This window comes from Lynx rufus, unplaced genomic scaffold, assembly GCF_022079265.1.
Source record: "Lynx rufus isolate CCGP_SWC_20201006 ecotype Redwood Valley unplaced genomic scaffold, mLynRuf1.p SCAF_16, whole genome shotgun sequence".
Lineage (NCBI taxonomy): Eukaryota > Metazoa > Chordata > Mammalia > Carnivora > Felidae > Lynx > Lynx rufus.
In genome coordinates, this window is record NW_025814830.1 from 53817197 (window position 1) to 54094577 (window position 277381).

A 277381-nucleotide genomic window follows, 5' to 3' on the forward strand; every position below is an offset into this window, starting at 1 on the left:
TTTACTTTTGAGAGGGAGACAGAGCACAAGTGGGAGAGGGGCAGAGAGAGAGAGAGGGAGACACAGGATCGGAAGCAGGCTCCAGGGTCCGAGCTGTCAGCACAGAGCCCGACGCGGGGCTCGAACCCATGAACCGTGAGATCATGACCTGAGCCGAAGTCGGACGCTCAACCGACTGAGCCCCCCAGGCGCCCCTTGCCTTGTGTTTTTTTAATGTCTACTCTTCTTTACAGCTCTAATGGGGCTTAAAAAAAAGAAAAAAAAATTAAAGTCACCAGAACACAGGAAAAATAAACCAAAGATGAGTCCGACCTAAGATTAGGAACAACCGAAGATTTGTTTTCAAATAAATAAAGATCTTCAACTCAACGCTCACAACAAGAAGGCACACATCTCATTCAGTAACCACAGCACACACTTTAAAATGTGCTTTAAAAAAAAAAAAAATGTGCTTTAATTCTGTCCTGGGACCAGTTAAGGGCACAGAAGGGGTGAGGCTGCGGGAGGGGAGCGGAGGCGCAGGGGGAGGAGAGAGGGTGCGAGTGAGGAGGCCGGGAGGGGCGTGGGCCCGGGGGCGCCTCGGGGTGCTGACGAGTCTGCGGGTCTCCGTGCCAGGCTGCCGCGTTCGCCACCAGCCGCCGACTCCAGCCTCGTTAACGCTAACCCCCTCATCTCTGCAGGAAGGAGCCTCATTTCTCCTGGAGACGGAGCTCGCTCGAATTCTGCAGGTCTCAGTACCCGAGAATGGTTTGCATCTTAGAGACTCGTTTTAGAGACTGGAGGTGTCCGTCCAGTTGGCCCCAGAGCCCATCCGTCGTTTACAAGCACGCGGTGGCCTCCTTTCTCTTGGGGCATTGGGCTGTTTATGTCGCCAGCGCCCGAAGAACCCACGTTTTTTACTGTGCCTTCGGAGCGTTTTTCTCTCCGAACCGAATCTCTGTCAGTGTGTTGGGGTCGGTCCTGGTGACGGGTGATAATGAATCACAGGGAAAATAAAATCCCCCGAAGAAAACCAGAGTGAGCGGGGCCGATGGCTTCTCTGCGTCCTGGGTCTGGGTCTCAGTGCGCTCTTCCCGGAGCCGTGGCCACAGCGGGACCTCCTCGTGGGGTTGCCGGCCCGCTCTTGCCCCGGACGGGACGGGATGGGATTAAGTCATGGCTCAGAACTTGAGCTGCAAGCCGGCTCTTCTGAGGTGACCCCCCCCCCCCCGGGGCCCGCCGGGCAGATGACCCACACTGCGTCTTTGCACAGCCACCAGCGCTGACGGCCCCGTGTAGGTTTGTGGCTGGTGTGGAGCAGGAAGGGGTGGGCCCGGCCCTGCCCCCCTTTCACGGAAATGATGAGCTCTCAATAAAACCTTGGGGCGGGGCTGGGCGCAGAGGGCGGGGGGGGGGGGGGGAGGCGGAGCGTAAACTCTAGAGGCTTCTGTGCTTTTACATGTTGCGACGGTGGTGGTTTGGAAAATATTGAGAAAGAGCATGGAGCGGCTGCCGCGAGTCTGCGTGTTCATATGGTTTGTGTTTGACTTGGGAGACCCGGCAACCCAACCCTTTAATTTCACTTGAGTAAAAGTAATTCATCGACCGAGACGCCCTGTCCTACTTAAGTGGGGGCGATGGCCAGGCTGCGCCGTGCTGGGCTGGCGGGGTTGGGGGGGGGCAGCTTGCACCCAGCGGACAGAGCGCAGGGATGGGGGGTGTGCCGCTCCACGGGTGGCTGGGTACCGACACACCCACGGACACGTAGGGAGCCCTCGCAGCTCCCTGGGGTCCCCGCGTTACTCCACTCGGCGCCGTGGGCATCTGGGGCCGGTCATTCTCTGTGTGTGGCGAGGGGTGGCCTCCCTTGCATCCTAGGGGGCTTAGCGTTCTGGCTTCCAGCCCTTCGGGTCGTGACAGCCCAGCATACCTCCCTGCATGGCCCAAGTCACCCCCGGTTGGGGACTGCCGCGGTGGACAGCTTTGACCGTTTGGGCCTTCACGTAAATGCTATTCTATACCACGCACTCTGAATGTTTTCTTTTACTCAGGGTTAGTTCTCCGAAATGAGCCACGTGGGAGGACCACAGTGTGTTGGTGACTCTGTTGCTGATGGAGGGGCCGCATGAAGCTAAGACAGTCCTCTTCTGGTGCACGTGCGTGTCTGTTTCTCTGGGGCAGGGGGGTGGGGGGCTCAGGAGGGCAAGTGCAAGGTCCTGGGGTGACCCTACAGTGCACGTCAGCGGACAGTGTCACCCAGTCTTCTGAGACTACCAGCCGGGAGAGAGGACGCCGGTCGAGGCGCTCCCGTCACGGTCGTAAACGCACTGCGGGGTTAGCGCAGTCCTTTCGGCGGGCTCAGAGTCCCCTCGTGTTAGAATTCACAGTAGGGAGGTTTAAGGTCACGGAAATAGGGCCGGAGCCTGCCGGTATTTCAGTCATGCCGCATCGACTCCCACATTACCCTCGAAGTGATCAACTCTCATGGTTGAAAATGCCCTGAAAGCATCGATCGAAGGCGTGCCGCGTAGTCAAACGCCAGGCGAAACAGGTCCCGTTGAGTCCTCCCCCGGGGTCGTCCTGATGCTCCCAGACTCTTGGAGCAGAGGGGGATGCGTGAGTCCCAGGTGAAAACAAGGAAAATGAAGGTGAGCTCGCGGGGCTGGGCAGAGCCGCCCCGTTCCGCCCATCGTGGCACACCCCGCCTCCTCCGGCTTGCTCCCACCCCGATGTCACGGCCTCTGTGGGACGGGCAGAGAGCGGTTTCCCGTTTTTCTGGATGGAGTTGGTGTGAGGGACGAGGCTGGCCACCGGGAGGACAGCCCCGCCCGTGTCCGGCCTGAAGCTTTCCCGGGGGGCCAAGGGCCGACGTCCATGCAGCCCCACCGCACCTTGCCGTGACACGTTTGCCACCTTCGGAGCCCGTCCCCGAAGGCCAGGGCGGAGCCCCGAGAGCAAATACCCTCGTCTAAAAGCATCCCCAGTGCTCGTCTTTGTAGGTTGCTGGCTAGAACCTATCTGTACGTGTATCCCGAGGTTTCTACGATGGGTGTTTTTTACTTTTGGAAGCTTAAAAATGCTTTGACCCTCTCTCTGTGTCTTCCAGCCGGAGTTGGCAGGCCAGGCCAGCCGGAGCCCCTCCTGTCCCCTTCCTGAAGACCGAGGGTCCTGGTTCCCCAGGACGTGCAGTTTGGTTTCGTTGCGACCCGGGGGACTTCTTTTGCGTCCAGTAATCGGGGACACGTCTGCCAAGCGTGTGCCTGCTTGGACTTCAGTGCTGGTCTGAGAAGGGCCGTGAGGCTCCCGGCGGGCGCCCGGAGGGCAAGTGTCTAATTGCACGTTTCAGACGCGGGGCGTGCGAGCCCCCGGGCGTCGTGTGCCGTTCCGTTGGGGTGAGCTCAGCACAAACAAAAGGCTAAACCTAAGGATTAAGTTCTCCTTCAAATACTTACGGGTTTCCAGCTTCTGGGGAAAATAGGCATGGGAAAAATCTCTTTGGGGTTTCATGAAACACTTGGAAAATAAATCTGAAAAAACATTTTCCAAACCCGGGATGGTTCCAGCCTGAATCCCAGTTGATACTTAATAACTAGGTCTATAGGGGCTTTGCCAGTCCGCTCGGAGGGCTGTAAACGGTTGTAAACGGCTAAGGAGACCTCTCCTGGGGATTTGTGCTGGTGCAGATGGGGTCTGGGGGTCGCTGATCTAGCAAACCTCCGCCATCACAAAACAGCCTTCCCCACCCGCCTCCCGCCCCTGCCCAGAAATACTCGCCCTGAGTCCACTGTTAACCATCACCAGAATCAGGTCTTGGGGCAGCTTCAGTTGGATTTATTCATTCTTCAAACCGTTACTGAGCACCAGCTCAGGGCCATGATTGGCTTGTAGTTGCGGGGAGATCAGAAGTGAAAGGAGGTGAGAATTTCGCCCATTTTGATGAAGTCACAGTCAGTGGGAGGACACTGGGCCCGGGGCCCGGGACTGGGAGGGAAGCAACGGCGTGCGCTCCGGTCCCAGCACAAGAGGAGGGGTGGGAGAGCCCAGAGGGAGGGCAGACTGTGCATAAGAGCGGGGGGGGGGGGGGAATGGCGGGTGGAGGGTAGGGTGGGGGGTGGGAGAGCCCAGAGGGAGGGCAGATTGCACAGGTGCAGAGCAAGTTCAACCTTCCTCTTTCTCACAAGTATTTTCTGTCTTCTGGGTCCTTTGCTTTCCCCATTGGCTTTACTTTCAGCTTGCCTCTGTCTACAAAAACTGTGCTGGAATTTTCTTTGGTAATGTGTCAAGACCTAGAGATCAATTTGGGGAGAATTTGCAACTTAGTGACGTCGAATCTTCTGGTCCATAAGCACCGTACCTCTCCGTTTATTTAGGCCTTTGATTTCTTCCATGGGTGCTTTCAGGAAACCTACCAATCATGTTTAAATTTAGATTTATACCTAGGTATTTCATTTTGGAGGAGCAATCGTAAATGGCGTTATTTTTGAGATGTCTGTTATCACTTGCTTATTGCGAGTGTATAGAAATAGGATTGAACTTTGTTGGCCTTGTATCCTGAGACTTGGCTCAACTCATTTCAATCAGCTGCTTTTACACGTTCCTTAAAATTCTCTACGTGGACAGTGATGTATGCAAACAGGGACAGTTCTGTTTCTTCTGTTCTAGTCTGTTTCATTTTCTTGCAATATCTCGCTGGCTGGGCCTTCCAGTAAAATGTAGCTTAGGAATGGTGTGTGTGTGTGTGTGTGTGTGTGTGTGTGTGTGTGTGTGTGTGTGCGCGCGCGCGCGCGTGTGTGTATTTTGTTTCCGAATCTATGGGAGGTCACTTGGTCTCTCTCCATCAGGTATAATCAGGTATATGCTAACTAAGGACTTTTTGTAGACGTCCTTAGTCACATTAAGGAAGTTCCCTTCTCTCTGCTTTCTGCGCGTTTTTATCATGAACGGGTGTTGAATTTTGTCAAATGCTGTTCTGCACCAATTTTTTTTTTCTTTTTTTTTTTTGTTCTGCACCAATTTTGATATGATCGTGTGTTTTCTTCTTTAGTCTGTTAATACGATGGAGTATGTCAATTGATTTTTCCTTTTCTAATACGTTGCCAGCCTTGCACTCCTGGGATAAACACCATTTGGTCACGATAGATTCTATTTTTTATGTAATGCTGGATTCAGTTTGCTAATATCTGTTGAAGAGTTTTGTGTCTGTGTTCATGATGCACACGGGTCTGTACATTGTCCTGTTTTCGTATGGTTTGGGCGTCAGAATAATACTGGTCTCACGACATCAATTGACGAGGATTTCTTTCTCTTTCATTTTCTGGGAGACACTGGTGTAGGATTGGTGTTGTTTCTTCTTTAAATATTTGGGAGAATTCACCAGTAAAACCATCTGGGCCTGAAGATTTCTTGTCTTTAGCTACAAGTTCAGTTTCTTTAAGATACGGTCCAAGAAACAGGACTCGTGGGCGACTGGTTCATCTTGGATGAGTTCTGGTCGTCTGTGCTTTATCGGGAATTTTTCTCATTCATCTGCATCGTTGAGTTTATGTGCATAGAGATACTTAAAGTGTTCTCACATTACCCTGTTAGTGTCCGTGAGGTCTGGTGATAGGCCCCTTTTATTCTGGGTATCGGTCATGAGTGTCTCCCCACCCCCCACCCCATCTCTCCCCCTCCCCCCGCTTTTTTGTCAATCGTGCTAGAAGTCTGTCCAGTTTTATTGGTCTTTTTTAAAGTACCAGTTTCTGGTTTCATTGCTTTTCTCTCATTTTCTCTTTCCAATGTCATTGACTTTTGCCTTTCATCTTTGTTATTTCCTTCCTTCTGCTCACTCACAGGGCATGACTCATGTAGGGAGTGAATGCGCGCTCAGCCAAGAATCTCTATTTTTAATACTCACGGCGAGTGCCACCGCTCATTAAACGCGTACTTGCACGCTCCACCTCGGGCGCTCACCAGGTCCTAAGCACTTCACGGTCCCCTCGTGTAGCTGCACCGCAGCCCCGTGGGGTAGATCGTGCTCACGACCCTCACTGAGAGGCAGGAAGAGTGGGGCCCAGAGAAGGGAAGTGACTTTCCCAAGGGCACACAGCAAGGAAGCGCTGTGGCAAAGACTCCAACACGGTGCCCTTTTCGTGGTGCCTCTTAGGATAAATGAAGAAAATAAAACGCCGACGTGCCCCAGGTAAACACAGCAGGCCAGCTGAGCTTGATTAAGAGTTCTGGGAAGCCGGACACACACCGGAGTCGGCTCCTTTTCGGACCACGTCACTCTGGGGAACTTCTTAACCTTCCCTTCCGCTGACCCGGCCCGGTCTTGGGCAGCAGCACTGACTCAGAGAGGTCCGGTTCTGAGGAGGTAGGGCCAGAAATTTCCCCGACTCCGTCATTTCGATGAATCTCGGAAACAGGTCACGGCAGGGGCGGGGGTGGGGGGGCTCGCACAGCTGCAAGGGCTCGATCGGGTTGCTGCTGTTACTGAATAGCTGGCAGCCCGCCTCCCTTTGCCCTGGGGTCATAATGAGCCCAGAGGGTGCAGCTAGGGGTGCGGACTGTTGGACAGATAGGTGTCCTTCTGCTGCAGGTTCCCGGGATGCCCTGTCGTGGCAGGTCGCCATCAGCCTACGTTGAACGGTGCCCTGGGGGGGCGGGGAGGGGGGGGAGCTCCCGGCTTGCACGTGCCACTCTGTCCTCCCTCTGCGGGACGCCCTGCCACATGCCTCCCTTCGGTCCCTCTGGCCCTTCCTCTCTCCCTTCTTGTTTTTTTCTCCTCTTCCCTCCCACTCATTTTTCTTTCATTTTCCTGTTTTGCACATCTCCCTCTAAAGCAACACATGCTCGCTGTAAGCAATTTTTTGTCAGGCATGGAACAGCGGGAAAGAAATGATTCCATAATCTCATTCACATGACCCTGTATTTCTTTTTGGCCTTTTTTTTTTTTTTTAACGTTTTATTTATTTTTGAGAGAGACGGAGAGACAGAGTACGAACAGGGGAGGGGCAGAGAGAGAGGGAGACACAGAATCCGAAACAGGCTCCAGGCTCCGAGCTGTCAGCACAGAGCCCGACGCGGGGCTCGAACCCATGAACCGTGAGATCAGGACCCAAGCTGAAGTCAGATGCTTAACTGAGCCACCCCGGTGCCCCTCTTTTTAGCCTTTTTATGCTCCTTTTATATATTTAGGATTTCAGTATATAGTTTTATGTATTTATTTATTTATTTATTTTGAGAGAGAGAGAGGGAGAGTGAGCTAGTGGGGGAGGGACAGAGAAAGAGAGAGAGAGAGAGAGAGAGAGAATCCCAGTCCACACTGTCCATGCAGAGCCTGACTTGGGGCTCGAACTCATGAACCACGAGATGGTGACCTCGAGCCGCAGTCAGAGGCAGGACACTTAACCGATTGGGCCACCCAGGTGCCCCTGTGTATTTAGGATTATACCCCTGATATGATGTTGTTTTTCTCTACTTTTTGCTTAGTGTATTTCACAAGCTTTTCTCCGGGGCCACGGAAAACACCATCATGGTTCAGGGTGGTTCTGGGGATTTCACTGTGCATCTTTAATTTACTGCAGCTTAGTTGAGGTTACTAGTGAATGACTCCAGGAACATGCAGGAACATTGCAACAGTACATTCCCATTTATTTCCCCTGCCCCCCTCAACTTTGTGCCCTTGTGGTCCATACACACTGTAAACCCAGCAAGGCAGTATTACAGTATTTGCTTTAAAAAAAGTTTTTTGTTTTTTTTTTATTATTCTTTATTTATTTTTGAGAGAGACAGATCATGAGCGGGGGAGGAACAGAGAAAGGGAGACCCAGAATCCGAAGCAGGCTCCAGGCTCCGAGCTGTCAGCACAGAGCCCGACGCGGGGCTCGAACTCACAGACCGCGAGATCGTGACCTGAGCCGAAGTCGGACGCCCAACCGACTGAGCCACCCAGGCGGCCCTTCATCCCTTTGCTTTAACCTGTCTGGGGCCTTGTATCTCAAGTTGGTTTCTTGCAGACAGCACATCATGCCTTGCCTTTTCGTACAATCTGATAGCCTCTGCATTTCAGTTGGATTGTTTAGACCATTTATGTTTAATATAAATATTAACATAGTTGAGGTCAAACCTGCCTTCTTGTTCTTTGTTTTCAGTTTGTCTCACATCTCCTTTGACACTTTGTTCTCATTTTTCTTCTTTTAGATTAATTGCAGGGCTTGTCTGATTCCAATTTACCTTTATTATTTGCTTGCAGATATTTACAAAGCTGAAAGTTCATTAGGGGATGTAGAGAAAGGAGAGGTTTTCCCTAAAATAATGAGACCAAATTCCAAGACGATTGGTTAAGGAAAAGGTCAGTATGACAATGCATATTTGGATTTGCCCCTGGTTACCATTAGGAAACAGAATACACAACACCAGAAGCATTTTATTCCTTAAGCTCACAGTTGTGGTGTCGATGGTTGGAATCCTCAAAGGAACAAAGTGGAGAGTCCTGGAAATTTGGGAGAAAGTAGGTAATGGCACAGAAGCTCAGCCAACGGCAATGACGTGCTCACCTCTCTCCCCTTCCCTGTGGTTCTCCTTCCTTCCCTCATGCTAAGCCTCTGTCTCTCCGGAGCGATGTATTCCATGATCCAAAACTGCCCTGGCCAAAGGCTATTTCTCTTAACTAGTGTTTTCCATTCTTACGTTGTTAAGTTCTTGGGGTGGCCTGTACATCTCTCTGACATACCAATTTTGGGGGAGCATTTTGGGCCCAACAATGTGCCAGAGGTACCATACCCGGAGCTTTACCTGCATTAATTCATCTCCTTCTCCCAACAACACTCTGAGGTTCACATTGTTGTTAGCCCCACTTTGTGGGGCTCAGGCCCCTAAGAAAGCGGCTGGGCTTTAAGCCTGGGGTGTCCAGTGATCAGAACCCACGGTCTTAACTTCTAAGCTGTCCCAGAGAGGGCCCGTCCTGCTGGGATCTCCTAGGTCTGTCTTTCCTTCCTCTGGCTGAAATGAATAATACGTAATTTCACGAGGCCTTCTAAAAGGCCTTCCCCTTCAACTGTGGGCCCTGTGCTCGTGCTGAGGAGGCAGCGGGAGTGAGACGTGGTCTCTGTACCGCGTCCGGTGCGGCCTGGCTAGGGGACACCTGCCGGAGGCGAGCCCGCTAGTGCGTCGAGTGGGGCCACTAAGAGGATATATCCAAGCGCCAATTCCCAGAACTGGTGAATGTGACCTTGCTTGGGCAGAGCGTCTGCAGATGTGAGGCCAGCAGCAGAGCTCTCAGGCCAAGATCGTCCTGGATCACCTGGGTGGGCCCCAGAACGCAGTGACGAGTGTCCTTGTAGGAAGAGAAGGCTACAACAGGACGGAGGCAGAGACGGGGGTGATGTGGCCACAGGGACACCTGGAGCCACCAGCAGCTGGAAGAGGCAGGGAGGGTTCTCCCCTAGGTCCTTGGAGGGTGCCTGGCTCTGCTGACGCCTTGAGTTTGGACTTCAGGCCCCCGGAAGTGGGACAGAGGAAACCCCTGTTGTCTTGAGTGCCCCCCACCCTCGTTTGTGGGGACTTGTTCCGGCAGAGCCCCAGATTACTAACCTTGGCTCCTGTGCCTCAGAGATGGGTCTGGGGACCTGGGGGTGGGCCGTCCCCCCATCAAAACCGCAAGGACCCCGAGCTCCACCCCCGTTGGCATCTCAGGAAGGGGAGAGCTGAGGGAGACCCAGCGGCGGGAGGCTCTCCCCGCACCGCCCCACCTGCCCGTTACAGAAGGTACACACATCTCTGAGCGAGCGGCTGCCCCGTCCACGCACGTGAGAGGTGCGTGGAGCTTGGTGGCTCAGGGAGACACCGAGGATGCCCTGGGCTCTCTGCCCGTGGCCCGGTCGGGGCTCCTGCAGGCGCGTCCAGGCTCCCCAGATGGTGACAGGCCGGCTGCTGCCCACCGGGACCCTGCAGGCACTCCAGGGCGCGGGGGGTGCCGTGACGGCCACGAGGGCCAAAGCGCCCCCCCCCCCGAGTGGCTCACAGGAACCTCCCAGAACACGCAGAGGCTGAGACTGGGGGGACTGGGCTTGCACCTGGAAAGTGTTACTCGATCGCGGGAAAAATCATAAGGGCAAACCCGGGGCCCTTCTGGTAAAGGGGCGCCTCTCGGAGCCGGATGACTCCGGGCCAGGCCGGTGCTGGGTGGTCCGCGAGCTGCCCAGCCTGCATAGCCCTCCGCCTGGAAGCCGCTCTGCGCTGTGCTGCCCCGTGGGGCTTTCCCGCCGACGGGCGGTGCAGGGGCCCCCGGCCCAGCTCTGCAGCCCCCGTGCCCGTTGGCAGACGCAGCCGATCGTGGGTCTGTGTCCGTGTCCTGTAACGAGTTCTGCGGGTCACAAGTCCAGGATGGGCCTCGCGGGGCCAAAGTCAAGGTGTGGGCAGGGCTGGCTGTGCTCCTTCCAGAGGCTCCAGGGAGAGTCCGCTTCCTGGCCTTCGCTAACTTCCAGAGGCCCCCCCCCCAACGTCCCTTGGCTTGTGGCCCCTCCTCCGCCGTCAGTGCATATCGCGCCCACCTCTGCTGCAATCACCACGTCACCTCCTCTCTGATCTCTGACTCCCCTGCTTCCCCACCTGGTCACATTGGACCCATGGGGTAGTGCAGGATAATCTTGTCACTTCAACATCCTTAATCACATCGGCAAAGTCCCTTTTGAGGTGTGTGGTAGAACAGAGCCCTCCCCCCACCAAATGTGACCTTGTTAGAAAACAAGGTCTGCGAGGTGTGAAAATGGGAGCAAGCCGAGGTCGTAGTGGGTCAGGATGGGCCCTGATCCAGGCAGGCACCGGCGTCTTCGGAAGGGAAGGGAAGTCTGGACCAGGGCGCACAGGGAACACGGCCGCCTGAAGATGCAGACAGAGACCGGGGCCCGAGGAGACAACGCCAGCAACTGCCCACGGCCAGCGGGAGCTGAGAAAGGAGCATGCTGACACCTTGATTCCGGACTTCTGGCTTCCAGAGCTGGGAGAGCACGAGTTTCTGTTGCTCTGTTGTCCCCGCCCCACCTTTGTGGCTCTTTGTCACAACAGCCCCAGAAGAAGGCATCCTGTGACCTAATATTCACGGGGGCCAGGGAGCAGGAAGGGACCTCCTCGGGGGCCATTATTCAGCCGACCACAGAACCTCAGAGGTGAGGAGGAGCACCCATGTGGGGGGTGGACCGCAGGCTGGAGGTTCTGGGGCTCACAGCCTCAGCTGTGCACGCATGCGGGATGAGCAGCCCCTCTGGGCCTCGGGTCCTTCAAGGGAGAGGGGAGGAAACAGCACATGCCCTGCAGTATGTGTGTGGACTGCACAATAGACTGCAAGGGCCGTATTGTAAGTAAGCTCTTAGTCCAAGAGGACTGAGTGGGCACCTGAGCGTCAGGTGGGGGCTCGGGGCTGGGGGCCAGCTGGGCCCTCAGGGGGAAGGAACAGTTGGTTCCCTGTCCTCTGATGACAAAGCAGGGGTTGAGTCAAGGTCAGTTCAAGTTTCCAGCTCAAAGGTGTGGAGAAGCAGGGAGGTGGGACCGCAGCCTTGCATGGCTCTGCTTGGGCTCTGTGACAATGTGCCAGACTGGGGCGGGGGGAAGGGGGCGCCGGGGGGCTTCAACAAGAGAAATTGATTTCACACCAGTCAGGATGACCTCGTTTTACCTTAATTACCTTTTTTAAAGAAGGCTTTATTATTTATCTTTTTTAATGTTTATTTTTGAGAGAGAGACAGAGGGCAAGTGGGGGGAGGGGCAGAGGGAGAGGGAGACACAGATCCAGAAGCCGGCTCCAGGCTCTGAACTGTCAGCACAGAGCCCGACGCGGGGCTCGAACTCACGAACCGGGAGATCCAGACCCGAGCCCAAGTCGGACGCTTAACCGACTGAGCCACCCAGGCGCCCCTAAGATTTGCCTTTTTAAGTAACCTACGCTCCGTGTGGGGCCCCAACTCACAACCCCAAGATCAAGAGTCACACGTCCGCTGGCTGAGCCAGCTGGGCGCCCCTCCTCAGTGACCTTTTTAAAGGCCTATCTCCCTGTGCCGTGTGGGTGGCTCACTTGGCTAAGCGTCCAGCTCTTGATTTTAGCTCAGATCATGATCTCAGAGCTGTGGGATCAAGCCCCTTCCTCTGAGCGTGGAGCCTGCTTGGGATTTTCTGTCTCTCTCTGCCCCTCTTCTGCTTGTTCCCCCTTTCTCTCAAATAAACGTTAAGAAAGAAAAACCTGTCTCCAAATACAGTGCCCTTCTCAGGTCCTGGGGGCTGGGACGTCAACATGTGAATTTGCAGGGGTGGGGGTGGGGATGCCATATCAGAAGCATGGAATATTCCCCAGGATTTTTTACTGGAGCCTTGGCTGTTTGGAGGGGAAATGGATGGCCTTCAGAATGATCTCTCCTTGACAACGGTGGTCACGCCATGACAGGTCTTTTAGCGTTCGCTGCGCGATAAAGCATCCCAAACCGTAGGGGCTTCAAACGACGGCGCCGTGTCCTTCTCACGTTCTGTAGGGTGGGAGTCTGGTCCTTCCGTGGTCTCGCTGGGCTCGCGCGAGCAGCTTGAGTAGGGCTGGGGGTCCAAGGTCAGTCGTTCGAATGGTGCTGGCTGACAGCTCAGCGCCCTGGTCTGCCTCCATGTGGCCGCTCAACCTCCAGGAAGCCGGACTGTGCTCTTGCACAGCTGTCCCCGGTCTGAGAGCGCGAGAGCAGAGGCTGCGCGGCCCTTCGGCCCCAGGCTTGGAACGTGTACCCCTCATTTCACCACGGCCTGTTGGCCACCGTGAATCATGTGGCCAGCCCACGCGCAAGAGAAATCCCCTCCACCTCTTGGTGCTCCAAGGGGCAGGGTCACGCAAGGGACAGGACACGGGGACGCAGGGTTCCCTGGGAGCCATCGTCATAGCGATCTCTAACGACCTACACGGGCAGTTCTCTTCTGAAGGGACATTTGCATCTTCCGCCTGCGTTGAAAGCAAGACCTGATGAGCGCCAGACCCATTACGGAATGAGGACCGTGATCCCGAATACCCGCCCCCGGGACGAGGTCGTTCTTACGCTCGTCCCCGGGTCGAAGCACCTGCTGGGACTTGGCACGTCTGCGGGTCCCGGCCTGCCGCCCGCTGTTGGTTCCTCCCCCCCAGGGCGGCTTGGGCTTCCTGACGGCAATGGTGGGGGGCTTCCGCGAGGGGCAAGCGTCGCTTCTGCCACATTCTTGGTCATGTAGTGCAGAGTCGAGGGAGGAGGGTCCTTCCCAAACTCACGTCTACCCGGGACCTCAGAACGTGGCCGTATTTGGAAGAAGGATCTTGACAGATGCCATGAGATGAGATGCCATCAGAGTTGCCGTGGCTCTAATCGTACGTGGCTGGTGTCCCTCGAAGAAGACGAGATCCGAACAGAACAGAAACCGGAGGAGGCAGGAATCCCCCGCCTTCAGGCTCCAGAGGGAATACGGTCCTGCCGACACTGGGTTTCAGACGCGGGGTTCTGGGCGAGGACAAATTCTGGCGCTTACAGTACCCCCCCCCCGTCCGTGGTCATCTGTCACCAGATGTACTCACGCACCCTGCTTTTCAAACGTTGACCACAGACTTACTTATTTGACTGTTTTCTGGGGTGGGGTGGTGAGGGGGGGTCATGCTTGGCAGGGACAGCGTTTATAGGAACGGGAGTGTGGACAACTTGGAGAACGAAGATAGAAGGGTTGATACTGTGGATTCTCAACCGTTACTAGCTCATTCCCGGCCACAGCACCGTAACGTGCGCTATTCGTATTCCCGTCTACAGGTGAGGAGACGGGGGGACAGAGACGTCAAGGCAGGCGTGATGGAGCTTGGATTCAAGGCCCCACGGGGCATCTGGAAGCTCGGGCCGTGCGGAGGTGTGCGAGGGCCCCTCCCCAGCAGGGGGCGCGGTGCTGCCCTCAGGGGCCCAGCTCACAGAAGGACCCAGCACAGGCCCTGGGGGACCCGGGAGATGAGCAGCATCTGGAGGCTTGGCTTCCTCCCAGGCTGACAGAAAGGTTTAGAATCTTCCGGAAACACCACACCCTGGGCGTGACACTCCGGGCCAAGCCTCCCTGGAAAAGCCTGATCGTGACCCAGGGAGAAAGCAATCACCGTGGCAGCCTTCACCAAAAGAGCCGGGTTTCCTGAAGAGTTTCCAGTCATGGTCGTGGCGTCCTCTGGCCTTGATGCCTTGATGCCTGGAGATGGGAGAGGGAGGGCGCGGAAACCCCGATGGTGGCGGGAACCCAGGCGTGTCTCGGACGCTGGCGTGGGCTGACCACGATTAACGTCAAAGCAGGATGAGCAGGGGGCCTCGTGAAACTACAAAGTGGGGTCCCCCCTTTCGGAAGGATGTGAAGACTCCTCGGGGGCCACCCCCACCAGCCTGGTCATCGGGCCCGTCCCCCCAGCCCGTGGCGCCTGGGTGTCACTCGATTGACCAGGGTGGACGTCCGCTCCCAAACAGGGCCAGTTAGATTCTGTCTCCGGGATTCACGACTGGGAGGTGCCTGGGCCCAGCCTGACCCGTCCGTGGAAGTAGGGGGGTGTGGCTGTGCTGGTGTGATGGTCACGTCCACAGGAGGTGGAGGAGGCCTGGCCGCAGAGGGAGGGCGGAAGGGCCCCCAAATCGGGGCTGTGAGAAACGCACACGAAGCATCATCGCCTTCCAGGACCGACTCTGGTTCTTTGAGGGTCTTGGCTGTCCTTGGGTTCCATACCAAGCTGCCACCCTTCCAGAAGCCCCTTCTCTGCCTCCGCTGACTTGCGCGCGCTACAACCTCACTCCGTCAGGACCTTGCCCCAGGTCTCCCCACCGGCGGGGCCTGCACGGCCCCCGAAGAGTTGCCTGTCAACAGCAACTTGTCCTCTGTTAGCAAGCCAAGCAACCCTACCCCCTGAGGTCCCGGAGGACCACACGATTGTCACCACCATCGCTCATGACCCTCTTACCCTCTGGTTCCTCTTTCAAAGCCGTGCCCGTCGCAAAATGGCACCCCCTCCACGTCTCCTCGTCTCAAATCGTCAGTGGCCTTTCATGCCAGTTGAGGCGCAGTGAGGTTCGATTCTGCAGCTGCTCAACGGGTGTGGCAGGAACAGACCAGAAGCTGGAAGTCCCCTGGGCTCTTGATGTCCAGCCCAAGAGCTTCTGATGAAAACAGCTGGTGCAGAAGATGTTGGTGTGAGTCCAGACCCACCAGCCCTGTGGTGACCACGTCGAGATAGGAAGGAAAGACCAGGTCTTTGCTCCGAATGGTGGAACCTTCGGGACCATCTGGTGCGACCCACTGTTCCGCACTTGTGTGTCTGGCCCTCTGAGCAGCCCACCTGGGCTCTGAGAGCAAGTGGGCAGAGGGAGGGACCTTCTGGATTTCGGGACAGGCTTGCATACATGCTCCCTCTTCAGGCTATGCTCCATTATAGCCCGAAAGACGTTCCTCTGTCTCAAATGCTCCATGACTTGACTCCTGCCGGGCTAGCAAGAAGGATCCTTGGCTGAGAGTTCCAAGGAGAGAAGTGGCCAGTCCCTTCCCACGAGGGCTCGGGTACATCTTGGCCCTTTCCCATTCAGGGCCTCTCAGGAACCCACATTCCCCATGACACATCATCTGATTCAAATTCGCATATTACTTTGTGGAAATTAGATTCTGAGATTGCACAATGATGGAAAACTGTTCACCAAAATCACAATTTTCTGTCTCTTGTTTTACTTGGTTGGCTCTAATAGCAACGATATTAACTACTTCCTGCTACGGGCCAGATCCGGTTCTAATTATTTTCCCTTAATTAATTTATACCTTCAAACGATTTAACGTTTTAAAGGCAGCCCACAGGGAGAAGGATGCCATTGTCATCACCCTCATTTTACAGACGGGGACCTGAGCACAGGCCAGCAGCTTGAAAGCGGAGGCGTTGGGATTGGGACCCAGCCTGACCGGTTCCAAACGATGGCACCAACCAGCGAGTTATGGACTCAGTCTGTCCCCTGGGAGGCAGCTGTCGCCCAGAGAGTTCCAGTGGGTTCAGCAAAGACACACAGCTGTGCATGGTGGGGTCAGGATTGACACTCATCCATGGAGGTGGAAATATGGTGCCCATTCCACTGGACCACTTAGCTTAGCCCCCTAAGAAGAATGGATTCTCTTCTGTTGAGGGTCTGCTCGGGGCCAGGCCGTGTGTTGTCACGTATCTCGTCTGCAAACACTTTGATCTCCGGCTGTTGAGATGTGTGACCGACGTCCTGTCTCCTTGACCCTCGGCAAGCTCTGTGATTCGACTGAGAGGATGGCAGAAGTGAGCTGAGGGGACGACAACGTGAGTCCAAACCCCAGTTCCTCCCCTCGGGAGCAGTATGGCCTCTGTGCCTTTCCTGACGACAGCGACACCAGCCTTGGAGAATTGTTGGGGGTCGGGGGAGGCCCGGTGCCTGAGAAGCATCTCTTCTGCTTGGGGTTTGTCCTTTGTCAAATGGGGCACATGTTCTGGACCTGTCTGCGCACCACTGAATACCCCACGGTGTTTGGAACAGAACCTGGCACACAGTAGGTGCTTGCTTAGTCAGTATTAGGTGAACGTTGAGCTGGCATGATGCTGCAAAAGTGAGAAAAGTGAAGGAAACAAACGAAGGTAACAGGAGGCCTGTGCCGCTCTTTATTTGCTTTTGAGCTGCACCAAAACCCTGGGCAAGCGTTGCGGATTTCTGAATCTGTGCGTCACGTGCCCTGCCAGTCATCGAAGGGCCTTCCCTCGTCCCTGCCCCACTCGCTCTCCATCAGTGTACCCCCATATGCTCTGACCTTTCCGGGTGCCCCTGACATGGGAGATCCCAGAGGGGCCTGTCCGCCCTGCTGGTGCTTCAGAGCACAGGGGCTGGTGCAGAGTGCTGGACTCCTGGCGGTCTTCGTGCAGGGACGGGCGCCATGAGGACAGGCTCTTCCTGCCCTGGTCCGCACACAGTCGGTCCACCCCCTCCTCTAGTCCCTTAGCCCCTCTAGCCTTGGTTTCTTCACCTGCTGGCCAGGGCCTTAGATTTTTGTGTTTCAAAGGCAGTTTCTCCTGGCTCTAAATTGACCAGGTAGTTACCTGCACCGGTTAAGGACGCTAAATGCCTGCGGGCATAATGTAGCTAGACCAAGCCTACTGCTGGCCAGCAGCGGGACTCCGGGCACTCTGTTCTCCAGGTCTCAGCTGTCTGATCTGTGAAACGGGACCACTTCCACCACACCACTGGATTCCTGTGAACGTGTTCTGGGATCATGAAGGTCAAGTGCCCAGTCTGGACCATCGCTTAACTGCCCCCATCCGGGACCATCTCTTGAGGCTTCCTTCCTTTCTTTATCTGCACGCTGGGAATGTGCTTGTGTACGTGTGTGTGCTTGTGGCCGTGTGTGTGCGTGTGTGTGTCTGTGCGTGTGATGAGTGGAGTTTTCTACCACCGTGTGGAGGATGGGAGTAAATTCAGCAAATGTGTATTCTGTGCCACAGTTTACGGAGCCCACACCCTTCCCGGTTTTATTTGCTGCAAACCCGGGAGGTCACTTCCCTGTTCCCATTTTCCACTTGAACCACAGGGAGATGGGATTTGGTAAGTTTGCAAACTCCTGGTGGAAAGTGCTTGGCGCCCCGCCGGGCGCATAGTAAGCGCTCAGTGGAAACGGTACTTTCATGGTCGCAGTGAAGAAACTGCGCGCGTCCGCGTCCTGTCCTCCTCCAGCCAAGATCTCTGGTCGCCTGCTCCGGGGGCCCCCCCACCCCGCCCGCCCGGATCGGCGCCTGCGGCTCTCTCCGGGAGGGACGGGCGGGGCCGGGGCGGGGCCTCGGCTCCACGGCCCTATCAGCGCTGCTGGCCGCCGGGGGGGCGTGGCGCGAGGAGCCTACAAGAGGCGGCGCGCGGGGCCCGTGCGTCCACTACATCCCTCCGCTGCCCCCGGTGCGCGGCCTCTGCGACCAGCCCGCCGCGCCCACCGTGCCCGCCGTGTCCGCGCTGCTGCCGCTGCACGACACGGGAGACGCCGGTGATTGGGGAGCCCTGCGGAGGTAAGTGTGACTTCGCTTCCTCTCCTCTCCAAGCTGCCATCCGTTCCCGCCATCTCCGAGGAGGTGAAGGGGCCCCGGGCAGACGCTGTCTCTTGGGGCTCGCTCTGCGCAGGCACTGTGCTGGGCGCGCTGCCTGCGGCTCGGAACCCGGCTCGGCCGGCCGAGTGGCCTTTCACAGGTGGAGAAACTGAGGCTCAGCGAGGACAAGACGTTTGCCCCAGACCTCGCAGCCAGGAGGCGAGGGAGTCGGGACTCAAAGCCGGTCTAACGGTCTGACCGCATATTCGTGCTCCGGGAGTCCCCCCGGGTATTTAGTCTGACCGCATATTCGTGCTCCGGGAGCCCCCCGGGTATTTAGTCTTGCCTCCCTTACGCAGTTCGCCAGCATCTGTTGCGTTCCTGTGTACAGTGTGGGCGTCAGTAAACGGAAAGCTGGTGGCGTGGATGCTGCAGGGGTTTGAATGTGTCGACCCACACGTGGATGGCCACGGTCATCCACCCGCCTGTGCGTTCTGCCCCGGTTTACAGGGCCACGCCCCTTTACGGTTTTATTTGCAACAAACCTGCCAGGTAGCCTTTCTGTTCCCATATTTCAGATGAGGACACCGAGGGTCAGAGGGGAAGTGGGTTTGTCCAGCTCGAGCCAGGGCTGGATGGAGCCCAGCTCTCCCTGCCTCCAAAGCTCCAGATGGAGGTGTCCAGGCGCGGGGCGCCTCAGAGTGCCTGCGGGTTTGGGAACACATGCGGGGGTCTCTTGGCCAGAGTGGGCATCTGCATACACTCCTGCTGGGGGAAGAGGCTCCTGACCTGAGCGCTGAGGGGGCTTGGCTCTGCGGTCCTGGGGAGACCCCCAGAGGGACAGTCAGAGCCTCCCTTGCCCGGGGCTCGGCTGGTGGACAAGCCAGGAAAGGCTTAGCTGGTGCCCGCCCACTGAAGTCTAACTTGAGCTGGACGTCTTTTGGGCAAAAGGTGAGTTACTGCTCCGGGCGAGAGAAGCGCCTGGGAGCCTGTGCAAATGCCCAGCTTGTCCTGCAAAGTGGGTTTGTGAACTTCCACCTTGAGCACTTGGGTGCCGTGTTCTGGCAGAATGACGTGACCCTGCCTTACCCCAGTGGGGTCTTCTAGGGTCACACTTGGCCAGGTTGAGAGCCGAGGGTCCAGCAGCACGCGGTGAGGGGCACGCCGCCTCCTCCAGATAGACCGAGAGGCCTTCTGAGACTCTTGGTATTTTGTGCACCTGATTTTCTGTTTCTGCCTCTGATCTGGCTGCTTCCACGTGGGTGTGGCAGGTGGCAGGCCATGCCACCTCCCTGCATTTTCACCCCTGGCACACACCTGGGCAGGAGGCCTCTTGGTCCCCGTTTCACAGATGAGTAAACCAAGGCCCGGAGAGGTAAAGGTTGTGCATCAGGACCCTTGGCTGGCTGGCTGGTTGGTTGCAGACGCTGTGCTCTTAACTGCTGGGTCCTGCCTCCTTGAAGACAGTTCTCTGCCCAGCCACTAACTCTCCCTCTGGACCTGACCCGAGATGTCGTATTGTCCGAGAGGGTTCCAGGTGAAAACTGTCGGCAGAGTTAAGCCCAAGCCCCAAGTTCCCAGTGACGTGCGCCCTGGGAGGAGAAAGAAGTCGATTTTGATTTTTTATTTTTTTTTTTTTTATTTTTTTTTATTTTTATTTTTAAATTTTTTTTTTTTTTAATTTTTTTTCAACGTTTATTTATTTTTGGGACAGAGAGAGACAGAGCATGAACGGGGGAGGGACAGAGAGAGAGGGAGACACAGAATCGGAAACAGGCTCCAGGCTCTGAGCCATCAGCCCAGAGCCCGACGCGGGGCTCGAACTCACGGACCGCGAGATCGTGACCTGGCTGAAGTCGGACGCTTAACCGACTGCGCCACCCAGGCGCCCCTGATTTTTTATTTTTTTTAACGGAGTCTCTTAAGACGTAGAAGTGGAACAGCAATGATGACATTTATAAGAACACCAGCAGCTGGTACTGAAACTTAGAATGAGCCAGATGTGCCCAGGGTTTTACATGGATGATCTCACTGCCTTCTTTATGAGGTGGGCACTGTCTTCCTTTTTACAAGAAGGAGACTGAGTCTCGGATGATTAAGGCATGTATACAACATGACGCAGCCAGGACGGGGGACAGCTGGCCCCCCTCCTCCCCCCCCCCCCCCGGCTGGGCTCCCCTCCAGATCCTGGAGGAAGGTGTTCATCCAGTGGCTAGCCTGCTTGCTGCGGCTGGTCAGGGCCTCTCGTGCCGTGTGGGGTCGGGATCCCTGCCCGGGTTAAGGGTGGGCCTGGAGAGGGGCTGTCCTGACCCAGGGCTCGGGCTCCACTCTGCTGACAGGTACCGGTGTCGCCGTGCGGAGAACCCTGCTCTGGGACCCAGATCCGTCCTGGCTCCCAGAGCCCCCTCTCTGGACTTGGTAGCAGAGGGCCTGGGGCCTTGGCTCAAGTCCCACGCTCCGTCCCTCCCTCAAAGACCCCTCATTGGGTCTCTGGCCTTTTGTAGGCTGCGTTTGAAAACCGTCTCCCGGAGGCAGGACCCTCAAATGCTGACCTCTTCGGCCTGTGGGAGCTGGAACATTTCTTGTCTCTGTCACCAGTGTAATTTACTACGTATGGGAGGTGCCTGTGTGTCTGCTTGCTCCAGACCTAGGAAGCTTTTTATTTTTTATTTTTTGTCAACTCAGTGGTTTTTGATCAGTCCCAGATGTGCGAGCCCAGCATCACTCAACGGGGCTGATGGCTTGTCAAGCAAGGAAAATACAACACAGGCACCATTTCATTTTATCTTCCGTTAACGGAGTTGAGTAGATGGTCAGACCTTCACGGGATGGGGATTCCAAGCCTCTCATAAAGTCCTAAATGAAGCACGCTCTGTTCTGGAACAGGCAGGGTAGGACAGATCTGGGTGGTGGTTGGTAGGACTAGCCGTAACCTTTTTGTTTTTCTTTCTTCCTTTTTTTGAGAGGCAGAGAAACAGAGCACAAGCAGGGGAGGGGCAGAGAGAGAGAGAGGGAGACACAGAATCCAAAGCAGGCTCGCAGCTCTGAGCGGTCAGCAAAAAGCCCGACGCGGGGCTCGAACCCATGAGCTGTGAGATCATGACCTGAGCTGAAGTCGGACGCTTAACCGACCGAGCCACCTAAGCACCCCTAAAATTTTTTAAAAACATTTATTTATTTTTGAGAGAGAGACAGAGTGTGAGTGGGGGAGGGGCAGAGAGAGAGAGAGAGGGAGACACGGAATGGGAAGCAGGTTCCAGGCTCCGAGCTGTCAGCACAGAGCCTGACGCGGGGCTTGAACTCGGGAATGGCGAGATCACGATCTGAGCTGAAGTCGGGCGCTTAACCGACTGAGCCACCCAGGCGCCCCCCCCCCCCATTTTAACCGTTTTAAAGTATACAGTCCAGCACGTTCAGCACACTCACGACCTTCTGCAGCCCCCACCTCTGTCCACTTCCAGAACGTTGTCATCATCCCTGAAGGCGACCCCATAGCCACCATTAGCAGCTACTCTCCATTTTCTGCCCCCGTGCCCCTGGCAGCCACCAATGTACTTTCTGTGTCTACGGATCTGCTTATTCTTGACATCTTCTTTAAACGGAATGATTTAACGTGTGGCGTTTCGTGACTGGCTTCGTGCACTTAGCGTGATGCTTTCAAAGCTCGTCCATCTTTTTTTTTTTTTAATATCTTTCTTTTTTTTAATTTTTTTTTTCAACGTTTATTTATTTTTGAGACAGAGAGAGACAGAGCATGAACGGGGGAGGGGCAGAGAGAGAGGGAGACACAGAATCCGAAGCAGGCTCCGGGCTCTGAGCCATCAGCCCAGAGCCCGATGCGGGGCTCGAACTCACGGACCGCGAGATCGTGACCTGAAATGAAGCCGGACGCTTAACCGACTGAGCCACCCAGGCGCCCCGTAAAAAGCTCGTCCATGTTATAGTGTGTGTCAGGCTCCATTCCTTTCAGTGGCTGAGTAATATTCCACTGCGTGGATGGACCACGTTTCATTTACCCATTCTCCCTTCTTGGCTTCCTTCTTGAAGAAGCATCGACATAGGTCGTCTCGTTCCAGAATAGATCAGCGCCCTCCACGGTGTACACGGGGGAATCTGGCGTCTGGGTGTTTGGGGGGACGTGTTGACATTCCACCCGGGGTCACAGCAGCAACTGGCAGAGAATTCTGTCTGAGACTTTGTGCCCCAGCCTGTGCAACTGTGGGTGTTTGTGGACAGACACCCCTTGTCAAGGCTGCAAGGACAGACGGTTTCTTGTGGTTCAGCCCCAAGGAGATTTCTCTTCTCTGATTGTCTCGGGTGCTGTGTCAGCTTAGACAAAACCACGGGATCCGGGGGAAAAAGAAATTCCTAATGCGCATCATGCAACCTCTGGACCATCACTTAAAAAATATTATAAATGATGAAATCCCACATTTTCAATCCAGATTTCTGGACCGCGTCCCGTTGTGAGTGCAGAAAGGCGGTATCCCAGAAGGAAAAAAGAGCAGAACTTTCCAGTTCTTTTTTTTTTTTAAATGTTTATTTATTTTTGAGAGAGACAGAGACAGAATGCGAATGGGTTAGGGGCAGAGAGAGAGGGAGACAGAGAATCAGAAGCAGGCTCCAGGCTCTGAGCTGTCAGCACAGAGCCCGATGCGGGGCTGGAACTCACGAGCTGTGAGATCGTGACCTGAGCCCAAGTCGGACGCTCTACCGACTGAGCCCCCCAGGCGCCCCTAGACCTTCCCATTCTGTTTGTAGTCAGGTGGTCCTGGAAGCATTGAGCCTGCTCTCAAGTTCTGGACTGGAAAAGAGCCTTCTCTGATCTCTCTGGGATTGGGACCTTGCTGGCATCTGCTGGGACTGACTTGATCAGAGCCTGAGAGATCCTTCTGGAACAGACACAGGGAAAAGTGACAGCGCCCCCGGCAGAGGGACCGTGTGTCTGTGCAAAGGCCTGGGGATGGGGAAGGGCCAGGCATCTAGGGAAAATGGTGAGAAGTCTGGTGTGGCTTGAGAATCTAAGCATCAGGCCGGGTGGCCCGGTGTCTCCCTGCAGGCGGCCTGAACTGTACTGAGTTTGGACTTCCTGCTACAGGCTGCAGGGCGTGCAGTTCGGAGCAGATCACTGTGAAATGGACAGTGTTCCCCAAAGTGGGGGGTGCCGTCCCTCCTGGTCCCCGAGGTGACTCAGCCTGTGCACAGACCCAGCAGCCAAGGCCCCCCCATCCAGGAGCTGTCCTTTGCAGTCAGGGCGAATGTGGGTGATGCTGTCTGCCCCTAACGTCTGCCCAGCACCCTGCTCCCCTTTACGGCAAACACAGAGCGCCCCGGGCATCAACGCTTGGGGCTGGCGTTCATGCCCAGCTGGGAGGACCTTATTTTGTTCTGATTTCCACACGTTACGTTTTACTCCTCCCCTCCAGTCAAGGCAGAATCGATCGTGTTCTTTGTAGATGGTGGCGACCGAAAATTCCCTTTTACTGGTACATTTCTGCGAACGCTCCATGCGGGCCATCTCGAGGAAAAATACAAAATACGGCCCAGCGCGGGTAGCCGGTGGGAAGGTGGGCAGGGCTGGGGAACGGGGTTTGCCGAGGATTGGAGTTTGGGGAATGCTGAATTAGTTTAAGGTGGGGCAGGGGATTTGAGGCCGTTATAGTCTGGGGCAGCGGCTGCAAAGTGGGGTCCCCCTCCAAGGCGGGGGAGCAGCCGTCCCTGGGAACTTGCTAGAAATGCAGATTCTCAGGCCCCACCCCGGGCTTGCTGCGTCAGCGGCTGGGGGGCGTGGGGCCAGCAATCCGTGTCTTAACGGTGCTCTCTGGTGCAGGCCTGAACGCGGGACCTCCCGCCCTAGAAAGCGGGTGAAGCCTGGCTCTGGGGCGCCAGCACAGAGGCCGGGTGGGGATGGCCGGCTAGTGGGGGTGGGTGGTGTGGAGCCGCGTGGAAGGTTCCGTTTCGGGGCCCGGTGCGACCGGAGGGAGCTCACACGGCCAGACGGGAGGAAGAGCCCTTAGGGGCTGTGCGGCCACCTCCCTGCAGGGTCCAGAGGGCCCCTTGGCAAGTTCTCGGCAGACTCCTAGCTTTTCTTCCGGAAGAATGCTCAGCTTGGTGGCGCTCATTGCTCTGGGGCCCCGAGCGAGTGTCCTGGGGATTCTGGCACCTTCCTTCAGGGCACATGTGGGGCCCTGTGTGCCCCGGAGCTTTCGAAACACGGCTGTGTGTGAGCCCCACACGCCCCCTCTGAAACAACGAGCCGTTCCCTGGACGGCACCGAAAACGTGTCCGCGTGTGTGTGTATCAGCCGCTGCCCTTCCCGCCCCCAGACCGGCTCCGACACAGCCCGTCTGTTCTCCTGGGGGGAAGCGCCTGGCCGCTGAAAACCCTGTTTATTCCCGGGAACCTTCAAGGCTCGGGCGTCACTGGCACCGAAGGTATTTTCAGCTTTGGCGTCGCTGGACAAAGTGCCCTCTCAGACTTGGGATGAACTGCGCCCTGTCTGCGAGAGTCTGTGTCTGGTCCAAGTGGGAGGCCCCAGCCGGCCGCCGGGTTTCATCCGGGCTCCACTCTGAAGGGCTGTCAGAGGCCAGGCCCTGGAGCGGCCCCTGCCCTGCGACCTCCCCCCCCACCCCCCCCCCACCCCGCCCTGCCCCGGGGGCAGCTGCTGCTCAGGCCTCCCTTGATCCATTCTTCAAACAGAAACCAGAGCGATTTCAAACTTAAAAAAAAGTTTCCTTAAAGTTTCACAAGGCAGAGAGGAATGCACACCCCTTCGCGGGCTGTGCTGGGGAGGGGACTTTTCCCAGAGTGCTTGGGCTGGCGCCCCCCCCCCCCCCCCGCCCCGCCCCAGGGCAGAGCCTGACCAGCCCCAGGCCCCTCCCACGGCCCCACCCCCAGGGGCCACCGTTTCCGGACTTCTGATGCCTTAGGTTGGTCTTGCCTGGTTTTGAACTTGACGTAAACAGCACCGCTCAGCGACCCCCGTTTCCCCCCAGCTCCGCGGGCTTTGTGCCTGTCCTCGGTCATGCCGAGACGGTGACCGTCCCTGAGGCTTTGTCCTTGTGGTCCCTGCTGTGTGGCGTTCCCTTGTCTTGAGAGTTCAGCGGGACCTTGCCGTCCACCGCAGCCAGAGTGGCCCCGTCCCCTCCTGTGCCGAACGTTACCATCCCCATTCTCCAAGCCGTGTCCTCACGCCTTTCTTATCTGTCTGTCGTGATGTCTCCTCCGGTTCTCGAGGGCAGACTGCCTTGTGCGCCTCGACTATCCCAAGGACTCTGTGGCCACCTGAGGGCCTGCCCTGGGACTTTCATCTGCAGGGCAGTGTGGAGATTCCACAGCCTGGTGCTGTAAGATTCTCGTGCCCGGTGTCTTTGAGCTTGGTCCAGAGCCGGGGGCTGTGACTCGCCCTCACAGATGTCACCCGACAGCAGTGAATCGTGTCTGTCGGGCAGGAGGCTGGGCAGGTGCCCCGTAGCCTGCAGCAGAAATGATCTGAGATGCCTGAATTCACCCGGGAGGAGAAAAGAAAGACACGGTCGGTCGGTCGGTAGATACCCCTGGAGCCACTATTCTTCTCCTCTTCTTACCCTCTATCCTCTCTCCCTGGGAGAAATTCAGGGCCTCATTGTCCCCCTGAGGAATCGAGACTCAGAGGTTGAGAGACTTTTTGGGCAGCACGGGGCTCTGCAGTGTGGGCTCACCGTTCGAACCCGGGTCTCACCCCACGTCCACGCTTTTCCACACTGCCCTCGGGCGGTCTTTGCCTGCTTGTCCTTGGGGGCCGGAGGTTCCCTGCCGTTTATCTGAGGCTTTGCTAAATATTCGCGTGTGTACAAGAAGGCAGACGAGGGGCCCCAGGAGTCAAGGACAGGGGATTTTGAGACTATAGCATTTTATTGTCTACTCGCTTTAAAATGGCTCTCGGTTGACGTTGAACACTCCTGATTATTAGTTTCTTTTTTTGCAAAATGAGTTCTCTCTTTGCCCAGGATTTTGTGTGTTCTCGGCATAGCGTTAAAAAGATTGAATGGGGTTTCTTGTAGGATCCTGTTGGCCCCTGGGTTGTGGACAGCCCAGGGCTGGGGGCAGGGCGGCTGCAGGGGAGGGCACGGGCCTGCTCCCCCTGTGTCCAGCCCTGATCCTGTGGAGAAGAGTTTAAGAAAAACTGGATCCTGCAGAGGACGAGACCCCACCCCCACCCCGCTTTCCCCCCTCCACGGCCCAGGGTATCTGGTGCTCACCCAGACGCTCTTCCCTGGAGGTTCTGGCCCGTTCTGGGATTTGCCCCAGACACGCCGGGGCATCCCTCCTCCCCACTCCCAGCCACCACTCCATTCCTAGGATTTTGGGTGGTTTGTGGGTATGACTGGGATCTGCCCTTGGCTTTAGTCACATTTTGAGTTCTTTGTGCTTCTGAGAAAGAGCAGAGCCTGGGGCCCCCCGGGCCTGTCGGGTTAGCTGCTGTCCCGTTGGGCCGGTATGTCACTGAGTGAGTCTGGCTGGCTAGAGGTCCCCTGCCGGGCGGGATAGCCGCCCCGACGGCCAGGGTGGGCCAGAGACCAGGGCGCGACGGGCGTTCTGTGTTGACTGCGGAGCAAGTGGCTCGTGTGGGAGCCTCCGGCCCCTTGCACATCAGACAGGGCCGATGACCGCGGTGATCCCATCTGCCTGCGGAGTACGGGGAGTGGGGGACCCGCCACCCTGTGCCGCCCCGTGCGTGCCCCCCAGCTGTTGGCTGCAGTACTTGGGATAACTGTTTGTGGGACACTTAACACCCGCTGGGGCGTGAGGGGGAACAAGGCTCAGTGCCAGCCGGCATCGTGCTGGAACCGGCTCGTGACGTTTTGTTAAATTTCCAGAAAGGTCATGAGCCAGTTAAACACAGCCATCGTCAAACATCAAATTACATAAACTTACAGTTAAATGAGTCCTGTTGAAAACGAGGCTAATAAAAACTCAGAACTTCCCTGTTATCTCTGCCCGTGAGGTTCTTAGTGTCTGTCCCGTCTCTTTGATGGAAAGACCACGTGCTGCTGTGCTAGCTTGAGACTTTCCAGAAATCCCATGTCCAGTGACCTCACACGGGCTGCTTGAAATTGGCCACAGTGGGAATGTTTATACCAAGGGAACTGGCAAACAGTACTTATCAGGGTGAATTCTAAGAAAACGTTTTTTGATGTTTATTTTTGAGAAGGGGGGAGGGACAGAGCACGAATGGGGGAGGGGCAGAGAGGGAGGGAGACACAGAATCCGAAGCGGGATCCAGGCTCCGAGCCGTCAGCACAGAGCCCGACGCGGGGCTTGAACCCACAAACCGCGAGATCGTGACCTGAGCCGAAGTCGGACGCTCCACCGACGGAGCCCCCCGGTGCCCCTGAATTTTTTTTTTTTTTTTTTTTGAGTGTTGGTTGTTAGACATTTATCCACACACGCTGGTTCCAGCCCTCAAGAAGCACACGGTCCAGCCTGAGAGGGAAATGGTACGAGCAGGCACCACACGACCACACGGGGTGATGAGGTCTACGGCTTCTTAACTCGGCGAAGGCTGGGCCCTGGAAGAGGGTGGAGCTTCGTGGCAGTCCGGGCAACGTGACTGGGTCGTTGTCAATCGGAATGACCGTGTACCTATGTACAGGCAGTTCCCGGCCAGATAGTCAACATTAATGCCCAGACCGGGTTCATTTTAATTTTTAAAAGTTTGAAGTAGGCTCCACATCCTCCCCGGGGCCCGAACTCATGACCCCAGGATCAAGGGTTGCGTGCTCTACCGACTGAGGCAGCCAGGCTCCAGACCTGGCTCGTGACGGCTCGGAACCTGCTCACCCAGAAAGCCGGGAGACAGTGGCCACGGCTCAAGGCACGTACTGAGTAAAGTGTGTTTCAAACTCGGGGGAGAGTTTTTGACCCCCACAAGCATCACACACGTAATGCAATTTTCCAAAATCAGGTTTCGCGCATCAAGGCAGAGGCGGGGCTTTGAAATAGTGCAGTGAAGTCACGAAGAGAGAACAGTACTCCATTCCCCATTATTAATCCCATCCTTCTAGAAACTTCCCCAAGCGATGCTCTGTGGCACATTGAGCATCGTCGGCGTCATGATAATAGGGAACGCGTACGAGGCGCTCAGGTTCGTTGTCTCATTCGTTGCTCAGCACACGGCTCATCCCGTGGCCCCAACCAGGCCAGGGGGGTGAAGCCCTGCTCATCAGCGAGCACTCAGGTGAGAGGCCGCCGCCTTCTGGAAGCCTCCTGGCGCGTCAGCACGTCCGCAGACCTGTCCGGCTTGCTCACCGCTGACTCGCCAGTGTCAGACAAGCCCCGTCGTTCCCCTCTGCCCTGTGGACGTGGCCTCTGGGGCCCCGAGAAGCTACATGCCCGGGCTGCGGGGGACGACCGAGAAGCCAGCGCCACACGGAGGCCTTATACTGCTCTTCTGATCTCGTCGGGAGGAGGAGACCCACACATTCACTCCACAAATATTTATGGAGCACCGACCTGTCTGATGTCGGCGGTTCAGCGGCGAATGAGCCCGACGGGTCCCGGGGTGTGTGATTCAGCAGTGACCCCGGAGCCGAGTCTTCACCGAAAGAGCAGACGTGAATGTGCCTGGCCTGGGCCAGGCGGGGCGGGGGGGGGGGGGGGGGGCAGGTCGGGGCCTGGGGATGAGCTGTGGGAACAGCATGTGCAGGAGGGAAGAGCTTGGCGCCTCTCGCGGCTGACTGCTGACAAGCCCAGCGCGGAGATTCATCTTCCTGGCAGGCTTTCCCAAACACGGCGGAGGCAGCCCCCGAGGGTGACGCACGGAATCCGGAGCAAGCCCTCTTTCTCTCACTGGCTCCCGAGAGGCGGGTTTGGGGGGGCGGCCTTGCCCGGGAGGTGACCGTGAGGGCACCCCGTTGCTGGATCGGGGACACAAGGGTCTGCTGATCCCCTGCAGGTGCACAGAGCCCTGGCGGGGTGGCGTGTGGGTTTCAGGGCCCCTAGCGCGGCCGCAGCCGTGTGTCGGGCCTGGGTGGCTCAGTCCGTTAAGCTTCTGACTTCAGCTCCGGTCATGATCTCGCGGTTCGCGAGTTCGAGCCCCAAGTGGGGCTCTGGGCTGACGGCTCTGAGCCTGGAGCCCGCTTCGGATTCTGTGTCTCCTTTGCTCTCTTCCCCTCCCCCTCTCACACCCTGTGTCTCTCTCAAAAATAAATAAAAACATTAAGGGAAAAAAAAAAGAAAGTTCCCCCAAGCTTTCAGAAAGCTGGTTGTCACAGCTTGGCTCCCTAACTGGCTGCCTCACAGACACCCGGCAGGGTCTCCCGGACTCGGTTTTACTTTCTGTAAAGGGGGGTGGGAAACAGCCACCTCCCTGACGGACTCCAGATGCATTCAAGAGCTCCGGGCAGTGTTGTGGGAATTTGATCCCTGCGACTTCCCTCTGCCAGGCTGGGGTCTTGCCGTCCGTCTCCCTCCCCGCCTCCCCCCGCTGGCCTGACATCCGGTATGTTCTCGTGAGACCTCGGTGCCACTCTTACTCGTACCCTCACGGGCTTGGTCCTGCGACTGCGGCAAGGGAGAGCCGTAGCTTCCGGAGGGTGCTTCTGCTGGGCTGGGCAGCCGTCCCCAACGCGTGGCTCAAGCCGTGGGAACAGGCCAGGGATGACAGAATGGAGCAGAACTTTTCTAGAAACAAGGTTTGCCCTTAGCAACCCCAGGAGAATCAGGGGTCCGCATCAGAGAGCATCTGTCCGTGCCAGGGGGTCGGAGGTCAGCTTGGCACGGGGCCATCAAGGGCACATTGGCAGATGGAGGTTGGCTGGCCACCAGAGCTGGTGATGGAGGTGCATTTTGGTGAAGGGTCACCGTGACGTAAAGGTTTTAGTCCCCTGGGGGGTGACACATGGGCGCCTTCTCAAGGCCAGGAACCACCGTCAGACCCAGAGGCCAGTGGAAAGAGGGTTGTAACTTGAGGCTGGGCTGTCGCGGGGCCTGTCCCTGGCAGGGTGGGGCCGGAAACTCCTCCAGGAAGCCCACCCTTGGGGGGGCAGGGCAGCGCAAGGGAAGGGCTGTGTCCCAAGCCCACGGCGTCTGCTCCCCTGTTGTATGACTTTGGGTACTTCTGAAACCGCAGAGGCCTCAGTCTCCTCCCCTGTGAAATGGGCGCAGTAGAGCCCAAACCCCTGGCTCATCGGGTGGGTAAGACGAGTCGTCGAGAGGTAGGTCTCATCAGCGTCAGCCTCCTGGGTCGGTCGGGGAGCACGCCTGTCACCGGGAAGCCGCAAGCAGCCTTGGACAGCGCATGTGTCTCGTTTGAAAAACCGGTTTAATTTTTTGATTGTGGGTGGGAGAGGGGCGGAAGCACCGCGGCCCTCCGTTGTGATTTGAGCTGTTGGGGCCGCGGAGGCCGGATGCCGCGCACGGGCCCCGGGAAGTGGGGCTCGGCCTCCTGATTTCCTTGCCCCCCTTGCCTCCTTCCGTGCAGCGGCCGGCGGGAAATCAGGAACGCAATCCCCTTCATCCATTTATTGCCTGGTGCACACGTGTGAGGTTGCCACAGCGGCCGTGACCAGGCCTCACCGGCCAGAGGCTCCAACAACAGTTCTCGCGTTCTGGAGGCTCGGGGTCCGGGGCCCCGGTGTGGGCCGGGTGGGTTTCTCCCGGGGCCTCTCTCCGTGGCTGTCTGCTTCCTCATTCCTTCTCTTATGATGACAGCAGTCAGATTGGGTCAGGGTCCGCCTAGTGACCTCGTCTTAACTTCACGACCTCTTTAAAGGCCCCGCCTCCAAGCACAGCCACACTCTGAGGTGCTGGGGGCCTCAGCCTGTGGATCTGGGGACAGCGCCACAGCCCTGCTGTCCCTGTGGTTCCCCTGCAGCACAGGCTTCGCTGGAGCATCGGGACCTGGGCCTTGCCCCTCCCCAATGGGGACCCCCAGGCTCCCCGAGCTCCGACAAGACCCAAACACCTTCAGAACCAACAGTGCCCTGGGCATGCTGCCCACGAGGTGCTGTGAGTGGCCCAACCTGGGGCAAGTCTGCGTCTCCCGGGCACAGATTCTCATGGGGGCCAGGCAGAGAAGGACCAGCCTATGAGCCCTGGGCACAGGAGGTCCCATTCTTTTTTTTTCTTTTTCTTTTTCTTTAATGTGTATTTATTTTTGAGAGATAGAGTGTCAGCAGGGGAGGGGCAGAGAGAGAGGGAGACACCGAATCCGAAGCGGGCTCCAGGCTGTGAGCTGTCAGCGCAGAGCCTGATGCAGGGGTTGAGGTCATGAACCATGAGATCCTGACCTGAGCCGAAGTCGGACGCTCCACCGACTGAGCCACCCAGGCTCCCCGCTACAACTTACTTATCTAACCCGACGTCGTATTTGGGATTTGTTTATGCTGACGCTCCCACGGCCATGGGTCATTCCTTTTGCCCTGCTGTGTGATCCTGGGGCCCAGTGCCCCACGGTGTGTTTACCTGTCCCCGTGTGGGAGTCATTTGAGTGGGGCCCCCAGGTGATTTGACCCTACCCGGGCTTCGGGCGAGTCACGGTTGATTCATACGAGCAATTCACGCCTCGCGCCTGCGGGGGCGCCCTGGCCCTCGAGCTGCCGGGGCGCACAGACCCGGTGCGGTCGTGACGCCCGGTGGGCGCTCTGTGACGTCGGTCTCTGCTCTCACTCTGTCTCCGATGGCAGTCTCCAGGGTCAGCGTCTTGGCATCTCTGTCAGCCGGCCTTCTGCGGCTGGGAAATGTTCATATATGGTGACGCCACTAACCCGGGAGAGAGGTCGGGACCCCGGGGGTCTGCGTTACTGGACTGACGTGCCGTCCGGTCTCCGGGGCTCTGCCCCAGAGGGAACTCCCTGGGAGGGAAAGATCCAGAGAGAGCCGGGCCTCCCTGCCGGATGGTGGCTATTTTTGTCTGCAGCAAGGCTCGGTCAGGACCCTGGAGAGTTTCCAGGGTCAGAGTGGGAACTGCCCCGTTCCCATGGCTCCTGGGTTCCAGGCTGTGCCTCCCGTCCCTCCCTGCCCCCTGCGTCGTGCCCCTGGCAGACCCAGCCAACCCGATGGGTGAGAACTGGTTACTGCTCATGTCGGGGGAGACCAGAGGAGGCTTGAGGCAAGGGCGGAGCCTCTCGGGGTCCGGGGCGGCTCGGCGTCCCTCACGCTGTCCACCCCGCCGGGGGCGACTGTGGGTTTCCTCGCCTCTGTCCCCAGCCCGAGTGGGAGCTCCCTGAGTCGACGCACAGTGTCCTCTCCATCTTTGCGTCCCGGGGTCTGGCGCAGAGATAGATGCCCAGTAAAGGTCCCAGTCACTGACCGACTCTGCCCGGTGAGCAAACACACACCCTCCAGCCCTGCCTTGTCCTCTCGGACCGGACGACAAGCCAGGACGAGGATCACGGTCTGTGGGGGGGGGGCGGGGATCCTTGGTTATTGAGCCTCCGCGAGCCTCGGTTTTCGCATCTGCAGGGCAGGGCGAGCGATGGCTGTCCTGCTCTCTGCCCCGTTCGAGCCCGCGCTGTCGCTGGTCTCATACTGACTGATGTCCCTGTTGCCCTCCGCTTCCCTTCAGAGCTCTCGCGCCCCAGCACCGCCTCGGGAGCCCAGCCCGCCTCGTCGCCCCGGTCCCCGCTGCCTGCCTGGCGCCATGAACTGCGTCCTGAACGGCGTCGTGCCCTTGGGGCTGCTGCTGCTGGTCTGCGGGGCCCAGGGCTTCTTCCTGCCCAACGTCACCCACTTGGAGGAGCTGCTCAGTAAATACCAGCAGGACAAGCCCCACTCCCGGGTCCGGAGGGCCATTCCCAGGTCGGACAAGGAGGAGATCCTCATGCTTCACAACAAGCTGCGGGGCCAGGTGCACCCCCCGGCCTCCAACATGGAGTACATGGTGAGTGCCGCGCTCCCGTGGGGGGGCCTGGGCTGCACCTGCTCTTGTCCCGAGGGCGGGGGCAGGGGCAGGCTCAGGGTCTCCTGGCGAGAGAGCGCCCCCCCCCCCCGCCTCCGTCCTTCACACCCAGACAGCGCTCGTGAGTTCCCCGTGAAGCAGCCCGGCCCGGGTCCCGCCCGTGGCTCTCCGCTGGCCCGTCCTCGAGGCCGTCTAAGGGCTGGGCTTTTGGTGAGCCCAGTCCCAGCTCCACTGCCTCCTTGCGTGTGGCCGTGATGTGTCCCCAGCCAGAGGGAGCCTCGGCCTCCACTTCGAGAGTCCCTCCTCTCACGGCTCTGGGACGGTGTGATGACGTCACGTAAAGTGCGGGCCACAGGTGCTCACCCCTGGGGCCCTGGTCACTGTTGTCACGCCGCAGCTTGGTCCCCGGCCGGTCTCGGGCCACCCTGCTCTGTCGGAGCAGCAGCGGGGGCCGAGTCCGTGAGAGATGGGGTGTGTGTTGGGGAGGGGGCTGGCAGACGGGGGACAGTGGAGGGTCCCCCGTGACCCTGGGGAAATCCGACACGGAGGAGTAGAAGGTTAGCCGGCTCTCCCAAGTCCGTGCCCCCAGCCCTGCCTCCCCGCCCACCTCTCCGTTCCTGCCAGCACCGCTTCCGGTCGCCCCAGCCCCATCAAGTAGCTGCTGCTGTCCTCCCATTTTACAGAGTAGGAAACTGAGGCCCCAGGTCAGAGCCGGTCGTGGCAGAACCGACTGCAGGACCCAGGCTCAAAGCCACCTCTCCGCACTCCGTTTAAACCCTGGCACCCGCACGGCCCCTGCCGGCATCCACGGCCTCTCCAGCATTTTCCATCCTCTGTGCCTGTCCCCCGACACCTCAACTAGCCCTGGGGCTTGTCACCTCCCATGTGGCCCCCGCTGGCCTGTCCTGAACCCTGCTTCCTTTTACCTTCCTGACATTCACGAGGTTTGTCTCCTGCCCAGAAGCCTCCGGGCCCCTGTGTGCCCAGGGTGGAGCCCACGTGCTCAGGCCTGGCACTCGGGGCCTCTGATCAGGAGCTCCTCTGTCCTGAGAGGCCATTCGGGGTCCCCCGAAGATGCTGCAGGCCCTCCGTCCCCCAGGAGTCTGGTCCCCACCTCATGCCTTATCCCGTCGTAAGCAACCGTCGCTCGGTACCCGGCTCGTCTCCCTCCCCTGGACTTCACCGTCCCTTTTCATGGCGCTTTGTGCCGTGACGTAGGAGGCCCTCGTGGTCAGGGGCCATCCCGCGTGCCTGCAGACCCCTCATCGTCACCGTCTGTGCCCTCCCGAGGTGGCCCATCCCCGGCTAGAGGGCACGTGAAAGGCTAGCCGTGTGGGCAGAGCACCCCGGAGCACGGCTGTCCTCTGGGAGTTTGTTACGAAACCATTTCTTTCTTCCCTCAAGAAAAGCACCCGGGCATTTACTCGGAAGGGGTTGTGCTAATCTTTGTTTTGTTTTGAGAGAGAGGGAGTGAGCCAGGGAGGGGCAGAGAGAAAGAGGGAGAGAGAGAATCCCAAGCAGACTCCACGCCGTCGGCACAGAGGCCGACACAGGGCTCAAACTCACAACCTGAGATCACGAGCTGAGCCAAAGCCAACAGTCGGCCACTTGAACGACTGAGCCGCCCGGGCGCCCCGGGGTTTGTGCTAATCTTAGGAGGAAGAGTGGGCACCCTTTCAAAATGCTGATGTATGAGACAGCCGATGCAGACCTTTTCAGGGTTAAAGCCGTCGAGAATTAGAGCGGATTTCTTTGTGGCTTTGGGTGTGGACTCTTCCCCATCCTTCCCAGGACCTGGTGGTTTGGCCTTGGTCCCTGTGGGGAAGGGACACTCTCTACCTCTCTGGATAGGTCAGTCTTCCTCCCGTGCCCCTCCCCACCCCAAGGCCCTGTGTGGTGCCCGCCAAGGAGCAGAGAATTTTCCTTGGCCTGAAGCTTGACTGAGCCCCAAACCCCCGGGATCCCGTCTGCTTCCTGCCTCCTTTTGGGAATAGGCTAGGTTTATGCTGGTCTTTTTGTCACTGCCCCGTGCTTGCCCAGGGGCCTTGTGGGAGATTCAGCGCAAGTGAGCAGGGCTTAGCTACGCAGCAGGGAGGGTCCCAGTGCAGCCTGGAACGGGCCTGCGTGTTCTCGTGTTTGTTTCCTCGCATGACTTCAGGATTGGAGCTGGGATCTGGGTCCTTGGGTCTACACGGCCTTTCAGGGAAGCTGAGCCTTCACGGGTGTGGTCGGGGCCACCTCTGAGCAGGGCCACGAGGCAGGGAAGGAGGCACGAGTCCCAGTCTCTCCCCGGTGCTGCCCCTCTGTGCATCCTGCTTCCACACAAACAAGTGGCAATAATTCGAGAAAACGTCTTGAAAATCTCGCTTCCGGCTCAGCCCTGCCTGCCGGGGCTTTGAGCTGCGGTCCCTTGAAATAGCCTCAGCATTGAAAGGTGGTTTTGTTTTTAAGTTTATTTATTTATTTTGAGAGAGAGAGGGGGGGGGGCAGAGATGGGATGGGGGAGGAGAGAAAAATCCCAGGCAGGCTCCACGCTGTCAGCACAGAGCCTGACGCGGGGCTCACGAACTGAGATCTTGACCTGAGCCGAGATCCAGAGTCCGATGCTTAACCCACTGAGCCAACCAGGTGCCCCGGAAGGTGGATTTTCAATCTCCAAAGAGTTAAGGCACCCTCTTTTGAGGTTTTATAAGTGGACAGTCTCCGGAGCCAGCCTTCCTGGCTTGGTAGCTGTGTGACTTCAGGCAGATTAGTTAGCCTCTCTGTGTTAACGTTTCCTGGCCTGCACTACGGGGGACGTAAAAGTCCCCTTTTCCTAGGGTGGTTGAGAAGAGTCAATGAGATGATGCATGAGGACTAAATGTGTGTTAACATATTGTTGCTATTATCAATCCCCCCCCCCCCCATCCCCAACCTTGGACGCCAGTTAAAGCTGGGTTGGTAAAGTTGTAACTTCCTGCTGTGTGACCTTAGGCAAGTTACCTAACCTCTCTTAGCGGCAAGGTTTTTGTTTTTTTGTTTTTTTGTTTTGTTTTTTTGTCTGCAGCGATGGGAAAATCAAACCTACCCCACGGGCTACTGGTGACAATGAAATAAGAAAATGGGGCTGATACTGTTCCCTGGCAAGTGCACTGCCCCGGGCGGGGGCAGGGTAGGTGCTTGAGAAAGTGAATTTCCTTTTTTTTTTTTTATTTTTTTTTTAAATTTTTTTTTTTCAACGTTTATTTATTTTTGGGACAGAGAGAGACAGAGCATGAACGGGGGAGGGGCAGAGAGAGAGGGAGACACAGAATCGGAAACAGGCTCCAGGCTCCGAGCCATCAGCCCAGAGCCTGACGCGGGGCTCGAACTCACGGACCGCGAGATCGTGACCTGGCTGAAGTCGGACGCTTAACCGACTGCGCCACCCAGGCGCCCCGAGAAAGTGAATTTCCTTAATACTCCTGTAGTGTTTACTGAGAGCCACCTCGCACCTCACCTGGGGGCTGGATGCCTGCTCGTTCAGCCTCCCCCCAAATCCTATTCCAGCAGGCACCAGCAGCCCCCCTACGAGATGGGGAAACAGAGGCCCAGAGAGGTGAAGCCACTCGTCCACGGTCACACAGCCAGCAAGGGGCAGCGCGGGGCCCCACACCCAGGTTCACGCGACACGAACACTCTCCCCGGTGCCCTCACGGCCCCGTTCTTTCCGTCTTTCTTCCGCCAGTCACCCCTTTGGGGGGTAAAGAGTGTTCACCTGTGTCCTTCCTTCCGCGAGACCTGGACGGGTCGGCGGGGCTCATCTTCAGCTGGGAAAGCACAGGCTGAGCGGGGGGTGAGGGGCAAGGTGGGGACTGGAGGGGACCCGCGAGGGCCTGCATTCACCCAGGCACGCGTGCGTCATGCCGGGGCGACCGTCGTGGCCTGCGACACCGCCGTGGCAGGGGGGCACTGAGCAGTAGACGGTGTCGCACACAGTCACAGCCTTGACTGCCAGCCCTGCGCCCCTCTGTTCGGGAAGCATCGTCCTGAGGCCCTACTACGTGCCGGGCACGGCCGGAGCCGAGGGGCGGTTGGGAGGTGAAGGGCAGGCCCCGGGAGGAGGCCTCGGATGCAGGGGCGGGGAGGGCTGGGTCCCCGTTTGGCCGCGGCCTGGTGCAGACCGCGTGTGGAGTCTGCCTGTCTCCAGCCAGAATTTCAGACGCCTTTGACCCCCGAGATCTGCCAGGCATGACCTCGCCCTCCCCGCGCGCCTCCCCGCTGAGCTGTAGAAGATGTTGTGGCCCCGGACCAAAGGCACACAGGGTTCGCGCCGCTCAGAATAAACAGTGAGCTTCTGAGAAGCTTCTGAGAAACCCCTCAGGGCGGGGTCCGCGCCTGCACAGGCTCCGCCCTGCCTCCCTGGGCTCCGGGAAGGACCTTAGCCGGCCGGCCGCTTCCAGAGAGGTCTCGGTGCGAGCTGCCACCCGTCCCCACTGTGTCCCCCCCACCCGGCGCATGGTGTCTGTTCCTTCCCGGAGCATTGGGTGGTCCACTGCTTGGAGAAGGAGTCACCACGTTTGGTTCCGTAGTGTATTTGGGAGGGGGTGACCCATAAATCCAGAAGGCGGGAAGAAGGTGGTGCCACATCATGGTACATTACGGGGGGGGCGGGGTCTCATGGGGGGAGCGGGGGCTCAGATCTGCTAAGGAAAGGGCATCAGCAGGCAAGTCACCCGCCCAAAGGCAGGCCCGTCCCCTGTTGACTGCGTGTGGACTCTGTGATGTCAGCTCCCGTCCCCCTTCGGGCCGTGCCTGGGCGTTGGAGAAGGACCCCGGGCAGAAGCGGCACAGCGCTCGGTGGGCACTAAAGGCAGGGCGCTGTCGGCAACAGAGGAGTCTGACGTCTGAATGCCCCTGGCTGTTCGCGACTCTGTGTCACTGAGGCTGGAAAGAGGTGGTAGGGCGGGAGGCCGGGGAGGCGCTCGGCTTGGCGGGGGTTCCGTACCGGGGTCCCGCAGCCTCGCGTTCCCGGCCACGTCCCGGGGCTCTGGCCGACGGTCTTTCAGTGATCATCTACTGTGTGCCAGGGGCTGGGGCTCTGCAGAGAGGGGACAGCCCCTGCCTGCCCCGCAGGCCGCTGTATCTGCCCGATGGCGGGGATGAGGCCAACGGCAGTTGGCAGAGGCCGGGAGGCCGTGCCACGGGCTTGCCCGGCGTCCCCGGCAAGTCCGAGCCCGGGCGGGAGCTGTGAGGACGGCCGGAGGCCCGGCTTCTCTGGGCTCCTGGCTGACCTGCTGCTCTCCCCTTGCCGGCTCAGGAACCCGTCCGACGTGTGCACAGAACGCGGTGTCCAAGGGGCTGAGCCCCGGCCCGCGGCTCCACCTGGGGCCCAAGTGGGGGTGTCGCCGCAGGCTCGGTCCTGACACCCGTGCCTGACTCTGGCCTCCCCCGTGCCCCCTCCCCCTGCAGACCTGGGACGAGGAGTTGGAGAGGTCGGCCGCGGCGTGGGCTCACGAGTGCATCTGGGAGCACGGGCCCACCGGTCTGCTGGTGTCCCTTGGGCAGAACCTGGCCGTCCACTGGGGCAGGTAAGAGCCGCCGCGGTCCCGCCCTCACTTGTGAACTGGCCGCCACGGTCCATTGTCACGTCCAGCCTGCTCGTCGGTCCAGACGCCGATCGCCGGGCTCGGGCTTTCTGGAGCCGGGCTCTTCCGTTCCGTGTCCTTGAAAGGATTCCTGAGGGAGCCGGCTGGGTGAGCTGGGAACGCGGGGACGTTGCTTGCAGGGACGGGCCAGAGGGTCTTCTCCGCCCTCGGATGTCTGAGTCCTGCTCATTCTCCAGGGCCAGCCAGGCTCCGCCTCGCGAGCGGCTGCCCTCCTCCTCCCCTCCTCGTCCGGGGCAGGCCGGCTCTCACGGCCAAGGCCCCCTTGCCTGGAGGAGGCTCTTGACGGTGGTCTGTTACATGTCGCCCCCTGGCCTCCCCGGGGTCAGCTGGGCGCACGGCCGAGCCCCTGCCCGGCTGACGGCTGGTTTCCTTAGAGGACGGGGCGGGGGTGGGGGGCGGGGAGCGTGTCTTCTGGGCCAGCGCAGACCCGCTGCCCAGCCGGACGATGTGCTGTGTCCCCAAGTCCTCCGGGCCCGGACCCAGAGCCAGCCAGGGGCTCAGGGCCCCCTTGGGCTTTGCCTCTACCGTTGACAAGTTGGACTGGACTTGAAGCGTCCCCTCGAAGGACGGGTCGGGGTTGGCCTGACTTGGAGCCCAGATGGTTCCCGGCTCTCACGTTCAGCGTGGCCACGAGCAGTACCCTTCCCTTAGGCCACGCGCTCTCCTGGGACAGAATCGGAGCAGGTGTCGCGAGGGGCCCAGACACGTGACTTCACGGAAGCGAATTCACACTTTTTTTTTTTTTGTCCTTGGGTGAATTCTGCTTTTGATAAAATCCGTCCTCCGATCGCACGAAAAGACAACGTCGACAGGGAGGAAGCCCTTCATCCCACGGCCCCGGCTCAGCCGCCCGCACTTGACTCTGGCGAAGCATCTGGCTGTGGGGGGCATATTTTTACACAGTCGAGGCGGTGGCCAGGACAGCTTTTCATCCTTTTTCCTCCCTCCTCAGACGACGTCAGGCAGGTTTTCTCTTCCGTAGCCGTCCCGGCTGTCGTCGCAAAGGCTGCCTTCGGGCCGCCCAGCGGACAGGCCCAAAGTGAGCCTCTCCATCCTGGGACCTAGCCTCCGCCGTAGCTGCATCAGACCCCCTGGGAGGTGTGACAGTGCAGAGGGCCCCTCCTCTGCACTCGCCCCTCCTGGGTGTGTCGTGCCTACCTGCCTTCCCAAAGAGCCCCTCGTTCTCTGGGACCCCGCGGCAGCCCGGCCGTGGTGCTCCGGGGAAACGGGCGGGCCAGAGTGTCCCTTCGCTCTGTGGCTGTGTGGCCGCGAGCGTCTTTTCCTACGTGGGCCCTCGGGAGAGAGGCCGTTTCCCCGGCCACGTCGCTGACCGCCACCATTCGCTGTGGGTTCTGACAGTGTTCCAAGACCTCCAACTGCCCGCTCACCGCGGGGCTCGTGGACGCGGCCAGAGCCCTCTTGTCTTTCCTCTTTATCGAACCCGCTTTGTTTAGACTTGCTGGTGACGGTGACTGGGGATTTACATCCAGTTTATTTTCTCTCCCGGTAAAATGATGCCAACCCAGCGGACGGAGCAGTGGCCAGCAAGGGTGATGACCGGGTGGGGACAGGCGTCCCCTCCCCCCGGGGGCAAGGGAGGGCTCGGGTGATAAAACCCTAAATGGGAAGTTCCCCAAAGGGTCTGCCCATGTGACTGCAGAGCTCTGCCTGCCGGTTCCTGTGTCTTGAATTCCTTTTCCGCCTCGTATCTGACTCCTGGGGTCCCTGGCAGGAGTGCGGCCAGCCGTGACCGCGTGGAAACGAGAGCCTCCGGGCTCTTTGGGGGTGCCAGGGACCCGCGCCCCCCCGTAGCCAGCCATCTCCCAGCTTTCAGACCTTCCCCGCCGCTGTGGATGTCCTGTCTGGGCCTTACCTGGATAGTTACTCACTGTTGTTCTCTGCACTGACCTTAAACGGACTCAACGCCTGAAATCAACTTGTGTTGTTGCTTTATTTTTTTTATTTTTATTTTTTAAGTTTATTTATTTTAGACAAAGACAGAGTGCGAGCATGTGCGGGGGAGGGGCAGAGAACGAGGGAGACACAGAACGGGAAGCAGGCTCCAGGCTCCGAGCTGTCAGCCCCAGAGCCCGACGCGGGGCCCGAACTCACGAACTGTGAGATCATGACCCGGGCCGAAGTCGGAGGCTTAACCGGCTGAGCCACCCCGGCGCCCCGTCAACCTGTGTTTTAAGCGACATCTGGGAAATGTGGGGCTCAGGGGCCACGTATATTTTCCCAAATGTACACTTGATTGTAACGTAAAGAATGGCTCGCTGGGGGCCGGGTGGACGTTTCCCGCACACATAGGTGGCATGTGGGCCCCCCAGGGACTCTCCTGGCCCCCAGGGGGACCCCGGGGGTACCCTTGCAAGGGGAGCCCTTGCAAGTCGGGGTTCTCGGCAGTGATACAGGCGCTGGGCGGGATCTGCGGCCCCTTGCCCGGAGCCTCCCCTCCTCCCGCCTGCCCGTGCGTGGTGGCGCTGGGAGCTGCGGTCTCTGTCTGCTGGGGGTGTGGGGGCCGGGACGTGACAGGCTGGTCTGCCCCCGCAGGTACCGTTCTCCCGGCTTCCACGTGCAGTCCTGGTACGACGAGGTGAAGCACTACACGTACCCCTACCCCCACGAGTGCGACCCCTGGTGTCCGGAGAGGTGCTCCGGGCCCATGTGCACCCACTACACGCAGGTAACGCTCCAGGCACCCCCCGAACCCCTTCACTCACCTGGCCGCGCAGGACCGCCACCCAGCCGGGAAACTCTGCGCTCTCGTTGCCGCAACTGTTTTCTTTGACGTGGCGTTAACTCCAGGTGTCGCCGGCGGGCCGGGCTGGTGTTTGTGACCCAAGTACGGAAGCTGAGAGTGTAACATAGGGATCTTCAGGGGGTGAGGGGAAAAAAAATCTGGTCCTTCCCCCCTTCACGTCATACCCCTTTAGCACCAGCAGCCTGTAGATCGAGGTCACGTCGTGTTGGCTCGTCCTTAACTCTGACACACGGGTGTCCTCTTTTCAGATAGTCTGGGCCGCCACCAACAAGGTCGGCTGTGCTGTGAACACCTGCCCGAGGATGAACGTGTGGGGAGATGTCTGGGAGAATGCGGTCTACCTCGTGTGCAATTACTCTCCAAAGTAAGAACACGTGACGTGGCTGGAAGGGCTGGGATGTGCTCGCCGGCCATGGAGGACCCAACTAAAATTGGCTTGAGTGGTGAAGTCTCTTCACGAGTTCACATAACGACACACCTAGCGATGGGTGCATCCGGCGTAGCTGAAAAGCGCCGCGGTATCGGCGAAGACTCAAGCTCTTTCTGTTTCCCGGCTGTGCTATCCTAGCCTCTTGCTCCCAATATGGCTGCAGAGCACCAGCCATCACATCCCCCCAAACTAAAGGGAAGAGAATGGTAGAAAAGGGCTTTCTCTCAGGCCTTCCTCACCCCCGGCCCACTTTCTCACGTCATTGGCCAGAACCAGGCCACTCACAGACGAGGGGGGCACAAGATTTCCCCAGCTGGCTTTAACCAATGAAATTGCCCTAACTTGTTTTGCTGGTCATCTGGGACCGTCTGAGCAAATCGGAAGTGGGAATAGCTGTTGACCGGCCAACCAGTGGGGTGTGCCATGGCAATTCTCTGGGTTTTTTTTCTTCTCTAAAAATACGCAGCGGACAGCATTCTAGCAACCAAAGTCACGCTAGACCTGGTTGTCGCATTTTTACGCTTCCCCTGCTGGGAAGGCCCGCGTGGCACCTCTGTGTGGCAGCCCCCTTCTTCCTCACGCCATGCTGATACCGTCGGCGTGCCACTGGTCCCTTCACTCATTCACCCCCTTTGCCCCTCAAATACGTGCCGATTCTCAGAGCACGATCTTCCCAGCGGAGAGCCCGCGGTTTGCACGCTGGCCACGGGGCTGGCCGCCACCCTCGCACCGAGCCGCGCACACGGTGTGCCCTTGGCGCGTGCTTGCTCCGTGACCGAATGCAATACAAATGACCTCACTTATTTGGTTTGGGCCGGGAGTGGCCACGAGGAGGCGGCAGGGGGCGGGGGGTGGGGGGCAGCACCGCTAAGGTCGGGAAGAAAATAGCCACTCTGGGTGAAAGCATCTGACACGCCCGTGCCGGCCGCGTCTCGGCAGCCCGCAGGCCTGAGGGCCGGCCGATTATGTCATCGCTGGGGGGAGGCGCAGGCCTGACAAAGACCAGTGATGGGCCCACGATGGTGGGACCCCCCCCACCGCAACCCCGGCCCGGTGGCAGGTGGCGGGTGAGGGATAATTCCATTTGACTGTTGATGTAAAAAAAAAAAAAAATCCACCAGAAGAACCTAGCAGAAAAAAGTGCTGCCTGTTTTTGGTTCCGGCTGTTTTTTTTTTTGTCGTTCTTTCCCCAAAAGGAATAACGTCTGTATGGCACACGCTAGTCTTTTTTTTTTTTTTTTAATAATTGACAGACCTTTATTTTTAATATTCCGTGTTCATGATCTGTCACATTAGGAAACCGGTTCAGGGTCCTCGGTGCCCACTAGTCTTAAAGTGTGTGGCTCGATAAATCCCACCGGTGTCTGTGTGGACCGGCCCGTGCGGGCGGCCGCCACCCAGTGCCAGGGGCTGGGGGCTCACATTCTAGGGGTTGTGCGCCCCGGGTCGAGGCTGGGTTCTGGTGATTCTCTTCCTCCCTGTGCCCTCATGTGGCGTCTCAGTGCGTGCACGGGGGAGAGGGGACCCTAGTGTCTCCTCTTATAAAGACTCGAGTCCTGGTGGCTCAGGGACCCCATCCTTGTGGCCTCGTTGAACCCCACTTCCCTCCTGGGAAGCCCCGTTTCCACACTGGGGGTGAGGGCCTCAATTAGCGGCCGGCGGGGAGGCAAACGTTCAGTCCGTATGATACGTCTACACCCATGGAACTAGCACCCAGCTCAGGACGGAGAGTGTTTTCAGGGGCCCAGGGTGTTCCCCAGAGGGCCCACCGTTCCGACATCCCTCCCCGTCGGTCAGTCTGTCTGGTTGGGACCCACACGGCAACGGGCCAGGCAGATGGGCTCTTTCGCGCCTGGCGTCTTCTGCTCAACACCGGGTGTTGGAGATTAATCCACAGTGTTGGCTGTTCAGCGGGCCTTTTTGATCGCCGCCTCGCACCCCGCGGCGTCCGCGGCCTCTTTCCTAAGAGTCCGAGCCACTGGCCATTCAGGACGCCGACCCGGGCGCCAGACCCGGGGGTGGCTGACAGGGTGGGCTCGGGGGTGGTGTTTGGGCAGAAGCGGGGGATCCTGAAACCTGATGGCCTCGTGTGTCAGGGGGGACGCTTACTCCAAGGACCTGTTGGCGGAGTAAGACCATCGTCCGCCCGCAGGACGGTGGCCTAGGACCTGGCACCCAGCCATCAGGCCATAAACGTTAATGGTTTGTCTTTGAGGAAATGTGGAACCCTAGATGGGGGGCAGACTTGGCTGGTGGGGAGGGACGAGCCCATCTGGGGGCCAAAGACTGCGACGAAACCTCTGCCAACTTTTGAGAAGTGGCTTAAGAGGGGGACCTCAGAAGCTTCCCAGCACCAAGGTGTTGGGGCCTGGGTAGGGGGTGGCCCACGGCGTTCAGAGTCGCGTAGGGCAGGACACGGGCAGGTGTGGGGCCGAAGGGGTATGTAGACGCGCACACTGACGTGACAGAACACGACTGGGATTCTTCTAGAATTTTCTAGACTCTTTGCAGCTGCCCAGAAGCCTACGCCCTCCTTCCTCCCCCGGACAGCCTGGGAGAGGGGAGAGGGGGGCGCCCCAGGCCCTGGGGTGGTGGCCCCCCCCCGATGGTGTTTCTGGTCTGTCCGCAGGGGGAACTGGATTGGAGAAGCCCCCTACAAAACCGGCCGGCCCTGCTCCGAGTGCCCGCCCAGCTACGGAGGCGGCTGCAGGAACAACTTGTGTTACCGAGGTAGGTCGTGACCCCCGGGAGCGCCTTTCTGCTCCCATCCGGGATACGACACGCAGACCTGGCGGGATGGAGGTCTAGCGGGGTCATTGCCACGAGCAGTGATGTGTGTCTTCCCAGGGGAATGGCTGATGCCACGGGGCTTACCGCGGGGGCATTGACTGTCATCCGGCGGGGCTGGGGATGACAGCCTCCTGAGCAGTGGCCCCTGAGGAGGGAGATGCAGCCTCGGGGCGAGAGCGGGAAGCGGAGCACACACTTGTGCCTGGAGCTGTGAGGACCGTGTGGTCATGAGCCGGGAGAGAGAAAGGCTTGCCAACTGCAGTTTCTCCTGCTGGCCCGTCCCTCTTCTCTGTCTTCGGGGCTCCACACCTTTGTCTTTAGGGAAACCCCCCTGGGTGTCCCCGCTCGGAGTCCTGCACTCACGAGCCTCGCACACCGGCTTTGAGAATAGCCCGCCCGCCGCATTCCAGCAGTGGGACCCTGGGCAGGCTGCCTCCCCTCCCTGAGCCTCAGTCTCCCTGCCTGAAAGTGGGGGTCACGGCGGTACGAGAAAGCGGGCGGGGGCTGGCACTCGGCCCCGACCGGCCTTCCCCGTGTCCCTGGCAGGCAGGGCCTGTGGCCGCACTCCAGTCACCCCAGCAGGGGTGAGTCCCCCGTCGTCCTGAGGGCTGATTTGGGGAGCGTGAGGGAGGGTCGCTCTTGGCCTCTTGGCTCTCCCGCTGTTCTTTGCGGAAACCGGATCTCATCACAGGGCTGTTCTCAGAGCACTGTTCTCGGAGCCCCTCCGTGAGGGGCGCCAGGGGCCCTAGCCACAGCCGCCTGGGCTGGGGGGGGCATCTGTGTTGTCACTGGCGGTGCGCGCTCTGGCGTACCGCTGGCTTTCTTTGTGCCTCAGTTTCCCCAGCTGTAACAGCGACAGATTCCTTCTGTGGCGGTTTGCTGGGAGGAAGCAGAGAGAGGGACGGGAGCTCCTTCCCGCCAGCCGCCGGCACGTGATGCTCAGCGAACGGGCCCCTTACCCCTCGGAGAAGTAGTGGGCAGGTGTGGTGGCACTCCCTACCTTGCGTGGGGTCCGACCTTTTTCCTGGAGACACAGCTCTGGCGTCCCACCTCCTCCAGGGAGGCTTCCCTGATGACACAGGCAGTGCACCTGCTTCTGCAGTCTTACTGTACGGGGACCCCTCGTGAACCCTGGTCACCTGTTGTTACAGCTGCCCGTTCACCCTGGGGCCTCCAGGGTCCTGTAGCAGATGTGTTCTGAATACATATGTCCCCGGTACCCCCAGAGGGTCATTTCCAAAGAGCAAACGCACACAAAGGCACCTTAGATGCTCGGTTACCCACCCAATGAAGCCTTTGTACTCGTTTCTTTATTTTTGGTGGAAGACGCCCAACTTCCCTTGGCAGGACTCGCCGTTTCCACAGCCAACCACGCAGAAAGTCTCCTCTAAAGCAGCTTATCTGCGTAAGCTACTTAATAAGCGTTTATTGAGGGTGCCTGGCAAGGCCTTGACCTATAATGGTAGATGGAGCGGGGATGCAGATAGACTGTGAGAGAAGTTTCCGCCCCTCCAGCCTGAAACCGGGACCCTGTGTGGCGACCAAGGACATGGGCTTCACGGAAGGACAGTGTGACCCTCAGCTGTGTGAGCTTGGGCGGGTCGCTTAGCCTCTCTGAGCCTCGGTTTTCCTGTCTGTGAAATGGGGCTGATCATGCCTCCTGGGGAGACGGGACCGCACACCGAGGAAGGGCCGAGCCGGCGGGCGGTCACACGGTTTGTGTTCAGAAGACGTTAGCCGTGAGCTCTGTCCCTACCTACGGAGGAAGCTGCGGGAGGACGTAGGCCCAGCCGTGTGCCCTGAACCCCCAGGGCTGGACAGCGTGCGCCATAACCTTGCAGTGAACTTGGGCACGGAATTTCCCCAGTCCTGTGCTGCTCTACGCGGGGCACCTTAATTAGGATGTGCTCAAATACAGCCTGTCCTCTGGGTAAGCGCACCTCTTTTCATGTGTGCGTCTGAGGGCGAGGACTGTCTGCCCATTTGCTTAAATAGTGAGGCCTCAAATGCTTCGGATGCTCTAGCAAACTATATTCGGCTGAATAAAGCCACGATTATGAGGTATAAAAATCCTACAGGCCAGTGGAAGAAACCCCGGCTCATTCCCGAGATAGCTCTGGCTTTCGGTTGAAGGGCCAACCTGAATAGCGACATTGACGGGAACAGCGGCCAGACGCAGAGGCAAACCCGGGGTCTTTGTAAAAAGCCGTCACCGATAGCTTTTGGCTACAAGTGGCGAATTCCAGAATTCCCATCTTGAATGTCTCTGAACTCAGCCGGGACTTTCTTTCTTTCTTTCTTTTTTTTTTTTTCCTCTTTTTCCCCCCAAGAACTCAAAGACACACTTCTTTTAAGACTTAGCTCATCCTTCATTCAGCAGATTTTTTGGGCAAAATTGTGCAGAGCCGGATGTCCGTTGTGGGGTGGGGGGTTGGGGGGGCAGAAACAGGCTGGCTTGCTCCTGGCCCCAGGGAGTTTCCAGGTGGTGGTGACATCGCACCTGTGAACAGAGCTCTCATTAGGATAGCACCCCGGCTCTGGACCTAAATCTGCACCCCCCCCCCTTAAATCCCACCCGCTCTCCTCGCCTGAGGGACCGGCCAGGGAGACAGGTGCAGAGCGCCCCAGCCTTGAAAAGCAGGGGACACTTTGCCCCTCGTTTGCATGCTTGTTTTGCTTAGCTCCAGGACACTTGGTTCCCCCTTTGGAGAAGAGAGGTCGCTGTTCCTCAGGAATGAGGCGAGGGGGTTCGTGAGCACTCGCCAGGACTTGAATTTCAATCCGGTGCCACAGAGAGGCCGGGGAGGCCTCGAATGTCATTGTCACTGGGCGGCGGGGGGTGGGGGGTGGCTCCAGAGCTGGAAACTCTGGTCCACGGACGCCCCTGGGGGACCGGTGTGCACGCTGTGAAGGTGGGAGGGCTTCCCCGGCAAAGGCACGCACGCATCAGTCGGCCCTTGACAAGGCCGCTCGAGGAAATAAAACTGGCAAGACTTTTCTGCGCCTCGGCTGGAGTCCACCCTTTGGGACCGTGGCACCGTGGCGGCCTGAGGGTGGTTCTGAGGAGTGGCTCGCAGTTGTCTTTCAGGATGCAAACTCGAAGGTGCACCTGATCCTTAGGAGAAATGGAATTTGTGTGGCCAGTGAGCGTGTTTGAAAACTCGGGGGTCGTGGTCGAGGTTGGAGAAGCGACGGCAGCGGGGTGACGTAACTCTGCGTTTAACCCGGAGATGGGCTAACTCAACCCAGCTTCGGCTCTGAATGTGGAAAAGCTGGCCGTGAGCGCCGGGCAGGGAAGCTTCGGTGCCCGAAAGCCCGAAAGCCGCGGTTGAGCAGGGACTCACAGGCGAGCGGAAGGGAGCAGACCCTGCCGGTGGCCAGGCCCAGCGCGGTCCGAGGACAGCGACGCGGGGCCCCGTGCGCCACGGATGAGGAAGGCCCCTCCCCCAGGGAGAGCCCCAGGGGCCACAGGGAGCTCAGGGGAGACCGTGCCAGCTTGGGCTCGGACGGGGAGGCGGCCCCCCGAAGCCACGCCCTCGGGCAGGTGGTGGCGAGCGGGAGGAGGTAGGACAAGGAGCCAGTGTGACCACCCGGGTGCGGGCACTGGGGTTCGCACCTCTGGTCGCGGCTGCCCCCGGGTCCAAAGCAAACACGGCGAGCAGAGAGCCGGCCGCCTCGCCTGGGCGGGTGGGATGCCCCCTGGCCGGCTCGGTGCTGCCGTGGAACTTTCTCTCTGCTGCTGAAACGAGTCTTTGTGAAAGCGAACCGCAAGCAAGTTCGGTTTCCCGGTTGCCGTTTCCGTGCGCCCCCCCCGCCCCCCGCCCCCCCGCAAAGTGCAGTTTTGTGGCATCCTTCGTGTTGTCTGTCTCGCCCCCGCCCCCGCCGTGAAGAAGAGACTTTCGTCCCCAAACCCGAAACGGACGAGATGAACGAGGTGGAGGTGGCTCCCGTCCCGGAAGAGAAGCACGTCTGGGTCCAGCCGAGGGTGACCAGACCCACGAAGCCCAAGAAAGCGGCCGCGGTGAACTACATGAGTGAGTGGGGGCCGCCTCTGCGGGGGGGGGGGGGCCAGGAGGGGCGCCGCGGGGCGGGGAGGGCTCCGAGCGGGCAGACAGTGGGGACACAGGGCGGGTCTGGGTACAAACGCGCCGCCCCGAGACGTTTTCCAAAAAGGATACTTTTAAGTCATTTCCAAAGCAAGCATTATGGGAGTGGTGCTTGGGGGGCCTTTCCCGCCAGGCAGGTATTTCGAGGTGAGGCCTTGCCTTTTCAGCGGGGGGGCCTGGGCTGAAACTGGGTCCCCCTGGAGGTGCCGGCAGGGCAGGCATCCGGGCCCGGCTCTGGTGGCTCGGACCCTCGCTGGCCCCTTCGAGACTTGGTTTGCTCATCCATAAAAGGGGACAGTAAGGCCCATGTGGGGTTGCTTCGAGCATCCTTTGCAGTAATGGGGGCCACCCAGTGTCAGCTCTGAGGTCATCACCGCAGTGCCACCCGCGCTCCCCCCAAGACTCCTGGAAGTCCCCAAATGCAGGGTATCGTCAGGCTTTCCCCTCTCCTGCCCCTCGATGCCCTCACCTGCCCTGGCTGGAGCTCAGCGCTCCATTTCCCCAAGGTAGCGCCTTTCCTGAAGGTTCGGGGCTCTGGAGGGGTGTTTTCTCATGAGCACAACACAGGCCTGGGCCGTCCACTCATGGTTCTCTGCTTCCCCCTAAGCCGGTTCCATTAAGAAAATGATAATTTAACATTACAAAATAAATGTCTTTTTTTGTTTTAAATAAGAGAGACAAATCAAGAAACAAAATTTTTTTAAAATGTTTATCCGCTTTTGAGAGAGAGAGAGAGAAAGAGCGTGAGACCAGGAGAGGGGCAGGAAGAAAGGGAGAGACAGAATCCCAAGCAGACTCCACGCTGCCAGCGCAGGGCCTGACATGGGGCTCGAAACTCACAAACCGTGAGATCGTGACCTGAGCCGAAATCAAGAGTCAGATGTTTAACCGACTGAGCCACCCGGGCGCCCAAATAATAAGTCTTTTTGACACACTCTGACCCCACGCCAGGATTCTGACGTGTCCCTGTAAGACAGACAAGAAAGTAATGCTCGACAGAAGTTGTCTTGGCTGGAGAAGGCCTGTAAGTCCCACCCTCCAGAACCTTCTGGGGCTTCAGGGCACTTGGTGTGTATCAGGCCCCCCCTCCAAAGCCACATGCACGTTCTCAGTTAACGCTGACAGAACAGCACCCAAGGTCCTATCCCCACTATCCGTATGCGGACACACCCTCACGGAGGGGAAGGAACATATCCAAGGTCACACTGCTTCTCTAAAGGGGCAGGTTGGGGGGCGCCTGGGTGGCGCAGTCGGTTAAGCGTCCGACTTCAGCCAGGTCACGATCTCGCGGTCCGGGAGTTCAAGCCCCGCGTCAGGCTCTGGGCTGATGGCTCAGAGCCTGGAGCCTGTTTCCGATTCTGTGTCTCCCTCTCTCTCTGCCCCTCCCCCGTTCATGCTCTGTCTCTCTCTGTCCCAAAATAAATAAAAAACATTGAAAAAAAAAATTTAAAAAAAAAATAAAGGGGCAGGTCGGGGATTGGAACCTCACAGCTGAAGCATGCAGCCAGTGGGCACTGCTCCTGCTCAGGTTGTGGCACGGACGCCAGAGTGTTCCAGAAAGTTCTTCGGAGTGGGGGGTGGTGTCTGTTAACTCAGACCGATCCCCCTGCTTCTGTGACGTGTATTTCCGCACTTCTCTCCTAGCCCAAGTTGTCGGCTGTGACACCAAGATGAAGGACAAGTGCAAAGGGTCCACGTGCAACAGGTAAGGCCCGGCCGCACCCCTCTCTGGCCGACGCCTGCACCCCCTCCGAAGCGTGTGCCGCGGTCACGGGCCACGTCGTGATCAGTGCGTTGCCGGCCAGCCGGGCCGAGCCGGGTAGAGACTCGGGGGAAAATGCCCTCCTCTACTCTTGGCACAACGGTTGTGCCGGGTCGAGCGGGATGCTAGGCGGGCTCGTTCCCTGTCATAGGCTAGACCGGCTCAGAGCTCCCTCTGACTGCCACCGTTTAGTGCCTAGACCCGAGCTTCTCGGCCTCGGCACTCCTGACGTTGAGGGCCAGATCATTCTCTGGGGCGGGGCTGTTCTGTGCACTGGAGGGCGTCGAGCAGCACCCTGGCCTCACCCCCCTGGCTGCCGGGAGCACCCCCACCCCCGACTGGGATGCCTAAAAATGGCCCCAGAAACTGCCCCACGTTCCCTGAGGGCTAAAATCGGTCCCGGTTGATAGCCTTTGACCAGGGAGCTGGCCCAGGCTCCCACCGGGTGTCCTCTCACCTGGACGAATATTCCAGTGAAGTGTTTCACGTCTCGTGGGGAGGACGGGCCCGAGTGACGGATGCTCTGGGTCCTTGGTCCAAAGAGAATCCCCAGGCTGTGGATGTGCCAGGAGCAGATGCGCCGTAGACACGGAGCTCGTGCATGGCCGGGGCTCCGTTCCACCTGCTGCGCGAAGGGGGTCGCGGGGTGGCCCGGGTCCCGTGCAGAGCAGGGGCGGGCGGGGGCCGTGGGAGGACATGTGTGAGCCGGCGCTGTTGGCCGCGGGCAGATCCAGCTGCACGGCTGTGAACCCGAGTCCCCGCTGGAGTCAGAGCCACCAGGATGTTCCCCGGCAGTTGAATGAATCCGTCCGGCTGATGGGCTCACTTCGTGTTGCGCACTCAGACGCTGAGGAACGATTGCCAGGAAGGCCGGGCTTGGGTCTGGCGAGGCGGCAAGCGGCCACCACGTGCCGCGGGGTCACGCGCAACCCCAGGCTCGTGGCTGGAAGCCCGTGTCGGTGGTGGAGCCCACCCGCCTCGTCCGCCTGTGGCTCCCGGCGACCGTTCCCCTGAACGCGAATCGTGCTGTTTAGTGCGCACACCAAAATGAGAAGGTAGCAGATCCTGCCTCGAACCCTGGCGACTCGGAATTCGGTGTGCCAGGAGGAGGCTTCGCTCGGGCTTTGGCAGGAGCATTAGGAAGTGGCCCCGGGGCATCCCAGGGCAGGGTGGCTCGAGGGCCAGCAGGTGCCGAAAACGTCAAAGCAGTCGGGTCGTCGGTAGATGAGCAAATGCGGCAACCACGGGTGCCAGAATGACCCGGGCACGGCGTGAGGGCACATTTGCGTGGCCCTGGGGTGACGTGCTTTTCTGTACCGCGTAGCGTAGTCCCTTTGCGGTGACGTGCTTTTCTGTACCGCGAGCTCGTGAGGAAAACATCATGCCAGAGTCATCAGTGGGAAAAAATGACGAGGTTGGAGAACATCCGTCAGATAGCCTCGAGAACGTTCCAGAGTCGGGGGTCGATGGGACCCTCTGCAAGCAGGGAGAAGGCAGGGGTCCGGCCACACGAAGGCCACTAGAGGCCTCTGATCAGGAGTTACGACTCCCCCCACCTGCAAACACAGGAGCGTCCACGGTTCGCCTCCTGGAAGTCAGCCCATCCCCTGGCTCATCAGTTTTCTGTCCACGGTGCTTTTACAATCATAGTATTGACCGGGCCTCCCCCCACCTCCCCCGACTTTAAAAAGTATTCACGTGTATCGTCAGTAATTCAGGAAAACACCACCAGCACCAGAGTTTAGAGAAAAAAACTAAAGATGCCCCGCCTTTCCGCGATATCCGTAGAGATTTGATGTAGCTTCCCTTCCGGCCTTTTTTCTGGGCACCGGGAGGCTCCCACAGCTAACGCCCCTCATGTGCTACTGTTTTCATTTAAGATTTTCCGAAGTCACATGTTTTCCAAAACCCTCATTTCTCGCGGATGCATCATACCCTAACGTACGACCGCACAAAAATGTGTTAGGCCGTCCCTCCGACGGTGCTGGCTTCTTCCTGGTCTTTCAACGATTCCAGACCTTTGGTGCAGTACGTGGGCCTGACTTTCCGACTTCTGGCCTGGGCTACGCGCTTACAAGGAAAACTTAAGAATTGAAGGATAGGCATTTTTAAGGCTTTCTGGAAAGGTGCATTTTCCTGGGCAAGAACACCATCGTTGAATTTTATCCTATCTAAAAAGAAAAAAAAAACCCTTGGAATCTGACACCTAGAAAGAGGCTTGTCCTTTCCATTTGCGCCTTCTATGATGACTGATGTTTGAGGATTTTTGTTTTGGTGCCTTTGAAACCGCTTGGTTTTCTTCCGTGAATTGTCCATCAGTTGGCGTCTCTGCCTTTGACATGAATCTTTTTATTATTTTTTCTAATGTTTATTTTTGAGAGAGAGAGTGTGAGCGGGGCAGGGGCAGAGAGAGAGGGAGACACAGAATGGGAAGCAGGCTCCAGGCTCCGAGCCGTCGGCACAGAGTCCGACGCGGGGCTCGAACCCACGAACCGTGAGATCCCGACCTGAGCTGAAGTCGGACGCTGAATGGACTGAGCCACCCAGGCACCCCCTCCCTATAACATGAATGTTAAACACATGAAAACGAGGTCAAATTGAATCCACAATGGTGTTCCCGTGACTATGAACTTCACCTGGGTCTCCCGTGACTCCCTTGAAAACCCCTGAGTCTGCTTCTCCCTGGTGTCCGTAATAGAAGTTCCAGAGGAGAAGAACCCCGATGAATTCCTGGTGGGATTTCATCCACACACGTTCACCTGTGGGAATCATTTGCTTTCTTCTCCATCAGGTACCAGTGCCCAGCGGGCTGTCTGAGCAGCAAAGCGCAGGTGTTCGGAACTCTCTTTTACGAAAGCGTAAGTGGCCCGTGTGGACTCCCAGCGCGTTTGGAACGGAGGTTGCTGGTTTTGGCCCGAGGCGATTTTTTTCCTTCCACCCCCTCCATCCCAGAGCTGATGTGCGCCTGTCTCCGGGCTCACAGACTAGTAAAGCCACTTTTGGGACCCGGGGTGGACCCTCGTGAAGGTCAGTCTCCATGTTAGACCGAGCGTTAATATGCCTCACTGCGTGGGGAGAAAGGGCCATTTGTCACCGTTCTTAGTTTGTAAAGCACCTCGGATGGGTTTTCTCAGATAAGCAACCCAGGAACAAAGACGTGTTCTGGGGAAAGGCGGGAGTTAGAAGCGGGGTGAGCGTTGGCCCGGCGTTTTGGCTTTTTGTGGCTTGGGGGCAAAACCTTGGGCATCTCCAAAGCAGACTGGACAAAGGTGAATTCAGACGTACTTGCCGTCTCCCTTCCCGCCCCCAGTCGTCCAGCATATGCCGGGCCGCCATTCACTACGGGATCCTGGACGCCAAAGGTGGCCTGGTGGACGTCACCAGGAACGGGAAGGTCCCCTTCTTCGTCAGGTCTGAGAGAAACGGCGTGGAGTCTTTGAGGTAACTGTCCCGTGCTCAGGATTCCTTAGCTTTTCTTTTTTTTTTTTTTCCTGGTTATGAAAGTATTGTCGAAATTTTGAAAAGTACCGAAAGATATGAAGAAGCAGGGAAACAAACTGTCACGGTGAACTTGAACGCCGTAGCTCAGACATCACCCCGTAGGCGTTTCACCACCTCTCACCCGCGTGGGTTTTTCTGGGCGTGTGTTTAAGTGTTTAATTCGGCTGAGTTTCAACTCCTGCTTTTCCTCCCATCCTTGGGTTTAGAGGCTGACTCTTGACAGACCTGGTGCCCCCGCCCCTGCTCTGTGACCTTGGGCGGGTGTCTTCATCCCTTCTGGGTGACGGCGTCTCGCTGGGGAAAGAGGGCCATGCTAGGACCTGGCTGGTCCACACGGGTGCAGGCAGCCAGTTTTTCCCACAGTCGCTAGGAAAGATCTGTCGCCCCTGGAAAGGCCCCTCGCGCCCGGGAGTCCCCTCCCCCCATCCAGGACACCTAGAGCCTGGCCCAGCAGGGACACCGGGGCCCCTGCCCCAGCTCCCTGCGTCCCTGGGCCACGGTGCCTCGCATCAAGAGAGCCTCCCTGCGTCAGGACCCGTCCCACCTCTGCAGCCAGGGTCACAGCGGCCAAAGCGCCTGTGTGTGTTCCAGGGGGTTCCACGCAGAACATTTCAAAAACCGCATGAGTCATTCCCCTTTGAAAGGTCTGGTTCTTCAAGAGGGCTCGCAAGTTTCCCTCTTCGCCTTAGCTGGGGTCTCAGGGGCCACGTCACCACGAGAGTGAGAATGTCTAAACAGAAGCAGAGAATGCGTCCGCGGAGGCCCGGTGACCTAACGCCGGCCACCGCGCCAGGCTCAGCGGGGGCACCGAGGGCGCCGTGGGCCGGCCGGGTCCGGGCCCCGCGTGGCCCGCACCGCTTGTCCCGGAGCCGCGTCGGGGCCCTCCCGGCGGCCAGCTTTGCGTCTGGAGGGCAGTTCTTTGCGTCCCAGGGAGTCTGCCAACCTCGACACAAAGCGAACGGAAGCTTTATTTTCTCCAACCTCTAATTGAAACATAGTTATTTCCTGCTGGCGGAGTGTTGGTCCCCAACGGGAGTAGGGGTGAGGCGTCTGCAAACGTCTGCCGTCACGACCCCGGAAAGACGGTGGTTGGAAGACAGTTTCTGCTTCGAGTGCATTCGCAAGGAAGCGCAGCTCTTACCCAAAGGCAGATTCCTTTTTTTTCCCCATGTTTATTCATTTTTGAGGGAGAGCGTGAGCAGGGGAGGGGCAGAGAGAGAGAGTGGGGGACAGAGGATCCCACGCGGGCTTCCTGCTGACCGCAAGCGAGCCAGATGCAGGGGTTGAACCCACAGACCCCGAGATCATGACCTGAACTGAAGTCGAGGCTCAGGCGGCCAAGCCACCCAGGGGCCCCACACATTCCTTTTGATGCTTTGGTGGTGATCCCACCAATAACTGACTTCCCGTTAACCTTTTAAGTTTATGGTGTGCATCTTGAAGTCACTATTCCGAGCGGGACACCAGCAGGCCAGAGGGGCTCTTGGCATGAAGTAGGTTGACACACCCCCCTCGAGAATGTTCTAAGGGCTTTCAAGCTGATGGGAAACGGGTAGGGAAACCCAAAGTTGAGTCCGAAATGAAACAAACGTGGGACTTTGTTTCAACAACGCTGCACTTTTAGAAACAATTCTGTTTGCATTGAACCTCCTGTTTTCTTCTCTAGCAAGTACAAGCCTTCCAGCTCGTTCATGGTGTCCAAAGTAAAAGGTAAGCTGGCCGGTCTTTTTTATTTTATTTTACTTCTAATGTTTATTTTGAGAAAGAGGGGGTGTATGAGGGGGGAAGGGTGGAAAGAGAGAGGGAGACCCAGAATCCGAAGCGGGCTCCAGGCTCTGAGCGGTCAGCACAGAGCCCGACGTGGGGCTCGAACCCACGAACCGCGAGATCATGACCTGAGCCGAAGTCGGACGCTCAACCGACTGAGCTCCCCCAGGCGCCCCCTGGCCAGTCTTTTTTTTTTTTTTTTTTTTACGTGACCGTAATACGCAGGTGATCTTGGGTTTCCCTGGAGATGTCATTCTCCTGAGCTGTTGACTTAATGTGAATTCTGCCTCTTAACGCTGCGGCCCTCAGCATCGTAAAGGGTTTTTAAAGAGGTTCCTGACAATGCTGATTCTTTAACTAGTTTCTAAACGTATCTGCACCTGACATCGGCCCTAAATCGCTAAACGGGCGACACAGGCCCGGGGGTTCCCAGCTGAATGTCCCAGAAGGCCTAATGCCTGGGTCTGGAGCAGCCGATAGGTTGTAGACGGAGAGTCTGTTTCTGTTGGTTGGTGATAGCGGGTGGAGTATTGAGTAGGATTCTGCAGCCTTGTTCTGGGCTCCTCAGAAAACAGGCCTCGATAGATTAGTAATGTCTGCCCTGAACGACAGAGGGGAAACTTGAGGAAGCACGCGGCCCGTCCGTGCCCTCCCCGGCCTCGCTGTATAATCCTGTCTACGGTGCGTTCACTTGGCGGGGGAGGGCGTACCCCTGGGGGGCGTCCTGCGGACACAAGCGGAGCCTTGGGTTCTGGTCGTGCAGAAAGAGCGCTTGACTGGGACGGTCTCAGGGGAGCCGAGATGTAGGGGCGCCCCGCCTGGCACCTTCCTCGGGAAGCTGGCCCGACAACCCCTTCCTTTGAGAAAGCGATTCTTGGCTTGTCACAGGCCCTGGATGCAAGAATATCTCATTAGATGTCTTTATAAGAACACATAACGGCTTTTCTCCTTATTACAAAATAATGCCTATTCATTCCAGATAATTTAAAAAGACAAAGGCGCCTTAAAAAAAAAAAAAAAAAAAAAGGATTTGACCAGACTCCGCCACTTACAGATAACATTGTGAACGTTTTGGTGGATACTTCTGAAGGTGTTTTCTCTCTGATTACGAGTATATGCCCTGGTAATACATTGATACACTTTGAAAAATTGAAACAGAATTACAGGGGCGCCTGGGTGGCGCAGTCGGTTAAGCGTCCGACTTCAGCCAGGTCACGATCTCGCGGTCCGTGAGTTCGAGCCCCGCGTCGGGCTCTGGGCTGATGGCTCAGAGCCTGGAGCCTGCTTCCGATTCTGTGTCTCCTTCTCTCTCTGCCCCTCCCCCCTTCATGCTCTGTCTCTCTCTGTCTCAAAAATAAATAAAAACGTTAAAAAAAAAAAATTAAAAAAAAAAAAAAAAGAAACAGAATTACATAAGTTTGGTAACCTGATTTTTCTCTTCAAATAATACTTCTGTGCCTTTAAATGGTGTTCTAAACCCAATTAAAAAAAATATTTTAATTATTTTTTTAATGCTTTTATTTATTTTTGAGACAGAGAGAGAGACAGAGCATGAATGGGGGAGGGGCAGAGAGAGAGGGAGGCACAGAATCCGAACCAGGCTCCAGGCTCTGAGCCATCAGCCCAGAGCCTGACGCGGGGCTCAAACTCACAGACCGCGAGATCATGACCTGAGCCGTAGTCGGACGCTTAACCGACTGCGCCGCGCAGGCGCCCCATGAACCCAGTGTTAATGACCTCATCTGCCTGCCATGATACGGCGGCCCCTGGTGTAGTGAACCAGTCCCCTTTGTTGGATTGCTACATCGATCCCCGACCCACCCAAATGATAGGCGGGACCACGGGTTGGCGATCTGCCACCCTCAGGGGCGAATCCTGCCTGCCCTCTGTCTTTGTAAATAAAGTTTTATTGGCACACAGCCACGCCCATTCGTTTACACGTCCTCTGTCGCTGGTTTCTGCTATAACAGCAGAGTTGAGTGGTTGCAACGCAGTCCATCGGGCCCCCAAAGCCAGAAATATTTAAATATTTGCCCTCTGGCCCTTTCGGAAGAGTTAGCCGAGCCCCAGACTAGCTGAAGACACGCAGAGACTACAGGAGGGCAGTATTAGAGCCCCTTTTTACCTCTGTTGTTTAAACCCACGTGACCTTGAAGATCGCTAGACTGGGAATCAGAAGCCTGGCCTCCCACCGTGTCCCGTGCAGACCCAGGGTTGTCTCTTGGCCTTTGGGTCTCTGTTTCCAACTCTGTATAATTGGAATAATACCTACCGTGAAGAGAAGGAAGGTGAACAGCTTCAAAATAGAAGCAAATGAAAGGTATCGTGGGTCCGACGGAGGAACGATCGAGGGTGGTAACACCTTTGTGCTGTAGACACGCTCAGGCCACCGGGCTTCTCACCCCTTGAGGGGCCCGAGGTGAGGTGCCAGCATTGCTAGGGCCGGGCACCTGTGGGCTTCCCATCCCACCTCTGTCCGAAGGCCCAGTGAGCCTCTTGGACCCGGTTGTCCAGCAGCCCATTTCATAGGCGGGTAGCCCGAGACCCCGGCTTGCGAGCGACCTGACCGTTTCCCGTCGCGTTCCTGTCCCCAGTGCAGGACTTGGACTGTTACACCACCGTTGCTCAGCTCTGCCCGTTCGAGAAGCCGGGGACCCACTGCCCAAGGTGAGACTGTCTAGCGTCTGGTTTTGCCAACACAGGGGCCGAGAGAAGGCGGCGTCATGTTGCGTCGGGGGTCATCGCGTGGGGCTTCTTTCACTCTGCGTAATGCTTTCGAGACTCACCCGTGCTGCTGAGCATGTCGGTGGTTCCTTCTTTTTTTTTTTTTTAATTTTTTTTTTCAACGTTTATTTATTTTTGGGACAGAGAGAGACAGAGCATGAACGGGGGAGGGGCAGAGAGAGAGAGGGAGACACAGAATCGGAAACAGGCTCCAGGCTCTGAGCCATCAGCCCAGAGCCCGACGCGGGGCTCGAACTCACGGACCGCGAGATCGTGACCTGGCTGAAGTCGGACGCTTAACCGACTGCGCCACCCAGGCGCCCCCGTCGGTGGTTCCTTCTTCACGGTGGTTTCCGTTCTGTGCCTTGACCACACTTAGGTTTTACGTGCGCTGCCTAAACCTTCTCTGGCTGATTTTTGGAGGGTGATGCTTTGTGACAAAACGATGGGTTCCCGGTAACACTTCCTTCTGAAGCACCTGTTAGGTCCTCTCGGGAGCTGTGAACCCTTCTCCCTCCATGAGACGGACCTTAAAACTAACATGTGGAGACCCCCAAGGTGTGAGCAGGGAAGAGCCCCAGGAGGCTGCTGGTGAGGGGCACACCCTGGACGGGGACGCCCCCACTCCTCCCCTCTGCTGTTCACACTCCCCTCGGGGCCCTCTCACTGGCCCCCACTGGCCCTCCGCCGCGAAGCTGATCCCCTTTGAATGTTCCAAGGATCACATCCTTTTATTAACTATTCAATAGTAAACCCAAATATTAAAGAGAAGCACAAGGAAGTTATTTCGGAAAGAACAAATGAACAAAAAGAAAAGCTTGACCCAGTACAAGTATAGAAAACAGAGGTTTCTGGCCTGCCGTTCTAGAGAAAGTCAGAAAGAGTTTTTGTTCCCACATTCTGTTTTCTTTTTTAAAATCTCACACGCATATTCTCTCGGTCCACTCCTGTCCCCTCCCTCCCGCAGGACTGTTTTAACTTCCCAGTCCCTTTGTCTGCCTTTCTTGCCTCCCGCGATCCTGCCTGCCTTGGGGCCAGATGGCTTCCAGACGCCATGTTGGTTTCCTGGTCCCTGGGTTGGGTTCCAGCAACATGGCATACCGTTGTAGATAAAGGCCAGAAAAAAACCCTTTTCTTAGGTGGGGCTCATGCTTTTCCCTGGTCTGAATCTCTCACACCAGCTGGGGCCCACCCATTTCCAGTTTGAGGTGCTCTCCTAATCCTCTAGGCCCACAGCAGGGATGTGGTTGACTGACACAGTGGTGATCTAACCTCTTCCGCCTCAGGTTATCAGCGCCCCCTCTCTGTAATAGTCTGACTCATTGAGGTGAGGGCCCTCCGCCCTTTCCGCCCTCATGCAGGGAAACGGCCTTTAAAAAAGTCTATTGAGTATAATCTCCGTGATGTACTCCCGGTATGAGTTGGCCAACCCCCGAGAATGGGAGGCACGACCTCCGACAAGCCCATATTCCCATCTCTCACATATTTATTTTCTTTCACCTTGATTCTGCATGCCTCTTTTGGTACGGACTTTTAAAATTCCGTGCGCACGATTTAAGAAGAGGGAAGATATCTTTACCACCGCTAGGGTGTGAGAGGTATATATTTTTTTCCTCAGAGAGTACACGCTGTGGTAGTTTCCTTTCCCATCCAAGTAGTTAAACCTTGACGCTCCAAGAGGGAGGGCCAGCCGCTTCTCGGGACCTGTTTTCTGCTGGCCGTGACCATCGCACAAACGTGTCTTGTTTTCCAGAGTTCATTGTCCGGCACACTGCAAAGACGAGCCGTCCTACTGGGCTCCCGTGTTTGGAACTAACATCTACGCAGACGTGAGTATGCTGCTGTTTTCCGGGACCACCTCTTGAAGCACGCTAAGCCCTCAGAAATCACGTTCCAAAGTCTGGATGCCAGAAACCCGAGATCTCATTCCTGTGTCTCTAGCTGACTTTAGACCACAGCATTTCTTTCCGCAACCGTTGCCCTCGTTTCCCGGTTCATAGCGACTACTTCCGCTTGTGTATGTTCACGAATACAGATGCAGGCGTACCTCGTCTTACGCACATGTTCTCATAGTTCGGTCGATTGACTCCTGCTTCCCCGTTGATGTGCATTTGTAATGCGCCGGCTTTCCTGTATCACGAACTTCATTTCCGGATATTTAACACCTTTCCGGCTCTCCTGACGCATTAATAGAACTGGTCCACTCTCCTCACGGTATTTCTTTTTGGCTACGTACCCGCCTAGCTAAAAACACCGGAGGAAATACAAATGACACTAATTTACTACTTGCTGAGGACCACTCTCACCACACCGGAGTCTGTTCGTCTGTATTTCCTTACTGACTTTAGCAAGGAAGCCTCAGCCTGAGTTTTCTTAGCGAATCCTCCAGAACGTAGTCTGTTCCCTCCAGTTGCCCGGGGTTGCGGGACATGGCGTCCCGAGAGATGGGAATGTGGTCACAGCCTTGCCCAACAGGCTGTGTGATTTCTTGCCAAGTTGCTTACCTCTCTGTGGAAGGAGCCAGCTGGGATTTTTCTAGTCCAAGGAATCTTCAAGATCTAAAAATCTCATGATTAGATCAGCGTTGCTTATCCCCGGCTAACGTTTTTACTCAACTTTTTTCCATTTTCATTTTAATTGTTCTCTCCGCCCACGACCATTGTCTTTGCTTCCACCTGCTGATTTGTTCCAGATTCCTGTAAGTGTGAGGTCACTAAGTCCTGTAAAGTCAAACCAACCTTCATGGCTCACCCTTTTTTTTTTCCTATCTTTTTGTCCTTTCCTCTTCAAATGAGTTTTTTTTTTTCTTCTCAGAAGCCATTAAGCCCAAACTGAGTTTTGAAAGTTTAATGAAGGAGTAAAATAATGTGTATCAATTGTTACAGTGAATGTTTGAGCCAAAGTCTGCTATTAAAAGACCGAGACTTTGGTTTTAAAAAGATTGAAAAGTAAAGGGATAGGGCCAAGTGATTCCAGCCAAATGCAGAGAAACAACGAAGCAGGAGCGACAATATTGCTGTCTGATACAGTGCAATTTAAGGTTAAACGTACTGAGTGGGACACCACAATTCATTGCACGGTGGCACAAAAGGTATAATTTATGAAGATCGGATTTATGAGATCAAATCTGTATGCGCCAAACAACATAGCAGCTGAACATATAAAGTTGTTTTTTGAAGGTTAGAACTGCAAGGAGAACTTGATGGAAATTAACACTATAAAGCTATCTTTTGTTGTTTTAGGTGCTTTAAAAACACCATTTCTAAGTATTGGTGTCCCCATCTTACAGGCTTACAGGCTTAGGTGTCCCCATCTTACAGAACAGCTTTAGGCTGTCCCTAAATCACACAGCTGACACAGGCCAAGGTGAGTTGCCAGGAAGGTCTTGCTCCAGGTTCTGTCCTTTCCCCACCCTCTTGTGCCTTGCTTGAATGCACCTGCACTCATAATTACACTGATGTGAACAGGCACGTGGGTGAAGAGCCCTATGGAGTGTTTGCCTTGTTCACTAGGTTTTTGAGGTTTTGGAACAACCACAGTGCTCCAAACGGAGCTCGGCACATAAATGATTGTTCGGTGAATGTTTGTTGAAGGAATAAGTAAGTGACGGTGTGGCGTTAGTTGATGTTTCAATGTTAAGCTGTTCAGAAACTAAAAGAAGGAAAGAAAAAAGGGGAAAAGGGAGGAACGGGGTGGGGAGACGGGGAGAGGAGGTTGGCCGAGTAAGGAGAGAAGAAAGCAAGCTCCGTCCCATTTTAGAGGTTCTTTGTTGGCCTCGGTTTCTAGGTCACTCTGTATTCTGGGAAATGATGATGCCTTTTTGGAAAATGTCTGTTTAGCTAAGAGACTTATTTTGGGAGAGTTGTCTCCAGATCTTCGAAGGGCCTCACAGTGCCGCCGTTTCCGCCTGCTCGCCTCACTTTGTGGTGAGCTGCAGGCAGGAGAGACATCGGGGTGTAGCCCAAAGAGCACAGTCCGGGTCAAGGTGCGAGTTTACGACTCGGTTGTGAGATGGCGGGCAAGCCTTTCCCCCACCCTGGACCTCAGTTTCTTATCTCTTCTCCCCGTCTCCCTCCGTGGCTCCCTCCTTCTCACACTTGGGCACGCACGCATCAGAATTCCCCGGAGGGCTTGTGCAAACAGACTTCCGGGCCCTACCCCAGCGTTTCTGACTCCGAATCTGGTGGAGAGCCAGAGAATCTGCATTTTGAGTAAGTTCCCAGATGATGCTGATGCTTCTGGCCCGCATTCAACCCCGGAGCCCGTAGTAGCTCCACGATAGCCCTTGCAGGCTCTTATTATCCCGTGAAAAATAGCGTCCCGCTTGCCGGCTCCGAGTGGGTCCCCGCTCTGCTGTTGGCCAGCTGCGGGCTGCTGGGCAAATCGTTTAACCTCCCGGGGCCTCTCTCTGTGAAGAGAGAGTAACACCTCCCACGGAGGATAATTGAGAGACGTCTCCATTTCTGCGTGTGAAACACAACGGGGCCTGTGTGGTGCACGCTCCAAAATGTTACCCACGATGACCCCCACTCGGCTGTCGAGAAGGATCGGGCTGTCGGTGTGAGGTTCTCACATTCCCGGCCGAGGGCCCGATGTTGTCACAACTGGTGTCCAGAAATCAGGGCCCGGGAGGCAAAGGGCCGTCACGGAGGGCACAAAAGCAACGTGCATGGCCTCTTGGGAGCGTTGAGCCTGGAGGACGTGCCTCCGTGGGCTGGGACTGCGGGAGGCGGGATTGGGGCCCCACATCTGGAAACTCGGTCAGCGTGGCGAGCGGCGGGCCAGCTCTGCCCGGCGGTCAGAACGGTAAGCGTGTTGGTACTCACTCGCCGAGCTCAGCTCCACTGACCGTGCGTTTAGGGGGTCTCTAAACTGATCGTTGCGTTTTGGAAGACCCCCCCCCCCCCGTCTCTCTCGGAGACAGAGGCAGGCGCACTGGTTCAGAATCCTGGCGGGGCACAAACCCTTCCTGGGAACTGGAGGCTGACGGATCCTTTCCCCAGGAGGGGGATTAAGAAGGCTTCCTTGTGCAGACGGGGCGACCAGCTGTCCTGGCCTCCCTGAGCCCGAGGGGTCTCCCCGCACGGGGCGCTAGAGTCAGGGAAGTTCTTGCTGACCCCAGAGGCCCCCAGAGTTCTGCCCGACACTCTGGGGCCTCACAGGTCCCCTGGAGCCCACCTCGCCCAGCTTGCCTCTTGATGGAGGAAAGATGGGGCCGCGCAGGACTGCAACTGCCTTTCAGTAACTCAAGCGACTGAGTCACAGCCCACATGCGGTCCTGTCCTCCGGGCCTTAGTGCGGGTGTTCGCTCTGGCTCTGGGACCCTCCCCCTTTCGGCCGCGGTATTAGCTTTCCAGGGCGCGGGGCGGCCTCTGCCACTGGGAAGCGACTTTCCTCTGCAAAACCAGCGGCCTCTCTGGAAGGGCCTGGGGTTGGAGGCCGGGGCCCACAGCCTGGAGGGGGCTCGGCAGGTTCGGAACAGGACCGGGTGGCGGCCCCGCGTGGGATTTCGAACGGGGGTTTTCCAAACAGCCCCTTTCGATCCGCCCACTCACGTCTGGGGTCAGGAACCCGCTGGATGGCGGATTGCTTGTCCCGGGCCAGGGGCACCTCAGCAGACGCTTCCTTTGCCCGTGCTGTGTCTGTGGACTTGACGCCTGCTGACGCGTCACGTAAAGTAGGACCATGCAGGATTCTTCTTGGCCGCCCTGCCTCTTCGCGGAGGAGGTGCCGGCCCGGTTGGCCAGCGGTCGGGACCCGAGTCGCTTCACAGGTGATTGCTGGGTCCCGGGCACCGTGCAGACAGGGGGCCCTGGGAGGCAGCAAAGGCCAGACCCACCCTCCCGCCGGGTGACAGGCACCTGGCGGTGTTTGCGGAGCTGGGACACGGTCGGCAGCGGCCTCGCCTCCGCTCCCTGCACCGCACGCGATCGCACAACGCACCGGCCCCCTGGCGGCTCTCAACACGCACAGGGTCTGCCGGCTAAGCCCCCGTGACGGCCACGGCCCCAGGTCACTAGGTCACGAGCGAAGGCAGCACCAGAGTCAGCTCCCTGACCCGTGGGCATGGTTTGACTTTCTGTCTCTGAGCGGCTCCGTCAGCCTGGCCGAACATTCTCAGACGTCCCTGGGGCCGATCTCCCGCTGACTCTCTTTTCTGAAGGCTTGCAGATCCTCACACTTCAGGGGCCTCATCAGTGGAAGCTTTTTTGTTATCAGGGGGCGATTAGAAGCTGCATAACTTCGTGGCCTAAAAGCAACACATGCTTACGGGCTGGAGGTCAGGAGCCCGATACTGGTCTCTCCAGGGTCAAGCCACCAGCAGAAATTCGTTCCTTCCGGAAGCTCCAGGGCCGCCTGTGGTTCTCTTGCCTTTCCCACTTTCTAGAGGCCGCCCACGGCCCCTGCTTGGGCCGCCGCCTCCTGGCTCTGTCCCTCCTGCCTCCCCTCTCGTGAGGACCCTTGTGATGACTGTGGACCCATCGGTAACACAGGCTCGTCTCCGCACAGGGCCCTTAAGTTAGTCACCTCTGCGGGGGCCTTCGGCCACACGTGAGGTCACGTCCTCACGGGCCCTGGGGATGGGGGTGTGGGCGTCTCTGGAGGCCGTGACTCCGCGGACCCCAGAAACACAGACTTCGCGCTCCGCCAGGCCTCAGCTGGAATCTCTGCGGAGCCACTAGCTGCCCGCGTGGCCCTGGCCCAGTTCTCGGACCTCCCCAAACCCACACTTCCCGGCCTGTGAAACGGGGATAGCGGCGGTTACGCGTCTCACTGGAAGCGTAAACGAGATAAGAGCCAAAGGTGGTCGGCCAGGGCCTGGGGCACGGTCAGCCCAGAGTCCGTGTTCGCCCTGCTGACCGTGGTGGGGGGCTGTGCGCCCCACAGACGGATCTGGGTACAGGTGGGTGAGGCCCCGGCCACACGTGCGAGCCACCTGACCGGTGTGGAAGATGCCGGGTCTGGGCCTCCCCGGCCCTCTTTCTGTTTCTTGGACATGACGAGGTCACGCAAAGGCCCCAGGGTCTTTGCACAAGCTGCTCCCTCTGCCTGGGTGGCTCTGCCCAGAGTTGTTCCCAGGCTGTGGCCGACTCCTTTTTGCCGTCCAAATCTGAGCTCAAGTACCACACCGAGAGCAGTCGAACCCCTGATTGACTCTCCTAAAAGAGCCCTTCCAAACCCAGCCACTTTGTCTCCCGATCTGGCTTTATTTCCTTCGGAGGCAGAGTTGCTATTTTGCATATTTGTTACTTGTCGGTCTCCCTCAACTCCCTGAAGGCAGAGTCTTTATTTTCCCTGCGGAACTTTTCTGCATCTAGCTCAGTGCCTGGCATGTAGTAGGTGCTCAGAAAAGACTTGCCGTACGAAGGAACGAATGAATGATGCCGAGTCTCTCTGGAGAGACCCCCGGGGGAATCAAGGAGGCGATGGTTGTTTCTTAGCCGTAACTTGATCAGCGTCCTCCCCCACCCCCAACCAGGCCACCAAGTGCTGGCCGATGGCATTAGGGCCTCACCCACGAGCACAACACTCTCGATGTTGATCGCGGCTCTTCTGTGTTTCCAGACTTCGAGCATCTGTAAGACGGCCGTGCACGCGGGAGTCATCGGGCCCGAGAGCGGGGGTTACGTGGATGTGATGCCCGTGGACAAAAAGAAGGCCTACGTGGGCTCGCTCAGGAACGGAGTGCAGTCTGAAAGGTAGGGGTGCGTCTTCTGGCTCTCGACACCCAAGGCCAGCCCAGGGCATTCCCACCAGAATTCTCTGCCTTTCTGTTTTAAAAACAAGAACTTCTTTCTCTCACGAAAGCTCAGAAGCACCCGGGCGACGCGGTGGGACTTTTTATGGGCACGGAGGAGCGTGCGTCGTCCCCCGTGGAACAAGTCGGGGCAGATCGTGGTGACGCGGTGGTCCTCTATAGCGAGGTGACAGTATAGTTATTTACGGAAGGAGGAGCCCAGGGTGTGGCATCCAATAGACTAGGCTCTGCCGCTCGCCAGCTCTGTGACCGTGAGCCGCCACCCCATTTCCTGGTGCCTCAGTTTCCTCACCCGTGATGGGGGACCAAACTGGTCCTGGCCTCACACGGTTGCTGGAGGATGAATCCAGTGCCCGTCTGAGAGCGACAAGCCCTCAGTAGGTCACGGAGGCCGCTCCCAAACCCGCTCCCAGTGTCGCTGCGGGCGAGGCCACACGGCTGCGTCCGGTGAGCGCACCGTGCCCCCCTTCCCGGTTGGACAGTTCAGCGCTTTGCCAGGGGCTGATCGTCACCGTGGTAAGCAGCCTTGCAGGGGATGTTTGCACCTGCCACGATCGTTTGCTTCAGTTGCTGGAGCAAACATCAAAGGCTTTGGGTACGCCTTTCCAGAACATTCTTCACGAGGGGTCCCAGCGCCGCTTCGGGCTGCCAGACCGGTTTCGGGCCCATGCCGCTCATTCTCACCTGTGCCCTGCTGTCCGTGGAAGCAAGTCCCAGGCTTCACAGTCCTGGGGCCTCCTGTTGAGAGCCCCGTGAGCTCACACAAGGCACCAGCCTTTCTCAGACCACCCAGGGGCAGATCCCTGTCGGGGGTGTATTTGTTCTTAGTGCTGCGGGGCGGGGGGGGGGGGCTCAAAGCACAGACATTTCTATCCTCAAAGTTCAGGAGGCTGGAGGTCCGCGAGCCACATGCGGGTGGGGGGCTTCCTTCTGGGGCCTCTCTCCTGTTGTGTAGACGGCCGACTCTGTGTCCTCACGCGGCCCCCCCCTTTGCGAATCTGCGTCCTAATCTCTTCTAAGGACGGTCTGATTGGGTCAGGGTCCACCCTCGTGACCTCACTTTTACTTTAGTTGTCCCTTTGAAGACCCTCTCTCCAAATACGGTCACCTTCTGAGACGTTGGGGGTTGGGACTTAAACATAGGAATTGGGGCGGGGGGCACAATTGAGCCCATAACAGAGGGGAATGCTGACATTTTATATTTGAGGGGGCCTTCTTTTTTTAAAAAAAAAATTTTTTTAATGTTTATTTTTGAGAGAGAGACAGACAGCGCAAGCAGAGGAGGGACAGAGAGAGAGGGAGACACAGAATCCGAAGCCGGCTCCAGGCTCCGAGCTGTCGGCACAGAGCCCGACGCGGGGCTCGACCCCACAGACCGCGAGACCGTGACCTGAGCCAGAGTCGGATGCTTAACTGACTGAGCCACCCAGGCGCCCAGAGGGGGCCTTCTTTGGAAAAAGAGTATAAAATCTAGAACGTAAAAGTTGCCGGGAAACTTGAAGCCTGGGCTTCCGTGGCTCCAAGGAGCTCGGTGCCCGTGCCGGCCTCCCGGCCTGCTGGGGAGTCTCAGCTGTACGTGGAGACGCGGCAGAATCGCGTCCAGACCCCCAGGGGCCCCGCGGTAACCCTGCCCTCAGCCCGGAACCGCCAGAGCTAACAGCCTTGGCATCTTCTTTAGCCTGGGCCACCTTTTTTGGGAAAAGCCTAATGAAGGGAAATTCCATTGGTTTTCATGGGAGGGAAACAAGGCAGTGATTAGGTGGAATTTCCTGGGCAGGCGGGAAAGAAATCCCGGGACACCGCTCTGCTGAGCCCTGTTCCCCTCAAAGAGGACACGGTCTTGCTGAGAAGTGTGGTGACCGGCCCGCGTGCCCTCTGCCCGGCTCACCCCTGAGCAGCTCAGCGGCCCCCCGAGGGCGGCCGCAACGGCTTCACGTGCGGCCCCCACAGGTGGGTGTCCGGGGACGGCAGGGGACTGGGACGGGTCCCCAAAGTGGCTTCTTCCCTGCTGTAACCAACCCCACCCCGGGAAACCCCCGGGAAACTCTTCCTGAGGGACCCCCCAGGGTTGCTGCCGTCATTATAAATACCTTCCAGGCAGCCCTTCCCAGGCCCCGAAGTGCCTGATGGCCGCTGGGCTGTTCAGAAGGTTCTAGTGAGTTTCTAGGCAAATGCAGAGTTGAGATCCTGCTCCCCTTCCTCCTCGGATGTGCTCTTGTGACTCAGTTTCCCCACCTGTAAAGGGGAAGGTGATAGTACCTGCCCCCTGGGGTAGTGGTAAGACGGGGGGGGGGGTCTCAGACCGGCCCCCCCAGACCAGCAGGATCTAAATCAGCGGGGAGCTTGCTGGAAAAGCGGATTCTCGAGCCTGCCCCCCCCCCCCCGCCCCCGCCAGGCCTGCTGAGTCCAAAGCTCCGGGAGTGGGCTGGGCACTCTGTGTGGACACGGCCTCCAGGGGTCCTGGCGCACGCGGGACGGTGATGTGAGGCGGCCGGTCGTGTCCCCGGCACACGCCGTGCGGGATTCCGATCGTTTGTGGTTAAACTTCATTCTTTTGCTGCGTTTTCATAGGGCGCCAGGACCAGGGCTGGGGTCCCGGGGTCCCGGGACCCCGGGGCAGCGAGATGACAGGGTCCACCCTGCACGCAGGCAAGAGGCAAGGCCAGGAGGGCACGCGGGGCCCGATGGCGTTTGGGACCCTGCTCCCCCCGCCCGCCAGCTGGGCGTCCTCGGGTGGGCGTCTCCCTGGGCTTCGGTCCCTCCTGTGTCACGCGGTTGTGGGGAGGTTGTGTGTGCCAAGCACTTCCCGGTGGCTCACCGTGAGTGCCCGGTGAAGCCGGTGGCCCTCGTCGCCACGGCAACTTACAAGGTCGTTGCGCACCTCGAGGTGCTGTGGTTTTCACACGCACGCGAGAGCCTCTGTGGACTATCTTTCAGGACTGGAGGGAGAGCACCGCCCAGGAGCCCCTCCTTACCCCCATCTTTCCGGTGTGCCCTCCCCTGTCACTTGGTGAGCCCGCACCGTGTCCCAGGCACCGGGACCCAGCAGGGAGCACACGGCCTGATCTCTGCCCCTGTGGGGCTTGTCATCTAGAGGGGGCACAGATGACCAGGGAAATGACAACAGAAGTAGGGCCCCGGGCATCACTATGACGGAGGGAGGCTCGGGGGACTGAGCGCATCCAGCAGGGCCCCGTCTCGCTATCTGGAGGCCCCTCCTCGGTGGCATGGCTCCTTCCAGGCACCCCCCCCCCCCCCGCCGCCCCTTGTCTCGATGGGACCTCAGCAACCTTCTGCACAGAGCCAGGACTGAGAAGTCTCCGCGGAGCCTGTTCCCATTAGGGACCGTGGGAACCAAGCCTGGGCCGGGAGGGTGGCTCTGTCCCAAACGCCTGCTGGGACCCCAGAGCGGTCACAGTGGGTCCCCAAGGGAGTTGTGGCTGCTGGACCCTCGGGGACCTGTTCACAGCAAACTTCCTTGTAAACGTAGGGAATCCTCCAGAAAAACAAACAAAAGCCTCCTGAACAGAATTCTCAGCACACGGGCCAAAGGTGGTTCTGCTGTAAAGTGAAGTGACTTGGGTTTTAGTGGTGGGTTTTTTTCTTGTTTGTTTTTTTCTAAAAAAGGATTTCCTGAAAGTTTTGAAAGAGGTGTCTGTAGAACCGGGACATCGTAAGAGGACAGGCATCTTCGGTCTCGACACACGTGTCCGTGAGGGATAGCGGAGGAAAGGAAAGGTTATCAGGAAGAGCTTTTCACGTTAGAACTGGGCTTTGCCCGAATATTCGTGGAAAGCAGCTGGACATCTGCATGAATATCCGTTCAGGAGTTTTTCCTAGACCGGGACCATTTTGAAAAGGCAGGTTTCACAAGGAGAGATTGGGAAATGCACCAACAATGACAGATAATGTTCTTGGTCACTTGTTGTCAACAGACACGACCCGTGTGTATCTGTGGCATCTGTGTGGACGGACCTGCATCCAAAGGTGGACAGTCCGTGTAGCAGCTTTTGTGGGCTGGGCACTGTCCTCCCGGGGCCCGTCTGGCACGCTCTTCAGGCCACACGGGTTCTAAAGTTTCTAGTAGACGCAGTAAAAAGGAACAGGAGGAGATACTTAGGATATGTGGGATTTAAGCTGGGATGTCAAAATATTAGCGTGTATAATAGGAAGTTACGAAAGAATATGCATTCTCTTCCTCAAATAAGACCTTGGGGTCCACTGCGTATTGCACACATAGAGCACCCCCCCCAGTTCAGGCGAGCCACAAGTGCTCCGTGGCCACCGTGACTGGCGGCTGCCATATTGGGCACCCCAGCTCTGGATTCTCAAGGGTTGGGCGTCTGAAAATCTCTCCGTGCGCGCAGAAGCTGAGCCGGAACCATGAAGCTGTTGCTTCCAGATGGGATGAGCTCTGCCCTCTCCCCCACGCCAGTTTGGGCCAAGGCCGGGAGCCGGGCTCCCTCTGCTCGCAAACCGGTGGGTTTTCCCCTCCCACCTTCTAAGGTCTATACACACATTGGCACACCTGATTCCCCCAAGAGCCTCATGATGGGGGGAGCCCCAGGAATCCTCACTTTATCAGTAAAGAAAGGGAGGCACAGAGAGGTTAAGTGATTTGTGCGAGGTGAGCCGGAACCACGACTCGAACCCAGGCCGCCTCCCCCAGCGCCCACGCTCTTTACCAGTACGCGTGACGCCCCACTGTAGACAGGAGGGGCCGGGTGAGCCTTTAGTGCCTGGGTACGCTTGCTTGTAACTTTAAAAGTATTTATTAGAAAAGAAGTACGTACTTATTTAAATAAGAAGTCTAGGGAGTAGAAAATAAGGGTTCCCTACAGGTGCCCAACGGTTAACCTCCGTGAATTGCCCCTTCATAGCCTTTCAGGGCATCCTGCCCCTCCCCTCGCCTCCCCCCCATACAGACAACGCACATGAAAATCAAAATGAAGCTCGTATTACACCGAAATATTTTTTTTTTTTTTAAATTTTTTTTTTCAACGTTTATTCATTTTTGGGACAGAGAGAGAGATGGAGCATGAACGGGCGAGGGGCAGAGAGAGAGGGAGACACAGAATCGGAAACAGGCTCCAGGCTCTGAGCCATCAGCCCAGAGCCTGACGCGGGGCTCGAACTCGCGGACCGCGAGATCGTGACCTGGCTGAAGTCGGACGCTTAACCGACTGCGCCACCCAGGCGCCCCTACACCGAAATATTTTTACATTTCACGGAAGACGGTTCCCCGGAGTCGATGCTTTCGTGCGGCTAACGCGTTCATCACCGTGCGCGTACCCGCCAGGTGCCAGGCACGCCGTCCCTCCCCTGATGGGAGAACGGGGTTTAAACTCAGGAGGAAGGACAGTATTTGCAGCTCGGGGCCCCCGAGCTCCTGCTGGGTGCGCGCCCCGACCCGGCGCTTGCCCTGGACAGACTCACATCCTCTGCCCAACGTCCCCAAGGAAAGGGCGCGTTCACACACCCTGTGCGGAAAGCAGTCTCAGCAAAGTGCATCAGCCAAGGTCCTGCAGATGAGATCTGCACTCTGACTCTTGAAATCTCCTGAGAGATCAGTGAACAGGTGAGACTCTGGGAGAATAGGCTTCACCTCCTTGAAACAAACAAAATACGCACACGTATACACACGCGTGCATTTATACATATTAGTACGTGTGTGTGCACACACACACAGGAATGATATTTCTTAATAATAAAAAAGAAATCGCACGCTTAAAAGCCGGAAGGACAGTCAGGAGTTCCTTTCCCGCAGTCCTTGTGACGCTGGGTCCCGTGAGTCCGCGGGTCTCTCCGGGGACAGGCCGCCCCGAATCCCCTGCTGTGCCGTCATGCAGTCTGTGTGCGTGACCAAGCGGCCATCGGTTCCTCCCGGAGTGGCCTTCACCGGCGGCTCCAGGATGCAGCCCTGTGTTCGCGGCTGCTCGTGGGGCTGCAGCCTCCCCTCCCGAGGGGCTCCCCGCACCCCAGCCCCCCACCGCGACCTGGGGTGGGCCAGTGTCACCCTCAGAGAAAGCAGGGCCACAGCCTGATGGCTTAGGATGACGGTTAGGAGAGGGTCCCGGGGTCTCCACCCTCTTGGGTCCCCATCCTGGTGGCACCTGAAACAGGTGTCTAATTGGGGACAAATCGCGTCATCTCGCCGAGCCTGGGTTCGCTTTCCGTAAGTGGCGAGAACCTTGGAGATCTCGTGGGGTGGCTGCAGGGGCCACAGGCGCTAAGATTGCGTAAGGACCGCGGTGGCATTGTCGGGTCGTCCAGCTGGGCAGGGCCGCGGGCTCACGCGGAGGGGGGGGGGGGGTCGGGGTGAGTGGCCACTGGAAGGCTGCAGACCGCTAACTGGGGCTCAGTTGTGACCCCCTGAGGCCGCAGACCCTGGACGCTTCCCAGGGCGCCCTGGTCACGGCTCCGCCAACAGCTGAGGCTCTTGGAGCGCTGAGTCAGCCCGAGGGGCTCCCGAGGCTTCTCCCGCCATTTCTGGTTCTCCCCAGCTCTGCAAGGGCCTTGCGTGTTGGCTTTCTCTTCCTTCCTTCCTGTTCTTCTTTTCAAAATAAAATTAGGCCTCCGGAAACAATCTCCATTTCAAAATGGTTTTAAGAAATCAATGTTACGAGGGCGCCTGTGTGGCTCAGTCACTTTAGCCTCCGACTCTTGGCTGCCGCTCAGGTCGTGATCTCGCGGTCCGTGGGTTCAAGGCCCGCGGCGGGCTCTGCGCTGACAGCTCAGGGTCTGCTTGGGACTCTCTCTCTCCTTCTCTCTCTGCCCCTCCCCTGCTTGCACATGCTTGCACTCTCAAAGAGATAAGCATTAGAAAAAAAAATGTTCTAACGAATCTTAAGAAATTAAAATCCTAAAATCATTTGCTCAAAGTGTCTTAAAGTTAAGACATTACCTCCGGAAATCCCAGTCCCAGAAACAACCACTGTGAACATTCTGGTGTGTTTCCTTCCAGATTTTTTTCTGTTCACAAGCACCTTATTTTTTTTTTGTTTTTGTTTTTACCTAGAAGGGATCAGACCCCCTGTATTGTCAGGCTAATGGTTTTTTCCGGCGAGCCACAGCTGGCGAAGGTGCTTCCAAGCCACGTCCGATGTGGCCACGCTGTCATCCACGTGATGGCTATGCACTGTCCCCCTGTGTGGACAGACCACCGCTTCTAACCCAGCCGACGGACGTCCGGCCTGCTTCCTGTGCTCTCTGCTGTGATAAACAACAGAGCAGAGAACATCTTTGCACAAGCCCGTGTGCTTTCCCGACAGTTTCGTAAGGCAACTTCCCTTCAGTGGGCTGGTCACAGCAGCACATCAGCCCCTGGTGACATGGGCCCCCAGTGGCCTCCAGGGCGGCCGGGACGAGCCCCCCTCCCCTTACCTCGCAGGGTCACAGCTGATGCAACCCCCGCCTGTCCGTCCACCCTCTTGACGCCTTGTTCCTCCTCGTTACCCATCACGCGCTGGCTTCTCCGTTCCGGGGACGCCCTGAGACTAGGGCTGTCGCACCCATTCTCACCCGACCCCGGACCCCCGGCTGCCGTGTTTTCCCGTTCGTGTGTGTGGCGGGGGCGGGGGGGTCTCCTTGTCGCTCAGCCCAACGCACTGATGCCGCCTCCCTGACCAGGGCTTCTCCACCCCTGCGTCTACAGCTGCTGCCTCCCCACGCTGCTCTGTCCCATGTCCCTGCGTCCCTCACCCCTGCCCTCCTCTGATCCCGTATCCCCGGGTGGTTTTCCCCAAGGACCCGTCGCTCTCTGGGATTATCTCTTAGCCCACGTAGCCGTTTAGCCCCTACCACCAGCCTAGGCTCCGTGAAAGCGAGAACCCCACCCGCCCCGTTAACCCCGTGTCCCCAGCACGCGGCCCGTGCCTGGCACGCAGTAGGTGTTCAGCTTCACACTGGCCGGATGAACAAATTCAGAAATGGGTTCACAACCCGTTGAGGGATTCCTAAAACCCCTTTTCTGAACATCGCCCGGAGTTGCTGTGCGACGGGCGCTCCCTTCTGTGTCTGGGCGTCCCAGGTAGTCCAGAGAGGATCGAGGGCGAGGTGTAGAGCCGGAGGGCGGGCGGGCTCGTTTACGGTCCATCAGTCACACCCATGCTTCAGACCCGCACAGCCGCCCACAGGCCGGCAGGGCTGGAGCTCAGTAAGCGTTTGGGGCGCGAACAGATGGGGAGCCACCCAGAGGCTTTTTCGAGGAGCCCAAACCTGGAGGGACTCTTGGCCTGAGACAGCGGCCGAGCCCCACGCTTGTGGTGCCGACACCCTGGGCGACGGCCGCGTGCTGGTCTGATGTGTTAAACACACGTCCCGTTCGGCGGGCCTGCCCTCGCCCCCGACGTGGGCGGGCTGCTCGATGGGGATGCTCGGTGGGGGTCGGCAAGTCACGCGGGCACCTTGGGTGCTTGGCCGGATGACCTCCTGAAGGGCCCCCCGTCCCTGGTCGTTTGGGGCCCTGTGACGTGGAGAACCCCCTGCCCCTTTTGCAAAATGTACAGTAGTAAGTCAGAGACACGAGCCCTGGTATTTTCCCCCGCGTGGCTTGCCCGCCGTGAGGAATGGCCGAGAGCCTTGCGGCCCTGGGTGGTTCTTCCAGACTGTTCATCTGGGCAGAGGATCTGGGGAAGTCTCGCAGCCCAGAGGCCTGAGGAGGGCCCTGGAACCTGAGCTTTCCAGAAACCAGCAGGGCAGCCGGGGTAACCGCGGCCCCGGCACGGCCACTGTCCCCCTCCGCGGTCGGGGGGAGCTGCTGGCACGGAGGCCGGCGGCCCCCCTTCTGCTCCGTCTGGACCGCCTGGCTTTTCCTCGCAGCCCCATCTCGCCAAGTGCTCCCATCGGATGCCCGTTCCAGAAGTTCAGCCCCGGGGTAGCCAAGAGCACGAAGCTGCCATGAGGCGAGGGGAAAACAGGCAGGAATTCCGAGCGGCCTGCTTCCCGAGGACCGCCGCCCTGGCCGAGAAGTCTGAGAGCGCAGGGGCCCTTCGGTCCCGCAGTTTCCAACCCGGGCCCCTCTCGGCGGGAGGGGAGACCCCCCTCCCCCCACAGGAAGTCACGGCGACGTCACGGCCGGGCTGTTACTCCTCTGCTCAGACTCATTCACGGGGACGAGCAAAATGCAAACGAAAGCTCCGTTTGGACGCCCCTCCCTACTTGTGAATGGCCCAGAACCAGAAGCCGGATCCCCCGCGCTGCTGGCCAGCTGGTGGGCTGAACGGGCCGCCGGGCGTGTTGTCGATGGGACTGGCCGGTCGCTGGAACCTTCCGTCGGGCAAGCCGCCCGGCTTGCACAAGCACGTGTCCTGCGATCCAGCCGTTCTACTCCTCGGGGCTGGTCCACGGGTGCCCTCAGGCCCGTGCAGAAAGTCCCGTGCCCCCCGTGGCACCGTTGACAGGAACGGAGTATTAGGGACCTGCTAAGTGTCCGTGAACAGGGACCCGGTCAGCTGCCGCTTCACTACAACCGCGTACTATGCAGCCGCCTACGAAGCCGTGAGACGGCAGGTGCTGGCGACACCGTGGGGACCCTGCCCGCCCCTCACGTGCGGCGGGGGCGGGGGGGGGGTCACATCCGGCGGTGCGGCTGCTTTGGGAAACCGTCTGGCGGCTATTTAAGAAAGAGCCGTCACGTAACGTGTGAGCCCGCAGGTGCGGCTCCTAGCCGTCTGTCCCCGAGAATCGGCCGACACGTGTCCTTACGGACACGTCATCGACAGACGTTCGCAGCAGCGTTCCGCCCTGGGAGCCCGAAGCGGACGGGGTGTAAATACCCCTCACCCGGGGGATGGGTGAAGAAAATGTGGGCCGTCCCCCGAGTGGCGCGTTACGCAGCCCTAACGAGGGATGAAGTAGGGACCAGGCCACCACGGGGGATGGGCCCCAGAGACACCAAGCTGCGCGAGACGAGCCAGCGGCACGAGGCCCGTCGTGTGTGATTCCGTTTACGCGAAGCGTCCGGGACGGGCCAGTCTATACGCACGGAGGTTGGCAGGGCCTGTGGGAGGGGAACTGATCCAAACTGGGCGCGGGTGGTGTTTTCTCGGGGGTGTTTGTGGAGGGGATTCCACAAGCCCGTAAAATCACTAACAATCACTGGGTTGGACACCGAAAAGGGGTCAGTTTGGTGGCTTTGTTACAATCAGCAGCGCTGTTTTGTTTTTGTTTCTGTTGAAAGCCTTCAGTTAGCTGCGGGATTTAACCCCTGCCTTGAGAGGGTGGCTGTTACCAGATGCGCGACCTGGGGCGGCTGCGTGACCTCGGGGGAGTCCTGCTTCTCTCTCGCTGCCTCAGCCTCCTCGCCTGCACGCCAGGGTCACTCGCGCAGCCCCCGGGGAAGAAGGCCAAAGGCGCGTACAGAGCATGCGGCCTCCGAGCCTAGCCCGTGTGCTGTTTCCGTCACGGCGGCTCAGGCGTCCTCGTCACGATGTGTCCTGCCGATCGGTCGGCCAGACGGCCACCGGTCGAGCCGGCGGGGGGCAGCCGATGCCAGGCAGCGGTCTCGGAGGGTGCGCTCGGTTCAGACAGGCTGGGGCCGGCGACTCCCGGAGTTCAAGGCGAATGAGTTAGCGGCCCTGCCTGACCTAGATTCCCCCCCCCACCCCCCCGGGCCGGCTTGCGGAAAGAGTGGAGCCTGCCAGCTGTTCCTGGCAGGGGCACGCCGTGTGTCCAGCAGTTGCGGGCAAGTGTCCCTGGGCCACGATGCTTCCACCCTGGGGCCAGGGGACACCCAGCTCCCCCTTCCCGGCTGCCTGAAAAACGCCCTCCAGACCTTGCGGTAATGTGGCCTCTGCCTTCTTTTTCAGCCTGAGGACCCCTCGCGACGGAAAGGCCTTCCGGATCTTTGCCGTCAGGCAGTGAATTCCCAGCGCCGGGAGAAGGGGGCGTCTTCGAGAGGGCTTCAGGGTTTTGCTTTTTAGTTTTATTTTGTCACTTGGGGGGGGGTGGGCTGGGGATGTAGAGAGGCGGGAAACTTCCTGTCGATGGCGTTCAGTGTCACACCCTTTGTGCCTTTGTCTGAAACCACACGGAGAAACCGCGCCCTTGGGGTCCCGGCCGGACGGCTGGTGACTGGCCCTGCTGAGGTCGGGGTCTCGGTCCGAGCGCCCCCTCTGCAGGGACAGTCGCCAAGGTGCTCCTTCCCGGTGCTCTTTGGTGGGGGGTGGGGGGGGTGGGGAAGGTTCCAGGCCTGCAGACGTGGCAGGACCCGGAGCTCACTCCGGGAGGCAGGCGGGGGCGGGAAGGGGCTTACAGAGCATCCAAAGGGTTTCAGGAAGGGAGTGGAAGGTGGTTATTTAAAAATTTTGAAAACACAGTCCGTCCCCACCAGTGGAGGAAAATGGGTTTAATGTTTGCTGGTCAGACAAATGGGCTGGAACGAGGGGCCGGGGACGTGAGGCCCAGGCTCGGCCCTGGTCCCCGTCCTCGCCGGCACCCTGCCTCGCACAGGCTGGTTCTGCGGACGGCAGGGCTGGCTTCTTTAGGGTTCCGCAGTAACCCCAGAGATTTGTCTCGTCTTCGTCCTTCCCTGTGTCCGCGTGGCCCGTCTGTTTGCTGCCGTGACCTTTGGTCTCCTTGAAGACAAATGAACCAGGATCCTTTCTTTGCCCCCTCCCCCCCCCCCCCCCCGTGGCCCTCGCCCCAGCCCAGACTGGTTTATGCACGATGTTTCCCACCGGGGCTTTGCTTTGCGAGCGGTTCTGTCGGCAGCCCCACTTTTTAATTTTTTTTTTTTTTTTTAAACAAAACTCTTAGCGCCCGTCGGTTCCACTGTTTCGTTGCTGCCTTGAAAAAGTGGCAGTCAGATGTGCAGAGTCCCCATCCATGGGATGACCCAGTTTTTAGCAGCGGGAGGAATGGATTCCTCAGTACATTCCTCGCCGAGGTTAGCAGCTCTGGGAAGGGGGGGGCCGTGTGTGGTTATGAAACCGTCCTGCGGCATAACAGCAAAAGAAGTAACACTCTAGAAGGATTTCTCTTCCTGTTTTTGTGGAACGGCTCTTGCCAGACGTTCCTCCGGCTCTGAGGAGCGTGGGGCTCTCTGGTTTCCACTTTACAAAAGTCCTTCACAAGCCCAGACCAAAAACCCACAGGGCAAGAAAACACCCTTTGGTAAATAGCGTTGCTCCGCCGAAGGTGACACTCTCCCCGCCTCCCCCAGGCCGGCCGGCCGGCAGGTCACCTCTGGGAACACCGGTTTCAAATCCGATCTCACCTGGCCGTCAAAATATTTGAAAGGCCAAGGGACCGGCAGACGGGTTTTTTGTCGTGTTTCGTTTTGTCGGGGTTGTTTTAAAGCAAAGCTGGGATGGTCTGGACAAGGAAGCCTCCCCCGGGGAAGGAAGTTCCAGGCTGCTGAGTGCATCCCGACTAAATTCACAGACTGGAGGTGAATGGCTTCCCTCCGGCCGGAGGGAGTTGGTGAGAGCCGTGAAACTCTTCGCGCGCTGAGCTGAAACTAGCCGCTTCCCCGCTCTGTGCCCTGTGGGCTTCTAGTAATCGTAGGTTTTGACGTCTCCACCCCGAATGTCAGAGCAGAAGAATTTGGTCAGCCTGTCAGTGACGGGTCTCGTTACAGCCCAAGATCTGGGTACTTGGAAATTTCTGGATTCTAAGGGTTGTGCTGCTGGACTTCCGCTTCATCAGACTCTGCTCTGTGACCGGCCTTTGGCGGCTGTGGCTTTGCTGGGGCTCCGGGCTTGTTAGAAGTCGAGGCGGCCCGCGGGTGTCCCGGGGGGGCTGGCCGTGAAGGCGTCCCACCCAAGGGAGACTCTGAAACTTCCGGAGCGAGTCCAGCCCATCATCTGGGGGCTCGTTTGGGTTCCCGAATGTCTCATGAACCGGCCCGTCTAACAGGATAGACAGATCCCCCCTCTCCCCCCCCCCCACCGCCCCGAACCAGAACTCGTCCCTCCCGTGCTCACAAACGTTTTGAAACTGGAACCATTTTCCTTCCGAAGATGGAAACAGGCCTACGAAGGCAAGGCCCCTGTAGTCAGAGACCATCTCTCATTTCGCGTGTTAGCAGGACCCGTTGCCCCCGTGGGCACTTGACCCACAAAAAGATGACGAATCAGGCCAGCGGTGTTTCAGGGTCTGACCCTGCCCCCCAAATGAAAAGGTTCTCGTTTCCTTCAGATTTTTGCCCCCCACCGTGTTCTGATTTTTTTTTATATTGTCTGTAGGCTCACTCAGCCCGCAGCTTACATGTGTGCTTTTTTCTATGAAAAATGATGTATTTTACTACTTCCTGTGTACAAAAAGTTTATTGTAAATTGTGTGTGTGTGTGCTTTGCACGAACGGGGACCACGTTGCCTTTGTTTTGTTGTTTCAATAAACCCGGTTTGATTTCTAACGTGTCTCTGTGACGTGTCTCTCGTCGGGCACATCCGAACAGTCTGTGAAATAAAACGTTGGAAACCACCTCGGAGGCGCCTCGCGACTGTGTTTACACCACGCGTGTGACACACGGGCGCGGGGGTGCCAGTCCCTGCGGTATTTTCTGGAGCCTCGGGGAGACCCCCACCTGACGAGCGGCAAGAGGGGTGTGCCTTAAAGGGTGCAGACCGGGCATGGGTTGGGGGAGGGGGGCTGCCAAAATGCAGCTTCTGGCCCAGCGGGTCTGGGCGGGGGCCCGGGCGCCTGCACGTTTCACGAGCTCCCGGTGACGCACACCCTGCTCGCCCCCGGAGCATATGCTGTGTGTCAGCCGTTCGTCCGCTCGGGCGGCCCCCACCAAGCACCACGGACCCGGGGGCTCAGACGACAGAGATTTATTTTCTCCCAGTTCTGGAGGCTGCACGTTCACGGTCAAGGCGTCCGCAGGGCTGGGAAGCCGGCCACCTTCCCCCGTTTCTTGTCTCTGTGCGTGCATCCCTCGTGCTGCTGCTTGCTTGCTTTCCTTTAAAAAAAATTTTTTTTTAATGTTTATTTATTTTTGAGACAGAGAGAGACAGAGCATGAACGGGGGAGGGGCAGAGAGAGAGGGAGACACAGAATCGGAAGCAGGCTCCAGGCTCCGAGCCGTCAGCACAGAGCCCGACGCGGGGCTCGAACTCACGGACCGCGAGATCGTGACCTGAGCCGAAGCCAGAGGCTCGACGACGGGGCCACCGAGGTGCCCCTGGCGCTTCTTCCTAGAGGGACACCAGTCCTATCGGACGAGAGCCCTACCCTTATGATCCCATTTAACCTGAACTAATGAACTCCTTAGAGGTCCCGTCTCCGAGTACAGTCACTTTGGGAGTCAGGGCTTCAACATATGGACTTGGGGAGCGAGGGGGGACACCAGCCCCTTTCGGTGAGATCGCAGCCGTGTGTCCCCGCGCATCCCAATACGCGGCAGTCGCGGGAGGCTTTCGGGGGCTTGGCTGGTCTTTTCGTCCATTGTCCGCGCTTCTGCCTCTGTGTGCTCAGTCACCTCTGTTTATGTTCTTTTCATTGGGGGTGGGATAGCTTTCCTCCGTAATGAGTATATTTAGGCTGTTAAAATGTCGACGTGATTAAAAATATTACACGGGCGCTTGTGCGACTGGAGCGCCCAACTCACGGAGACTGGACAGCGACCGGTGTTGGGCGAACGCTGGTTTCTGACGAGTGCAAGGTCAAGTCCATAGAAGTGCCCTGATGGCGGTTCTCACAGGCCACCGGGAAGCTTCCTCCCCCCGCACCCCCGCCCTGGATCTGCAGCCCCTTCCTCCTGCACCCAGAAGTCCTGATGTCCTGAGACACCTCAGTCCTGTGCTGTCCCCAAAACTCCGCATGTCAAAGCTGCGGCATCGGCTGGGGGAGGCGGCGGCCGCGAGGAGGTGGCCGGCTTCCTCCCTCGTAGAAGTGACCGGAGACGGGGCAGAGTAGTGTGAGTCCGTGCTGAGTGTCGTGGGGGCTCAGCACCAGGTGACACGGCGGCAGAGAGCACGCACCGGGGAGTCCCTGGGCTGTCCCCACCTCTTACAGGCACTGGGACCTCAGACAAGCCGCTCTGCTTCCTCGGGCCTCACGGCGATCACCGGTGCCCAGGGGGGACATCAGATGATTCCTGGGGGCTCCTGGCGGACATCTCTACAAATCCTCACCCCTCCTCGGTGCCCAGGACGCCCCCCCCCTCCCCCCCCCCACGCCGTCCCCATGCTCAGGGCTTGAGACAGGTCGCTGGGCGGGACTGGAAGGGCCTTCTTCCCACGATGTTCGTCTCATCAGGGAAGAAATCGTTCCCGGTGTCACTCACTGGGGCTGTTCTAAGTCCCCTTCCCCATAAACAGGCCACATGCCCACTCCTAGGCTTGTCCCAAGGGAGAACGGGAAGGCTCCCTAAGAGCAGAGAGAGGGCCCAGGGGGCCTCGGAGGCTGTTTTGAACGCGTGCAGACTTGCTTCCGTAGCGGGGGCACAAAGAGTTACGGGTCAGGACCCAGATGTGCCTGAGTTCGAATCCCAGCTCCACTCGGCCGGCTGTGGGAGGCTGGGCAAGTTCCTGAAGCTCTCTGAGCATCACGGCCTCCTGCGTAAAAGGGCGATGGTCACGGTGTCTGTTCCACTGGGTGGTTATGTGGGCTAGGCGGGGCCACACTTGAGATGTGCTCACACCTGGCGTGCACGCACAGTCACTCTGTTGCACCACAGGTAGAGCTAACGCCCACGGGTGCGGGCCCCAGGGAGACAGATCTCTACCTAATTGGCAGACCTGCCCGAAGATGAAAGGGCTCCCGTGGAGAGGGAGTGAGCTCCCTGTCCCTAGAAGAATGCAAGCAGAAGCTGGAAGAATCTCGGACCGGAATGACTTTAAGGCCCCTTCCCTGATTCTGGCTTCTGGCAGAGCCCTGCCCTTCCCGACGCTGCCCTGCCCGGAGCGCCCTGAGGACCCGGGGACGGTGACGTGGGGCCACGAAATCCTGAGACCGTGACAGCTTCGTTCTAAAAGAAGGAAAGAACAATGGCCTCGTGGCTCTGTAGGGGGTCCTAGAGCCATCATGTCGCGTGGGGTCCCTTCCGTCGGTCACCTATCCACTTTCCAGTGTTTCACACCAAACCGAAACCTGTCCTGAACCGCCAATGGGGCTTAAAAACTCGTCCGGATCCTTAAGGGGCACCCGGGTGGCTCGGTCGGTTAAGCGTCCCATTCTTGGTCTCATCTCAGGTCACGGTCCCGCGGTTCATGGGTTCGAGCCCCCGTGCTGAGCGCGCGAGTCTGCTTGGGATTCGCTCTCTCCCTCTCTCTCTGCCCCTCCCCAGCTCGTGCGCGCTCTCTCTCAAAATAAATAGATAAGCTCAACAAAAAGTTTAAGTTTATCGTGCTGCTCCCTCCGTCGGCACCTGGCCTGGCTCTGAGGTCGGGGGAGAGATGTCTCCGTGTGCCCCGTGGCTGTCACCACGAGGGACGGGGATGGGCCGGCCCGGCAGCAAGCAGCCTGTTTTCACCTCCTTACGCCATGGTGACTGCGGTCTCCAGTGGGTTTCCTCCCCGTCCCACCGCCCCCAACACCCCCCTGACACGGGAAGGCGGCAAAGGAATTCACCTACGCAGGTGCCCCTATGTGCCAGGTCCGGGCTGGGCTCCAAATAGATGCTGCCGTTTAACAAGGTCATCCTGAAATCATTGTCGCGCTATATGCTGACTCATCTGGACGTACATGTTAAAAAATAAAAAATAAAATAAAATAAAAAAAAAGTAGACGGTCAGTCTGCGAGCCATAGTTCACTGGCCCCTTCTCTCGAGTGTGGACATTGCAAACCGGTTTCTTTGCGCGTCTGGTAATTTTAGGTTGTATCTCGGCATTGTGTTAACGCACCCGGGAGACTAGACTGTTCCGCTTTGAGCGGGAAATTCACTTGGCCTGGACTCAAATTCTGACACTGAACGGCCTGCGGCCGAAATCGTTTTCGATTTTGCCGGCCTTCGCTGCTCTGAACTTTTGCGCAGTTCAAGGGTCAGCGGAGACTCGGACACGCCCCCGCTGCAGCGCTCTCCTTTCTGGGGGTCCCCCCCCCCCACTTTCTGGGTCCTCTGGTCCTAAGACCTCAGGTTCTTAGCAGTTGATGATATAGTGGCAGCACCCGCCCTCCCGGCTTCGGCCTCGGGGAAGGGAGGCCCCGGAGGGACAGCCCAAGAACAAGAGGGTGAATGTTGGCTTTTAAGTTTCCAGCCAGGCTTGGCGTCTGTTTTCTCAGCTCTTTATTTCGACATCGTTTCGGCCGTGCAGAGCGGTTGCGAGAACGGCACCAGAATTCCCATACACCCTCCGCCCGCACCCTCCAGTTCATTAACCTGGGGAGACGTGTGTTGAGACCGTGTAGACGCCCCATTCCCCCTGAAACCCTCGGTGGCTGGTTTTAGCCCTCGGAGATCATTCTGGCCCGAAACGAGTATCCCAGGGCAGTTGTCAGATGGTAACTTGCCCGATGGAAACTTCTGCGATCACACTGTGCCGTCCACCTTTATTGGTTGGCAAGATGCTGGCCCATCCCCTTCCTCGTTTCTTCCCACGCACACACTTGTTGGGTTTTGTGTCTTATAAGTACTTTCTACGTGATATGCATACCTTACACGCACGCACACACACCCCGGGACGGCTCGCCGAGTCCTCTTTTGTGCCTACACAACGCCCTCCTATCATTTCCTCCTTCGCTGTTCGCTCACCCGGGGGGGGGGGCGGGGGGGTGCGCCTTCCAGCTGGCTTCTCCGTGATCCTGACATGGTCCTATCCGTTTTGGCACAACTTTCTGGCACGACAAGATGTTCCCGGCTCGTCTTGTACTCTCCTCGCCCCGGCCCGGCCCTGGATCAGCCGTTTTCTCCAAGGAGCCCTAGTTCCTTTCAGCGGGGATTGTATGTAAATAGACATGAGAGTCTCTGGCGGAGAAAACAGATGGAAGGACGCTCGCGCTGCAAAAGCCAAAACCTCACGGAACACACAGAGATGTGGGAGGATCTGGGCCGTGTCCCCGGGCTCTCCGGAGGAGAGGGGAGGAGAACCCTAAAGCCAGGTGCCGGCCATCGTCTGGGGGGCTCCCCAGCCCGTGAGGCGGAGCCCCCCCTCCCCTGGAGAGACTTCCAGCATCTGATGCTCGCTTCCCAGACTCCCTTGCAGCGAGGGTGCACCCAAGCGTCCTTTTCCCCTGGCCTTGAACTGGGAGCCCCTGATGCAAGGAAGCTGGTGTCCAGAGACCTCTCTCAGGGGAACGGTGGGGGCTTCTGGGGGTTCATTGTTCATCTGCAAGTCAAATTGAACTGGGTCTCCCGTGTCTTACGTGGCAGCCACGGGCCTGGGGCTGACAGGAGAGTCCAGGCCCCCGCCCGGGGCCACACACCCACACTCAGCCCCCCAGCAGGCGGGTGCCACCAGACCGGTTCTGTGCCGTGACCCTGGGCGTCGTTTCCCCGGCTGCAGAACCTTCCCGCCTGGTCCGCCCGCCCTCCCTGAGGCCCTGTGGGATCCTCAGTGTCCTTGTGACAAGTCCCTCTTCTGTTCACAGGAGCGCAGGGCACTGGGAAGGGCCAGCTGTGACCTCCTCTTGTGCCGGAGCCAGGTGGGGGAGGTGGGAGGAAGCTCCCAGATCAGCCTGGGAAACGGGAGCGTAGAAGGGACTCCTCCCCTACTTCCTTCCAGAACTTGCAGAATTCCCCAGCCTGTAGCCAGACCATCTATCCACCATGTTTCCTTCTTTCCTTCCTTCATCTATCCATCTTTCTTTCTTTCTTTCTTTCTTTCTTTCTTTCTTTCTTTCTTTCTTCTTTTTTCCTGTTTCTTTCCCTTCCTTCCTTCCTTTTGCTTTCTTTCTCTTTCTTTCTTTCTTTCTTTCTCTCTTTTTCTTTTTTTCTGTTTCTTTCCCTTCCTTCCTTCCTTTCTTTTTCTCTCTTTCTTTCTCTTTCTTTCTTTCTCTCTTTCTTTTCCTGTTTCTTTCCCTTCCTTCCTTCCTCTTTCTTTCTTTCTTTCTTTCTTTCTTTTTCTCTCTCTCTTTTTCTTTTTTCTGTTTCTTTTCCTTCCTTCCTTCCTTCCTTTCTTTTTCTCTCTTTCTCTTTCTTTCTTTCTTTCTTTCTCTCTTTCTTTCTTTTTCTGTTTCTTTCCCTTCCTTCCTTCCTTCCTTTCTCTTTCTTTCTTTCTTTCTTTCTTTCTTCTTTTTTCTGTTTCTTTCCCTTCCTTCCTTCCTTCCTTTTTCTTTCTTTCTTTCTTTCTTTCTTTCTTTCTTTCTTTCTCTTTCTTTCTTTCTTTCTCTTTCTTTCTTTCTTTCTTTCTTTCTTTCTTCTTTTTTCTGTTTCTTTCCCTTCCTTCCTTCCTTCCTTTCTTTTTCTTTCTTTCTCTTTCTTTCTTTCTTCTTTTTTTCTGTTTCTTTCCCTTACTTCCTTCCTCTTTCTTTCTTTCTTTCTTTCTCCCTTCCTTCCTTGCTTCCTTCCTTCCTTCCTCCCTCCCTTTCTTCCTCCTTCCCTTCCTTCCTTCCTCACGTTTCTTCCTCCTCACGAGCCCGCGAGGCAGGTGTGGACGCCACATTTCCAGACGAGGAAGCCAAGGCCCACTGAGGCCAGGCACCTCGCCAGCCGCGGCCGCGGGCCCACCCCAGGCCGCCGTCCCCGCAGAGACTTCCTGTCAAGCTTCCTTCCAGCCGGACTTGTGCTGGCTCGCCTGCACATGCTGTGGGACTTTGAAAATCAAGATGGAAATTACCAGGCCCTCCTATCTGCCTGCAGCCCTCCGCCCTCCCTGTCCGGCTTGGCCTGGAAACGGCCCGCTCTGGCCAAATGGGTCAGTGGAGACAGAAGCATTCGCTGATGGGTGTGGATGCTCGTGAACTTGGTCTTACCCCCAAACAAGCTGGTGCTGTTACGCAGGGGTCTGTGCGGGCCCAGGTGGGTAGGGACAACAGTCAGGACGCCGAGCGGCCCCGGGCCAGGGCCTGGGGGGACCGTCCCGCCCTGGCCGAGCCGGTGGCCCGGAGCAGGCCTGAGGGTCGAGAACCACCCACCGTCCACTCCCCGCGAGACGTCTGATCCCAAACGGAAAACTGAAACCACCGTCCTACGTCACTGCAGACATTTGTCGCCGGACAAGGACGCGCATAAACAGCTTAATTGGAACCATACCACTGCCCTCCTCCCTCGCTCCTTCCCCGGGGCCTCCCCGCTCGCCCGGGGACGGCGGCAAACAGGCCGCTAAGTCACGGCACAGGGCCCGCTTGCTTCTCTTCCCCGGGTCGAGCCTGCCGGGCCTCCACGGTCTTCACCACAGCCCCGCGTCGCGGGAGCGGTCGTGCCCACCTGCCCGGGAGGAAACCGAGGCGTGAGTTCCAACGTCCGGCCGAGGACGCGCAGACAAGAGGTGGAAGCCAGGTCCTGGCCGGGCGCCGCACAGACCCGGCCGCCCTCGGTGACCGAGGAGGGAGTGCTGCCTCGTGGGGTGTGCCCAGCCTCAGTGCCCCCCTCGGAGTGCCAGCGGGGCAGCCACCTGCCTCAGAGACTCGTCACACGGCCGGTAGGCGCCTGAGCGGGGCTTCACCCCCGCGTGGCGTGGCCGCGACTCGGTTTCCCCCGCTGTCTCAAATCTCGGGGCTTCCGCTTCCTGGGGATGCTCTCCCCACGCCCTCACGCCTGTGCCGTCAGCCCTCCTCCCCCCGGACTTTTTTCACCCCAGGACCATCGGATGGGGGTGGGGTAACCGAAGGGTCAGCAGCCCGTGGGTTAGAGCCCCGGCGTGGACCTTCTAGCTGTGTGACCTTGGGCCAGCTCCCTAACCTTAACCTCTCTGTGCCTCCGTTTCCTTATCGGCACCGGGGGGACAGTCACGGTACCTGTCTCCCGGGGGGGGGGGGTGACAGGGACTCCCTGAGACTGTGTGGAAGGTGCTCACGACAGCACGCGGCACTTGGCTGCTGCCCATGGGCTCCTTACGAATAGTGACGTCTCAGTCCTCGGAGCGATCCCACGGGGTGGGTGCCCGTGTCGCCCCCATTCCATGGAGGAGGACGCTGTGACACAGAGAGGGTGAGCGGCTCGCCCACGGTCGCCCAGCCTGGAAGGGACAGCCCTGGGATTTGAGCCTCAGCAGGCAGGTGGGGAAGCATGCCCCTCGCCGCTGGGCCGGGCCACCCTCACCCTCGCACGCGCCACAGCCACAGGCCGGAGCCACGTGGCAGGACACGAGTGCCGACCGGACGTGGGGGCATCCATTTCGTAACGCGCTTCATTCTCCAAACTTGGCTCAGAACGGCTGTCCCGGTTCCCAGCTCGCGGGTCCAAACGAGAAATACGCTCTTCAAAAACAACAAGTCAAGAGAGGCAACGGCTCCGGATGAGGAGGACGTGAGACCCGGCTTAGCCACAGCAAGTGAGTGGGCCCAGGTTCAGGGTCGGCCGTAGAGCGCTTGGGTGGGGGCAGCCGCGACACGGGCTGGGTGTCGGGCGACCGTAGTTTCACGGGGAACCAAAGGCGCCGTCCTGCCCTGGTGGTCGTGTGTCCCCGACGCGGGTCGTGCTGCGGTAGGTCAGAGTCCTGTTGGTAGGAAATCCACACAGAGGCGTTTCAGAACAGGAGGGACCCCTGTGTCGCTGTAATATCTCTCTCTCTCTCTCACACACACACACACACACACACACACACACACGTTTCTGCAGGTTTGCAATTACACCAAAATAAAAAGTTACAGAGTATAATGACTAGAAAACAAAACCCGGTGCCGTCACCAGTGCAGTCTGGACGTCTCGCTCAGGCACGGACGTCCCCAACACGGACACCTGTGCCTTCTCAGCCCGCCGAGTGGCCGCAGGACATCCTCACGCTCGGGTGGACAGCCCTGAGGTGCCACAGGTGCCCCGGACACCCTCCCCTCCCCACCCCACCCCCCCCCGCCAGCTCCAACGGGGACAAAAGCACCTGTGTGTGTCGGGCACTGGAGGTGACCCGTGGTCAAAGAGGCAGACTCACCCCTGCCCTCCGAGAACCCACAGACACAGGAGAAGGACGGGGAGACTGCAAAGCAGAGGTGCGGGTGCTGAGGGGCCCCCGGCCCCCGTCTGGGGCACGCTGGGAGCTGGGAAGGCTTCCAGGCGGGAACAGTTTGGGCAGGAGGAGAGGAAAAGCTAGGGGAGGCGGGGAGGGGGCCACGTGTTTCCCAGCAAGTCCGTGCGGTGGGTAGAGTTAGCCCTTTTTATAGGTGGAAAACCGGCTCTGAGTGTATAACTCGCTTGCCTGCGGCCTCGGGGCTGGGACGGCAGCCCTGGGGTTCACACCCAAACACCACCACCGCCACCCCGTAAGAAAGAGGGGTGACATCTACCGGGGGCTGGGACCCACTGGTGCCCACAGCGGGGGGAGAGGACCCAGGGCCCCCGCCCTTAACCTTAACCTGCCCCCTGGGCTCTAGTCCTCCCCGCCCCAGCCGCTCAGACCGCCCGGGAGGGGGCGCACGGTAGGTGCAGGCGAGCCGGTAGGGAATCGGGCCCACTCTGCCACCTACAAGCCCTGGGTCTGGAGTGTAAGCCTCCAGAGCTTTGTCTCCAGAACAGACACGAAGAGGGCCCGGAGCGTTGGCCCTGATCCTTCCGAGGCTCGAACGCTTCGTCGTTGTCCCCATTTGCAGCCCAGATGCTGTGGCATGAGGTCCCCATCTCCCTGCTTGGCCACCTGCTTTCCTTCCAGACTGTGCACGTTTCTCCTGTTGCTGGTAACAAACCCCACCACCTGCCCCTCGGTAAGAGGAGGATTGTTTTTCTAACCAAAAGGACACCGATCGCAGCAGGAAACCCTGAGGTGTCCGCAGCGATGGGTCCCGGCTCGGGATCGCCTCACGCTCTCCACGTGCCACCCACAGTGGCCTCTTCCTGCGTCATTTCTGCATCGGCCCCAAGGCCTCGGGACCTAACCCCAAAGTTCTAGCCAAGGAGAGGGGGGTTAGAGGCTGGCCACGGGAAGAGTCTGGCATTTTCTCTTCTGGGCTGGACCTGTGGCCTCGGGCTCCCCCGGCAGCTGTCCTTCAGCATGGCCCCAGGCAGAGTCAACTATGCACGCGTGTGTGCACGTGCACACACACACACACACACACACACATACACACACACACACTGGCCCCTGGTGGCTCACTCCTCGATAATGGCAGGCCGCGATCGGTGTCGTCATGGGACAGACCACGGCATCTCCAAACCACGAGCAAGGAGAAGGGACAGCAGGATGGGGTGCCTTTGGTACCTTCCCACGCCCAGGAGGCGGGGAGGTGCCCACAACCCCGCCGGGGTTCAGGGGCTCGCGGTCTCTAGTCTCCCCTCCTTGCCGAGCTCCAGAAATTCCCTAGACCAAGGAGCAGATCTGTCTCCCGGAGAGGAAGATCTGCACGACCACGCCGAACTCAGCCTGTGGGGCGGCAAACACCTAAATTCGGTGGGTGTCCTGAAGGCAGGGGTCCGGAAAACGGGCCTGCCCTGCCACGTGAATTATAACCCCGCCCTGATGCTGTGGTCACGCACGGCGCGGAGAGCGTTGGCATCCGTTCCACCCACGGTGCATTTTCAGAGCGCGTGCTCTCTGCCCCGACAGAGCGGTTCCCAGAGGCGCCGTGATTCGGGGAGGGCAGGTGACGGGTCCACAGACACCCGCGAGCACAGCGGTGAGCGGAAGGAAGGTGGTGCCCTGGCGGGGGCCTTTGTGTGTGTGTGTGCAGACGGGGGCTTCCTGGAGGAGGAATCTGGTCTTGATCCCAGAAGCAGTGGGCTACAGCCATTCAGGTTTTAACCTGGGGCGGGGGGGGGGGGGGTGGGGTGGGGGCAATGTGATCAGATTTGCATTTTGCAAGCACGTTCCAGCGATGGTGTGGAAGATGGGTTGTTGGGGTCCGGAGCAGAAGCCAGAAACCAGGTGGGAGGCCATCGCCCAGCCCTGGTCAGAGACCTCCAGCCAATTGTTACCTTTCTATTTAAAAAAAAAAAAAAAAAAATTTAGAGAGTGGAGAAGGGGTGGAGGGAGAGAATCGCTTTGGAGAAGGGGTGGAGAGAGAGAATCCCAAGCAAGGTCTATGCTTAGTGTCGAGCCCGACGCGGGGTTCCATCCCACGACCCTGGGATCATGACCTGAGCCCAAACCAAGAGTCTGATGTCATCCGGTGTCTCAGTCCAGGTAACTCTAGGCTGGGGAGGGAGAGAAAAAAATTCCTTTGTCACCGGAAGTTTGAAAAAGAAGCGTGATCTACAGTACATATTCTTGTACTTCACCATGCATGAAAAATAAAAAAAACACGGAAAGAAAATTCTCTAACGGTCAACAGAGGTCCTCTCCGAGCAGGCGGTTTTCCTCTCTCACTTTCTCCATTTCCCGAATAGTCACCGATGATCGTGCGCCTGATGCTGTGACGAGGGAAGAACCACGCGTGGAAACGCGCGTATATTTGATGAAATCTGTGCCGCCAACGGAGGTCCTGGCTTAGTTTTTTCCCCTGAGAGTTACTGGCTGGGCGGGGCAGGGAGAGGGGCTCCCGGCGCAGGGACGCGGTGGCTCTCGGTTAAGCCTCACCCCTGTCCGCCGGGGTGTGCCAGCCGGGCTCAGCCCTCCCCACCCGGAGCTTCCCCGGAGGAGCCGTCTGCTCCCGTGTTCGATCCGGCTCCGCGGACTGCCTTCTGAGCTCCCCAAGTTCATTGTTGAATTTAGCCTCCCTGTTACACTTTCTCCCTTTCTCTCAAAGACACCTGCAAAGCAAACCACGGCTTGAGGTGGGAGGCGTTTTCCTGCAGCCCCGGGGGCTTCTCAAAACATAAGAGGTGACCCTCCCCCAGCTCCCGAGGCCGGGAGACGAGCTCTGTTTCGTTTCCTTTCTGGCCCCGAGAAGACAGGATCCGGGTCGGGAAGAACCACTTTGCAGAAGCCCCCGGCACGGATGCCATCGGGTTGTTGGGGAAGGACGGAAGACGGCTGGGGTCCTTTGGAAGCGCGAGCCTGAGGGAAGGGGCACAGCACGGTGGCGCCCTGACGTTCGGGAACCATCTGGGGAAGAGAACCATCGGGGAGAGACGCCGCCCTGCTCCCGAAACGTGCGGGAAGGGCCGTGCCTCCCGGTAGTGAGAGCGGGTCGCCCTCTGCCTCTGAGCGGGCAAGACTCTGAGCCTTTGGGGTCTGGGTTCCGCGACGCATGGGACTTGGGGCTGAGCTCCCGCTCCGGGAGCCCAGAACTCCCGCGTGGGAGGCGACTGTCCTTCCTCAAAGAAACTTAGCGGACAGAGTTCTGCTTTGGCCAAAGAGCAACAGTAGTGGTCACTGGGGCTCAGGTCGCGCTCTCGAGGTCCGTGAGTTCGAGCCCCGCGTCGGGCTCTGGGCTGATGGCTCGGAGCCTGGAGCCTGGAGCCCGCTTCCGAGTCTGTGTCTCCCTCTCTCTCCGCCCCTCCCCCGCTCACGCTCTGTCTCTCTCGGTCTCTCAGAAAGCCGCCACGGCGATCCTAGTAACCGCGACAGTGGCGGTAAGGGCATGCCTCCGTTCACCCAGCATCGCTGGGCACCTACTATGCGCCAAGCCCTACACGGAGCACCGTGGGCGACGGGACAGAACCGACGCCCCGCCCGCATAGAGCTCCCATTGCCTCCTTCTGCGCTTCTGTCCTTGACAGCATGAGCGCCCTGGGGGGCGGGGAGGGAGTGTCGAGGGGCTGAGGAGTAAGGGAAGGTTCTTGTCGCCAGGCCCGGGCTCCAGGTGCCACCGCAGTGCCTCCTGGCCCAGAGTGTGGAGCACTGTTTGTCCTTGGCTCCGAGCTAAGCCGTCGTCCAAACTTCCCCGCTGAACCGGTTACATAAGTGTTCCCCGAGGCCTGGAATCTTCCAGATGGCCCCGCGGCCCACCCTACCAGCTGCTCCCAGGATGTCGGCCCTGGCCACGGGCCCGGGCCCGGAATTCCTGGGGCAGGCTGATAGGGAGCAGCTGCTAGAACCCCGGGGAGGCCAAGCGTGCTGAGTGCGCACATCGGCGCGGCAGCGGCCTCTGTGTGCCCCCGGCCCTCCCCTAGAGCAGCTGCACCCCGGGGTGGAGCTGGGTCCCTGTGACCCCGGACATCTGGGCCCGCAGCACACGCCAGCCTCGAGGAAGGCACGTCGATGGCCTCCCCTCCTGTTTGCCTCGGACACGTACCTGACGCCTCTTGTGTGATGGGGTTCTTCCAACCTGTCCTCAGGTCACCCTCACGGCCGCATCCAGGGACCGCCGGTCCCCAGACCTCCGGCCCCGTCGGAAACCCCGGAGAGCCGGTTTGAAATGCCCGTTCCAGGGGCCCCGCCCTGGGAGGCCGGTGCCATCGGTCTGGGAGCGGGTGCAGGGATCCGATCTTTGACAAAGGCCCCAGGCAGTTGCGACGCCAGCCCTCCCCCGGCCACACTTGGGGAAACACCGACACGGGTGGGATATTCTCCTCTTCCCTGCCATGCGACCCATCCACAAGGGGGACCTGTGTTTTCTCTCTCTCTAGATAGAAATTCCCGTAGTTAGACACGTATAGATACACTGATGTGTATTACGTGAGTTTCCTGTGGCTGCCATTACAAATGCTCACCAACCACGTCACTTAAAAACCACAAAAGAACACTCTCCCTCTCTCCGGAGGCCAGAGGTCCAGATCAGGGTGTCACAGGGTCACCTCCCCTGAAGGTTCTGAGGGACGGTCCTTCCTGCCTCTTCCAGCTCCCGGGGGCTCCAGGCGTCCCTTGGCTGTGGCCACATCGCCCAGTTTCTGCCTCTGTCGTCACACAGCGTCTCCTCTGACCGTGCTGACTCCTTGCCTGTGTCTCATAAAGACGCGTGTCCTTGGGTTTAGGGCCCGCTCAGATGATCCAGGATGATCTCATTTGAGATCCTTAGCTTAATTACGATGGCAAAGAGCATGTTGCCAAATCCGGCCACAGTCACCGGCCTCTCCTCCTGCTCCCCCTGCCCCCCGCCCCCGGGAAAGCTCATCACACCCCGGCCTTCAGGCACCATTGACATGCCAGGTTGTCCCGCGCGTCCCAGGGTCAGAGGAGACGGCTGCTCTCGGGGGGGGGGGGGGGGGGGCGCGTCTGGAGGGACAGCCGGGCCCCTTGCTTCGCTGGTGCATATGCAACACAGAACCGCCGGGGAGCTTTCCTGCTCTGCCGCGATGAGCTGTGGGCTGGAGGTGGAACTCTCCCAGGAGCGGACAGTCAAGGCTGCAACTTACCAAAGTACAAATGACTGCTAGGAGATCAGCTGGCAAGAAGGAGCAAGTGTGGAGGACCCGGGCAACCACGGGGTGCCTCCCCAAGGAGGTGGTGCAGAACTGCCCGCCACCAGGGGGCAGCAGAGCACCAGGGATCGGTTTATAAATCTAGATCCCGGGGTCCCGATTAATACCCCGGTAAGTGGCAATACCCCTCCCCTCCCCCCGTCTAGGGAGCCCCTCTCCTTCATTCCAAATAAGTGTGTTCCTTTAGCGTATAGAACACCAGGCAGAGGTCCAGAAAGGTCCGCAAGTGGGGCAGGAATAATTTCGCACCCACGGTTTTGCCCACGCAGAAGCCCAAGCATCTTACTCATGATTCAAAGAAGGTTCCCGCGCGGGGCGCCTGGGTGGCTCCGTCGGTTGAGCGACCGACTTCGGGTCAGGTCATGATCTCATGGTTTGTGAGTTCGAGCCCCGCGTCGGGCTCTGTGCTGACGGCTCGGAGCCCGGAGCCCGCTTCGGATTCTGTGTCTCCCTCCCTCTGCCCCTCCCCCACTCGTGCTCCGCCTCCGAAATAAATAAACGTTGAAAAAAATAAATTAAAAAAGAAACCCCAAAAACAAAGAAGGTCCCTGTGGACCAGCCCCGGTACTGCAGACGTTCTCCAAGCGGGGAACCCCGGACCCACAGCACCAGCCTCACCTGGGGGCTTGTTGGAAATGCAGATTCTCGGGCCCCACCCCAGACCGACAGACAGCCTCAGAATCTTTGGGGGCTGGGCCTGGTCACTTGGGTTTTAACAAGCCTTCCGGGGATTCTCGGGGCGCCGCTCCGCGTTGGGAGCTACCCCTTGTGATGAGTCAGGCAAGACGGGAGCAGTGATTGATTTCCAGACACGTGTCGATGCGGCTCTGAGGAAGGAAAGGAAGAACACGGAAGGGGCAGCGTGCTCCCGGGGGGCTGGTCTAGAGCAGGGCATCCCCCTCTGTGGGCCTCTGTCCTCGCCGGGCCAGGTGGTTGGATGGATGAGTCAGTCATGGTCGCACCGCGTCGTGACCCAGCTGGAATGATTTCCAGGAGGAGGAATTAGACCGTGGCCTCAGGGTTACGGGTTCTCTACAACGAGCACGGATGTGGCTAAAAAGGAGCCACGGGGCCTTTTCCAGGCACCAGAATAGCGGCCACCCATCGGGAGGCCACAGGGAGGGAGGGCTCAGATCCCTGCTCCGCACTCACACGAGCTGGGCCACCCTGCTCGGTGACTCAACCTCTCTGATTCCTCCCTTCCTGTCCCTGAACAGCGGGGACGGTAACAGCGCCCACGGCCACATAAGCAGGATGCATCCAAGAGAAACGAACGCTCAGGTTCCCATAGGAACCTGTCTGCGGATGCGCTCGGCCCCTGTTCACAGCAGCCAGAGAAGGGGAAACCACCAAACGTGCACCCGCGACGATGAGTAAGCAAAATGGGGTCTGTCCTGCGATGGAATAGTTCATGGGCCACGGGTGCACGCTATGTGGGCTCACCCTGACAGCCACGTGAGAGAAGCCGGTCACGAAGACCGTGTAGCGTGTGATCCCGTAGCTCTGAAACATCCAGAACAGGCACATTCACAGGGACAGCAGGTTCGTGGGGGCCAGGGCTGGTGAGCGTAGAAGGATTGAAGGGGAACCTGAGGGTCCAGGGTGATGGAATGTTCTAGAATTGACTGCATTGACAGCGTGACTGTGAATATGCCGAAAACTGACTTGTACACGTTCGGTGGCTGAACTGTGTCAGGGGTGGATAAGATCTCATAAGAGCTGTTAAAAAAACGAAACAAAACAAACCGTGTTTTTGCCCGGGAGATGCCCTAAAGCTATTTTTGTTGTTAATGGGGGGGGGGGGTAACCTATGAACTTTTAAATTTTTCCCAGATTGCTAAGCAAACACGTTTAGGAAAGGTACCTGAGCTCAATTCCATCTCCAAGTTGGGGACCCTTGCCCCTTGTTCAAGGTCAGGCCCCCGTAACAGCAAAGCCAAGCCCGTCAAATCGTGGCTTGTTTTCAAAGGCTGCAGACTTTCCGGGTTGGATTTTGTCTGTAAACACCGGGCAGACCTCGAGATGGGTTAAGCCCCTAGGATCTTCAGGGCCTTGGGGCTGACTTTTCATCAGAAAAATCCCAGCGGCTCCAGGCCCCCGGGAGGCAAGGTCCAGATCCACAGCTGTCCTTGAAGGCAGCCGCCAGGGAGGCCCGCCCAGACCTTATCTCCAGAAGGAAGTGTCCCCACCCTGCTCCAAATGTTTGTCCAGAAGGAGAGGGCCCAAGCAGAGACACAGCGGGCCAGAGGGAAAGTCACTGGGGAAGGGGGGGGGGGGGCTCCTGCCACATGGGCTGAAGGAGTCTGCGGCCCGGTCTCCTCTCCTGCTCAGGCCCTCCCATGGCCTCCCATCACCCTCCCACGCCCTTCAGGGTCAGGGGGCACCCCCAGGGCCTGCCCCTATCTGCCAGCACAGACTCTTCAGCCCCGCTCCCCACACCCCTGGGCCTTTGCATGGGCTGTGGTGGGAAGGCTCCCCCAGGTCCCGGCTGCGTGCCCTTGGGCAGGTCACTCCCTCCGGGGCCTCCGTCCCCACTGTCGTGTGAGGAGCCTCAGCCGGCTGCTTGGGAGAAACCCATTGCGTTGAAGCAGGCCCAGGTCAGACTCCGAGGCTCAGGGGGGAGCGGGTGCTCTGACTGGCTCCCACCTCCGAGGCGGCTCCTTCTCCAGACTCGGCCTGCTGGCCGCCCACTCATCCTTCCGGCCGCAGCTCCCCTCCTGCCCTCCCTCCAGAGCCTTCCAGAATGCCCAGGCACCGCAGGGCTCCCGAGCTCATCTGTGATAGTCTGGGGGCCTGTTTGGAGGGCTGAGCTCCCCGCGTGGCCCCCCACTCCGCGCGTCTGCAGGCCCCGCCTCCCCGGCCTCGCCGGCTGCAGGCTCTGTGCGAAGGAACGTGTTCAACGGAGTGAGTTTCCAAGATGCTCTCTCTGCCGGTATCTCACTGGGCCTTCACCCGCACCCGGAGGCAGGAAACAACAGCCTCAGGGGACGTGGCTGGAGGCCGGCCGCCTCCTCCTCAGCTTCCTGGGGTTCCTTTCAAGGAACAAGGCGGCCGGGCCCAGCCAGGGCAAGAGGCCACGCGTCCTTTGGCCAAGGAGAGCCTGTCCCTGCGGCTCGGGCCGTGTCTTTGCTGATGCATCAGTCCTGGCCCCGGAGCAGGCGGCCAGCCCGAGCCCGGCTGCCTCCCCACCCAGCCCGAGGCCCCGTGTGCCAGCTCTGTATCCTGCCCCCGCAGGAGAAGAGGGACATGGTCCTAGGGGACCCTGAGGACCACCCTTCTGGAAGCAAACGTGGACAAGCTGCTTAGGCCGGCGAGAGGACGTGGTTTTGTGCGGCCAGCTCCTGCGACCGCCCAGAACGGGCAACGGAGACTGGGGCCGGGCCAGACCTGGATGCAAACCCCGGCTCGTCTGTGTCCCTGCAAGGTGACCTCGGGAAAGCCCTGACCCCCCCCCCCGACGTCCCTCCCCAAAACAGGGGCAAGGGGAGTGTGGTAACACCCTTACCGTGAAGGACAGTCACGAAGGGAAGTGGCAGGCGCCGTGCTGGACGCGTGCGTCCTTTGTTAGGTTACTTCTTTGTGAAACCTTTGCTCGCTTGTAAAATTCCCGAGAAGTCCTCGAGGAAGAGGCAGAGCGAGGGAACGCTGCATTTTCGGGGTCGGGAGGATTGGGGGTTCCTGTCTGGGGGAAGGTGTGGACGGCCGGGTGCTGCTGGATGGGGCTGGGGGGGATGGCGAGAGGGGCTTAGGGGGCCCTGGGGGGGACACTGAGAGCGAGCCGCTCCGGACGGCTGAGCCTCTCCTGCCAGGGAACAGGGAGACGCGAGCGTCGAGTGCTGGGGCAGTGGGCACAGGGGCAGGTGGGCGTCCCCTCTGTCCAAGGCGGCCGCAGGGACTGTTGGACTGTTGACTGTTCCCCTGAGCAACTTGCGGAGCCCCCGCGGGGCCTCCGGACTTGTCTGGGGGACGCGTTACTGTCACTGGCCGTCGGCGGGGGAAGCCAAGTCTGTGTTGGTGGGGTAAAAACCGCGTGCTGAGTTCGGCAGGGCCCTCCTAGCCCTGGACCACCTCCCTCTGGACGGTGAGAGGAATACTGTCTGTCTCGTTTAAGCCAACGTACCGGGGGGCCTCTTTGTCACAGCAGACAAAGCTGTGGGTACACTGTGCCCTAACTGAGACACACGGACTTACGAATGTACCTGAGAGGCTGCCTCGATTCTCACACCGCGGGTGGCCCGAGGGCCTCTGCCTCCTCTCTGTGACACACCACCACTGCTGAGCTTCTGGAAGCTACGGGCAAGATCAGCAACCCTTCCTGACTCCGGCAGAGAGGGGAGACGTTGCCAAATGCATGCTCGTTGCACGCTCGAAGCCCTGGCCACAGGCCATTGGCATCACCTGGGAGCTGGTCAGACGTGCTCAGACCTTCTGCGTCGGCCTCTGCACGTAACGACCCTCGGCTGGGAGCTCTGATCTCAGCTCCTCAGAGCTTTGTGCCTGCCCTGTGCTGAGTCCCTAGGGGTGTCCTCTGGGCTCCCCACGAGGGAACTGGGAAGGAGGAGGGTCTCGGTTCCCCACCTCTGCTTTACAGAAGGCAAAAGCACACCGTTTGCTTTATTCGACAAGGTTCTGCAGGTTGATTTGCTAAAGGGGAGGAATGTGGAAATCCTGGTCCCGGGCCGCGTCCCCTCTAATGACCACTTCAGGGATCGGGGGAGGCTCCGGGGCTGGAGGCAGCAGAACAGCTGAGAGAAGCATCAGAATCCCAAGCGTTTCTCAGGCGTCCACATTGGACAGCACCCCCGTGTCCTCTGGAGCAGGCAGCCTCCGTGGGTGGAAAGGTCTGGAGTCTCGTCGCCGGGTGTCTTTGAGACTTTTCTTTCTATGAGTTTCATTCAAGTGTTCAGTGGGTAAATGTTTACTCTGTGCCGGGCACTGTTCTGTGCATTGGGAATCGTGCACTGCTCAGACCCAACAAACTTGTCTCGTGGAGGTTCCGTTTTCCTCCGTGCGTGTCCGGGTGAGAGACTTCAAGGCAAAGGGACGAGCCGGTGCAAAGGTCCTGAGGTCAGAGGGATCGGGAGAGCTTGTGGAACATGGCGGCTGCCTGGAGTGCTGTGACTAGTCAGTAAGGGGACGCGGCTGGAAGGATGGGGGGTGGGGCAGTCACGGGGTTCGCGGGGTGGGGGGGGTGCGGTACTGATCTGGTGTAGCAGATCTGCTGGGTACCTCCCCCAGACGCAAGTAAGCCCTCTGAACTCGCCATTGTGGTTCATGCCAACCGCCTGTTGCCTGAAGTGCCCTGTCTGAGACATTCTTTGGCCACAGGAGCAAGTTCAGCATGCATCGGGGGCCCCCGAAAAGCCCGAGGGCCGGCTGACCAACTTGTGCCAACTTTGCCCAGATCGCTCCCGTCTTTAGCACTCAAAGTCCCAGAGAACCCAGGAGATGCCTTAGTCCCAGGCAGACTGGAACGGTCGGTCACCCTTGGAGGAGTTAATGTCCCATGGGCGGCCCTCTAGCGAAGAAGGACAAGCAGGAGTATATCATCCCCAGCTCCCTGCCCCTCAGACAGGATGCCCCAAGTCGTCCCCTGGGGTCCCCAGCAGGCTGCGCACCCAGGACCTCCCTCCTCATTGTCTTCCCCCCGATCTGTCCCCTTCTACATTCCCTCATGAACTACTTGTACCAAATCCTTGTCTCAGGCTCTGTATCCGGAGGGCCCGACCTCAAACACCAGGCAGAGGGGCTCGTGAATATTGTGGGGAGACTAAGCCACCCACGTGAGCTGCCCCTGTCCTGTGGGGAAGGGTCTTGGAACCTGGGGGCTGTCCCTGTCCTGAGTCCCCTCCAGACCCGCGCTAAGCTTGGCCTCGAGTCAGAGCGCACGTGACAGCTGAGAAGCCGGAGCCGCGGGGTGCTTCCCCGGATGCTGAGGTCACGTAGGCTTCTCTGCCACGTTGGCCTCCCCAACGGCCCCTCAGCAGCCCCTCCCCAGCGTCGCCTAGGGTGAGCGGCCTCTGTCCTCAGGCAGAGGCGGGGTGATTGCCGGGAACCTCTGGGCCTGGAGGCAGCTCCCGGGCTCTCTGAGGCCCAGTCAGCATCTCTGTGCTGACTCTGGCCGGCGTGCTCAGCCACGGCTTGGTTTGGAGCCCAGGGGCTGCCACCGGCCCGCTGACCTGGCCTGCCCTTGTGCCTGTGTCCTTCGCTTGGCTGTGCCGGGGCTGACCTTGAATCCCTCTCCCGGCCCCGGCCCCGGCCTGTCTCCCTATTGCCCAGATGTGCCGGTGGACCGGAGCAGGGCAGCCCGCGGCCCCTTCCCCACACTCGTGGCAAAACCCGAGCTCTCCGACCGCCCCAACCCCGGTCCGCGATGCTGGTGGCCTTTCCCGCCCTGACGATCCTTCCAGAAACCCCTTCCCCAACACCTGAGTTGCATCCTGCCTTAATATCCGCTCGTGGAAAGTTCTTCGTTCTCCAAGATTTTTTTTTCTTTTTTATCATGGCTGTGCAGAGTGACTCGGTTACGAGGTCTGCAAACCTAAAGGAGGCGCCTTTCCTTTCAGATGAAAAGATTCGTTTAGATTCAGAAGTCGACTGTGCGCCCTTGGAACCAATGGGTCCCTCTTATCCTTCCTGGAGCCTCACTTGTTTTTTTTTTTTTTTCTGTCATAAGTCACTTCCGTGTCCCAAACTGGGATCCAGGTGTTAACCCGTTCTCTTTGGGGCCCTTGCAGTAGGAACCCATGTATTAGAGCCTGGGGAGGGGGCGTCAGTCCTCGGTGGTTCGAAGAGGTTGTTTTTCGAGTAATGACCATGACCGTTTCTAAGTGTTCGCCGTGTACCGTATCCAATCTCAGTGACGTTCTCAGCCTCCCTGTGAGGTGCTCCAACTGCTGTCCCCATATCAGAGTTGAGGAGACAGACGCTCAGAAAGCCTAAGTACTTTGCCCCAAGACACACAGCAGAACTTGGACCTAGATCTCCGAGGGAGGGCCAGAGGAGCCCCGGGTGACTCACTGTGGAGTGTCTAACGATTGCTTTTGGAATCAGCATTTATTTCACTCGTCTGTCTTCTTGTGGGTTTTGTTTCTCCAAATCAAAACCATTTGTTGTTGTTTTTGATTTCGTTGGGTCCGAGTAGGACCTCCCCAACGCCGGAGGAGATGTCTTTCCAGAATAAATGGAAACCATGTACACAATAGTCGTCAAATGCTTTAGCAGGAAATAAATCATATAGAATAACGCTTGAAAAGCTGAAATAAATCTGTGTGGGCAGCTGGTTTAACCCCAAAATTGGTTCCAGCCTGTAAAAAAGAAAAACCCGTTCCCCTCTTTTTCCTGTGAATTTCAGCTTTTTTTTTTTTTTTCTTACGCAAATTTTCCAGACCTGGCTTTCTGAGATGTTGGTGATGAGTCAGCCATTCTGCTTATCTGAACGCTAATAAGGGCCACCCTGATACTCAGTGTGTTCCTTCAGGCAAACCCACCAAGGTGGCCCCGAGGGGCGTCCAGACGTGAGCACTTAAGAGTGGCCAGTGGCCACGGATGGGGCCATCCACCCGGGGAGCTCTGCCAAGCCCTTTCCTGTTGGGGGGTCCCTAGCCAGACCTCCTAAATCCTCAATGCCCGGGAATCTGCATTTTTAAATGTTTATTTATTTTGAGAGAGAGAGAGAGAGATCGATCAGGGGAGGAGTGGAGAGAGAAACACCGAGAGAATCCCGAGCAGGCCCCGCGCTGACATCGCAGAGCCCGACACGGGGCTCGAACTCACAAACCACGAGATCGTGACCTGAGCCGAGATCAAGAGTAGGACCCTTAACTGACTGAGACACCCAGGCGCCCCCGGGGAATCTGCATTTTGAGGCACGCCCCACTTTGGACCGGCCGCTCCCCCGAAGGAAGCCTGGGCAGACAGAATTCTCCACCACGGTTCCTGGAGCACAGACGGGCACCTGAGGCCTCAGCCTAAGGTTCACGCGGGGAAACAGTTCCCCGGAATGATGTCGGGTTCCAGCACCCCCTGCCCGGCCCGGCCCCCTGGGTGGCCACGCCTCCCCCGGGGGAACCTCGGTCCCCTTGGGAACAGGGGAGCAGCTCAGAAGCCGCAGAGGGTTTTTCTGTGACCACCTTCTCGGTCCCCATCACGTCGACAAGTAGCTTCGGTGCCGTTGCGGTTCTCCTCCCAAACACTGAAAACGCATCTAAGAAAAGTGAGGAATTCTGTCATCCGCGTGTCTCTGAGCACGTTTGCAGCAGGAGAAGCACATGTGTTTCTGGGGTTTCCAGTGACCTATCCGTTCGTTCAACACACCCGAGTGTCTGCCCCTTACAAAGCTTGGCGTGGACGCGATCAAGGAACCATGCCCTGCCCGGCCTGGGGCTGACAGCCGGGGGACTGACCAGTGACGGATTATTTAACCAGGGCCTCCGAGAGCTCACAACGGGCTGTCAGCCAGTTTGGGGAGACGGGAGTGTTTCCCTGAGAGCTGAAGGGGGCGGCGGTGGGGCGGGGAGGGGGCTGGGCCGGCCTTCCTGACAGGGAAGGGGCTCGAGGTGTATTAGGATGTGAAGCCGGCTGAGGGTCTGGAGAGAAGGCCTCAGATGAGGCCTCACGCTCCAGGATGAAGGTTCCAGAACACTATGCCCATCCTCCTTGGGTTGGATAGGATCCAAGTGAGATCTGCCTCTCGGCTGTCCCTCTGGCCATCGGATGTGACGTTCCTCAGGTGCCCTGGCCCCTGTCGGCTCGGACCCACTCCCGAGTTAGCAGAGGACCGTCAGCGGAGACTGGGGAGTAGGGCAACGTTTTCCAGATGTCCAGGGCAGATCCGGGCCTGGCTTCTAAGAAGGACCGTCTGGCTTTCTCAGGTTTACAAACAGCAGGATAAGGTTTCCCTCCTCTCCCTTGTGAGGCCTGCGTGTGAGATGCCAGGGGCCAGGGAGTGCCCACCCTGCCGTCCCCATGGTTCCCGGTGGGGCCCCTCCCGGCCTGGCCTTTGAGGATGTGGGGCTTGCTCTGACGGCTGTCCTCGCTCGTCTAGATCCGTCCTGCACCCTCTGTGTCCTGGGGCCCACCTGTAGGGGCCAGCTGCCCTCAGGGTACTGTAGGGTTTGGCCAGTGGGAGACATCACCAGGAGCTGGAGGAGGTAAGTGGGTATTTACTCCTGTAGTTTCTTCCCCGGGGGTCTCGGGCTGTCCATGTCCCACACCTGCAGGTCTGGGCCCTGCCTATAGACCTTCCAGGGGGGCTGATGGGTCCCTCCTGCTGCCCTCTCCAGACACCTGCCTCCCCTGTCCCCCCGGGCACAGATGGCTACCGGCACCCCCCTCAGTTATCCTGATGTGGGCGTGCCCACCGGGACCCGCTCTGTCCAGCCCCTGTCCTGGGAGGTGGCTTTCCCCCCCGAGGTACTGAAGCCAAACCCAGGGAAGTCCTGGTCAGTAACCACCTGCTCGCACCGTGCAGCCCCAGCAAGGGTCTGGAGCCCACAGCTGAGGCTTCGCTCTGTAAGTTCCCAAACCCTGTGGCCATTTTAAGACCGGACCCTTCTGGAACGTATTGGGATCACATGCATGTGACCCACCCAAACTGCCCCTGAACTGAACCGTCTCCCCCCGCCCCTAATAAATGAGGAGAATCGTCATGATACCAGACAGGTGTCGGCAGGACGGGGGTTAGACAAAGCTTGGCCGGGACCCCAGGCGTATCACGGTCGTGTAAAGGGAACGACTGATAATCACCGGGGTCGCCCCGCGCACGTCTTCACAGCGCTCTCTGGTGGGCAGCCCATTCCACAGAAGGAAGAGTCGAGGCAGAGAGAGGTCGGGTGACTTGACCCCCAGATAAACTGCTAATGAGTGCCAGCCTTGGCTGCAGGTCCGTCTGACCCTGAGCCCAAGCGTGTAACCCCGTGACATACCCCAGACCTTGCCACGGGATTACCACTGCCCACCCGCCCGCCTTCTTAGGCGGGGACTCAGGTTCACACGGTCGTGAATATTGCCTGGGCTGCTAACATCCCAGGCTCGGTATTGACTAAAGTATTGTCCACTCCGATCCCCAAACGTCTCTCTAAATCTTGGGTATCTTCCGTAGCATTTCTGCTCCCCGTTCAGGGGGTAAAGGAGTGGGTTCCGTCCAGCACCCAAGTGCCCGGGTTCCAGCCCCCAGGGCAAGTCCCGCATACACGAGGCAGGTTCTGCTCAGCTGGGCCAAGCACAGGGGATTCTGGGACACGCCTCTGACGTGAGCACAGCTCCCCAGCAACCCACAGACCCCCACGCCCCCCCCCCCGTGCCACCCGGCACAGACACATTTACCAGTCTGCCGCCGGGCTGAGCCGAGACGCCAGCCGCTCCGACGTGGGGGCTCGGCCCCCTGAATGTGGTGGGGAGGCCCGGTTTCAGATGACATGTCGCCTGTTTCCCCAGATGGATGTGGAACGTGCCCTCCCTCTGACTCACTCAGTGGCAGACGCTCCCATGCGCGGCACCCCCACGAGGGCCCCCCCGCCCCCAGCACCGCAAACTCAACATACAAACAGCTCATTACTCTTCTTCCAGAAGCTGCCGGCGGACTTTGTGCGCTGGACCCTGACAGTCCTCACTGCCTGCCCCGTCCTCCAGAATCCGGGCACCCCTCTCCTCTCCTCTCCTTGCTAGAATCCGGGCACCCCTCTCCTCTCCTCTCTTTGCTAGAATCCGGGGCACCCCTCTCCTCTCCTTTCTAGAATCTGGGGCACCCCTCTCCTCTCCTCTCTTTGCTAGAATCCGGGGCACCCCTCTCCTCTCCTCTCCTTGCTAGAATCCGGGCACCCCTCTCCTCTCCTCTCCTTGCTAGAATCCGGGGCACCCCTCTCCTCTCCTCTCCTTGCTAGAATCCGGGCACCCCTCTCCTCTCCTCTCCTTGCTAGAATCCGGGGCACCCCTCTCCTCTCCTTTCTAGAATCTGGGGCACCCCTCTCCTCTCCTCTCTTTGCTAGAATCCAGGGCACCCCTCTCCTCCCCTCTCTTTGCTAGAATCTGGGCACCCCTCTCCTCTCCTCTCTTTGCTAGAATCCGGGGCACCCCTCTCCTCCCCTCTCCTTGCTAGAATCCGGGCACCCCTCTCCTCTCCTCTCCTTGCTAGAATCCGGGGCACCCCTCTCCTCTCCTCTCTTTGCTAGAATCCGGGGCACCCCTCTCCTCTCCTCTCTTTGCTAGAATCCGGGGCACCCCTCTCCTCCCCTCTCTTTGCTAGAATCCGGGGCACCCCTCTCCTCTCCTCTCCTTGCTAGAATCCGGGCACCCCTCTCCTCTCCTCTCCTTGCTAGAATCCGGGGCACCCCTCTCCTCTCCTCTCCTTGCTAGAATCCGGGGCACCCCTCTCCTCCCCTCTCCTTGCTAGAATCCGGGGCACCCCTCTCCTCCCCTCTCCTTGCTAGAATCCGGGCACCCCTCTCCTCTCCTCTCCTTGCTAGAATCCGGGCACCCCTCTCCTCTCCTCTCTTTGCTAGAATCCGGGCACCCCTCTCCTCTCCTCTCCTTGCTAGAATCCGGGCACCCCTCTCCTCTCCTCTCCTTGCTAGAATCCGGGGCACCCCTCTCCTCTCCTCTCCTTGCTAGAATCCGGGCACCCCTCTCCTCTCCTCTCCTTGCTAGAATCCGGGGCACCCCTCTCCTCTCCTTTCTAGAATCTGGGGCACCCCTCTCCTCTCCTCTCTTTGCTAGAATCCAGGGCACCCCTCTCCTCCCCTCTCTTTGCTAGAATCTGGGCACCCCTCTCCTCTCCTCTCTTTGCTAGAATCCGGGGCACCCCTCTCCTCCCCTCTCCTTGCTAGAATCCGGGCACCCCTCTCCTCTCCTCTCCTTGCTAGAATCCGGGGCACCCCTCTCCTCTCCTCTCTTTGCTAGAATCCGGGGCACCCCTCTCCTCTCCTCTCTTTGCTAGAATCCGGGGCACCCCTCTCCTCCCCTCTCTTTGCTAGAATCCGGGGCACCCCTCTCCTCTCCTCTCCTTGCTAGAATCCGGGCACCCCTCTCCTCTCCTCTCCTTGCTAGAATCCGGGGCACCCCTCTCCTCTCCTCTCCTTGCTAGAATCCGGGGCACCCCTCTCCTCCCCTCTCCTTGCTAGAATCCGGGGCACCCCTCTCCTCCCCTCTCCTTGCTAGAATCCGGGCACCCCTCTCCTCTCCTCTCCTTGCTAGAATCCGGGCACCCCTCTCCTCTCCTCTCTTTGCTAGAATCCGGGCACCCCTCTCCTCTCCTCTCCTTGCTAGAATCCGGGCACCCCTCTCCTCTCCTCTCCTTGCTAGAATCCGGGGCACCCCTCTCCTCTCCTCTCCTTGCTAGAATCCGGGCACCCCTCTCCTCTCCTCTCCTTGCTAGAATCCGGGGCACCCCTCTCCTCTCCTTTCTAGAATCTGGGGCACCCCTCTCCTCTCCTCTCTTTGCTAGAATCCGGGGCACCCCTCTCCTCTCCTCTCTTTGCTAGAATCCGGGGCACCCCTCTCCTCCCCTCTCTTTGCTAGAATTCGGGCACCCCTCTCCTCCCCGGCCTTCCCTCTGCCCCCATCCCTACCCCACTAGACCGCACAGCTCCGACTGGTCTCCCCGTTGCCCAGGCTTGCCCAACGCGGGGCTTTTGTTTTGTGTTCCAAAGCAATTTCCCGAGGCAAACTCACCTCACGTACCATTGGCCGTTCGGAAGTGACACGGCCGCTGGCATCCAGTGATCTTAACGACGTTGTACGACCTTCTGCTCTACCTACTTCCAAAACGTGTCCCTCCCTTCGAAGTAAGGCCCCTCCCCCCCCCCCAGGCCCCGTCTCTGGATTTTTCTATCCTGGACGTTTCGTACACGTGGAATCACACACGACGTGACCCCTCGCGTCTGGCGTCTTTCCCTCGGCGTGAGGTTTTCCAGGTGGATCCGGGTCGTAGCATGTGTCAGCTCTTCCTTCTTTTTTAGGACAAAGTGGAATTCCGTCGCACGGCTAGACCACATTTGGTTAGTCCCTCATCGGTTGCCGGCCACTCGGGCTGTTGGCCAGCTTTCACTGATGTGATTGGTGCTGCTGGGAACATCCGTGTACGAGCACTTGTTTGAGTCCCTGATTGCACTGCCCTGGGTATATACCTAGGAGGGGGGTGTCTGGGTCACAAGGTGACCTTGTGTACAATCTCTGAGGAGCTCGTGTCCGTCCGCACGTTCTTTGACCTTTAAAGGTGGAGGCTAATTCCCCTCCCTTCAGCAGGGGCCAGACTCGCTAAGTCTCACTTCTCATCGATGGGACGTGGCGAAAGTGAGGCCGTCCCACCTCCTTCTCCCTCTCTTGGGTCATTTGCTCTGGGGGAAGCCAGCCGTCATGCCGGAAGGACACTCGGGCAGCCTGTGGAGAGCCCGTGTGGAGAGAAACTTGGGGCCTCCCTCCAACGGCCAGCACCAACATGGCGGCCGTGAGTGGATCCTCTGTCTGCCATCACGCCTGCGTGTTGGCCCCAAGAAACCCAAGCCAGAACTGTCCCTCTGAGCCGTTCCCAAGTACCGGGGCCACCGAAACGATGAGCGATCATAAATGTTTACAGATAACTGTTGGGGGGTGATTTGTTACACAGCAATAGCTAGCTGATACACCCGTCCGCCCATGCATTCCCCCCGCAGCGGCTAGAATGGAGGAAGCACCCATGCTGCATGCATAGAAGCAAAAAGAAGGAAGGAGTGAATAAATGAAGAAGAAGAGACGCTCTCTTCGAAGGAAAGCGTCTCCCAGGCAACCACGTATCTGCCAGCTAAGACATCTGCCTCCGAATAAATGCACTAGCGATGGTGGTCATCCGTGGATGCTGAAAACCTCGCGGGGGACAATGTCGGGAGGAACGGGATATTCATAGTCTCAAAGTACTTCCCCACAGATTATTTATAATTTACAAAGGGGAAAATGGTCACTTTTCCGTGGAGACAACAAGCAGACCCGAGCCTATTCAAGCGGTCCAAACTGACATCAGCAACCTCCAGGCCACCCACGCCAGCCTGGCAGGTGGGAGCCGAGGCCGGTGGCCCCCACGTGGCTCCGCAGGGCTGCCCCACCCCGACCCGGGCGGAGGCACCAGCTCTGGGTCCCGGAGCACCGGCCACACAGCATATGGTCATTCTACAAACGGGCCCTGTTCCAGGATGGGCTGTGAGTCTCCTGGTGATGGCTTCTGTATTTATGTTGCACGTTTGGGGCGAGCATGCTCATTCCCAGATTCAACTGCCTCCATCTGTTTGTCATCGTAGGAGGAAGAGAAATCCAACATATCTTGGACCAAAAGCCCAGTGATGTTCTGTTCACGAGAGAGAAGCTTTCCGCGAGCCTCCCGCTTTACAGGGAACTTACGAACTGATTTTGAGGAATCGGTTTTTTCCTGGGGCTAATACACTTTCGAATTTGTGTGTTTTAAAAAAAAAATTTAACGTTTATTTATTTTTGAGACAGAGAGAGACAGAGCGCGAGCGGGGGAGGGGCGGAGAGAGAGGGGGAGACCCAGAATCCCAAGCGGGCTCCGGGCTCTGAGCCGTCAGCACCGAGCCCGACGCGGGGCTCGAACCCACGAACCGCGAGATCGTGACCTGAGCGGGAGTCGGACGCTCAACCGACGGAGCCACCCAGGCGCCCCCAATTTACGTTTTAAAAAACACTAACGTCATCAATATTAGACCAAACCAACGTCACGTCTCTGGAGAGGATGCGGTCAGAGGGACATAACATCACTTCCGTGGTATTCCTGCCCCGAACGCGAGAACCTAGGTCTGATTTTGAGGCAGACCCCAAGCGAGGGACATTGTGCCAAACAGCTGGCCTGTAGACTTGAAAACTGATGCCACGGAAGACCAAAAAAAGGCCACGTGCCCCCTTCCTGCGCAAAGGAGACCCAGGAGACATGGCAGGTAAACGCAGTGTGGGGTCCCCGGGCGGTGATGTGGTTTAGAAAAAGAAAACACGGCTACAGAGGACAGCAGTTAGGACAGCTGGGGCGATTTGAACCCAGACCAGAAGTGACATGGATCGGAAACCAGAATGGTGTGCGTGCGAGTTTCCTGCCTTCGATCTGCACACCGCGGTCAAGCAAGACAACGTCCTTGTTCTCGAGACCTGTCCGCCCAAGGATTTTGAAACCGCTTCATCGACGTAGGAGCGACGTTCAGAGAGCTGCCCGTGTTTAGCGTGTGCCCCTTGATGGGTTTGGAGATGAAGCCACGATCCGTGCCGCAGGCCGCCCATCGCCTCGAAGGTTCCATTCATTCTTTCATTCATTCATTCAGAGCGAGCACACTTAGCGGGGGACCCACCCTCCCAGCACGCTGTTGGGCGCACGGCACGGCACGTCTAACTGTGGGCTCTGTGCTGTGCCGCAGGTCTGTGGGACTTGCTCATCTTACAGAACGGAGCCCACGCGCCCTTGGGCTACTCCCTCCGCCCCTGCGAGTTGGAGCATCGGATTCCTCGGATTCGTGGTCTCGGGCAGGGTGTCCTTCCTTCAGGCTGTGTCCCAGTCGGTGCCGTGCATTTGCGCCCTTTCTTTTGGGGGGACGTTTGGGCTGCTTCTGTCACACGGATGCGTGGGTAAAAGAGTCTGCTGGCCGCGACTCACTGTCATGTAGCTCGGAGAAGACACGTACATGTACATCCACCCAGACCTGGAGTTTCGGTATCTGGACTGGACTGTAACCACTGAGAGGGCAGACCCGTCTGTTTCCCCACCCAAGTCCCCAGAACGGAGAGCAGCGTCACACGGGAAGTGGACACTCATGGCTCGTCCTTGGGTCAGAGACGTAGAACCCAGAAGCGGTGGGACAGGGGAAAGTTTCTGCAACAGTCCAGAGAAGGAACTGGGTGTGTTGAGCCTTCTGGTAGTTCCTCAGACATGTCGGGCACACCGGCGCCCCAGGACCTTTGCACCTGCTGTGCCCGCTCCCCGGAATGCCCTTCCCCGGTGATCTTACTTCCTCAGCACCCTCTGTGAGACCTTCCTTCCCGGGCTGCCCCAGCTGAGAGTTCTGCAGCCGCCCCCCCTGCCCCCCCACCACACTGCACGTCCCTCCCCTATTCATTTGTTCCCCAGAGCGCTTTCTGAAGCTTATTTTCATTTATTTGTTTTATCGTCCCTCTCTCCCACTAAAATGTAACCTCCACAAAGGCAGGATTGTTTTGTTCCCTTCAGTCACTCCCAAATCCCCAGTGCCTAGCAGAGTATCTGGGACATAGTAGGCATTTAATAAATATCTGGCAAAATCAAAAAAACAGGAAGAGGGGGAGGGAAAGGAAAGAAGAAAGGAACGCAGGGAAGGGAATAATCAGCAGTCTCCCCTCCTCCTAGGCCAAAGCTTCCGCAGCCCCGCTTGGGGACCCCTCAAGTCCCCCCAGCTTCCAAGTGCCACGTAGGAGCTGGTCTCCGATTTGGGTCAGCCCACGCTCGGCCCGAGGCCGTTGGCCAGGGAGAGACCTGGCCGCTCCCCAGCTCCCCAAGGATGGAGTCTTCTCAAAGGCGATTGACATTTCCACTTAAAAAGACATTGTCCGGCCCGAAGAGGCTCATCGCGCACTTCCTGCCTGCGGCTTACTCAGCTGTGGCCTGGGCCGGGCCAGCTCTGGCCTTTCATCCCCCTGGGGTGTTCAGAAGATCCCCCCGCTCCAGCCAGTTTGCGCTGCCCGCGGCCCACCTGCCATCCGTGAGCCCCATCAGGCAGCCCCCCCCACCCCCCCACCCCCGCTCTCCTCTCACCCGCTAGAGGCAGAGTGCGCGTCCAGGCTGCTGGGCAGATCCGGAGTGGGACCCGCAGAGCCGGGCTTAGTGGATGGTCCCAGCCAGAGGCTGGGGCTCTGTCTCGACCTTATCTGGGTTCTGTCTCGTCTTGGCCAGAAAGGACTGTGGCTGCTTTAACCCTGTGGATGGGCCCTCCCACCGACGAGGACTCATTTCATGACTTACTCGTTCACTAAATTGATACTTACTGTGTACCGACTGTGTGCCGAGCACCATTCTAGGGGCTAGGAGTGTGCACGCACGTGCGTGCGTGTGTGTGTGTGTGTGTGTGTGTGCGCGTGTGTTCGATACGTTTCTATGGGAGGTGATGGGTCACACTCGTCGTGAGTAGCCAGCCGGCCAGGCCCCCAGGAGGCTCAAACAAGGTGAGCCGTGACCTGGGTGGACTGTGTCCCCACGTGGTCACCCCGGAAAAACTGCTTTGGGACGAGCCCTGCTCCCAGCAGCCTCCACCCTGAAAGCTGTGTGGGTGTCAGAGCGCTAGGGGTGAGCCGGTGAGGTTTTGCCCAAGTACCCGCCAGGCCAACACAGTGTGGTAGAGAGGGCAGCTCCCGGGACTGCCCCCCACCTGGGAGGAGCCAGGGGTGGGCAGTCGATGGGACCAGAGAGAGCAGGAACGGAAATGCAGAGCAGGGACGGGGAGCCCAGCGCTGTTCCCCATCCCGCTCTGCTTTTCACTAACAGAAGGAGGCCTGGGGCTGCTTCAAGAATCTTCTGAGCCCAGGGAGCGCCTGGGGGACTCAGTCAATTAAGCGTCCGACTTTGGCTCAGGTCATGATCTCACGGTTTGTGAGTTCGAGCCCCGCGTCGGGCTCTGTGCCGAAAGCTCGGAGCCTGGAGCCTGTTTCGGATGCTGTGTCTCCCTCTCTCTCTGCCCCTCCCCCACTCGCTCTGTCTCTCTCAAAAATAGACATTAAAAAATTTTAAAAAAAGAGAGTCTGTTTCTTGGTTTGTTTCTTTGTTTCTTAAATTCTACCTATGAGTGAAATCATATGATACTTGCCTTCCTCTTACTCGTTTCGCTTAGCATTATCCTCTGTAGCTCTGTCCGTGTCGTTGCCAATGGCAAGAGTTCGTTCTTTTTTATGGCTGAATAATATTCCATTGTATATATGCCACATCTTCCTTATCCATTCATCTATCTGCCCATGGACACCTGGGCTGCTTCCATAACGCTGATATAAATATAGGGATTCACGTATCCCTTTGAATTAGTGTTTTTGTATTTTGGAAGTAAATACCCAATAGTGCAATTACTGGATTGCAGGGTAGTTCTATTTTTAACTTTTTTGAAGACCCTCCATACTGTTTCCCAGAGTGGCTGCACCAGTTTGCATTCCCACCAAGAGTGCACGAGGGGTCTTTGTCTCCACATCCTCGCCCACGCCTGATGTTTCCTGTTGTTGTTGTTGTTGTTGTTGATTTTAGCCATTCTGACAGGTGTGAGGTGAGATCTCACTGTGGTTTTGAGTTGCCTTTCCCTGACGATGAGCGATGTTGAGCATCTTTCCATGTGTCTGTTGACCACCTGGGTGTCTTCTTTGGAGAAATGCCTGTTCATGCCTTCTGCCCATTTTTTTTTTGACGTACATTTTTTAAAAATTTTATTTTAAAAATTTTTTCAATTTACACCCAGATTAGTTAGCCTATAGTGCAACAATGATTTCAGGAGTAGATTCCTTAGTGCCCCTTCCCCATTTAGCCCATCCCCCCCTCCCACCACCCCTCCAGGAACCCTCAGTGTGTTCTCCATATTTATGAGTCCCTTCTGTTTCGTCCCCCTCCCTGTTTTTATATTATTTTTGTTTCCCTTCCCTTATGTTCATCTGCTTTGTCTCTTGAAGCCCTCTGCCCATTTTTTAATTGGATTATTTGCTTTTTTGAGTGTTGAGTTGTATCAGTTCTTTATAGATTTGGGACACTAAGCCTTTGTCAGATATGTCATTTGCAAATATCTTCTCCCGTTCCGGAGGCTGTCTTTTAGCTTTGTGGATTGTTTAAAACTCTGGAACGCTTCGCGAATCTGTGTGTCATCGCTGAACAGGGGCCGTGTTGTCCTCTCTGTACTGTTCCAGTTTTAGCGGACATTTATCATGCGGCTTTCATGTGACACTTAGCAAAAGAGCTGTTGTTGACTCATCTCCGCGTAGACATAACACTCTTGGGCACGCCTAACGCCGCAGAAACCAACGAGTTGCGGAAGACCCTAAACGTCTTCACTTTCAGACGCTGGCTCTTCCACGTCACCTCTGCACTCAGACTGGTTGCGGTCCCCGTTCTCTGCGCCACCAAGGGCGTGGTGACGGCCGTCCTTCTTAGGAGAGTCCACGTGTCAGGACTAAAGCTTTAAACCCACTTCACAATCATGACATGGTGCAACGACGAGAGACCCCTGCATACAAGATGCGCCCCTGCCTGCAGAGATGCTGAATGGGGGGGGGTGGGGGGAGTTCGGGACACACGGTGGTCGCACAGCCCAGCCCATGACACCTGCGTCACGACCACCACCTGTGGGACAGTGATGTACAACGTGTAAACCAACTCAGAGATGTTAAGAGTGTGGACTGTGCCTCTCAGGTTGGAGGAGATGTGGCCTCTCGTTCCCAAGGGGAGGGAAGCGGAGGGCCTGGTCCTCCCGGCTGGAGCTGGCTTGGCGCAAGGCCTCGCACCTGCAGGGCTGTGGAAGCAGACCCGGCTGGCCCCGGGCCGGTGAGAAGGAAGCGTGGAACTATGGGAGATGAAGGGTCAGGTTTGAAAGAGACAGAAACTGCTGCATTGGGTCTGATCTGGTGAACTGGGACTTCCTCGTACTTCAAAAAGGGGAACAGGCATTTGAATGAAGTGAATGAGAGGGGCTCGCCTCCCCGTTGAACGTCTTTGGCCGTGAGTGAAGAGGGTGAGAGGAAATCAGCCTGGAGAAGCCGAGCTGTGATCACGTGCTTCTCGTGGTTCGGGGACGAGATTTCTGGTGCTGACGTGGAACCAGGTGGGTTCCGTTTACTGCCCTGATGGTCAGGTTCGCCATCGGCCACCCAGCGGGGTGAGCACTGGGCAGTCAGCCCACCCACGCCACTCTCCTCACCATTCCAGAGCCACCGTGGGGCTCCAGGGCCCCGTGGATGGGACCTGCTCGGGCCCGACGACTCTCCTCTGCGCCCAGCTTCCGTTTTCTGGAACAGAGGCTGCTGTCTGAAGCCGACGGCTTTGGGTTTCTGGGCCCCGTCTGCCAGGGCCGGGTAAGGCCCAGAACGTCGGAAGGGATCGCCGGGCCGTGCACCACGGCCAGGGCCACTGCTAGCTCACAGCTGGGTTTCAGCCCCCGATGCCCCGGCCAGGTGTGTTTGTTCAGTGCCCAGACTACACAGCCACAGGAGTGCAGCGGTGGCCTTGGTCAGCAGAGGTTACGTCTTGGGAACAAGCAGCGTCATCCTGCATTCGCTGAACAAGTATTTACCAAGCTCCTAATGCCCATGCCAAGCACGGTGCCACACACATCAGGTCCGACAGGATGGCCAGAGGCGGCCAACAGATATTCTCTCGCTCACCCAGATTGATTGGTGATGCCTGCCTGGAGAGCTGTGATCCATCTGTAATGTCTGCCATGGCCATGGTTCTGTTTGCCAGCTTGTCCGGTGGAGGCACGGACTGGGGGGAGAGACAGCCCAGAACAATTGATTCACGGCTCTGACCCAGTGTTACGATTCACGTGTGGCCAGCTACTGTTTTGAGACATTTGTTTCTGCTGAATTTTTCTCGATGGGTCTCCCCCTTCCCCTCCCCGATTCGGGCAGCAGGAAGGCCGGCCTGGCTGCCAGGGGAGGGCCTTCCCGGCCTGGCTTCCCAGCATCCCAACCCCACGAAGAAGGCGGGGCTGAAGCCAGGACAGGGGGCTGGCAGGAAAGGACCGGGGCGACCCCCACACGAAAGAGGTTCAAATGCCACCCCAGGGCCACCAAGCCGCACACCCCCTGCCAGGCCCCCGTGTCCCCTACGCCCAAGAAATGACACTCTCACTGTGACATTTCAGGCCGAGTGGGAAAATGTATCTCGTGAGTACAAGAGGGAGGAAGGATGGCCCTTCTCTGAACCATCAACTTAATTATTGTATTAAATACACATCCAGCCATTTGTGAAGCTCATAGAAAAATGATGTCCTGATATAAATCTACTATCGATTTATCAATTATTAGCTAATTAACGGCTGCCAGAGGCAGCGGACGCATCAGGACGGGCTGTGTTGGGGCTCGTAACACGCACCCCCTGAACCCCGGTGGTCCGACCGGGTAGGCGCCCCGGAGAGCCGCCTCCAGAAGCGTTTGGCGGCTGGCACCAGCGCCCCCTGCAGGCAGCCTTCTAGCGGTGCGCAAAGCTGCACGGGCCTCGTAGGGGCCTGGGGCGTCCGGGGACGAGGTGCGCTGGCGGTCTAGCTGGGAAGACAGAATCTGCGACTGAGTTGCACGTGCAGGTGCCGCCGAGGAGGGCAGGGTCCCGGCGCTGCCACTCAGGGCCACGCAAGCTCATCGGGGCGTTTGCACGGCCTGCTGTCGGAGGGCAAACGTACAGGACGCCTGGGAGCCCAGTGGGCGAGCGAATGAGGAGCGGAGTAGCCTTCTGACAAGTGGGCGGGCGGGGGTGGGGGTGACAGAAGCCCCGCGGCCGCAGGAAATGTCATCTTTTGCGGGAACTGCGAGACAGCCGTTATTGCCGGAGCAGAGCGCGAAGGCGAGAAGAAGCCAGGAGGGGCAGTGGCTATATCGGCATGGCCCGGTAAGCCGGATTTACGAATCGGGGCTTTCTCCTAAGGGCGGCGCGGAGCCCCGGAAGGTTTCAGACGGGGAGTGGTGATGTGGCATTGGACAGTGCCCTCTGGTGGCGGCCTGAGGAATGGCGTCTTCGATGCTCCTGGGCGGCCCCAGGCTGTAGGAACCGAGGCCGGAGTTCTAAGCCTTCCTTGCAGAGTCCGGAGACACAGTCCTTCTGGGACGCCCGCCCTGTTGATGCTGGTGGACACAGCTCACAGGGGCCAGCCTCCCGAGGCATGCCACCAAGCCAGGCTCTCCAGGACACGCCAGAAGGACCCGACCGCTGCCTGCAGCAGATACAGGCAATGGGAGGTCTGCCTGGCCCGGGTTCCTCCAGAGGGGCCCGGTCTGGGTCTGACTTCAGACAGGGAAGGGAGGAGTCCTGATCACCGTCCCTTTAGTCATCTGCGACCTTTGATCTCAGACCTCGGATGAGTCTGTGCGAGTGCTCAGCCAGCCAGTGAGGAGGGACGGGACGACGGCGAGTCTAATCCTCCGCATTACCCGAGGCAGATGAGCCCCCAGCAGCCAGAAGACGGGAGATCCGACGGCCGCACCCACACCCTCCCTCGTGTGCTTGGGACCCGTCTCCGCCTGAGCCTGCAGATGCTTATCACGAACGGCAGGCCAGGGCTCAGTCTGGCTCAGGGAACCTCTGCAGAGCACAGCCCCGAGCTGGAGACTCTCGGCAGCTGTTTTTTTCATTTTTTCCCTGTGTTTCAGACAGGATGAATCGAGCCAACCAGACTTTTTGGAAAGAGGGATGCGATGTTTTTCCGCCCCCATTTGCAGAAAGTAACGCCCTTGCCCAGTATAACACGCCAGAGGGATGGTCAGGAACCCCGCGTTCCTGTCACCCACACCCCGTTTCCGTCCCGGTTAGCAGCAACTTCTGTCCTTCCGGAGAGACCAGGCACGCTGGGGCAAACATATCACCTGTTTCTGCAGCAAATTTGCTCCCGTGGATACGCTCTGTCACTTGCTGGCTGCTGGCTTTACTTCTCCAGGGGGGAGGAATGGTATAAAGCGGGTCAGAGATTTTCTTTGGGGAGGCCCCCCCATCAGCACGCCTTCTGCTGTCACAACCAGCCATGAAATGCGGCTTGGGCCCGGGCAGGAGATCAGACACAAAGGGCCACGGGCTCAGCTCTGAGCTTCAAAGTAACTTCCTGCGGTTTTCTCAAGTCCTTAGTCAGTGGTCTTGAAAGTCGGGTGTCCAAATGCACGTGACGACGCTTCTGGAGCTCCTAGACCCGGGTGTTCTCCCGTAAAGTGCCACCCTGGGGAAACACTGGCCTCCGCGTGAATCGGAGGGGCGGCTGCAGGGCGGGTGCATCCCAGGCAGGAAGGAGGTGGTGGGGGGGGAGTCAAGAGAGGCAGGTGGGAGGGGTGGAGGCCCGCGTGGCGATCGGGGTCCAGCCCGGGAAACACGCTCCTCCGAGCACTTCCACACAGCAAACCGAACGCGGGGAGCTGGTCGTGCGGGCCACGGAGGGCTGCGCTGTGACCGGAGCTCAGCTGTGCTGGACGTGACCTCCAGGTCTGGGAGGAAGGGACAGGCGTGCCGGGGTCTGGGAGGGAGCAGGAGCCACGGAGGAGACCCTCGGCCACCAGAGAGGTAGCCGCGAGGGAGGAGGGGCACCCCGCTTCTCCAGTGCCCGCGCTGGCCTCACTCTGGGAGCCCGGGAAACACAGGCACTGGGGACCCTGTGACACGGGATGGAGGCCATTGGTGGGGACCGGGAAGGAGCCTGACAGAAGGGCCTGCTTCCCACAGCTTGTGTGCGGCGTGTTGGGTTCGAGAAGTTCTGGGGGCCCCAGTGGGGAGAGCGGAATATGGCCCAGGGGGCAGGTGGGCGCGCTCGTGGCGGGAGAGACGCACGGTGACCCTGCTGGAGGGTCACAGGACAGCCAAGCCGGGGAGGGATCCAAGTAGTATCGGGGTTCAGAGTCCCACGGCTCAGACGAAACACAAGTGACAGGACACCAGTGGGGCGCTAGGGGCGCCAGAGCCCTGCCGTGAGAGGCTGAGTTCAGTTTGCGCGGATTCATGACAGGTCAGAGTAGAAAGTGTGCTTCCCAAGAGCCAATGTGACTTCAATTAACGTGATTATGTGCACATATTACAGTTGACAAGAACTAGACCAAAGAATGGTTCACTGGTGTTTGCACCTCTGAACGCCCGTCCGGGGATTTCGACAACCCTCTTCGATGGCCGGGAGACGCCCGCTGCCGCCACGGCCTTTGCCCTCTCCCGGGTCACACGCCGCTCGGTGGTGCCTCAGCACCTCATCCTCGTCCTGCTTGCTGGTCCTTGTTGGGGGAGGAATCACTTCTTACTGGAGTGGACTTGAAACCCGATCCCCAGTTTGGAGAAGCCTGGGGCGCTAACTGGATCCCCATTTGGAGAAGCCTGGGGCGCCAACCCGATCCCCAGTTTGGGGCAGCCTGGGGTGCTAATCAGATCCCCCAGTTTGGGGAAGCCTGGGGCACCAACCCGATCCCCAGTTTGGGGCAGCCTGGGGTGCTAATCAGATCCCCCAGTTTGGGGAAGCCTGGAGCGCCAACCCGATCCCCAGTTTGGGGCAGCCTGGGGTGCTAATCAGATCCCCCAGTTTGGGGAAGCCTGGGGCGCCAACCCGATCCCCAGTTTGGGGCAGCCTGGGGCTCTAATCAGATCCCCCAGTTTGGGGAAGCCTGGGGCACCAACCCGATCCCCAGTTTGGGGAAGCCTGGGGCGCCAACCCTATCCCCAGTTTGGAGAAGCCTGGGGCGCCAACCCTATCCCCAGTTTGGAGAAGCCTGGAGCGCCAACCCGATCCCCAGTTTGGGAAGCCTGGGGTGCCAGTAAAGGACACGCTAGCTGCTATAACAAGCTGGCCTCCACATTTCAGTGGCTTCGCACACCCGGAGTTTGTTTTCCGCTCAGTAGCACCAAGCAGGCGTGGGGTGGGTGGCTTTTCCAGCAGGGGACTTAGGGACCAGGCTGTTCCTGTCTGTGGCTGCGCCACCCACCAGCCGCCCTCTGCTCCCAGCTGGCAGGTAGGGCCAGAGCCAGGAGGGGCAGGTGTGGGAGGCTTTTACGAGCAGCTGGGTTTCCACCTGCGCTCAGTCACATGGCCGCACCTGACTGCAAGGGATGCTGGGAGAGGTGGAAGGAGGAAGAGGAGAGGGGGTGGTGAACAGCCAGCCGATCGCCCCCGCACACGGGGGCCCCGAGATTGCCTGCGCGACACCGTTAGGCACCCCCCGGCGGGCGGAGGTCGCTGGGATCCGCTGGGTGAACACGCCAACCTCACTGCAGCGCCCCCTGCGCCACGCTGCCTGGAATTGCGCCTGGAACAGCGCAGCGTGGGGAGCCCACTCCTCCCCTCGCTCAGCAAACCTCGGCAGCAGCGCCTGAGAAGACGTGCGTCCCGCCCCCCACACCACCCCCCGGAGGGGGGGGCTTTCCGTGTCCCTGGAACCAACAGCCCCGGGAAGAAACCGCAGAACGGGGGAGCGGTGTCAGAAATGCACCCAGCGCCCCCGTGCCGCAGGGAGTCGCCTCAGAGCCGCGGCTCAAGGCCCACGGCGGAGGAGGCCACTCGAGAACGATCTCCACAAAGCTCCAGAAAGATCTGCCCGCGGCTCCGCCCCTCACCGCTGCCGGCCCGGCCCGCCTCTCCGCAGGAACCGGATTCTCTGCGCTGCAGCTTTCGTGCAGGTGGGTTACTCATGCGCGTGGTCGTGACATCGGTCTGCAGGAGGGTTTCTCAGGCCTCCTGGCCATCGGGGCCGGGTAATTCCTGGCGGTGCGCGTGTGTGCGGCGGAGGCAGGTGCTGCCTTCCGTGCAGTAGGATGCTTAGCGGCCTCCCCGACCTCCGTCCACTGGACTCCGTTAGCGTCCCCCGCCCCCCCCCCCCCCCGCGCCCCCGTCTGAGCTGCGACAACCCAAACGTCTCCAGACCTTGCCAAGGGTCCCCTGGGGGGCAAAGGCAGCCCCATTTGGGGACCGCCAGTCTAGAGTACCGGTTCTCACACCTGATGACGCATTTGGATCACCTGGGAGGCTACAGAACCGCACCAGCCCGGACCCAGGTGTGGGTCTGAAATAAATGAACGCGTACGTCCGCAAAAGACCACAGGCTCGGGTTCCTACCAGCTTCGTGGGTAATAGCTGGTAACTGGGAGCAACCCCAGGGCCCGTCAACAGAATAGATGAACCAATTATGATCTCTTCGTACGGTGGAATGATATCCATAGAGAAGGAAAAAAAACCAACGACCTGCGGGAATCTCACTGATGGTGAGCGGAGAGAAAGCAGCTTCCTATCGGAGCCCACGCCGTATGATCCCGTGTATATGAGGCTCTGCAACCGGCAGAACTAATCTGTTCGGGCAGCGGTGGGGAGAGCGAGTTATGTCCAGGGTGCGTTCCGGGGATGCTGGGGATGTTCCGTGGTGGCCTACAGAGTGACGTGTGGGTACGTGTGCCCGGGTCGTGCGCTGATGATTTGCGCCTCTCGCCGAATGTAAGCCCTTCCTTGTGTTGGTTTGCTGTGATCGCTGTAGGAAAATACGATCAACCTGGGGGTGTGAGAGAACTGCATTTATTCTCTCTCGGTTCTGGAAGCCGGAACTGTGAAATCAAGGTGTCAAGGCCGTGCTCCCTCCGAAGGCTCTCGGGGACGATCCTTCCTCATTTCTTCTGGCTTCTGGTGGCTGACAGCTGTCCTCGGCTTGTGGCCACATCCCTCCCATCTCTGCTTCTGTGGTCACATCTCCCTCTCCCTCCCTATAGGGACACAAGTGATCGCTCTCGGGCCCACCTAATGATCCGGGATCGTTGACACATCTCAGGATCCTTAGTTGTATCTGGAAACTCTTTGCCATGGAAGCTAATGTGTGTAGGTTCCAGGGATTGGGACCTGGTGTCTTTGGGGACCATTATTCAGCCTGCCACATACCTAAATTAAAAAGGAATTTAAAGAATTACCCGAGGGATGGCCCCACCCCATACCAACTGACCCAGAATGCCTGCTGTGACACAGTGGTCCTGGGAGGCAGGGCCCCGGGGGGCCGTGGCTGCGGGGCACAGGGAATGTGCCTTTCTGGTCCATCACTTTATCAGCAGCACAGAGTTGACTTGACGAACTTACCAAACGCTGGGTGAGCAAATGCACGAAGGAATACAGATCTGTTTTTTGACTTGTAACACTTCCGACACCAAATGAATGGGTTTTACACCGGCTGGGTGTCCCAAACTTAATTCGATCCTGACGCTACCTGGAGACCCCATAGTGTAAGGCTCAGACCCCCAAGACTGCCCCACTTTGGATACCAGTCACAAGCAGGGGGTCCCCAGGTCCCCCACACTTCTGTCCGACTTGGCTGCACTTTGAGGGTTCCCCCCACCCCCTCCTCAGGTTTGAGAATCTGCTAGATCAGCTCACAGGGAAATGTTACTTCCATTTACTGGTTTATTATAAAGGACACAAATGAACAGCCAGGTGAAGGGGTGCACAGGGCGAGGTCCAGAAGGACGAGCTGTCCCATGGAGATTGGGGGGTGCCACCCTCCCGGCACATGGGTGCATTCACCAAGCCGGAGGCTCTCCAAACCCCTTCATTCAGAGTGTTTATACAGGTTCCGTTAGGAAGACATGACGGGAGTAGTCACCGGCCGCTGGTGACTGACTCAGTTTCCATCCCCTCTCCCTTGCCTGGAGCTTGGGGGTAGGGCTGCAAATTCCAACCTTCTCATTGCCCAGCTGGTTCCTCAGGGGCCACAAGGGTCACCTCATTAGCAGAGACTCAGGTGTGGTTGAAGCAGTCTCCTTAGGGATAAGCAAAGATGCCCGTATGAAGAAGTTACTAGGGTTTTAGGAGAGCTCTTATGCCCGGAAGCTAGAACGAAAACCACATAGATTTCTTTGAAAAAAACATTTTTGTTAATGTTTTATTTATTTTTGAGACAGAGAGAGACAGAGCATGAGCAGGGGAGGGGCAGAGAGAGAGGGAGACACAGAATCCGAACCAGGCTCCAGGCTCCGAGCCGTCAGCACAGAGCCCGACGCGGGGCTCGAACTCACGGACCGCGAGATCGTGACCTGAGCTGAAGTCGGCCGCATGACCGACTGAGCCACCCAGGCGCCCCGACCACGTGGATTTCTTATCACCGTAGAGAGTGTTGCCACCCGAGACTGGAACGATGTAAAGTGATGAGACTCAGCCTCCAGCCCCAGCCCTGCCCCTTAGCAGCTGAGTGGCCATGGCCCAGTCCCCTCCCCTGTCCCACCCGTACCCTCCTCAGGAAAGTGGGGACACCAGCACCGTGGGGCGAACTCATGGGATGATGTCTGTCCCCGCAACCTGTTTGAAATCCAAAACAAACGCATTTAATCCACGCGGAAGCGGCCGACACCGAGCCCGTTGGTAAATACTTTGTTGGTAAATCAAGGTCAAGGGATGCAGGGCGTTAGCCGGGTGGGATTTGTGTGCCTGGCTGCGTGTTGGCCTAAGACACGCTCCCTGCGAACGTGCCGGGCTTGCGAGACGGCTGAGCACTCCTTGAAGGCAGTGGGGACGGAGCCCCAAAGAACCTAGGCGGGGATGCTTTAGGCCCTCTTGACAAGGAGGGCTGGAAAACCCTTTCCAAGTTGATGATGATGTCCTAAACCAGGTTCGCTTTGCCTGCATGCCACGTAGCTTGACGCGGAAAAACAAACAAAAGAAAACCGACAGCAAGACAAAAGCCCCGTTCTGGAGAGCACGGGGTCCGATGGCCTTTCCGGAAGAAGCCTGGCTCGGGCTTGGGATTTCAGGCAGGTTTGTGAGGGAAGAAAAGGGCCTGGTCCCATGGAAATTTCCTAGTAGGGTTTATTTGGAAGCGAAGGTTTGGCAGCCCTGACCCAGTCTCCTTGGCTAGACAGAGCCTCTTTGGAGAGAGTCAAAAACAACAGAAGGATGGAAATGGTTCTTGAATGAGCTGGTGTTAGTGGAATCCTCTGCCTCCGAAAAGAACTGCGCGAGCCCAGGCCCGGCTTCCCTCGCTCGATGGAATTCAGCTCCACTCACCTGTGGTCAGCAAAACAACCCCCCCCCTCCCCGCCAGACGTCCTTGCCCCAATTCCCGGAACCCGTGAGTATGTGACCTCACACGGCAAAAGGGACTTTGCAGACGCGACTGGGTTTGGGACCTTGTGATACGGAGGTCGTCCTGGGTGGCCCAGATGGGCCCAAGGTAACCACTGAGTCCTAAAATTCCAGAACCTTTCCAGCTGGGATCAGGGAAAGAGAAGAAGGCTCGGGACGATACTTCCTGGCTGTGAACACCGCTGCAAGGGCCAGGAGCCCAGGAAAACACCCAGCTACAAGCTAGAAAGGCAGGGAGTGGGGTGGTCCCCTGGAGCCCCCGAAAGGAACCCGGCCCTGCCGACACCTTGATTGAGCCCAGTGAGACCTGTGCTCAACTTCTGACCTCCAGGATGCGGACAGTCGGTGTCGTTTGAGCTGCTACGTTGGCAGAAACTGGTTCCAGAAGCAATAGAAAATCGAAACGTCACCTTTTCCAGGCACCTACTGTGTGCCTGCTTGCTGGGAGGAGGTCCCTAATCCTCTCGGCCACTCAGGCCTTGCAGCTCGTGATCGTGTCGCCGCGGAGGAAGCGGATGCTCAGTGACGTGACCTCCAGAGACCCAAGCGGGGAGTCCAGCCGCCCTGAGCCCCCGGCGGCTCCCAGGCAGGATGGGCGTGCGAGGGTGACATTTTCTTCCTGGCTGCCGCTGTAAAGCTGTGAGGAAGGCCGCCCTGGTTCCCGTGTGCAGAGATTTTTCTGCCAGACGCCATCCTGGTAGATAAAGGCTACGAGGTTCCTGCTGGCAGGACGGGAGGCAAGGCCCCTGGCCCGTCGCGTAGACCCTGACTGCTGGCTGTGTGACCTCAGGCTGGTTCCCAAACCTCTCTGGGCAGTGTGTTCTTTGGACCCCGTGCGGGGCCAGCCTCCAGGGAGCGCGTGAGCCAATCCGGTCCCGGTCCAGGGGACTGGCCGGGCTGGTGCTGCCGTGGGGTCTGTGCACATGGCCTGGAAGTCACACGGGGCCCTCTCGACAAGGTCAAGCCATTCTGCGATCCGATAGGCAAAGGCACCTGTTTCTTTCTGCCGGGAGTTCCTGCTCTCACCGCCCATCCTTGACTCGGCCTGGGTGCGGGGCTGGCGCTGGGATGCTGGGCTCTGTCCCCGGGTCACGGGCCAGCCCTGGCCTGGCTTTGCCAGCGGGCAGCTGGCTGACCTCTGGCCGGCCGCCCCCGGGAGGGAAACACGCGGAACGTATGTTTGTGAGGGCAGGTGGGACAGCCCAGGGGTCCCCGGCTGTGCCTGGCTGTCCCCCCTCCCCCAAAATGGCCAGGGGGGCCGTCAGCACGAGAAGGACGTGTCCTTCAGAAAGACAGGTTACCCCCAAACCTGTGAGTGCCCTGATTTGGAAATAGGGTCTTTGCAGATGTCCGGGGGAATGGGGTCGTGCTGGATTAGGGTGGGCCTCGATCTAGTGACCGGGGTCCTTGTGAGAAGAGTGGAACTTAGACACACCGGGAGGAGGGCAAGTGACACTGGAGGTGGAGGTTGGAGTGACAGGTCGGTAAGCCCAGGGACGCCAGGACTGCCGGGGGCGCCCGAAGCCGGGGCAGCGAGCGAGCGTCCCTGAGAGAGAGGGCCACCTGCCCGCGCCTTGACCTTAGACCCCCCGCCTCCAGAACCGCGCCTCCGCTGGGCTAAGCTCCCAGCTGGTGGCCCTTTGTTACAACAGCCCCGGGACCTGCCCGCGCCCACTGCCGCTGTCACCCTCCGGTCACCGCTCAGACGGACGCGAGAGAACGTGCTGGTCTCCTCCCATCTGAACACGTCCAAGGGCAAGGCTGGCCTCTGTCCACAGCTTACGGGCTTCCTCCATTGTTGGGGGCTGAGCTGCTCTTTTCTGAAGCGAAGGCGGCCGGCGACACCCCGTTTCCCAGATGGAAAAACCAAGGCTCTCGGGGGGCTCCCCACGCCCACGCCGTCGCTCAGCTCTCCACAACCGCGTCTCCCGCTGCCCGCCCGGGTCAGCCTCCTTCCCGCCCAGATGTTGGACCGAGTCCTCGGAGTTCCCGGCAGAGGGGAGAGGTCAAGAAATTTCCGAGCTCAAATGAGGACAGCCGCCTGGCTCTGTGACCTGCTTCGTGGAGAGCCTGGGAGGCGACTGTGGGGCAGCGAGCTGGTCGGTGACTCCAGCCCGGGCAGCGCGACCCGTTTCCCTGAGCTCACACCGCCCTCGGCCCTGTCGAAACAGAAGCGGGCTCCGTCCAGGCCTGAGGTTGTGGCCGCTGGACGCCTGGAGCCCGACTGGTCAGCCCAGCCCAAGCCGCACCGCCACTGAGAGCCACCAGAAGCCACAGGAGCCTCCCCACCCAGGTGACCTCTCCTGCACTGTGCAGGCCCTGTTGTCTGCTGAGCACCCACAGTGGCGCCCGTCCTGGAGCGGGGGGTCAGACCGGGTACGGCCTTCCGTCCCCAGAACAGGCCAGGCACACACCGCCTGCCGGGAAGGCTCCGTGGGCCCCGTGCGTGTGGGCGGGGTGCTGTTTCTGCAGGGCCACGGGGGCTGGGAGGGCGACCGCCAGATGACCGCCTTCCAGCCCTGGAACCCCGTGTTTCAGAAGGGGACAGCAAGGCCCCTAGAGGGGGAGTGACCGGCGGAAGGTCCGGCCACTCTGGGGCGCGGAAAGTTGGGGTGCAAGGCAGAGCGTAGGCCCCTGGGGCGTGAGATGGGAGGTGGCTCGGGGCCGAGGGGCGTCGTGGGCCATTCTGGGAGTGGGACCTCTCTGGAAACAGGAGCGGGCTGCAGCTGGGGCTGACGGCTATACTGGGGGACCGGCTCGTCGCTGGTGGCAAAACAGACCTCCCGAAACTGTCTGGTAACCAGCTGGCTGTCCCCCCTGAGGGCACCTCTGTCATTCTGACGTCTCGGGCCCCTACCCCCGGATGCCTCATTTTCTGGGGTCACACGTTCAGATGCTGGGTGTTCAAAATGCAGCCCAAGGGCCAGCCACTTCCCCCGACCTGCACCTGCCTCCTCCTGGCCCGAGCCACATCTCCTCTCGCCTGGAACTCACCGGGGGCTCCCCGCTGCTGTCCCTGTGCCCCTCCCCCTCACCGCCCCTACGTTCCGTCCCAATGAGGCAGGTCAGGGGGTGTTCCTGTGCCTCCCCAGCTTAGAAGGCTAAGAGGGCTTTCCGTCTGTGTCGGGGTGAACAGTTGGCCCGACCACTCGTGGCCACCTGTAACACGTGACCTTATTTGGAAATAGAGTCTTAGCAGATGTCAAGTTTAGAGGTGGTCGTACTAGGGTGGGGTGGGCCCTGCTGCAAAGATGTGGGGTCCTTGTAGGAAGAGGAAATTTGGTGGCCTCGGGCCACCAAGAACCGATCGTCCCCTGGGGCCGTGAGAGGGAGCTCGGCCCCGCCGAGGCCTTCATCTCGGGCCCGCGGCCACCAGAGCTGTGAGAGAACACGTCCTTTGCTTCAGGACCCCCAGCTCTTGGTCCTTTGTCACAGCAGCCCCCAGAAGATGAAGGCAGCGGCCAAACATGGCTCGGAAACACCGCACCCTCCCTCTGCCTGCAGTGCCCACCGTATGGCAAAGGCCCTGAGAAGTCCTGCAGGGAAGAACAGGTTCCACTTTCCTGTCACCCGTGATCATTCGCTCCCCAAAAGCATCTCACCCGCCCTTTAACTTGCCCTCTCAGGCGATAACGCTTTGGGAAGTGTTGGACTCGAAAATCCCTAAGGTCCGCTCCGGACTGAAAACCCTGTGGCTTCTGGAATGGGAAGCCGAGCCCCACGACATAAACAGAAATTCGTATGCCTCATTAGGTGCTATTTTTAAAAGCAGCCACCATGCCGTCCCATTTGGGGGGCAGCACAGCCAGCCCGTGGGAGAAAATTGTTCTAGTCGAGCAGTCAGATGCGAACTCCACCGGCCACGCGGGGCCCTCCGTCTGAGGCCCACGGATGCGTGAAGGAGAATGATTACCTCGCGCAGGGTTATTTCCTGGGGCTGTGTTTTCTCGAGGTGGAGCTGCCGAGTCAAAGACCTCGTGTTTTTGAAGTCATTGGATTCACAGCGTCGAGCCGGCTCTCCAAAAAGTGGTACACGTTTAAACTCCCACCAGCACAGACTGGAGGAGCCCATCCCCCACTCTTCCGTGCCAACGCTGGGCATTGCCACCCTTGACACCTTGCAATTGTCCCGTGTGTCTCGACCACAGAAGTCAGCCAGAGTGTCTGTTGGGTCATCTGAGTCTCTACCGAATTGTGTCCAGAAAAGCCTGCCCGCTAGCCCGTCCCCACCAACGGGGGGATTCTTGCCGGTGGCCGGGCATTGGCGCCCTGAGGTCAGGCCAACCTTTTCAGAGGAAGCAGCAAACCTCACTCAGGTTTGGCCCCAAACACTGAACTCTGAGAGAGAGAGAGACGATTCGGTGTCATAGGATCGTTCCCCAGGGGCAGAGCTGGGTAGAGAAAAGAGGTCAGCGTTTGGGGTCCGGAGAACACGGGGTTTATCCCGGTCTGGCCCCTTTCTAGCTCCGTGAGCTTGGGCCACACACGTGACCTCCTTGTGCCTCCGTTCTGTCATCTTAGATGTGGGATGATGACACCCCCAGCCTCTCCGAGCTGTGAAGGATTACGTTATTTCTTCGTTGTGAGATGGGCTTTGTGGATGTGACCCTAGTACGAGCTGGGGTTCCAGATAGCACAGTCTGGACGGCATTGCAGGCAAGTGTGATCCACAAGGAATCTGGAGTTGTACTTGCAACGCCCTAGAAACATTAAGGGGATCTACTTTAAAAAAAAATTTAATGTTTATTTTTGAGAGTGAGCGAGCAAGCAGGGGAGGGGCGGGGGGGGGGGGGACGGGGAGGGGTTGGGACAGAGGATCTGAAGCGGGCTGCGTGCCGACAGCAGAGTGCCCAATGCGGGCCTTGAACTCACAAACCGTGAGATCATGACCTGAGCTGAGGTCCGACGCTTAACTGACTGAGCCCCTAAGGGAATCCGCTTCTTAACCCACCATTAGGGTTCCCAAATCCTGCAGCTGCTTCTCCACGACTCCCTTACCCCCCTGCAGCGACCCCAGACCTCACCCCCCAAATCCAGCTTTTGTGTTTGGCCTTGCACTCCCCTCCCCGGCCTCAACCCTGCCCGATGATGAAGATAGGCCTCCTCTCCCCGGTTTTGCTGGTTTTCCCATCGCTTTTCTCTAGGGTCTGGAGTCTCCACAATAAGGGGGAGAACCCTCACCTGGGTTCTCCTGCCTCTGTAGGTCCTGGTTCCCTCTATTTCCCCCCAGTTCTGCCTAAAACCTGGAACCAGCCTGGGAACAACAGAACTCTGGCAGGCAGGGAGGACGAGGAGGAAGCTGAGTGGGCGAAGACATCCTCTAATTGGGGGGGGGGGGACCCGTCGTGTAGACGTACTTGTGCGTGCGCATCATCTTACGAGCTCCTGGCTCCCCTTTGCTTCTCCTCTTTTAGCCAAAGCCCTTTGACATCCCCAGTCTCCCTTCAGTGCACGGGTTCCTCCCTCCCACTGTCCCCAAAGGAGCGGTGAGGGGGGCAGATCATGACCTGGACTTTGGGGCCAATATGGCGGCCCCAGCCTCAGGAGGCGCCCGGGGTGGGGGAATGGCTTTGAGGACGGTCCGGCGGGTCTCCTTGGGGGCTGGGTCCCCAGCCTTGGTTCTTATACAGAGTGTGTGCAAACACAACGCGGCCACGGGGTCACCTCTTTCCCCCTTGTCCTCGTGCTCCACGCCGGCGCCCCGGAGAGGGCCAGGACGTGGGTCGTGTTTCCCGCCTCCCCCTGAACCTCGGCTCACCACCCAGCCTCCCCAGCACACTCTGCTCCTGTGGTCCCTTCCAGCCCCGACAGGAGGGTGGGGAAGAGCCGGAGAGATGTGGTCAGCGGGTCAGCCGGGCTTCCGCTTAGGAACCGTGTGGCATCACGCAAGATGCTGAATCTCTCAAAGCCTCAGCTTCCTCGTCTGCAAAATGGGTGTGACTGCAGAGCTGGGGGCACCTAGAAACTGTTCGTTGTGCTTAGATGTGGCGCTGATGACGACAGATGTGAATTTCCCCGTCCGTTCATCCCCTGGCTGCGTACCGGGCATCGTTGCCTCTCCGTTCACCCCTAGCTCTGTGCTGGGGTCCTGCCCACCCCTGGAAGATACCAGGACCAGTGGAGGCCAGTGTGGTGGCCGCCGACACCGCACCCATCGGCCACAACCAGTGGGCTTACGTGCTGTGCCGAGCGTAGGGGCCTGCGGGCCGAGAGGAAGGGCCAAGACCCTGGGAAGGCTTCCTGGAGGAGGTGACATCTGATCTAGGCCTTAAACAATGAGAAGGAGCCATTCACTTTTTCATTCATTCAATTAATAGGCATCTCCCCCCGTCCGTGAGGTACAAATGCCGTCAGGCGTTGGTCCTGGGAGGTTAGAGGCCAGGAAACCAGAGGACATCTCTGACCTCCCTCTCCCATCCAGCATGGGGCCCAGGGCTCGGCCAGGCTGGGTGTGGGAGCGCAGGCAGGGCTGGCCCACACCCGAGGGTCACGGTGGTGGAGGGTCGGGGACCTCCCTCCCCACGTAGGTGTGGCAGCCGTGCAGTGGAACCCTGTGCAGCAGGGAACAAGGTGGGGGTCTCTGCGTAGGTGTGGCATGATCTCCAAGATACACCATCGAGTGAAAAACAGCCAAGTGCCCGACAGTTATGTGGCCGTCGCGTAACGCACGCGTGCACACAGACATGGGCGTGAATGTCCGGGCAGGGACCGGCCAGGACGTCACTCTGTGGCCGGCCGTCTGGGCCCGTGCTCCTGGAGAGGATGCCAGCTGCTAGCGTGAGTGGCCCTTGGGGCTGCAGGGAGCCAGCAGTCTCGGTGGGGTGGGGACAGGGGCTGGGCTCCCGGGGGTAGACGCGTGTCGAGGCAGGGGACGGAGCTGTGACCCGGGCTATGACGCGGGTGGCCCCTGAAGACGTGCCACGTGAAGGGAGGCGACCGTACTTGTGCGACTGCGTCTATAAGAAGCGTCCAGCAGGCGCAAACCCACAGAGGCAAAGCGGATGGGTGGTCCCAGCGGGGGAGGAGTGGCGCGGCAGCTGACGGGCGCGGGGCTTCCCGGGGTGGGGGTGCCCAACGCTCGGAGGGCACGGAATGCCACTCGACTGCTGACTTTAAAACGGTTAGTTTTATGTCACGCGAACTTTGCCTCGATACGTTATTTCAAAAGAAAAACAAGCCGTTGCTGCCTCAGTCGGCAGAGCATGCGACCTGGTCTCGGGGTCGTGAGTTCGAGCCCCACACTGTGCACAGAGCTCACTTTATTTATTTATTTTTTTTTCAACGTTTATTTATTTTTGGGGCAGAGAGAGACAGAGCATGAACGGGCGAGGGGCAGAGGGAGAGGGAGACACAGAATCGGAAACAGGCTCCAGGCTCTGAGCCATCAGCCCAGAGCCCGACGCGGGGCTCGAACTCACGGACCGTGAGATCGTGACCTGGCTGAAGTCGGACGCTTAACCGACTGCGCCACCCAGGCGCCCCCAGAGCTCACTTTAAAAAATAAAAATAAAAACAATTTAAATGCTGTCCCGGGCGCGTGTGCATTTAGGGGAGCGGCTGCCAGCTAGGTTGGCCAGGTAGGAACCGGGACCCAGGGAAGCCGTGACTCTGCATTTCCAGGTGAGCTCTCCTGATTTGTACGCGTGAGACTCACTCAAGGTATTTTACCAAAGCCCCGGGGCCACATCCGGGTCGAGCACCGGCCCGCAGCGTCTCCCGCAGCCGGGGGCAGAGTGCCCACCCCTGGTCCAGCGCCTGGACGGCCGCCCCCACCTCCTCGGGCTCTGCTGGGAGAAGGGAGGGCGGGTGGAAAAGAACCCCCAGCGGAGAAAGGCCCGGGCGAACATCGAGATGCTTCTGGCTTCTCGAGACCTAAGCCGTGGCCTGTTTAAACGTCTGCTCTGGTGGGACTTTGTTGTAAACGGACTCGGTTTTGTCGAGCTGCTTGAGTTTTTATTTGTTTAAAAAAAGAAAAAAAAAAAAAAAAAGCCCGCAAGACCATCTCAGGCGAGAACACAGGGTTAGTCCGGAAAAACCAAGAAAAGGGCGAAAGAGACGGACGAGGAACCCAACCGCCCGCTGCACGGCGGGCGGGCGTGAGGTCTTGCGTGGCCGCGAAGCCCCCACCCCGTAGCGGGCACTACGTTTCTCGAGTACCTGCCACACACAGGCGTCGCGGCCAGCCCCGTGGCTCCAGTCCCCCCGCAGACCCCACGAGGCAGAACCGTTAGCCATCATCTCACAGACGAGGACACTGAGGCACGGAGGGGAAGGCGGCGCCCCAGGCCACGCGGCTGGAAGGTGGCAGGGATGGGAACCGTAGCCGCATCTGGGAGGCTCTTTCCGCCACATTCCACTGCCACTCGGAGCCAATCCGCCCGTGGAGCGGGGACCCTCACGGGCGCCACCTGGTCACCGGGCCGTCGGGCTGTCGAATGGAGCCCCTCGCCGGCAGGCTACCCAGGTCACCCAGCAGGCCGCTGCCCCTGCTGCCCAGATGACGGGGTCTGACCTAGACTGAGGTCGGAGAAAAGCCGTGCACAGACCCCTCCTGGCTGCTCGGCCCCCGTCCCCTGCTTTCCACGGCAGACGTCAGCCCTGCGCCCACTGCCCTCGGTGTGCCCACCGAGGACCCTGGCTGCCCACCCCGGAGGAAGGTGTCTGAAGTCCCTCGTCTTCAGAGGCCTGTCTGCAGACGGCTAGCCTGTTTAGGAAACCTGCTTTGGCTGAGCCTCTGCCTCCCCTGGCCGGCGACCGTTCGTGTGGGCATCTGTCAGCCCCCGGGCCCCTTCTGTGAGCCCAGCAGGCTGGGCCATGTGGGCCTCCAGCAGCTCCTCCCGCCCCAGCATTCTCTGGTGTTAAGCAGCTCCCATTCCGGGTTGATGTCAAAGAGACGGAACTCTCACTAACCTAGTGGATAGACTGCAGTAAACCAGCCTTTCCCTGCCCCAGGGCCTTTGCATGGCTGTTCTCTCCCTGGCCCTTACCTGATTTCTCACTCTCCGTGATGTCCATCCTGATGTTCCCTCTCCTTGCTGTTCTTTTATAGCACGAGTCACAGTATATAACTGTGTATTCTCTTTGTCATACTGGTGTCTCCTGAGGGCAGAGGCCTCACTGGCACACAGTAGGCGTTAGGTGTTCATAAGCGTGTGTGGACCACAGGCCTGAAAGAGCCCCGGGTAGGAGTCTGTGGTCTGCGCGGCACGGGGACATCTGTGGTCTGGTGGTGCCCTCTGGTGGCATGATGCTGATACCACGCTGAGAGCCGACCCCTTTCCCTTTCAGCGCTCCCTCCCCTGGGCTGGCCGCCCGCACAGGGACCCGGCCACCAAGGTGACGTAAGCGGCAGAAGTTGGTGCTCCTGGAGTTCTGTCAGCTGCTTCCGGATGACCAGGTGAGTTGGGAAGTCAGCCAGCTTCTCACATGATTATGAAGTCGCTGCTGTTAACGTTAGACATAAATGGCCACCGGGAGCCACCCGTGGGTCCCGGAGCAGCCTCTCGACTCGCCGCCTGGGACCCTTGGGGCCGGAGTGCCCTCCCTCTCCCCAGGTGCCCTCTCTCCGCAGCTGACTCCTGCAGGCTTTGATGAAGGCTGTGGTGGCCGTGTCCTGGCCATTGACCCAGCTCTGCCCCCCCCCCCCCGCCCCCACCCTCCCCAGGATTTGCGTTAAACTCACAGAGAAAAGACCACGTGGGTCTGGAGTCTGAGCCAGGGAATGTTAAGGTGTGAGGTCTGAATATGGGAGCAGAGCCCAGAAATCCCGGGTCGGGCCCCAGCACCTGCACACGTGCGGGGACCAACACAAAGGCTTCTCTGGAGGGAAGGGGTCACGGGGACGTGGACGGGCGTCGCTCGAGCGCACAGGGGGGTCGCGGGGCCGTGATGCAGCCTGGAAACAACCATGGCGTTTTGAGGCTATATTCTGCAGTTCAGAAGTGTGTGCTAAAAATATTACTGAAATAACCTCGGTGAAAGATGCAATTCGTGTTACTGTTTTCGATTTGTTTATTCAGAAAGGGTTTTTTTATGGGCGCCTGAGTGGTCAAGTCGGTTAAGCGTCGGACTCTCGGTTTCAGCTCAGGTCGTGATCTCGTGGTTTCGTGAGTTCAAGCCCCGTGTTGGGCTCTGCGCTGACCGTGAGGAGCCTGCTTGGGATTCTCTCTCACTCGCTCTCCGCCCCTCCCCCACTCATGCTTTGTCTCTCTCTCTCTCTCTCTCTCTAACACAAATAAAAAACAAAGAAGATATTTTTATTACTTTTTAAACTCAGTACTTAGAAAAATAAAAACAGAGGAGAACTAGATGATTCTAGCCAGAATGGCCATGTGGGATCCTCCTCTTTCCCTCCCTAGTGAGGACCTTCTGTAACCTCAGGGAGCCTCGGTCTTTTGGTGTATGAAATGTGCACAGTGTTATCTGCCTCAAGGTTGTACTGAGATGCGATCAGGTCCAGGAGGGCATCTTGGAAACTGCAAATGTCGAAATGGTGTCCTGGGCATCGTTATTATTAAACCTTGCACTGGGAGCTCCTCTCAGAACTCGTGCAAATTCTACTGGCCAGGTGAAGACAAGCCACTGGGTTTTCAGAGGGCCAGCCGCTGTACGTGGGTAGTGTCCTCGCACACACACGCATGCCTTCCCGTGGCCAAGGGGCACGTCGCGTTCGGTCGCCCCACGTTAGGAGCTTGTCACAGAAGGGATTTCAGAGCTGGCGCGCCACCTTGTAGGTCGTGCCCGTGACACGGCCGAGCCTGACCGTGAAGTCAGGATAATGCTGTGTTTACTGAGCTTCTGCACCCAAGGGCCCACGCGTGGGACCACTGTTAAGAAGAACCCAAGGGGCACGAGGGTCCTAAGTGAACGTACAAGCCTGCTCCCATCTCATCATCTCGTTGGGATGTGCCGGCACCAAAGAAAATCTCATCCACGCAGCAGAGCGCCCACTGCCCAACTCGGTCCCGAGAGAGACGGCTGCACGACGGGCCGGGTACCTCTAGGATCTGGGTTGGCAGACACGAGAAGGGAGGCAGCGTGACAGTGGCGATAGCGAGTCTCGTCCGTGGGATCGAGTGACGTCACCGTGGACCTCTGCGCTCGTCCAGTCTTTCCTGGAGTTGCTGTGTTTGTGTTTCCCGGAAAACGTGCAGGGGCCAAGTTCACGTCCGACCCGTCACCTCGCAGACGTTCCTGCGGCCACTTTCAGGCTCTCGGAGGTTCATGTGCCCTGCAGCAGGCTTGGGTGCTTGTCTGTTTGGGGTTCCCCTGGGAACTGTTGGGCTGGGTAGGAGCCCCCACCTTCCTCCCTCCTTGGCGTCCCCAAGGATGACCATCAAAATGAGAAGAGGAATGAAAGACGAAGTATGGTGAAGTCAAACATTTCCTTTAGTGGAAATGCTCCTTGTTCATCAGTTTGAGGTCTCAAGTTCCTCCTCCCAAAAAAATCCTTCCTCAAAATATGTGCCATGAACACGGCTGCACCCCGGAACACTCACGCAGAGCGTCCTGTTCCCCGCACACACCCCCGGCACTTGTCCTTGTCGGTTCTGAGTGCTATGCTGTTTCTTCGTGACTCGGTCTTGATAGGCTGTACGTTTCTGGCAAGGCGCTCTCTTCTCGGTGTCCAGTGAGGCGCCATATGATTGCTTATAGTAGTCCCCTGTGGCCGTTTTTATTTCTGTGGCATTGGTTGTGATGTCTCCTCCTTCGTTTCTGATTTTATTAAGTCTTTACAGTCCTGTAAATAATACTGAAATTGAATCAGTAATCAAACCCCCCCCCCCAACACAGAGAAGTCCAGGACCAGACGGCTTCCCTAGTGAACTCTACCAAATATTTAAGAGAGAATTAATGCCCGTCCTTCTCAGACTCTTCGGAAAAACCGAAAAGGAGGAAACACTTCCAAACTCATTTTACGGGGCCAGCATTACCCTGACACCACAGCCAGACACAGACGCTGCAGGAAAACCACGGACCAGTATCTCTTATGAGAGGACATGCAAAAATCCTCAACAAAACAACAGCCAACCAAATCCGATAGCAGATTAAAAGAATCCCACGCCACAACCAAGCGGTAGTCATCCCTGGAACACACAGGTGGTTCAACAAACAAAAATCAATTCATATGATTCGCCACGTTAACAGAATAAAGCATAAGGATCTCACACTCGTCTCAACAGATGAAGAAAAGGTATCTGGCAAAATTCAGCACCCTTCCATGATTAAAAAAAAAAAAAAAAGCTCAACTATAAATAGAACGTACCTCAACATAATATATGTGTGAAAAGTCTACAGCTAACATCACACTCAGCAGTAAAAATCAGGAACAAGGATGCCCATTTCACCACTCTTAGTATCGTACTGGAAATCCTAACCAGAGCACTTAAACACAAAAAAGAAGTAAAATGCATCCAAATTGGAAAGGAAGAAATAAAACTGTCCCTGTCTGCAGATGACCTAATCCTATATATTGAAAACACTAAAGATTCTACAAAAAATAAAGCAAAACAAAAAGACTGTTAAAACTAAGAAACAAATGTAATAGAAGTTGCAAGATATAAAATCAACATGCAAAAAATCAGTCACATACGTATACACTAACAACAAACTACCTGAAGAGGGTATTCCGAAAACAATTCCACTTACACCGAAAAGAATACAGTACCTGGGGATAAACTTATAAGGAGAACTTTGTATAAACTACTAAAATATTGGTGAAAGAAGTTAAAGACACAAATGGAAATACATCCCATGTTCATGGATTGGATCATTAAAATGTCCACACTACCCAAATTGATCTACAGATTCAAAATGATCCCTGTCAAAGTCCCAATGGCATTTTTTAAAGAAATAGAAAAATAATTTAAAACTTCATCTAGAACTACGAAAAGATGACAAATAGCCAAATCAATCATGAGAACAAAGAATAAAGCTGCAGTATCACACTTCCTCACTTCAAAATATATTACAAAGCCACAGTAATCAAAACAGTATGGTAATAGCATAAGCACAAACATACAGCCCGACGGAACGGAACAGAGCCTAGAGATAAACCCAGGCATTTATGGTCAGCTGATCTTTGACAAGGGTGCTAAAAGCGCATAATGGGGAGAGGACAGTCTCTTCAACAAATGGTGGTGGTGGGAAAATTGGAGATCTACATGCAGAAGAATGAAAATTGGACCCTTACCTTCCCACCTACACAAAACTCAACTCAAAATGGATTCGACTGCACAACTCCAGGCAGAAGACACGGGGTGAGAACTTAGGTCTACACAGAAACCCGCACACGGATGTCTGTAGCAGCTTCCCTCGTAACTGCCGGAGCTGGGCGGCGACCAAGATGCCCTTCCAGAGGTGGGTGGCTAAATTAACTGCGGCACACCCAGGCAACGAAGTTCTCACTCCACACTAAAAAGAAATGAGGTCCTGAGCCACAAAAAGTCACGGAGGAAACGCGTATGCTCATCACTAAGTGACAGAAGCCAATCTGAATGGTCTGTGCGTCTGGTCTGAGCCCAACGACACGACGCTTTCTGGAAGACAAAGCTATGAAGACAGTAAAGATGAGGGGCTGCCGGGTGGGGGGAGGGGAAGGAACGAACAGGCGGGGCCCAGAGGTTTCTTCAGGGCAGTAAAGATACCTGTGCACACCTGTCCTTACACGTTTTTCCAAACCCACAGAGCTCACACTGAGAGTGGGCCCGAATGTGAACTACGGGCTTTGGGTGAAACGAAGCGTCCGGGTCGGCTCACCACTATAACAGAGGTGCCCTCTGCTGGGGGCCGGGAGTGGGGAACGAGGGCATTCGGAAACCCACCGAACGTTCCCCACAGTTTTGCTGTAAATCTAAAACCAGTTTTTTAAAAAGCTGGGTGGTTTTTTTTTTTTTTTTTTTTTTTTTTGAAGAAAGGGAGAAAAGAACAAAGGATAAACAAAAGGTTCTCGGATATTAAAACTACCACTGCCTGAATAAAACATCCACCTAGGAGACAAAGTTAAGGATGTTTCCAGGAAACAAAGAATAGACGGTAAGAAAAAATCAGAGGACCAGTCTAGGCAGTGCGACATTCAATCTGTAGGAGAAAAACAAAGTGGACAGGATGAAGTTCGCAAAGACGTAACACAGCACAGCACCCCCGGCCCCCAGAAGTGAAAGGCGCCTGGGTGGCTCAGTCGGTTGAGCGTCCGACTTCGGCTCAGGTCATGGTCTCGCAGTTTGTGAGTTTGAGCCCCGCATCGGGTTCTGTGCTGACCGCTCGGAGCCAGGATCCTCCTTCGGATTCTGTGTCTCCCTCTCTCTCTGCCGCTCCCCCACTTATGCTTTGCCTCTCTCTGTCTCTGAAAGATGAATAAACCTTAAAAGAAAACTTTTTTTTTTTTAAAGTGAAAGGCACGTGCCTGAGACAGAAGGGGTGCGTGAGCCTGAGCAGAGGAGATGGGGTTCCATCCGAGGAGGCACAGACCCTCTTCAGCAGGTCAAAGACTGAATCGGAACCCGCAGTCTGGCTTACGGCGCCCGTCAGCCGAGACGACCGTGGGATACAGGTATGTGCAAACAGGCTAATGTGCTGACAACCTCGAACCTTCTCAGGGAGCTGGCAGAGAAATGTGCTGGGGCAGCTGTGGCATCCAGATGTGGACCCCGGGGGGCGGGGAGCCTGAGCGCATGCGTCTCGGGACGGCTATGTGGCACCCCCGGAGAAGCCGAGGCTCCTGGAGCAGGGCGGGCGGCAAGGCAGGAACCACCCCGTAACCAGGGAGGCGGGCTGGGGCGGAGGGAGACTTAGTGACAGGGAACAGGGCACACACACGGCACCGTTAGCTCTAGGAACAAACCCCGTCGCAGGACCCTACTTGGTTTAGCAGCATTTGTTGTGCCATCTCGAGCTGTCGTACGGTATCGGGGTGCGGATACAGGGGGCGAGCGGGGAGGGGAAGGGAAAGTCGGCAGCGTGCCCCAGACGGCAGATGTGCTGTGTGTACCATCTCCTCGCCCTTCCCATCGGGCCTGGCAACCGAGCCCTGCCTGCTCCGGCAGATCAAAAGCGAAACCTGGCATGCCCGGGTGGCTCCGTCAGTCGGTGACGCGTCCGACTCTTGATTTTGGCTCCGGTCATGATCTCGAGGCTCGTGAGGTCGAGCCCCGCGTCAGGCTCCGCGCGGGCAGTGTGGGGCCTGCCTGGATTCTCTCTCTCCCTCTCTCCCTAAATAAGCGAGCTTTTAAAACAGCAAAGCGAAACCAGTCGCAGATCTGTAGCAGCGTATCTTCACTTTGTGTCTTTGGGGTGTCTTTGCTCAAATTGGAGACGGTCTTAAATCTGGTCCCCGGTCCATAGTGTAGGCCACTTACCCTTTCATCGAGAGCGTCGGAATGCCACTCCGGGCCACCCGCGGGACGCTCTTCTCCGCTCAGGCGGCCGAAACGAGTTCACGTACGATGGGAGACGGGATTAGCCACCTTTCTAACTCGGATAATGTTTTCCCTCTCCATCTTAACCCCACTGTCACACTCCTGTGGACGGAGTCAGCGTCACACCCTCAGAGGAGGGACACGGGGCACGTGGCAGCAAAATCCTGCGTGGACGCGAGCCTGAGGGTCGCCGCCGGCCCGGCGTCTGTGCTCAGGGCCGTGTCTCCGTGTTCCCACCCGTCTGGGATGCCAGCAGGCGCCTCACGGGATGGTGCGGGCCCTCCCTCCCTCTGTGGCGGTGGGAGTGCCCGGCCCGGCCGCCCCGCTCACGGGCCCGTGGCTCCCTCGAGCACAAATGCGACGTCTGTCAAATGAGGCTGTAGGCGCCGGGGCTCCGGATCCACGAGACGGATTTTTTAAAAAGTGTTTTTATTTCAAAGGCCACCAGAAACACTGCAGGGATGCTCACAACCAAGTGAAGTGGGACGCCAGGCGCCCCGCCGGAGCAGATGTGAAGTGTGGACGCGGCAAAGTCCGCGAGGGCAGCGCCGAGGGCCCAGGCCGCCCGTCAGGGCGCCGGAGCGTTTGGGGGCTTGGCCAACGCCGCGGGAGTGACGGCACCTGCCGGGCCGCGGGTGCCGGGAACCAGGGAGAAGCCAACTACCGAAGACAGCGACAGTGTGCGAGGACCCGCGCCACCTACCGAAGCGCCTGGGGCCGGCAGGGGCCGCCGCGCGTCGCATACGGGCGGTGCTGGAGGCGGCGAGGACACCGGACCTGCACACACTTGCCGAGTCTCACGGGAATCCACCACTTGGACCACTTTTTATTGATAAACAGGTACACACGTTAAAAGCCTCACACCGAAGCCGGACACACGCGCCCACCGCGGACAACGGATGTGTAGACGCGTGACGCAGCACGACTCCTGGCGGCTCGCCGCGTCTGGGCCCCTGGGGCCTGTCCCTCTGGTGGGGACACGGCCCCTCCCCCGGGGCTCTCAGTCCGTCTCCGGGACATCCCTCCGCTTTGCTCGCCTGGCTACAGCTGCGTGTCTCGGGTAGGTCCCCCGTGGGTCTGCGTCAGCAGGGGCGGAAGCCTGACTGGGACAGGGTGCGGGTTCGTTAAAACCAGAACCCAAACCCAAACAGCTCACGGGTGAACGGAAAGGCGTAGAAGCCGGGAGGGGAACACCGGCTCTCGTCAGCGTGCAGGCAGGCTTGGAGGAGAGCCTCGGGCTTTGTCAAGGACCGCTTCGTCCGGAGTCCCGCAAAACAGGTACAGACCGAGCAAGTTTAAGGCGAGTCCCCACGGAGGGGAGCTGTTTGCTTTCTGATGGAAGTTTAAGCTCTGCACCAAAGGCCCTACTGGATCGCTTGGGACGTGGTGGAAAAACAAACATGAACGACACAAAAAATAAAGCTGTTGCCGTCCTGAATACTCTGCGAGTGACTGAGGCTCAGGGTCCCGGGGCTCTGCCTTGGGGTCCCCTCACGTCCTCCGTGCCGCCCGTGTCTCTCTGCGAGTGTCTGTGGCCATGCCCGCCCCCCTCCACCCCCGGCAGCGGCACCCGGCCGCACGGCGTACCCGGCCGCCGCGAGACTTCTCACCGAAGTGCCGCTTGGACACTCCTGATGTGGCTGGAACAAAAAAAAAAAACACCAGTTCCGAGGCCCTCACGCACTCGGGACCTGGAAAATAAAGTCAAAACAGGAGGGCAACGAAGGACCACACGGGAGTGATTGTTCTTTGGATCAAGACATTCTCCAAAATGCAATACATTCATAATTCATGACAAGCCCCAGGGGACAAGGGTCCCGAGGCAGCTCTCCCCTCATCCCTGAAACCTCGGATTCTGGAAAGCAGCTCGCCGGCCGCACGCAGCTGTTACCTGTTAGGTCGCCGCAACAACACCGCCCATCTTAAGCACGCGCGCGCGCGCGCACACGCAGACCTGCCGACAGGGTCGAAGCGGCCTCTTCGGGGCAGTGGGCGCGTGCCGAAGGCCACCTTCACCGTTCAGTGCACAGATCGTTTGCAAACTCAGTGCAAAGTATCGAAGCTCATGGAGACCAAAGTGTTTTCTGTGTCAGGGCCCCTCCTCGATCAAGGGCGCGCACTAATGAATCCCAGGGCCAACAGGAACGCCCTGAAACCGTTAAGCTGGAGAATTCTCATTCACTGGATTGACTTGTTTTTTTCTCTTCATGACTGAAAAAAGCAGCTTTAGGACACAGGATTTTAATAACCCATGTAATACCCCACACAACCTCTTAGAAAATGCAGTGTCCCGAACCAGAACCCTAAGTGTGCAGGAAGGTCGTGACACTTCTTCACGCGGCCACATACCTTCTGTTAGTCGCACAGGCGGAAACCGGCCCCCGGTCGCTGACGTGGGCGGTCTGCGACCTGTGACTACAAACGTAAAACTGCTTGCTGCAGGCAACTGGTCTGTCGGTTCCGTTCGCCCTACTGGTCACAGGTGAGCTGCCGCCACCCTTCCGGACTCGGCTGAATCCCTTCGCGTCCGCCGACGGGCCTCAGACGGAGAACTCTGGGCCTCCTTTCCTGGGTCTGGTCTGCGGCCGCCCCAACCGGAAGCCGACGAAGGGGTTCATCCAGAGGAGCGAGGGGGGCCCCCCGAAGACAGACCGCATCCCCTCCCATCTCAGCCTCCGCTCCCACGTCGGCTTCTCACTCTTCAGCCTCTCGATCTCCTGGAGGCAGAAAGGAGAGCAGGTGGGTGGCAGGCAGCACCGGCAAAGGCCCCGACATGCGCGGGTCGGGCCCCGCGGTCACGGCAGAGGAACCGCCACAGTGTGGGATCCGGTTCCGGGGGACGGCCACGTGCTCAGGTGACGTGTGGCCTCGCGGTCAGCAGGGCAGACCCTCCTTGCCGGGCCGGCCCCGCGGCCTCCCGAGTGCATCCAGGCCGCAGCCACGGGCCAAACCAACGTGAGACACGGCCGGCCGGGGGCCACCCGCATATAGTGGTGGCGGGGCGGAGCGCGTCCTCTGGGCCGGGGCACCGGCCTTCTTTCCGTTTGTTACACACTTTACCCAGTGTCTGCCCTAGACCCTCCAGGGCGGAGGCATGAAGGCCATCGGGTCCCTGCCCCCCACTCAGCTGGTCCAGGGGCCGGGTCTCCCAGAAACCGGGAATCAGCCTGGCTCTCTCTGCCCGGCTCCGCTGATTCTGGGAGCGACTGATCCCTGAACCTGCACGGCGCGCAGACAGGGGAATGACCAACACAGGGAGCCCGCCGCAGCTTACGGAGACGGCCCTACCTCCCGAGCTCGTACACTCGCACCCGTTGTGGCCGCTGGCCTTTCCCACTCACTCAAGCCAAATGCCGGGCGAGCGCAACGGAGAAGGAAGCGTACCGTTTCGTCATTGCATATGGAGTGAATCTGGGTACCAAACATAACCGCGGTGAACGTGAAAAACAGAAGACCCTCAAGGCACAGGAGGATCAACAGGATTACAGTCACCGGAGGCGAGAAGTCACTGCATTCTGTGAACGAGAGAGAGCGGGCCGTGAGAGGCCACCAGAGCACAGCAGCCCCCCGAGCACGGGACGGCCCAGCGGCTGCGCACAGGAGCATCCTCGCGGTGCCGGCCCCGAGGCCGGCGCGGACGGACGGAAGGGCTCATCCGTAAACGGGCACGTTCGCCGTTCACCACAGGGCGGGGGCGGCCACCCCTCCAGGCACAGATCCACTCCGCCATCTCTCGGTCAGCTTCCCCGTCACCCCAGGTTCCTGCTAAGACTGCACGTGCACGCTCAACTGCGTACTGACCTTCAGCGAGAGCCAGGGGAGGGGACAGCCCTGCAGGCCCCCCGGGGGTGAGTCTGTCTGACCTGCCGGCCGGTCTGGGGCGCGGCAGTCAGCGCCCACCTGACTCGCTCCTGCCACGCCGTGCTTTGGGGGTCCAGTGACGTGAGGACCACACGGAACAACCCCCAGCTGGCTGACCAGAAAGCAAACGCAAGGTTTGGTGGGAGGATGCTGACTTCCAGGCAGGCTCCCACTCTGCAGAGCGACTCAGCACCAACTACTTCTGGACTGAGGAAGGACGATTCTGTGCACGTGGCTTCGATCCACGAGCAAAACAGCGGTGTTAAAACCCGTATTCCTTCCTAAAGGAACTTGGCGATTCCTGTAGCTTTTCCCTTTCCGCCTGACGGCGGGCACTTGTGGGAAAGAAACCCACACCGAGCTTACCGGTCCACTGCCCTCGGACACAGGAAATGAACTGGAGGCCACAGAGGATCAGAGCGTGGACTGAGGACAGAGCTATGTACATCTGGAACAAGACAGAAGCCGATTAGCACTCAGGGAGCGATGACATATTTTAGGAGCAAAGGCCACGTCGGCATGTTGACCCTGTCTCGTTGTCAGTCACAATTAAGGACGGGAGGAATCGGTCCCAGCGGTTGCCGGCCGCCCACCCGAGGTCACGATGGACGCGGGACGCGTTTCGCCCAGCTGTTAGCACCTGTGACTCAAGGTGTCCGAGCGAGGACGAAACTGCGTCCAATGCCTAAACTAACATGAGCAGACACACCTGCCGGGGTGCGTCCTACCCACCGCGGCATGGTTTATCACGCGGGTCCCGGAGAACCTCGTCAGGCGGGAGAATAAGTTCGCCTGCTCCGGGCAAGGCTCTAGTTACGAACTCAACGCGAGGACTTTGACTCACAGTGAAGAGCACGAAAAACCTCTGGTTCTTTTCTCCCACGCAGTTGTTCACCCACGGGCAGTGATGATCCATCTTCCGAATACATCTTTTGCAAATACTGAAAAGGAGAAACCTGTCGGTGTTCCACGCGCTGAGAACACACGACCCCCGGCCACGCATCCGACGCACAGAACGTGGTGCTGGGAAGAGGCCTCTGGGAAGGGGCTCCTGCTCTGGAGGAGGGGCTGTCGTATCGGCCACGGTGAACACGGGCTGCTCTGGGCAGGGGGCCGTTCTGGGGAGGGGGTGCTGTGGGGGGCTTCTCTGGGGAGGGGGCTGCTCTGGTGAGGGGGCTCCCCGGGGCAGGGGGCTGTTCTAGGGAGGGGGTGCTATGGGCGGCGCTGCTCGGGGCAGGGGGCCGTTCTGGGGAGGGGGTACTGTGGGGGGTGCTGCTCGGGGCAGGGGGCTGCTCTGGGGAGGGCACTGTTCTGGGGAGGGGGCTGCTCTGGGGAGGGGGTTCTCTGGGGAGGGGTGCTGTGGGGGGGGGCTGTTCTGGAGAGGGGGTGCTGTGGGGGCGCTGCTCGGGTCAGGGGGCTGATCTGGGCAGGGGGTGCTGTGGGGTGGCTGCTTGGGGCAGGGGGCTGCTCTGGGGAGGGGGCTGTTCTGGGGAGGGGTGCTGTGGGGGGGGCTGCCCGGGGCAGGGGGCTCCTCGGGGCAGGGGCCTTCTTGGGGGAGGGGGCTGCTCTGGGCAGGGGGCTCTTCTGGGGAGGAGGTGTGGGGGGGCTGCTCTGGTGAGGGGGTCCTGCTCGGGGCAGTGGCTCCTCGGGGCGGGGGGTCTTCTGGGGAGGACGTGTGGAGGGGCGCTGCCCGGGGCAGGCGGCTCCTCGGGGCAGGGGGCTGCTCTGGGGAGGGAGTGCTTTGGGGAGGGGGTGATGTGGGGGGGCTGTTCTGGGGGTGGGGTGCTGTGTGGGGGCTGCTCTGGGGAAGCAGCTGCTCTGGGGGGGGGGCTGCCTGGGGCAGGGGGCTGCTCTAGGGAGGGGGCGCTGTGGGGGGGGCTGCTCTGGGGCAGGGGGCTCCTCGGGGCGGGGGTCTGCTCTGGGGAGGGAGTGCTGTGGGGGGGGGCTGTTCTGGGGAGGGGGTGCTGTGGGGGGGCTGCTCTGGGCATGGGGTGCTTTGGGGGCGCTTCTTGGGGCGGGGGACTGCTCTGGTGAGGGGGCTCCTCGGGGCAGGGGGCTGTTCTGGGGAGCGGGTGTTTTGGTGGTGCTGCTCGGGGCAGGGGTCTGCTCTGGGGAAGGGGCTGCTCTGGGGAGGGGGCTGTTCTGGGGATGGGGTGCTGTGGGGGCACTGCTTGGGCCAGGGGGCTGCTCTGGGGTGGGGGCTGCTCTAGGGAGGGGGTGCAGTGGTGGGGGGGGCTGCTCTGGGGCAGGGGGCTCCTCCGGGTGGGGGTCTGCTCTGGGGAGGGGGTGCTGTGGGTGGGCTGCTTGGGGCAGGGGGCTGTTCTGGGGAGGGGTGCTGTGGGGGGGCTGCTTGGGGTAGGGGGCCCGGGGCGGGGCCTTCAGTACCTGCAGTGATGGGCACGCTCAGGCTTGATGCAGCAGCACTTGGGACACTTGTAGATCACCTCCCCGGGTTTCAGCTGCAGACTCTCCACGTGCTCCTTAGTGGCATTTCCTTTGGGCACTGCCCCCTGTAGCGGGCAAGATCGTATTTTGGTTCCAGGGAAGGATAGCTCAAAAACAGCATCAGTGAGCGCACGCGCTTCGGTCTGAGATGCCGTCAGATGATGCGCGATGCCACGGCCGCCGCGTAAAGTGCGGCGATGTGACTGTCCCTCGGGCAGGACCGGAAGTCACTTCCCACGAAAAGTGGCATCTGCATTCACATGAACTCAAAACACCTTCTCACCCTTTCTGAACCGGTCAGCCGCCTGAGTCTTTCCTGGCTTTACGCAGAACACGCTGGAGGCGAGGCTTACTCGTCAGGCCTTCCTGACTCAAGGGCGCTGCCTGTCCCCCAAGGGCTCCAGCGTGTTCTGCTGACACCCTTCCCTGTCACCGCGCTCTCACGGGCAGGGCTGACGTGACCGGGGTGGCCCAGAGTTTCCCCATCAGCTGCAGCCGGGCAACCCTCACGGGATCCTATCAAGAAGGACTTTCTCTCACGTCTGCGAGGCTGCGTCACGCGCCCGGGTCTGCCGGCCTCACATACCTGCCAAGTGCGGCCCTGAGACGGGATCGGTGCCGGCCGTGGGGAGGGCCCCGCGGTGGGAGGGCAGTGGCGGGGGTGCCCCACGTGCTGGCCAAGGTGAAATACGGCAAGAGGCAGAGCGCCAGCGAGGCCCGGGCAGCGGTCACCGGGGGCTGCGCAGTGACCACACGTCCGCGGGACGGGACTCCGGGAGCCACGGCGGGGCGCACGAAGAAAGGGGACCCGCTGGCGTGGAGGAGGCTCGTAACGGTGGCAAGGTGGGAACGAGGTCCCCTCTCCCACCGGTTGGCGCCACGGAGCCTGCACCTCGAGCAGAAAGGCATGCTGGGAAGTGCAGGCCGGGGCCGCGGAGGGAGTGCAGAGCCGAGGCGACGCGAGGCGGCAGTGAGCAGTGGCGGGGACACGGTGGCGGGGACGGCGAGGGACTGGGCACAAGAGCCGAAGCTGCGTGGGGCAAGGGCTGACCTAATACCCGTGCACCAGCAGGAGGAGCCCAGCCCTCCCTGCTCCTCAGTTCACCTCCCAACACACAAGCACTTGTCCCTTGGCCATCCTAGCACTGGGAAGCTGTTCGGGTCAGGAGCCTAGTGTTTCCTAACACTACAATTTTCTCCTTAAGAAAGATTTAAAAGTGAAAGGTTCAACACATTTTGGCTTTGAAAATTTAAGTCAGGATGTTAATTTTAGGAGATTTACATACCACAGTCTGGAGTCTTTAATCAGGTTTCCTCCACCCATCCGGTAGTCACAACGCTATACGGATCTTACAAACCCCGCAACGTACACGCTCCTGGTGATAGTTCAGTGTCACGTGTTTCCATAGTAGGAGGCAAGGGACCCAGTTTTAAAACTCCACACACCTTCATTTTTATGAGACAGACATGTACCCTTCCCCAGTGAAAACTGTGACCCACTGCCGTACGGTTCTGAAAAGCAGACACCCCAACAACCGCCCCTCTTTTCCAGGAGATCCCTCAGGACTGTTTCCGGACAGAAGGACAGCTGCACGGCCCTCACGCGGGGCTTAACGGCTGGGGGCCCCCGCTGGTGTTTAGGGCGTCTTTGTTGTGGTTCCTGGCCCAGAACCCCGGGGAGGCGACAACGCTCTCGGGGCCTGGGGAGGCCCTACACTGATTCTGCGTCCCTGTCCCTCTCCCGTGTCTTTCCATCTCATCCCAACTCCCTGTCACGCGTCCTGGGTCCCCAAGACCTAGCCAAGGGGCAGCTGAGAACGGGGCTTTCCCCTAGACCTACATACTCATTTATGGATCTCCCAGGGCGCAGGGAGCATGTGAAAACAGGCACAGGGGTGCAAGCTGGGAACTCCAGAGTGCAGTGAAAGCCTCAAGACAAAGGCCCGGGTGATGAAAATGTCCTAAAACTGACTATGGTGGGGGTTTCACAGCTCCGGATAAGACCCACTTAACTATGCACTTTAAAAACGTAAGTTTTATGGTATACGGATTAAATTCGAATTAAAATGCTGACATCCGTTGAAAAAAAAAAATTAAAAAAAAAAAAAAGGGGCGCCTGGGTGGCGCAGTCGGTTAAGCGTCCGACTTCAGCCAGGTCACGATCTCGCGGTCCGTGAGTTCGAGCCCCGCGTCGGGCTCTGGGCTGATGGCTCAGAGCCTGGAGCCTGTTTCCGATTCTGTGTCTCCCTCTCTCTCTGCCCCTCCCCCGTTCATGCTCTGTCTCTCTCTGTCCCAAAAATAAATAAACGTTGAAAAAAAAAAATTAAAAAAAAAAAAAAAAAACGTAAGTTTTATGGTATACGGATTAAATTCGAATTAAAATGCTGACATCCAAGGCCCCAAACTCCTCCTTGACCTTGGAAGGCCCTCCCTCTGAACACTGCATCCAACGTTCTCTGTAGTGACCCGACCAGGAAAACGAATGTGTCCGTGCAGGACAGACGCAGCGTCCTGCCCACACCTCTCTACCACCTCTCCTCGGCTCCCCCCAGCCTCCTTGGGGCTTCCTCCAAGGGTGGAGACCTTTTTCCGTAGGAGGAGGGGGGCCGGGATAGGAGCTGGACCACAGGGCCCAGGAGCAGGGTTGCACTCCCAGAGGGAGGCTGTGCTGAGTCTCTGACGGACATCAGAGTGGGCTGCGGTCAGAGACCGTGAGGTGAGGCTACAAAGCCACTGGGAGGCCAAGCATCTGAGTTCGTCCCACAGCGCCGCTCCCGGCTGCCCACCCGGCCGGGTCTATAATGCTGCCCTCTGCCCAGGACCCCCACTAGGCAAGGGACCGAGTGAACAGAGCAGGGAAGAGCCCCGGGATCTGAGCTCAGACAGCAAGAGTCACATCAGCGTCCACGTAAACCACGGTCTGCGGACTGATCAGTATCACTTCAGCCTCAAACTCCTCATCTCATTTATAAAAAAATCTGTACAAGACATTAACTTCTCAGTCTTTTCTTTGGACAGAGCCACCAACAGACACGAGCCCCGAAGACTGTAATTCACAAATCAGGAGCCCCCGCCCCCGAGGTTTAAAACCACTGTTTTAATGCTGTCGAAAGAACCTGTTTTCAAATGAAGCTCCACAGGGACCACAAGCACCCGGCCGTGCACGCCGATGGCCGGACCGTCTCCTCTGAGCCTGCGGGCCCTCCTGCCCCACACAGCGGCCCTCCGCGTCCCCTCCGGGCTCTGCGGTAAGCCTGGATCCAGGGTCTGCAGGGGACTCCTGGCTGAGCTGTAAGGGCCTCAACCGCTCTGCTTACCTAGAGGAGGTCTCACTCCTCAGAGAAAGAACCTCAACCCCAACGCACAGGTTCTGAATCCAGCGGCCTTCGGGACGTCGGGGACCGATGGCAGTTCACGGCGTCAGGTCTTTATTCTGAGGGAAATCGCTCCCACACGGAGCCCAATACAACACCTTGGTTTTGTCGACACCGCACAGTACACCCGGGCCGGGCTCCCTCCCTGACCCCTGAGCCTGAGCCGAGGACACCTCGCTTGCGCAGTCACTTCCTCCCGGGTCAACGACCCACACCTGGTGGAACCAGTGCGGTCACTAAGGAGCTCTCCCTCCCTGCCGCACAGACAAGCAGGACCTTGACCCTCTCCAGGCTAGAAAGATGCTAGCCTCGGCTTCTGTGTGTAATTACAGAACAATTAGCAAACTGTGAAGCTAGAAAGAACTTAGAGATCATATCTAACCTCAATTTAGCCCACTGAAGTTCAAGTAGTTGCTTCTGGTCAAAAGACAACGGAAAAGATTAGTTACGTGGTGAAATCTAGAACCAGATCTCCCAGCTGTCAGTCTGATCTGCAGAGAAACAAAGCACTTAAACCAGGAGGGACTTGACAAATCACTCAGGGACACCTTTACATTTGCACAAACAGCCCGATGGGATGGATTTTCATTTCTGCACGGAGACCCCACTTTGAGCAATGTTTATGCTCCAGTTCAGACATGAAACAAGCAGGGTGCCCGCCGGGTGCGGCTGGGGAGGCGCATGACTCCTGATCTCGGGGTCACGAGTTTGAGTTGCATGGTGGGTGTGGAACCCGCTTTACATAGAGAAATAGGGGCGCCTGGGTGGCTCGGTCGGTTCAGCGTCCGACTCGACTTTAGCTCAGCTCATGACCGCGTAGTTCACGAGTTTGAGCCCTGCGTTGGGCTTTGCGCTGACAGTGTGGAACCTGCTAGGGATTCTCTCTCCCCCTCTGCTTCCTTTCTCCACTTGTCTTTGCTCGCACACTCTCTCTCTCTCTCTCTCAAAATAAACAAATAAACTTAAAAAAAAAAAAAAAACAACACAAAAATGCTACACGTCTGTACCAGTTGTTAATAAAAGCCCGAGGCCAGAGGAACAGCACCTTCGCCACGGGGTCTGTGGTGCCCCACGACCAGACACGAGAGGGGATGAAGGGTGACCGTGGGTACTCACGGGGTCTGTGAGCATGGTTCTCAGGTGGGACGACAGGGCCAGCACCGCTAGGCAGTTAAAAAGGACTCCGTTGACCACAGAGTACCAGAAGTCTTTGGAAGGCAGCAGCATGACGAAAGTCACCACAAAGTCCGCATAGACGACCAGGAGCCACGTCATGACGGCGCAGATCATGCCGCAGCCGTCGCGGATGAACCAGACCCTGTCGGCCACGTCAGCCTCGGAGGAAGAGGACGACGAAGAGTCGTAATTGTCGTTTTCGGCCAGGAGAGGATGATGCTCGACATCCCGGAGCCGGTGTCCTGATGACGGCATGGTGTCCCCGGGCACCCTAGGAGACGGGACAGAGCTGATGAGGCTCGGGGGGGGGGGGGGGGACGTGCACACTGGTAAAGCGGACGGGTTAGTCTGCTCCGGACCATCTCGCGAGACAGTCCACACACAGCAGAAAAGAACATTGACAATGGAACAAGACCTGAACTTTGAAATCTTTCACCTTGGGGACTAGTTTACAGCCTATGACACAGTACACCCCACGGCACGAGTGACCCCGAGGCGCACACAGCCGCCGACGGCCAGCCACAGCCACGGACGAACAGAGATAAAGGAAAGAAGAGGCCGGAGGCAGCCTCCCAGCCGCGGTGGAGACCAAGCGAGTCGTGCCACAGCCGCCACCCTCGCCAGCAGGCCCAGGCCGTGTCTGTGCGGAGGCCCTGGGCCCCCGTCCGCTCAGGACCCCCGCGTGCGGTGCGCTTCTGTGTCCCCTCCGTCGCCCTGAGCTCTGTGCTGTTTCGGGAGGGCGCTCCTCTCTGCTTTCGCGTCTTAACACTCTCGTTCCCTCGTTAATCCATTCGCTGAGCCGTTCTCGGACACCTCTCCCGTGCTTCCCACGCTGCCCGCTACAGGACAGCGCGCGGGGTGTGAGGGGACCCCGGAAAAACCCGGACTCTCCTTGGCCGGCTCTGGCTGCCGTGCTAATGTGCGCCCCGCCCCGACAGCGACCCGAGCGGCTGAGCGCTCGTGATCGCGGTGGGGAAGGGGGGCTGGGGGTTCGCTCGGCCTTGGTGTTCATGCACGGGAAGGAGAAACACCCACGGCCTTCCGTCAGGGGCCCCGAGGACGCTCAGCGTGGGAGCAGAAGGGAGGGCACCGCCGGGCCCCCACGGGCCTACAGATGGGCACGGCTCTTCCTCGGAAGCAACTGCGGCACAGTGATGACAAGGACGAGCCGACGGGAGGCAGCTCGGTGCACGGGCACGAGACCAGACCCGGTTTCCCTCAGCCATAAAATAACCCCGCTCGCAGGTCGGACACACATCGCTTGAAGGTTTTTTCTGAGTGACACACAAGAAACTAAAGATCAACAGAGCGTGGACAGATCACAGCCAGCCTTCTGGCCCATCGGCGCGCCTTCCCGGGGGTCCACTCAGTGCAGACGAGCTCCCCGCGCCCCTCTTCCCCCAGCAAGCCGTCCTGACAGGTACCGTTCCCCAGAGGGGCACACTGGGAGAAGGGCTTTGGCACACCTGACGTGACCATCGGAGGACGGTGCACACCCCCGGTGCAGCCCAGTTCTGTCAGTGCCCGGGCAGTGACTGGAAGCTTCTCCCGTCCCTGGAACTCTCAGGGCCCGCCCACCGGTGCTGCCTGTGGCGTGCAGACCCCCTTCTGCCTTAAGGGAGCTCCTGTGCATCTCCCCTCCCTGGCGGGCTCTCATGAAGGGTCCGGCCTTCTCCCCGTGTGCCCGTCTGCCGCGTGCAGGCTGTTGGGCCCCCGGCAAGGGCATGTTTGTTATTCGGCAGATGCAACACCAAGAGACCGGTCCCTTTCTCAGATTTAAGTAGTTTCATAGCGATTTCCATGAAAGAGTCTTAGCGCATCGTCACTATACATCGAGGCCTTAAGCCGGAGAATCCCTGCGACCAGCATCCGTTTTGCTCCACGGCCACTCCTCGAGCAGGACGCTCCCCGTGACGAGCGGGCGCTTGCTCGCCGGACAGCAAGACAAGAAGCTACGGGCCAGCCTTGCGCCAGAGCGTGTCTGGGCAGTCGGAGAGCAGGGCCCGGCGGGTCGTCCGGAGGCACGGCGCACGCTGGGCCCGTCCCGCTCGGCCCTGCCGGCAAGGTAGCGGTGACAGGCGTGCTCCTGCAGGAGAAGCCGCAGACGCACGGACACCGTGGGAGGGCGCCGATGTGCCACGTTTGTCAAATCAGCCGAAGGCCACGGGAAAAGAACCTGACAGCCCAAAGTCACTTCGTGTCCAGGAAAACAAGCGCTGAACACGGCAGGGCGCGGCCGGCTAGACCGGGTGCTCGGTCACCGGCTGCACGAGCCAGCGTTCTGCCGAGTCACTGTGTTTACACCACAGGAAGGGAGGGGAGGAAGTGAAGAAGCCATGCAGACGCTGGAAACGGGACAGCAGACGGGACACCGCCTGCAGCCGCCGGGGCGAGGGCGCGGCCCCCTCCCCGCTCAGGGCCGCACCGCCCTCGTCTCCGAGCCCTGACGGCCACCTCTGAGGGAACCCGGAGGCAGCGCGATCGAGCGACGGGTGAGCCGGGGGCGCACCGTCATCATTGGACTTTAGCGGCCGATTTAATGGGATGCCGTCCACACTGCCGCACCGGAGCTGTTTATGCTCACGTTAGGGACAGCGGTTTCCCAGAACGCGGCAGGTGGCACGGCGGGTCGCCGCGACGTGTGGGGACTGCCATCCAGGCGACGCTTCCCGTTGATTCTCGCCCGGCGCCCACCTCGTCTGCCATACAGATCGCTCATGGGTTCGTGTCATGGAGCCCCCTCCAGAGGCGGCGAGCGAGCCGAAGCCCACAGGTCAAAGACTGACCGTCTATACCGCACAAACCGCCCCGTCAAGGAATGCAGTCAGCGTCAGCAGGGCCCCTCGCTTACCTCACAAACGAGCTCGAAGCATTACTCGAACATTTTGCGCCTTTTCTTCAGGATGTGAAGGTGCATAGTGTCCTATGTGACGGGATCTGAAAGACAACAAGATCTGATGAGAAAGGTTACTTCTCTTACGACTGAAGTACACGGCATTTCTTAGGCCGTGATTAATTCGGGGAGCTGTATAACCAACATCACACTTGTCACGTAAAGTTCCGCTACCCGGAACCACCCCTGACGATGAAGTCATCCCTCCTCTGCATTTCCACTACTAGTAAACTCTGAAGTGATTCACGTTACACCTGCCCCAGGATTAAATGCGAGTCTAGAAGCCCGAACCTCTTGAGAAAGATCCCCAGGGAGAATCCAGGCCACATCCGACCAGCCTGTGTTTCAAAAGCCGACAACGGTTTTAGCGGCCACAGCAGGAGAATCACAGAGAAAACCGGACAGAGGCAGACCACGAGGGGAGAGGTGCTGGACAGGGGATGCCGGGCCCGCGGGGAGGGAGGGAAACGGGGAACCGAGTGAGGACCGCCTACTGGAGGAAAAGACCGCCCCCCTTGGCGTCTCCCTCTGGCTCCCGGTCACCCGCGGGCGGCAACCAGACGTGGCCTCTGTAGAAGCACTCGTGTGTGGCCCTGAGAAAAAGGGCCTGAAGATAACAAGGTGGGCGGGACCCCCGACATAAACAGTCTTTATTCCCAGCACGAATCTTTTCATTAGTTTTTTTTTTTTTCAAGCTGTCCATTTATTTCCAGTCTTTCTGAAATATGACTGGCACGCATCACTGTGTGCGTTCAAGGAGGACAGCATAATTCTTTGGCTTACACGTGGGTCAGATGTTTTGAAAAAAGCCCACAATGGGGCTCGCAAAAGGCTAGAGCCCCAGAAAGAAACACAGAACAGGCAAAAGGCAGAGAGAGAACTTAAGAAGAAATAAGAAATCGTATCTGTGAAACAAAAGAGGAACATTCTGAGAACTTCCTAGTTACTGAAAATAAAAATGGTGACAGAATTTTAAAAACAGGATCGGACAGGAGAGTGAGGAACTCTCCCAAAAGGAGAGCTAAGAGACAAAGAGAAAGAACTCAGGAGACAGCATAAAATACAGTCGGCTGGCCCACCGTCCCGGCGCCTGTCCGTTCCTTCTCCCGTGTCCTTGCAATAGATTATTCTGCTCAAGCAAACCCTCCGTCGGTGCTGTCTTCCGAAACCAAAACCCCTGACTAGGACAGCGGGAGGCTGGCGTGCAAGTCGGGGAGGAGGAGGGGCCGGGGGTCAGGAGGCGGGAGGCGCCTCTCCGGGGGCCCCCCAGTCCCTGCCACCAGACAGACGCTCCAGAGCAGAGCGAGGCTGCTCACTGTCCTGCCTCAGAAGCCACTTCTCCCTCAGCACCTACCCGACGACCCCCCCGCCTGTCCTCCCACCTCCACCCCGGCCACTGTCCCCAAGCACCTTTCCAGCCCTGAGCCCCTTCTGAGGAACAAATGTGGCCGTGACTCCAAAGCTGCTGAAACTAATGGGGGGGGGGGGGAAGACTTTTAAAATATGGTATTTATATACAGTAACTTTGTTCACATAGCTAGCGGTAACCAACTATTAATATGCAATGATACTTTGAACTGTTTTCAGATAAGCTTACGTAACAATGTTTTAAAGTAAAGCTGGCTTTGCAAAATACAAGACTGCTCAGACGACATGTTTAGAGCAGCATCTCTACAATGAGACCAAATCCCCAATTACTTGCATATATTTTAAAAAGTAACCAACGCAGCAACCACTTCGAAAAGAAAAGCGGCCTGGCACTTTCTCCCAGTTAAACACCCACCCTATGACTCAACAATTCCACTTCGAGATATTTACCCAAGAACGCTGAATGTGAACACAAACATGGACAGCACTGTTCACGCAGCTTTATTCATAATCTTCCGGACTAGAAACAATCCAAATATCCAGCACCAGGAGGCGAATAAACAAACTACGGCACATTCTTGCAATGGCACACTTCTCAGCAACAAAGAGGGAAAAAGCTACTGATACCTGCAACAACGTGGCTAAATCCCAAAAACCTTCTGCCATCCGCAGAAACTGTTTACTCAACACCTCTCTGGAGGCAAGGGAAACGAAAGCAAAAACGAACTATTGGGACCTCATCAAAATAAAAAGCTTCTGCACAGAGAAGGAAACTATCAGCAAAACTAAAAGGCATCTTACGGAATGGGAGAAGAGATATGCCAACGACGTATCAGATAAAGGGTTAGTATACAAAGTCTATAAAGAGCTTATCAAACTCAACACCCAAAAAACAAATAATCCGGTGAAGAAATGGGCCAAAGACATGAATAGACACTTCTCCAAAGAAGACATCCAGATAGCCAACCGACACATGAAAAAATGCTCAACATCGCTCCTCATCAGGGAAACACAAATCAAAACCCACTGAGATACCACCTCACACCTGTCAGAAGGGCTCACATTAACAACTCAGGCAACAACAGATGCTGGCGAGGATGCGGCGAAAGAGGAACTCTTTTGCATTGTTGGTGGGAATGCACGCTGGTGCAGCCACTCTGGAAAACAGTAGGGAGGTTCCTCAAAAAACTAAAACTAGAACTACCCTACAACCCAGCAACTGCTGGGTATTTATCCAAAAAAATTAAACTAGGTATTTATCCAAAGGATACAGGTATGCTGTTCCGAAGGACCACACGCACCCCAATGTTTACAGCAACGCTATCAACAATAGCCACAGTATGGAAAGAGCCCAAATGTCCATCGATGGATGAATGGATAAAGAAGATGTGGGGTATATATACAGTGGAGTATTACTCGGCAGTCAAAAAGAATGGGATCTTGCCATTTGCAACTACGTGGCCGGAACTGGAGGGTATTATGCTAAGTGAAATTCGTCAGAGAAAGACAAATTATCATATGACTTCACTCATATAAGGACTTTAGGATACAAAACTGATGAACAGAAGGGAAGAGAAGCAAAACTAATATAAAAATAGGGAGGGGGACAAGACATAAGAGACTCATAAATATAGAGAACAGAGGGCTGCTGGAGGCGTTGTAGGAGGGGGATGGGCTAAATGGGGAAGGGGCTTAAGGAATCTACTCCTGAAATCGTTGCTCTCTCTATGCTAACCAATTTGGATGTACATTAAAAAATAAATACATTAAAAAAAAAATGTTCTGCCATCTACATGGCCCTTGAAACCAGGCAACATGAATTTATTTTGAAAGAATTCAAAGTGGGTTTGAACACAAGGGGAATGACTGAGAAGAGCCAAAGGTACCTTCTCAGCTGTTGGAAATGCCTCAGATCCTGAGAGGGACATAGCATCTGTCAAGACAAAAGTCGGGGCGCCTGGGTGGCTCAGACGGTTAAGTGTCCGACTCCGGCTCAAGTCATGATCTCTCTGTCTGTGAGTTCGAGCCCCGCGTCGGGCTCTGTGCTGTCAGTTCAGAGCCCGGAGCCTGCTTCGGATTCTGTGTCTCCCTCTCTCTCTGCCCCTCTCCTGCTCATGCTGTCTCTCTCTGTCTCAAAAATAAATAAAAACACGTAAAAAAATTTGTTTTAAAAACTTAAAAAAACAAAACAAAATAAAACAAAACAGGGGCGCCTGGGTGGCTCAGTCGATTGAGAGTCCGACTTCGGCTCAGGTCATGATCTCACAGCTCATGAGTTCGAGCCCCGGGTTGGGCTCTGTGCTGACAGCTCAGAGCCTGGATGGAGCCTGCTTTGGATTCTGTGTCTCCCTCTCTGTCTGCTCCTCCCCCACTCACGTTCTGTCTCTCAAAAATAAACATTAAAAAAAAAAATTTAAAAAAAACGGCCAACAATCAGCAGTACGCTTAAAATTGTACATTTCATCATACATTAATTCCGCTTCACTAAAAGAATGAACAGGAGGAAAATAACCAGTGCGAGTTCATGTGCCGGGTGGGAAAGGCCAAGTGAAGCCAAGCTCCAGCCAGATGTTTCCTCCAGAAGCTGCGCTCAGGAGCCAAGACGTCTCTGACAAGACGTCCCTTCAGACAAAGTTCTTGGCCTCTTCCCTTGCTTTTTACCTTGGCTATAAACAGAAAATGTGTTCTCAAATACAAACTGAAAACAAACGAACGAAAGATATCAGTATTCCTTGGTGATGAGTTACTACAAAAAAGAATCAAGAGGGGCGCCTGCTGGCTCAGCGAGTGGAGCGTGTGACTCTTGATCTCAGGGTTTTGAGTGTGAGCCCCATGCTGGGTGTCGAGAGTACTTAAAAAAATAAAATCTAAAAAAAAAAAAAAATCATGATATAATTACTTTCTCTATTGCAATAAAAAGAATGTCTACCCTAGAGTCTGGTATTCATGTTTATATTACAATGCTGTTTAAACTCATTATGGCTTTAGTATTCATACACCCACTGATGACCTATAAAAAGCAGGAATAAGCAACTCTCTGCTTCAGGCACAGAAGCAGCATATGAAGCAAACACAAGCCACGAAAGATCTACTGAATTCAAACGTGGCGGGGGGCGGGGGGGCGGTTCCAACACCATCCCCTCTACACCAGGCCCCCGATGCACAAGCACAGACGGGAGCTTTAGCCCACAGGAGTTCACAGAGCAGCAGAGGTGGCAGTCGGGCTGGTAAATAATATGCTAAGTGTTACCCCCAAATTAGGAGCCAAGTGTGACGAGTGAGAGGGAGGACGGCAGCCAATTCTGTCTGGAGGAGCCAGAGAAAGCGTCAAGAAAGCAAGGGGACCGCGTGGTGGGCCGTGACAACAGGCAGGGCCCAGACCGGAGAGAACAGTGTGAGAAGACCCGGGTGGGAGAGGCGCACGGCGTGCTACGGGGCCTCAGGCCTGGGGAGAAGGAGGGCGGGGAGAGGCAGGGGGGACGGGCAGACCGGGGCCACTTCCGAGGTGCTCAGAACGGCCCGTGGAGGAGTCTGGAAGCCTGGACTCATTCCGCTGGAATGGGAGGCACCAGTACTTTGTGAACAGATGCTTTAAAATGTAATTGGCAACAAGGTGAGACCCGGGTGGAAGGAGGCTGCTGCGGCCGAGAGCAGAGAAGGCGCAGGCCGGGGCCAAGAGGGGGCAGGGCCTGTGCGCCCCTATCTCACAGCCAGGCCCAGGAAGAAAGAGCATAGCAGGGACCGACAGCATGGGGCAGCGGGGGCACAATACAAGGACGCGACAGGGACTCGGAAACACGGCTGCCCCGGCCGCTTCTTCCGCGACGCAGGAGCTGCAGACTCAGGGAGAGAGCCCGAGACTGGGACTCACAGACTTACGGGCACCTGTGGAACACACTGGCGGACAGTCCTCCGCCCTCCCCCTGCCCCGACCTAGACACCCCAGCACAGAGGGGACGAGCAAAGGGGGACCGGACGTGACCACCCGAGGGGCCACAGAGCCCTGGACGGGGTCCAAAGAGCCACAAGGGCACCAGAAGGGCCGGGGAAGAGCAGGCGGGCCGGAGCAGTCAGCCCCAGCGAAGCGGGCACTGGAGGAGCCCCTCAGGGACCGCGCCCTGGCAGGTTCAGTCCGGGGCCACGAGCCTGGGAGAGCGGGTGGTGGGAAAATTAGAGAAGCGCTTTCCAAAAGTGCCGGTAAGCCCAGGATGTACGCGGCTGGAAGGAAAAGCAGAGGGGATTCTGTTTCTCAGTTTCCGCTCTCGTGCACCATCTCATACGCTACGGTAATCCTAAAGAGGTACAGCGGACCCTCGAATAACACGGCGTTGGGGACGCCATCCCCACAGACAGTCAAAAACCTGTGGGTAACTTCGGAGTCCCCCCAGATCTAACTCCTAACAGCCTACCGTTGATCTGAAGCCTCACGATGACGGTAACGGCCAACGAACACAATTTTTGTACGTATTCTTATGACGAAGCACGAGAAAAAGTGTTAAGAAAGTCATAAGAGAAAACACATTTACGGTATTATATACCGTATCAAAAAAATTCACATGCAAGTAGCCTGCGCGGTCAAACCCGGGCTGTGCGGGGTCCCCGTTTGCACACGGGCCGCCTTGGACCCGCAGGGGCTCCACGCAGGTGTCACCAAAGTGCATCTTGGTTTGACTGTGTCACGCTTTTAAAAGCCTACCACGGCCCCCAAAGTGATTTAATGGAAACAGAATGAAATATTTATGTACAGTTGAGCCAATTAAGATATCAGACCAAGAAAACATAAGCTAAGAGGCCTCGCCATGCTTACTCCTGTTTCTTTTTTCTTTCTAATTCTGTACTTCGCTGAACTTTTCTTGCCACTACAAATGTAATTTAGGCTCGCTGCACTTTTGTGTTTTGAAAGGATGAGGGTCCAAGTTTGCAGACTCGGGGGGACGGTCCCCCTTCCTGAGAAGGAGGAAGCAACAGTGGGGCAGGGGGTCTATGGAAAACCATGGAGATGGGCTGAAGCTAAAGCCGTTTACACCCCACAGCACTGTTTTCTGAGCAAAGAGTAACCAGTGGGCTGTGGGTGTTGCAAGTGCAGGAAGCCACTGAGATCGGGGAACGGTTGCTGCAGGGAGAGCAGCCGAGCAAGTGGTGGGCCCACGAGGTGCCGCAGACCCCCACTTTCTAACAACGTGATGGGACCACTTTGCTCTGCTGTCCAAGAGCCCAGCTCAGCACCCAAAGGCTTACGCGGGGCTGGAGAGTAGCCACGATGACCGATGATTCGATGGAAAACCAGGTGTCAAAGGCAAGGCCTGAGCTGAAATGACCCGTTGTGGAATGCAGGAGGAAGGGGAGAAGCCTGACAAGCCAGTTGGCAGAAAATTCTAAGGAGCTGGAGGTCCTGGTGAGACTAAGAACCGGGTTTGGAGGAAGTGACAAGGTGGCCAGGTCGGACGGAGGCTGGATGAGCAGGGCAGCTCCAAGAGCTCAGCAGAGGGGCCCTTCGGGATAAAAATAAGTTCCAGCACGTGGCTGTGCAAACAGGCTGCAACCTGAAAGGACGTGAAGGGAAAGGTCTAGCACGTCTGTCCCGGGGCATCAACCTTCATCCTGGATGGTAAGTGAGCCAGGGTGGAGCGGAGGACTATAGGCCGTAGAGTCGTAGCTGGACTTGCTGAAAGAAGGAAAGAATGGAGTGGCCACATAACGTGCTGTAGTGTATTGACGGCAATTACGTTCTCGAACGTTCCTTCCATCATTTTGCAATCACGAAAGATTTAGTTTGTGCTTTCAAACCCTACCAGTGATGTATGCTGTACAAAACCACTATCTTCTCAAATTATTGAATCCAAAGAACAGAATATTAACATTTAAGGGGGAAAAAACCCAACAGAATATTAAGCCAAGCAAAGCCAAGTCTCAATAATATGCTGGCACATTATGCACACTGTGACAAGTAAACTTATTTAAGGTTTCTAGGAAGGTCTTCGACACTAAAATACATAACCGCTCCAGAACAGGCCTCGGATGCTGCCGACCAAAGATGGCAGATGGAGAAACGCACCCACCAGGAGCCAATCTCATGGGTGCAGGGGGATGGTGCTGGGTTTTCCTTCTTTCCCACAGGCCACGCTTCAGTCTCTGACTGGGTCCTCCTCTTTGTAGGTGCCTCGGTGGCGGTGCTCAGGCTCAGCCCTGGGTTTTCCCTTTATCTCCGCTCTCTCTAAAGGATCTTCTGGGCTCTCGGGCCCACGAACACTGCTGCTAATGATACGCATATCTGGGAAGCTCCGAAACGAACCGTACATCACTGAGTAGATCCAGCCATCTGGACCAGCCCTCACTGAGTAGATCCTCCCCAACAACCCCCTCCGCCCACCAAACCCTTACGGACCTTCGCAGCTCCGTAGGGCGTACCTCCTCCAGTTGTCAAGGTCAAAACATAGGAGTCACTCTTCACTGAACTCTTCCCCCACCTGGCCCCCCCACCTCTTCACATCGAACCCTCCAGCAAGTCCTGTGGGCGCCATCTCCAAAACCAGCCCAAATCTGCCCTCTTCCACCTCCTGCCCAGCCAAACCACGGCCACGAGCCCTCCGCCAGGCAGTCCGCAGGGCGCCTCCCCAGCGCTCCCGGTCGGTCTCTACCGTCACTGCCTGCCTCACCCCACGGCCCACCCCGAATAAGGTTTCACAGATACAAATCAGATCATACTCCTCCCTTACTTAAAACCACCCAACGATGGGGCGCCTGGGTGGCGCAGTCGGTTGAGCGTCTGACTTCAGCCAGGTCACGATCTCGCGGTCCGGGAGTTCGAGCCCCGCATCAGGCTCTGGGCTGATGGCTCAGAGCCTGGAGCCTGTTTCCGATTCTGTGTCTCCCTCTCTCTCTGCCTCTCCCCTGTTCATGCTGTGTCTCTCTCTGTCCCAAAAATAAATAAACGTTGAAAAAAAAATTAAAAAAAACAAAACAAAACAAAACAAAACCACCCAAGGAGGGGCCTCTGCCGTTAGATTAACATCCAAAGGCCTCCCTGTGGTCTAAAGCTCTACCTGACCCGGAGCCTGCTGACCCCCCCACCTCGCGGGCTGCCACATGCCCTGCAATGTCCCGGCACACCCCCAGGACGCTGCGCACTCTGCACCTGTCTGTGCAGTGAGCTGAGGGGCAAGGAGTGTGCCCGAGAAGACTCAGGGACACGGAGGGGAGGCGGTGGGATCTGGCCGGGGTGGGGGAGGCGGGGGGCGCGGTCAGGAGTCTGGGAGCCTTGCGAAAAGCAGTCAGGGAGACGTGCGGAAGGGTTGAGGGGAGAGAGAGAGAAGGGGAGGAGGAGAGAATCCCACACTTCTGGGGGAATCTCCATTTCCAGGGTGTCATCCTGAGCACGGGCTGGATGAGGCGGCCTCAAGGACGCGCTCACCGATATCCCAGAGGTTTCACGGTTATCCCTGCGCGAGAGCCACAGCCTGTCTCTGAAAGCTTTTTCTAAAGATCCCAAAAAAGGTAAACGAACCCTCAGGAATTCTAAATCCAGAGACACAAAGAACACCAGAGTTCCAAACCTCTTAGGTGTCCTGTCCCAGGGAACGGCTGGACCTGAACCAGGCTGGCGAATCCCAGCCTCTTTCCACATCTTCCTAAATAGGGGTTCCTTGTTTAACACGACGTGAACTCTTGCAACATCAGACTCGCCCAAATCCAAAACACTGGGAACATCTGACGTGCTAACGTAGCTAGCTCTCAGTTGCAAATTAACGACAATGTAAGATATCAGAAAGGCAAATCACTACGCACCCCCCGTGCACCCCGGAACTTTACATACATTATTACCTTGAAGCCGGCCGCTAGCCTAAGAGCAAGGCCCTAATATGAGCTCACTTCAGGCACGAGCAGATGCAGCCTTACAGCTACAGTAACCTGCCCGAGCTCACAGCCAGTAAAGGGTGGACGTGGGACCGTTCTGACTCCAAAGCCCATGCTCTTCCATTAAAATACACCGCCTCCCAGAGCACTTGGTGTTAGAAAACGCATTCTGTAACGAATAAATTGAATTAGGGAATATGGAACTCTAAGAATTCAAAACATTTCCACACAGAACTGATACTGTAAGAGCCTGTCTCGAGAGACACTGGCGGCCTCTCTATCCTGCCTGCCCCCTGCTTACTGGGTGCTGTAAACAAACAGCACCCTTTCCAAAGCACCAGCTAAACACAGAGCCCTCCTCTCCTCCCACGTACCGGGAGCACTCCTCAGGCAACCGGTATTTATTAAGTCCCTGTCGCCCTCTAGGCACACAACCCCTCCACCCCTCCCTACAGGCTCGAGGACACCTCCTGCTTAGGGCTCGGCCCCTTCTCTTCTCACCTTTCCCGCCACCAAGTTTAGGCACCTCGCCTCCGGCAGGTGCCTCTGCAGAATCCTAATCTCCACGGTCGGTCGCGAGGTCCAACCACCCTCCATGCAGCTGCAGGAGTCATCACCAAACATCACCCGGTGCGTCAGAGTCAGTCTGGTCCAAAACCTTTCAGCCTTGCCCATGGCATTCCAGGCCCCACTGAATCTGACTCCCCTTCCTTCTCAGGCGTGGTGCTCACGCTCTCTTTCACACGGCGCGTATGCCGGTTCCCTCACGATGCCCTCTTACCCCTCTGTGCTTCTGTTCCTGCTGTCTCCTCCAAGTTGAGGAATCTCACCCTCTGCTCAGCCAAATTACCCATGGATCAAGCACTTACCAAGCCCCCGCTATCTACAGGGGATTGTAGGATGACGTAATTGTTTTCCAAACTGTAAGATGCTGTGCCAACGTGAGGCATTATCTTGGGCCCATTAGGATCTGGATTTTATTAGACAATAGGATTCTAACAAGGTTTTCCAAGAATGGAATAAAACTCAGTGGTAAGCAGAGCAAAGATTAGCAAGACAAAGACATGTTTGTAGACAGAGGCAAAGCAGTCAGTGAAAGAGGAAAAAAAAACAAAGAGGCAAAAAGTAAGAGGAAATGACTGAACGCCGGTCCCGAAACAGGCTGACCAAAGAACAGACACAGAGTTAATGGGAAGAGGGATTCTCTCTTCCTCAGAGGTAAAGGAAAGAAAAAGACTGATGGACATTGGGGGATATTTTAGCTAGAAAAAAAAAATCAAGGTTGAGCGAATTCTCCCAGTGGCCTCTGTCTCCTCCATGCTCCAGAAGGTAGCCATTCGTTAGTGGTAAAGCAAAAGAGTGTATTTTTAAGTACAAAGGGACCATGAAAGAAGGAAGGGTCCTGTGTAATAAAAAGTTTAACCTTGCCCAAAAGGAGGTCTGGCCTTTGTCCTGGGCTGACAGTCTGATCTCGGGTGGGAGCTGGCCACACCATTGAGACCAACAAGGTGGTTCCGAGGGGGGCTCTGGGGCACGCAGCATCAGCATGGCAATTGATGAATCACCCAATTATGCTTATGAAAGGGAACCCCAAAGAGGACTCGAAGCACCACGGCTCCTCTGAGTTTCCCTGGCTGGGAGTGCCCCGCGCGCGCGCGAGCCGTCCCATCCGTGCGAGGAATGTGACACATTCTGGATCTGAGAGAGAAGAAGACCCGAGCTTCACCCTGGCTCCTTCCTCAGACTCTGAGCCAGAAGCCTCTTCCCTTGGCTGATTTTAATCTTTACCTTTTACTTGTAAAAAAGCCTCGACTGTGCCCTCAGACTCTGAGCCAGAAGCCTCTTCCCTTGGCTGATTTTAATCTTTACCTTTTACTTGTAAAAAAAGCCTCGACTGTGCCCTAACAGCTTTCAGCAAGTTCCGCGAGTCCTTCTCAATAACAATCAAAACTGAAGGTGGTTTTGAGAACCCCAAAACTTGCAGCTGGTGTCAGAAGCGAGGGTGGTCTGACAGGACTGTTCCCTCTAAACTCTGGAAGTGACCCACTCTCACAGTCGACCTAAACACATCTCAGATGCCGCGGCTGAATGGTCATGCGGCCAGTTGTGAATACTGACCCTGGACACTGGCTTTGGGGACACAAGGGAGTACAATGAGTGTTCACACTTTATGCTCTGCTCTAGCGTTTGACTTTTTATACAAAATAAGCTGTATTATGTAAGTTAACTTACTATTTTTTTGAGAGTGATAGAGAGTGGGGGAGGGGCAGAAACAGAGGGAGGCTCGAGCTCACGAACGGTGACATCATGACCTGGGCTGAAACCAAGAGTCGGCCGCTTCACCGACTGAACCACCCAGACACCCCGAGCTGTATTATTTTTATAATTAAAAACACTGTTTTTAAGAAACATGATCCCTAGGAGCCACTTCCGGAAAATTATCCGGTAGATAATCTGTAGACTTGCCCCGCCTGCACTTCATTCCAAACACTTTAGGTTCCAATGCAAATTTATTTCCAGTCCCACTGCCTCAAATTACGGAAAACGATACTATCGGTAAGAGTCTCGAGCCTGCAGGTAACACTTTCAGTAAGAAAGCAGAAAGGTATCCGTACTTTTGACCGAATCCAGACTGTTCTTAATGAAGTTCCTTTTCGTTCTGTTCCTGCTAACACTTGTCCTTTTCTAGAAGGGGATTTCTGCTTTTATCGTGGATGGGTTAGCACGGCTGCAACGATCCAATTCGCTCCCTGTAACCTGAGGCAGGCTCTGAGCCACTGGTGGCAGGAATATTTCTGTACACGTTTTACGCCCTTTGCTTTGAGCCGAGACATCCGTGCGAAGAGTTCCTTCCGATGGCTGTCGGATGACTTCTTTACGAAGCTACCTTTCGCATCATCTTGTCCTCAAAAGTCAAGGTGAACCCACCGGTCTAACTCCCAGAAATACACAACGCCCAACTAACCTCAATAACCCGAACCCTTCTACCTCGAACACCTCCCAGGGTGTTCAAGGAATGCAATTCAACACTTCTGTTCCACCCCGTTTGTTCAAATACCCCAAGAGCTTTTCCCTTTAGTCGAGTTCTGACTTCCTAACCAGGAAGCTTCACAAGGTGACCTCTTAAAAGGTGACTGTAGGTGAGTTCAGGTTGTAAAACAAAGAAATGAAACTCCTCGTCTGTGAGGGGAAGAGTGTAGGGAGAACTGTGTATTGATCCAGGTTTCTAGACCACCTGAGACGGTAAGAGTAAAATAGATACATACACGAGCAGCACGGAAAGACACTAAGCAGACTCACTGCACGACTGGTCACGAAAGGAAGCATAATGAGTTGGTTACTTGTAAGCTAGCAAAGTGTGTCGGTCCAACAGCAGAGAGACTTAGTTCCAGCAGCAATGACGCCTCGGGAGGGATGAACCTTGGCTGCAAGAAAAGACACAGACGTTGTCCTGAAGGCTGACCCGATCGCCCCAGATGCCCAGTCCGGCAACCCCCACCCCCACCCCCGCCACCCCCCCCCCGCCAAAGATCGTTGATCGGGGGAAGGGAAGATCATCAGGAAGATGGGCGAAGAATGAGAGAATTATTCAAACTTTTCAGAAAGAAGGGGAGAACAGGAGCATTCGAGAAGCCACGGGCGAAGTTCAAGAAAGCCCTTTGTAATGCCTGGCTATAAAGCACTCTTTACAGGTTACAGAAAGGTTTTATAGCCACTCTTTCTTTTGGCTCTAACAACAACCCCGTTATTAGTTTATGAGAGGGGGAAACCGCGGCTCGGGAGAGCTAAGTGTCACGCCCAAGGTCAGGCGAAAACCTGGGGCTGCGATTCGGGCCGTATCCCGAGAGATCAAGAGTGACAGGAGACACCTGAAAGGGAAGGCAAGCGCAGGCACAGAGGTGGCACAGAGGTGCCCCCGAGGAGCTCGGGAAGGTCGCAGAAGCGCGGCGTCCGGAGGAGAGGGCGCAGGGGGGCCGAAGGAAGGCCGGGCCGGGGACAGGGAGTGGCCGGGAGGCCGGGGTGTGAGCAGCCCGCCCGGCCCCGGCCCGGCCCGGCCCGCCGCACTCACCCGAGGCCCGGGCGGGGTCGCCCGGCGCTGCGGCTCCTCCCGGCCTGCGGCGGCGGCGGCGGCGACTGCAGCGGCCGAGGCAGGGACGCATCATGCGGCCGCGCTCATGGCCGGGCCGGAGCGGGCCCCGCGGCTCGGCTCGGGCACGTCCCGCCGGCCCGGTCTGAGGGAGGCAGCCGCCGAGCGGACACGAGAGCGCAGAGCCCTGCCTGGGGAGCCGGGCGGCGCGACCCCCGGAAGTGAACCCCGCGGGGTCAGCGGCGCCGCGCTTGCGCAGTTCCGGCCGCGCCGCTCGGGCCGCGGAGAGGGCGCGGGAGGCGATTGGTGGGGGCTTGGAAGCCGCGGTCGTCGTGGAGCCGAGAGGCCTAAGGGCTAACAGTTTTCTGCCGCAGGCAGCTCGCAGCCGAAAGCTCCTCTCGCCAAAATCAAAGGCTCCATCCAAAGGGACGTGCGGAAGGGAAAGGATGGGGGCTACGGGCCGCCGCACGGTCCAAGCCGCGCCGTCAGGCTGTCAAACTCGGTGGAGCGCTCTCGTCCCGGAGGCCGCGGAGGCGGCCCAGAGCCAGCTTTAGGTGTGGCTTGTACAGTGTGCGGAGCGAGAACTCAGAAAATGGGGAAATGGAGGAGCGGGGGTGGAAACGATTGGGCCGGAAAGCGCGTGGGGAGAAGGGGAAGCGCCCTGGACTGGGGGCTGCTGGGGTCCGCTGCGCCTCCGGACCCCGCTCTGAGCATCCCAGCGATTCCCTCCGGACGATAGGTCCTAAGTGCTTTGAAGGTAGACGCAGGCTTTATTTCTTTGACTTTCCTATAGTATTGGGGGCGACTTCCGCAGGGCTGGGAAGTAGGTGCTCAGTGTTTGTTCTTAAACTGGTAAGTGCTTGCTAAATCGTTGTAAGATTAATGACAGCCGTAATGACAGCCAAGGGATCTATCAGAATCTCCCTGTGTGCAAGCCACCTTCTCGCCATTTACCATTCTTGCTTCCAGAAGGTCACTCCGGCTAAACTTTTGGAAGTAAGGGTGGGGGATGCATTTAAAAGTTGGAACTTTTGTTACTGTATCTTGTACCTCTGTATTCAAAATGGGGCTGTGAATTTAGTTCACCCTCTCTGAGCCTCCCATTTCCTGCTGTCTTCGTTTTGGGATTTGTTTCCACAAGGGAGGAAAGTGAGTGAGGCCTTCAATCAGTGACCAATTCTTTTTGCATGGGCTGAAAGAAAGGATGATTGAATAACACCGTGACAGCAAGCGGGCCTGTGCTTGGGATATCTTTGTTATGAGCCGAGTTAAAAGAATAGGGCTTTAAAAAAAAGAAAATTTGCTTAACAGATGCGGAACTGGCTTGAACTTTCACCAGACAGAGTTGACTTTATGCCTCATATCTATGGACAAGAATCATTTGCATCGCCTCTGCAGCCTGTAAAGTCATCAATAACTTAAAGAAAGGAGAAGACCCCAAGGAACCAGATAACCCAGAAGGGTGTGCCAGACAATGTCTAGTGTTCATTGAAGACGCCTAATAATCTTTTTGGCCCATTTCAGAGTCTGTCGCAAAAAAGTGGAGGGTAGAGGGATCCCCACCCCATAATTCTTCTGATAGTCCCCAACTTGTTTATATTGCCTATGCTTTTAATCCTGGCGTATCTTGTGTATCATAACTTTGACGGTGCACCGCTTTCCTAAAGGAAATGGCGCGATAAAATAATCCATTAAAATATTTAACAGTATTTAGCAGCAGTTGGCAAAAACAACTGTTATCAAGGGTTTTGTTTTGTTTTGTTTTGTTTTTTAATCTCGACAGAATTGGCATGTTTTTTCAAAAGGTCTTCTGCGAGTCATTTCCCCTCTCCAAGCCTCAGGGTTTTTTTTTGTTTGTTTATCTCTAAAATAGGAGATTAGATTTGATTTCTAAGGTTTCTTCCTGTTTTAAGACTGTGGTTCAACACAGAGTGTTTGCCTCTCCCTGATTTCACTGAGGCCCTGGGAGCAGAAAACCTAATATTTCCCATTCCCCTTGTAGTGAGAGGAAACTTCCCACCTCCCGGGTCAGTTCTGTTTACCCTTCAGGAGCTAGGTTCCAGCTCACCACCTATCCCAGGAAGCAGCCCTTTTAAAGTAAAGGCTCTATTCAAACATATGGAAGGATGCTCAGCCTCATTTGCAGTCCAAAGAATGAATGCAAATCTGAAGTACAAGGAGATGGCACTTTTCACTTAGTAGGTTTGCAAAGATAAAGGTTCTCGGGAATGCTCTGTTGGCAAACAGCCCCGACTGATGCAATTGTAAATTGTTCATCTCTTTGCAGAGCAAGATAGCAATATGAGCCACAAAAATTTGACCCAGCAATTCCCCTCAGGAGTTTCTCCTACAGGTAGCCTTACCCCCGTGCACAAAGCTGTTTGCCCTGGAGTTCACACGGTAGCACGCTGTAGAAGCAAAAGACTGGCGGTGCCCTGTAAGCCTGTGAATATATTAGGTAAAATACATTGCAAAAAAAAAAAAAATACGTTGCGCACACAAAAGGGAACAGCGTGCTTTATAATTGTAAAAAGGAAATGAGGCGTGTTTTCACGAATTCAGATATCTGGTCTTCAAGCTATATCAGGTCTATTGTGTAAAACTGCGTGTTCTTGTGTAAGAAAGCAGAGTGGGGAGATACATACGTTTGTATATACTTAGGCTATCCCCGGACAGATACACAAGAAATGGGCATGTAATGTATTGATTTTTTTTTAAGTTTATTTATTTATTTGGAGAGAGAGAGAGAGAGAGCAGGGGAGGGGCAGAGAGAGGGAGAGAGAGGATCCCAAGCAGGCTCCGCGCTGTCAGCGCAGAGCCCTACTCGGGGCTCGAACTCACGCAGGGTGGGATCGTGACCTGAGCCGAAATCAAGAGTCGGACACTTAACCTACTGAAGCACCCAGGCACCCCTGTGACTTGTTAACTTTCTGGCCGTGTGTTTATTTTTAGAGACACAAAAATGTAATTGAACGAGTCAACACGCTCCAGCAGGTGGGGAGGCACCTCACAGAAGAGACTGTCCAAAACGTGAAAAAGTGCTTGTTTTCACTAGACGTCCGGGAAACGCAGACTGAAACCACAGGGAAATGTTTACACACCCACCAACATGGCCGGAATGAAAAAACACCGAGCCCTGGCGAGCACCTGGAATAACTCGGAGCCTCTATCCGCTGCTGGGGGGGGGTGCGGGGGGGAGGAACAGGTAATCGTTAAACTCCCTCCTACGGCACTTGGGAGTCTCTGCCGAAGCCGCACGTGCACGGACCTGTGTTCACCGGAAGACACCTGCTGGACGGTTCACAACCTAAATGTCCGTGACCGACAGAATGGATAAATGGTGCGTACCCATACAATGAACTACCGTACAAAATAGAGACCAGTCGCACAAACACGTGTTGGGTTAAAGAAGCAAGACCTGAGACGGTACGTGCTGCGTGGTTGCATCAATAAAAGGTTCGGACTCCCGGCAAAACTGGTCTTTGGTATGGGCACACGTGGGGGGGGCAAGGGTTACCCGCGAGGGGGGGGTGCCGGGCTACTAATAAAACTCGGTGTCTTGGTCCCGGTGCCAGCTGTGTGTTCCTCCAGCTCTTCCGCAAGTAGACAGCGGCAGAGAGAGAAAGAGGCGGGCACTTCCGGAGGTTGTACAGTGGAAAACCAGAGGTTCGTTCTGGAAGGGGGTTTGGGTTTTGCCTTATGTTTTCCCGCGGGTTCTGTGGTATCGAATGCAACAGCCAGAATTAGGGAAGCTAGAAAGCTGACCGTCCACAACGGTTGGGTATTGGACGAGGCCCCCGGAGTCTCAAGAGCCCTGAGTGGTATGTCCTGAGCTCCTCTGCTCGGGCCACCTCGCCCCCGGCTGTGGGTGGAGCCTGCTGGGGCCCCCGCTCGGTGGGGAAGGCGAATGGCCAGTGGATGGGTATGGAGGACCTACTGGGTGCCACACTCTGGGCTCGGGTCTCTGTCGCCTCGATGGCTCTCTCATGCCCTTTAGGGCTTCATCCTGTGGCACCTTCCTCCCTGGAACCCCATCTCAAACTTCCCCCTCCCTGCTTCGCTCCTTGTCACGTGTCCGCTAACGCCATACGTCGTTCACTTCCGGTGCGGTCCATCCCCTGCTGCAGAGCAAGCCTCACGAGAGGCGGGGAGCTCTGTTGCCCTTGTCCGCTAGTGCTTCCCAGCGCCCATCAACCAAGAAATCTACGTTGAACGAATGAGCGAGCACACCGTGCCTGGCCCCTTTCCTAGAGGCTCAGCGAGGTTAAGTGGCGGCTCAGGGTCACACAGCTAGGAGGGGGAGGGCCAGGAGTCAGACGCAGGTCTGTCCTCTTTCCTGCTGGCCTCCCCATAGACTCACCTCAGCCTCACAGCCCTCCGAAGTTGGTGTGATCCCTTTGCACAGCTGGGGAAACTGAGGCTCAGAGTTAAGTGATGGCCTAGCAGGGACAGCACAGCTAGCTTGCAGACCTCCTTCTGTCTGCCTGTGAAGATGCTGTTCCTTAGGCTGTACCACGCTCCCCTAAGCGGGGGGGGGGGGGGGGGGGGGGGCAGGCCGCACACTAGGACGGGGCTATATGGAGCCCTGCCACCTGCCTGCTCCTGCTGCCAGGGCCCAATCACCAACCCGCCTGGAAGCAAGGCCCCGCCCATCCTGCTCATCCTCTCTTTGTCCTGTTGGCTCATTCAACAAGCATTTAAGGATCTACTCCGTGCTTGGCACCTTGTCAGGTGTTGCAGACACGCGAGTGAGCAAAAGCAGACAAAGTCCCTGCCTGTTACAGAGCACATAGACTGAGCAAATACACAAGTGCACGATTACAAACAGGCGTGTTCCTATAAAGGCAGAGGACATGATGTGGTAAAAGGGTGCACCTGGGAAGCTGGCCTGCCCCCCCCCCCCGGGGAGGGGGGGCACGTGGTTTCCTTTCAGCTGTGATATGCGAAGGACACACGGGTATTTGATAAGCAAGGGGGTGTTGGGGGTGGAGGAAGAGGGTTCCAGGCAAAAGGGTAGGTGGGAGGCCTCAGTAGAGGGCAGCATCGATCCTCTGAAGCTCTGCAAGGGGCCAGTGTGGGGAGGACGGGGGTGGGGGGTAGGGGCACTGGGGGAGACCAGGCTGGAGAGCTTGGAAGGGCCAGGTCGTGCTAACAACCAGAAGGATTCTGGCCACATCTGAAGGGCAGTAGGAAGCCACTGGAGGAGACGGTCACATTTGTAGGGTTTTCTTTTTTTAATTTTTATTTTTTAGCGTTTATTTATTTTTGATACAGAGACAGAGCGTGAGTGGGGGAGGGGGCAGAGAGTTGAAGGGGACACAGTCCGAAGCAGGCTCCAGGCTCCCAGCTGTCAGCACAGAGCCGGCCGCGGGGCTGGAACTCACAAACCGCGAGATCACGACCTGAGCCGAAGTCGGACGCTCAACCGACTGAGCCCCCCGGGCGCCCCACATTTGTGGTTTTTACAGGTCACTCCACCTGCCCTGTGCAGAACAGACTGGAGAAGGGCAATGATGGAGGCAGGAAAATGTCAGCTCGTAAATGTCAGCGGAGCCATGGAATCAGAACCCTCCACGCTTTGCGGTCGGCGTAGCATCATCATTAATGGATGCCAAACCACTGGGTGAAAGTTCATTAGGAAAACAGGATATCTAAATAGCCTAAAAGTATCTTTCCCACAGATGACTAATTATTTACAAAGGGGAAACGAGAACCTTTACGGTAGGGAAACATGTCACCGTCCCAACCATGGGTCAAACGGCAGCAGCAGTGATGAGACAGACTGGTGTAGCCACCTCCTGATGCAACGACACACATCAGTGCCGCTGCTTGCTGCCGGTACGGTGTTCCCTGACGACAAAGGGGCAGTCGGAGACACCTAAACTGAGAGGTGTCCCATGAGACAACCGGCCTGCGCTCCATACGCACATCAGGACAGAGAAGGAGACTGACTTCGAAGATGGAGGAAGGCGCCCCCAGCCAGGGGATGCACGAGGCCCCCAGAAGCTGGAAAAGGCGAGGAGGCCCTCCTCCCCTGGGGCCTCCAGAAGGAAAGATGCCCTGCTGATACCTCGATTTTAGGGTCTGACCTCCAGAGCTGTAAGATACTAAGTCCATGTCCTTTTAAAGCCACAGCGTTTGTGGCAATATGTTACAAAGGGGAGGTGGAAATAGACACGACAGGCAAGGGAAAACAGAAGGGATGCCAACTCATATCACCTCGTTTATCTGTGTAATTGGTTTCCAGAACCATCCTCTACTCAAAGTGGTTTGTGAATATTGATTCAGCCATCCAATAAACTTACTATTTCTCCCACCTTTGCACAATATCACGAGATAATGTCAGCAAATGCTTTGTCCTGGATATCTGGTTGCATTCTGCCACCTGCCCAGAATCCGTCTCCTTCCTCATTTGCCTGTGGGGACCCGCCCTCCCCACCCTCTTCACCCAAGAAGTGGAGCGGAGCTTATCTTCACTCGTGTCCAAGTATGGCCAGTCCCGTCATCCCAACAACCTGGCCTCAGAGGTTGGTTCAAAGCGCTGAGCACACAAGGAACGTTGGCCCATTTAGACCAAATCCTAGGTCTTTTGCTGGAAATACTGAAGGACAGAGTCCTTCCCCCCTGAGGTTGCTAAGTTGAAAGAACATAGGCCTGTTGCTATTGGAGACCACTTTATGTAAAAGCCCCTAATCCGAGAACGAAGCCAGCTCCGAGGGAGGTGGTCAAATAGCGGGAGTGACACCAAGTTCTGATGACATCATCGGTGCCCCTGGATCTCGCTGGGCCAACCCCAGAATTTAGGTGAGTTATGTGAGCCGATGTAGTCCCTTTTTTTTTTTGAAAAACCAGTTTGAATGGAGTTCTGCCACTTACAACTGAAAGAATCCTGATACATACAGCTTCCGGGTCCAAATACACGATTTCTATCCGATTTCCTGATTCAGCAGTTCGTGCGTTTCACAACAGGAATATGGTTAACCCAGCACAACTTGGTCATCGGTGCTTCCTCTTCTGAGGGGTCAAATGGTTTTTTGTTAGTAATCTGTCCCGAATATTTCCCACGCCCGTATCTAGTTCACTGGCCTGTGGTTGGCAGAACTTACTTTCTCTCCATCTTTGTTTAATGGCCACGCATCTGCCTCTGTCCACCCTTCTGGCGAGATCAGAATACCTTTTATGAGGCATGGAGAGACAGGGTTCATGTGAATCTCTTGAGGAGAAGTCACACGTTCCCCAAATGGAATCACCCTGAATGAGCTCCCATCTTCCAGCTTTACCGAATAGTCATTAACACCAGAGTCAGGTCAGGGGCTGCTGCCCTCCTTGCCTTCTGAACCATGAGATCCAGACCTGCCCCGAAATCAAGAGTGGGCTGCTTAACCCACTGAGCACTCAGGTGCCCCCAGACAGGGCTTTATTTCATACAAGCAGCCACCAGAAGGGGCATTAGAGCTCTGCGATGTAGCCGTGGAAATGTGTTTGGAGAACGTGAGTCCTCTCTGGAAACATATTCTCTATTTTGCTGGTGCTGGAACCAAGTTTGACATAACCCCAGTATTATCGGGAGTGGGTGTCAGTTTGTTTCTGTACTTCCTCCTCCAGAACTGAAAAAGCTTCCATAGAAGACACTCCTATTTTTACCTTTTTCTTTTTTTTTTTTTTTTAATTTTAGAGGGGTAGAAGCAGCAGAAACCAAAGGGCCTAAAGTTTACTGTGCCGAAAAATTGCAGACTCGCCTAGAACTTTTGGTGCAAGTGAAGTGGGATCCATCAGCTTTTAAGATGACCCCTTTGAAAAAATAAATCAGGCCTCAGATTGCCCTTGTATGTACGATGCACCGTTGCCTGACTTGTTTGAAAAGTGTGTTCATTAACGTCAAGACTTCACCCTAACTCTGGCATGGGCGGGCAGGAAATGGCAAATGACATCCTCGTCTTAAAGGTGGAGACGATCCAGGCCCGGAAGCAACCAGAGCCAGGCCTTATTTCCCGCCCCCCCCCCGCCCCCCCCGCTCCCTGCCAGGGCTTCCCGGTCCCCCCACCCAAATCACCAAATCCCCCTCTCCTGCGCTCGCGGAACGGCCGGTCCCCAGGGGGGAACCCTAGTTTTGAGCAGATCCAGAAAACGGGATCCACAGTTGGACTCCGAGCGTGCTTCCGGGGACGTCGGGCCCAGGCCTCCGGTCCAGGCACAGTCGCGGCCCCGAGAGATCCGGGGCCGGGGTCGGGACCCCGACCGCCCCGGGCGCCGGGCGCCAGCAGCCAGCATCCGCCCCTCCCCGTCACGTGACCCGCTCTCGGGTCGCCCGCGCGGGGCGGGGGCGGGGCCGCTCTCGCGCCTGCGCAGACGGCGCCGGGAGGGGGCGGGCACGGCCGGCTGACTGACAGCTCCCGCGGCTGTCGCCTCGGAAGGACCCGGCTCGCAGGCCCGCGCAGTGGCCGCAGCGCGGAGCCCGGAGGCGCCCGCTCGCTCCCCGGTCCGACCGGTCGGCCGGCGCCCGCCGCGGTGAGAGAGGCTCCCGCCAGCGCCTGCGAGGGGGAGACGCGTCAGCTGTCCGGGCGGCGCGGGGCTCTCCGAGGGCCGGCGGGTGAGGGGCTTGGGAGGAGGAGGGGGCGGCCGGATGACGCGGGGTCGGGGGTCGGGAGCTTCTGCGGGGTCCGCGCGTGCCGGGGGGAGAGGGTGGGAGGGGAGCCGGGAGCCCGCGGGGTGGGGGGGCAGTGCAGCGCCTGGGGGAGGATGGACAAGGGGTCCCCACCCCCCCGGTGGCAGATGGTTGTCGCCAGGTGGCTTTGGGGTGGAGTCGGCCCCTGGGTCCTGGGGGAAGAAGAGCCCCCAGACTCCTGGGAGGGGGATGCCCGGAACCAGGAGGGGAAAGGCATTTGCCAAGTCGTGCTGTGTGTTCAGTCTTGAGTTGGCTGCGTCTCTGCTCCCGGGTGGCCGGCGGGGGAGGCACGGTGGGGGGGGGGGGGACAGGGTCTGGGGCTCTGGACGGGGTGGGGGGGGCGACAACTGTGCGCGTGCCTTCGCGGCGCTCCGCCGTCCCCCGGTGCGGGTCAGTAGGCACAGAGGTTTGAAGAGGGCACGGCAGCCCAGGCGCAGCTCTAGGAGCTCCAACAGCTGGACTGGTTCGGGGTGGACTGAACCAGAAGCCCCGGGACCGGAAGGGACGGCAGGTGGTCTTCCTGGAGCCGGGTGCGTTTTCCCGCGCGTCCGGGGGTTTGTGCTTCGCGAGGTTGCCCCCGGATTGCACTCGGGAGGAGGACTCGGCGGTGGGCGCCAGCCAGCTCCTGGAACTCTGTGGGTCAGCGTGGGGCACGGGTGCCGACCTGCAGACTGAGCAGGAGCTCGCCTCTGAGCTGGCACAGGTGAGTCAGGGCTGGAGGCACGCAGACCGCTGTCAGGGACCAGGCTGCCCCCCCCCCCCCCAGGCCACTGTCACCTAACGCTAATGTTTCTGATTCGTTTGGTGAGAGGCACCCGCTCCCGGAACCTGAGCCAGGGGAGCCAAGATACAGAACCACGGAATTAAGCAAAGAAAAAAACACAAGGAAGATTGTGATTGGTTGTGCATGAGCGCTTCTCCAGGTCTTTGACACGTTTCTGTGTGGAAGTTTATGTGCTCGCTTTGTTCAGAGTCGCTCCCTTCCACTGTCACCTGTTTTTATTTCCGTTTTGTTCAGAAGTAGGACTGCTTACGCCTGTGGACAGGGGGCGAAAGGCTTCTGAGATCAATTCACAGTGAAAAAGTTGACTCGTGAGATTTTCTTTTTCCATAAAAGAACTGAAGATGGGCTAGGACTCACATGTAGCACTCTTAGTGATTAGCATATCGTCTCTAGCCTCTTGCGTGGTTCTGGGATACGTTCCCGTGGGTTTTTTTTGTTGTTGTTTTGTTTTTGCAGTGTTTGTCTTTTGTATGGCCTGCGTCAGCTAACGTGCAGATAGTCTGAATTATTTGAGAATGTAACACCTGAGGGCAGTGACAAAAGCTACCACTCGGTGACGTGAATAAATCGCAAACCTTAAATAATTTGCTACAGAATTCTAGAAAGTGAAGAAGAGTGGTTCTCTCTATGACAATTAACTTTGGTTCTTCAGAGGTAAATTGATTTATGGGGACCCCAAGAGAGGACACCTTTTAGGACAAACCCTATGAAAGGTTTAGGATGGAATGACTCATTCTACATGCTCCCCCCTCCTCCCCCCCCCCCCCCCGCTTCCTTCCTCAAAAAAGAAAATAATCAGGTTGAAAGAAATATCAAAAGCAACCTGGGAAGATCTAAAAAAAAAAACCAACAACAACAACAAAGTCATGAAAATTCAACCAGCAGCGGGGAAAAGCATGCAAAGGGAGGAGTAAAACCCTGTTGCTGATGATAACCCCTCACTTTGATGTGACAGAGTACTTTACAAAGGGCTCTGGCACAAAATCTCGGTTGATTTTCGCAGTAAACTTGGCATGATAGGTGGTGTTTCGTGCCCATGTCACAGATGAGGAAACTGAGACCAGGCGACTGCCCAAAGTCTCTTAGGTACAAGGGGGCAGAGTGAAATGTTAGACCCAGCCATCGGACGCCAGATGCAGTAGCCTGCCATCGGCCTGTGGAGTGGGGTGTGGTGGGGGGACGGATTTGGCACGTGGGCTGGCCGCGCGTCCTTCTCTCCCACCGCCCGTCTCAGTCACGGAGTCACCTTAGCTCCCGTGTCCTTCGCCACATCCCCACCCAAGCCTGAGGGTCGCATCTACTCAGATTTGTTTATCCGTCTTAGAGAAATCTAGTAGGAAGTATGATCGCAAGGGACCTCTTGCTCCATGGCTTGGTGTTTCCAAATAGTCTAGGTGTCTTCAGCTGGGTGGGGCAAGAAAGCAAGGCGATTCTAGGGAAACTTGCCCTTAGCGTTTTCCTCGTCCGCCACCCGGAAGAGAAATGCGGTGGTTGTGAAACCCGAGGAGCTGACCCAGTAGTTTTCTTTATTTGACGCGGTATTTTATACGTGGCATCGTCTGGGTTATGGCGACTTTTTTTTTTTTTTTTGTTTTTTAAACAGGGCACAGCTGTTCTCATTAGGAAAAAACAAGCTTTAATCCCGCTTTCTAGATCTGGGCAGCGAGATCCGGAAAAGGACTTTGGGGAGGGGGCGGGGGGTTATCTGAGATCTGTTTCAGCAGGCAGTGGCACAAAACAGAATGACAATTAGAAGGGCACAACAGTAGATGTACAGATCTGAAGAAGAAAGGTGATAGAGGTCCAGTCTACTCCATGCTGAGGATATCGTGTTCTTTTCTGGACATCACATTTAATAAAGGGCATAGAAAAAAAAATCAAGAATATTCCTTGGAAATTGCTACAGTGGTGAATGAATTATGGCTGGGTAAGCCTGAGAACCTGGGGAGCCATGATCCCAGAAGGTTTAGGGCTGTCATTTATTAAACTTATTTTATAGGGGCCCAAGAACCAAAGGACACAAGCTCTCTGTCTAAAGTTAGAGAGACTTTAGTTTTAAGGCCTTTATCGTGCCAGAATTGAACCATACCCCTCCCCAGTGGCCTGCCAGTACTCTGGGGAGCGAATTCAAACTTCTCACTGTGGTCTACCTGGGGGGGGCTATGTGAGTGCTAGTTGACCTTGCTTGTGTCTCCAGCTTCATCACTTACCACTCACAAAAGTCCCACCTTCTTCCTGTGCCTTGCACACATCCAGCTCACTCTGCCTCACTCTACCCACCCTGAAGTCCTTTTCCAGATCTCGCTGCCCAGATCTAGTAAGCGGGATTAAAGCTTGTTCTTTCCTAATGAAAACAGCTGTGCCCTGTTTAAAAAACAATAAAATAAAATAAAAGTCGCCATAACCCAGACGATGCCACGTATAAAATACCACGTCAAATAAAGAAAACTACTGGGTCAGCTCCTCGGGTTTCACAACCACCGCATTTCTCTTCCGGGTGGCGGACGAGGAAAACTCTAACTGCCTCAGGGCCTTTGCACTCACTGTTCCTTCTGCCAGATTTCCCCCTGGCTGCCTCCCTGTCATTCAAGTCAACTGCTCTAATGTCACATCCTTAGAACTTCCCTAACAATTAAAATAGTTTCTGCCTGGTCCCCAGCCCACCCACTTTATTACTTTATGGTGTTTTCTTTTTTTCATAACAGTATCACAGATGTCCTTCTTTGAGAATGCTTTTATTACGTGCTGCCCATTTACCACTGTATCAACAGTGCCCCAAATCGTGCCTGGCATATAGTAGGTGTTCAATTGATAATTTGTTGAATGAACGATTTTTGTGACAGATCTTTTCAAGGATGGGAGGGATTGCTGCCTTGGTAGATACCAAGTTGGTTTTCTTGTGCTAGAGACAGACACGGGCCAACTAGCCAGCCATTGGGCAAGATAATTCAAGCATTAGATAGCTAGGAAAACCAGATAACTTATGCTAGTGCCCTGGGGCTGCTGTAACAAAGCACCACAAGCTTGGTGGCTTAAGACAAAATATATTTATTCTCTCACAGTTTTAGAGACTAGGAGTCCAAAATCAAGGCGCTGACAAGGTTGCTTCCTTTTTGGGGGTTCAGAGGGAGGATCTGTTTGTGCCTCCCTCTCAGCCTCTTGTGGGTCCCAGCAATCATTGGTGTGTCTAGCCTTGGAGCGTTCTTCTCGCTGTGTGTGTGTGTGTGTGTGTGTGTGTGTGTGTGTTTCTGTTTCTTCTAAGGATACCATCAAATTGGTCATATTCCGTTATGACTTTATCTTAATTTAATTACATCTGCAAAGACCCTGTTTCCAAATAAGGTCATGTTCACAGGTTCTGGGGGTTAGGACTTCAGCATATCTTTTTAGGGGACACAATTCAATGCATAACACCTTCTCACTTCAAGATCCAGTGACATTTTAAAGGGAGAAACTGGCAGGAGGTGCTGGGTTCTTTTTAGGGATAATGGCATGGATTTGGATATTTTTACATAAAGCATCATGGTCCTGGGGCACCTGGGTGGCTCAGTCAATTGAGCGTCTGACTTCAGCTCAGGTCATGATCCCATGGTTTGTGAGTTCGAGCCCCGCATCAGGCTCTGTGCTGACGGCTCGGAGCCTGGAGCTTGCTTTGGATTCTGTCTCCCTCTCTCTCTGCCCCTCCCCTGACTTCGGCTCAGGTCATGATCTCACAGTCTCTGGGTTCAAGCCCCACATCGGGCTCTGTGCTGACAGCGCAGAGCCTGGAGCCTGCTTCGGATTCTGTGTCTCCCTCTCTCTCTGCTCCTCCCCCGTTCATGCTCTGTCTCTCTCTGTGTCTCAAAAATAAATAAACATAAAAAAAATTTTTTTAAGCATTAAAAAAAAAAAGCATCATAGTCCTTACAACTTGCAAGCTAAGAGGTGATCTGCACGTGTCCCAGGTGAGGAGGCCGAGGGTCTGAGCAATTGTGTGACTTGCCAGAGGTCATGAGGACAAGGTGAATCTCCTGCATCTGAATGCAAGGCCCATGGCCTCCCAGCCCTCCCTTGCCTGCTGGGACAGGTCTTACTAGCAGTGCAAGCCCAGGGTAGGACGGGGGATGCCTGATGGCCCTGCAGGAGCCCTGGAGGGACCATTTCCTCCCTTGTCCTTGTCACGATGGCACAGAGAAATGTGGGGGGCAGCAGAGCCCTGTCACCCCAGCACCAGACCACCCGTGGCCGTCTTGGATGCATGCCGCAACATTAGGAGAACCTGCATTTCCCCTTGTCGGGCTTTTCCAGCGATCCGAAGTCTTTTCCATAAGGCTTCAAGGGTTCTGGTGTTGAGTGCCTTAGATTATGGCCTGAAAAAGTATTGCTGATGTCCTGAGCAGGAGCCATCCAGGAATTCGCAGAGAAACTTCTTTCATTTTGAGGGCCGGGGGGGGGGGGGGGGTGTGAGGGCAGGGCAGGCTGCCGGCAAAATGTCTGAAACCATTTGCACCTTTGCCTTTCGAGACCTTTTTATTTCTGGCTCTGTCTCACCTTATTCGGGGAGATATCCTCTCCCTTATTTAATTTAATTAATTTTTGGTCTAGGTAATACATGCAGATGGGACAAAATTCAGACGATAAAAAAAGATGTCCGGTGCAAAGTGGCTCTTCCCTCTGCCTCCCCGACCCCCTCCCCAGGGGCACCCGTCACCACCAGTTTCCTCTGTCTCCTTCCAGATCTGATGTCCCCTGTAATGTCCCTGATTGCCACCCCCCCCCACACACACACCCTGAGGGCTGTGCTTTCGTCCCCGCTTTCTATTCCTTCTTCCTGTGTTTCCAGAACCCTTTTCGTGGGCACCTGACGGGCTGATTCGGTCCCATGTGTCAGGAGCTGATGACGGCACCTCTGCCACGAGTTTTATATGTGGAAGGAAGGTGCTCAGAAGAAACGTGTCTGTGATGTGAAACGTGGGCTTCTGGGGCAAGCGGCACAGATGAGAAAACTGAGGCCTGCCGTCAGGCCGCCCGCAAGGGCCGAGTCGGCGTGCAGATCCCGGCAGCTTGTGTTTTCTGTCCCAGCGTCCGGTCCGGGCCCCACGTTAGGTTCCTCTGTCTCCCTGGTTTCCTCTGGTCGGGGACGGTTGTCACCGTCCCTCGTGTCATGTATGGTGTAGCAGTCCCGGGTAAAGCAGTGTCTTCCTAGCTCTGGACGGGAGCGTTCACGTGTGGCCTGCACGTGGGGGTTGGCCTTGTTCCACGGAGCAGGTGCGCTACGTCGGGAGCCCCTGCTTTCCTCCTCGGCTTTTCTGGGCTCGTTCCAGAAATGGTCTCTGGCCTCTCGGTCCCCAAGACGAATGACCAAGACCCGTCCCACCGTAGGAATAATCTACAGCACGTGCTGGAGGAAATGGCACATCTGGAGGGGAGAGAGAGGGCGGGGGGTGTTTTTCTCTTAATCACCGAGTCCACTTAGGAGAACACCATATTCCTCCGTGACGTCCTTTCGCAAAGCAGGTGCGTTCGGAGGCATTTTCCTAGCCTTTGCATCACGGCCAGGCATGACTCAGAGCAAATGACTCACCGGTGGCAAAAATGACCGACGAGCTGGGGAAGAGACGAGAACCTAGCAACAGCGGAGCAGGCGGCAAACGGAAAATACCAGAGCAAATGAGCTCTGCGAGCTGCTGTTTGCTGACACCGTTGAGCGAGGGGATTTGGGGGCGAACCCACGTGGCCGAGATACAAAAATAGGGCCCAGTTAAAAGGGGTGAAAGCCTCATGAGAACAGAAGACCCAATTTTGAGTTAATAGTAAATATCAGGAGTGAAGTACACGCGTTAAATGTGATCAAAACAACGACAAACCTAGAAAAAGCAAACAAACCAATTTTAAAAACTCAATTTGTGGTGGTACGAGGAGGTAGGAAACCAGTTAGCGGAGGCGAGCTAGTCTAATACCCTCCCTCCTCCGAGAGGGGGCAGATTAGCTGAACTTCGTTAAGCAGCAGAATCGCTCTGAGAATCCCGACGCTCCATTTGGATAATACAAAAATACCTCATTTATCTGCTCTTATGGAGGAAAGAGGTATTACATATAATCGAAATTTCCACGTAAGTAGGATTAACCAGACTTATCTCTCCTATGGGAGAAGAGTAGCATCTCTGATGTCACGTCCTCGCCTCTTCTAAGGAATCCTGCCAGCTGACCCCGGGTGGCCAGATGCCGAGGGGGTCCCACGGGATCGGTGCCTCCCACCCCTTCTCCTGTTGCTTGAACGCAACTCTTGTCCCCACGCAGCCACCAGGATGTAGCATCTTTGCAAAGCATAGATCAGATCGTGATGTTCCCCGGAGGTAAACCCTCCAGTGCTCTCCCACTGCTCCTGGGATGAAATCCCAGCCCCTTAGCTTGGCCTCCAAGCCCCTGCCTCGTGCCTGGCTTGCAGCCGTGCCGTAGCCTCAGCTCCTTCCCTCCCTCCCTGGGTCTCCCCCGCTGAGCCACACTGCCTCACTCCTGCTTTAATGGGCCAGGTTCACGGCCACTGCAGAGCCATTTCCTCGGGCTGGGATGCTGGTCCTCCAGATGGTAGGATGACCCTCCCTGGCCCCTCAGGCCGAAGGAGCTGCCCACCTCCATCTGGTTTCCCTGGCCCAGCGCTGCCCAATAGAAATACAGGGTGAGCTGCATGTATTATATTAAGTTGCTAGCAGCCGCACTAAACAAAGAAAACAGCCTCACTTAATTTTTATAATCGATTCTGTTCAACCCACCGTATCCAAAATATCCCTTCCATACCTAATCAGTATAAAAATTATTAGCGAGACATCTTAGATTCTCATTTCACACTAAGTCTGAAATCTGGTGTGGTCAGCACAGCTCAGTGAGCCACAGTTTCATGGGCTTACTAGCCACGTGTAGCGAGCGGCTACTATGTTAGACGGTGCTATGCTCTATGTTATTCACAGCGCGTACGATGGGCTGTGATGATATCTTTAATCTCTTTGTTCTCTGCCTAGAACACAAGCTCCCTGAGGGCTAGGCTACTGTTTGTCTAGTTCATCTGAAACAATGCCTAGCCCACGGCACATGCGCAATGATATTTGTTGAATGATTGAGCAAGCCTGTGACAGGATGCGTGAGACCCTCACCTTACCGTTCAGAGCCAGTCATGTAACCAGTGCATTTGGAGCCAGTTTTGTTTTTTTTTTTATGTTTATTCATTTTTTGAAAGACAGAGAGACAGAGCACAAGCACGGGTGGGGTGGAGAGAGAGGGAGACACAGAACCCGAAGCAGGCTCCAGGCTCCGAGCCGTTGGCACAGAGCCCGACGCGGGGCTCGAACTCACAGACCATGAGATCGTGACCTGAGCTGAAGTCAGACGCTCAACCGACTGAGCCACCCTGGCGCCCCCGGCGCCAGTTTTAATCAGAGGAACTCGATGCCCAAGGTTTCCTGTGACCAAAAATATTAACTGTTCGCACAGAGACTTGTGTATTGTCTGTCCAAGGTCTCCTGTGATCACTTTTTATTGGATTTGTTTGGGGGAGGGGTGGGGTACCATGATAACCAAAGAGCAAAGCTTTTCACTAGGAGGGGTTTTCACCCGATTGAGATTCTTTGGCGATGTTTGGTGCTCGGAGTTGATATAGATCAGAGATTTCAACTGGGGAAACATCTAGAGACATTTTTCACCGGCACACCCGTGGGGTGCGTCTGGCATCCGGGGGTAGAGGCCAGAGATGCTGCAGACACCTTGCAGCACACATACAGGACAGCCCCCGCGGCGAGGAGTGACCCGCCCGAGCGCCGATGGCCCTGCCGTCAAGGCCTGCTGTAGGTCGGCGCGTCTGTGTCGCCTCTGATAACGTCAGGAAGGGTATGAGCCTCTGCAGACGCGACAGATTCTGTGCAGACCCCCTCTTTTTGTTCCCTTCTCTCTCTCAGGTTCAACCTGCCCTTGCTTATTGGTTCTTTTCCTACAAGTGTAGACGCAACAAAACTGCCCTCGGCGAGAGCACTTGAAAGGAAAGGAAATCAGCTTCCCTTTGAAATCGGGAGGTAGCATTCTGCAGAGCGGACATCTGGAAAACCCTGTGTCTCGAGAACCGTGGATCCATACGCTCGAAGCGCCCCCTGAAAGCTGTTTGGATACGTTCTGAGCAAAGCCGCGGCAGAAACTGATTTCTTTTCAGTTACATGCGCGTAAACATGTGCCAGCTACGCTTTGAAAAAATACTCATTTAGACTCCAAAGCAGGATTGGAGCACGGAATTATATGCATTTTAATTCTCGTGATACATTAAGTCCCCTCCCCCCAAATAAGAGAATTCAGCTCCCTTATTATTGGGGGTAGAAAAGTGATGAACTATATACATTTCAATTTTCAGGTTTTGGGGAATACGTTGACTCTTGAACAACAGGTTCAATGGGTTTGAACTGAACTGGTTACATATATGCAGATATATATCTATGTGTATATATATATATATTTTTTAAACAAATACAGTACAGTTCCATAACTGTATTTTTTCTTCTTTATGATTTTTTACATAGTGTTTTCTTTTATCTAGCTAACTTTATTGTAAGAACAGTATATATGATCCACTGGGGCGTCTGGGTAGCTCAGTCGGCTAAGCGTCCGACTTCAACTCAGGGCATGATCCCGCGGTCTGTGAGTTCGAGCCCCGCGTCGGGCTCTGGGCTGACGGCTCGGAGCCTGGAGCCTGCTTCGGAATCTGTGTCTCCCTCTCTCTCTGCCCCTCCCATGCTCATGCTCTGTCTCTCTCTGTCTCTCAGTAATAAATAAACGTTAAAAAAGTTAAAAAAAAAGGAGTATATATGATCCACATAACATATAAAACACATGTTAGTAGACTGTTTACGCCATCAGTAAGGCTTCTGGTCAACAGTAGGTTATGAGTCGTTAAGTTTTGGGGGAGTCAGAAGTTATACGCAGATTTGCAACCGCGTGAGGGGTCGGCACTTGCCTCCACCTCCCCCGCCATGTGGTTTAAGAGTCAACTACCCGTACCTGCAAATACAAGCCGAAGTTGTACCAGAGTCGGCGATGTTTGTTACCCTACCCGTGTCTCCAGCGAGATCTGAATTCGTCTAATTAGCTGTGTGTGTGAGGGGCATCGCCTGCTGCTTGGTGCTGTGTTCTCTGCTGGGGGCACGTTCCCTTGTCTGACCAGCAGGCTTCTATTAGACCTTTACGTGTTTTGCCTGACCTTCCCTCCCTGTCCCTTTCTTGTCTGTCTGCCATCCTCCCACCAGCTCGCGGAAATCTAAAGTTTCATCTGACCCTCTCACATCGTGGAATTAAAAAAAAATTTTTTTTAATGTTTATTTATTTTTGAGAGAGACAGAGACGGAATGCGAGTGGGTTGGGGCAGAGAGAGAGGGAGACCCAGAATCCAAAGCAGGCTCTAGGCTCCGAGCTCTCAGCACGGAGCCCGACACGGGGCTCGAACCCATGAACCGCGAGATCACGACCTGAGCCAAAGTCGGCCACTCGACCGACTGAGCCACCCAGGCGCCCCTCACATCATGGAATTTTATTTGAGCAAAACAAGGTCTAGACTCATTTAGGGCATAACTCTTTTGTTCCCGCTGCTTTCTTTAATTTTTTTTTTTTTAACGTTTATTTATTTTTGGGACAGAGAGAGACAGAGCATGAACGGGGGAGGGGCAGAGAGAGAGGGAGACACAGAATCGGAAACAGGCTCCAGGCTCTGAGCCATCAGCCCAGAGCCTGATGCGGGGCTCAAACTCCCGGACCGCGAGATCGTGACCTGGCTGAAGTCGGACGCTTAACCGACTGCGCCACCCAGGCGCCCCCTTTTTTTCTTTTTTTAATAAAAACCGTTTTTAGAGTGTGCACGAGCTGGGAAGAGAGGCAGAGGGAGAGCGAGCGAGCGAGAGAGAAAGAGAGAGAGAGAGAATCTCAAGCAGGCTCCACACTCAGCACAGAGCCTGATGCAGGGCTTGATCCCACGACCCCGGGATCATGACCTGAGCTGAAATCAAGAGTCAGATGCTCAACAGACTGAACCCCCCCCGGGCGCCCCTGAAAATACCATCCTTTTTTTTTTTTTTTTTCAACGTTTATTTATTTTTGGGACAGAGAGAGACAGAGCATGAACAGGGGAGGGGCAGAGAGAGAGGAAGACACAGAATCGGAAACAGGCTCCAGGCTCCGAGCCATCAGCCCAGAGCCTGACGCGGGGCTCAAACTCACGGACCGCGAGATCGTGACCTGGCTGAAGTCGGACGCCTAACCGACTGTGCCACCCAGGCGCCCCGAAAATACCATCCTTTTATTCAAATACGAACTTTGTAAGAGGAAGAAATTTTCGAAAAATGTGATTCTGTATAGCTTCTCTAATGGGTGGTATAAAAAAACCTTTAAAATGTTTGAAAGCAAGACCTCTCGTTTCACATCTCAGACTTTGCAGAATCAATGACGCTCTGTCATTAGATCCAGCATGGAATGTCCTTGTGTATGTGTCTCCCTGTCCCTCTCTCCCCCTCTGTTTGTCCTTCTGTCTCTCTGTCTCTCTCTTGATCATTGGAATAACCCAGCAGGGACGATCTGGCCAGAGGCACTCGCTGAAATGACACCTTCCTCCGTGTCATGTTTTCGGGGATTCTGAGTCCAAAAAAAGCATACTTGATCTCTCAGGTTGACACTGAGAGTCTGGAATGGGATTTTAGGAAGATATTTGCTCAGTAAAGGAACAGCAGTTAGGAAGTGGGGCAGATCACTCCGGGAAAGAAAACAAACAAAGCAGGCCGTGGAGGCGGTGGCGGTCCGGAAACGGTCCTGGCTCATCCACAGTCCCGGCAGGGGAATCGGGACCGCCATCGCTGGCTTCTCCTGAGCCTTGCTGTGTGACTGTCCCTGGCCCAGGCCCTGAGGTGGAGGGACGGGCTGATGACTGGCAGACGTTTCGGTCAGGCTGTGGCCGAGCAAGGAGAGTGTGACCCCTGACCCCACAGCCACATCGCCTCCGAGGACGCGGGCGCTGCCCTTCGTGGCTCGCAGGCCACGCTCTCTTCTGTCTGCTTGGTTAGGTCTGCCAAGAGCTGGTGGACGTCCGTCTAGTTGCCCGAAAGTGGACCTTTGTGTCTTTAGGAAGGTATGCAAGTTTTTCATCTCTGTTTCCTTAAAACCCCAGCGGTGCAGAAGGAAGGAGGCCCTGGTTACAGAAGGCTTGTCTTTTTTCCTCCTGCTCGCTTGGCGGGTTCTCTGCGGCTCAGTGCCTTTGTCTGGTCGTACGAAAGGGGCCGGATGCTGACGTGGGTTTGAAGGAAGGCGGCGACCCCGTGCCACGGTGCACACCAGGACTGTGGGCCCCCAGGGAGACGGGGTGGTTGTCTCCTGTATCACCCGGGGCATGTCACAGGCTTTCAGGACAGTGACTCAGAAACCAGGCCTCTCCCTCGTCGCCCCGAACGGGCGGCTTTGACTGCGTTGACTTTGTTGCGATGCCGAAGGGTGAGACCTCAACTTTACCCGCCGCTCTGGAAGCAGTCTGTCTCCTACCACTGCTACAAGGTCACGAAGAAAGGAATTCTCCGTCTCTACTCAGGTAGATGGTCTCTAACAGGTGCACTTCTGGATGGGTCTGGCGTGACAGTGCGAGGAGAGGAGGACAGAACTGCCCCACGGCTGGTCCGGAGCTGGGCAGGGGTGTTGATGAGCACGGTTCTTTGGGGAGAGAAAGAGCCCTTATGTGTGATGCTTGGGCAGAGGCCCGTGACCTTGTTTTAAGACCGCAGCGGAGGGAGTTCCCGACCTTGGGTTCCACCTCAAGGATTCCGCGATCCTCAGTCACTGTCCCCTCAGACGAGGTGACCGGGTTCTGCCCTGTGTGTGTGGGCCTGTGCTCCAGCCTCTTTATGCTGCGTGGACAATTGTCACCTTCTCAGACCAGCAGTCAGCTCACGGTTCTGTGGAGCCTCTGCATGACTGACCTTGATCCCTCCGTCTGGCTTGGGCTCTTTGTACTCATGTCGGGCGCACGGCTGCACCCCTGACAGGTGAGGCACGTCCTCCAGGGGTACCCACTTAGGGAAGGGTCCAGAAGGAAGTGTTGGCAGGTGCCGGGCAGCCCTCGGGAAGCGAGCCGGACCCCTCCGCTCGGTACTGCTGTGTTCTAGCTTCTCCGACGCAGGGAGTCGCTTTTAACTTCACTTTGGTCTCAGGCTGTTTGCGCTTTATGTAGAGAATCTGGCAGGAGTCATGTCTGTGGGTTTCCTCATTAAATCTTTCTTGCCCTGTGCCTCTTTCCACCGTGCGGTCACGCCTGCTACATGTGGCTACTCTCCTAATAGTGTCTTTCTTGCCTGTTTAGTTTTAAAACAAAGCTGACTTCACATGGAGTACTTTCTACATGCGCGAGTGCTTCCTCCATGGAGACGAAGCGTGAAAAAAATCAGAGGAAAAGCAGGGACTCTGGCATTGTAGATCCCCCCACTTTCTGGCTCCTTTCCCACGTATCTGATGCTCAACCCTGTCTCCCAAGAATTGGAGAGTTTACCCACTGGAGGCCCTTCTCCCCTGCCTTAATCATCTCGAGCCGCTCTCTGCGTACGGGATCCTCAGTTGTTTTTTGCTTTCCTCACAACGCAAGACGACCATTCCTTCCCCAAGGGAGAGAGTATTGGTGCAAAAACTGCAGAGGACAGCCTACCTGCAGACGGGTGCCATCTTTTAGGGTTGGCTGTTGGTAGAGATTGAGGTGGCTGACTCAGTTGCCCCAGGGACCCGGGGTCAGAACCTGCATGTCAGGAAGGGTGTGTAGTCCTTAACAGATGCCTGGGAGAAGTGTGGGCAGAGAAACCGAGGATTCTGGGACCCACCGCGGGCCGGACGATGGGCCAGCGCCAGCCAAGCGGCTGAAGGCTTGGGTCTCTCGGGCCCAACTTTTTTTTATAAGAAAACGGAACTAACATTTACTTAGCCCCTACTACGTTCTGGCAACTCAGCTGGCTGTTTCCACCTCTTTTATTTTTCCTTTTCATTAACACGTGGTAAAATTCACCTTTTTTTTTTTTGGAGTATATTTCTGTAAGTTGTAAAATGCGTAGATTTGTGTAACGGCTACCGCGTTCAATTAGGTAACAAAACGTTTTCTCCGTCCCTCCCCCCCAAACCTCCTTGGGTTCTCCCAAGGGGCACACCCACTCCATCCCTAACTCCTGGCAACCAACGAAGCCCCTGTTTGGGAGCACGTCTTATAACTGGAATCATACCATAGGTGAACTTCGGAGAATGGCTTCTTTCCCTCCGCGAAATGCACCTGGGGTTCACCCAAGGCGTTACGTGCAGTGGGATTTTATCGCCGAGGGGTAGATCCTTGTAGAAGCAACCATACTTCGTTTATCCGCCCACCTGCTGATGGACGCTGGGTTGTGGCAGTCTTTGACGATTACCAACAGAGTTGCTGGAAACATTTGCATACAGATTTTTGTGTCACCTAAGCTCTCACTGCATACACCCTAGGAGTGGCGTTGATGGGTCGTGTGGCACATAGATGTTTAACTTTATAAGAAGCGACCTGAATCTCCTATGCAGAACTCCAAATAATGTGTGTGGGTCCTCTGCCCTGAAGGAGGTAGAGTGTAACTACCCACTCCTTAAGTAGGGGCTGCCCAAGCCAGGTGATCAAGGTCCGCAGCACAAAGTCCTTTCGATGGCGTATGCCTTTGATATGACCTGATGACAGTGGCCCTTTACCTCTTGTCCTCTCCCCAAAACCTGTAACCCCAGTGTAGCCACGAGAAAAATGGCAGACACATCCCAATTGAGGAACATTCTAGGAAATACCCAACACACACTCCTCAGAACCGTCCAGGTCTTCAAAGCCAAGGGAGGTGTGAGAACCTGTCAGAGCCGAGAGGAGTCTCGGGAGACGGGGTGACTAACACAGGATCCTGGAACAGAAAAAGGACGTTAGGGAAGAGCCGAGGAAATAGGAATAAAACAGGGACATTGGTTAATCAGAACGGACCGGTACGGGCTCATGAACAGTGACAAATGCACCTCATTGAACTACGGTGCTAGCGGTAGGGGAAACTTGATGTGGGCTGTGTGGGAATTCGGCACTATCTTTGTGACTTTTCCATAAATCTAAAACCATTCAACCCTCTAAAAGTTTATTAAGAAAACACACAGCAGCCGCCAAACCGTTTGGCATCCCCACCGGCAACACGTGGAGTTCCAGTTATTCGGCGTCGTCAACACTTGGGGCTCTCAGGATCGTCTGTTTTAGCCATTTTAACAGATGTTAGCTTGTCACGGTTGCACCCCGCCTTTCCCCGTCGGCTGAAACGTTGGCCTTTTCACGTGCCGACTCCCCCTCCGTGTGGTCTTCGCACCGTGTCTGGCCCCCTGCCCCGTGCCACTGAGTCGGCCGCTGCTTCTCACTGGGATGTTTGGAGGTTCTGTCCACATCCCGGCCGCAAGTCCATCGTTGGCCGTGCAACCCGCAGGTATTTTCTCCCGGTCTGTAACTCGCCTTTTCGTTGTTTGAACAGCAATTTTCACACAGCAAGATCTTTTCATCGTCATGAAGTCAAGTTTGCCAACTGTCCCTTTGACGGATGGTGCTGTCGATGTTACGGCTAAGAACGGCTAAGAACTCTTCGCCCCGTCATATACCCTTCTCCTTCTCTCTGTCATCTATCTGTTGTCTATCTCTGTCTATGTCTCTGTATTTATCTATCTATGTGTCTATCATCTATCTGTCTCTGTCTGCCCATGGGTGCCCAGTTGTTTGAACTCCAGTTGCTGAAATGACTATCGCTGCACCATTGAGTTGCTTTTGTCAAAAGCAAATCAGCTGTACTCGTATGGGGCCGTTTCTAGACACTGTCCCGTTTCATTGATCTGTGTGTTTATCACCCACTGACATTACACTGTCTTGACTACCACACCTATCATAGTAAGTCTTAAATCAGAGAGTATGATTCTTCCAACTTGACTCTTTCAAAGTTGTCTTAGCTCTTCTAGTTCCTTTGTCTATCCATATAAATTTTAATATTTTTAATGTTTATTTTTGAAGGAGAGAGAGACAGAGTATGAGAGAGGCAGAGAGGGGGCGGGGCGGACAAAGAATCCAAAGCAGGCCCCGGGCTCCGAGCCATCAGCACAGAGCCCGACGCGGGCCTCGAGCCCACGAACCACGAGATCGTGACCTGAGCCGAAGTCGGACGCTCAACCGACTGAGCCACCTAGGCGCCCCTCGAGTTATTGTAAATGCTATCCTGTTTTTAACTTCAGTTTCAGAATGTTCATTACTGATATGTGAAAATATGACTGAATTTTATGTTGTCTTTGTATCTTGCAAACCTGCAAAAGTCACCTATCCTAGGGATTTTTAGAAAAAGATTCCTTAAAGGGCGCCTGGCGGGCTCAGTCGAAGGAGCATGAGACTCTTGATCTCGGGGTCGTGAGTTTGGGCCCCACGTTGGGTGTAGAGATGATGTAAACAAATAAATGCTTTTTAAAAGAAAGATTCCTTGGAATTTTCTGCTTAAACAGTATGTCATCTATGAATAAAAAGGATTGTTTTCTCCGTCCCAGTATTTTTTCCCAAGGCCTTTTGATACCTTTGCCTGGCCTCATTGCGCTAGATAAGGCTTCCGTGTTCTGCCATGTTTATGGGAGTGATCACGAATGGGGATGGAACCTTGTCAGGTCTGTTCTTCCGGATTGCTTGATCTGATCCTGTGTTTCCTGTCCACGAAGCAGATCACGTTGTTTGATTTTTGCATGGTATTCCCAGGATAAACTCTACTTCGTCATAATCATTCTTTTTCTGTGGTAGATTTGTTAACGTTTAAGATGTTTGCCTCTGTGTTCGTGCAGGATACTGGCTTGCTTTCTTGTACTGCACTGTCTTTGATTTGGTGGAGGAATACTGGCCTCAAATGAATTGGAACACGTTAGCTCCTGACGCATTTTCAAGAAGAGACTGTGTAGAATTGGTGTTGTTTCTTTATCCATACAAATTTTAGAATAAGCTTTAGAATAAGCTCTGAGGGGCGCCTGGGTGGCGCAGTCGGTTGGGCGTCCGACTTCAGCCAGGTCACGATCTTGAGGTCCGTGAGTTCGAGCCCCGCGTCGGGCTCTGGGCTGATGGCTCAGAGCCTGGAGCCTGTTTCCGATTCTGTGTCTCCCTCTCTCTCTGACCCTCCCCCGTTCATGCTCTGTCTCTCTCTGTCCCAAAAATAAATAAACGTTGAAAAAAAAAAAATTTTAGAATAAGCTCTGAGCTGTCAGCACAGAGCCCGATGCGGGCCTCAAACTCATGAGCCACGAGATCATGACCTGAGCCAAAGTCAGATGCTTAATGGACTGAGCCTCCTAAGCGCCCCTGGGGCTGCTTCTTTAAATGCCTGGTAGGGGGCGCCTGGGTGGCGCAGTCGGTTAAGCGTCCGACTTCAGCCAGGTCACGATCTCGCGGTCTGTGAGTTCGAGCCCCGCGTCGGGCTCTGGGCTGATGGCTCAGAGCCTGGAGCCTGTTTCTGATACTGTGTCTCCCTCTCTCTCTGCCCCTCCCCTGTTCATGCTCTGTCTCTCTCTGTCCCAAAAATAAATACACGTTGAAAAAAAAAAATAAAAAAAATAAATAAATAAATGCCTGGTAGAATTTGCCAGTGAAACCATCTGGACCTGGAGATTTTCTTTTTTGGAAGGGTCTATCAATTTCATTGTTATGGGACTATTTAGGTTGTCTGTTTCATCTTGGGTGAGTTTAGGTAGTTTGTGATTTTTAAGGAATTGGAATTAACCATCTCATCTAGCTTCTTGGCTTTGTGTGTGCCCCTGTCATCCTTGTAAAGTCTTCAACGCCTCCAGTGATGTCTCTCCCGTTCATTCTTGATTTTGGCCATTTGTGTCTTCTATCTTTCTTCCTTGATCTGTCTTGCTAGAGGGTTATCACGTTGAATGGTCTTCAAAAAGACACTTTGGATTCTATTGGTTTGTTGTTTCTCTTTTTTAACCCCATTGATTTCTGCTCTTTTTTATTTCCTTTCTTCTACCCAGTTTGGGTTATTTTGATCTTCCTTTTCTAGTTTTTAAGAAGGAAACATAAATTATTGATTGGAGACCTTTCTTATCTAGCATGAGAATTTCATTTGTAAATGTCTTTTTTTTTTTTTTTTTTTTTTTAGCACTGGCTTAGCTACATTTCATAGGCTCTAATTAGTTGTTTTTCATTTTCATTTAGTTTGGTACACTTTCTCGTGTACTTGGAGACTTTCTTTTTGACCAGTGGATTGTGTAGAGGTGTGCCGTTTCATTTCTGAATGTTTGAAGATTTTCCTGCTGTGCTTCTGTTAATTTCTAGTCTAATTCTGTTATGGTCAGAGAACATGCTTTGTGTGATTTAGTTGTTTTAGATTTGCTAAGGTTTGTTTTAGAAGCCATGATGGGGACTATCTTGGGGAATATGCTGTGTGCACTTGGAAAGAATGTTTATTCTGTTGCTGTTTGGTGGAATGTTCTATAAATGTCAGTGAGATCCAGGTGGTTGATATTGATCTACCCCTCTATCCCGGCTGATTTTCTGTCTACTGCTTCCATAGACGAGTCAGAGAGGAGTCCTCAAGTCTCCAGCTACAACTGTGGGTTTGTCTCTTTCTCCTTTCAGTTTTGTCCATTTTTGTTTCATGTATTTTGAAACTCTGTTGTTAAGTGCCTGCATATTTAGGATTGTTGCATCTTTTGACACCTTGACACTTTTAGCATTATGTAATGTTCCCTTTTATTCCTGGCAATTCTCCTAGCTCTAGCCTAGACTTTGTTACTAATACAGCCTTTCTAGCTTTATTTTGATTAGCGTTTGCATATTTCTTTTGTCTCCTTCTATTGTTAATCTAATATGATTATATTTGAAGTGAATTTCTTGTAGGTAACATGTAGCTAGGTCGTGTCTTTTTATCCATTCTGATCGTCTCTGTTATTTAATTGGTGTGTGTGTGCACAATTTGTACCTGACCTGATTATTAATAAGTTTGGATTTAGGTCTCCCATTCTATTGTTGTTTTCTCATTGTTCCATGTAGTTTTCTCTCCTCTGTGTCCCTTTTCCTGTATTCTCCAGGATTATTTGAATGTTTTAACATCCCATTTTATCTATTGAGTTTTTTAACTTTATACAGTTGACCCTTTAACAACATGGGGAGTGGGGGTACCAACCCCCTGCACAAAAACTCATATATAACTCTTGACTCCCCCAAAACTGAACTACTAATAACCTACTGTTGACCCGAAGCCTTACTGACAACATAAACGGTTGATTAATACAAAGTTTATATATCTATTATATATTGTATTCTCACGACGTAGTAAGCTACAAAAAAGAAAACGCTATTAAGAAAATCACAAAGAAAAGAAAATACTACAATACTGTCCTGTGCTGATTGGAAAAAACCTGTGCGTGAGTGAACCCGTGCTATTCACACCGAACTGCTCAAAGGTGAACTATAGCTGTTTGTTTGCTTGCTTTGAGTTTTTCAGTGTTTTCTCTGGGGATTACAGTATGCACACCTGATTTCTCGTGTTTATTTAGAATCAATATCTGACCACTTCAGGGGGGAAGTGGAAACCTCACCACGAGGTAGGGGTCTTTATTCTCTCCCTTCATGTTGTAGTTGTCCTACATGTTACGTCCATTTACACTGAAAACCTCATCAGCCAATCTTACGATTTTTGCTTTCAACTGTCCAACATATTTCAAAGAACTCAAGAGGAGGAGAATAATCTCCTGTATTTACTCAGATTTCCTCCCCCCCTTTTTTTTTTTCACTTGCTTCACTCCTGATGACCCACATCCTTCTGGTGTTAGGTCCCTTCTGTCTAAAGAAGTTTCTTTATAACTTCCTGAAGAGCAGGTCTGCTGGCAGCAAACTCTCTCGAGACGGTTTGCGCTTCGCCTTTATTCCAGAAGCATTTTTTTTTTTTTTCTGGATATAGAATTCTACCCTGGCAGCTCTTTTCATTCAGCACCTAAAAACTGACGCTTCCGTCCCTCCTGGCTGCCCCAGTTTCTGTTGAGAAATCTACACTCACCAAATCCTTATTCCCCGTTGAGTAACGTGTTGCTTTTCTCTGGCTGCTTTCACAATGTGTCCTTTGTCATTCGTCTTCAGGATGTATATCGTGATGCACGTGGCTGTGGATTTCTTCTGTGTTAACATTGCTGCCGAAGTCTGATGGCTTGTGTCCTTTGCCAAATTTGGGGAGTTTCAGTCGTTCCCTCCAATGATTTCTTGTACTGCCTTCTTTCCCCTCTCCTCCTGGGACTCTGATGACACAAACGCTAGACTTTTAGTATTGTCCCACAAGTCCCCAAGGCTTTTTCATTTTATTAAAAAAAATCATTTTTTCTCATCGTTGTTCACATTAGGTCATTTTCACCGATCGGTTCTCGTGGTCACTGATTTTTACCTTTGTCCTATTAATTCTGCTGTTGAGCATAGCCAGTGGTTTTTAATTTTTCAGTTACTGTATTTTGTTTGGTTCTGAAATTTCCATTCAATTCTTTATATCGTCTGTTCCTTTGCTGAGACTTTTTATCATTCCCCTCATTCCCCAAACTCCTCACTTTTGGAGTTTTTTTCTTTTTCTTTTCATAACAACCGCTTTGAAGTCTTAGCTAATTCCAGTAAGTGTGTCACCTTGACCTTGGCATCATCTGTTGATTCCCTTTTCCCATGTGAGTTGAGGATTTTCCTCATTCTTGGATTCATCCTGACTGTTTAGATACTACATTATGAAACTCTGGCCCAGGTGCTCAGATTCTGAGTCCCTACCGGCTTTTGTGGGCCTCAGTATCAGTTGTGTTTTCAAAGCCTTCGTGGTGCCGTTCGGATTTGCCCCCCATGTGCCACCCCGTGGCCAGCGGTCTCTGGCAGCGGTCTCTCCGGAACCTCAGCGCCCAGAGTCTACGATGTGCTGTTGCGGATTCTGTCTGGGTGTGTGCGGCTCTTGGGGTGAGCCCAGGAGCACATCAGCAGCTTTATGGGCTGGTTCCCTTGAACTCCTCCCTCTTCCTGATGTTCCCAGGACTTTCCAGTTCCAGGACCCTCCTCCCCTTGGTCCTTGTGCCAGAAAGCGGGGGTGTTACTTCTCCTGCTCTGTTGCACTCTCCCCGCAACTTAGCTTGTGTCTGCGACTAAGCGAGAGGAGGGTCAAGAGAGAAAAATCCGGTGGGTTTTCACCCACTTGAGAGCACGGCACCTGCAACGGAGAGGAAGGCTCCTGCCTCCAGCGTTTTGGGCAACTGTGGACCCCTCAGCTGCCGTTGTCACCGCTCCTGCCGAGTCGCTGGGGGGCCGGGTGCAAAGAGCCAAGAAGACAGAGGCATGATACAAGGAACACCCTGGGATTTGGCTCACTGTGTCTGAGAACCAGGGGCCCCTTCCCTGCTCCTCAAGCGGGACCGCATGGCTTCCCCTGGGGCTCTGCCGTCTACACGGACGCACACTGCTGGGCGTCAGGTTATGGCGCGTCCAGGCAGGGGTCCTGGCGTGGGGAGCCGCAGACTCCCCCCTGCTTTGCTGGCGCTTCCCTCATCTACCTGCCACTGAGACCTCGCAGAGACCTCGGAGAGCCGCTCTGCTCATGCTGCCCGGCCGGGTGTCAGAGGCACATTCGGTGGGTGAGACGGCATGGTGTGCTCACTTCATCTCGCCACCACGGGGAAGCCAGAAGACGTGTGTTCTAGAAGCATTCGACAATGAAATCTGGATCAAACCGAGGAGTGAGGAAATCGGGGTGTATCCGGTGCAGGAAAATTGTGGTTTGTGTGGAGAAAGAGGGAAACAAAGGTTGAAGGAGTGGGTAGATGTTAACAGAACCAGCCGACCTGCAGGGTCCCGTGAGGGAGGCAGGGGGCCCCCTCCCTGGAGATTTCCTCCTTCCATCCCGAGGTGTCTGGGAAGTGTCTGCCCTTACGGAGTGACAAGGCGGTTCCTCGGCCCCCGCTCAGCCTGCCGGGTTGCAGGGAACGGTTTCGTTTGACCAGAAGCAAAGGAGCTTTCATGTCCACGCGGGGCTGTTGGGAAAAGTACACACGGAGAGAGATTTCTGCCTGAGGAAAGAGTCTGTACTCCGGGGTATCGGGTGTCTGTGCCCAGGCTGTCACCAGCGCGTGTGGCCTCGTGCGGTGCCGTCGGATTCGGTCTCGATAGGGAAGCCAATCCCATGGAGTAAACCTGTGTCTCCTTTTCTCTCGCTCGCTCGCTCAAATAAAGCGCAGCCTCTATTGCGAGAATAACTCTTGTTTTGCTGAGACGTTGATGCCCGTGACGGTGTCACCGAATTTCCATCTGCACACGTTGACCCAGATGAAAACAGAGACCAGGTGTGAACTGTAGAGCACAGCTTCTGATGTGGCTTCTTTCCCGGGTCTGTGATGCCGATGTGTCCTGAGGGTTTCCGTCTCCCTGTGGGTTCGTGTACCGAACATTCTGCAGATGCCTGACGCGAATACCATTCACCACTTGTGCCTCAGACTTGTGTTTTGCTTTTGGGTCTCTGTTTTTGTTTTTGCGTTGTTAGCTCGTCGGACGTCACCAGCAACAGCGTAGGGCAGACGGGGTAGCCGTGGCATCGTCCTGCGTTATTTTTGCAGAGTTGTAGTCCCAGAGAGAATAATTTACGTCTCGGTTTTCCATTTTGCGTGTCATTTTCGTTTACCGTAAGCGTTTTCCCCGACGCCACGCTGCCATTGTCGCTGCCCGCGACATTTCAGTGAGGCAGCAGAACCGGCACAGTTTTCTTCTCACTGAGCATTTAGGTTACGGTCACATTGTCGCTCCTTTTGCTGCGTTAGCTCCTGCTGCGCGTAGGTTTCTTGGCCATGTTTCGGGTTCTTTCCTTAGGACAAACTAAATAGACTCTTAAAATATTGTTAAACACGTTTCAACATTACAGAGGATTTCAAAAGACCACGAATGACCTCTAGAACACACGGCCGCATAACCCATTGACCAATTCCAGATTTCTCCATGTTGAAGAGCAGGCTTGGGATGTGTCAAGAGATTTAGCCAGAAGGAGGCAGGTGTTTGTATAGGGAAATGAAGAGGCATTGTGTGTGTGTGTGTGTGTGTGTGTGTGTGTGTGTGTGTGTGTGTGAGAGAGAGAGAGAGGGGGGGGGGGGCGGGAGGGGGAGGGGGAGGAAACTTGTGCCAGGTTGCTTGTGACCAACGGCGGTGTCCCCTCTGCACGCGGCCGTTGGAGAGCTGTGTGGGCAGCCCTGACCAGCTCCACATTGCAGAGCGCCGTGACCGCCAGCCAGGTGAACCGCGTCCAGGAGGATTTGCCTAGAGCCCTTTCTCCCGGAGACACAGATGTCCAGCGTGCGTGTTTCTTCTTTGGGCCAACGGGAGCGAAGCCCCAAGCCCGCAGACAGCGGGCGTTTGTTCAGTTCGTCCCTCCCCTCCCCCGGCTTCTTCGGAGAGGGGCCAAGTCCCAGATCTCTTAGGGAGCCCGTCCCGATCCAGTGATTAAGTGTGGCTCTCTCCGTGCCGGGGGTCGGAGCAGCACGAATTTATGTTGCCCGATTATTCAAAACGATGGAAGGCCGTGTGCGGCTATATCCAAATTGAATCCAGCTGTCCCCAAATTGTCAGCCGTGTCCTTTTATTAAAGGAACACAGCTTCTCACCAAGGGAGGGGTGTGCTTTGCAGTAAATTCTGACATTTGCTTGTATTGGAACCAACTCAGTGAATCAGTAGTGAAACTTCACGGGAGACACCTGTCACCGAACTCCTCCTTGTCGCCTTAAATGAGAGTGCTCACCGGTTCACAGAGGAGGTGCCTGGGACCAATGAGACGGTAGCAAAGTGCAAACTGTCCGTCCGGATGCTCGTGGGAGGTGACTTTGGTGTCGGGACTCAGGGCCACTCGTGAAGAACTGCGAGATTTAGCATCCTGGACTGTGGAGGGGCCTTTGGTGGGCAATCCAAGTGCTCCCTCGCTGCCTCCCTGATCCCCCCCGGGGGGGCTAATGGAACTCCTGGATACTTGGTTGTTTGGGGCAGTGTGGTGAAACGGAATCGGTTCTGGATCCTTCTGCAAGCTCCACGAGGCCGGACATTTGTCTCTTCCGTGGCTCTTCCCCACACATAACACAGCGCCTGGCCCGTCACAGTGGATCGAATTCGACACGGCCGAGTCACGGTTTCGTGGGGAGGTCTTTGTGGAGAACTAAAGCCGTCTCGCCCTCTCACCGCACTGGGGAACCAGCAGATGGTCCCTCATGTCTTTTTCCTGTTCACTGTGGGCACTTTAGATGTTTCTTTCTTCCTGGAGGTCATAAAATACGGGTCATCTTTGGATGTAACCTTTATGACAGCTGCAGTGGGGTAAGGCCCGCATTAAGCGTCATAAAATGTTATCTCGGAATGGCACTGGCACGAATCCTGGAGGTCCAAGGGCCTCTCCTGCTGATAACCTGCTGACGAGCGGATGTCTGCCCTCTGCTTCTGGCCGCCCTGGGAAGGAGGCTGGGGGCACCACCGGGCCGGGGAGACTGCTGCTTTGGTGGACCTCCCCCATTAGACTCTCTTCTTCCCTCCAGAGCCACGTAGACATAATCTGGTCCCTCGGGCAGGTGCCCACTCCTCACAAATTTGAAGACCCCTGTCCTGTCCCCCACACGTGACTTACTCCCCGGGTACGTTTCCTCCACTTTCCCACTGCTGCTCACGTGACACGATCGTCAGGTGGGCTCTCGTTTTCGTCTTTATTTTTTTGGACACTGTCCAGATCTCCAGCTGTTCTCTTTCCTTACATTTTTTTTTTAAAGACTTCACAAGCATTTGCATTTATTGAATTAAAAATGCCTTTGCCAGTTTATTTTTTCCCCACACAAGGAATCCTCATGGGTTGCTTTGGACTCCGTGATTGAAGAGAACAACGCGCGTGGGCTCTTGGACGTGTTTACTCGCCGTTGCTGCCCTGAGAGGGGCTGATTATTCCTTTTGCGGTGTAGGATTGGACGCGACGTTCTGAGAGCATCCTGACCGGTGGAAGCAGGGTGTGGCGAAACCGCCACTCCTGCTTTGGGTCCGCCACTGTCTTCAACACGGTTTTTTATTGTTGTTAGCGTCAGACACGTAGACTTGCGGCATGCAGTGCCTCTTGGGATTGGGATCGGGCACGTTTCTGTCAAAATGTCAGGCTCCCTCACCAGTAATTCATGAGTTATTCAAGGGCAGGAAGCGAACAGATTTATTATCGAGAGGCATCTCTTAAGACGCAGCCCACCACTGAGGTCTGCCGAGAGCTTTTTGGGTCCCGATTGTGTCGTCCCCTGTGGTAGCTGGCTTTGGGTTCTGCACATTCTCCGTCACCACGTTATTTACCTTCGAGCTTGAGTAATTGATGAAGATGTAGGTTAGAGCCCGGACTGGAGTGGTAGACCATCTTCCAGGCGCACCGTCTGGGTGGTGCGCCCAGCCACCACGTGTCGTTGAGTTTAAGACCTCATCGGTTTTAAGAGTCACCGTTATTTTATGCACAATGAGGAAAGGTCACATATTGCCATTTATACTGTCACACAATGCTTTTTATCACTTAGACTTTCTATTCTGTCCTTATCGAACGCATGCCTTTAAAATTGCGTCGACGTAGATTATCGTCACGTGTCACTCTCGTCCATTACGAGGAGGGAGACAGAAGCAGAGCATGTTGGCTCAAGGACTTCCGAAACTCCTTTACGTGCAGAGACCCGTTCCTCTGAAGTCCGTGGGTTTCTGTAAAATATCATCCTCCTTTGGGGAGAACGGGAGCACCGAGGGAGGGGCAGGAGGAGGACCGACGCTGCTCCACTCCCTGAGGGGGGTGTGGTTACACGGGGCTGTTCACTTTGGGGGAATTCAGTGAGGGACACAGTTACGATTTATGCACTTTTTAGTTTATTTTTTAGTTACTTTGAAAAATAAAAGCGGGTCCACTCTTGTCTCCAGACAATGACAGTGGATCATGATAAGCCTGCCTAAGGGCACTGATGAGACATCCAGTTTCAGAGATCTTAAAATGCAAAAAAACATGCCTTTCGGGGCAAAGAAACACAGCCTTTGTACATCTGCCTAATCACACAGTGTCCCCGACACGTCTGTCCGTTTCGCCCTCAAAGCTGTGATGAATTTGTCAAATACCTCGCTGAAGGTCAACCCCGATGCACACTTAGCACAGTGACCCCCGGATCTACGAGTAGGAAAGGAACACAAACAGCGCCCGTGATGAGGCCGGCTTAGACCGTGACCTCACCGCCTCCCCCTCAAGGTGCTCCCACAGCGACGCCGTTAGTAACCGCTCGCTGTTCCCTGGCACGGCCATCTCACTTAATGCATTCACAGTGTGTTCCGCCTTCCCCTCCAGAAGTGGGGCTGACATTTGTCCTTGTCTTACCTCCCCCGCCTGTCATCATCACTTCTTGGGAGACGAGAGATGGCGGAGGCTTCCCCTGGAGAGGCTGGGAGCTGTAATCCGTCACTCGGCAGCCACACGCTCAGTCTCGGTTCCCTGGACCGGCGTGGGCTCTCAGCCCCATCAGAACCCCTAAGCGTGTGCGTCGTGCGGGGCCTTGGGCTGAGCCCACGCTCTTTTCCCACACCCGCCGGTGCCCCTTTCCTACACGCACCCCCCGTAGCCAGCGCTCAGCTTTGTCCTCCTCTGCCCTCGGGGCGGTCCTGCGTGTCACATGTGCTCCTGCCTCATGATCCCCGAGTCCACTGTTAGCCTGGGCTCTCTCGGGAGCTACAGCCATCTAGTGTCACCTGTAGCGTGCCGGGTACGTCCTAGCCCAGGGGAGCTGGGGGCTGCGTTGGGATGGACGGCTGGAGGGTGTGTGGTTGGGATCCCAGATCTGGAATGTGGATCCCGAATGGCCACAGGCGCCCCTGCCCCTCCCCAGACCTCCACCCTGCGCTCTTCTGGTCAGGGACGTATTGCAAAAGCCCACCTCCAAGGAGGCCGCTTCTGGACACGTGGCCCCTCGGTTTGAGTGCCTCGGAAGCCTCCGGTTTCAGATTTGGACCAGGCGGCGCTAAGTGTCCCCCGGGGTCACGTTGCAGTGGCAGCTGGCTGCGTTCCACGGTCCACCCCACGGGAGACGTCAGGACCCTGCCGACAGGCTCGCTCTCCCGGGGTGCTTGTCCTCCCGTCTCTACGTAGCAGAAACTGACCCGGCCTCCCGAGACTGTCCTTGCCTGTGGGCGTCCTCCGGCCCCCGTGCCCGATGTGGTGCTCGTGCCCCCTGCCCGTCCACACAGTCGGTTAGATCCTTGTCCTCTTTTCCCTAATAGGTGTGCACTTCGTAAAGACTGGGTCTGCGAACTCCTCTGGGCACCTAACACGGAAAACAGGTTTGTTCGTCTCAGTTGGCTGGTGGAATGCGTTTTTCTTCGCCTCCTGGGTTATGTTGGAAGCCCACTGAGGTCAGGAAGGGGGTGGGTGCCTCCCCCACCGTGCAGCCTAGCAGAAAGCCTCAGGGGCAGGGCTTGTAAACTTTGTGTTTAATTTTTATTTTTTTTAAGTTGTATTTATTTGAGAGAGAGAGAGCATGAGCAGGGGAGGGGCAGAGAGAGAGGGAGAGGGAATCCCGTGCTGTCGGTGCAGAGCCTGATGCAGGGCTTGAATGCACGAACCGTAGGATCATGACCCGAGCTGAAACCAAGAGTCGGACGCTCAACCGACTGAGCCACCCAGGCGCCTCGTTAACTTTATTGACTGAGAAGTCAGTAGTGATCCTACCGCATTTCCTTCTTTTAGCTGTAAAAATACGGGCAGCGAGGGGCGCCTGGGTGGCTCAGTCCATTGAGCGTCCGACTTCAGCTCGGGTCACGATCTCGCGGTTCGTGGGTCCGAGCCCCGCGTCGGGCTCTGTGCTGACAGCTCGGAGCCTGGAGCCTGCTTCGGATTCTGTGTCTCCCTCTCTGTGCCCCTCCCCTGCTCATACACACACACCCTCTCTCTCAAGAATAAGCATTAAAAAATTAAAAAAAAACCAACAAAACACGGCAGCGGCGTTTTTCTGAGTCTTCCTTCAGCTGCTTCCTCCCTTCAGGGAGGCCAAGGGCGTTGGAGGAAGTGTTTGCGGCTGATCAGGGCCGGGTGGGTGGGCCAGCTGCCTGGGCACATGCAGCCTCTGCCCTGTGATCACCTTTGAACTCTGACCTGTGAGATCCCCACAACTGCCCTGGCCGCGAGGACCCTACAGTGAGGAAGGCAGACAAGGCTGCTGGCACACAGGGAGCCCCCCTGGGGGAGCGCGGTCCTGAGGTCACCAAGCCCGGGCCGTGAAGGGGCACAGCCGAGGAGACAGTCGCCCGGACACGCAGGGGCCGGAGCGCTCTTGCCAGGTGCCCGGCTCGGACGCACCCTCGGAGAGGGTTGCCCGTGAGCGCCCCGTCCTGGGTGGGAGCCAGGTGGGACCGCGCACGGCTGCGGGGACGTAACGGGAGCTGCCACCGTCCTCGTCGTCACGAGTGGAGCCCCCGCGGCCACCTGAGAGGCCGCTGCTGCCCGCGTCCGAGGGAGGGAGTCAGCGGGAGGACGGTCCTCTCCCCACTGGGAGCGGCAGCACCCGGCTCCTATTCCGGTTGTAAAATCGGAACGTTGGCGTCTGAGAGAATTCGGCCAGAGCGATTGGTGGTCTGGTGCCTGCCCAAAGCCCGTTGGCACATCTGGTCCTTGAGGGAAAGGGGCCCCCGTGCACACCTTGGTTACAACGTCCCCAGGCTCGTGCTGCTTCCTCCCTGTGTCGCCAGGAACGTCCTGTCTTCGCCCTGCAGGGGCGTGTGCCCCAAGCACACGGACACCTGTGCCCGGCTGCTTCAGTGCACGCCTTCAGACTTTTGGAGAGTCCTTTAGCGGGGCGCCTGCGTGGCTCGGCGCGTTAAGCCTCTGACTTTGGCTCAGGTCATGATCTCATGGAGAGTCCTTTAGAAATACACGTTCCAACGTCTCTGCTTCTGTTACGGAGCCTTGTAGCGCCTACAGGCCTTTTACAGATCTCGCTACAGTCGTCAGCGTTGTTCACGTGAGGACCTCCTTGACAGTTTTATTTTTAAAACTGGTGTCTGGGAAAAGTCAGCCTGCAGATGCCTCTGTCAGAACGAAAAGAACTGTATGGCCCAGCGCGGTTCCCTTTTTTGCTTTCGCTCCGGGAAGCCCCACTGAGCTCCTCGCCCAACATAGGTCATTGTTCCCTTGATTCCATGGGCCTGTAAGTTGCCCTGGGTCCACACTGACCAGGAGAAAATCTACGTCTGACCAGCTGCCCAAACGCAGTGACATCTACGTGGACATTGGTGACGTTTCTTCCTTGACATGTATTCATTCCCTGAAATGACTCTGGCCTCGCGGCCAAGAGGCCCAAAATTCTCTACCTGGTTCAGAGCCAAAGTCGGTGATCACCCGAAGACGATGAACGGATTCGCTTGTCGGAAGCCCTGGGGCTGCTCGGCCCCTGGAGAGGCACACGAGAGTCCTTGTTGTGGTCTTGTGTGTGAGAGGTTCTGAGCAACAGGAAGCGTGCTTTCTGCCGGCCTGGGCTGGTGGCCGAGGTCTGGCTGGGGTGCCGGAGGACCGAGCCGTGCAGAGGGGCGCAAGGGCCGGCCCGCTGGGTCCTTCTCTGACTCGGGACCGCGGGGGTTGGGGCGCGTGGGGGAGCACGCGCGGTGTTGAGCAAACGCAGCCTGAGCCGCAGGGAGAGCCCTGGCCCTGAGGCCGATTGTTTGTGGCAGGCGGGGTGCACGAGGGGGGTTCCGGAAGCATCTCCCGGGCGGAGAGGTGAGGGGGGTTCGCGCCGTCAGCCATGGTGCTCACGGCAGGCCCATTCGCCACAGGGTGACCGCGTTTAGCTCTCTCTTCTTCCTCCCTGTCCTCCGCTCGGGCGGCTTCAGGGAGGCACAGTCTTCCTGGAAACCGTCCGTTATCATATCGCATCGTAGGGGAACCGACCCGGGAGCCAGTAATCTGATAGCTGGTCTGCTTCACCGGTGTCAAGACCACCCTGGAGACCAGAAACCTCAGCCGAGGTTTGTCTGTCTCCCCTCGCTCCTGCCAAACCCCGCGATCTTCCCGCGAGGCCACCTTGAAATAAACGCTGTGCGGTGGACCAGAGGGGACTCTTCGGCAAGGTCACCCGCTCGTTTGCGGGCGGGAGAGGGACAGCCAGGCGCTAGGTGCAAAGCAAACGTCGAGATTTCCCTCGTGTGGTTGTGGTACCGATGGGAGAACCGGAGAGGGGTACACGGACACGGACGTGGGCTTTGTGGGCGCCGTGGCCTCAAGAGGCTTTATCCCCCCTTCTGTTTCCAGACCTCTCTGTAATGCTGTGTTCGTGATGGAGGGAAATGGGCACCAGTGAGCCCCACAAGCCCGACTGAGGGCTGGAAACGCCGGGCTCGTAGGGGTCCACGTGAGGCCCACGTCAGGCTCGAGGCTCACGTGGCTGGTGCACGGGCCCGGGGCCCGAGGTCCCCACGCTCACAGCGCTTTAGTGTCTCGCTCATTTTGTCCTGACGCTCCTAGGCTAGAACAAACACCAGGCACCCCAGTGGGTCCTCAGGTCCTAACAACATTCTGGCTGTCCGTGTTAGTTTCCTACGGCCCCTTGAACGAGTTACACAAAGTCGGTGGCTTACAGCCTCACACATTTACTGTCCCACAGTTCTGGGGGCAGTCTGATGGGGCCGATGTCAAGGTGTGGGCAGGGCAGGTTCCTTCTGGAGGCCCCAGGGAAGTCTCTAGAGTTTTCCAGCTTCTAGAGGTGCCCGCATTCTTCGGCTCGACGCCCCTCCTCCATCTGCAAAAGACCACTGTTCCAGCTCCTTCCCTGACTCTGACCCCTCTGCCTCCCTCTTCTGAGGACCCCTGTGGTTATCGTGGGCCCCCCTGGGTCATCCAGGACCATCTCCCCTACTCAGGGCCCCCAACTTGCCATGTAAGGTCACGTGTATGTAGGTTCTGGGGGTGAGGATGTGAACACTTAGGGGGGACCACTGGTTAGCATACTACACCATGAGAAAAACTATCTTTTATTTCATTCTTCGTCGGACGTGGCCGTTCTCTTTTCTTGTCCCGTGTTGACTTTTGCGCAATACTTTTCATTGCGGTAGACTGCAGAAAATTCAGCTTCGCAAAGATACGAGGTCACGGGAAGCAATCCAGCATGAGCTCACGGTGAAGCTGTGAACTGCTTCGGGCCAGTAGTTTGCTTTGTCTCTGGAAGATGTCCAGTATTGCTGTATTTTCCTCGAAATACTGAGAGATCCCACAGGACCTCTGTGAGTTTGCTCAGGTATCCCGGGGTGCCCCGGCACCAGTTTGGGAACCGCAGCTGCAGGTTAAAAGCATCCTGGCTCAGCTCCTTGGGCTGTGCCTCATGTGGGAAGGATTGGGGGTCCCCCCCTTAGCTAGGCTGTCCCCTCTAGTGGCGGGCAGCGTTTGGCTAAGACGTGGCTCCAGAAAAGAACGTGGTGCCCAAGTCCGAAGAGGCCGTCGGACCCACGGTCGACTCCTGGCCGAGCCCTGGCCCCGTTTCCGGCCCGGTGCAGAGGGGCTAAGGGCCACTGGCCTCCTTAGCCGGTCACACTGACCCTGCCCTCCCATTCTGGCTCCTGCAGTCAGGCGCTTTGGGGCACCCTGTGTCCACATCCACAGGGGAGGAAAGGACACTTTTCTGGGCTTATTCGGTTGTATTTTCTTTTTTTTTTTTTTTTTAATTTTTTTTTCAACGTTTATTTATTTTTGGGACAGAGAGAGACAGAGCATGAATGGGGGAGGGGCAGAGAGAGAGGGAGACACAGAACCGGAAACAGGCTCCCGGCTCCGAGCCATCAGCCCAGAGCCCGACGCGGGGCTCAAACTCACGGACCGCGAGATCGTGACCTGGCTGAAGTCGGACGCTCAACCGAATGCGCCACCCAGGCGCCCCTCGGTTGTATTTTCTTAACAAAATTTAATACAAAGGCCTAGAGGGCATCCAGTTGATAATGGCGAAGAAGGCTGTGTGAATTCAATAGGATGCCCATGTCTGGGGAGTGAACCATCATTAGAGGGTTAAGTCCTGGAGCTTACGTGAGTCTGATGACTGCAGGAGGGAGTTCCTTATATTCCGCTTCTCACCCAAGACCCTCACCTTCTCTCTGTTTGGGCTCTCTGTTTCACACAGAGCAGGTGGGGTTGAAAGTCTTAGGACTTGAGTCTCAGGGTCAAGGACTTTCAGTAAAGCAGTCAGCATCCGTCAGGGGTGTGCAGTTTTCCTGATTTGCACTGGCCCTCTGCAGCCCTTAGGCAAAGCAAGGCACGATCTCACGGTTCGAGAGTTCCAGCCCCAGGTCGGGCTCTGTGCCCAGGGCTCGGCGCGTGGAGCCTGCTTCGGATTCTGCGTGTCCCTCTCCTCGCACGCTGCCCCGCGCTTAACCCGGAGTGAAACAGATGAGTCAGAGTTCTGAATTTGGGGGCTCGTTGGGGTGTCGACCTTACACGTGGAAGGAGGGTGCAGATCTAAAACCCACCGAGTGTGTGTGGCCACAGAACAGACTTCGGGGAAGGTGATTTGGCAGCACCCGTCGTCAGCCTTAGTAACGTGCGAAGCTCTGACCCAGCGACCCCACTTCCAGAAGCGTACCCCCAGAGGGAGCTGTAGGGGGCCAGCCTCGTGGTCAAGAGCAGCGGTCCTGCGGTTGGATTGTGGGCGCTGTCGCTTCCTAGCTATGTGCTTGGGAGTAAGTCTCCAAGGCTTGAGTTGCTGACGTCGCGTGATGAGGGACGAGCTGGATGGACGTGATTGTGAGACAGCCTGTCACAGACGCCGAGTGAGCGAGGCTTTGCAGGCCCTTCTCTTTTTGTAAGAGCAGCACGTCTGCTAGTTCTTGGGGACACTGAAAGAGAGGGAGTTGCCTGAGGTGGATGGCCAGGGGCAGAGTCACGGAAAGTTCCGGATTCTCCCCCAGGGAGCCTCGTCTGATTGCTCAAGGTGCACGTACTGGAGAAGTCCTGACTCGGTTGGGGAAATCAGAGTTTGAGCAAAGCCCCGTGGGGGTGTGGCTGAGCAGCCACAGGAAAGCAATCTCCTTCCGAGTTCCTTCTGCAGCTGGGGCCGCAGGGCAGGGCGGGAAAGCCTGGGCGGTGTGGTGGGGGGGGGGGGGGAGGGATGGGGGAGGGGAGGAGGTCAGAACGTGACCACCTTGGCCTGCCCCCCGCCTGCCCCTTTGCTCCCGTCCTGTGCATACAGATGCCTGTGCCTGAACTCCTACCGCAGCTGTCCCTCAGCCTCCCGGTTCCCGAACTTTCCAAAGTCCTCGCTGCCTAGGCCCTTTGTGTAGGCTGTTCCCTCTGCCTGGACCACTCTCCTGTGTCAGAGGACCCTTGCGTCTTCCCGGGCGGTTAAGGCCTTTGGGTTATAGGTTGACGTAGAATTTTATTTACTTATTTTTATGCGTTTTTTAAGCTTATTTGTTATTCATTTTTGAGAGAGAGAGAGAGAGGGCGCGTGCCAGCGGAGGAGGGACAGAGAGAGCGAGAAAGAGAATCCCAAGCAGGCTCGGTGCTCTCAGCCCCGAGCCTGACATGGGGCTCGATCCCACGAACTATGAGATCGTGACCTGAGCCGAAATCAGGAGTCAGATGCTGCACCGACTGAGCCACCCAGGTGCCCCCGAATTAGAATTTTAGCCTAATTTGGTTGGCTAAACCAGGCCCAGGAAGTGAAGTGTAAGTACGATCGCAGGAAGGCTTGTTCTACTTCAAGGCCACAGAAAAGCATTTTCAATGTGCACGTGGTGTAGTTGCAAAGATGCTGCTGTGATTTAAAACCCCAGGTCTCAGAGTCTGCGGCCCTGGAGTGGGTTCGGGAGCCTCCAAAGGCACTGGGGCACGATCCACAGATGTGTTTTCTTTGGCCCACGAGGCGTTTTGAAATGAATTCGAATTCGCTGCCCGCGTTGGGGAACTGGAGGATTTCACGTAGTACATTTCAGCAGTTCTTCAGAAAGCTCTTTAGATCTGGTGCCGCTGGGTCCGCGTTCCCGAGTGCCGCACCTGGTGGCTCTGAGCGGGGACGGTGCGGTTGGTTCCCAAGGGGCCCACTCCCTCTGGCCGGCCCGACATAGGTGGTCACGTGAGGTGTGGGATCCTGTGTGTTCAGAGCGACCGTCCCCTTGTCCCGCACGGAGGCTCATAATTATGCGTCCTTCCTGAAGGAAGACGGTGGGATGCTTCCGAGGCCCTTACCACCGGCGGCTGCTTCTCCCTGGTGTCTGAGCTCCGTGGCCCGATTCGGCAGCCCTGCCTTCTCTGCCACGAGGGATGGCATCCCCAGGCTGAGGGCGCCGGGGGCCGGCAGTGTGCGGTGGCCGTGCCCTGCTCTGCAGCGGGCCTGGGTCTGCGCGCTGTGGCCCACGGCGCCCTCACGCGCCAGGACTGGGTCCCCCGCCACTTCTCCCTCCCCTTTATGCCTCTCCCTCCTTCCTGAGCCCACGGAGGAGGCTTCTGGGAAAGGATGACCTACTCCCAGAATTTCGAGCTAGGGAGACGCTGGGAGAGCCGCTTGCTAGCCTCAGGCCGGACCAGAAATAGCTGTGATAATTCGATCTGATCGCGACGCCCCGAAGCTGGGGGTTCTGCTTTGGGTACGTGGGTGCAGCCTGTCCCACCGCGTGACACTGTCTCGAGGTACGGAAGTTTGTTTCCCTTTCCCTCGGAATTTTTACTTGTTCACAGACTGCATCCCTGTGATGCAGAACAAAATCGAAAGGTGCCAGGACTATAATGCACTTGTCTTCTTTTCCAGCCCTTTTCTGTACGTATGCTTCACTGTTACATAAGAAGATTGCAATTCACGCCCTACAATATTCGCAGCAGCCAGACCAGAGGACGGCATGCTGGGTTGGGGGGGGGCGGGGTGCTCAGGAAATATTTTTGACTGCAGACCGTTTTGTTTACTTGGCTGTGAAGGGAACATCATTCACTCACGTTCTAATTATTTCCAACTGCATCATCACTGATTACTGTTGCATCACTTTGTGAGAATTTATTTGCCAGTTTCCTGTATTTAGATCCCACCCCACCCCCCCCCCAATTTATCAGGATTAGAAATACTGTTGTTGCTGGGGCCCCTGGGTGGCTCCATCAGTAAAGTCTCCAGTTTCGGCTCAGGTCATGATCTCACGGTTCACGGGTTCGAGCCCTGCATCGGGCTCTGTGCGGACAGCTCAGAGCCTAGAACGTGCTTCGGAGTCTGTGCCTCCCCCCCTTTCTCTCACCCTCCCCTCCTCGAGCTCTGTCTCTCTCTCTCTCTGTCTCTCAACAATCAACATAAAATTAAAAAAGAAATACTGTTATTACAGGGAGCATTTTTCTCCACGTAACTAGCTTTGAGTTGAATTATTTTCTTAGGATACATTCCTAGCATTTGAATTCTTGGATCAGAGGATAGAAGAGTAAGAGCTATAGAAAATACTTTCCAGGCGTACCTGGCTGGCTCAGTCGGAAGAACACAGCACTCTTGATCTTGGGGTCATGAGTTTGAGCCCCACGGTGCGTGCGGAGATTACATAACCCAACCAACTGACAAATAAATAAATACATAAATGAAAATAGTTTCTAGAGCCTTATTTTTCCCTGTTGTCAGGGTTACTTGAGGGTATTAACTTGGCCGTATCCTCATCAGCGTTTAGATTGCATTTTAAAGTTTCTGCTAACTTAGTACCTAATGGCACCTAATTGTTTTAATTTGCTTATCTGCCCGTGTGGTTATTAGTGTTGGCTGAAGAATTGCTTAGGCATTTAGCAATAGTATTTCTCCTTCGTGACTTGCTTATTTGAATAGTTTGTGTATCTACTCGGATACAGAGTTTTCGGTCGGGTTGGGGTGGGTGGATTTCTGATACAGATATTACTGACCCAATTCTGTCATACTGACTGCACACATTTTCCCAGTGTGTGATTTTTCCATTTTTAACATCCAGTGTGTTGTTACAGGGGTGATTTTCTGTGCTTTGGAGAATCTGAGAAGGTCGTGGCCAGAAGGATCTTAGAATTCAAGCCTGACTGGGGCACCTGGGGGGCTCCGTTGGTTAAGCATCTTGACTCTCGATCTCAGCTCAGGTCTTGATCTCAGGGTCATGAGTTTGAGCCCCGTTTGGGGCTCTATGCCGGACATGAAGCCTACTTAAAAAAAAAAAAGAATTCAGGCTAGACCACAGTGTCTCAGTCGGGGAGACCCCGGCCCAGAGAGCAGAGCCCGTGGGCACAGGTGGTGGGAGGGGAGTCAGGGCCGCCCCCGGCTCCAGACCATCACCCCTCAGTCTCTGCCTCTCTGAGTGGTAGTGCTGTCTCCTGAACCCCTAAAAACCCCACGTTGCTCTCCTGGCCCAGAAAGTTCTTTTTTTTTTTTAATTTTTTTTTTCAACGTTTTATTTATTTTTGGGACAGAGAGAGACAGAGCATGAACGGGGGAGGGGCAGAGAGAGAGGGAGACACAGAATCGGAAACAGGCTCCAGGCTCTGAGCCATCAGCCCAGAGCCCAACGCGGGGCTCGAACTCACGGACCGCGAGATCGCGAGATCCCGCAAGATCGCGAGATCGTGACCTGGCTGAAGTCGGACGCTTAACCGACTGCGCCACCCAGGCGCCCCGAGAAAGTTCTTTTTTTTAAATTTTTTTTTTTTTCAATGTTTATTTATTTTTGGGACAGAGAGAGACAGAGCATGAACGGGGGAGGGGCAGAGAGAGAGGGAGACACAGAATCGGAAACAGGCTCCAGGCTCTGAGCCATCAGCCCAGAGCCCGACGCGGGGCTCGAACTCACGGACCGCGAGATGGTGACCTGGCTGAAGTTGGACGCTTAACCGACTGCGCCACCCAGGCGCCCCCCGAGAAAGTTCTTTTAAGTGGAGGTGTTCACTTCTCTTTTTTGGGCCAGCGCAAGCTTCGTAGGACTCTACCGAAGATGTGTCGTTGTTACTCCAAGAGCAAGGAGCCAGCGTTCCGTCTCCCTGACTCAGGGCATTTAAAACTATCCTGGGCTGGGGAATCCGGATGAGCCCGTGATCGATTTGTGAGCATCAAGCTCTTAACAGGCAGCAAAGGCGGTTCTGATATTGAATTACGCTCAGGAGACGCATTGCGGCCGTGTCGCCGGCCACCTGTCGGCTAGATGCTCGGGGTCTGCCGAGGGTGAGGAGAAGGACGTGTCCAGTCTTGCGGTCGCTCTTGTCTGGGGGGAGCTGACGTGGCAGGAGGGCGCGATCTCGCTTCCTGCTGAGCTGTCTGCCGCTCCTCACCCGGGAGGGAGGGTCGCAGAACCGGTGGGTGACTCCCCAGCTGGCAGCCAGGAGACCCCGTTTAGGTGCGAAGGTTCCGGTCCCATCGTGCACCCTCCCGGCCCTTCGAGCACATTCACGGGCAGCTGTGTCCACCCATTCACAGACGTACGGCCAACACTCCCTTAGTCGAGACCGTGCTGGAGGCTGGACCGCTACACAGGTGCTCCAGGGGCTCTTACTCCAGAGGGATAAGCAGAAATGCCAGTATCTACCCGTGAAGCTAACGGAATTGCAAATGGGTGCAAATCAAATACGGAGGGGCGCAGAGGAATCGCTGAATACTTTTGAACAGGGGTGGCGTGAGCTGCTCGGGAGAGGTGGGGCTGTGTCAGCCCGGGGCGATGGACGGCATCCGGGCAGCGGGAGGCAGGAAGAAGGCACGGAGCGGGAAGGGGGAGCGGCAGAAGGAACGGGCGCCACAGATGCACGCCGTCCCCCAGCCCGCTGTGTGCAGGGAGGGGGCAGGAAGGAGAAGGGGGGTCCGGGCAGCACATGATACTCAGAAGTCATCGGAGGGCGTGCGAGTGACGCGAGAAGGGACGTCTGTGTGGCGGCCTGCGGAGGTTCTGGGTCTTGAGTGGAAGACTCCTCGGAAAGGAGCCCGGGAGGGAAGAGACCCCAGGCCGGCAGCTGAGGGGCCCCACGTGCTTAGCAGAAGCGGCTTTTCCCACCGAGCTGGGCGACACCATCTCCCATGGCCGCTGACTCCCAACAGCAGGGAGCAGGCCCGTGTATCCTTGGTGATGTTCTGATTCTAGCCCGGGGTCAGCCTTTTTGTTTAGTGGCATCACTCTGGTGGCCCAGGGCAGGGGGAGGGCCAGCAGGCTCGGTGCCTCGGAAGTCTGTTGAGCTCGGAGGAATCCCGATTGTTGGTGTTTATTCGTGCGTTTATTCGACAAAGAGTTACCGAGTGCCTACCACGTGCCAGGCGTGTGACAGCAAAGTAGACGGTGACGAAATGATGTCCATGTAGAGACGTCCCGAATTCTGGACGTCTGGAGCCTGTTCCCTATCCAGGGAATCTTGGGGCCTCGCTGATTCGGCGGAGTCTGGAGTCTCAGAGCTGCGTTCCCCTTACGCGGGGCGTAGCAGTAACGCTGATGTGCCTTCCCTTCTAGATGCCTTAGGGCGCGAGAGCCGCCCCAGAGGACGCCTGGTGGCCAGCAGCGCCCGAGCAGCTCGTGTGTGTGGCCTCCAGCTCCCACCGACGCCCCTGGGAACGCGGTCCGCCTGGAATCCCCCCCAAACCATGGAGGCCCCGGAGGTGCCCGTGGGCGCCCTGCTTGACTTCGGGACTGCGCCAGCTGCGCCCTCGCCCCTGGAGGCATTGCCTCCGAAGCTGCAGGATGGGGACAGCTCGCAGGGCGACGGGGCTTCGGAGAGCGAGACCACGGAGTCCGCGGACAGCGAGAATGACATGGGCGAGTTGCCCTCACACCCGTCCTGGGACCAGTACCGCCGCTCCTCCTCCAACGAGTCCTTCTCTTCCAACCAGAGCGCCGAGTCGGCTGAGGACGAGGAGACCCAGGAGCTCCGGGAATTCATGCGCGGCTACGTGGACAAGATCTTCTCTGGAGGGTGAGCCCCCGGGACGCGGCTCTCCGTCGGGGTGGGGCTTGCGCTCCCGCACCTGCCGGTGAGGCCGGAAACTTTCCGTTTCCCAGACTCCTCTTCGTGCTCGTGGGCAGCGGGGCCTTCAGCAGCTGCCAGGGTGGGGGCCCTTCCTTGGTCCTCTTTCTTTTTTCTTTTTTAATTTATTTATTTTGAAAGAGGAAGAGAGCCCGCGTGCGGGAGGGGACAGAGAGGGAGAGAGGATCCCAAGCAGGCTCCGTGCTGTCCGCACAGAGCCCGACGCGGGGCTCGAACTCACAAACTGCGAGATGATGAGCCCAGCCGAAGTCGCACGCCCAACCGACCGAGCCCCCCAGGCGCCCCGCTTGCTCCTCTCTCTTGCCTTTCCTTCGCAGTTTTTTGGGGTGTTAATAGGCGCCCTGGCAAGGGAACACACGGAGCGGAGGGGGGTTGGGATCACGCGGAGGAGGGGGTGTCTGTGGGTGGGTCCCCGCTTGTCCATATCTCCACGTGGGGGTGGGGCGCAAACCCAAAGCCCTGGGCTTCCGACGTCAGCCGTTGCCTTGCGTCCCGGCCGCCCGCTAGTCCCTGGCGGCCTCGCCTCCCGTCTGTGGTCTGTGGACCCGCAGCGTCAGCGTCCCGGGAGCTTGGGGCAAGTGCGGGTCTCGGGCCCCAGCCAGGCCCACTGAGTCTGAATCTGCATTCTAACCGAACCTCTGCACTCTCTGTACACGCCCTTCGGTGAGAGGAGCTGAGGACCCCACAGGACAAGTTTCCAGTTTTATTAACACAGTGGGAAGTTCTGCCTGTTGACACAGTGCAGAGAGGCATTATTTCCTACCGCGCTTTGGGTCCCTTGTTTGTAATCTGGCACGGTTGACGCCTGCCTTTGCCAGGTGTATCTCTGTTTCCTTTGCAGTTAGAAGAGGGGGGAAGACCAGGGGCCCCCGGTGGCTCAGTGGGTTCAGCGTCCGACTTCGGCCCAGCTCAGGATCTCACAGTTCGTGGGTTCGAGCCCGGCGTCAGGCTCTCCATTGGCAGCTCGGAGCCTGGAGCCCGCTTCGGAGTCTGTCTCCGGCTCTCTCTGCCCCTCCCCTGCTCGTGCTCTGTCTCTCTCTCAAAAGTAAATAAATCTTTTTAAAATTCTGAAATACATGATAATAAAACACGTAGAAAAGGAAAAAGAAAAAAGGGAAGAGCTCAGTGAAATCCGAGTATCGGACTCTCCCAACATGCATTCGCGTTTGACTTTGAACGCGTTTCTGTTTGACTAACACTGGAATGAGTCAGCTTCCTCTGAGCACACCCAGTTAATGAAAGGGGAGAAAGCCCAGAAGCCTGCTACTCTGTCGGGAAGGCCGATCTATATTTGCCACAGCCCGTCAGCAGTACGGAGCAAGGACAGCTGAGCTGGACGCGTCTTCGAGAGCATTCCAGAAATCGCTGCAAACCGGCTGGCACCTTCTCCTGTTTCATCTGGCGTTGGTATTTTGGGATAAGTGAGACCAAGATGTTTCCCACAAAACCTTAAATAAATGAAAAATCGCATGAGCTGATTGAGCCTCAGCCTTCTGCCGCTCCTTTGTTTTGCCTCTACGTGTGGGGTAGCGTATCGGCTTTCCACGAAGAGTGATCAGAAGTGGTTTGAGGTCGGGGGAGCGTTCGGTTCCCCCACCCCCTCCAGGGTCCCCCAGTCTCCCTCACACACAGAGCCAGGATCGTCAGAGAGGCAAGCAGGCTGGGTCCTCATGGTAACTGACCGTGACCCCTCGCATCAAGGCAGTGTGTCCTGCTGGGGCTGAGCAAGTTAGGTGTTCTGGAATGTGCTGTGGCTCTGTGCTGGCTTCACCAATGAGTGGGAAGGCGGCTGAGCTAGAGAACCAGGCCCTCAGAGGGTCGTGTGACCCCGGCCGGTGCTCCCATGTTACGGGAGGCAGGACCGAGGGGATGGAACACGGGCTTTGGAGCCGGGACATCTGGATGGAGCTCCCATTTGCCACTCGCCTGCTGTGTCTGGTCCCCTGAGCCAGTCTCCTGTCTTTGAAATAGAAACGACCCCATTTCCTCATGGGGGTCGCCTGAGGGTGGGGTGAGCCGGGGCCGGGAAAGGGGTGGGGGGGGGGGCAGGGCAGTACTTACTCGTTCCTCCTCCCCCCCCCAGTCCCCTGCTGTGGCCGTGTTTGTTCCAGAGTACTGAAAGTTGCTTTCTTCTCCTCTGTTCCTTTCAGGGAGGACTTGGACCAGGAGGAGAAAGCCAAGTTTGGGGAGTACTGTAGCAGTGAGAACGGAAAAGGCCGGGAGTGGTTTGCTCGATACGTGAGCGCCCAGGTGAGGGGTGGTGACGGCAGGTGCTGGTGATCTGGGACACTCGGGCCACGTCTGCCTCACCCACTTTGGAGGAAAGAGTCCAGGGAAATGACCCAGCAGGAAAACAAGTAAAACTTACTCAAAGATGTTCTGAAAAGGCCTAGTTAGAATGGCGGGAAGTGGGAAAAGTAGCTCGTGTAGATGCCCCCCGCTAGAAAGAAACGTGAGCAAACTGGTCTTTTAAGTGCGTGAAATGACAGGCAAGTTAGTTTTGTTGTGTTTTGCTTACAATTTATTTTATTTTAGAGGGAGAGAGAGCAAGTGAGTGGGGGAGACGGGCAGCGGGACAGAGAAAGAATCTCAAGCAGGCACCACAGTCAGTGCAGAGCCTGACGTGGGGCTCGATCTCACGACCGTGAGATCATGACCTGCGCCGAAATCAAGTCGGACGCTCAACCGACTGAGCCACCCAGGTGCCCGGGACAAGTTTTTTAAGGGCAAGCTTGTGGACTGTGTCCATGCATAGTTTTATTCAATAACTCACAATATTCAGTTTTTACAAAGATCATCAGGGGCGCCTGGGTGGCGCAGTCGGTTAAGCGTCCGACTTCAGCCAGGTCACGATCTCGCGGTCCGTGAGTTCGAGCCCCGCATCGGGCTCTGGGCTGATGGCTCAGAGCCTGGAGCCTGTTTCCGGTTCTGTGTCTCCCTCTCTCTCTGCCCCTCCCCCATTCATGCTCTGTCTCTCTCTGTCCCAAAAATAAATAAACGTTGAAAAAAAAAAAAAAATTTCAAAGATCATCAAGGCAGTGACAGCCATGTGAATTCAGAAAAGAATTTTTTTTTTTGTAAATACCTGCTAGGTCCTTTTTTTTCTGTAAAGTAGCTTAAACTCTTAGCTTTGAAAGTATTTTTTACTTTAATTTTTTTTTTTTAATGTTTATTTTTGAAGGAGAGAGAGACAGAGCGTGAGCAGGGGAGGGGCAGAGAGAGAGGGAGACCCAGAATCCAAGGCAGGCTCCGGGCTCTGAGCCGTCAGCGCAGAGCCCGACGCGGGGCTCGAACCCACAAACCACGAGATCGTGACCGGAGCCCAAGTCGGAGGCTTCACCGATGGGGCCGCCCTGGCGCCCCGGCTTTTAAAGTGTCTTTATCACAATTTATTGGCTCCAAGAAAAATTAGAAGATGCAGATCAGCAAAAATAGAGAAGCGACCCATAAATCTACAACCCAGAAATCGGCCGTGTTGCCGTTTGCGGGGTTTAGTCCCTCCAAACCGTTCTGTGTTGTGTGGGCGGGTGTGTCGCATCCCTAGACTTAACAATTCCGAGGAGACGCGGGAAGACGTCGGCTTGGGCTTTGCCGAGCGACGGTCGTGTGTCTGGGCCAGCGCTCTGCTCGGGGTCCCGGTTTCCGTGGCGCAGGCGGGGCTGCTACCGCCGGGGGCTCGCGGGCCCGGCTGTGTGTAGCGGTGCCCGGCGCGGTAAGCCCTGTGCCACCTGCGCCCCCGTGACGCGTCTGCCCTGTTCCTGGACAGCGCTGCAATTCCAAGTGCGTCTCAGAGGCGACCTTCTACCGCCTGGTGCAGTCTTTCGCCGTCGTCCTGTTCGAGTAAGTCGTGCTGTTGCTCACAGCCTTTGTCCTACGATCGTGTCTCCCCCCGACCCCCGTCCTGCCCCATCCTAACCCAGGCCTTAACAGCACCTGCTCGGAAATCCCGGCATCCACCGAGAGGCAAGGCCGTGCCGGCCTCTCGCGGGAGGGAGTTTGGGTCCTCCTCCCAGGCCCCCCCGCAGGAGAGGTTAGGGGACTGCACCTCCGCCAGGGCCCTCGGGACAGGCTGGGATAACACGCACTTGACCCTGCCCTCCTGCGCAGGGCGGTGGCGTTTTCTTGATTTCCTGCCGTGAAGTGCTTCGAACTAGACAAGCGCCCACCTAATGATCGGATCGGATCCGATGAGTGCAGCCTGCCCGGCGTGCTAATTAGGCCCCTCTGGAGCCTTTTATCACAGACAGCACAGTAGTCCCCGCAGGGGGTGTGCATGGGGGAGGCAGGCCACGTGAGTGAGTCACGGGCTCTCTCCCCCTCAGGCCGCGGGGCTCTAGGGCTGCCAGACCCACGTCATCCATCCTGGACCTGCGTCAGAGCAGGCGACAGCCCCCCCCTTCCCCCCAGCATGAAATGGAGGGGATGTGGCTCTGCCTTGGAGACGTGGGACAGCAGCTTTACCGATGCGGGGGAGGGGAGGCAAGGCACCGTGGGTGGGAAAGGACAGGGTGGGGGGGAAGCCCCGATCTGACAGTCATTTGTGCCCCTGCTTACCCTCCTTCCGTCATCATGGCCTCAGAGCAGCCCCGTGGCTTGTCCCCATGTCCCCATTGCCCTTCCAGGCTTGAAAACTCCCTCCTCCCCTCAGAAAGGTAGCTGCTCTTGTGACCCTTAGCCCCCCTGTGTCTGGATGTCCCCTCACCTCTCTCTGTTCCCCCACGAACGTGGAGCACGGACTGGAGGGGAAAGACCTTAAAAAGGAGGATCCCCATGTTTCCGGCGCTTGCTCAGAATGTCCCAAGTTGAAGACAGGCTCCCGTGGGGGGCTTCTGGGTCTTGGAGCTGGCAGGGGGGCGGGGGGCAGTTCCAAGCAGGCCCAGCTGTCTTGTGCACAACAGGCTCACCAGCACTGAGACCGCTCAGCTTCCAGTCACATCGATAGGAATTCTCACGAATCCATATTTTACAGAGACTGCACCTGTTCCGCTTGGCGACAGAAGTAGTTCATTCTCCACTTCCTTTGAATTTTCCCTTAAATAAAATTGGGGTGGGGGGGAGGAAATTCCCTTCAAATTCCAACCGGACCGAAACACAGAATCTCCCCCATTGCTTTGTGAGTGTATATATTTTTGTGTGTGGTTGGGAGAAAAGAAACCTTGTAATATGTTTTAAATATTTACTAATTTTTAAAGTTTATGAGTTTTTTAAAAAATTTCTAGCTTATGAGTGTCTTTCGTTTTTACTTTTATTTATAGTCTTTTATGATTTTATTGGCAGTTTAGTGAAGTTTTATATTCTTTTTATATTGAAAGCTAACTGGCCCTGACCCTACTGTCTAGATAAAGTCCATCCACTTTTTTTTTTTTTTAAATAATACTCATCCAAGGTTAGGAACTAAACGGGAAAGAAAAGTGCAGAAGCACAGGATAGGGAGGCACAGCGCCTAAAATGGAGAGGGGGTCCCCTTTATACAGCCCTGCCCTGGCTCCTGCGGTCTTCCCCCTGACAATGACTCCTGTGGATGGTGTGCACCCCAGAGAATCTGTGTCTTTCCAGGAAAGGCACTGCACCCACACGCACTTCTGCATTTGTGACGGCTCTGTGATGTTCTGATATCTGAACGTACCAGCGTTTCTCCGACTCATGCCCTCTGGATGGTAGATTGTTCCTCTCCCTCATCTGCCCTGGCTCACGTGCTGCTAGACGTCACCGTCACATCTGCAGCTGTCGCAGTGCACATTCCTAGTGGCAGACGGGGCCCCTGTTTGAAGATTTCCCGCCCCCCCCCCCCACCTTTTCGCTTGCTGAGTTGACCGGACCTCTGTGTAGCTCATACATCTTAACATAGTAAGAACAATACAATAATGATAATCCTTTACATCTGGAGAACATTTTTGAGTATAGAAAGGTTCTTGTGTATACTAATTAGATTTTTCAGCAAGTGACGTAGGGCAGGGAGGTATTCATATTCCCAGTGGTTCTCAAAGTGCTGTCCCGGGGCCCAGGAGCATCAGAACATCAGCTTCACAAGGCAGTATGTTAGAAATGCAAATTCTTAGGCCAACTGCCCCAGACCCACACAACCAGACTCTGGGGGTGGGCCCAGTACACATCTTAACTGCCCTCACGGTGATTCCGACCTAACTTAGGAACTTCAGTGTCTGTAACTTCAGTTCTGATGTAACCGAAAACCACGGACAGCATGGACCCTCTAACTCACTGCTGATTCCTGAGAACTAGGGGCTGGAGGGCCGCATGGCCTGGGGCCAGTGGTTTTGGCCTGAGACCCGAGGCCCGACTTCCAGTCCTGGCGCTGCTCCTGTGTGTAGGATTAAGCGTCCTGAGCCTTTCCTGTTCTGCCCCGAAGGGAGGGAGGCCAGGCTGAGGGAGAGGCCAGGAACGCCTTCCCGCCCAGGATCACAGCCGTCCCCAGCTGTGTGCCCGTGGGTAACTCACCTAATTGAGGATTATCTTTGTTGCCTCTCCATAGCATCTGGGGAGTGAAGTATTAATTTGGACGTGCTTACAAAACGTCGAGGTCTTGTTTCATGAACTTGCAGGGAGAAAACCGGGCACAACAGTTTTTTACTCAGTCAGCCTTTTTTCCCGTATCAGGTGCCACCAGATGGACGACTTCGGGCCTGCCAAGAACCTCATGACCATGTGCTTCACCTACTACCACATCGGTAAGGCCCAGGGACGCGGCGGCCGTGGGGACAAACGTGGAGACCCCAGACTTGTCAACCTGTAACGTGACAGCAAGTGAGGGTTTCCTCCCGATTAAAGACAAAGGCGTGAGGCTTCCAGAAAACAATAGCACCTGATGAGTGAGATTCCTAAAACAGGAGAAGACGCGGTCTGTGTCGTGGGTCATGAGGTTGACTATCCGTGGTAGGGAGGAGACCACCCAGCAGCTGGGAGGAGAGAGAATAAGTTCGTTTGGCGGGACGTTGCTATTCGGGAATAGCAGGATGTGAGGACATCAGTTTCGTGTTTTAGCAAGATGTGAGGTGGATGGCTGTTGAAGAGAGATGGGGGGAGCGGGCCAGGGTCTTAGGGAGGCAAGCGTCCCTGGGTGTGGGCTGGAGAGGCCCTCACGAAGAGTGTGGGTTCTTCTTCATCCCGAGATCTGACAGCTCTTCTGGCTCATTGCGCTGGAACTTTCTGGTAATCGGAGCTTGAGGCTCCCTGTGTGAAGTTCCTTGGGCATGACAGAGGGACTCGTTCAGGCCGCCGTAGGCAGAAGGCCACTTGGGGCCTGTGTGTGGACCAGAGCCGGGTCAGGGCAGCGCTAAGCCTGGCCTCCCTTCCCACCCCCCCAGGACACACGGGTCTGCTCTCGTGCTGTAACCCCACGTCCTCTGCAGCGTGGCTTCGCCCTCTCTCCGCCCCCAGCTGCCCATCCTCGCCATGCCTCGCTTCTGCTGGCGATAGCTGGTCAGGCGGCCTCAGCTCGAGGCCAGGCCAGCACTGGGCGGGCCCTCCATCCATGGGATCCCCTGGTCCAAACCGTGGCTCCTCCTTCTCAAAGAACAGCGGACGCGGCTCGTCTGAGTCACATCTGTGCACAGAGCAGCTTACATTAGTAGGGGACACTCAGCACCTTAGCCTGGGGGGGCACTTTGCCCCAAAGTGGGTATCTTTGACTGAGGTAGGGTCTTGATCTATAGGCGTGCCTTGACCTGAAGGGGGCAGCTTGACTCAGAGGAGACCCTTTGGCCTGTAGGGGGCGCCTTGACCTCGGGTAGACCCTCTGCCTGTAGGGGGCGCCTTGACCTGCAGGAGACCTATTGACCTGTAGGGGGCGCCTTGACCTCGGGTAGGCCCTCTGCCTGTAGGGGGCGCCGTGTCCTGCAGGAGACCCTTTGCTGCAGGGGGCCTTGGCCTATTTACCGTCGTCTCCCGGGAAGCCACGCTCCTGGTTCAGGCCCACCAGCTTCTTCGGGGCCACCTGCTCACCTGTTTCTTTTAGCCCCTGTGTGCCTGGCTGCCCTCTCGTACACAGTAGGCGTCACCCTCCGCCTTCCCGGGCGTCTGGGGGCCTTTGCGTGTCGCGGCCGCCGCCACAGAACGGCTCCTGCCACGCAGTGTGGTTCCATCCCTGCCCCCTCCCGCCTCTCCCCCCTCCAGGCAAGCCGCAGCTGCTGCCCCCCGAGTCCAAGGAGAAACCCGCGGGGAGCATCGACTCCTACCTCAAGTCCGCCAACAGCTGGCTAGCAGAGAAGAAGGACATCGCCGAGCGGCTGCTGAAGAACACGTCGGCCAAGACGGAGAACGTCAAGGGCTTCTTCGGGGGGCTGGAGACCAAGCTGAAGGGACCCCTGGTCAGGAAACCAGAGTAGGTGTCGCCGGGTGTGCGTCCCTCCGGGACCCACGGCAGAGGCCGCGTTTGGCCCGCCAGTGGCGGTGGCGGGGAGGCCCTGGCCTGGCAGGGGGGGGTCTGGTGACCTTGGGGGCCTGCCAGCCGCTCCCAGGAAGCGTGGCGGCCGGCCCCGTGTGAGTCCTCACCCCGACTTTCCTGTGCTTTGCAAATGCCATTGGGTTGGCTGCTGGGCAGGGGTGTCCCCTGGGGGTCGTGTTTTCTAGGACTGATGGGGAGCGTGGGGAAACTGCCCGCGGGCAGGAGCGGGATCACAAGCCCTCTGGTGAGGGTCAGTGGGCGGTGGAGAGACCACTGTCCCCCGGGACAGCTGTTCTCCCACAGGAGCTTGGGAGCCTTCTGGGTCGGGGCACTTGAGAACGGGGTGTCGAAGTGAAGACCTCCCAGGAAAGGGGGCACGTCAGCAAGAGAGTGCCCGGGTTCCCGGTGCCCGTCCACCCCCTGCAGCCCCCACTGTCCCCTCCGATGGCAGGTTTCCACCATGGCTTGGCTCCGTTCCTCGTCTGGTGCAGGCAGCTTTGGATTCAGAGAAAATGGGGCAAGGTAGCCTAAATGCCACATCTTAATTCTGGAAGATTGGCAATTGGTAAACGTAGCGTTGCTTTAATGACACTTTTTCAGAGACAGTCGCAGTAAATGTACCCATCGCTTACAAGACATAATCCGGGCTCAGCAGTGTAGAGCTGAGAAAATGTGCAGGGGGTCACTTTGTCACCGCTGTGGTGTCTCTCCCCCAGGGAGGAGGAGAGCAAGCCCAAGGAGAAGCCGCAGAAGACCGGTGAGTGCTCCCGGCGGGGGCCCGGGTGTGGCCACCACAGCACCCCTGGTCCTGTGACCCGGCCACTGGGCATTAGCAGCCCCACCGAGTGGCCCGTGAATATCTGGGCCCCTTCCCCCCCCCCCCCCCGGCAGCATATGATGCCGTGCGTGACCCCTGACTTCTCTCCACCCGGTCGGTCATTTCGTGTTGGACTTCTGGGGAAAACCTCTCTGGGGAGAGGACTCAGGAACCAAACTCCCTGTCCGGGAGGGTCCCCGAGGGGCTCGCCAACACGTGGCTGCAGCCAGAGCCATGGTCGGCCTTTCTCACCCCGGCCCCCCGCCCCGCAGTGACCGTGTGCAGCCCGGAGGAAGAGAGGAAGGGGGAAAAGATCTACCTGTACACGCACCTGAAGCAGCAGCCCATCTGGTAAGGCCGCAGCCCCGGCACCGTTGTCTCCCCCAGAAACCGCGGTCACTGCCCGCCAGGGGGGCCACAATCAAAAAGGCGAACAGCGGCAGGTGTCCGTGAGGCCATGGGGAGATCAGAACCCTCCTCTGGCGCCGGTGGGAATGTAAACCGGGCCGCCCGCCGTGTAGAACGGCCTGGCAGTTCCCCAAAGTGTTACGCGTCGAGTCACCCAGTGAGCGACGGTGTGCTCAGAACAAGCCAAGACGGGTCCTCAAGGCAAACCTTACGCACATGGGTGCGTGATAGCCGAAGGGTGGAGCGGGCCCAAATGTCCACACGTGGACACGCGAAATGCGACACGCGGTATTCAGCCACGTAAAGAGTCACTGACAGGTGACAGCGTGGGGGAACGGGAAAATAGCCCGGTGAAAAAGCCAGATGGAAGAGACCAGCTGGTGTTTGATGCCGTTCATAGGAGACGGTTCAGGTTAGGCACGTCCCCGGAGGCAGTGTAGGTGAGTAGGGGGAGGGGAGAGACTGCTAATGGGGACGGGGGTGCCGGACGGGGGGTGAGGAGTGTTCTGGAAGTAGATAGTGGTCATGGTGGCACAACTCCAAATACACTAGAAACTGTGAAACTGTCTGCTTTAAAAGACTGAGTTCACGGTATGTGAATTCTATCCCAGTAAAGCTATTTCCTCCGTACGTATAGAGACGAAAGTCGTCATTACAACGAGAGACCGGTGGTCAGGCGAAACCTTGCCCTCTGTCTTGCTCTGTTTGACCTCTCGTGCTGCTGTAGTCCCTCCGGAGCCTCCCCATCCCTGGGTTGTGTTCACTCACAAGCGGGCAGAGAGGCAGCACCTAGAGCCCTCGGGGTGTCCCACGCGCCCCTCCCTCGAAGACCGCCGTGTGGCCCCGGGAGAACTTGGCGCAGGAGCGTGGCCAGGTTCCGCGGAAGCAGGGAGAAGCTACCGGCCACGTCACACCTGTCCGGGGCTCTGTCGCGGGCCTTCTGGGCTGCGACTCGGCTGCTGCCTTATCACCTGCAGCGGGCTCGGCACCCCGTTCTAGAAGGGGCCAAGCGACAAAAATTTCAGGCTTTGCGGGCAAGTACTCAACTCCGCTGTTGCCGTGCAAAAGCCGCCACGGACAATGTGCCCGGGCACGGCTGTGTTCCAGTAGAACCTGACTGACACCAACAGGGGCAGTGGCCGGATTTGGCCCACACGCCCTACGCGTAGTTCTTTAAGGAGAACGTTTCTGACTCGTGTGTCCCTGGGAACGTGTCTGTTCTCTGCACGTGGCCTGTCGGTGCCGGGTTCCCATTTATGTTACTAGACCCTGGCCTAAGGCAGCAGGTGCCCCCAAATGCCCCGCTTCCTCTGGGAGGCCCAGCGCGGGTGGAGAAGCGGAAGACGGCCTTCGTCCGTGCCCCGCGGGTGGTAACTTCAGCTCTGACCCGATGGATGCAGGATTCACCCGCCCGGCCGCGGTCCTGCCCACACACCGCCCGCGTTACGCCTTTGTCCTGGGAGAGGGGTGCAGGTGCTGTCGTGACCCTTGGCCGGAAGCCAGGAGCGCCACCTCGGTTTGGGACAAAGGCGGATGCTCGTTTTTTTTCTTCTCTGCTCCGCGTCTGAGGCTCATCAGAAACTCCTACAGATGTGGGACGCTGCGTCCTTACCCCTCCCGTGTGCTGAGACCCGCCTCCCAGCCCTCCCCGGAGAGGACTTACGCACACCTCTGTCTCGCAGGCACACGCTGAGGTTCTGGAACGCGGCTTTCTTTGACGCTGTGCACTGTGAGAGGAGAAAACGGTCTCCCACCACCAGGTAGGGCAGCGCCTGGGCTCGCTTCGCCTTGGGGGAGAAGACCAGGGAGTGGCTTTATTTTCCGGTTTCTGAAGAGGAAAGCAGGATGGCTGAGTCCTTGGCGTCTGTGTCTCATTCGGCTCCTTCTGACCCCGGTGCCCTGCAAGCTGCCTGGAGGGTCCTGGGCACGCACAGCTTCGTGGGTGGGTTGCATGAGCGCTTACTGCCCTGGGCTCTGGCATGACTTGCCCTGACCCTCCTAAAAACCGCCTACTCCCCCAGAATGAAACCATCAGGACCCCCCAGGCTCCGCTCTGCCTGTCGCTGTCAGAAATCAGAATCTGAGCACGAACCGCGGCCACAGGACTGTGGGGCGCAGGGCTGGCCGCCCCCGCCACGGACTCTGCTCAGAGAGCTGATGTCTGCACCTCTGGTCTGCAGCCTGAACAGACCTCCCCAGCGTCCCCGAGGGTGGTCTTGCCACGTCAGGAGACCCCTTTTGTAAACCATTCCACGGAGGCACCGAGGCCGGAGGTCACTGCCTCTCTGGCCACAGCGAGCCAACATTGCCCACTGTGTGTGGCGGCTGGGCAGGAAAGTGCGGCGGAGCCCTCCCCGTCCCGCGTCCCCTTATTGGCCCCCTCCCCAGTCATGGGACCCTGAAGCCCCTGAACCTCTCTAACCGGGGGAGACCCCCCCCACCCCCAGTCACTCTCCCTGGCAGGAGGGAGCACGTGCGTGCCGTTTAAGACCGGTCCGCTAGCACCGGGGGGATCCCAAGTGCAGCCTTTCTTTTTGGGGGGCAGCTCACCTTGACGGGGCGGGGTGGCCTGCGGCGTGCTGCGGCTGCCTTTCCCGCGGGAGGCGGAGGGAGCACACCGAGCGGGGAGATGCTGGAACCATCCGGGAGATTCTAGAGAGAGAATTCCACGCTCTGCCAGGAAGCCAGGCTGCAGGAAATGCTTAGATGCTTGTAGGCGGACGGGGTCTCCTCTTGCCGCTTGTGTAGCTGTCGGGCCCCCAGCGGACGAACGGTCTCGAGTACCCCGTCTCTCTGCGTCTCTCTGTTTCTGCCTGTAATAACGCTCCCCTTTCGCTGTTCTCTTTTTTCCATCCACATATCTTGCATGACTTTGACATGTTCCTCTGTTTACCTGTTTCTGCTGCCGCTCCAGAGGGGATGCTGGAGAGGAGGAGAAGAAGAGGTGTGTGTCCACGTGACTTTGTTCATGTTAACAGGGCCGGGGTCCCCGCCAGGGCCGCCTCAGGGCGGGAGCTGCCCGCTAGCTGCCGCGGGGGGCGGAGCCCAGACTCGGGGGCACGCCCGGCCCTGGGACAGGCCGGCGACGGGTGGGAGGTCGCAGAGGACAGAGCACCAGGAAGAGGAAACAGATAGGGCACTCGAGACCCCAGAAGGCCCGGGGTCGGTTCAGAGAGTGAGCCGCGAGGTCCGATTCTGTGCGACTCCAGTCTTGCCCTGGCCACTCCGGCCCTTCCTAAGCCGCCCTCGAGCCCCCCGCCTTGACTTCACGCCGGGGAACCCGGTCCCGGCTCGAAGCCATGGATGGGTGCGGAGCGCCTGCCTCTCCGCGGCCAGGCGCCCAGGTGTGCAGGGGCCACAGGGAGGGAGGACAGCCGCCCCCTCCTTCCCGGCCACCGTGCGGCATGGAGTCTGTGTGTGCGTGTGTGTGTGGGGGGGGGGGGGGGGGGCGGTCCCTGCAGAGAAAGGCCTAGAACAGGGCTGCTTCCTTCGAGCCACAGTGGGGTCTGACTTTAATCGTTTGACCTTCGTATTTGTCAGAGATGTTTTGTAATATATTTTCAGAGTGAAAGGCCTGCCTCTTCAAACGACGGTTTCTGATACAATGATTGTTTCTTTGCTGGAAACTTCCCAAAGTGTGCTTCCTTTAATCAGTGATGTATTTTTAGTGCCCCATGAGGACAAAGCCCCCCGCACTCCCACAGTCTCTGTGGGTGGGGGCGCGACTAGCCACGGCCTCCCGAGGGCAAGGCTTCTTAGCACCGCGCCTGAGGCCCAGCAGGGCTGGAACATCCCGGCCACCTCCAGACTGGTCGGCACGGAGCCCACCAGGGGATGCCGGCCTCCGGGCCCCCTGGGGCCTCTCACCCAGAGCAGACGTGGTCGGACCCCACGCATCTAGGACCTGTCCCCCGCCCCCACCACACACACACACACACACACACACACGCCCCGGGCCTCGCCCGGACGAAGGGCGAGTGTTCCTTCGAGATCGGGGTGGGAGGGTGGGCTCTGGGTCCCTGGGCAACCTGCCACCTCCAGCATTCCATCTGCTTTCTGGTAAACTCGGCTGATGATACTCTGAGGCGGAAAAGCCTCCTTTTCCAAAGGTGTCTGTTGCTCACCTCCAAATTCCCACTGTGGCAGTTTAGACACACGCTCTGCCCTCCGTGTGCTGTGAGACCTCGACCAGCACTGGGTGTTGAACTCCGTTGTAAGGAATTGGTTTGATTGCGGGCGTCACCTGATGAGTGGATTGCTAATGACCTCCCACCTCGTTCTTCAGAGGTCCGATTAAATGTCCCACTTCTAGCCCTAGCCATGGCAAAAAGAATCACCTTTGCATCCAGGTCAGGAGGGTCAGAGCCCCTGAGTCATTCCTACATGGTGTGGGGTTGTGCACTGCACAGCCTGTGCAACTGTACACGGCAGGCCCGATGGTGGAATGGGGATTTGTGGGCCTGGACAATCCTAAGGGTAACCACTGGAGGGAAAGGGTGGGAAGGAGAACGGGATGGGATGAGCATATCATGCCTGGAAGCATATTCTGGGTTTCTTCATGGGCGTCCTGTCACCGCCACGAGGAGACGGGGAGTGACCCCCGCCCCTCACGGCTCTCGTGCCCCTGATGTCCTGTGGCCTCCCACTAAGCCGCAGCGGCAGGAGTGGCCCTGGGCCCGGCGGGTGGGGAGCAGCGAAGATTCGATGTTCTTGGTTCTTTTGCTCTTCCTCTGGCTTCTCCGTTGCCCCCACCCCTCACTCCCTCCCTCCGCCTCTTCTCTCCCTCGGCTTCTCTCTCTCTCCTAACCTTGGTCGAGTCAGACTCATCACCCAGAGCTTAAGTTTTAAGGGGAAAGGGGCTTAGACGCGCGTCTCCTCCACAGACGCATCTGCCCCTGCCGGCAGCCCGAGGGGCCGGGCACGGAGCGGTGCGTGCCGGGGCCGGACGGACCCCGGTCCCCTGGAGACAGGGGCGCCCCGCCAGGGGAGGGGGAGACGGCACACTGCAGAGAGCTGCTGGAGACGGCTCTCAGTCGCGACACAGGATTAATGCCGCCCAGAGAACCCCCTCCCCACCCCAGACGCGGCGCGGGCTGGTGTCTGTGCCCCCACACGGGACGGGCGGTTCCGTCCTCAGGCCTCCACGTCCGCAGCCACACGCACACCGCGTTACTCTCTCACTTGGTGCCGGAGGCCTAGCGCCTCTTCACGGTGGTCGTGGGGGGCGGTGTGCGGGGGCCCCCGACAGACCGGGCTCTTATCTGTGTGCTCTGCGGAGGGGCATGGAGCCCAAACCTTGGCCACGCGGAAGCCAGGGCGGGGAAAGGCAGCAGCGCCAAGACCCCGCCTAACAGGGCAGCGTGGCCTTCGGCGCGTCCAGCCTCCCCTGCTCCCCGGGCCTCCTGGCCACGGGAGGCTGTGCGGACCCCACCAAAGAGCCAGGGAGGCCTGGAGACGTGGCGCCAGCCTGCGAGCCTCCCCGATGGGTTCTGTACGCCCGCTCCCCCGGGGCGCCGGTAGGGCCCTGTCCCCTCTGCCCGTCTCTCTGCCTGTCAGATGGGCCCGGGACCTCCCATCCTTGAACCACGGACAAGGGTACGGGGGGGTGGTGTTCTCGTCTCCTAGAGAACGTTCTGGGCGAGCACGAAGCACACGTCACCTCTGGGTCAGTAGAAAGCGTGTGAGCTTTGGGGTCTCCTCGTCCCGGGAAGGACGAGGCGATTAAGTGTGTGTTTGGGCTCCCCAGGCAGCGTGTCAGAACCCGGGCAGGTGTTGCGCGAACGCAGAGCGAGCGGCTCTTTGGGGGACGGGGCTCCCTGTCCGCGTCAGGGAGGCCGCGCTCGGGCACCGGCAGCACCTGTAGACCAGGGCAGGGGGCGAGCGGCTGGGGATGCGACGGGGTCCTGAGACCCTCTCCTGTCACCTGTGCTTTCAGGGAGAAGTGGTGCCACATGACCCAGGAGGAGAGAAACGACAGCCTGCGCTTCAACGAGAACATCACCTTCGGGCAGCTGGGGTGAGGGCCCGGGACGGCCACCCCACCCGGGACCCCGGGGGGACCCTGACTTGAGTGGGGGCGGGCGGGGCTGAGCTGGGCTTCTCTCCTGCGGGAAGACCCGTCCTCGTGGTGCCCAGCTGCGGTGACAAGGGGCCCCCAGAGGAGACGCTTGGCAGAGGGGGTGCCGTCCCCAACGGCGTCACGCCTCCGTGACACCACATCGTCGTAGCTGCGTGTCCTCAAATGGCTCGAAAGCACACGACGAGTGACATCGAGGCTGGATTCCGGTTCCTAGTGAACGCACCTCCTAACCCCAGTCTCGCGGTGAGGGTGTCGGCTGGCCGGGGACGCCACCGCTGAGTCTCGCTTCTAGCACCTTCAGGGGGGCTGCGTGTCGGGCCCCGGCTCCCCCTCCTCCCCGGGGAACAGGAAGGGTGCTAGCTCACGGGTGTTTCCCCCCAGCACGTTCACTCACAACATGCTGGCGTTCGGACTGAACCAAAAGCTGTGCAGCGACTTCCTGAAGAAGCAGGCGGTGATCGGCAATCTGGACGAGGGTGAGCGGGGGCCGGAAGCGGGCGGGGGAGTCAGGTTTTAGGAACAAACGCTCTGCCTGCTGGGAGTTTCCCACCCCGCTCAAAGCATTGCCGCTGTTTCCATTCGAAACGTGCTAAACTGTCTGGCAGGTTCAGCGGTCCTGTTCTCCTGTCCATGCAGAGGCGTGGGACACTTGTCATTGCATAAGCAGGACTGGCCAGGGTGGGGTGTGGTGGGCTGGGGTCGGGGGGGGGGCTTACCAGCTCAGTGTTTACGAACAGCGCCAAAGACCAAGATGTAACCTGGCGCTCGGACTCTGAACTTGACCGTGGCCAAGCTCCGACCCTGAGTTGCCTCCCCTAAGCGGCCACCGTATGCCCGGTTTTGTTTCTTGAGCCACACTGCCATGAGAGGTATGGGGACAGGCGGAGAAGGCGGGGGCGGGCTTAGGGGGTCTCGAGGTTTCTCTAGAAGCTCTGACCTCTGTAACGAAAGAGGCTGCGTTACATGTCCGCTCCCCTAACCCACTAGTGCAGACAGCCTCTGTGGGTCCTCCCACCTGCTACCAAAACTTTCCCTCGTGGCCTTAAGTACTTACACGAATTTGGATTCACACGGTATTCTTCAAAACAAAAACAAAAACGAAAGCCCTCCATCCTGCACCAAATTAAAGGGGCCACAGAGGAGTGGCCTGAGGAGGCAGGAGAATGCCCGGTGCTTCTCTGGAACGTCCCGGAATGTTGTCATCAGCCCCACGGTGCTGGGCAAGCACACTGGCCCCTGCCCGCCAGGCAGCGCTGTGTGGTGGGTGGGACTCGGGCCTGGGTGCCCCGCTGCCGTTCGTCCAGCAGCACGGTGCCTTCCCCGGCCTCACGTCATCTCCACGAGGAGAGGCACCCGCTTTCCGAGAAGCCCCCTTCCAGGAGCCAGACGTGCGGCGTGCTGGCCGCCGAGCGCTCGGTGGCCCTGCCCGTCTCCAGAAGCCAGTGTTCGCCGTTCCTGGCGAGATCCTGCTTGGTCGATGAGGGGGGCGGGACCTCCCTGCCCGTGTCGACGTCTTTCTGCCGAGAATTAACGTTGTTTTCTTTTGCAGAGCAGTACAAGCTGCTGAGCGACCACATCGAGCAGATGACCGCTGAGTAGGCCACGGGAGGTCGCCCGAGGCACCCGCCCAGGAGGACTGAGGGTACCCGCCACTCTCCTGGGCCAGCGACTGGCTGTCACCCCACCCGATGACCCTGCATGACCTCAGCAGCACCCAGAGCCACTCCACGCTGCTCTAGAACTAGCAGTTAGAAGAATCTGGCTGCCCGACCTCCCCACCCACCCTCTGCCTTGAATGCTCCCCCCATCCACAGGCCAAAGCGTCCCTGGGGTTACATGGCTAAAACCAAGGTGACTGTCCGTACTCCTGAGTGTCAGGCCTGTGACATAGGACCAAGCGGACGAGCAGGAGAGAGAGAGAGGGTGGGGTGCACACGCGGATGCAGAGAAGGACCTCACGAGCTGGCCAGTGACCCCGGGCAGTCACTGGCGACCATCTGGGAGCCTTTTCTTCAGCGGTGGGACGGAGTAGGGGGTGCTCCCACAGTGGGGGGGCCGAGGGGGCCGTGGGTCTCTCAGGGCGGGCCAGGTGGGTCCGGGGCTCCCGCCGCCTCTCTGTCGGGTCCCCACCGTGTGACGGGAACTGGAGTCACAGGCAGCTCCGGGAGGAAAGAGACCCTTCCTGTTTTAGGGAGGGAGGGAGGGAGAGCCGCGCCAGGACCTTCTTCCCTGGCTGCGGGAGGCCCGGTCAGGGCTGTGGGCACCCTGGGGACCTCGCAGGCTCTGCGCGGCTGTGTTAGAGCCACACCAGCACGGACGTGTCTGCAGCGTGCCTGCTCGGCCCACGGCTTCCTTCTGAAGCAGAGAAGGTTCTGCCGCTCGCTCCCTGGGGGAAGCATGGGCTGTGTGTCCCGTGAAGAGACCCAGAAAAGAGAGGTTTCTCTGGCGGCCGCGAGACCACCACGCTCTCCGAAAGCAGACAAAGATGATGGAGAAATCTGTGCCAGCGTTACCGACAGCCGGGCAGAGGCGGCTTCTGGTGGCAGGTGTGAGGCTCCTTAGCTCGCACGCCGTGTGACCTCTTTCCTGCAGACTCTGCAGCCGCCCCCTCGTCTCCCATCTGGTGTCCGGGAACCACGGCTCTTCTCCCCGGGTTTGTGCCAGGCACAGCGGGGGAATGACTGACCCCTGCGAGGGCTGACCCGCGAGGGCTGACCCCTGATGGCAGGACTGACCCCTGATGGCAGGCGTCCCGCGAGGACTGACCCCTGATGGCAGGCGTCCGGCCTGCGGCTCCCCCGGCGTGAAAGTGGCCATCAGTGTGGATCCCTCTGCCTCCGCCCGCCCCTCTTGGGCACTGACCTTGAAGTGGGCCTGGCGGGCTCTCTCCTTTCCCCACGTCCTCCCCTCCTGTGTCCCCCCCCTCTACCTCCTCAACTCTCGGCCATTACCTTACGGTCTCCTCTCAAGCGCAGCAAACACATGCCTTGTAGTCACCCACCCGGCCAGTGCCGGAACGCTTTCCCTCGTGGGATGCCTCCTTGGAATGTTCCAGAGACGAGCACGCGTCGTCTGAGCTGTAGCACGCGCATCTTGGGGATGACGGGAGAGGCGATGGGAGGCTTGGTATGATCTGAGCAACGTTGCCAGCCAAAGACCGGGTCCCGAAACTCAGTTCGTTTTTATGATGGCTTCGTGTGTGTGTGTGTGTGTGTGTGTGACAGCAGCCGGTCTGGCAGTGTCACCAAACAAAGCACAGCCCTGTTGCTGGGACAGGTCACACAGACTGGAGGTCCCCCCACCCCCCAGCCAGTGTTGGGCCCCAGGGCTGGTGCATGCCTCCACGGAATGCATTTCGAGAATTAAGGCCAAACAAATGGGTGTGTGGGCCCCTCCAGCGCCTGCTTCAGATGATGGGTCCCCTGCTGAGCCGCTCCACCACGCCCCCTGGACGTGCTGTGCTCCCCTCCCCATCTGCAGAATCAGGGCCGCACAGAGGGGTCTGTCCGAGGTCCCCCACAAGGCTCTCCCTTTAGCTGCCGTGTCGTTGGCTTTATCAGTCATCTCTTAGTAGTTGAAACGCGTTGCTTGATTCTAAGGTGCACAGAAGACTTATCCTTGTATATATGATTTTTTTTTTTGTAACAATTTTTTTTTTCAACGTTTATTTATTTTTGGCACAGAGAGAGACAGAGCATGAGTGGGGGAGGGGCAGAGAGAGGGAGACACAGAATCGGAAACAGGCTCCAGGCTCTGAGCCATCAGCCCAGAGCCCGATGCGGGGCTCGAACTCACGGACCGCGAGATCGTGGCCTGGCTGAAGTCGGCCGCTTCACCGACTGCGCCACCCAGGCGCCCCTATATAAGATTTTTGTGTAGAAGTTTGGTCTGATTTCTGGAGGCAGAAAAGTGGGTTCTGAGACTTCCCAGCGTGCTGGGGGGCGTGATGCGGAATATTCCCCCTGGGGTAGGGCCCATAGGACCATGCTGCCTCTGGAAGGAAATGCAGCTTTGACTGCTTTGGGCTTTTCCAAGCACTTTAGCTTCAGAAATGATCTTGAGGTCCCCCCGCCCACATAGGCCTCTTGAAATAGCCCTTGAAGGTGAAAGCAAGGGTTGCTTGGGTCCCCCCCCCCCCCCCCCCCCGCCAACCCTCCACTCCTTGTCCCTACGGGTCTGACCCCGGCATTGCTCAGACCCTGCCAGAGACCTGGGTCCTCCTCGGAGTGCATGATACCGTCTCCTGGTGGTAGCATTGCGCCCTCCGGTGCCTCTGGCCATCGTCACCTAGAAAGCAGGCCGGCAGGCCGCCCGCCCCACCGCGGTTTTCCTCTATCCCTGTAACGCGGTCTCTTCCCTCCGGGGCCCGGCCAGAGCAGACAGACGGGGGACGCTGTCAGAGGTCCCAGCGTGTGAAGAGGGCTCCCTCTGGCCTGCACACACGTGGACGCTTTGCTCTAAAAGCCCTAACAGCTCTTCTTGTAAACTCAGGAACCGTAGACTCCGTGCAGAAAGCATCAGATTATACCCAAGAAGAGAGTTTCCCGTCCCGGCGGGTAGTGGCATTTCAGATTTTCGCTGGCTGTCCTCAGGGGCGGGTGGGGAGGTGGGTGTGTGAGTCACAGTGAGCCAGGATGGCTCGTCCTCTCAAATAGGAAGGTCCCTGCTTGGAAAACAGGACGTTGTTCAGACGCAGCTTCGTACGTGTTTAGCTTTTAATTTTAGCAACATTGATAGACGTGTAAGAGGGGCCCCGTTACCGTTCAGATTGCGCCTGCTGTGTGTGTGCGTGTGTGTGTTTAACCAAAGGTAGGAGTATCAGACCCTGATAGTCTAAGTTATTTGTACAGTGAAATGGAGTCAGCTATGATTTTCTCATTGCCAAAAAAGGGGGGGGGGTTGCTAAGAAGCTCTTACGTTACCAAAAGGAGAACCGCAAAGGGTCCATTTCCTGAGTTCTCTACCCAGGTTAAAACCTAGGATATTCAGTTCAGCTGTCTCGCCCAGCTGGGGCTAGGCCAGAGACCCGGGGCGAGAGTCAGAGGACCGCCTCGCCTCTCCCTGCCCTCCTTTTTGGGAGTTGAAACCAGCGTGTCCCCTTACTTCTCCAAGGCCAGCTAGACAGTGAGTTCGTTACCGTGGAGAGAAGACCCAGCCTTGAGGTTTGCTCCTCCACGGACTGCGTTCGCTCGTCCCGCAGAGCGCCTGCCGTCGCAGGCTCTTGGTGCGACGAGGACAGCGTTCACACCGTGAACGGGTCTGTAAGCGGCTTCGTCTCACCGCGGTGACCGCAGCCTCAAGTCAAGGCCGCCAGCTGCGCGCCTGGCCTTCCTGCACGTCACAGCTTCCTAACTGGTTGGCTTTTATTTAGGGGGGATCTAGGTGGACTCGTGAGGCTAGATCAGCTTCATTACCAAATTACCTAAAACCGCAGACGCCTGGGCAGCCGCGGGGGTGGTGGTGGGGGTGGCGCGAGCCCTTTGCCCAGAACAGTGGGGAAGCTTGGGAAGGAGGGTCTGTGGCCCAGGGGGAGGAGGGCGGAGCGGAGGGCGCCCAGCCCCAGCCTCAGGAGGGGGTGGAGCCCCCCCACCCCCCACCCCCCGGCCAGCTCAGGCTGCTGTCTTCTCTCCCTGTTCCCAGTCATGGCCCAAGCTGCCAGGTGGGGGACCCTCCCACCCCCCAGCCTTGTAGTTCTCCTGAACCATTGTTCCCATGTCCCCGCTGCCCCCCCCCCCGACTGCCTGTAAATCATTTGTTCCTCAGGACCCTCGGGGATGAGTTTCACCAAAAGGGGAATTATATTGGCTAGAGGCGCCCCTAATGACCAACGTGTAGTGTCCAGACCTCGGGCAAAGCCACACAGGGCCACGTGTCCCATACATCCTTGTCGCCGTGTGGCTGGGAATAGGGATGTGTTGGTTCACCAAGTAGCAAATAGAGGAGTCATTTTCAGGGTGTCCCCGTTCAGTAAATACACTCGATGCTAAGAACGTTCTCCATGGCTGGCTCCTGCGGGGTGTCATCGGTCCCCTTGTCGTCCTCGGGCCCGAGAGTCACACTCCTTGGGGAGGATGGAAGCGCCTCGTGCTCTGTTTCCTGGGTGCTGGCCTGTGTTCCCCGAGTCGACCAGAGCTCGTACGTGGAACCCCACCGAGCTGTGTCCAAGGGACTCAAGTGTGCCCAGGATTCAAGTACGGCCGTGCTGTCATTGCAGGGCTCGTGGTTACTAATGGAAAGGGATAAGCCCGTCGCTTCTGGAAGACAGGATGGTCTGGGTTTGCCCCATCTTCCTGTAACTTCCACGCACAGGCCTGTCACAGGGTGTCTGCACAGTTGGGGTCTCTCAGCCTACAGAATCCAGGGCTTCAACAAGGCAGAGTCAGAGCAGAGCCCGTCGTAACCTGGAACCCTCCGGAACTGCACCTGAAGGGGTTGCACTTGAGCCAAAAGGGGCCGCCTATTAAATCCCCCTTGACCCACCGCTCAGTCCTAGAATTGGGGGACTGTCCCCGTTCCCTCCTGGGTCCTGGACATGTGCTCATGAAAGGAGACAGGAGAAGGCACTGCGGGCGCTGTTCCCACACGTCAGCTCTGACGGGGTGGGGACCTGATGTCCTCTGTGCTAGGGACCCACATTGGACAAGGCCTCCCGCAAGCCTGGGACTGTCACTTCTGCAGACGCCTTGAGAAAGACAAGCCAAACCTTTAATTATTAGGAGATGCTAGAAATTCACACAGTAGACTCACAACCCCTTAAAATACGTAAATGTGTTAGAACATGGTCAGTCTGCCGCCTTTGTTATAAACTGTGGCCTCCGCTGGGGCTTCCGGTGACGGTTTACATGTGTGCATCGTGTTTTCTCCTTTGGCCAGCGGGTCTCCGACCTGAACTTGCCGCCGCCACACCCAGACCTTGCCTTTCAGTCGCCCCAAAGTAGAGTTCAGTGCCGCGGGTGTTCTCGCTGATAGAGTTAACGCAATTCTGTGTCCCATTGGGTGATGTCCTACAAACAGTATTTTAAAGCTGAGGACGTTTCAAGGGTGAAGGTCTCAGAACAGTGCTAAAATCAAAACTGTTTCCTGTGAAGAAAAAAATATATGTCTCTATATTGCACCTCAGATTGTCAGAAGGTGGAAACGCAAATAAATTATCTTAAAAAAAAAAAAAAAAAAGCTGGTCTGCCTAATTTTTGTTTTCACGTATCCATGAGGACTCCTTACAGAATTGGCGATCTTTTCAGTGGCATGAGTGGCTTTTCGGAAGGAAACATTTTTTTCTGGGGTCAAATAGATGATTTCCTCGTTTACGCTGAGCACGAGCGGCTTGCCCAGATGCACGTACGTCCCACGGAAGCGCGGGAGGAGGAGCGTCCCTCTGAGGGACAGCCCATGCCTTGTCTGCGTGGGGGTCTGCTGGAGTGGCCCCCTGGACTGGACCTCAGCCCGTGCCTCCGGGATGCCTGGAACCCCTTCTAGCTGGAATCCCGATCTGGCTCTTCTGTGTAGGCTCTGGGTCTGGAGGGCTCGCTTGTCCAGCAAGAAAGCGGGACGCAGGATTAAAAATGCGAGAGAGGCTAATGTCCGGGAGGAGACAAGAGCCCCGAGTGAGGGTCCTTGCTCCGTTTTAATTAGGATCAAAAGGCTTGTAAGCGTGATGGGCGTGCATAGAGAGGCAATGAAATCGGGAACATTAACTCATGGGCGTGGGGCAAAGGGGGTTTTGAAGATGCGCCAGGTAAGGGGTTTGGGTTGGGTGGAAGGTTGCTTACAGCAGACGTGAGGCACCGCCTCTGTTTATCTAAACTGGCCCAGGGGACAGGAAAGACAGGGCATGCGACCTCAGGGTCAGCAAGGCACCTTTCTTTTGCTAATGAGCTCCTTCCTCTCGCACTGCAGCAGCAGCAGGCCAAGGGTGGGGTTCAGAGGCAAGTACGTGGAAGGGGAAGGACCCCGTTAGGTCAGCAGAGACCCAGAAGAGCATGGGGCAGGGTGGGGTGGCCCGGGGAAAGAGGCCAGGTCCGGTTCAACCTCCCCACCAACCGCTAAATCATTCTTTGAGCCTTGCTTTCTTCATCTATAAAATGGGAAGGAACCTATCAGCTCTCCTGGGTGGTCCTGTGAGAACCAAAGGTGATGTGCACGAGGCCGTCCTTCCCTTTGCTACCCCCAAGGGGGAACAAACCCAGGGAGAGGTGCCTCCGGAGGGCTCCCACCTGTTAAAGACAGAAACAAGACCAACCGTTCCCGTCGAAATTTTGTAGGATTAAATTTACAACGCATGCGCCAAAACTCACAAAACTAAATATACAATTTAAACAGTGAAGCTTGCGAATGGTGTTTCTGTGGGCTGTAGCCTCTCTCCCTCTGACCTCAGCGACGCATTTGAGGGAGAACCCCTCTGTATTCTGGATGGAGATGCCACCGAATTGATGAATCGTTTAAGGAAACCAAGTAGATGTTCAAATTTATCCGGTTGAATTTTGTGTTTAACAGAAGCCTCCCTGAGCCTCACCCCCCAGTGAGTGGCAGCGTCATCGGCATTGTTTTGGGATTTAGCCATTCTGAAAGGTGTGCAGTGCTAGGTCATTGAGGTTTTGGTTTGTAATTCCCTAACGATACATGGCTTGGAGCTATGTTTGTGTGACTAGTGATGATGTGTGTTCTCTGCTGAGGTGTCTGTTCAGACCTTTACCTGTTTTTAGTGGGGCTGGTTGTCTTATCGTTGAGTTACGAGGGTTCTTCATATATTTTGACTACAAACCCTTTGTTGATACGGGCTTTGTCAACATTTTCTCCCAGTCTTGCCTTCTGGGTCCCCGAACAAGGTCTTTCACGGAATGGAAAGCTTCATTTTGAAAAGTACACGTTACTGCTTTTTGTGCAGGGGTGGGTAGTCTTTTGGTGTCTTGTGGGAGACTCATCACCAAACCCAAGGTCATGTAGATTTTCTTCTGTGTTTATTCTAGAGTTTTTGTAGATTTGCATCTGAAATTCATCTGCGGACGGTTTTGAGTGCGTTTTGGTGTACGTAGTCATGTCTGCGGCTGCATTCATTTCATTCCGTGCAGTTTCCAACGAATTGTTCCTTAACGATCTTTGGCTAAGAGGCGGGATGGGTGGCTCCGTTCAGTGTGACTTTCAACGCGATAAGGTATCCAGCGGGCGCCCTGGCCGCCCTCGACCGGCGGCCGGACGACCCGCACTGCCCCCAAGGGCCGACAGGGGGCGGCCGCCGCAGCCCGCGCATGCGTGTTCCCGGCCCCGCCCCGTCTCCGCGTGCCTGCCGACCGAGCGAGCTGGGTCGCCTTCACGCCGGCCGGGGAGGCGCGTTTGGGACAGTGCGGGCCGCGTCCACGACCTCGAGCCCCAATGTGGAGGTGCCCCGGGGCTTCCTGGCTTCGTGTGTCGGGTGGATGCTGGCAGGAGCTGGGGAAGGAGGAGGCGAGGCCGCGAGAGGAGGAGGTGAGCGTGTGGGAGGAGGGGGTGAGGACGCGGGAGGAGGGGGAGTTGAAGACACAGCGGCGGCGGAGAGGTGAGGCTTGGAAGGACGCAGTGGGCCCGGGGGGCTCAGTAGTGGGCGGCGGGCGTGGGTGTCCGGCGTGGCTCTGGTGAGGGCGGCCGCCACGGGTGGCGCAGAGCTTGGCGGGTCCCCCCGGTGGCCTCCCCCTGCCGCCCGTGCCACCCCGCCCCAGGGGCCGCAGATGTGCGTGTGGTTGGGTGGCGGGAGCCTGTCGCCTCCGGCTCGTTGGTCTTTCCCCCTCTGCTTTGGCCGTGGGGGCAAACGCACGCGGCTGGGTTGTGTGTTCTTGGACTTGGATCGGGGCCGCCGTGAGTCTGGCCGACCTGGGGCAGCGTGGGTGCGGGCAGGAGGGACTCCTGCGCCCCCGAGCACCACGTGTGCGTCCTCGTCGGGTCTGGCAGTTTGCGGGGAGGCCCTCTGGCCCGCGTGGCTCAACTGAAAAGCCAGGGCTTCTGCTCGGACCCTGTGAGCTCTGGCTGCCGTGGCCCCCCCCCTCGGCCCCCCAAAGTCCCGCTGTCCCCAGGCAGCGGCTCCTCTCTGCCCGGGCGTGGACGAGGCTCCCACTCACCGGGTCAGTCCTTCTCTCCCACCCGGAAGCCGTGCGGCGCCTTCACCCCCTGCGGCACCTGCACCAGTGGCCCTGGCGAGCAGCGGGTGAGTTCGCTTTCCATCAGGAGGAGAGAAAAAGCAAAAACACACCCAGAGAGGGGGACCCTGGAAATCCAGTGGCTCCCGAGAGCCACCACAAGTCTCTCTGTCCACCCCACCGCCCACCTGTGCCTCTGGGGCCCAGAAAGAGAGCCGCTCTTCCCAAGTAGCCGAAAAATCCAGACCTTCGTTTTCAGAGAGAGTGGCGAGGCAGGCCGGGGCTTTAGTCCAACCCTGGAATCAGGAACCACCTGTCCCTTCGGTGCTCCGGGGCCAGAGCGGGAAGGGGCGGGCACGGACAGCGGGCCAGGTCACCAAGCAGGGCCATATTTCTTCGGAAACTGTTGGTGGGGTCGGGACACGGACGAGGTTAAAGAAGACGGACATTCGTGTGTGTGTGGTGCCCACGTGAGCGTATAAACGTAGGAGATGTATGGCTCTATGACGTGACTACGTGTGACTTACAATACGATCTCTGAGGTGTTGGTTTATAAATTATTACATAGAAAGTGTAGAATGTTGTAGTTAGTGGAAAAAGTTTTTAGGCTTATTTTTGGGAGAGACAGAGACAGTGCAAGCGAGGGAGGGGTGGAGAGAGAGAGAGAGAGAGAGAAAGAGAGAGAGAGAATCCCAAGCAGGCTCCAGGCTTCCAGTGCAGGGCCCCGTGTGGGGCTCAAACCCACAAGGCCGCGAGATCATGCCCCGAACTGAAGCCAAGAGTCAGGTGCTCAACCGACTAAGCCACCCGGGTGCCCCTAGGATGTTTTGGTGATTTTTGGAATGAGCGTTCTCCCTGGTAGCATCAGGGTGGGCTTCCCTGAGGAGGTGCCAGGGAGCTGGATTGGGGGTCACAAAAATCAGTGTGCTGAGGGTGCGAATCCTGCAACGATCCCCTGAAAGTCTTCTGTCCCCCACTTTGTTGATGAGAGAATCATGGGGCTCACTCCCTTCCTCACCGTGGCCACCCTCCACCTCCCTTGTCTTCTGTGATGAGTCCCTGGTTCCCAAGGGCATCCCTGCGCATCGTGTCCACGTGTCAGGGGTGACTCGTGGCCCCGCAGATCCGTATGTGGAAATGCTGACTCTCAGAATGTGGCCTTATTTGGAAATAGCGTCTTTGTAGATATGATCAGTTAGGATGAGGTCACGCTGGGTAGGTGGATCCCTGTGCCGGTAAGACTGGTGTCTTTACAAAAAGAGGGAGTTTGGACACAGATCCACACACACACACACGCAGGGAGAAGGCCACGTGAGGGTGGAGACAAAGGTCAGGGTGCTGTGTATAAGCCAAGGGACCCCAGAGATGGCCAGCGGCCCCCAGAGGCTGGGGAGAGTCCTGGAGCCCACCCTGCCCACCTCTGGCTCTCGACTTCAGGCCTCTGGAGCCTCGAGAGAGCAAATTCCTGTTGTGTGAGCCCCGAGTTTGTGGCTCTCTGTGACCGCCGCCCTGGAGGCCAATCCGCCGCGCTCTCAACATTAAACCCGCTCTCGGGTGTAAACACCCGAGTCCCCGGGGTCACAAGGTGGGAAAGGAGACCCAGCACAATTCAGGTTAAGGGGCACCCCACGTTTATTGAGCACCTGCTCCGTACCCGGCACCGTGCTGGGCACACCGATCCCCAGAGTGACCTCTGAGGTCGGCGAGATTGCCCCGTTGTGCAGATGAGGAAACTGAGGCTCAGAGGACACGGGCCTTACCCAGAGCCCCCCAGCCCGCCCTAGCCCTGAGCATCCAGGGTCAGCCCCCGTTTTCCCGACTGGGGAGTTCTGGTCCTATTGATGGAGCGCCCGCCCCCGTCCTCTGAGGTCTTCCTCGGCAGAGGCTTCCATAGTCTCCTCGTCTTCTCTTCTCTCGCCACGTAGGGCGGTCTGAGCGCTCTAAATGATAACAAGCGGGAATGACGAGGGCAGGGACAAGTACTGAGCCCTTTCTAAGGGCTTTGTGCAGGTTTGTTCACCTGACGCTCCCCATGATCCCACAGGGGGATACTGCTATTCGCCCTGCTTTGCAGGCGAGGCATCTAAAGCACAGAAAGGTTAAGGACCTGTCCTGAGGTCACACAGCTTGGGCGCAGTGAGTTTGTGCCCAAGTGGCTGGGGCCGTACTTACTTGCTTCGCTGCCGTTAGAATTAGTCAGAAAGCCACGAGACGCTCCCTGCCCCCTCGACTGTGGGACGCGGCCCCTCCTTGTCCCCCACCCACTGGGTGACTAACCCTACTCCGATTGGTACCAGGCGGCTCTTTTATGTTACTCGGGTGAGCACGGAGGGGTTGTCCTGTAGAACCAGAAATGTGCTTTGCCGCGCTCGTTGGGTGCCCTGGAGTATAGGTACCTTATGACTTCCCTCAAATCTGAGAAATTCAGGCTTCTGACACCCGTGGGCCCCAGGGCACAGGAGCCACCCGTGCGGAGCCCTCGCCTCTCGAGCCGCCACGCTTCAGGACGCCTCTAGGGGGCACTCAGGACAGGCGCCGGCGGCACAGGGCCCGTTTATGTGTTGATGTGATTTCACTTCCAGGCCGGTCCAGGCCAGACCCCGGGGGAGGGCTGCACGCTCCCAAGCTGTGCCGCCTTCTCAGGATCTCCCGCAGACCCCCGTTCTCAGACGGCCTCCCCTTTGTCGCGGGATTGACGGCCCCACCCCCAGCGCTCACCTGGCCAGTGAGAGACCACGGGACAGCCGGGGAGGAGATGGTCTCCGTGAGTGGCCGAGCATCGCGATGTCCGTAAAGCCCGTGCATCTTGGCTCTAAAATCCTGCCGGGAGAGACAGGGATGGGTGGGGGGGGGGGGGGGGGGAGAAGGTGCACGGCCGGCACCACCCCCACCTGTGCTGTAATCTACAGTAGTCCTACCACCCCATTTTACAGATGGGGACACTGAGGCCCAGAGAGGCCAGGTAGTCACACAGGAAATGAGAGATTGCTCTTTCCCCTAGAAGAACGTCACAGAGGTGAACGAAGGTACCCGAGCCCGTTCAGTCTGCGTATAACCTCGTATGGTGGTTTCCAAGCTTCCCGCAAATTCCTTGACCCGTCACCCATCGGGAGCCGGGATAGGATTCTCCCCCCGTTGAATGTGTCCTCAGTGACGGACTCACGTCCAGCAAATAGGCTGTGGCAGGAGTGACACGTGAAAGGTGGTACCTATTCCGCCTGCCTCTGTCACGGGATGCTCGCTTCCGACCCGCTGCCGGGCCTCCTGGAGAGGCCGCGGGCAGGGTAGGCCCTGCAGGCCCCACTGAGGATCCAGGCGGGTCGGGCTTTGCGGCACGCGGCTCAGGCCGTAGCCCTGGGCCCCGAGCGCGGAAGAACCCCATGTTCCGTCTGACACGCTGCTGTCACCGTCTTGAAATTCTTTTTTTTTTTTAATTTTTAACGTTTTTATTCATTTTTGAGAGACAGAGACAGAGCACTAGCGGGGGAGGGGCAGAGAGCGAGAGGGAGACCCAGAACCCGAGGCAGGCCCCGGGCTCCGAGGCGTCAGCACAGAGCCCGACGCGGGGCTCTCGAACCCACGAACCGCGAGATCGTGACCCGAGCCGAAGTCGGATGCTCCGCCGACTGAGCCACCCGGGCGCCCCTTGAAACGCTTAATAATTGTTGAACGAAGGGCCCACGGTTTCATTCTGCACTGAACTCTGCAAACCAAGAGGCCTGTCCTGTACCCGGATAATAGCCATCATCCGCCAGATCCGGTGCGGAAGCCTTTGAATGGACTCCGGCCCCAGCTACCAACTGGCTGAAAACCCGGGAAACACCCGCCCGAGACCGCCCAGCTGAGCCCACAGAAGATAATCACAGCAAGCGGTAGCGGTTTTCCAGCACTGGGTGTGGTCTGGTGTTTTCTAGATAAGTCCGCTCTTGATTTCCATCAGATCAGATAGGGATAATGCACATTTTGTCTGCATCCAAACTACGGCAGGCAGGCGTCAGCCCGGGATGCTCTTTGTCGTTGATTCGTGTGTCTGGTTTTTTTTTTTTTAATTTTATTTATTATTTATCTTGAAAGAGAGGGAATGAGTAGGGGAGGGAGAGGGAGAGAATCTCAAGCAGGCCCCGTGCTGTCGGAGCAGAATTTGAGGTGGGGCCCAATCTCACAACTGTGAGATGATGACCTGAGTCAAAATCAAGTCAGACATTCAACTGACCGAGCCACCCAGGCACCCCTCGTGTGTTTGTTTAAAAAAATTTTTGTCAGGGGCGCCTGGGCGGCTCAGTCAGTTGAATGTCTGACTACAGCTCTGGTTATGATCTCGTGGTTCGTGAGTTCGAGCCCCACATCAGGCTCCGGGCCGTGGAGCCTGCTTCGGATTCTACGTCTCCCTCTCTCTCTCTGTCCCTCCCCTGTGCTCTCTCCCTCTCTCAGAAAATGAATAAAACATTTAAAAAAATTTTTTTAAATTTTTTAAAATCTTATTCATTTATTTTTGAGAGAGAGACAGGGATAGTGTGCTGAGCAGGGGGAGGGGCAGAGAGAGAGGGAGGGAGAGAACCCCAAGCAGGGCCCATGCTATCAGCACAGAGCCCAACGCAGGGCTCGAGCCCATGAAGCCATGAGATCGTGGCCTGAGCCGAAATCAGACGCTTAACAAACGACCGAGCCACCCAGGAGACCCAGGATTCATCAGAGCGGGTCTTCAAAATTATGACCATTGCAAAATGTTGCCAATGAAAACTGCTTCTGAATCGAGACAACTGAAAATCAAATTCAGCCCCACACCATCAGATAGAAAATGGAGCATTTGTGACGTGTACCTCGAGGTCTCTCTCCGGGTCGTAGTTCTCCAGGGTCTGGAAGGCGCTGGAATATACCTCCACCGCTTTGGCATGTAAGACCATCTCAATAGTGACAAAGTCTGAAAAAATTTTCTGTGGGGAGAGCAGGTGGAATCACATAAACCACATTCTCAAAGCCCTGGGGCCATCTTGAATGGGGGGGGGGGACTGGGGGTGGGGACTGTTACTTGCCCTTATGGGGCAGGTCCAAGGCCAACGTTACTTTTGTTTTTGCGGAACAGACAATACGTTCCCATTCAAAAGCTGCCTCGCCCAGGAATTGTTCCGGAAACGCAGAGGGCGTGTTTCTTGGTGACTCTCTAAGGGGCACGCTTTGCTCTGCCCTGTCACCTGGGCTCATCTGCACAGCCTTTGCTTCTGAGGACAGGTGTTTGCAGCTTGATGGCTACAAAACCTTTGGCCTCTGTCACCCACGGGCCGTGGGTGGATCTTCCGGGAGAGACCTCACAACCTGACGAGCCAGCTCGCCAAAACGTAATCTTGTGATAGAGATATTGATTTCTCTAGATCAGATGGTTCGGCTCAGCTCAGCAAGCTCTAACGGAGTTCCCACTGCATGCCCAGCCCCAGTGGGGGCTCCTACTGTGTGCCAGGCCTCACATAAGCTCCTACTGTGTGCCAAGACTCACATAAGCGCCTCCTGTGTGCCAGGCCTCACATAAGCTCCTCCTGTGTGCCAGGCCTCACATAAGCTCCTACTGTGTGCCAGGCCTCACATAAGCTCCTACTGTGTGCCAGGCCTCACATAAGCGCCTCCTGTGTGCCAGGCCTCACATAAGCGCCTCCTGTGTGCCAGGCCTCACATAAGCGCCTACTGTGTGCCAAGACTCACATAAGCGCCTACTGTGTGCCAGGGCTCACATAAGCTCCTACTGTGTGCCAGGGCTCACATAAGCTCCTACTGTGTGCCAGGCCTCACATAAGCTCCTACTGTGTGCCAGGCCTCACATAAGCACCTCCTGTGTGCCAGGCCTCACATAAGCGCCTCCTGTGTGCCAGGCCTCACATAAGCTCCTACTGTGCATCAGCTTAGGAGGAGAGGCTCCTACTCTGCTTTGGGCCCCAGCAGGACACGGGCTCGGTGTTGGGGGAGGAGTGGGCAGTTTGGAAACACACCACATCACACAAACATTGCAGTGCCTGCGGGGGGCAGGCTCAGAGGAAGTCCCCAAGCGAGCACAGGAGGGGAGAGGGGCCAAGGCCAAGGTGGTGATGGGGATACGTGCGTCCCGTCTCCTTCCTTCTGCCCCTGGGAGGCTGGCCTGGTGGTCACCTTCTGCCATTTACTGGCGTGTGGCCTCTCTGACCCTCAGTGACTTCATCTGCACGGTAGGGACACGTGTGGTCCCAATTCATCAAGCCCTGTGAGTCAGTATGGCAGTTGCGTCCGTGTCCCCGAATCACCACCAGCTCCACCGGGGACTTGGTCAGAAATGCGGACTCTGCAGCCCAACCAGGGTGGGCCGGTCGCCGGGTGATCTGCGTTTGAGGCAGCCCTCCAGATTTCTGATGCACGCCCAGCGGTGTGGACCCCCGGACGAAAGCATCACTCACGTGCTCTCACAGGAGCCAGAGAGCTCTTTTGTCAATGTGATCATTGTATGTACAGAAACGTGACCTAACCCTGATACGGTGGTAATCATCCTTCCAGTTCTGAGGGGGTTTTTGTCTGTTTGTTTCTTGTTTTTCTCTTGCGGAACTGGGAGCGCTTTTTAGGGGACGGTCTGGAAAAGTGCCTCTTACAAACTTAATCCCAAAAGTCCAAAGGATGCCCACTTTCAACTGCGTGCGTTTGTTGGCCCCTAACTGTGGAGCCCAAGCCTCTTGTGCTCAACTCTCGCTGGCACCCCGCGGGCCTCATAAACAGCAGACGCCTGCTGGTGGCCTGCTGGTGACTTCGGGTCCTGCCTGCCGCACAGAGGCGGAGCACCAGCGACCATCACCCCTCCCGCTTGCGTGTTATTTGTTCGTTCGTCTCCCAAACGTTCACTGAGTACTGCTAAGTGCCAGGCCCTGGACCCTGTGCAGGGACCCGGCAGGGGGACACGACAGCCAGGCGCCGTGCCGTGCCCCACGTGTGCATGCCCTGTGGCGCACAGCGTCGGGGGGCAGGCATGGAACAGCAAGTCGCCCCCCACGCTCTCCACTCCCTAACGAATGGCGTGCGTCATGGGTCTTCCCCAGGGTGGCAACTTCATGAGGACAGGGTCCTTCCTTTTCTAGCTATGGTGTCCCGGCACCAGGCACAGCGCCGGGCACATAGTAGGTGTGTATTTAACATGTGTTGGGTTAATGAGAGAATTAAAAATACAATTAACCTATCCGCCATGCCCCGGGATAACTGACCCCAGAGGGAGCAGAGCAGTGAATCGACGTCAGGGCCGGACTGGGCTGGGGGTGCAGGTGAGTTTCCCTGGAGATGAGGGGGTGTCACCTTGATGCAGAGTAAGGGCTAAGCCTTCCTGGCAGAGGGGCACAGCCTGTGCAAAGGCACTGGGGCGTGTCGGGGGTTTGGCGCCCTTGAGCTTGGAGTGATGCGTCCACAATAAGGCTGGGCTGGGGCTTCCGGAGGCTTGGGGAGGATTTACGCCTTTATCTTTAGAATCAGGGAAGCTGCGGGAGGGCATTAAACCCAGGCGTGACAAGTTACAGCTGCCTTTTGTGAGGTCCCCGGGGCTGCAACTTGGGAAATGGACCGGATGGGGGATCGAGAGTGGGTGCAGGGACCTCTGTGACCAGCCAGGGCTCTGGGCCCAGGAGTCTGGGTTGCAGTGCCGGCGGCAGGGGTGCGTGAGGAGGAAGCTCCCGTGCCCAGCCCCCTGCGCCTAACCATGGCTGGCTCCGCGGAGGGTGAGGAAAGGAGGAGGGAGTGAGGGCAGAGGCTGCGGGTCCCTCCGTGGCGAGGAGGGGGATGGGGGGACGGAGTCTGCCAAACTGGCCTGGCGGGGAGGCGGGCCTGGGTGCTCAGAGGCGGGGCTGTGAGCGCTGAGCGGCTAGATCAGGCCAGGATTAATCGATCAGGCCAGGATTAATCGATCAGGCCAGGATTAATCGATCAGGCCAGGATTAATCGATCAGGCCAGGATTAATCGTCCTGGGAGCCGGGGCTCTGAGAGCCGTCTGGGCAACGGGTGTTCGCCCATGCTCACGTACACGCATCCGCGCTCACACACACGTGCACACGCACACTCCCGCAGACATGCACGGGCTCACACACACACACACACTCCTAGAGGCCAGAGCACGTCTACCACAGGGCGACTACCGCTACCTGAAGATCTGTGAGCTTCCGCTTCTGGAAGGCTTCAATCGTCTCCCCCAGCTGGTGGGTGGTGTGGCTGGCATCCGCCGAGGCCCTCTGCACGCTGGTCTCTGCCTGGCTCCGGAGGTAGGAAGTGTCACGGGGTGGTTCTGGCCTTTGGACTTTTCTGGATCATTTTCAGGTCTTCCTCTGGGTCAGCTCCCTGCCTCATGGACGCCTCTCTCCAATTTGGTCATCGGAGGAAAGGCCGAGTGCGACCGTGGTGACAGGGGCAGGCGCTGCTCGGACAGACCTGCTGACTAGCTGCGTGACCCCGGGCAAGTCGCTAAACCTCTCTGAGCCTCACTTTCTCTGCCTGTAACGGGGGACGGCGATCACAGCGGCTTTGCATTAAACGGGGGGCACCTGCCGAGCTATCGTAACAGGTGTCGATGATAATTAATTCCCGCACGTGGAACGTTCTTTAGGTAATTAGCTAATTCGTATGACCCGGTCCCACGCCGGGCACGTGCAGACCTGGGTGTTGGTGCCAGGCACCCTCGGAGTGGAGTTCCACGCCTGCCCCTTACCTCCCTGGTGTGACCTAAGGCAGGTCACGTCTTTCGGCCTCGGCTTCCTCATCTAGATGATGGCAGTGGGGCTACAAGTTAGAAGTGCCCCCAGCCCGCTGCTGGCCCCGCACCTCTGACTCGCATCCTGGGCCCAGGGCTGTGCACGCACCTGCGCAGGTAAAGGTTCACCTGGCTCTTTGGGGAGGTCGTCCGTCACCTGCACGGGGCTCGGCCTTGCCCAGACACACGCGGGGCACTCACCTGGGACTGGGGAGGGTACTGTTAAGGAGCCAGGTGAGTCGGCAGCCCCTGCCCAGAGGACGCCTGTGACGGACGCCCCGTGTGGCCCGGCAGCCTCGGGCCCACGGCCCAGGGAAGGATACAATCGTTAGCCGATCCGACGGTGACTTCTGCCTCAGTCTCCCCAGCTTTGCCAGTTGCTTGATCTCGTTCTTCTGGACTTGCTTTAGCTTCTTGATCTCGGCCTAAAGGAGGGAGGAGGGCTGTGTCTTGCGTGTCCAGATGGGCCACTCCGGGTCGGGAGGTGCCCCCCCCCCACCGCTTACCCGCGTCTGCTTGATGTGGGCCCCGTAGAGTTTCAGGGGGCTGATGACCTTGGTCTCCAGCCTCTCGACCTGGGGGAGTGTGGACAGGCAGAGAGTCAGAGCGGACAGAAGCGGGGAGGCTTGGCGGCTGCACGGATAGAGCGCCGCGGGCACACCCGTGGGTGGGCGCGTGCCAGGAGCCCGTGGGGGGCTGTGGACGCCCGGGACGCGGTCCCTCGTCCCTTAGGGTTGTGAGCGCCGCCTGAGCTCAGGGCTCGACCTCCCAAAGGCTCCGGCAGCACATTTCATCCCACGAGCCTTGTTTCCTCACCTGTGAAATGGGTATAATGACTGTGCCCACTGAGGGTTTCGTGACAGTTCGTTGGGACCCGTGGCTCTTTCAGTCCTCCGGCTTGCCTCACGATCTCACGCGGGGAGCCCAGAAGAGCAGGGGATTCAGACCCGACTGAGCCAAGCGCGCTGTGCGGCCCCCGAGGGCACAGCATGGTCTTGGGGTGGATGCCTCACAGCCCCGAGTCGGTGCCTAACTGCCAGGTGAAGGAGTCCCCCGGCCCCTTCCCCCCAAGGCTCCTTAAGACCCTGATTGCCAGGCACCGCCCCCAGGGGTGCTGACTCAGCAGGTTCTCAGTGAGGCCCAGGAACCTGCATTTCTAGCAAATTCCCAGGTGAGGCCGATGCCTTGACGCCCAGTGGCCTGAAAATTTGGCCTGCCGGATGGGAGTCCCATCTTAGAATCCCCCCATGCCCGTTCCTTTTCCTTATCCTGTGGGATAAACCCAAATCTAGAAGAAAAGATGTATATGTTTTCCCAGGAGTCCAAAGGCAAAGGGACTTTCCTCCTCGCTTTCCTTCCAGCATTTTCTTTTTAGAAAACCCGCGATGAGAAATCCTTTCTCTGTCCCTTTGGGACGTATGTAAACCTTTTTAGAAGCATCGCAGCGCGGCTTCGGCCCTCAGACCTGACCCCCCCCCGCGAGGGATCCCCCCGGGGCCACCCCGCCTACCTCGGCCTGCCGGTAATCCTGGACTTTGGCCAGGTCCTCGGCGAAGCTCCTCAAGGTGGCCCGCATCTCGGGGTGCTCGGTGTTGGCGAAGTCGGTGAGCTGTCTGACCAGCCGGTCGGCCTTGTCCCGCACCTGGGCCGTCTTGCGGGTGTAGGCAGCCAGCATCGAGCAGAACTGGCCCAAGTGCTTCTCGGCGTTGGTCACCGTGTCCTCCATCACCCTCACCTGGCTGTCCCTGGGGAGGTGGGCCCGAGAGGCCGTTCTGGGCCCCGGTCGGGACAGCCACACAGGGTCGCCCGCCTGCCACCCTGCGCCCGGTCAGGCGCCTGGTCCCTCCCTCCCGGTTCCATCGAGGCGGATTCGGGAGACCGGCCAGGCGACAGGGCTGGTCAAACGGCCGGCAGGAATGCAAAGGCTGCTTTGGCTCCAAATGCAGTCTTACCCTCCCTGGGGCCCTGAGTGGGGCTTTCCTGTTCCTGGCAGAGTTATTCTTCTCCTCTTCCTAGCTGCGATGGCCTCTTCCTCCAAATCCTCTGAGTTTGCCTTTCCCCCCAGCTGTGGAAATTCTCTCCTCTCTCCAAACCCTGAAGGTTTTTGTTTTTTTAAAAATGAATAAACTTTAGGTGCACCTGGGTGGCTCAGTCGGATGAGCGTCTGACTTTGGCTCAGGTCATGATCTCACGGTTCGTGAGTTCGAGCCTCGAGTCGGGCTCTGGGCTGACGGCTCGGAGCCTGGAGCCTGCTTCTGAGTCTGTGTCTCCCTCTCTCTCTCTGCCCCTCCCCGCTCACGCTCTGTCTCTCTGTCTCTCTCAAAAATAAACATTAAAAAAAGAATAAACCTTTTCAGGGGGCCAGTTTCAGGTTTGTAGGAAAATGAAGTGGAAAGTGTAGAGATTCCCTTGTTTCCTCTGCTCGGAGCACACACGGTTTTCCCCGTTATTAACGGGGCTGCGTTTTTAAAGAAGTTCACTGGGTGGTCCCGAGGCAGCCTGGAGTGTGTGACCCTCAGAGCAACCAGGCATCAAAACGAATGGGTAAGGGGCAGGCGAGCTGTAGGAGAGCATCAGTAGAATCTGGCCAGAGGAGTGCGGTCAGGGACGACCCCACAGGGGGAAGTTGTCTGCTGGGCTCTGAGGCTCGAAGGGAGATTTTCCAAGTGGACTTGAGTGAGGGAGAGAGGGCTTGGACCCTGTGAATTTGGCTTCCCCGGAGCTGTGGACAGTAATGCTGGAGAAGCAGAGGTCAGCTTCTGGAAGCCTCCCCGGTCTGGAGCCCCGTCTTCCCCTGACCTTGAGGTGGGGTCGTGTGGGAGGGAGAGCGCCCCTTACCGCTGCCCGCCCCCAGCCGTCCTGGCCGCCCCCATCCCTCTTGGTGCATCAGGCCCCTGAACCCTGCTGCCCCCTCCCTCCCCGCCGAGGCCGGCGCAGAGCCGCTCACCTGGAGAGAACGACGCTCATTGTGACCAGAGGCACCAGCTGTTCTGGGCTAAGGGCATAGGGACAGGGCCCCGGGGGTCCCTGGGGGAAGCCGGCAGGGCTGGGCGCAGCTGCGCCTCTCGGCTCAAAGGACGCTGCCACCTGGTCGCCGGGCAACGTGGCCACCCACAGCTACCCTGGGAGGAGCCCCAGCTGCTTGCCTGGCAACCTGTCCCCGGGCCAGCCCTGCCCAGCCTTGCGTCAGCTGGGGGGAGGCGTCCCAGGGAGCCCCACTCCTCGTCTGAAGGTGGGGGTTCCCCGGGAGGCAGCAGGGGCTGGAGTTAGGGCAGCTTGCCGTGCCTCAGCCCCTGCTGGCCCAGGGCCCTTCCTAGCCACGAGGGGTGGCCACCCAGCCTTCCCCACAGTCTGGGAGTGGCCGGCAGGGTCCTAGGAGGGACCAAGAGGCTCAAGAGGGGTGTGTGGGAAAACACGGTCGGCCTGGGGGGGTCCCGGCGCCTTGTCGCTGAATGGAGGGGGTAGGACACCAGCCCAAAGGAACTCCTTTAACGTTTCAATCGCCGTTTCATTATTTTCCCCCTTGTTATGAAAACAGTACCAGCCCATTGTTAGAAAAGCGAGAAAATAAAGACACAAAAAGAAAACCCCAGGCCACCTAGAAAATTGTACTAACTTACAACACGTTGTACTAATTGTAAGGTTTGTTCGTTTCAGGGCATATACGTTTTACCTACAGAAAGGAAGTATCCAAGTGGCAACGGCATCAGAGGCAGGGTGACAAGAGGGGCAGGTGTGGGGCAAACACAGAGAGCAGAACGTTGGCACCTGTCGCCGCTGCGGGACTCCCCAGACGACCGTGTTCGTCTCGCCTGTCTGGAGGTTTCCACAGTGGAGAGCGTGTTTTCAAAAGCACAGGCTCAGCCCCCAGCCCCCAGCCCTGCTGTGTGACCTTGGGCTCACTGCCTCTGTAAAAGGGGACCCTGACAATACCTCCTTGCCTTGCCCACGCTTAGGAGAAAGAAGTCTGGGGCGCCTGGGGGGCTTAGTTGTGAAGCGTCCGACTTCGGCTGAGGTCACGATCTCGCGGTCCGTGAGTTCGAGCCCCGCGTGGGGCTCTGTGCCGACAGCTCAGAGCCTGGAGCCTGTTTCCGATTCTGTGTCTCCCTCTCTCTCTGCCCCTCCCCTGCTTTCTCTCTCTCTCAAAAATAAACATTAAATTTTTTTTTTTTTTAAATAGAAGTCTCTGGTGTGAGGGTAAAGGGACAGGGCAGGGGGCGGACCCCCGAGGTGGTGACGGCTCCCCCGTGGCTGCTGCCTGCCCCCTCCCTACCCTGTGTTCCCGTGGACCCTGAGCACGGGAGGAAGTCTCAGCTTCTTCCTGCGTAGATCCACGTGGGACCCGCCGCCTCCTGCGACCCGCGCGCCTAGGCTCTGCCGGCCATCACGCGACTCTTCCCTGTACGAAGCTGGGCACCTGACCGGCTCCCTTCGCTCGTGGGGGCTGCACTGAGTTGAATAACGTCTCCCCCAAATGTCCACCTAGAACCTCTGAAAGCGGCCTTATTGGGAAAGAGGGTCTTTGCAGATGTAATTGGCGACAGGGGTCGTGCGGGCGTAGGGTAGGCTCTAGTCCGGCGACTGGTGTCCCCGTAAGAAGAGAAGGCAGAGACACGGGGACACGGCCGTGTGAGCCAGGGGCTGAGACTGCAGGGATGTGGCCAGTGGCCAGGGACCGCCGGCAAGACCGGAGCTGGACAAGCCTCCAGACCGTCCCCCGGCGCCCTCGGAGGGAGCTCGGCCCTGCCCGCACCTTGACTTTGAACCTCTGGCCTCCGCGCGACAGGACAGACCTCCGCTGGGGGCCGGTGACCTGCCTGCTGTCCCGGTCCTCTGACCTCACACCTGCGCCCTACACTTTTGATTATCCCTTTGGACGGTTAGTCCCCTCCTGAGCAGGCCCGGCTGCGAGTCTCGTCCAGGTCGAGAGGTGCCCGCAGCGGGGGAGGCCCCTTTGGCCCGGGGGTTCTGGGTCCCGTCCCTGGCACCTTCTCGGGTCCTTGGCCAAAGGAGCATCCCCGCTCTGGGTCCTTGTCCCTCGGCTCTCCTTCCCGCCGGCTGCACATGAGTGCGCCTCTGCTCGCGGAGAAGCTCTCCCAACTGACTTCCCCAGCCCTCCTCTCATCTGCTCCCGCTTAGTAGAACTTTGGAGAACAAGTGGCCTCTGTTTCCGTCCCTCCCTCTCGCCTTTCCAGCCACTGCCTCGTTGTGGTCACTAAATCTGGTGCCCTTCCTCAGCCCTGTCCCCTGCCAGCAGCGTCCAGACCTCCTTGTGTGTCCCTCCCTCCCTCCTTCCCTCCCTCTCCCTCCCCCTGCCCCCCCTCAGTCTCTGTCTTTCTGTCTCTCTCCAGCTTCTTCATTAAGGACTCATGCAGCTAATCCCCGTGATAGCCAGACCCGGGGAGCCCTGTGTGGCCGGTTCATATTCGCTCCTGACTCACTCAGAAGCCGTAAGAGACTCTCTCCTCCCGAAGGGTGGGTTTTCTTTTAAAAAGCAGGAGTTGGAGGGGCACCCGGGAGGCTGAGTCGGCTGAGCGTCTGGCTCTTGATTTCGGTTCAGGCCATGATCTCACGGTTCGTGGGATCAAACCTGACGTTGGGCTCTGCACTGACAGCTTGGGCCCTGCCTGGGATTCTCTCTGTCCCTCTCTCTGCCCCTCTCCTGCTCACGTTCTCAATCTCTCTCTCTCTCTCTCTCAAAGTAAACAAACTTAAAAAAAAAGGCGTTGGACATCAGCAGGACAACATAACGGGAGACGGAATTTGGGGCGCCTGAGTGGCTCAGTCGGTTAAGCGTCCGACTTCGGCTCGGGTCATATCATGGTCCGTGAGTTCGAGTCCTGCATTGGGCTCTGTGCTGACGGCTCAGAGCCCGGAGCCTGCTTCAGATTCTGTGTCTCCCTCTCTCTCTGCCCCTCCCCTGCTTGCGCTCTGTTTCTCTCTGAAAGATGAATAAACATAAAAAATTGTTTTTAATGTCAGCTTTTCAGGTAACCGAGTCCTGGGGTCGGATTCCTGGGTCGACCGCCTCGCCCTCAGGGTTTCCAGTAGTTCCGTCAGGCTCGGGTGAGGGGTCCCCGGGAAGGCGTCTGGTGGCTGTGGTCAGCGCCCACCATTGGCTGACTTTCTGTGCCGGAGGTGGTCCTCCGTGCCCTGGGTGGGCCTCACGCAATCAGTCGCAGGCCTTTTGAGCCAAACTGAGGTTTCCCGGGGACGAAGAAAGTCTCGAGGCCGCAGCATCAGCTCTGGCCTAAGTTTCCAGCCTGCTCGCTGGATTTTGGACTTGTCAGCCCTCGCGACCCCACGAGCCAACCCCTTACGATAAGTCTGTCACCTACCTGCCTGGTTCTGTTTCCCTGGAGACCCCAGCTCTTCTAGGATGAAGAGAAGCTACAGGAACCGGGTCGGGGTTCGGCCGCTGGGGACGGGCGTCTGTGTTGCAGACAGTGGCCACAGGAGGGCAGCAGAGACCCCCTAATGGGCACCTCCCGGGTGGTGCGGGCAGAGCGGCCCGGGGACCTGGAAACACAGGGCAGGACGCACACGCAAGAAAGCACGGCCTGAGCCCAGATGGCAGAAAGCAGCGGGTGGGAGAGGAAGGGCGACGTTTGAATTCACGTCTTAGAGGCTTTTGGGAACCTTGAAAAATGGAAACCACCTTGTCATAGGGCCACCTAGAGACATCTTGCGGCCAGAGGGAGAACAGCTAGGAGACAGGGAGGGACGCAGACCTCCTGACCCTTTGCCCGGAATCCAGTGTGGGCCCGCAGAGAGCAAGGACGTTCTCCTAGGAGACCTCATGGGACTGTCACACCCAGGAAATTAGCACGGACACAGTGCTGGCGTCCAATTCCCTGTCCGGAAATTCACGCGTCCCCCGTTGTCGCATGTGGGTCCCTGCCGAGTCAGGAGGGGCTGCGATCCCTGCCCGATTCTTCGTCTCCTTAGACTGGGAAGTGCCCTCAGCCTTTTTTTTTCCTTCCAGGATACTGATTTCTCTCTCTTGCGACTTGTTATTTTGAAATAACTTCAGTCGTACAGAAATAACGCAAGAACTCTTTCACCCAGACTCCCCGATTGCGAACATTTTTCTGAGTTTGTCTTACCGCCCTCTCTCCCTCTTTCCGTGTAGTTTATTTTCTGAACCACCGGACAGCGAGTTGCGGACCCGACGCCCCCTCGGACCCAGACCCTTCGTGTGTGTTTCCTAAGAGCACGACCGGCCTCTTACGCGGCCACAGAACAGATGGCAAAATCAGGAAATTACTGCTCCTTACACAGTATTATATTCTATTATCTCATCTACAGACTTTGTTCAGAATTCACCCTTGTCCCGGTAAAGCCGTTCTCGTGAAGAAGCAAACATCATTTTCTCCTGCTCCAGGATCCGATCCAGGGTCACCTGCTGTCTTTAGCTGGCTCGATTCTGACGTTGTTGTGGACTCTGGGCCAGTCGTTTTAGGGAACGGGCCTCCATTGGGGTCATTGATGTCTCCTGGAACATGAGGTTTCACCCTTGGGAGGAGCTCTCCCCGGTGGCCCTGGGTCTGGGCGAAGTTGATCCTCTGTCCAGGATTAGGTGTTCCTGAGTGTCCCCTCCGCCCTGGCTCCGGGCTGCTGGAAGGGACACGTCCCTACGTGAGCACACAGGTCCTTGCCTCATGGAGCTTTCTGTCCGGGGGCCTGAGTCCGGGCTCCTAGCTGGGACCCAGGACAGGCCAGGACGCCCCCACTGAGTCTCAGTTTCTTCATCCGTGAAGTGGGGACGGTAACTTCCCTCATAAGGTCACCTTGGGGAGATGTTGGGAAGGGACCCTCTGTGTCTGGCCTTCGTAACCCAGGGAGGGATGGGGGCATAAGGTCCAAATGGGCAGAGGGCCTGCCCCTACAGGTGTCCCCGCATGTAGCCTGACCTTGCTGGGCTCAGGGAGCTCTTCCCTCCCGGATCCAGCCTCAGACGTTGTCAGTGCAAGGACTGACTTTTGTCTTCCAGCAGCCGCCTCACCCTGTGCTGACATTTCGCAGACTGGGCAAAGCCGGGAGGCCAGCGCACGAACTCAGGGAGGGGGTTCACCTCGGGGGCGCTGCAGACCCCACAACCGGCAGTGGTTTCGCGGTCCCGCCGGGCCCCGGCGTTCCTTCCGATTCCGAGTCCGGCTTGGGGGATGTGTGCGGGGGTCCCGGGGGTCGTGCCGAGAGGCCCCAGTGGCAGCGGGGGTGGGTAGAGCCGCCAGCCGGGTCCTGGTGGGGGAAAGCGGCAGGGTGGTCCGGACCCCCGGGAGACGAAACGCGCCTGCGCTGGGGGGCGTCGGGCCAGCCCCGGCCGGGTGTGGCCGGCCGGGGGGACGGCAGAGTTTGTGCCCGGTTGCTGGGCCTCAGACTGGCAAAGAGCAGCAGACGATAAACCAGAGCGGCCCCTGAAAGGTGTGGGGGTGGGAGTCTCACCCTGCCCGCCCTTCACGCCCCCACCCCGCCCGACTCTGCCTCCTGCTCGGACTTCTGACCTTCAGGACGTGAGATAATAAATGTGTGCTGTTTCAGCCACGACGTTTGTGGTCATTTGCTCCACCAGCCACAGGAAACTCCCTTTAAATTCCAAGCCTAGCCGTTTGTCCCCTCTCTGGGGCTGGCCACGGAGGACGAGAAGACTCTTCCGGGCACCTGTCCAGGGGGCGCTGACCGTGGCGCCCCCACCGCCCTCAGCGGCTTCCTCGTGCTCCCCGCTCCCGGACAGGGGCCCTGAGCCCCAGACCGGACCCCCGGCCCTTTGCTCCGGCTCTTTGCTGCTGTTTTCCCCGTTGCCTGAGCCCGACTGTCCCAGTTCAAATCCGTCTCTGCTGGGTGCCTTGGGGAGGCACGTCCCCTCTCGGAGGCCCAGTGTCCTCACCCGTATAGTGAGGGTGGCCCGTGTCTGTTCTCCTGGCTTCCAAGGGCATCTTGTGAAACACCCATGAAGCTCTTTGCCGCATTTCCTGATGACGTCACTTGCTTTTTTTTTTTTTTAATTTTTTAATGCTTATTTATTTTGGGGAGAGAGAGAGACAGACAGAACGTGAGCAGGGAAGGGCAGAGAGAGGAGGAGACACAGAATCTGAAGCAGGCTCCAGCCGCTGAGCTGTCCGCACAGAGCCTGACACGGGGCTCGAACCCACGAACTGCGAGATCGTGACCTGAGCTGAAGTCCGACGCTCCACCGACTGAGCCACCTGGGTGCCCCTGCTCTTTCTTGTTTCATCTTTAGGGCCATATTCAAATGTCTCCTCCCCCCGGGCTTTGTATCTTCCGTGCCGGGATACATGGTTTAATCACCTGTAAGGACAACACAGTTGCTAACATTTATTGGGCTCTTACTCTGTGCCAGGTACCGGGCCAAGTGCTGTACACACAGTGATACATGTCACAGTTACTGTTGTGCATAATAATTATCTGTTCCGTCTTCATGCTAGCCCCAGCCTCTCACACATGGTAGGTCCCCTACAGCCCCTCTGCAACTGGCTGGAACTTCACCCCCCAGCCAAAAACATGATGCATCATTTAGAAATAGTACTGGCTGTAGGTAAAAGGAAACTCCGAATAACCATGGCTTTGAGAATATGGACATTGATTTCTGACCTGTATGATGTCGTGATGTCAGAGCCCAGGTTTCTCCCTTCTCTTTCCTCTATTGGCTTCTACTCCTAGAGTTGTCTCCTGGTCCAAAAGAGCTGCTGGAACTCCAGCCATCACATCCACCTTCTATCTGCTCAGAAGAAGGGGGCGGGGCGAGGCAAGGAAGACCAGGCCCCTTCCTTGACTTAAGTTGTACACATCTTGTGTACACATTTGTGCTCACATCCCATCGGCCAGAACCCAGTCACATAGCCACACGCCTAGCTGCAAAGGAGGCTAGGGAATGTAGCCTAGGCTGCAGGGCCTGACTTTTGGCAGGCCTCACAGCTACCAACTCCCCAGGGACTCAGTTTGTACCCACACCCACAAGAGCCCCGGCCTCAGGGAGCTCGATGTGGACTCCCTCGGTCTTTCCCAACAGGGGCCCAACGTCAGGGATCTGGGGAACTTGGCAAACACCCTGTGCTCTCTGGAACTCAGAGTTCATGTGCTGACCCAGCACCAGTGACAGGCCTGATGTCCTTTCTCCAGGCCAGCGGGCTCCCTGGGCTCGACATCATTTTTGTGGCATGCCTCACTGCCCGTCTGCAGTCTTGACCAAACAATTAGGAAAGGACTCTCGGATTTCTTCAAATGAGCAGAAGAAAGCAAAGAAAACCCAAAATATGTTTCCTTTGGAAAACCCGGGGATGATTTCAAAACCCGATGATGCACAAGTCGGGAAGGGGCTGGGGTAGCTGCTCTCCGGGTCCACCTGACAGAAAAGTCCAGAAGGGCTGCGGGAAGGGCCCCCGGGGGGGGGAGGCCCTTGTCCTGGGGGAACCGTGCTGTGTGACCTGCGTCGGGTCACCGTCCGTCTCTGAATCTCGTGTTCTGATCTGTATGAGGGCGGGACCGAGTGTCCTCCCGTCTGTGCCACCCTGGAGGCCTGTCCCACACCCCAGAGCGCCCTGTACTCTGACTTGCGTATCGCTTTCTGACGAGCCGCCGGCTGGGCGCTGTCTCTGGACCCCCCCGCTCCGGGGAGCCCAGCCCCAGCTCCCCTCTTTGCTCCTGCTGAGCTCCTGGCCGCACAAACACTTCTGTACAATGGGAAAGCCTTGATCCCCTCTAGGCAAAGGGAAGACGATTTAGGAGCAATTGCCATGTCCCTAGGAAAGGAGGACAGGAAAGGGTGGTGGGGAGCGTAAAACCCTGGGGACGCGTCTTACTTACATTTTTCACAAAGCATTTTCCCCTGATTATAGAAAATCCAGAGGGGGCGCCTGGGTGGCTCAGTCGTTGAAGCTCCCTCTCTGCTCAGGTCTTGACCTCAGCGTCGTGAGTTCAAGTCCCAAGTTGGGCTCCACACTAGGCGTGGGGCCTGCTTAAAAAAAGAAAGAAAAGAAGAGAAAATCCAGAAACGTAAGTAGAGAGAAAAGCCCATAATCTGCCATCCAGGGAGTGACGTTTAGATACGTTTCTTTACTATGTCTTTTGTCAACGTTTATTTATTTTTGGGACAGAGAGAGACAGAGCATGAACGGGCGAGGGGCAGAGAGAGAGGGAGACACAGAGTCGGAAACAGGCTCCAGGCTCTGAGCCATCAGCCCAGAGCCTGACGCGGGGCTCGAACTCACGGACCGCGAGATCGTGACCTGGCTGAAGTCGGACGCTTAACCGACTGAGCCACCCAGGCGCCCCTATTATTATTATTATTATTATTATTAATATTAATATTAATATTATTTTAATGTTTATTTATTTTTGAGAGAGAGAGAGAGAGAGCAAGTGGAGGAGGGGCAGAGAGAGAAGGAGACACAGAATCCGAAGCAGGCTCCAGGCTCTGAGCTGTCAGCCCAGAGCCCGACGCGGGGCTCGAACTCACAGACCGCGAGATCGTGACCTGGCTGAAGTCGGACGCTTAACCGACTGCGCCACCCAGGCACCCCCTTTACTATGTCTTTTGTAAATGCTTTTTTTTTTTTTAACGTTTATTTATTTTTGAGAGAGAGACCGAGCACGAGCAAGGGAGGGGCAGACAGAGAGGGAGACACAGAATCCAAAGCAGGCTCCAGGCTCCCAGCTGTCAGCACAGAGCCCAACGCGGGGCTCGAACCCATGAACCACAAGATCGTGACCTGAGCCGAAGTCGGAGGCTTAACCGACTGCGCCACCCAGGCGTCCCTGGTAAATAATTTTTATAATTTCCTAAACTCTGCAGATCACAGACATTCCCGTGTTGTTTCTTATAAACTCTGCCTTGGTGTGATTTTTGTTATTTGCCACCTTTGTATTAAGAAGGATTTCAAGGGGCGCATGGGTGGCTCAGTCAGTTAAGCGTCTGACTCTCGACTTTTTTGACTCAGGTCATGATCTCCCGGCCTGTGGGGTCAAGCCCCGCGTCAGGCTCTGCCCTGTCGCTGTAGATCCCGCTTGGGGTCCTCTCTCCCTCTCTCTCTGCCCCTCCCCTGCTCTCTCTTTCTCAAAATAAATAAACTTGAAAAAAAGAAAGAAGGATTTCGAATATATAGAACCATGGGAAACCATAGGACGTGGCGATCTGCGTACCCCCCGTCGAGGTTGGCCTCGGCCGGCCACTTTTTAATGACCATGCGATATTCCGCGACAGGACACGTACCTGGACGTGGTGGGTTACTGAACAAATATCGATGAAGCACCTGCCCTGTGCCCGGGGGCCACGTCCGGGAACAAGCAGGCTTGGCATTTGCCGAGGGCCTAACGCAGAGCACGTCAGGATGCATCGAAGGGGCGGCCAGGGGGAGAAGTAAAATTTCTAACCGTGCAAACGCCTCGCCAGCAGCCTTCCTGGGGGCTCAGCGCACCTCGCGGGGGAAGCTCTCCCTGAGGACTTTTGGCCCATCGGTTCGGGACCCTTTCGCTTAGTAGGACGGAATCCCCAGGGCATCCCCGCCCCCGTCCCCCGCCGGTGGGAAACCAGCACCGAGCGGTCCCACGCTTTCTACAGCCACATCGACTATTCCGCGCCGACCCCCAGCCCCCCTTTTGGGGACCCCCCCCCCCACAGCCAGAGCAGCCCCTCTGCTTCCCAGTCGTGGGCCCGCGGACCGGCTCTGACCTGCTGCAGGCCTCAGTGTTCTCGTCTGTCAAATGGGACAAGTACGTCAGCCTCCTCCGTCGCGGGAGGAATAAGCCATCCCGCGGCACGCTGACAGGTTCTGGCGCAGAGGCAGGGCTCCAGGGCGATTTTATTCCTGGTCCTGGAGCCGGGGGGACTGGCCGGGCCCGGGGTAGGAACTTTCTGGCAGAGCGGGGAGCACGGGGCGGGGGGGGGGGGGATGTGAGCCAGGAAAGTGGGAAGGCACCCAAGACAAACTCTGCTGACTTCAGGGTTCCGCTGCAGCCCGCGGCCCCCGTCCAAGCCCAGGCCGCCTCCGTCAGCGGGAACAAAGGGTGACCTCCCTGCAGGCTCCCTGATCCCACGGGGACGGCTCAGCGTCGCTGTGCTGAACTTTTTTCTTTAAACGGTAAGTGCTGAGCGCTCGGGTTTCCTCTCTCCCGGGGCGGCCTCGGCACACCCGCCCCGATGAATCGACCCCGCGCCACATTTGGCCGAGATGGCCATCCCCGAGGCCAAGTCGCGGGGGCTGGGCCTCGGCCAGGCCGGGGCGCCGTCCGGGAGCGGAACCGCAACCCCCGGGCCCGGCAGTCACCCCCGCCCCGACACCGAGTCCCTCCCGGGGCGGTCACTCCGAGGACGAGGTCCGCCCCGGCGGGGGCCTGGCGTGGCGGCTAGCGATCGGAGCGGAGCTGAGGACTTGGAAATTTCCACGCGGCGCCGGCCTCGGTGTGGCCCTCCCGCCTCCAACCGACAGAGGATCTTTAGATCGCGAAGCATGTGCAGTCAGGACTCAGTCAACACAATTTGTTTTGAGCAGCTGCTCCGGGCCGGGCCTCGGGGACCGCGGCAGACAAGACAGGTGCGTGCCCTGATTTCCTGGGGCCTCCGGCCGGCCGGCGGGAGGCCCCAGTCAAACCAGAGCACGGCGGGGCTGGGTTGGGGGGGCGAGGGCTTCGTTCAGAGGATCTGGTAGGCGAGGGAGTTACGAGTCCAAGAGGGAGTCGCCCCCACTCCCGTGTGTGGAAGCAGAAAGAGGGACAGTGACCAGCCTGGGCGAGGACTCGGAGAAGTCAGAGCCCACGTGCGCTGCCGGCGGGGACAGAGACCCGGGAGGCCGCTGGGGCCTCTCCTCCAGAGGTGACGCCCGGACCGGCCGTGTGACCCGGCCGTCCCCCTCCCGGGGACTCGACCCAGGGCAGGTGGAAGCGGCCGTGCGGAGACGGGTGTGCAGACCTTCGCAGCAGTGCCGTTGTCCCCGGGAGCCGAAAAGTGCCCGCGACCCAAAGACCCGTCAGCGGGTGAACGGATGGACAAGACGCGGGCCCCACCGCGCGAGGGACGTGGGTCGGCTCCAAACAGGAACGGAGCCCTGACACGGGCTGGGACCGCGTGTTGTGTGACTGCATTTACGTGACGTGTCAGCAACAGGGACGTCGCAGAGACAGGAAAGGAGATTCAGGGTGGCCGGGGCTCGGGGAGGGAGAGTGGGGTGACACCGAAGCCCACGGGGTTTCGTCCGGAGGTGATGAAAACGTCCTGAACTACGTATGTGATGCTTGTGAAGCCATTAAAAACTGCCGAGCTGTGCGCCTTAAAATGGTGAACGTCACCATACGTGGATTATATCTTAACATCAGAAACAAGGCAGAGGAGGGGCGCCTGGGGGCCCAGTCGGTTGAGCGTCCGACTTCAGCTCAGGTCACGATCTCGCGGTTCGTGGCTTCGAGCCCTGCGTCGGGCTCCGTGCTGACAGCTCGGAGCCTGGAGCCCGCTTGGGATTCTGTGTCTCCCCCTCTCTCTGCCCCTCCCCTGCTCACACTCTGTGTCTGTCTCTCAATAATAAATAAACGTTAAAAAAAATTTTTTTTTTTAATAAATAAATAAAAGGAAGGCAGAGGAAAGAGCCGGGAAATGGGAGCTTTAGATTTTTCACAGCTTTCTCCACTCAGAAGTCCTGGAAAGTCTATACGGTATTCATGCCTTTGAAACTTTCCAGGCTTTCAAAGCCAGTAACTGCAACCTCTTCTTCAAGGTCTTCTTGCCGGGGGTTATTTCTGTGGCCCAGACCGTCCAGGGAAGGGGCCGGTACGTTTTGAGCACAGTTGCGCACAAACAGAGGCATGTCAGGAACAGCAGGGAAGTCTGAGATGGCCACCTCTTTGTTTCTCTTTGGAGGTCTAAACACCATCCAAATCTTTCTGCCCTTCAAAGCCAGCCCTTGCTGGGTCCTCTCAGTTTGAATGTAAGCCTTTTCATGAAAGAGGTTAGAGAGGGCACTGCCACGTACTGTTGGGCGAGTTGTCCACTGTGCAAGCAGCGTTTGTTAAACGTTGCTATATACCAAAAACTGTACTGAGCACTTTACCTGTGATGAACTTTGCTTAATCCTCACATTCACCCTTCAGTGAGGGTTACTATCCTCCGTTTATGAAGACAGGAGCCTTGGGAAGTTCCATGATTTCCCCCCAATTCACCCTCCTTTCCCGGTGGCTTTGGAAGCGATGCAACTCTGGCGGGAGCCTGGCCTCCCCAGGCCTCCCCACAACCCGGGGAGCCCAGGGAGCCCGCGCCCGCCCGTAGCTGAGCCTTTGCTGCTGGAAGGGCAACGGTTAAACCCTCGGGCCAGGGATCGAGCGGACCTGGTCCAGCCTTGCTGACTCTGTTTTTGTGGGAGCCGTTTAATCTCTCTGGGCCTCGATTTCCTCATCTCTAAAGTGGTCGGTAACGATGTCTTTCTAGAGTTGCTGGAAGGACTGAACGATTTTACACCCGCAGGAGACCCCCGGTCCGTGCTGAGGTTCAGGGTCACGGGTGGGCTGCATTTCCCGCCAGTCCCCGAGGGCGGGGGGCTCCCCTGTCTCCTTCACGGTGGTACCCGGTGCCCGGTCCAGTTCCTGGCTCGAGGTCAGCCCGTCGGTAACAGTTTTTGAACGAATGAATATGAGTGAGTGCTGCTCAGCGCAGGGGCTGGGCCCACACTGCGGGATGGGCCTCCGGAAGTCACCGGAGCCCCGGTAGGAGAGGCCACGGCCCCCGGGTGCCCCCTCCCGGGCAGAGGTCGGCTTCTCCGTGGGTGGTCCGCCCCGGGGAGCTTGATCAGCGCACAGCCCAGAAAACGCGGCTGGAGGGGCCGCCACGCAGTGGGGGAGCTGAGGGAGGAGGCCGGCCTCTCCAGTTTCGCCCCTGCCAGCACCCGTGACCTTCCCCACCTGGCCCTGTCCATCTCACCGGCGGCCCTGGCCGCCAGGGACCCTGCGGGGCCCGCCCGGCTTGCCTTTCTCGCGGAGAGGGACACCTTCTCCGTCTGCACTTTCCTCTCCGGCTCTCAAGTTACATTCCATTCACAAAAAACAATCTAGAGCGCATTATAAGGAAAAAAGCGAGGTGGAAAAATGTGGTCAGAGAGCGAGCTAGCTGGGATTGGGGCACAGGAAGTCGCTACGCCCTCCCCCTCTCCACCCACCCACACACACATGCCAGCTGGGAAGCCTTCCCATCTGCTGCGTGGGTTTCCAGCCTCAGAGTTGCCCGCTCGGTGGAGGGGGTTGTGGGGGCTGAGCCAGGAAGGCAAGGAAATTTGGAGGACAGTCATTCCGTCCTTTCTTCTTGGCCAGGGCTGCTGGGTACAGTTGGGCAGGTTGTTCACTCTGTGAGCGTGGCTGGCTGCATTCCACGAGCCATGTGCCCTGGCCTGGGACTCTGTCCCCCGGCCGGAGCATCTTCCCCTCACCAACAAAGGTACTTCTGCACAAGGGGTGCCTGGCGGGGGGGGGGGGGGTATCAATCAGCCAAGCGTCCGACTTCAGCTCAGGTCACGATCTCATCGTTTGTGAGTTCGAGCCCCGCATCGGGCTCTGTGCGCACAGCTCGGAGCCTGGAGCCTGCTTCCGATTCTGTGTCTCCCTCTCTCTGGGCCCCTCCCCTGCTCACGCTCTGTCTCTCTCCCTCTCTCTCAAAAATAAATAAAAACATTAAAAAAAATATTCACAGATACTGCTTGGGCTAGTGATCCTGGCTTCTGTATCTTTACTTCTTAGTTTGCCTAAAACAGAACTTTGCTAAGCGTGACCCCCCCCCTCGCGCGGATATTCCCCATGGCTCTCATTGATCTACCGGACAATGATAATAACACCCGCCTTAACTGACCATTCCCTATGTGCCCAGATGGTGTTCAGGGATTTTGTATACAGTGTTCCTTCCCCACGAGCACACACAATCTTTATATTATAAAGTATAACACGTATACAGAAAACTACCTAAAACTTGTATATACTGTTTAACAAATTATAGAGTTTTTTTTCTCATTATTTATTTTTGCAAGAGAGAGAGAGAGCAGGGGAGGGGCAGAGAGAGAGGGAGACACAGAATCGGAAGCAGGCTCCAGGCTCTGAGCCATCAGCCCAGAGCCCGACGCGGGGCTCGAACTCACGGACCACGAGATCGTGACCTGAGCCGAAGTCTGGTGCTTAACCGACTGAGCCCCCCAGGCGCCCCAACACTCTTGAACCTCACAGCAGCCCTGTGCGTAGCTATTACCATCCCATTTTCCAGATGTGGAGACAGACACAGAGGGGGTAACTTGCGGGCCTGAGATCGTCCAGTAAGGGGTTGGGGCAGGATTTGAACCCCGGCCTCTGGCCGCATAAACCCATGGGAATCCCCTGCTGCTTCGTCTCAGGGCGTCCTCACGGCACCCTGCTTCTCTCCTTGTCCCCATTTCCCAGACGGGACACTGAGGTCACAGGCATGGCTCGCTTGTCCAGGCCTCCCTCCTTACACCGTCACCCAGTCCCTGTGCACACGGTAGGTGCTGAATGCCTCTCTTCTGGAAGGTTGCGGGTGCATTCGAGCCCAGCAGCGGCCAACCCCCGCTCCAGGCAGTTTTGCGAGCGTCACGGGGACCCCGCCCGAGTGGCACCTTCCTCGTGCGCAGGAGAGACTTGTTTCCGGGCCGAGTCCCAAGGATGCCAGCTTGCCCTCGCGCCGCATGGCCACTCGCGGGGGCCTTGGCTGCACACCCCTTCACCCCGCCGAGCTCTGCACACAGTAGGACCTGCGTGGAGCAGAATTCCACACGGTGCGGGGGTCTCGGCAGCTGGAAGACCGGCGCTCAAACCCCAGCCCCTGCTCTTGTCGCCCGGAGAAAATTACGTCGCCGCCCTCCAGCCGCCTCCTCCCGGTCCCGTGCCCGGGGAAAGCGTCGGCACACAGTAGGCGTGTTTCTTTCCCGGACTCGAGACGCCGGCGGTGGTGGATCTGGCGGCCCGAACAAAACCAGAGACGGCTTTTCACATGGACTCCTTATCCACGTGGCCCCACAGGCTTATTCCTGTTCTGGGATTTTTTTTCCCCCCGTCGCATCTGTCAGTATCATAAATACTTGCAAGGGCAAGAAAAAAATTCCCCCAGACTTTACGTCAACACAAACAGCCCTAATTGGTCCTGGAGCCTCATAATTCTCCGATTGTCTTGACCGTGTGTATCTGGGAAATTCACAGCAGTAAAGGTGAAGGGTGTTTTCATCCGTGAATGGATGTCTTCAACTGAAATTCGGCTCCAACCCCTCGCCTTGGGGCGCTTTTTCTGTGTGTGAGCAGAAATCGGACTTATCGCTTTCTTAGGGGAAGGAGAAAATGCATGAATATTTAATTATTCAGCTGCCAAGAGGGGAGGGGTAGGAGCCAAATGAATAGAGAGCCGGCTTTTTCTTTGCAAAGGCCAAGGCAGGGTCCGATGTAGCCCTTCGGATCTGCGTCTGTCCTCCCCCGCTTCGTCGTGTTGGGGGCCACAGGCTGTCATGTTTCTGCTACCCCGGCTTCTCTCGTTTTGGAAAGGATCAGCTGTGGGCGAGTTTGGGTAATTTCCGGTCTGTTCTTCTGGGCTCCTTGGCACATGTTGTTCTGCTCGCAACAAACCTACGAGCAGGGGTGGTGTGGGCGGAGCCAGCGTAGGGGAGAGGGGAGGGGAGGTCCACGCAAGGCTTTGGCCAAAGAATTGCCAGGCCGGAGGGAGGGAAAGGGGGTGGGGAGCCTGCGGCCGACCTGTGGCTGATGAGGCTAGAACATTCTGCAACGTGGAAGCCAAAACATTCCGGGAGAAACATTCTGTAGCTTCCAGCCTTGGAAGTGGAGGAAAAGGATTTCCTCTTCGGGCAGCTTCTGGGGGCTCTGGGGACGGCCCCCACCAGTGGCAGAGAGGGGCGGGGGCGGGGGACAGGAAACGGGGTCGAGAGACTGGGCAGGACCAAATTTGGAGATACGCAGGGGCAAGAATTGCAGCCCCGGTGGAATAGGGCTCTGTAAACACAGAGCGTCCTCCTGCGACTGTGATCCCGGGGGCAGCCGCCTCTGCTTCTGGGGCGGGTAAACTGAGGCACCAAGCTGCCTCCACTGTGCAGAGCGAGTTTCCAGGAGGGCTGCACGGCTGCGGAGAATGACCACAAGCACGTTTCCCGAGCAGCAGCCGTGTGCATAGACTTCTGTTACACTCCCGGGTCCCTGGCATGCCCTGCAAGGGACAGGCCATCAGGTCCCTAAGACAGATGTGGACCCTGAGGCTCAGAGAGGTGAACAGTCTGGCCCAGGCTCCTTAGAAAGAGTTTACGTTGGGGCGCCTGGGGGGCTCAGTCGGCCAAGCGTCCGACTTGGCTCAGGTCACGATCTCACAGCTCATGAGTTCGAGCCCCGCGTCGGGCTCTGCGCTGACAGCTCGGAGCCCGGGGCCTGCTTCTGCGTCTGTGTCTCCCTCTCTCTCTGCCCCTCCCCCCACTTGTGCTCTCTCTCTGTCTCTCAAGTAAACATTCAAAAGAAAGAAAGATTGTATTCTCAACAACAACGGTATACCAAGTGTAAAGGCATTCTCTATAAACTGTTGAACATAAAATAATGAAGAATTCAAAATTGTCATACCAACTGTTAGGAACGATTAAGACCATTGCATTACAGGGACTGTTAGATCGAGTTCCTCTGTTGCTGTCTGGCAGAAAATTGACATAATTGATGTGCAAATAGCCCAGCTTTCCCATCAATAAGGCGATAAGAAACATACAGAAATATTTAAATTATAAAGATGTCCCCGATGCAAACAGCGTCCCCTTGGATGTGGTTCTTTGTGCATTGTGCAACCTAAGCAACTGACCATGGCAACCCTGATGATAAGCAGCCCTGATGCATAAGCAGATTTGAACTTGGGACCGCCTTCCGGAGCCCGGGTACCCCACAGGCTCATCCCCTGATTTAATTGGCTTGTGACGTGGCCCCACCCCAGTTTCTAACCTCAAAGACAAAGAGCAGTGACGGGTCAGAAGGGAATAAAAGGAAGAGCGGGGGCAGGGAGTATACAGCTGGCCCTTGAACAACGCGGGCTTGAACTGCACGGGTCCACTTAGGTGTGGCGTTTTTTTTTCCCAATGAATACAGTGCCATAAATGTCTCCTCCTCATGATTTTCTTTGAAGTTTTTTTTTTTAACGTTCATTTATTTTTGAGAGACACAGAGATAGAGCGTGAGCGGGGGAGGGGCAGAGAGAGAGGGAGACACCGAATCCGAAGCGGGCTCCATCCAGGCTCCGAGCCGTCAGCCCAGAGCCCGACGCGGGGCTCGAACTCACGGACCGCGAGATCGTGACCTGAGCCCAAGTCGGACGCTTCACCGACAGAACCCCCCAGGCGCCCCATTATGATTTTCTTAATAATCTTTTCTTCTCTCTAGCCCACTTTATTGCAAGAATACAGCGTATAACACACATTACATCCAAAATAGGTGTTGATTGGTTGCTTCTGTCATCAGTGAGGCTTCTGTAGGCTCTTAGCGGTTAAGTTTCGGGGGAGTCAAAAGTTATACATGGATTTTCTCCTGCAGGGGTGGGGGGAGGTCGGGACCCCTAACTCCTGTGTTGTTTCCAGGGTCAGCTGTATATATAGTTGGTATCACTCTCTCCCCAGTGCTAGTACAGGGCCCGGCACACAGTAGGCGCTCATTAATGCAGATCGAATGAACCACTGTGCGTATGCACGAAGGCTAAGGCCGCCTCCCCTCCCCTCACGCCTTGTCTGACGCCCACGTGGCACCGAGCCCGGGGACGGTGGCAGATGGAGGGGCCACCGTCTGAAACCCCACCGAGCCAGGGGAACCGGAGCCGGCTCCCACGGGCCCCGGGACACCGTGGACCGTGTGAAAGCCACCAGCCAGAACCTCTTGTAATCAGGGACAATGCTCGGCCCTCTGTCCCGAAGGACATCCCGGGGTCTCCGGAGGCCAGAACGGCCCTGCCAAGTGGCCTGGCCCCCTGCCCGCCCAGCACCGCCTTCCAAGGGCGGGACCCACCTGGCGACTCCTTCCTCCCAGCTGCTGGCTCCGGGGGTTCCGGCCACACCTTTCCTGTGGCCGCCCCTTCTCTTCCCGGCCCCCACCCTGCTGGCCGGGCCGCTCAACTTTCTGCCCGCCACCACCCCCAGGCTGTCAGGGCAGTTCCCCCTGGAAGGAGGTGACGAGCAGGGAGTTGAGCGCAGGGGTGGTGCTGGCTGGGGCCCGGGCGCCTGACTCGCTGGCCACGCTTGGCAGGGGTGGGTGTTGAGAAGGGGGGGCTCGTCCGTGTGGGTGCCCTCCTCCCCGACTCGCTCGGGCTTTGCCCGGCAGCCCTGAGGCAGCTGTCACCCCCACCTGCCACATGGGGGACGTGACTGAGGTTACCAGCTGCGGGCAGGGTTTAGGCTCAGGCACATCCGAGGCGCCCGGGGGGCTCAGTCGTAGGTGCACGACTCTGGGTTTCGGCTCGGGTCTTGGTCGCACGGCTTTGTGGGTTCGAGCCCAGCGTCGGGCTCAGCGCCGACAGCTCAGAGCCCGCTTGGGATTCTCTCTCCCCTCTCTCTGCCCCTCCCTGTCTCATGCTTTCTCCCTCTCTCTCAAAATAAACAAATCAACTTTAAAAAATGTCTATCTTTGGGGCGCCTGGGTGACTCAGTTGAAGCGGCCGACTGCGGCTCAGGTCACGATCTCACGGTTCGGGGGTTCGAGTCCCGCGTCGGGCTGTATGCTGACAGCTCGGAGCCTGGACGGAGCCTGCTTCGGATTCTGTGTCTCCCTGTCTCTCTGCCCCTCCCCCGCTTGCTCTCTGTCCCTCTCAAAAATACATAAACATTAAAATATAAGTAAATAGGGGCGCCTGGGTGGCTCAGTCGGTTGAGCGTCCGACTTCGGCTCAGGTCACGATCTCGCGGTCCGTGAGTTCGAGCCCCGCGTCGGGCTCTCTGCTGACAGCTCAGAGCCTGGAGCCTGTTTCCGATTCTGTGTCTCCCTCTCTCTCTGCCCCTCCCCCGTTCATGCTGTGTCTCTCTCCGTCTCAAAAATAAACGTTTAAAAAAATAATAAAATAAAATATAAGTAAGTAAATGAATGAAATAAAAAATATATACATCTTTCAAAAAAAAATGCTCAGACACGTCTGCCTCCCAGTCGGGAGTGACTGACCACTCGATCTTCCTGCCTCACAGAGGCTCTGCAAACCCCGGGGTCGGCGGGGTCCAGCACGTTCGGGCCGCATCTGCGCCTGGTAGAGATGCAGGGGTCACGGCCGGATCCCCACCCCCCACCCCTGCCCACCTCCTGGCTCCAGTAATACCGAACAACACAGAAGGTAGAGTGGCCTTTGCCCAAACAGCAGTTCTTAGGGGGAGGCCGCAGCGACTATGTTGCTTCCTTCTGAAGTTTCTCCAGGATGGACGCTGGGGGGGGGGGGGGGGGCGGGTCACCATCTACACCTGGCGGGCAGACGTCTCCCGGGAGCCGGGCCGTCAGGGGAACGTGGAGCGGAGGGCAGGAGGGGCGTGGAAGCAAGGAGAAGGGAGGCAAGGACCGCAGTCAAGCCACAGGACCGGGGGTTACAGGTTACCCAAGACGCGGGGCAGCTCCCGGGGGCGGGTGTCTGTCCCTCCCAGTCCCCCAGCAAAGCCTAATCAGTCGGAGCCACTGTACTGCTGAGGAAAGTCCTGCTGGTTGACCCCCCCCTCCCCCCCCCCCGCTTTGGCCTGGGAGTCAGGAGCGCCGAGTCCGGGCCTCAGTCCTGTCAGGCATTAGCAGCCGTATTCCTGAGCAGATTCATCGCCACTCGGACCCTCAGTCTCTTCGTCTGAAAAGTGAGTGCGACACAGTCCCTGACTCGGGGGTGCGTGGTGGGGAAGGGACAGTGGTTGTGAGGAGGGGAGAAGCTATCGTGATGGAATCAAAGTGCTTCTTGGTGTTCCCACAAGCGGGAAAGAAAGGAAGGAGGTTCAGGCCATCCCCAAAAGGTCAGTGTGAGGGTTAAGGGAAAGAATCCTCTGTTTCCTCCAGGACTTGGCCTTGGTTTGGCCCGCTTCCTGCTCCGAGAGGGCCGCGCAGGCCTGCCCTCATTTAACTTCTCCACCGTTCAGCGGCTTTGCCAGGGCCTGACCCGGCGAGGTTGGTCTGATTGTCCTCAGCCGGCGTTTTAAAGCGAAAATAGGCAGGGAAACTGCAGGACCCTGCGGAAACGGTCCCCCTCCTCACCGCAGTGCACGCAGCAGCTGCCCGCCCCCCTTCCAGACGCTCCCATTTCGTGGTGCTCTGATGCTCCAGGTCAGTGGGTGACCCAGGGTGGTTCCTGTGCCCACAGGCCCCGCGAAGGAGCCAGCGTCGCGGCTCCAGAACTAGAAGCGGCCCTGCAGAGACCCCTTGGGGCTCCGCCTGGCTGGCGAGCGGGCGCGGGCACCGACCTGCTGCAGGAGCTCTGGACCCCAGCCCCCCGCCCCCGCCCCCACCCCCACCCGCAGAGCCGTTTTGGGGAACAGGAACATCATCCCGGTATTGCATCGCACAAGGTGCGGTGCTCAGGGTGGTACTTCCCTGTACCTCCGCCCACCTAGGAAAAAAGATCTCAGGGAAGGACTTCTGATTGGTCCTCCCTCGGTCACATGCCCCTCCCTGCACCAATCGCAGTGTCTGGGAGAATGGCAAATTGTGATTGGCCAGAACCGGTCCCGTGCTCTCCCTCGTTGCCTAGAGGCCAGGGCAAACTCCGGTGATTGGCACCTGCCCCCAGAACCTCAAGGTCGGGGCCAGCAGAAGCCCATTCCCCAAGGTCGGGGCCGCAGTGTCACCAGCAGGGGGTGGGGGTTCTGGGCAAACCCTGCCAGATGGCCACACTCAGGCCATGTCCAAGGTGGGGTGAGGGGAGCGGGCTGTGTGGGGTCAGGCAGGGGAAACGCACCCCCCCGCCCCCCCCCGATGGCTCTGGGACCCCCCCCCCCCCCGCTTCTGCCATGTGTCCACAGAGAAGGGGTGTGGTGACGCCTCCTGTGCGGTCGCGGTGCGGTGGCCGGGCTGTCCCGATGCCCCGGGCCTCCCTTCCCCGCCGCTAGAGCACACGTTGCAAACATCTGCCCGGCAGGGCGGCTGCTGGGGGTCGCCTCCTGGAGCTCCCCGCTGCTGACAGGAACCAGCTCTCGCCTTTTTATTACCCGCAGCGCACATCTGGGAACACTCTGGATCAGTCTGGTCGAGCCAGTGGGCCGAAGAGCTGACTCCCGGCCAAGCTCACGGGGCGGGGGGAGGGGGGGGCGGCGGTGGCGACAGCCCGGGTCTGGGAAGCGCCGCCCCCCCTACACACCCCTCCCGCAAAGCTGCCCCGTGTGACCGCTCCTGGCCGGCTGCCACAGAGGCGGTTGTGTAACCAGCCTCGTCCAGGAGGGAGGGGACGGCCTGGGCCCAGGGCGGGGTCCCACCGGCCAGGCTGGCCTGCCAGGCCCAGGGAGGGGGCCTTTGGGGTGGTTTTAGGATGGGGGCGTGATGGGGGGGGTGCTGGGGCTTCTCTGATTAGGGCTCAGCAGTGGTTACTCCTCCCCCACTTCCTCCCTGTCTCCGTGTCTCTCCTCTCTCCTCCCCTCCCCGAGACTTCGCATCTTCTCCTTGGAGGAGCTCGGCCTTAAGCCCCACCTTTGCAACTAAGCAGGGGGCAAGATCCTGAACAAACAGCATTATTTTGGACACACCTAGGCTTTCTGCTTGAAGACGACAGGGGGTGGCGGATGGGGGAGGGGGACAGCCACGGTCCCTACCTGCCCCCATCACGCCTTGCACCCCTTCCTCTCGGGCCTCTAAAGAGAGAGAAATGACCCTGCAGCCTCCAGAACTTTCCTGGTGCTCCCGGGCCGTGACGCTGGCTGCCGAGTTGGACACGGCTGCAGAGAGGGCTTCACGGACCCTCGGGGAGCTGTGAGCCACTGCCAGCCGCAGCCACAAACCCCCCAGCCCCGGCCAGCCGGGTGCTGGCAGCCCGTGGCTTCCTGGCCGTCTGTCTATCCATCCGTCCATCTGTCTGTGTGTGGCACCCTCCTCCCGTTACTTGCTGAAACCCCCACCACCAGGACACTTTATGTCGTATTTATTTTGTTTACAAGTGACAACTCTTGGGGCGCCTGGGCGGCTCAGTCGGTGAGGCGTCTGACTTCGGCTCAGGTCGCGATCTCGCGGTTCGTGGGTTCGAGCCCCGCGTCGGGCTCTGTGCGGACGGCTCGGAGCCTGGAGCCCGCTTCCGATTCTGTGTCTCCCTCTCCCTCTGTCCCTCCCCTGCTTGCTTTCTCTTTCTCTCTCTCTCTCTCAAAAAAAGAAACATTAAAAAAATTAAAAAGAAATACAAATAAAAGTATCAGCTCTTGGGCAAATGGAAAGCCTCGCCAGGGAAGGCCGGCTGGCCCCAGGGCGGCAGGGCAGGGCTGCTAGTCCCGTCTCCTCGAAGCCAGGAGAGCAGAGAAGTCCTGAGGCTCTCGGCCATCTCCCAGGCTCGGCCAGAACGTCCCCTTCAGCCATGTATTCGTTTTTGTTTTTGTTTTGTTTCGTTTCGGTTTTGTTCACAGTGACCGAATCGTCCCGGGTCGAGGCCTGTGCCAGGTACCTGGGTTATAGCAGTGCCAGGCAGAGTGTCCCTGCCTCCTTCACTTTACTGGCATGTTAGGGATAAAACAAATCCAGTCGGTGAATGCAAGTCATTATGATTAGGGTGGGTCTGTAACGAAGCTAGGCACCAGAACCCATGAGGCCGAGATCAGCCTGTTTCAGACGGGTGGGGCGCCTCTAACCCCGGCCGGGCAGGAAGAGAGGGCTCCCCTCGTGAGTAGGGGAAAGGATGCTCCAGGCAGTGGGGAGATCACGTGCAAAGGCCCTGAGGTAGAAAAGGCTCGGTGGGGTCTAGGGCCTGAACGGAAGCTGTGGGGCTTTGATGGAGGGAGCAGGGAGAGAGGAACAGGAGGAGGTGGGGGCACAGGACCTGATCATGGGACTCCTGTGGGCCCTGGCCGGGACCTTGAGCTTCGTTCGAAGAGTAAAGGGAAGCTATTCCGTGGGCTGACGCAAGGGAGCGTCACCATCTGGCCTGCATTTTAGGAAGACCGCTCTCCTAAAGACAGAGCAGAGAGAGCGGGGAGGAGCCAACCATAATCAGGGAAGCAGAGGTGATGGTGGCCTGGCTAGGCAGAGGCCCTGAGGTGGGACAGCAGGCAGGTTAAGCCAGGAGATGTCAGAGCCTCCACCCTCGTCGGGGCCTAGTTAGCAAGGGGAACAGTCAACCACGTATCTAAATACAAAATATAGGGGCAACTGTGGGGGGCTGCAGGAGTCCTTAATGAGGGGCACCTAACCTAGTCTTGGAACAATCAGGAAGGCTTCCTGGAGGAGGAGACATCTAAGCTGAAAACGGAAAGATGAGTAAGAGCCAGGAGAAAGGGGGTTGGCACAGCGGGAATACGGTGTCCCAGGCAGTGGGAACAACCCACGCAAGGGCTGGAGACAAGAGGAAGCAGACACCTTCGAGGGCCACGGAAGGTCAGCGTCCCCAGGGCAGAGGGGACGAAGGGACACCGGCGACCCAGGAACCACAAGGGGATTTAAACCTCAGCGTCACAATCAGATTCCAGTTCAGAGACATCTGCATCTTCTGTATCTTCATCGGATTTTCTTTTTAATGTGTATTTATTTTTGAGAGAGAGAGAAAGTGCAAGCAGGGAGGGGCAGAGAGAGAGGAGAGAGAGAATCCCAAGCAGGCTCAGCTGTCAGCGCAGAGCCCGACCCGGGGCTCGAACCCGCGAGCCTCGAGATGCTCACTGGAGCCAAAGTCGGAGGTTTAAGCGACTGAGCCACCCAGGCGCCCCCTTTTTTTTTTTTTAATCGAAAGGGGAAAATGTGTAATACATTTGACTATGAAAGCCGTTGCACGAATAGCCTCGCTTTAAAAAATATTTAAAATATTTTCAACAATCAAATCTCTCCCTGCGAGGTGCTTTCCGGCAGCAGGGGAGGCTGGTTGGCGATGTGGCCTCCCGGTCATACAAAGCGGCGTTTGGAGAAGGGGCCTCCGGGGAAGGAGAAACACAGATCCTGGGAAGAACACCCACAGCTATCGAGAAGGCCTGTCGCTGTCACCCCAGGGCTAAAACTTAAGCATTAAGGAGCCCATCGAACTCAACCTCGGCCTGCCGTCTGCTGCGGGCCCGGCCCGGGGAAGGCAAGTCCCACAAAGGTTCCGCGAAGATGCTGCATTCGGGGAGCGGAGACGTGCTCATTCCTTTCCCTCTTAACACTGCCTCCCGCCCCAGTCCTGACTGCACGTTTGTTTGAGTCAGGATCCAACGAAGGTCCACGCCGTGGAGGGTTAATCTAACATAGACGCTTAACATACAGACTATAGGTTTCTCCTTTGTTCCTTTCTGTCTCTCTCTTTCTCTCTCCCCTCTGTCTCTCTCTCCCTCTGTCCCTATCTCTGTTTCTGTCTCTCCTCTCCCCCTCCCTCTCTGTCCTTACAATGTATTTATTGATGGAACAGAGTTGTTTGTCTTGGAGAGATTCCCACAGTCCTGGGAGTCTATTTTCACATGGTCCCTAAGTAGTAATGCACATATATATTTATACGTGTGTGTGTGTGTGTGTGTGTGTGTGTGTGTGTGTTTAAAAACCACTGCACTAGGGGCGCCTGGGGCGGGGGTGTTCGGTCGGTTGAGCGTCTGACTCTCGATTTCGGCTCAGGTCATGATCTCATAGTTTTGTGGGTTCGAGCCCCGTGTCAGGCTCTGTGCTGACAGCTCACGGAGCCTGTTTCGGATTCTGTGTCTCCCTCTTTCTCCGTCCCTCCCCTGCTCGCACTCTCTCTTTCTCAAAAATAAATAAACATTAAAAATATATAAAAATAAAAAATAAATAAATAAATAAATAAAATAAGGGGGGGGGCAGACTGCAGGACCATGAACTCCGCCTGCAGGAAGGGCATGGGAAAGAGAATTCCCGTTCTCTGAGCGCCCCCTGGCCCAGAGGCTTTTGCGTGTACGAGATGTCACGGCGTAGTGGCTGAGAGCGTGGCTACGTGAGCAGTGTGGGCCGTGAGGGGGCATCGTCCACACAGAAGTTAACAGGGATACTTGGGGGGCTCGGTCGGTTAAGCATCCGACTCTTGGTTTCATCTCTGGTCATGATCTCACGGTCTGTGAGTTCGAGTCCCACACGGGGATTCTGCTCGGGATTCTCTCTCTGCCTCTCTCTGCCCCACCCACACACTCTCTCTCTCTCTCTCTCTCTCAAAATAAATAAACTTAAAAAAAAAAGAAGTTAATAATGATGGAACCAGCTAAAAGTTGATCTGCTCTTCAATTTGTAACAGTGTCACTGAGGTATAAGTCACAGGCCACACGGGTCACGTGTCCTCGATTCGGTGTTTCTTAGTACAGTTGCAGATTGTGACGCCTTCACCACCACCTAATTCCAGAACATTTCCGTCAACCTGAAAAGAAATTCTCTATTCCGTTCTCACCATCCTTCCCCATTTTCACCCAAGTCGGTATCCCTACGCTACCTGTAAGCTCCCCCCTGTCCCTTGGGATTGGCCTACCCTGGCTATTTCTTCAGACGGATGGAATCCTCCAGTGTGATGTGGTCAAAGGTCGTCCGTGTTGTCCTTTCCTCTTTTTTATGGCTGCATAATATTTCAGCGCGTGGCTAGACCATCTTGGTCGACCCGTCCATCCATTGATGGCCGTTGGCTGGTTTACACGTTGGGCTATTATGAATAAGGCTGTTGGAACCATCTGCGTATAGGATTTTTTGCGGGTGTATGTTTTCAGTTCTCCGGGTTGCAGGGTCATATCATAAGTCCACGTTTAACCTCCTGAGGCTCTGCCAGGTTCTCGTTACACGCCTCTCAGCCGTGTGTGAAGCCTCCATTCTGTCTACGCCCTCACTAACCCTTGTTTCTATCTGCCTTTTTGGTGACGGCCATGTGTTCCGAATACAGGTCCCTTATCAGATACGCGATTGGCACATATTTTCTCCCTCTCTGTGAGTTGTCTTTTCACTTTCTTGGTGGTCACCTTTGGAGTGGGAAAGTTTTCAGTTCTGACAAAGCTCAATTTCCCTGTTTTTTTCTTTCGTTATCTGTCCTTTCAGTGTCATTTCAGAGAGCCGTTGTGTAACCCACAGTTACGAAAATTTTCCCCTAAGTTTTCTTCTAGGAGTTTTTTTTTTTAATGTTTATTTTTAAGAGAGACAGATAGAGTGCGAGTGCGGGAGGGGCGGGGGGGAAGGGGAGACTCAGAATCCGAAGTAGGCTCCGGGCTCTGAGCTGTCAGCACAGAGCCCAACGCGGGGCTCGAACCCATGAACCCCTGAGCTAAAGTCAGACGCTTGACCGACTGAGCCACCCAGGCACCCCTCTTCTAAGACTTTTATAGTTTTATCCATTTTGGCACGTAAGTCTTGGATTCATTTTTAAGTTTGAGTGTATGGTGTGAGGTAGGGGTCATGCTTCATTCTTGTGCATATGGCTGTCGAGTTATCCCAGCCCCATTTGTTGAAAAGACCATTCTTTCCCCATTAAGCGATCTCGGAACCCTCGTTGAAAATCGGTTGACTGTAGAGGTGAGGGTTTTATTTCTGGACTCTCGGTTCTCTTCCATTGATCTATGTGTCTTCCCTCACCACCCAGCCTGAGTGACTGTAGGTTTGCACCAGGTTTTGAAATCAGGGCAGTGACCCTCCTCCAGTTTTGCTTTTCATTCTGGAGATTGTTTTGGAGTTTCCTATATGAATTTTAGGTTGAGGTTTTTCAGGCTCTTTTTTATTCTAAATAATATCACTGGTAAAATCTTAAGCGTGGGGCCCAAGCGCCAACGTGCCCGGGTTGATGCCTTTGGTCCTACCGCTTACTAGCCGTGTGACCTTGAGCAGGTTAATGGGCCTCTCTGTGCCTCATCCGTCTCAGGCGTACGATGTGGATGATGAGTGTTCCTGCCTCGTGGGGCTGCCACAGAGATGAAATAAGCCAGGACGGGGGAAGGAGGTCTTTGCGTATAGCACACTGATGGCCCTTGGCGAGCTTCAAAATATACTCTTACCGGGTCCCCAACCCCAGAAGGTCCGATTAGATATGTTCAGGTGCAGCCTGGGAAAGGTGTTGTGGCCTTTTTTTTGTTTTTAGTTTGTCTTTTGGTTTTTTTTTTAACTCCCAGGTGATTTTACGGGGAAGTGCGTTAAGGACGACACAATCATCCCCGCGTGGCGAGGCACCTGTGTGCTCACACCAGGTTCGGGCTCCGGGATCCAGAGAGGACACCTCCCCTGACCTCAGGACGCCGGACAACTTGACAGGCAGGCAAAGAGACACGCGGCGAGGAGATTCAGTACGGTGAAACGCAACGTCACGACACAACGCGAAATATGGCGACGTGACCTGAAATGAATGTAAACGGTCTCGTCAGAAAAAGTTCGGGAACAAGGCGAGCCCCGGGGCGGGGGGGGGGTGGACAGCGCACGGAGACCACCGGTCCGGAGTCCCCACTTGTGAGCTGGTGGAGACCGGAAATGGCCACGCCTCCCTCCCCGGCCGGCCCTGAGGACTGAACGAGGCATCCACGTGGGTGCGGCCGCCCTGACAAATCGCCACAAGAGGTGTGGCCGGCGACAACACCGATTTATTGTCTTGCCGTTCTGGGGGTCAGCAGCCCTAACACGAGGGTGTGGGCAGGACTGCGCTCCTTCTGGGGAATCCAGGGGGGACTTTCCTGCCCTTTCTCCAGGCCACCTGCACTCCTGGGCTCGAGACCTCTTCCCGAATTCTCAGGGCCAGCCGAGAAGCACCTGC

General features: G+C 57.2%; 4 protein-coding genes, 3 long non-coding RNA genes and 1 other non-coding gene across 24 annotated transcripts; 4 read left to right on the plus strand and 4 right to left on the minus strand.

Annotated features, from left to right (window-relative positions):
- Window positions 1–1419: 1419 nt before the first annotated feature.
- Window positions 1420–3549, plus strand: LOC124511933 (uncharacterized). The gene is made up of 3 exons (XR_006961988.1): window positions 1420–1514; window positions 2031–2135; window positions 3086–3549. It is a non-coding gene; the product is annotated as an uncharacterized LOC124511933 (long non-coding RNA).
- A 14356-nt stretch (window positions 3550–17905) lies between these two features.
- CRISPLD2 (cysteine rich secretory protein LCCL domain containing 2) lies at window positions 17906–142460 on the plus strand. Of its 2 annotated transcripts, XR_006961922.1 has the most exons (17): window positions 17906–18013; window positions 32580–32894; window positions 38343–38461; window positions 41093–41225; window positions 41552–41667; window positions 44363–44463; window positions 48414–48557; window positions 50274–50334; window positions 53183–53249; window positions 53702–53832; window positions 55559–55602; window positions 58254–58326; window positions 60137–60212; window positions 65950–66083; window positions 131377–131485; window positions 136479–136639; window positions 142253–142460. XR_006961922.1 is itself a non-coding variant. In XM_047078855.1 (15 exons), the coding sequence occupies exons 2-15, from the start codon at window positions 32655–32657 to the stop codon at window positions 77003–77005; spliced, it is 1494 nt and encodes a 497-aa protein (XP_046934811.1). In that variant the 5' UTR covers window positions 17907–18013; window positions 32580–32654; the 3' UTR covers window positions 77006–79500. The 2 variants fall into 2 exon arrangements, 1 of the variants encoding a protein (XP_046934811.1); XM_047078855.1 differs by lacking the exons at window positions 131377–131485; window positions 136479–136639; window positions 142253–142460 and adding an exon at window positions 76951–79500 and having other exon boundaries at window positions 17907–18013.
- LOC124511549 (uncharacterized) lies at window positions 79888–84869 on the minus strand. Its single transcript, XR_006961927.1, has 3 exons — window positions 83780–84869; window positions 82659–82762; window positions 79888–80046 (listed from the first exon to the last, which is right to left on the minus strand). It is a non-coding gene; the product is annotated as an uncharacterized LOC124511549 (long non-coding RNA).
- Window positions 112150–112256, minus strand: LOC124512002 (U6 spliceosomal RNA). Its single transcript, XR_006962038.1, has one exon. It is a non-coding gene; the product is annotated as a U6 spliceosomal RNA (small nuclear RNA).
- ZDHHC7 (zinc finger DHHC-type palmitoyltransferase 7) lies at window positions 138311–164855 on the minus strand. 10 transcript variants are annotated; one of them, XR_006961924.1, is made up of 9 exons: window positions 151545–153379; window positions 151212–151297; window positions 148301–148631; window positions 143751–143875; window positions 142210–142306; window positions 141732–141813; window positions 140889–141019; window positions 139854–140221; window positions 138311–139728 (listed from the first exon to the last, which is right to left on the minus strand). XR_006961924.1 is itself a non-coding variant. In XM_047078859.1 (9 exons), exons 4-9 carry the CDS (start codon window positions 148613–148615, stop codon window positions 140045–140047), a joined length of 927 nt encoding a protein of 308 aa, XP_046934815.1. In that variant the 5' UTR covers window positions 148616–148631; window positions 151212–151297; window positions 163817–163900; window positions 164545–164855; the 3' UTR covers window positions 138311–140044. The 10 variants fall into 10 exon arrangements, 8 of the variants coding, with proteins under 8 accessions (XP_046934815.1, XP_046934813.1, XP_046934816.1 ...); XR_006961923.1 differs by having other exon boundaries at window positions 138311–139144; window positions 139396–140221; XM_047078859.1 differs by lacking the exon at window positions 151545–153379 and adding exons at window positions 163817–163900; window positions 164545–164855 and having other exon boundaries at window positions 138311–140221.
- LOC124511548 (uncharacterized) lies at window positions 164855–170116 on the plus strand. 2 transcript variants are annotated; one of them, XR_006961925.1, is made up of 4 exons: window positions 164855–165319; window positions 166850–167020; window positions 167515–168228; window positions 170031–170116. It is a non-coding gene; the product is annotated as an uncharacterized LOC124511548 (long non-coding RNA). The 2 variants fall into 2 exon arrangements; XR_006961926.1 differs by lacking the exon at window positions 170031–170116 and having other exon boundaries at window positions 164855–165116; window positions 167515–168037.
- A 2836-nt stretch (window positions 170117–172952) lies between these two features.
- On the plus strand, window positions 172953–230891 carry KIAA0513 (KIAA0513 ortholog). Of its 6 annotated transcripts, XR_006961928.1 has the most exons (14): window positions 172957–173070; window positions 211481–211940; window positions 214163–214262; window positions 215779–215852; window positions 218628–218698; window positions 220143–220350; window positions 221130–221170; window positions 221503–221581; window positions 223321–223398; window positions 224553–224582; window positions 227574–227654; window positions 228099–228193; window positions 228455–228586; window positions 229267–230891. XR_006961928.1 is itself a non-coding variant. In XM_047078867.1 (13 exons), the coding sequence occupies exons 2-13, from the start codon at window positions 211612–211614 to the stop codon at window positions 229310–229312; spliced, it is 1227 nt and encodes a 408-aa protein (XP_046934823.1). In that variant the 5' UTR covers window positions 172957–173070; window positions 211481–211611; the 3' UTR covers window positions 229313–230891. The 6 variants fall into 6 exon arrangements, 5 of the variants coding, with proteins under 5 accessions (XP_046934825.1, XP_046934823.1, XP_046934821.1 ...); XM_047078867.1 differs by lacking the exon at window positions 228455–228586 and having other exon boundaries at window positions 229272–230891; XM_047078865.1 differs by lacking the exon at window positions 228455–228586 and having other exon boundaries at window positions 172959–173070.
- An 8767-nt stretch (window positions 230892–239658) lies between these two features.
- On the minus strand, window positions 239659–249525 carry CIBAR2 (CBY1 interacting BAR domain containing 2). The gene is made up of 9 exons (XM_047079347.1): window positions 249506–249525; window positions 248069–248303; window positions 247065–247133; window positions 246882–246983; window positions 246630–246631; window positions 245957–246065; window positions 242644–242757; window positions 240542–240643; window positions 239659–239763 (listed from the first exon to the last, which is right to left on the minus strand). The coding sequence occupies exons 1-9, from the start codon at window positions 249523–249525 to the stop codon at window positions 239659–239661; spliced, it is 858 nt and encodes a 285-aa protein (XP_046935303.1).
- Window positions 249526–277381: the final 27856 nt, after the last annotated feature.

What these genes read in the sequence shown, in the direction of transcription:
- ZDHHC7 (XM_047078859.1), bottom strand. Translation starts at nt 148,615, where the DNA reads ATGCCGTCATCAGGACACCGGCTCCGGGATGTCGAGCATCATCCTCTC. An exon ending in GAGCGTGCCCATCACTGCAG is followed by an intron (nt 142,307 to 143,750) that starts GTACTGAAGGCC and finishes TCTCCTTTTCAG; the next exon opens with TATTTGCAAAAGATGTATTC. An exon ending in CCATATGCAATGACGAAACG is followed by an intron (nt 140,222 to 140,888) that starts GTACGCTTCCTT and finishes TTCTGCCTCCAG; the next exon opens with GAGATCGAGAGGCTGAAGAG.
- CIBAR2 (XM_047079347.1), bottom strand. Translation starts at nt 249,525, where the DNA reads ATGAGCGTCGTTCTCTCCAG. An exon ending in AGGATTACCGGCAGGCCGAG is followed by an intron (nt 247,134 to 248,068) that starts GTAGGCGGGGTG and finishes ACACTCCCCCAG; the next exon opens with GTCGAGAGGCTGGAGACCAA. An exon ending in CGTGGTCTCTCACTGGCCAG is followed by an intron (nt 239,764 to 240,541) that starts GTGAGCGCTGGG and finishes GTTATCATTTAG; the next exon opens with AGCGCTCAGACCGCCCTACG.
- CRISPLD2 (XM_047078855.1), top strand. Translation starts at nt 32,655, where the DNA reads ATGAACTGCGTCCTGAACGGCGTCGTGCCCTTGGGGCTGCTGCTGCTG. An exon ending in CATGGTGTCCAAAGTAAAAG is followed by an intron (nt 55,603 to 58,253) that starts GTAAGCTGGCCG and finishes TCCTGTCCCCAG; the next exon opens with TGCAGGACTTGGACTGTTAC. An exon ending in GAACTAACATCTACGCAGAC is followed by an intron (nt 60,213 to 65,949) that starts GTGAGTATGCTG and finishes CTGTGTTTCCAG; the next exon opens with ACTTCGAGCATCTGTAAGAC.
- KIAA0513 (XM_047078865.1), top strand. Translation starts at nt 211,612, where the DNA reads ATGGAGGCCCCGGAGGTGCCCGTGGGCGCCCTGCTTGACTTCGGGACT. An exon ending in CCCCTGGTCAGGAAACCAGA is followed by an intron (nt 220,351 to 221,129) that starts GTAGGTGTCGCC and finishes TCTCTCCCCCAG; the next exon opens with GGAGGAGGAGAGCAAGCCCA. An exon ending in GATCGGCAATCTGGACGAGG is followed by an intron (nt 228,194 to 229,266) that starts GTGAGCGGGGGC and finishes TTTCTTTTGCAG; the next exon opens with AGCAGTACAAGCTGCTGAGC.